We start from the raw sequence: 244,422 nt of genomic DNA on the forward strand, positions 1-244,422 counted from the left end.
TACCAGCAAGCACCTTCTGTCTTCATTCAATATCTAATTATTTGCATACCCCCAACATCGTTCACCTCCATGAAAGGCACAGGAGCAGAAACATTTGTTCTAATAATACCCTACTTACATTTTCAATCTTATACACCCGAAGTCGGGATCAGTTTTGTTTGCATACGTGATATCAGTTTTTGAAATACTGGATGGAGTCTGGTCTTTCTTTTCTATCTCGATGTGTGTCTGTTTCTCTATCGTCCATTTTTCTTTTCTTTCATGTTCCTGCCCTTGTCTATTCCCCCAAACCCATCAGAAAATCCAATCGTTACACTCTCAACCATCTCCTATGTCAACTCACGTTCGTTTCACACAAATCTCAACCTAAACCCCAGAATAAACACCTGGTTAGGTCTCTTTTGCATTTTCCTGATAAATATCCCATCTTTGTTCTCACACAAGCCTACACCTTCAGTCACAGGGCAAACAACTTGTCTGTTCTGTGCTTATATCCACCAGTCCCAGAATACTTGCCATTCGTTTTATGTTTCATATTTGGGTCACAGGAGGCGTCTCACAATAGGTTAGATAGGAATAAATCAATTGATATCTTTGTATTTTGTGACTCTCTGGGGTAACTTGTTGGGATGATATGAGTGTCATTGATATTCACTTAATATGATCGTACTGTAGGCAATCTATATGGCTGGGTCACATGGTGAATGATGTACAAGAAAACGCTACTCTGATGGCATGAATACACTCTTAACTTGTTTAGGTACTTACTCTGTACTAGTATTCCAGAAAGAATTAGACTCATAATACCGTGGCATTCGAAAGGAAAGTATGCACAATGCAATATATCAACCAAAATCAACAAGTAAGCATTGGAATCTGAGCGTCATAAAAAGATAGAAACAAAAATTGATCAGACAGCCTCCCAAGTATCACAAAACAGGTAATGATGGGAAATAGAACAACGGGGAAAAATAAAAAAGATGACCTCCTTTTTCGCAGTGTCAAATACCTTGACCACAAATAACAAGCACATCGCAAACAAGCCGCGAAATGGAACATATCATGAAAATACAACAGAGAGCCTCCCGAAATGTATAGGAACACTGAGAAAGATAAAACGACTGCCGCTAGAGAAAAGGATCGAAAATGGTCCATCAAAACAAAAAGACGAGAGAGGTAAATGCAGCAAAATTCCACACCATGATTGGTTCCGTGATAGTCGACGCTGAGAGGTATCAATGTCCAGTGCAGACAACACTCATTCTCTTAATCCTGCCTGAACCATACTCACCGATTTGGGTCACTGTTCCAGATTTGTTCGCATACACAGAGAATACAAACTTTCTAGGATGTACCAGAAAATTCGGTGTGCAGATTATGGACCATCGGAGGTTGCCAGTCAAAGCGGACCCAGCAGCACCCCGATGGGTGACATCTCAAGTACCGACTCGGTCAAACAGAAGAATCCGGAAATGAGGGCTCGAATGTTTGCAACGGCACGAAGTAACCCAAAAACGCAGTGGTATGGAAGACTGGATATTGGAGACAAAACACAACAGAGAAAAACGACAAAGAAAATTCCCTTAGTGGGTTGCCCCAGATAGTTTATAAAGCCGTGATGTTGTATTTCGCAAAGGGAAATTCAGGTGATAAATAAAAGAATTGCGAGTTATCGACTGTCAAGTGTGAGGCCCGTCCGATTGAATCCGCAAAACTGACAACCCGCACTACCCCATTGGCAGTCATTGATGACCGACAACTCCCTATACAGATCGTGCAGCTCATAACACTCTTGCATCTCGTTTCCATGGCTTCGTAGCAGTCGAAAATTGTTGTTATTGGTTGTTTTTCTTTTTTTTTTTCTTCTTCTCTTCAAATATACCATCCACTGGAGGTATCGTTACGACTTCCTTCTTGCGAACGACACTTTTTTGGCCTCATCATAGCCGTGGCCTCAAGTCGATCATCCACCCGGATATTTGTCATCTTCTGTCGTCACCGTATGTTGTCTTGCCCTGCCATCGATACGGGATGAAATAGGGGTACGTTTCGTTCTCGCATTGTCATGATACCTCTCTTGCTTTGATTTTGATGTTTTCCCGTCTTTCCTTCCCCATAGCGAACGGCACAGTTGTACCTTCCAAAAGCAAGGAATGTTTGCATGTGACTTGTGGAGGACCGTGTGGCCAGCACACACAACCTTCCGCGTCAACCACCAACGAAACTGAATTCGGTATCTGCAGCTCCATCCCCGATTCGCACCCACCTCCACTCATCTGCCCCAGCCCCCACCCAGACCATCATCGCATTGCAGGCGTATCGAGAATATGTTATGGTGGGTTTACTGATTCAAGCCCCGCCGGTTGAGGGCATTCAGCATATCACTGTCAGTGCTGGAACGACCCTGGCTGTCTCCTGGATTCAACATGTCACGAACATTCAGACCACCACGAGATGAGCCACCAGGAGTAGAAGTGGGTGGGGGAGTCATCGCGCTTTGACTAGCATGCAGAGGAGGATAGGGTGAATTGTGGGGAGACGAAGAGTGGCGATTATCGTAAGGGTACGCCGACTGCGGAGAAGGACGACGATCGTGCTGAGGTGGAGGTGGATAGTATGGACTTGAGGCAGAATGCGCTTGATATCCTGGCGCGGATGTTGCCGGCGTTACGGGTGCCAAGTTGGTTGGATCAGGATACTCGAATCCAGAACTGGAGCCGCGACGGCCAATAGGTCTCTGTTCGCAAAGGGACCAGTGAGTAAGGGTGCTTTTGACAGCGGATAGAGCTGAGTTGGAACTTACAGGATCTTGAGGGAGGGGTGGGGGTGCACTGCCATAGGGATTCTGATACAACCCCTGTGGCGGGGGAAGTGTGGCATCAGGTGGAGCTTGAGGTTGTTGTTGGGGTGGTAAAGGTTGACCGTGAGCGCCATAAAGCATTACCGGGGCACCACCACGTGGCTGGTTCTGTGCGTTTCTCAAGTGTGGGTAGGCAGCATGTGCAGGAACAAAAGCTTGCGCCTGGGAGGAAACTGGCGTGAACATGCACTCTTGGTTGAAGCGGATACAGTTGCTGCAACGCCCATCCTGAGAACTTTCGAATCCCGAGCACCTAATCTATTTACCGTGGAAACCATTGTCAGCTCACAACTGTCTACTCAAAAGCTGGACAATATAGCTCATAGCCCAATACTGTAGAAGCATACCTTCCGTCTCCGGCAGTAACGACAGGCGATAGCTGTCCGCTGTCGTGGAGCGGCAGCTTGGTAGACCACTTGGGGCGGAGGTGGTTGAGCATAAACGTCTGGGGGGCGATAAGCACCAGGGGGCGGTGGAAGGCGGTAGGGGTCTTGCGGGCCCTGAACATGCGGATGAATGGCAGCCATGTTGGGCGGCGGCGGATACTGTGACTGCGGCGGCGGAGGATATTGGTGGTCGGCACTCGGTGGAGGGTACGAAGCTGGAGGATACTGGATGCGGCCACTGTGTCAGTGACCCCAGACTCAATTGTGAAAGGCAAGAATCGATGAAAAGGGATGAGAGGATGAGGCTCCCAGAGACAGCGAGGAAGGAAGGGGAAGTCGATATATCACAGCAAAGAGGAAACGGGGGAGCCCGTCGGCGCAAGAAAGGTCAGTGTGGTATAAAAGAGTGAAACATACAGGGTATTGAGAAGCCGGCGGATAATGAGCGGAAGGGTTATCCTCAGGTTGACTAGTGTTCCACTGAGGAGGTGGATACTGTCCCTGTCGATTAGGGTCGCTGAAATCGTGGGGGTTGCTGGACATTTGTAGTCGAGAGAGCGCGAGAGGCTGCTTAAGAAACGGAACGAGACGGGGGTGGGAAAAGGAAAAACAAATGCAGGATGATGTGAGAGTCGAGTCACGTCCCGCGGGTTGTTTGGTCGAAGCTGCTGGCTGAGCAGGGATGGCTGTCCGTATGTATGGGTGTATGTATGGGGATATTTGTATGTATGTATGTATGTAAAGGAACGGAACGGGCGATGGTATGTAAGTATGTATCGGTGTATGTATGTAAGTACGGTACGTATGTACGCTGTACGCAGGCCGAGAGTGTCTGTGTGGTGTGTGTGTGGTGTGCGGTGGTGCGTGAGAAAAAGTGCAAGTTAAGGCGACCAGGATTGCAGAGATGCGGAGTCCAAGCCGGTCAGAAAAGCAGTCCAAATCAAAACAGTTCCAGCTCCCGTCGGGTGATTTGCAAGGCTAGCATAGCCTCGTGGTCACGCTGGAACCAGACGGGGATGGAATAAGGAAAGATGAGGGCCTAATCCACAGAGGGAAGAGGAAGCCGAAGAGGAAACGCGGGATAAGAGCGCAGAACAGGGGGTGGGAGGCGAGAGGCGGTGGAGAGCCACCAGGCAAAAGAGAGAGAGAGAGAAAAAAAAAAAAAAAAAAAAAAAAAAAAAAAAAAAAAAAAAGAGGTACGAAATAGTTAGCTAAATTTGCAAGGGCCAGGAAAGGACTAAGGGAAGGGGGCAAAAATATCAAAAATAAAAAAAATAAAAAAGGACAAAGAGCTATGGCAGTCGATGAAAAATAAAAGGAAAAAAAAAAAAAAAAAAAGAGCCTCTACTGATTTCCAGTGTTTCCAGGTTATGACGTGAGCGTTGAGTGCTTCCTTTTATGTCCTTCTGGTTCAGCAAATGATGGCCCCGTATAAAATGAGTAGGGAGGTACAAGAAAGAAAATACGATAGTAGTAAAAGTGGACTTGGACGGGGGTAACAGATGGAAGGATAAAAACGACGAGGACCCCAAACCCACTAGAAAAAGCAAAGTCACTGCTCGGGCAGTAGTTCCTAGCTGGTAGCGTTAGGTAGTGGGAATCAGCAAGCAAAGGAATAGTATCCCTATAAGCCTGGCAGTAGCGCTATGCACTGGGTCAGTATATCAAACACCACAGTTGCGAGATGAGCTGGGCCAACTTGTCGGCAGGGGACACTATGGTATTGGGATTTATTCCACCTTTATTGTTATTATTTTTTTTTCTCTATTTTTTCTCCCCTTGCAAAAGAGAGTAATAACAAGAAGAAGAATAATAATAATAAAAGGCGTGTGCACAGACTGGGATTTCAAGGCAGTAAATAGTTTCCGCAGGGGGAATTCCGCAAAGGTGTGCTTAGGGAAGCAGGAAAGTCTTAGGAAGTTTTCTTACCACAAGGTAGTGCAGGTGGATGACCTCTAGTATGGAATTGAATCAAGGAAAGAAGTGGAAGAAATGTAGGAGAACTACAAAGTATCCTTTTTCACACTTTTGTCTGTTTGTGGGAAGAAGCAAAGCCCACCTCTGAGAAATAATGCCAATAATCAAAAATTCAAACAAAATTAAGGGTAAAAAAAGAGCAAGTGGTGACCGAGGAAGCGAAGAATGAGATGCAATGGAACAAACAGCTCTTACTCCATAGATAGTTCGAAAACAGACGAATGACGAAGACGGAAGGGACTCAAGCCCTTCACTGCCTTTTTATTTCTATTTCTATTTCTATTTTATTTTTCTTTGCTTTTTGATTTCGACAATCCTAGTCAATTATTATTTCTACAATGAAATACGAATACTGCCACTCTCGTCTATACGACTGGCTACGTAGTAGCTGCCTATCGTAACTAGATCATGAAGACCAATAGGTCAGGAAATATTCATACTAATAGACTGGTTCTTTGGGTCGCCGACTCGCCGGTCCGTCCGGGAGGCAAAAATAAAGAACAAATCAAAGGAAGAAAACGGTTGGGTCAAGCGCGTCAAAATACACGAGATGCAGGGTGGGAGTTCCACGGCTGGCGGAAAGCGGAAAGGCGGGAAGATTCGCAGATGGAGATCTCAAGGGATATTGTAACAGGGCAGTTCCTTGGGTCGACTGGGTCTTTGGGTATGCTGGAACCTGGAAATTTGACGGTTTGTCCTATGGGATTTCGTCTTCTTTGAGGTACCACGGACAATTCAGTAGCCATTATTCAGGTAGAGAAGATTGTTATTGGTCCCAAACCAAAAAAAAATAAAAAGAATAAAATAAAAAAATAAAAAAAAAATTATCACCACGCGGGTAATTAATTATCGTTGCTGAACTAATTGCCAGATTCCATCGGTAGGCGATGACCGGGCAGAGAGGGAGATTGGTTGATGCGATTGATTGGGAGAGATGGGGCAATGGATGTTGTGGGCATTATCATCGGCGTCAGCACCAGCTGGGCACTGGAGAAATATATAAGTAAGCAGGACGGGAAAAAAAATATATAAATAAAATAAAAAATAATAAGAATTGTTTATACGAATGATATTTCATGAGGTGGTAAAAAAAAAAGAATTACAGTAGCGGTCATGAAAAGAACACACCGTCGAAGAACGGTCCGCGGACATGGTGGGGCCCTGTCCAACACGCCAGCGACCCATAGACATGGACGGGGGAGTCTCTAAGACGCAGCTAAAGCATTCATGGTTCCATGGAGATCACCTGAATCGCCGTAAGCCCTTCGGGTTGGGCGTTTACCAGACCCCGGCGACCACCCCAGCAGCGACTACTGTAGAGTCTAGAGCCTGAAGAGGGGCGTAAGTTTGCAAGTGACGAGTGATGACGGATGAAGGGTACTCCGGGACGGGTAAAGGCGCCGTGACGGAACTCCACCGACCGCTTCAATTCCTTCCGTCTCCAGTTTGAGCTCGTTTTTTCTTTTTTTTTTTTTTTTTCTGGCGACTTACATGGTTGATTAAGTTGCTGTCCGAAAGTGGCTTAGAGATACTGGTAATATTACCTACAACCTATCGGGCTCGAAATGATACATACATATCTAACCCATGAACGTTGAGATCGATTCATTGGCAATAGGCTTTATCAGGAACACGTTCTTGATCATTCTTATTTTAGGTGCGGTTTTATAGCTCTGGCTTTCCATTTTTATCTAAGACAAAAGGAATAGCTGTACAAAGATATGGAGACTAACTTCCAGATGTTTCATCTGACCATGGCTGAACAGCCTCAGGCTATCCCTTTTCAGGATCTAAGCCGGTGCCCTGTGCTTTGCACCGGTCCCCGGATAGGAACTACTTGCAGTAGTAACTTACGTCCAGGTGCGAAACTAGACACCACGCGGACTCCATCCTGACCTGCAGATAGACGATACAGGTTCAGGTCTGATTGTCGGCACCGCCTGGATGAGTAAAGTGGTATGTAGGATACGTATGACTTCAATGTTGGATGGAGAATTCCCCAGCTGCGCTACATCGCAGTCGACTTCAAAAGCGCATACACAGAGGTCGACTTGATTATTATCAAGATGGGAAAGGGGAATGTAGACCTACATACATGCTGGGCCCACCCGGGTAATGCCCGAATCCCTAGAAGAGGGGCTGACGGCCCGTGGATGGCAACGAATAATCGTTTATTAAAGTGTACCAATCGCGGCCTGCAGAAGATTAATCATCCAGCCCTTTTACTGTATCAAGCCTTCATTCATAAAGAAATTTACCTCCAAGTTACACTGCTTACTCGCTGAGGTCCTTGGCCGGGCATCAAACGAACACAGCAAATCCGACTCATCGAGGTAATTTTATCTATCAAAGAAAAATATGTTGGGAATCATATGAGAGCCCAAATTCCATTGGCTTCTAACCATCTCGTGTCCCCTTTGTCCTCCGTCTATGGTTACCGGGCTCATGTTCTTGGGACGCACTAGGGATTAAGGGTACCAAGGTTCTCGATCCATGTTGAGGAGTTCTTTTTCTGAAAAATAAAAACAATAATAATAATAATAATAATAATAATAATAATAATAATAATAATAATAATAATAATAATAATAATAATAATAATAATAATAATAATAATAATAATAATAATAATAATAATAATAATAATAATAATAATAATAATAATAGAAGATAATTTCCTGGGTGCTCCAGCCGTGCGGGAAACTAGTAGTACACATGGCTGCACATACATAAGTGACTTATGAACCATGGTTGATTGTTTAACTAGTGTACCAGAATTCGGACCAGCGCATACACTCCTTTTTTGCCCCTTCTCTTTTAAGGCTTTTTCTACGGTGGGATTCGACCCAGTGATCATAAATTAATCCGAGCAAATATAATTGATGGGTGTGTTTAATTACGATAGTCATGCTTTCTTGTTCAATGGGGCTTACTCCTTGCAGACCAAGAGTGTGGCGGACATTCTCAACCACCGACCAGCCCTACATGTGGGCACAACAGGTACGGAGTACCTGGTGCTCAGATCTTAAAAATACCATAGGTAGAATTACTACTAGGTCTAATCATGCGAGGACCGAGATAACCCTTACTTTATATCTCGGCCACCTGATCTCTTATAACCTTAAAGAGTACTTGTATCTTGCTATCTTAGTTGGCGAAATCACTTAGGGCTAATCGGCTCAGGTATGCGCCTCGCAGTAGTGCCCGCGACCATGCAGCGGCTCTCCTGTTGTGGTCCGGCTCAATAAATCATACAGGGTTCCTCCATCAACCAACCAGGGTAGGGAAGTCACCAAGCAACATCTGGGTGGCTGATTGGCGAGTATTTCTGCACGATAGATGCTTACCCCAGTTCTTACTCCCGACCAACCCCTTGTATCCTTGCCCGGCAACCTGCATGCCGCTTATCTCCCTGAAGAAGCGGAACCTAGATCAGTAACTCACCATGCAAAGCCACTGGCACGAGTTTCAGTGGCTTTAACAAATTGCGCCCTGCACAGTACTTTGACTCCCTTGCATCCGGGAACTCGGGGATCACTCACGAACGGCCCAGCCCGTCCACAAGGGCCGTGGGCCATGGTTCAGCCCGCAATCTTGTCATCATAGCACCGAAAACGGTGTTGCAATGCATAGTAGGAATGTCCCATCCATCCGGGCTCACCCCCCTTTTTCTTTCTCCCATCGCGTGATCATTCGGTAGGATGCAGTTGTCTCGGTCTCCAAAGTACACAAATTCCAAATCTCTGTGGAAAGGGGTACACATTCTATTACAACACAAGATGCTTATTCACATATGCAGCTATGCCTTGCTTCCGTTCAAGAAGGAGCAAGAAGAGTTATGAGGCTCTTTGTTTCAGTGAAAAGGTCGGAGATCTAGCCCAATGGCCTTGACCAACAAAGGGGCTAAAAAGTAGGTCACGGAGGATTTTTGAAGGTTAGAAAGGACCAGCGATTCCATAGGATTCGAGCTATTTGATATGTATCTATACACAAATCTGTCCCAAGTTAGAGTCTAGCCGCGGAAAGAGTTGTTATACCGAACTTGTCGGTAAGATGCACGAAAAACAACCAACTGGACCGAAATCACCGATTGACATGATCAAGACGGTCCTGAGGGGGACTAGAATAGACGGAAGTGATATGTAGTAGTGGTGGATACAGGTATGTCGTCATATCCCGTCCAAAGACCGGAGAACGTTGATTTGGATTCGTGGGTAACCGCTCCGAGCGCGGCAAGGATCCAAGCTTCCAGGTCCTTACTTAGATTCCATACCAAAAGGCCAACCCCTGCGAGATGCTAGGGGACAGCACGCAATATCTTAAAACTTGTATAAAGTGCTTTTGTAGTCGAGGAATCAATAGGGTGTAATATGAACACGTTGGCCTATACCAATTGACCCCGCAATCTGCTCTCAATTGGCTGAAATGGGAAGTGAATGTAAAGCTAAGCGATGGCCCTCCTATTGGTTGATAGACATCCCCGTAAGCCGCTCCCTCATCTCTGGTTGGCCCCAGCAGGGAAAGGAGCGCTCCGAACCGTAGTCGCACAAGTATGGGCTGGTACTTGACTAACTATGGAACGCTGCGGCGGCGTATCCATGGTATTGCTATTCAGACGATGCTCGGTTTCCATGCGGTGAGCCGTGGTCTTGGAGACTCGGTCGTGGTATGTTATTCGTTCGACCCACTCATACATTTAACTGTCCCATGGATCTGGGTAGAGATAGTAGGTACAGAGGCTGGGAGGTGGGAACTCCCATTAATAGATGTACGCATAATTCGAGTTAGAGTGGCGATGAAGAAGTTTCTACTCCGTCGAGGTGGGGGTTGTGGTGAGAAAACTTTTTAGATGTGGAGTTTTCACGCAAAGAGTATTAGGCGGTGAGCGCTGGTTCTCAGCCCCCAAAGTCAGCAAGGTCAGCTCAGCCTCTCAGGCTACGTACGGAGTAGTTAGTTTACCTAATTCAGAAAATGGTTCAGCTGAAGAAAAGACATCAGATATAGTAAGGTTTGGACATCATGGATCTTTCATAACTGTCCTGCATTACCACGTCGGGAGTTTCACTCGGGAAATCCACGTTTTTGCCTGGGAGTGTATTGATACACCTGAAATTCATGACTTGTAATAATGACTCAGTCAGGCCTACTCAAACTATTTTACAAGGTGCGGCCACGAGTACGAGCCACTCGGTAAGTTGATGTCATTATCAGGCCGTAATTGGCCCTCCACCGACACGAACCTACGGAGTATAACCATGAGAATAACAGTATCCAGCATGCTCCTTCTGGAACCTTTTTTTTTTTTTTTTTTTTTTTTTTTTGAAAAAATAAAGAGAGAAAAAAAAAAAGAAAAGAAAAAAAGAAAAAATAGAGAGAGGGGTTGTGAGGGGACCCGGTGGAGAGCCCTAAGTTTCCCGGTGCTACAGCCCTGGGACCGCGCCAGGAAAGCATTATCATGGCCCGATCGGTGGCACTTCAAGGGAAGGTGCATTAGCGCAGCTTGGCCAGGTCGTCTCGAGCGAGAAACGGCCTGTCAACGCGTGTCGGAAGGAATTGACGGTGTCCAAGAACCAGGATTCGTTTGCGGGGTCTGCTGACATGGCTGCCAATCAGCCGGTTGCGAACCTGGCTGGCATCCTTGTCAAGTGCGTAATATGATGTCCTGATTCCTCATTTGTTTGGAGGAAAGACTTTTAACGAGAATCCACTGGCACATGGGAAGGACATGGGAACTAATGATTAGTCCTCATGGGTAAAGCCTGGCGGAAGTTAAGAAGAACCCGCACGCCATTCTGATTTGCTCTAGAGCATTCACAGCCATGATCCGACACGCACCGAAGAGAAACAAGTCTAATTTCTGCAGGCTAATCACATTTGCCAGAGGCTGCCAAACCTTCTTCAACCCCACTCAATGACAGCGCAAAGCGGTGGTTGTTATTACGGAAGATGTAGGTAAGATATTCGCTCATTTTGGACATCAAGAAGCATGACATCGATCGTGTGACTCATGCCGTTTAAGCCAGATCGACTGTAATGCAGTCGCTTTCACCTTCCCTTTTGCCTTGGAATGATTTTATTTCTTCCATTGAGCCTTTTTTTTTTTTTATCTTTATCTTGGCTTTTTAATGGTTTGGTGGTGATGAGTGATTACTCCGGAGTAGTAGATGGAACGGTGGAGACGGTATTTCCTGTTTCGTGACGTGGAAATTCACAATACATAAATAATACAAGGTCGTCGGCCGAAGGATGGAATCAAGATATGTATGACTCCCAAATAAGAAAGAGGTAGGAAAAAGAAAAGAAAAATCAAGAGAAAGAGGAAATAGCCATTCTCATACCTTCTGTACGCGGCCAGATAAGAATAGCACCAAACGTCGGAAGTCGGCGGTCGCAAACGGAAACCAGCCAGGATGAGGTGTGATCTGGATGCAGGTGCTTCAGGGCTGGTGTCAGGGCGTTGGGCAACCATCACTCCTCAGTCGCTAGTTGTCTCCTGGGCACCACGACGGCCCGCCCCGACTCCCGCCGATCTCATGCATAAAGCGTAGTGTGGCATGCTATCAAAGTCGTAATATCATCGCGGGTGCTGACAATAAATGTCACCTTTCGTACGCATTGCATAATCTAGTCATGTCGAAGGGAAAAAGTCTGACAACTTTCTGTTATCTGACCATGAGCTAAGAGGCCCGATCGCCTAAGACTGGAGCCTCATAACGTTTTACCAACCACTCCACTTTACCAACGTCTCATTTTCACCCAAGAATTTTTCCTTTTTTGTTTTTACTTTTCTCTTTCCCCCGCCTTTCTCTGCTTTGCTCAGCCAGACATGACCTAGCAGCATCTGCTGAAGTGAATTTAGAGACATAGACTTGAAATTCAATACCTCTGACACTGGTGACGCCACCAATGGCAATCCTCAATGTAGATTCTGACTGCTAGAGAGAGCCGAGTGTAACCCCAAGGTGACAGTACCCAAATTGACAACAGTGCAACTTAAGTAGGCGCTGCATGCAGAACAGTACTTTCATGCGTCCTGCTCCACACAGTCGACGGCCACTGTCAGCCTCACTTTTTCATAGCCTTACCAATATCGAGATGGAGAATAAATGATAATGGTTTCCAAGCTGGTTGATACCCTGAAAGCAACCTTTCGGTACCGTACGGGAAAAACCGAACCGGTCTACACAAACATTGTATTACCGTGACGGTAAGTTACACAGAATGAAACCAGTTCAGGGTACGGAGTACGCACTTTTCTTTGCGCTGCTCTCTTCATAGTCTATTAATCTCTCTCTCTCTCTCTCTCTCTCTCTCCCCTTTGCCACGTTTTCTTCTCCTCTGGTCCTATCGGCTGCTTGCATTTCCGTCCGCGGCTTTCCGTTGACACCAGAACCCACCATGTAGAGAATTGTGGGCTTCAAGGTCTGGTGTCGCCCTCGGTATCTCCGAAAAACGGCTCCACCGCGACCAACGTCGGCTCGCCTTGGCCGGCAATGAGATCGCGTGGCTCTTAAGGATGACGGAATTAAACACAGCGTCGAAGATCAAACTTCATCTTCCGTTCGAAGACTGGGGTTGAGGCGCCCTTGCCCAACGTGCATTTCTTCCTGCATATGTATGGATGGGGATATCAAGGGGAGTAAGAAAGTACGGTAAGTAGTTGAACTGCCTTGGTTAGGTTCCCGCTGGAGTCCGAATTGCTGACCAAGCGGAAACGGTTGGCAACATGTAGTATAGCGCTGGCGGAGAAAAAGAAAAAGAATCATGCGGCCTGTCACTGATCATCGATCAGCCCGCATACAATTTCAGTCACGTGATGGGAACTGGCCTATGAGAGCGAGGAGCATCCCAGACTATCTGTACTTTATCTGTCGCTTTTGGTGGGCGTAGCACGCGTGGAAACACTTGGTGATAGGCTAGTGGCGGATAAACAGGGCACTAACCTCCCTGGTTTAGTTTGGTGGCTTGGTTGGCAAGGAAAAAGGAAAAAAAAAAATTAAAAATAAAATAAAATGGGAAATAAAAAAGGAGAAACTCCAACCACGCCTGTCTGTGCTCACTTCGGGCACTAGGGTGTGTGTAGTATCTGCGTGTGCGCAAGCGCGCTGTCTTTTCTCAAATGACGTGGCGAAACGAGGAGCAAAACATTGTCAGATAATCCTGTTGGGGCTTACTCTGTACTTGTTCGCCTGGTCACATTTCCGAGTTTGGTAGGATTAGTGGTTTTTGTACCTTGACTTCCAACGCCTCCAGTGGCCGTTCCTGTCTTGTTCGAGTCATGACCCTAGCTAATGCTGTGGATTGACACTATAATGTGACGACCCAACATATGAGCGTGACACGCTGTACGAGTTACTCGGTTGTACATCGACCTCTTCCATCACGCGACAAAAGGTTAGGTTTGGAGTGTGGTGGATGCCTGACTTTGTAGGGATGTCTCATAATCAGTTGACTATTGCTCCTTCTAGTTATCACGACGAAGTGGCGAAAATCAAAAGAAAGGAGAGGAAAGAAAGTCTAAGAAAATAAAAATCAAACTGAAAGCCTGAGCATTACATTTGTACTGTGTAGGCCTTTACCCTAGCTAAGTAATCAGTGCGATCAGAGTGATCAGCTCTCCCCCACAAGGACTGGCGATCCGGAAATTTTGAGCCTGGAAATTAGCCAACTCTAAATAACGGGGCCAGGGCTTCCACTAGACAAGCGACGAAAATCGTGGACGATGGAATAGGGCTATCTAATAATCTGGCGCATAGACGCGCTCCAAGATGCGGATGGACCGTTTCTCTGTCAAAGATATGCAGGTGACAAGTGCTGGTCATTACTAAATGACTTAACCTTGAGCACCTTCGGCTTGATGCAATATCTCGAGTCAAAAGAACATGGATGTGTCACATTTATTGAATCGTATATATCAGTATCGCGGCCGAAACTTATATGAAGTCGGTATGGGATGGAGTATTGCTGTTGGATGCCAGACAGATGGTCTAGACAAAAGTGTGAACCTTGTCTTTGGCAGATTATGGGTTAGCAGAGAGTAGTGCCGTGTTAGCACTTTGTTAATCATCTTGGCTGCGACTGGCTCGTCGAAGGTATATTCCGAAGGGCTTACAAGTTTTACCATATTAACTAGAGGTACATAGATCGTGTCACCGTTGATCATCTGTCTAATTGAAACTACCCATGACTTTGTAGGATAGTAAGTATCTACTACCTGTTTTCAAATTAGAAGTGCCCTTCCTCCTAACGTTACATCTTTGGTGTAGTGTATAGATATGTCAAGTTGATTCACAATATATCTATATATGTTCATCTAGATAGTACCAGTATTAGTTCGAAGAACTAGATCTATTCAGTATAATCATGACTTCAACGTCATAAATCTTTTCTCTTTACATGTTATTGTGACCATAGCTTGGCTCTAGGGTTATTTCCGATCCTAAAGACTACCCTGAACGATACGAGGGTATGCATTTTGATGCAAATTGTGAATGAAACCAAGCAAACTGAAGTAAAATTCCAAATCATTTATGACGCATAACTTGACTTCATGGTGGAACAACAAAGAAAGCAGACTAATTACGGATTATTCTTTACTCGTATGAGTCCTCAATCAACCAGAAGACCGCAAAAAGGGAAGGAAATGCCGGCTTCTCAGTTGACAGAGAAGACAATGATCGTCCCTGAACCCAAATAAGGAAATTCGGGGGCCGTGGATGAGCGCGTCTATTGAACGGAAACTTCCGCTAGGATCTTGCCAAGTCAAATCACCATTGATCATTGACTCGCACAAAGTTCATGGCTTGCATGGACTCTAGCCAGACGAGGACAGCTGTACAGCATGCATCCTCCTAGGTAATTCGCTGTCATTTCCTCCGGAGGATTGCAAACTGTCAGCCGAGGGGATACAGGTCAGAACGAAAATGGGCTTGGCTCCGAGGTGACAGAATGGTTTGTAACAAAAACGATACCCACTCTGTTTGGGCATTGATGCAGAGATGAAGCCTGTTCCACGGGACGAAGGACGCATGGACGCATGAGGACCATGGACGAATTTGCACGCGTGCAGGAGTGGATATCACAGGATAGGCAGTGCCATGGGGCTAACGGCACGTCCGACGGGCCGGACTGCGGCACGCGGCCAGCAGGCCAGCAGGCCATTATAATATGCACGTCAGTATTCTGAAGGACTAGAATTCATGACCCTGTTGAGATGATGAGCAATTGACACGAAAGGCGCCATAATTGGGGGACGAGAAGTGGCGGTAAAGAAAACTCCGAGACTAGGTATGTACATCTCCTTAGCTCAGCTTGGTAAAAGGTATTGTATGAAAACTACAGGAAACCTAATCAATGAGGAGAAGCGATTGCCCTTTCCCACAGACAAGTGCTATGACATGAGCCTCCCGAGTCAAAGACTGGTAACAAAGAGCTAACGGCCTATCCTCCAGCCTCCATAAGAAAACGGTTACAGACAAAGGCCAAAGGAATAAAAGCCAAAAGTTTCCAAGGATGTAAACTCACGGCTGACTACACGCAAAAACCATTTTAGGGAAAAGAGAAGAGGAAAAAAAATAAGAAGAGAAAAAAAAAATAAGAAGAGAAAAAAAAAAAGCGGGGGGACATAGACAGAAAATTAAGAAAAATACCCCATACAGTGTTCAAATATACACCTACGTTCTTGTGACAGACATCATCCTACCATTCATCCCAAGAAGATATCCGATTTAGTCTGTACTTTCCGATCCGGAACTGGCATCCATATCCTCTGGATCGGGCATGACGACGCTGTTGAGGTACGTAACCTATCAAGTGATGACATTTCCTGTCAGTAAAAGTATCACATAAAAAGACTCTCCAAGTGAACCCTGCCATCTCCAGCACAACTGGCTAGATGGTGGGTATCATTGTGTCCGAGGCTACACCGCTGAAGTGGCTGGAGAGGCGAAGAGGGGAACGGGGCGAAAGGGCCCGTATTTGATACCGGTGCTAGGATCCAATGGATGCAGATGCGGGCAAGCAAAGAGGGAAAGCCAAACGACGGCTACACGACAAGGGCGTTGGGATGGATTGGCTTACGAAAGGTTCCATGATACCAATGAGAGCTGCAATTTTGTCCTGTGCGTTGGGACTCATAAGCTCTTCATCGGCTAGAGGCCTGCCGATGGTGAAACTGCGCAAGCGGAGCAGTCGAATGTTTTCATTGTCCAAGCCGTAGCCCTGGGTAAGGAAAATATATTGTTAGCATTGTAATTGGACGACACCGACGACCCGCCGGGTTAAAGCTGATGGTGAACCATGGAAACAGATGAGACGGTGTAGAAAAGTTTTCGAGACCAAAACACGCTGTGGGACGCCAGAGGAATTTCCGTGCCAGAACGAAGAACAGTAATGACATTGAACCCAAAAAGCAAACAGGAAAGGCCCCAGGGGCTTGTGTGGGAAAAGGGTGCGACCCAGACGGGTAGACCAGTCGGGATCGCCCGTCCGCGCTTGCAGCGCTTGCACCCATCAACACTGGTCTCTAGTCTTGCTATCACGGGAGGCTGTTGACGCCCACAGGGCAACGAGTCTTTTAGAGAATGGTCACTGAAGCAGATCATCCTGCCGAGAGCTTTCTCTCTCGGTTTATGATGCTGAAGGCACTGGTAGTGTGTTGGCGAGCAATTCTAATCGAAATCCCACGTCCATGGCGACCGCCAGCGTTTCGCAGAAGTTGCAGCCTGGGCACCTCAATCATCAACCCATGTGCCGAATTGACGTGTTTAGCTCTGTTTATGTTCAGGGATAGAACTTTTGCTGGAGATCCGCGTCCTTTGAGATGAAAACTAACGAGCAGCAAATGCCTTTTTCGGTGACGAGACGCGACCGAGTCGCTTTCAAACCTCGAGAATGGGCATATGTGTCTCATCAACAAACTAATTTGATGCAACCAGACCGGCATAGGTGATAGAATAGAAACAATAGGGTCACAAGATCCTTAGAGCTGTGGAGCAATGTTTGAGAAACAAAGAGATGCCTACCTTGGGTTTGGTCTTGAGCGCGCTTTCTTGATTTTGGTTGACAAAAGCCTCGACAGCCTTCTCTTCATCAGATACCCCATCGAAAAGTTCGCGGCGCATTCCTTCCTCTCCTAAGACTGCCTTCAAGCGATGCGAATTCCTGTCGATATCCTCTCGCATAAGCGCAAGTTTGTCCGCCTCTGGATGCCAGAGACCTGAACCTAAACCCACCCGAGACGTGTCATTAGCACATACTTTCCCCGCCGATGATTCAGATGGATACAAGATGTCGTGCGACGTCCCATTGTTCTAGGCTTGAGGCGTTCGGCCCACAATGAAATGTGCTTAACATAGAGGGAGGTACCAATTGTATCATATGTGCGGACCCCAGAAGAAGTTGAGGTACATGCCCTCTAGACCGCGAAACATAATACATATGTGGGGGTTTTTTGGTTCATGGTTTTTTGAATAAATGAGAACATTTGAAATGTTTTCCTGGTGTCACTCACCGACAAAACAGGACTTAGGTTGACAGTGGACATAATAAGCAGCGTAAGGGCCCTTTTTGCCTGTACGGGACCTATGGAATTGTTTAATTGACTGCTTTTCATTTAGTATTGGCCTTTCACCTACCAGGCAGCTGAGAAGTGTGTCTGCTCAACCCCGACTGTTAGCCTGCTATACAATCCAGTACCCGTAAGGGATGGTCACTAGATATGAAGATGCTCAAAGTTCGAACATACTTTATAAGGAGTAGGGTTTTTGCTGAACCGAATGTCCCTATGTATACGGAATACCTGGAGCACCATATATGTTAATGCAGCCATCTCTTTTGTGGAATTCTTCATGCCAGTCTACTACTAGTACTCACCAGGTCCTTAACAGGTAACTCAGGAATCGTGCTATCCATCTCTGAAATCTTCTCGGTGAGGCTTGCAACAAAACTCTCCCAGTCCTTTTTAGACGCACGGTAGTCCGGATCGTGCGCTATGAATTGTGACCATAGTCAGCTGAGATTCAGAGCCCTGATTTCCTCCGCATGGTATATTGTTACCTTTGAGCCAAGCTCTCTCATTGTTCTCTGCCAAGTCCACAAGAAAAAGGAAGGTGTTGGGATGCAAGGTATGCTCCTGATAGGGCACAGTACCTGCATCCCTTGCTTTGGGCTTCTTGATGAAGACCTCTTTTCCAGGTCCAAGGCCGGCTTTGACACCTTCCTTCCACAATTGCTTATCATTCAATGCTTCATTCGTATCACCTTTTGGAACACTGTCCGATTTCTTTCTAGTGCCTTCTGTGTCTCCCTTATTGCTTCCTAGGCTCTTTCGTGGTCTCCCAGGTTTTTTTCTTGGGTTTTCTGTCGCCTCACTAGCTGTGGGAAATGCGACTGATTCTGCAGCGGAGGATGCGGAGTCGTCGTAGTTGGAGGGGGAATCCTCCGGCGGGGAGCCATTGTTGGAGTCAGTTCCTGAATCATCTGAATATTCTTCCTGGAAGTATTTGCTTTTCTTTGAGGTGGATCTGACGGGCCTTCCAGTGGTGGTAGTAGTGACGTCGGACTTTTGTCTTTTTGATCCTGTCTTGGAGGCAGTGGGGAGTCTGTCAGACGCGCGCCTTTTTTGTACTGGCGCTGGTGCTGCCGCCGACACGGGAACGGCCCGAGACGATCGACGAGGCATGGCAAGAGAAAGGTTTTCGGTTATTTCTCCGTTTGTGAGGGGAAAACGTAAATTGGAGCTGTTCCTCATAGACACAATTAGTTACGCAAGATTGGAGCAAGAAAGATCCGGGAGGTATAGTATTTAATAAGCTCCCGCGGCAGCTTGTAAGCTTCTTGGCCGAACTATGGGGTCGTTAGTGACTGATAGACTTTCAGACGGTTCAGAAGGGACCGGGAATGCGACCAGGAGGTTGGTAACTTCTGGGGCGGTTTTCGCGTGGAAAAGCGGGCAATTCTTTGCCTCCCGCAACCACTAAAGTTAGTGCGGTCGTTAAAACGTCGTCACTCTCGGAATGAAACCATTTCAGGATTTGTCGGGCTAAGAACAAAACACTATATCTTCTGGTGCTTTTCTGGTTCTATCAAGTTTTGTTTTTGTCTAATCTTCATCTGACCCACCTGTTTCACTCAAAGATATTAGCCGATTGCCTCATTTCTTTTCCAAACAGCAGTGCAGGTTTCCGTATCTTTACCTTAACCAACCTGTTTTTATCCCTTGCTCAACAACGACTCCACATACAAGCCACTCATGAGTGAAGTCGAAGCAAGTGCGATACCCGAGGTCTTTGAATCTCGCAAGCGTAAAATTCTTGCAGGACTCTCCGTCCCCGATGCAGAGTACACAGACCTCTCGCCCAAAGGGTCTGTCGATGAGGGTATTCGGGACCTCATCCATGAAATTAATACTCACCCAGGCTTGGTTACCACTAGTAGCTGCGCGGGGCGTATCAGTGTGTTCCTGGAGGGACGGAAGAAGCAGCCGAAGCCGCACGACGAGCAAGGAAGACAGTTTGTAGCCTCGGGGGGTAAAGGTGCTGGAAAATGGCTGTATGTTTCTCACGATCCTTTGCAAGGCTATGGTGCACCATGTGGCAGTAACAGTTCTGAAAGAGGCGATCATCAAGGGAAGTCGTTGCATGAGTTGTTTGGAATGGTCCCTGGAGATGGCAAACCCCCCGGGCTGAACAAACAAGGAAAAGCCCCGCGTCTCGTGCGCTTCCATTTCGAGCCTCTGGTACGTTAGTCCAATGCTGCGTTCTTTGTTTCTTCGAACAAGTTCGTCTGTCCCCGGCATTGTTTAGTTTACAACAAAGCTTGCGATTCTTTGTATGCTTGAACATATGTCTCGTTCTTTTATTCCCCTTAAGGTCAAAGCTTAGCCTCGATTGTTGCTGGCTATATACTACCCGTCTGACGCTGGGATTTGCAAATGGACTGGTTTAAGCACCATTTACTGTACTCGAGTACTGAGAACGCTTTCCACAGATTCTTCACATAATGGCAGCAACGCTGCAACATGCTCACCCGGTATTATCTGCCGCTTCAAGCTCTGGTTTCCGCGAAAGCGGGCTACAGAGTTTGCGCTGCTTGGAGGGCGATGAAGGTCCTAGTCCGATCGTCGCCGTGCGCTCTGCGGGTCTATCCCTGGAATCAGTGATCGGGTATTGTGAAGATAGCGACGCCGACGATGAGACAGCAACCGGCGAACCAGGCATCCGCAGCTTGGTAACAGAGGAGTATCTGCAGATGTTGGTTGCAATCTCTAATGAAAGGTTCTCAATCAACACAGAACGAAAAGAAAGATTCCGGGAGAATTTGCTGGGTTTATGCTCTGCGAATCGAGGACCAAAGACGAACAAGAAGACTAAACCTCCCGGATGGGAGGATGCCCAGACACGACGAGAGAGGATGAAAGCTGAGGGCCTGATGAGAAAGAAACTTCTCCAGGACCAGGCGAAAGGCAACGAACCTCGAGATACGTTGCAGGCTACTAAGGAACCATGACCGGACGGAATTATAGAGACAGAATACCATTAAATTCAACTAATAGCGTTATTAACATCGGACTAAATTTCCTATCACGAAGGGCATCATGAATCGTCAAAAATTTAGCAGAACGATAGAGAAAACGGTAATACAACAGAATAAGAAAAGATGGACTGAAAAGTTATCGACATCGAACCTCATATGGTGTAGGTTTTAGGTCTCATGTCATGGAGATGACCAAGAACTGATTTAAACCCAGAGGAACAATGGAAGGGAGAGCGAAAATACAAGCAAAACCATAATGAAAGAGGGAGATAAACAAATCATAACAACACCATGCTTCCTGCGCTGGTCCAAGCCTATCCAAATATCCTATTCAAGCCAGACCTAATTAGTGCAAACGTGACTCTTCAGATGATCGATGACACGATATCGAGTGCGGTATTTCTGAAGACAAGGACAACGCGACACCAAAGTGAGTGAGAAAAGCTGAGCCCAAAACAAAGTGGACTGTTGAGCTTTAAAAAAACCATGAGATCCGTAACAAAACCAAGAAATTAGTTGAGTTATTGCCATAGAATGACAGATAGACCGAATAGTAACGTTTGAACTCTGGATTCAACGTGCAGCCGAAAACTAAACACCCGAAGGTGTGAGATTACCTGGAGAGGACTTTGTGTTTCGATGGCCAAAATGGAAACCTTCCCTTGCTGTGCCTGGGGGGAAGATGAGAAGCCTCCGGGTCCAAGGACTTTGATCGCTGTCATTGAATGGACGAGGAGTTTCATCCCCCGCTTCCCGCTCCTGACGATAAGATGGGCCAGCCTCGGTCATACGGCGCGATGGAGTGGCGAAGATCTCAAGCCTGGAGAATGTTTGGGGATCTAGTCCTTCTTCAGAGCTAGCAACTGAACCACTGAGGGTGCGTCGTTGGTCATGTCTAGTTGAAGACGAGGGTCCCGCAGCTGCCCGTCTAGCCTTGGCTTCGTTGTCCTTGGTAATCCACCCAGTCAGGACAAGATTGCCTAGTATCTGCATCTCTATCCTAACTGCTGTTTCCCAGAGCACTGTTCTAGTGATATGTGCGGGCCATTCAAACCACACACGACCGTACGGAGAGCAAAGATCATCCCTATCCTGCGGGAAAGTGTTCGTCAGGTGTGGAATTCCATGGTCGGGGATCGTCCCCCTTGATATCAGGTTCGCATAATACTGCAAGAATGACAGGTAAGTGTTAATTGTCAAAGTTGGTTAGTTTGGAGTGGGCTGCAAGGTATGGACAAGGTGCTTACCGAGAGGGTATCCTTGTTGAAGTCGGGCAGCTGCACTAAAGTGTCGAACGGAAACCACTTGCTGATATCTGGAAACCTAGAGATCTCTGGTGCAAGGTTAGAATTGACACACAGAGTATATTTCTGACGTTCATTGAAGGCCGGACAATTGATTCCAGCATAGAGGAGATCTCGCAGCAGATTTTGGTCCAGGCCCATGGTTTGAGTTCTGTCAATGCGGGATGCAAGAGATATCAAGTGCCTATTTGTCAGCTCAAACAGCTGATTGCGATCATCGACCGTGTACAACCTTGTAGCGTACCATGGATACTATATGCAAGGTGAGAAACGCATTCTCCATGTGTTTGGTCAATAGGTGATGATATAATACCTTATAAAGCGTACTGATTGTCGACTCATAGGTGCGCTGAGGGCATTTGATACTGAAAGGCGACTGGGGGCGCTCAACATGTTAGTCTTTCTCAGACGATGTGCGCGGGCAGTTCACTTACACGGTGAGGAATTTCAGCATGACGAATAGCTCCCACGATCTCTTCACTAGTGATGAAGCCAGAAAAACCTGTGGAGTACGGATCAGTGTTTGGAAGTTCGCGAGGCATACCCTCTTCCCAGGAGATGCACTTGGCTCTCGGAAAGAGATCTTTCAAGAGCGCATCCTGGTTACTGTACTCCACGTCTACACGGCGAAGACCAAGCCTGGGTGCTCGGCCAGTCTCATAGATGCTGTTAATTCGGTCAACTGTTCTCTGGGCTGCTTCCTGAGTTTCAGTTTCAACGAAACAGTCCATAGTTTTCGCGGTCGAGCGCTCCATGATAATATGGATTGGACATCCTTTGATAAGGCGCGCTGGGCGTCCTACAAATTGCGCGATCTCACTTTTGGTAACCGAATAAGGAATCTTCACACTTATTAGTAGCATCCTTAATAGGAAGTTAAGTCCACTTACGTTTGATATCTTGATAACGCCCCAACACGGTGCCTGACGAGTATGCACAGAACTGCCAATAGGCATCTCCTCCCTCATAGCAACTGTGCTAAACGGTTTGTCCAGGTCTGGGATCTGCTCAGAGTTTCCCGGTTGCCCGTGAACTTCGGCTCTCATAGGCTGTGGAGCCACGGTGCCTTCAGTGGGGTAGAATGCAGGAGAGAGAAGCCCTGGAGGCCCATAATGGAACGGATGCTGGGGAGCTGGGGCGGGGAGTGGACTATGTACAGCTCGTAGCTGGCTAAAAGGACGAGGGTTCCGAGGGGTTGGAGTTGGAGTTTGTGCAGTGTCATAGGGATAATATCCACGCGGGGCTTCTCCCGTAGAAGGAAGATGGGCGTATAAACCTCCTAGACTCGGGAACTGCCCCTGTTGGTGAGGCGTCTCAGAAGGACCCGGCTGAGTTGTCTGGACAGGCTGCATTACGGTGCCTGCACGAGCTCGATATGGACCATGATATGGGCCAGGAGAGTCGTGTCCCGTGAAGGGGTCAACTGGGCGCCTGGTAGCCATCAGAAAGGAGTCGGAAGAACAGTAGGATAGTGTGAAGTGATGAGAAAGATGATTAGGATCTGTGTTAGGAGTGAAAAGCGTGGGGATCTTAATATGATAGCGCCGAGAACCTTGGTTGGGAGTGCACGGCAACACATAGAATTCACTTGTGTTTCATCTGTATATATATATCAGTTATTGCCGACTAATCGAATACTCGATTAGTCGTGATGAGGGGTTATGGAAAATTGGTTCTGTATAAACTATTCGTATACCCTAACCAACGGAGGCAGGAAAGGAGTAGTAGAAAAGTAACCAAGGCAAGAGACAAATAAATAAGTTATGTGAGCATTATGTGTCTATCCCATAAAGCTATAGATTATAGTAACAGTCTTGAACTAATAAGTAAAAAAGATCACAGGCTATGTACAATGTTAAATGTTTGCTATATCAACAATCAAACAATAAAGCTGTACAAGTGTATTTAGGGTGAATTGAGACTGTTACTACTTTACCAGATTGCTGTGATATTTTTACTGTACTCCTCAACTGTAAAAGAATACATGTAGCAATATAGATAAAAAAATCCCAGCATGCCTCCAAAAAGCCTGCGCTCAGGATATAAGGGAGTTGACTTACCTATGTGACTATAGTAGGAAGGTGGTTGCTTGCACATTTTATGTTGAACAGAGCATACTATCGTCGTCACTCTAAATATAAGATCGATAATGATGGAATAATATTGTAATTATTTACACAGTGTAAATAAATTGCTATAAAACATAATGGTTCTGAATGCTTGTTACTAGTATGGTTATATTTCGCTTATACCAAGATCTACTGTCAAGTGTAAGTTGTGAGAAAGCTCATCATACATTTAAACTCCAAATGACTTCAAGATCTAGGGAAGGGAACGGATCATTGAGCGAAGCAGAGTAGCCCCCATCACCAGCCTAGATCGCCTGTACAATACTCGCTATTGGATAAAAAGTGGAGGTCATGGATATATCATGAACCATAAAATGAACATTATGAGCAAGAATTCAGTCAAACTATAGGTTGTTAGTTAATTGATAGTGTTCAGAATACAGAGAGCGTCATTAAGTGGGTTCTTACAGGTGTCAAGAAAGACTCAGCGACGAATCGCGCACGGGCATTCAACTGCGCATTGTCAATACTACTATTATACGCGGGCATACCGTGGAGAAGAAGGTACATACGAAAAGCTTCATCTCGGAAATTTCTTTATCGACTTCCTCCATAAACTGGATAATGAAGTCAACTAGCTTGTGCTTGAGCATCTCCTCTACGTTTCGGTTCGTTATTAGAAACGAGATATCGTAACCCTGTTGACTTATTAGCATACTGTATCCATGGATGTGGTAGGTGCACTATGATGCCTGACCTTTACTGGCTTCCGTCGTAAGATGAAGAAAGATTCGGCTCGCTGCGTCAAAAACCGGGTGAACTTGTGGACCAAGACTGTATATTATTGTTAGTATCTAGCGCCATGCATGGCCTAGCCAATAGAAGCAGGCATCCGGATGGAGAGTAATACTATGTTCAATCTCGTCCGCTTGCTTAATCCTGATGCTGACACGGACACTGTTCACACTAGGTTCGATGAGGACTTTCTCATTTTCGTTTCGAGAGACGGTAAGCGGGTTAAGAAGGAGTTCAGGAGAGCTTTGGGCCTCAATTTCTGGTACATTATGTCTCTCGGACGTCTGGGATGCGAAGTTCGAAACCGCAAGCGCGGAGGTGAGAGAGGCTCGGACGCATTGAAGATATGGACGCAATGATTGAGACTTCAATTGTTAGCGATCAATTGTTAGCTTCGGATTGACTTAGCTCACCATTTTGGAAGTGTGACGTATACTGGGGTCTCCGTTGTTACTCCGCTGGTACCATCAACAACTTAATTTGCGTAAGTATAAGTCAGACCAAAAACCCACAGGTCACGAATTCGGAGGCTTTATGATTTATGTCTATATCCAGGCCCAGGAAGCAAGCCTAGGAATGGATGTAGGTGTCAAAGTGCCAGCTTCAGGAGCCACAGGCGGCGGTCCCGCTAAGGCCGCGATGTTGTTGCCTGTTTGTCTTGTTTGCATTCACTGCCCCACGCCCCGTTAACGGGCGATGATGCTCTTGTTTATGCGTCACTTTCATCAAGCAGAAGTCAAGGAGAGGCTTTCTGAGATTACTCTCAAGAATTAAGACAAAATGGCGTCTATACCAGGTATGTGACTCTACAACTCTTCTATATGACTCTTCTCATATTTTCGAAAGCTTCTTACTCATAGACCATAGTTATCGTGAAGCACCAGGGCAAACGTCATGAGGTCGAGCTTGATCTATCCTCGAACGGTGAAACGCTTAAGTACCAATTATATTCCCTCACCGGCGTGGAACCCGAACGACAGAAAATTCTGGTCAAAGGAGGACAACTTAAGGATGAAACCCCATTGTCCTCGCTCAACGCCAAACCGGGCCAGACATTCATGATGATGGGCACGCCATCTGGAGGCCAAGGATCCGGGGATTTGGGCCGCCCAAAAGAAGCAGTGAAGTTCTTGGAGGACATGACGGAGGCTGAGGCTGCAAGAGCAGAGGGAGCTATTCCTGCTGGCCTTCAGAACCTTGGTAACACTTGCTACCTTAACTCTACACTGCAGACATTGAGAAGTGTTCCCGAGCTCCATCAGGAGCTTCTGAGATATCGCCCCTCAACAGGTGCTGCTGGAGCATCGAACCTCTCGGATCTCAGCAGTTTTGGTCTTGGTGGCCTCGGCGCCTCAATGGATCTTACGTCTTCGTTGCGGGATCTATTCAAGCAAATGTCTGAAACGCAAGAGGGATTTCCGCCTCTTATGTTCCTGAATGCTTTGAGGAATGTGTTTCCCCAGTTCGCCCAGAGAGATCGAAACGGCCATGGTTATGCCCAGCAAGATGCTGAAGAGGCATGGTCTCAAATCGTAACCCAACTGCGGAACAAGCTGATGATCAAGGAGGGTGAGGGTGAGTCCAGCAATGAAGTATCTTTTGTGGATAAATACCTTGCTGGAAGGTTTGAGTCTGTTACGGAATGTGATGAGCCGGGAGCAAAAGAGGCTGGCGAGCAACCCACCCCAAGCTCGGACGTCTTCTACAAGCTTGACTGTCACATCGGCAAAGAAACAAATCACTTGCATGATGGCATAAAAGCCGGTCTTGAAGAGAAGATTGAAAAGCGTTCCCCTACTCTAGACCGTGATGCCATTTACACCAAGCGTTCACGCATTGCTCGATTGCCCAAATACTTAACTGTGCACTTCGTTCGTTTCTTTTGGAAACGCGAAACCCAGAAGAAGGCCAAGATCATGCGTAAGGTTACATTCCCTGCCGAGCTGGATGCGGTAGACTTCTGCACAGATGAGCTCAAAAAGGAACTTATCCCTATTCGAGACAAAGTACGGGAGATCCGAAAGGAAGAACTCGATGTTGAGCGTGCTCGCAAGCGTCAGAAGCTTGACCGCCAGCGGGATGAAGAGAAGAAAACCGAAGCTGAACCTGAGCCTTTGGAGCCAATGCAGAAGAAGAAAGCCGCCGAAGAACGCAAAGATGCATCAAAGGCTACCGAGAAGGATGGTGATTCCGCAATGACTGACGTCTTCAAGTCCGATGCAGAGTATGAGGCTGAGAAGGCAGCTTCTATCCTTGCAGCAAAGAAGGAGCTTTCCGAACTTATCGACCCGAAGCTTCGCTCCGACGAGGGTACTAACAAGTCAGGCCTTTACGAGCTACGGGGAGTAATCACACATCAAGGTGCCAGCGCTGACAGTGGTCACTACACTGCATATGTCAAGAAACAAGCCCAAGGTAACAAGGAAGAGGATGGAAAATGGTGGTGGTTTAACGATGAGAAAGTGACTGAAGTGGAAGCGGAGAAGATTGAGACTCTTTCTGGCGGCGGTATGTCATTCAAGGATTAAAATTGATATGGATCTCTTGCTGACAATACTATAGGCGAGTCCCATTCTGCGTTGATTCTCCTCTATCGCGCGATTGACCTGCCCACTGCGAATTAAGGATGTCCGCAGCAACGGCCTAAACCTTATTAATCAACAGGTTGAATGATGATAATACATTATGTGCATATGTGGAACACGAGTGACGTCTGTATCAGTGGGGAAAACAGTTTGGATTTTATTCGTGTTGTATCTTTGTCGTGGCACCCAGCTTGGTCATGTTCGTTGGATTCTACCAAGGGAAGCTTTTTGAGCCAGGGAAGCCTTCAGGCGAGCTAGGTTGATAGACTCAACGGTCAGAATAAAGACAGCATCTGGAGCCAGCTGCTCAAGACTGAAGAGCATTCAAGTTATCGTATTCTCCTAGTATATCACGTGACCCAAATTAAATGCCTCGGCATATTAACCATAAGCTCGTAACTAATTCAACTTTCTTGACCACCCGCAAGATTGCGATGTGAACACCATGTTTGGCACCCGCAGAGCCCTACAATCCCGGTTACGCAGCCTAGGAACTCAGTCTCAGCTGTCATTGCGATTCAACCCCCACATCTCTAGAAGCACCAGCACTGTAGCCGATCAATCTGCACCTGAAAGATCGAAATGGGGGAGACGACTGATTTATGCCGGAATTTTTGGTGGCCTCGGAGTCGCGGCAGGAAAATGGATGGACAATAAGGTTTCTGCACCGGTCGAACCCGAAACGACAGAGGATGTCCTAAAACTGGAGGAGATTCGTCGAGTATACGAAACTGGGCTACCTATCGTGCAGGAGCTCCGAAACAATCCGGACTACTTGGAAGCGGACGTGTATGGGAACTATTCCGAGGAGGACAAGAAGCAGAGGTTTACGTCTGGTCCACTGAAAGGGAGTCGGGGATTAGCGCTACAGGTTCGTCTCTTCTCTAGGCTCCCCCTGTGCAACATGCTGCAAACCTGCCGCCGTAAAGAGAATTTAGGGCAGCGTAACTGTCGTACAGAGCCTTTCAACTACTTTGCATTGGATTAATTGAACCTTAACCATAACTTTTGGCTGATTCATCATACAGAAAGTCTTTTGGAACGACAAGGAGCGGAAGGCCGTTAGCATTGTCTATCTCGGGAATGGCCTGGAAGGATGGCCGACTGTTGTCCACGGCGGAGCTCTTGCCACTGTCATTGATGAGAATCTAGGCCGTGTCGCAATCCGCCATTTTCCAGAGCGTACAGGGGTCACAGCAAACCTTGAGATTAAATATCGCGCTCCGGTATATTCGGGCAATTTCTATACCTTCCACTCCAGCATCGACCGAGAACGTACCACGGATCGCAAAGCTTACGTGACGGGAGAAGTACGCGACCCGGTTGGAAGACTTTGTATTCAAGCAACTGCCCTCTTCGTTGTTCCTAAGAAGTATAAACTTGAGGAAATTGGGGAACGGTACTGAGATGCTGGAATCATTTACCGAGGGATTAGACGATATGGTAGGGCTTTAAAGCCCAGAGGAGCCTTTCTAAGTCGATTTTCCCATTTCGCGGTAATCTTTATATGATTGTATATATACGGTGATTTTGTAGAACGGGAGGTCCACAAGACCATAAAGGACTATAGAGTGAACTCATTCTTACGTGACAAATCAAATTGTGTTGTCTCTTGACTCAACCCATTTGTCTAGACCATCGACCATGGCAACCTTCTCCACGTCTCCCCCGCATTTCCCCGGAATCCACCTTAGATATGGTTCGGCAATAGCGCATTGACAACTTCAAAAACTTGCAAAACGCCTCGGCTGTGTCTCGGTTTGGAAATATCACCGTTTTCTAGGCCGTTTTTGTATACGTCTCCGATTGGTGCCGTTCTTCAGTCGCCACCACTTCGATGATTACCATTCGCACGAGGCTGCAATACTTAAGCATCGTCGATCCATGCTTATTGCGGAAGGCAACACTTTTACTTATAATCCGGGGATTATAAGATGCAGGCTTGAGCTTAGAGAAAGCTTGTTATACGTACTTAATCTACCCTACATTTGCTTGACTTCTTACTATTGCCTTGACCCCAAACGTGAGGCATACAACTGATGACCTTATGTGTCTGCTGCAGAATTGCGCGGATTGAACTTCTAACTCGAATATATCCCTAATTCCTACTTTTGGAATAGGAGAGCAGCAGCAGTCATGGAGCTCACCAATAACTTCACTCAATCGCAAGCGGATGAAAAGGCCAGCGGACATACGGACAATAGCCATGACAAACAGGGTTATAGTCACCAAGAAGATGTAGGGTCGGGTGGCTACGCGGACGAGTCGGGGGAGCAAGGGTCTGAGCCTCCTGTAAGATCTATTGCAATGTCTCTATAACGGTCCCCAGACTTTTGTCAGGAATATTGAGAAATGACTTCCCTACTTTGAATGCCAGATGACTTTTCGTCGCTTTATGGGCTTCACAGCTATGGCCTTCTTATGGACTGGGAGTCAGATTCCTGTCTATCTGTTTGGTGAGTTCGAATTAAATTTATGTCTCACTTTTCTTGCACTAATTGATGGACAGGAGGAATTCCACCCTACATCTACGGAGATATAGGCGGATCAGATCGATGGGTTTGGTTTGTACGTCCTGTGCCTTCTCGTATTCAGCAAAACAGTTCAACTTACAACCGCTTGATATATTGCAGGTTTTAGCTAACCTCCTCGCTCTTGCCGGTGTCTGTCCATTTGTTGGATCCCTTTCCGATCTGATAGGCCGTCGCTATGTTGCCCTGATTGGAGTTACACTTATTTGTATCGGAATGATTGTGAGCAGTACTGCACACACGATGAATACATTCATTGGTAAGACTTTAGCTTACCAGCATGGCCTCTTTTTTCTGGCTAACCACTATTAGGCGGAATGGCCATCGCAGGTGCAGGTGCGGGCGTCAATGAGTTGACCGCATTGGCTGCAACATCTGAGATGGCGCCGACCAGACAGCGAGGTAAATATGTCGCCGTTCTGATCTTCACTATAGTGCCGTTCTGCCCATCTGTATTATGGGCTCAGCTTATAGCAGCCCATAGCGGTTGGCGATACGTTGGGGCATTCTGTGGTGCCTGGAACGGGTTCGGCTTGCTGATCACGGCGCTATTCTACTATCCACCACCAAGGATTAATTCGGAGGGATTGTCTCCCAAAGAGGTCATGAGTCGGGTTGACTATGTCGGTGGCTTCCTCAGTATTGTAGGACTAATCCTGTTTATGGCTGGGATGCAATGGGGCGGTTATCAGGTATCACGATCCTATATCACGTCGCTACTCCAATGCAGGTTGAACTCAGAGACTAACCTATACTACAGTATTCCTGGTCATCAGCGCATGTCCTCGTACCACTTATCCTCGGATTTGCTTTGCTAGTTATCTTCGGAGTCTGGGAAGTCTACGGCGCAAGGTATCCTATCTTCCCCAGCCGCTTAAAGCAAGAACCTCGTACCCTGGGTTTAACCCTAGTTATCACCTTCATCTCCGGTGCCAACTTTTTCTCCGTGATCATGTTTTGGCCCACCCAGTCATTCAACGTATACGGACATGACCCAGTTGAAGTCGGCGTCAGAAGCTTACCCATCGGATTCGGCATCATGGGCGGTGCCTGTATCACACTGTGGCTATTGAGTCTCTTGCGAGGTCACAATAAGGAACTACTGATCATCAGCAGTATCCTCATGACCGCCGGTTCGTACATCACCAACACCTATCAGCATACACCATAAATCCTAACTAACAGTCTTCAGGTTGCGGCGCAATGTCAATTGCCCGTCCCGACAACCTGCACCAACTATGGGGCCTACTCACCCTCGCCGGTCTAGGTATCGGCGGAATCGTAGTTCCAGCCTCCATCATGACAACTATCATCTGTCCAGATGTAAGCATCTTGTCAACCTGCAATACAAGAAGAGCAAATCAGAAGAGAAAAACCTAACACACTTATAGGACCTAATCGCAACAATCTCCGCCCTCACCCTTTCCATCCGCGTAGTCGGCGGCAGCATCGGCTACACGATCTACTACAACGTCTTCATATCCAAATTCATTCCAAATGCCAAACACTACATCGGCGGCGTCATGCTCACACAGCTCAACATCACGAATACTACTTACATCGCCGAAGCAATCGAGCTCACCGGTGCCTCGTTATTAGACGGATTGCGGGAGATTCCTGGAATTGCAGGAAATGAAACTGCGTATCAGGCTGTTGTGGCAGCAGGCCAGATGGCCTATTCTGAGGGCTATAAGTGGGTATATTATGTTAGTATTGCGTTTGGAGGCGTTTCGATTTTGGCAGCGTGTTTCTTGGGAAGTATTGGGGATTATATGGATGATCATGTGGCTGTGGTTATTTAGTGGGATATGGATGAATGGTTTAATCTATTTTTATGAACTTGCATTTGGGAAGATAGGAGGATTACACGGAGATATGTTGGGTGATTTAACAATGACTATGAGTGGCAATTTAACCAGGTTTATATAATGGCAGTGTTTGTATGAGACATGAGGTATAAAGATATCAATCGAGCTAATGAACAGATATATAAATACGAATCAACACAATATAGGGGTATACGTAATTCGCTCCCAAAAAACACAAACGCTCAAATCATACAAACTACTGCCATGTACTTTCCACTTGATTCATGGCAGTTCGTTTTGGGACAAACCCAGAAATGGATGACTTGGACTTTCGCCTATCCTCTTTGGGGCGTAATCCTCTACTCAAACCACCCCCCAGGCCCCGAGCAAGGGAAGCAAATGGGGATGTATGCCATTGATCAAGATCATCTTCATGCTGGCCAACGTTGGATAAAATATCAGGCTGTTTCCGCGACCGAGTCAAAGGACTAGTCTCACCATCCGGTGTCGGCGAGGATGGGCTCCAGGGCCTCGGAATGTTTGAGACGATGTGCTCAGGGCATTTGCAGCCACATCCGGTGGGACAGTATTGGTGTTCCTGGTCACTATCGTGCATGTCTATAGCGCCATTGGCCTTGTCATCTTGTAGCTCGGGAGATAACCCCGAAAACCAGCCCTGATGGCAGTCAAAGCAACTGACGTGGCCGCAATTGAGACAAGGAGTGAGCATTCCGTCTACTACTTCCCCGCATATAACGCAAGGAAGTTTGAGGGAAAGAGGTTGTTTCGGGTTGCAACCTTGGCAGATTGCAGGTGTAGGATCTCCCTTCATCTGCTTTTGAACTGGCGTCTCTGTCATGGGTTCACTGATGAAAATTGACATCTGCAGAGGGCGGCCACATCGAATGCAGTGTCGTTGGATTTCCAGTCCTTGGTTACCTGCTTCCAGATTCGAGTTCACCGAACCTCTATGTCTGAGGGTTGGCAATGAAAGCGATGACCTCGGACTGTTGTAACCCCATTGACGGAAGTCCGTGTCGCTAGAGTGGTTGTTCACTCTCCCAATTTTTAGGACTTCACTGCGCTGTATATGTAGGCCCCAGATTGATAGCAGATGGGCGTACGCCTGTCGGTATGATCGATACAGACCGTCCTTCTTGCTGTCGATGAATGTATTTTGTGTGGCCTTGTCACCCTCAAAAGCGTCACGGTGTTTCAACGTCACCCGTAGCTTCGCTCGTGGCTTCGAGGCTTGTGTCTTTTCCAGTCTTTCACTTTCAGTATCAGAATGTGTCTGAGAGGTAGGAGCAGTGGGTGTGGTGAGGTAGTCAGGAACTGCTGACACAGGTTTGGATATGAAAGTACTCGTAGGCCATATACCCCCTGTCGTGTTAGGGCTGCCGCTGGGGGTTTGCTTTTTTCGGGACAACGCGCTGGCCGGTGGTGAGGCTGATGAGGGACCAAAAGTGAAAGATCGGGAAAGGGAAGAAGCAAGAACAGAGCCAAGACCCGATGCGCTACGCGGCTGAGATTGTTGGTCAGGTGAGGCAGCTATCGAGGCAGTATGGCTCATAGCCTTCCTTTCTGCTGCAAAACCGGCAGCACGTGATGCTAAAGGGGGAGTTGTGCCTGTGGAATAGGGAGGAGTCGAGTCAGGACGCCAAATTTCCGAAGACGATCGTCCAGAGCTCTGCGTGATGGGTGTAGTATGGCTGTCCTTCGGTGTGGATCCCAGGGGTGTTGTCGTATGAGATTTACTGTGCGAGGCAGCCTGAGTAGAGTAGTTATTTAACGACAAGGGCTGATCGTCTACCCTCTTTGATACTGTTTTGCTTTGACCGTACTCCTCTCTCGGCGGGTACTTCTCATGGTTTGATTCATGCAGTACACAGCTGAGCATTGCTACCATCTGTACGTCACCGACCCGTTCAAAATGTTCGAAGAGGGCAGGAACAAGCCATTGTCCACCGAAAGGATGGTCTCCCCATTGAATCACACTATTGGCAGTATCTTTTGGACGCTGGTCTTGATTTCCGAGATCATAACTCAGGTCCACGGCACTATCTTTTCTCTGCATACGCTGGGGTCTTTCACCGGTGTCCAGGCCAGATATCTGGCCAGACTTGTTGTTATTGTGCAAGACCAATTTGACGAGGCCCCATATACGAGCTAATTCATAGAAGCCATGATCGAGAGCAACTGCAGCATTGTGAGCACAAACATCTGTACCTTTACCGCAGATACGGTAGTTGTTTGCCAGTTCACGTTTTGCTGGCAGCAACTCAGTGAAGTCATGAATAGATACAGTGTTCTGTGGATTTTCAGACGCTTTCGAAGTCATCATACCAACAGTTGACCTCTGAGAATTGTCTGTGGACCGCGGCTTATATAGCCCCAGACTGCCAGCACTGCGCCATGTTTGCGGTGTTGGGAACCGGTGTTGCAGAGTCGAGAGGATACCAGAAGATCCAGAAGAGCTGGAGGTCTCCGCGTCCGAGTCATCGGAGTAGTCAGATGTACCGTCATCGGTGCTGGTCATTGTACCCGAACCCCGTGGCCCGGGCGAACTCGTTTGTAGACGGCCAAATCCCTCAAAAACCTTGTCTGCCCTCGACAGCCTCGTCATTTCCTTGAAACCTAAGTTCTCCAGCAGAGACGCCGACTTGTCCTTTTTAGTAGGGAAAAAGCAGACTAAGCGACCATCATTGGCCCAAAGAGCACCACATGCCTTGGCCACAGGTACCATTACATTGGCATTGACTGGCCGTAGCAGTTCAGAGCTCATCCCCAGTTCTTGGCTCTGAGACAGTCCTACTTCATCCTCGTCGCTTGACTCTCCCGCCTCTAGCTGGCCGCTGATGGGCGATTTGACGGTCTCGGTTGTTTCACCCAAAATCCAGGCTATGCTTTCTTCCAGACTAGTCTCACCTAACAAATAGCGAACAACCCCTTCGAGGCAGCCTCTTTTATGAGAGAGAAAAGTTTCTGCAATGGTACGTAACTCTGCAACAAGCTTGTCGGCAAGTTCATCTGTGACAGCTGATGTCTTCTGCACACTGAACGTTGGCATTGCAGTCCTTGGGTAGTCGGCAGGGAACTTTATGTCCACTTTCAAGAAGAGCGAGTCACCTTCCGGGCCCCAAGGTCCATGCAAAGATATAGTTGCCTTCCGTTGCCTAACGTCCACGGAGTCAAAATCGACCTTGGTGAACTTCTCTCCCACATGCGTGATTTCATCACCTAAAGTTTCAACATCCCAACCCGATATTTTTACTCCTCGCATCCATGATATGGGATTCGTATCGTTCCGGATATTACTTCTGCCTTGCATGCCGATTCTTGAATCCGTGTTACCGCCCTGGGTCCACGGCCGAGTGTACGGCACTGATATGGTGTTCAACCCCAAGGCACGGGATGAGCCGGAGACAGACTCCTGAAATGCGGATAGAGAATCTGTTTCATCATGGCCTCGACTGCTATCTTCATCACGGAAGCTCTTGTAGACGGCACCATTGCGGGTGATGTTTATATTTGAGATAAATGACTTCCCCTTTTCGTAACCGACGCCACGCATGACATCCGGATCAACTCTATGCAGACGGAGTTCCCTGTCAGTCCCCCACGAAACTAGCTGGAAATCCCTGTGATCAGCTCCATCGACCACGCCTCCGCGCGCTCTCCAGAGGAATTCCTTAACTTGACCCTTATGCCCTGGGAAGCTGTGCACTAGAGGAAGGTCTTTACTAGGATCTTCACCTTCCCCAGCCCGGCGACTATATAGATGAAGATCGCTATTGCCTCTCTGCGGCATTGCTAGAACACCCCATCCAAATGGGGTGTTCCTGGCGCGCCAAACCGGAAAAGGCGTTCTTATTATCTTCTCCGGCTCTTCACCTTCGACAGTATAATCCCAAAACTTGATCGTCTTATCCAAAGCGCATGTTGTCACCGCTCCTGGGCGAACTCTATTCCAATCAACACCATAGATCTTGGTATCGTGAGCCTCGATGGACCGAATTGGATAAGCACCTTTTCTCTTGTCCCATATCCTTAGAAATTTATCATGGGAGCTGGCGATGACATTTGGATCCTGTCTGTTCCATTTAACTTGAGTTGCACCAGCAAACCAATCTGAGAACGAGATGGCAGGCCGAGAAGGAGATCGCAAATCCCAGCAATGAACAAAACTGTCCACGGCACATGTCGCTAAGGTGTCGGGATGATGAGCGGAGAAGTTTATATCTGTTATTGCGCGAGTGTGAGCATGCAGAACATGCTCAATTGAGTTCTGACAGGACTTCGTTGCCAAGTTCCACACCAATGCCTTCTGGTTCGATGTGCTGACGACCCAATAATCTCGAGCAGCGAACGGTGACCACTGAACATCCGCGACCTCCCATGGTGTATGATGAGGGAGGTATCGAGGCGGCGAATATGGCGAATCCAAATCGATGATATGAAGACCCTCCTTTGAAGCCAGAACTACATCTCGTCCACATGGCGATATTGACATGGACCCCACGGGCTGCTCCACATGGAAAGAACTATCCTCTCCAAAAGTCGGACTTTCAAATGCCGAGGTGAGCGGCCTAGGCTCATTGGGATCGACCATTGTGTAGCTGATGAGTCCCAGGTGCTCAATTTGCTGCTCCCTTTGAGTTTATTTACCGACTCCTGCCGAGGAGTACCTTGGGGATGTGTCGGGTTTCAAGTCTTCCTACAACTCATTAATAGAAAGGATTGTACGACACTAGGAAGTGCTTTCATCTCGATGGATTCGGAATCGGCTCGTCAATTGTACGAAGTGAAGGTAGCGAAAGAATTGTCACACATTGCGCAATGATACAGCACTAGTAGTTGTCTTTAAGAATCCATTGTAAGTTAAATTGATAAGGTAGAGTAATAATTTCAGCGCCAATGTTTAGTACATGTGCACACTCACACATACAACAAAGCTTGAGCCACCCCAAGGACTTGAAACTGGTAGCTATAACATCTCCGCAACTCGAGGTGGTGTGGAGACGGGCCAACCTCGAGACATCCCTATCGGGCTTAGGATAGCAAGTTGCGCTTATGGCACGTATGCGCTCCCGTGTCTAATTCAATATAGAAGGCGGTGAGATTAAGTGCCCCTCTGCCCGATGCATCTGCTGATGGCTTGGTAACCTTCATAGGATAAGTTAGGATCTTCCGGCTGTGACTAAACGGTTCCTTGCGGATCCTGGCCCCAACCTTGCATCATTTTCTCCGTGTTGGATTCTGCATCCATCTTGGGAAGCACTTGAACTCACTAGCTATAGCTGGTGCGCAGGAATAAAGAGAACTTCTGAAAACAGAACTCTAAGCCCCACCTTGGACTACACGCGGGGACATTTATCGTTTAGTTCTGGTCGTTCAAAATGGCGTTGCCGAAAAGAATAGTGAAGGAGACTGAGCGCCTTATGGCGGAGCCGTAAGTAACTTCCTCATAGTGGAAATAATGGACTATAATTAATCCTTTGACTCTCTCAGGGTCCCTGGTATCAATGCTGTGCCTCATGAAGACAACCTGCGTTATTTCGATGTATCGATCCATGGGCCGGCCCAATCTCCATATGAAGGTATAGTGCACACGCCCTCATATCGAAAAGGAAGGGCCTAGGCGGTTGCTAATTGCCGACAAAGGTGGTATCTTCCGTCTTGAACTGTTCTTGCCCGAAGATTATCCTATGACTCCTCCCAAGATTCGATTCTTGACCAAGATCTACCACCCCAACATCGACCGTCTCGGACGTATCTGCTTGGATGTCCTGAAGAGTAAGACTTCTCCAGAGACTTCTCCCAAACGGTATTTATGGGCTAATGCGTGTTAGACAACTGGTCCCCTGCGCTCCAAATCCGTACAATTCTGCTCTCTATCCAAGCCTTGCTCGGAGCTCCAAACCCAGATGACCCGCTTGCAAATGATGTCGCTCAACGCTGGAAGGAGGATGAGCCGGCTGCGATACAGACCGCTCGGGAATGGACCAGAACACATGCCATGACTTAGATTATTGAGTGACTCAACAAAATTCACTATGACGGAATATGAACCAATACGTTGTGATGTGACCATGAAAACAAAAGTTATACTGCGAGCCTAGGCCCTACCGGCAACTATCTTTTGGATCAATTTCATGCCTCCTGAGGGATCTTATATCATTTCTTTGAAAGAGAGAACCTGTTATACGTCCTCCCAATACGTCGATGATAGATTCAGCTCTGGCTCACGGCCCCTTTTGTGCTCCTGCACGACGAGGCAGTCGATGCTGCAAAAATATGGTATATAGTCTTCACATTTGCTTTGCCATCAGATCAGAGCTGCACCTTGATAGAACGATTTTATTTCTCTAGAAGTTTATATTACAAACTACCATCTTATACACTTGCATCATAGAGTTATCTTGGGCTTGAAATAGACAGCTAGTGCGGGTTTTAGCAGGTTCCCTATCATCAGTAACTACGATGCTACGTGGTTCAAAACTAGTAGAGATCGCAGTATAGGGTTTATTGGCCAAGGATGCTTATGCATGTTATTCACATAGTATACTCCAACAGGAAAAAGGAAAGTCCCGCAATGAAACCAACTGCAATTCCCCGTACCGCATTAATATCAGCATAAGATATGGAGGTAACCTCCGAGCGAGGGGTCTTCAGAAAGCCACAGCACATGGCCCGCTCTCGCATCATTCACTACTCCCTCCATCTGCGTAGAAACGGATAAAGCCCCCAAACGTAAATAGCACCATGCCTCCAAATCCTGATAACAGGTGTGATTATACTCCGTCGACTATCCCTCACACTCTCATCCCCTAACAGCAAATAGTAGTCGAACACGCGGCCCTATAAGCAGCAACCGACATATCAGACATCATGAAAAACAAATCCAAAGGCAGATCGAAGGGTAAAGGAATGAACAAACTCAAGAAAGACCACACCAACAACAACAACAACAACAAAGACAGGTAAGAATCATGAGACTATTCAATTTTCCTTCCTTACTACGCCCCTTTTTCCAGTACGTGGCTGAAACATCTCAGTATCGGCTTCACGAGCTCGAGCGAAACAATCACTGAGGTGAACTCAGGCAGGCTCTCAGAGATCACAACCCAAATTGAAACATCCCTTCGAATCGAAGACGATGCCCTTAACAAGTCACTACTTTCCAAAACCGAGGATATCAACGCAGAAACGACAAAGAAGGAAAATGAAGCCAACACCAACGGCGATGGGGGGTTACCTAGAGTAGGCTCGCTCAAAAGACGGTTGAAGATGACCTTCACTGGCAGCCCCTTGAAACTGCCCGGCGACTCCGATAGGCACAGCTGCCATATTCACTCCCAGGATAAAGTGACTCGCTCGGAACGTTCTGGTTCCGGCACTGCTAGTTTGACGGATAGCAACACAATAGGGACGCATGGGAGTATTCACAGCCCGACAAAGCAGTCCCCGACTACTCCTCCTACCCCCAAATATTTGAAGTACATCAGGGCGACTAACGGTAAGTCTGTTCAGTCATTTTATGAAGTGTCTTACTTGTGGCTTGTTAGTGATTGATTGGTTTCTGACTCTGATATCTGAATAGATTATATCTTTCTGGATCTGGACTTCCTGGAGACAGATAACCCCAACAAGGTCATTCAAGGCGGCTCTCTATCTGCGATGGAGGATACGAAGCGGCAAGCTCCTGGAGTGAGCCCTTCAGGAAAGAGACCTCCAGAGACAGGGGATAAAGATATCAAAAAGGGCCTTCAAAAACAAGTAAGTAGATCTCATTGGAAACGAAGCTGATAAAGTTATTGACGTTATCAGATCGACCAAGTCCGTAGCCTCACTGGAACTGAGGTGAAAACCGTCTCTTCCACTGATTCCAAGTCACCACGCAGAGTGGATGACAGCCGACAATGGAATACCGTGAACCTCAGGTGCACTACTTGTCGTGGTAGCTGCCCAATCTGTAGTGTGGCATGCTGCAGATATGCAGAAGCTAAGCAGACAATTGCCGACACGGAAGCTAAGCCCGAGAAATCCGACAATGCAAGACAGATATTGCAGAAAATTGAGGGGCTGGGTTCGCATGTCAAAGACATGAGTACCTTTTCCCTATGTAGTGAACCTGGAGGCTGCGGCAGACGTGTATGTCCGAGCTGTTGTGGTAGATGCCCAAGTGAGATGTGTGGTGATATTCAGTGCAAGGTAGTTTTCTTTCTTTTTTGTCTGCTTTTAAGTCACTTACGAGTACCTATATGGTGGTTAACGTTACTTGCTCTAGGAATGCAAGCCAAATCCTTGGGAACTCTGCGATTGGCACGATTGAAGATATGGGATTGGAAGTGAACCGGCTTGGCTACGGAAGGCACACTGGAAAAGCCTCTTGTCTGGGTGAATATTGCTGAGAACTTAGATGAGTTTCAAGAGCGAGCGGAGTTTGATTTATGCTGAGATATCAGGTCATCTTTCACATGTATTGAAGCCGAATCTCTATGGACGAGGGGGCCTTTAATCGAACAATTCATGATGTCAACATGAGAACCAAGCGTAAAAGTATGGCCACTAGTCCCAGTAGCATCAAGACATAAATCAATATATCGTGAATAACAATTATCCCCCAATTACTATAGTCACCCCAGATGTCTCATAGAAGTTGAAGTTGCAAACGGGGAAGGGCAGACGAGGTCACGTGTCGCACTTTAGCGAGGCTCCGCACCGCACCACAATTGTGTCAGCGTCTCGCGAACAGCTCGCCGCAGCGACCGATACGATACAACCACCCAACGCCAACCGACAACATCTCGTTGCGCATCTCCGACGTTCAAGATGCGTACCTACGACGATTCTTTCAGCGGTCAGAAGATCTACCCTGGAAAGGTGCGTTGTGTCCACTTCCGCAAGAGACAACGCTCTCTTCCCATATCGAAAATACGAAACCCTTGCCCAGGCTACCCCGAGCCAGCCAATCCGCCCCCAATACCAAAAAAATCATACACAAAAAAATATACGAAATTTATCAGGATATATTCGTTGACATTTAGACAATTATAGGGTAAGCTGTACGTCCGTGGCGACAGCAAGATCTTCCGCTTCCAGAATGGAAAGTCCGAGTCCCTCTTCCTCCAGCGCAAGAACCCCCGCCGCATCTCCTGGACTGTCCTCTACCGTCGCCAGCACAAGAAGGGTATCTCTGAAGTCAGTACCGCCAAGTTTTCCCCATGGTTGAAGTTGTTTCTTTGGTTTTCCGGAAGGGTCCGACATGTCGGGACTTGAGTTGGGTCCGGTGATGGAACATGGACATGTCAACTAGCACGATGCGGAAACATCGGAAAGGAGCCGGGATATATCTGCAGGTGACGAAGCGTTGGGACAGGATCAGAAATGCTGACGGGATATCTTTCAATGCATACAGGAAGTCGCTAAGAAGCGTACCCGCCGTGCCGTCAAGTCCCAGCGTGCTATCGTTGGTGCTTCCCTCGACGTGATCAAGGAGCGCCGCAACCAGCGCCCTGAGGCCCGTGCTGCTGCTCGCCAGCAGGCCATCAAGGACGCCAAGGAGAAGAAGGCCGCTTCCGAGAAGGCTAAGAAGGCCGAGAAGGCCAAGAACGCTGCCGCCGGCAAGGGTACCGCCCAGCGCATCCAGAGCAAGCAGGGTGCTAAGGGCTCTGCCCCCAAGGTTGCCGCCAAGTCTCGTTAAACGGAATAGAAGCGGTTTGGCTTGGGCTGGGGAGTATGAAGGAATTCGGGAGGCTTCTGGAGCTGGAATTTGTGTTTCCTTCACAAAATTTATGCAATAAATCGGCGTATGTGCTATGGTTTCTTGCGGACGAGATTCCCGCACGGCTCTCAGATAGGCTCTGTCATTGTGCGCCATGGTATTTACCAGGAAATGGAAAAATGGATGTGACATGATAGCCGTTTTTGTCGCTCTGGGCCTGTAGATTCCTGTACGGGTTTTTTAGTTTACGATGTGACATAATGTCATAATTGGATTTAGATTGTTCTCACGATGTTCCCATACGTAAGAACTCTTATCTTATCTAGTACAGGTCTTCCCTTGGCGTTGCGCTACTGTTCTTCCTGTGTGATGAAGTAGGAATATCAGACTATCTTTGCCAGTGAGGGGCTAGAAGCATTTTGAAATATCGACATTATAACATTATTGCGACCCTCTAATATGTTGTCTATAAAATGGATGGCAGTAACAAGGCATCCTAGCTCTATCCAAGTGAACATGATGGCGACTACCCCTGGGCAATCAATTCGACAAAAGTATAAATGTCTCCACGCGAATATGCCCATCTCTCGAAATTGGGTCATCGAGACGAAGTCGACAGGTCGAGAGCCACTCGTGCCATGCACCATCAAGAGTGTCCGCTCCTCTGACCTTTCTTGAGTATACTCGACTGAGTCCCACTAGAGAGAAGCCCAAGAATAGGCGAGCCAATTCGCCAAGCAATCGTGTCCCGAACACCAGGCCTTGTAAACCCGAACAAGAATTCTTGAGAAGGCCCCTCACGAATTATGAAGGATTCTCACAGACAAACCCTGTACCATTTATCTGAACGCCAGTATAAGTCCCATTAAACGCGAAGTCTAATTCTAGTAGTAGTGGGCCATTTCCAGGCCGGCACGCTTAAAGCCACACTTGAGGTAGAAGCCCTCATTGTGTTCGGAGCAATCAAGGATGCTCTATAAGGAAAGATTAGCAACAGGGACATTCTAAGAAAAAAGGGGGTTCAAGCGAAGCATACCTTGTAACAACCGACGTTAGCAGCCACGTAGTCCAAAGCCTGGATGAGCCTCAAGCCCAATTTCTTTCCCTGCTGCGACTGATCAACGGCAATATCTTCGATGTGCCCAACCATGCCAAGAGAGTGGATGAACTTCCGCTCGACAAGCAAACTGCCGGTACCGACGACACGGTCCGTGTTATCGCAGATCACAAGCAAGTAATACTCGTCATTACGGGCAGAGATCCAGTCAAACCGCTGGCTCCATTGCTCCTCAGTGATGTCGCCGACGGTGGTCAACACACGGAGGACATCGAGGAAACCCCGCTTGTAGTCGGAACGGCGAACAGGACGGATAGTGTATCCCTCTGGGAGAGCAGCGACCACTTCAGGAGAGATCAAGGAACTCGAGAAGAGAGGGGCGTCATCGGTTTGGGAGTTCATGGTGGGTTTGACGGAGACTGCAATAGGGGCAGGAGTCGTGGTAGTAGTGGTAAGGTTGGTCATTGTGATTTGTAGATAAATACTGTAGTAGTGGTTCAAATGGTGATCGGTTAAAGGAGCGAGCCGTGAATTTAAGTCTGGATGATCGATGGAGCTAATCGATCACTGTCCGCTGGTCTTTTTAGGGGTAGACAGAACTATGCGGTGTGAAACACAGTGGGGTCGGGTCCCGATTAGATTTATTGATCTTTTGACCGAACAAGGACAACGTCGAAAAGAGTGGAAAGAGAGATTCAAATTAGAATGAAGAAAGAGCGAGACACAAGAGTAATCCTCTACGCTCAATTACTAGAGGCTCAACGAGAGACGAATGCTTGGAAGAAGGATGTGAGAACAAACTGAAATTCCCAGGTGGGGACAGAACAGGTATTTATCGATAAACAAAAATTACTTACCATGGATTTAAGTTGGGACCTGAGACGCTCGATACCAAAGTACTTGAAATCTGTTAGTACAGATTTGAAGAGATTTCCATTCCAAACAAGCGAGAAAAAAAATAAATAAAAAATACAGTCGCCTTTCACAGCCACTGTGCTATACCTCTCGGTGCTGAAGATGCTACTAATGCATGCATGTAATTGGGAGCTACTAATTTTTCTCAATCCAGCGCATTCTACAGGGCAACAGCGGGCGCACTATCTGGTTGGCGCAGCTACCAATGGAATTCCAAAAATAACTCCAGGACTTGGAATCCTGTAGCCACTGCCTGATAAATCAAAAATACACCAATTCTAAAAATAAAATTCGTACAACAGCATTTTTATCTGTATACACTAGAATACATCACAACATATCTGAAAGGAAAAAATGCTAATTTCGCTATATCTTAAACTGAACCAATCCATTCTAACCCCCTTTTCGTCATTTAGGTATCAAAATGCACCCCTCTATTTCTTCTCCTTAGGAGCAAGCATCAGCTCAGGGCGGACATGGGTGTCGAAGTCCTCCTCGCTAAGGGCCTGCAGCTCCATAGCACTCTGCTTCAGAGTGAGACCCTTCTTGTGGGCGTTCTTAGCGACCTTGGACGCCATGTCGTAACCGATAACGGGGTTCAAGCAGGTGACGAGCATCAGACTGGGGAGGCGTTAGTCTAGTTAAGGCATTTTAACGTAAGCGAAGGAATTACATACCTCTCGTGGAGCAGGGAGTTGATTCTGGGCTCGTTGGCCTCGAGACCGTGCACCAGGTTCTTCTCGAAGCTCTTCATGCCATCCGAAAGAATGCGCGAGCTGTGCAGAAGGTTGCGGATCATGACGGGCTTGAACACGTTAAGCTCGAACTGACCGTTCATACCACCAACGGTAGCAGCGACGTGGTTACCCATAACCTGGGAGCAGATCATGGTAAGGGACTCGCACTGAGTGGGGTTGACCTTTCCAGGCATGATAGAGGAGCCGGGCTCGTTCTCGGGGAGGATCAGCTCGCCCAGACCGCAACGAGGTCCAGAACCGAGGTAACGGATATCCTGGGCGATCTTGAAGAGAGAGCAAGCAAGGGTGTTAAGGGAACCAGAGGCCTCGACGATCGCATCGTGAGCAGCGAGAACCTCGAACTTGTTGGGGGCGGTCTTGAATTCGGTGCCAGTCATCTTGGTGACCTCGGCGGCAATGGCCTCATCAAAGCCCTTGAAGGTGTTCAGACCAGTACCGACAGCAGTTCCACCCTGAGCAAGATAGCGGAGGTGGGGAAGAGAGTTCTGAACGCGCTCAATGTTGCGATCAAGCTGGGCAACGTAGCCGGAGAACTCCTGACCAAGAGTAAGAGGAGTAGCATCCTGCAGATGGGTACGACCGATCTTGATGATCTTCTCAAAGTTCTCCACCTTCACCTGGAGAGCATCGCGAAGGCTCTTGAGGGAAGGCAGCAAAGTTCCCTCGAGCTCCAAAACAGCAGCGATGTGCATAGCAGTAGGGAAAGAGTCGTTGGAGGAAGCAGACATGTTGACGTGGTCGTTGGGGTGCACAGGCTTCTTAGATCCCATCTTGCCACCCAAGATCTCGATGGCACGGTTCGAGATGACCTCGTTGGAGTTCATGTTGGACTGGGTGCCGGAACCAGTCTGCCAAACGACAAGAGGGAAGTGGTCCATGAGCTTGCCCTCGGCAACCTCGGCGGCAGCCTTCTGAATAGCCTCACCAATCTTGGGGTCTAGAACACGCGGGGAATCGTTAGAAATGTTTTACTATAACATCATGCTGGTAAAGATATGCGTACCAAGGCCAAACTTCATGTTCACGGTAGCAGCAGCACCCTTCAGGATACCGAAAGCCTTGACAACACCCTCAGGCATACGGTCCTGAGGCTGGTTGATGTCAAAGTTACCCAGGGAACTATTCTCAGATTGATTAGCCTCTGTATATCCTCTTGCTTGCGGCTCGGTGAGAGCTTCTCGAGGCGGCTTCTTACCGCTGGGTCTGGGCACCCCAGTACTTGTCGGCAGGGACCTATCACAACATACGATTAGACCTTTGAAGACAACCCAGTGTTATGTAGGAGATAATCTCACCTCAATCTCGCCAAAGGCGTCAGTTTCAACGCGAGTTTCCGAAGCCTGTGAGGAGAGGAACTGTCAGCATTGTGGGTTGGAAAACCGTACTCTTCCGCTAGAAGCAAAACCATTGCTACAGCACTGAGCGGAGAGTACAATGACTAGTATTCTTCCATCATAAAGCCCAGTATGCGTACCATTCTTGCGGTTGTACCAAAAGTTCTCTTGCTGGAGATGGTGTTCAAGGACTGAAGGCGGGGGAACTGGAGTTGTCGGCTATTGGTGCTCAGAGCGCGACGGCAACCGAGAGAAGCGGGGGACCGGGCAGCACAAGCTAAAGCAGAGCGTGCGACTGCGGGGGAACTGGCAGACGCTCTCGATGCTGCATGCGCCAAAGAAGCCATCGACCGCACCGCGGCTCGGGAGTTCGAGGGTGCCAACATGATGGAGCTAGACAAGGATGATTTTGTTTAGTTTTGTACTCATTAGGTCAATGGCTCTGAATTGGGAAGACAAAAGTCGTATAAATACCTCAAATTATGTGTGTCTATAAGAATAACAATAAAAGTACAAGAATGAATATATTAGGAGAAGAAACACAGAAAGGAGAAAAAAGAAAGCAAACTCGAAGGTACTGCATTCAGCAATTATTCCATTGCTTTTCCGATTCCGCTGCCGAAATCCCCCGGCCCGGTAACGCGATGACCATACATACAAAAAATCATTACCTAGCGAAGATCCCGATATGTATGGTATGGTAACCATCCTCGCCGGGTAAACCATGATCCTCCTCTATATACATACATCATAACAGCAAGTTCCTTCTCCATGGCAATAATCACCTTTTTATTATACGATGTTCCCGCTTCACAGATACCATCCAAATGGGGGGTAATACTGGTACCTCAGGCATACACATCACTCCTACTCTACAGTGTACAACCAGCAGCCTCCAGCTTCCCAGCTTTCCAGCTTCAGCTTCTCCTTCGTCTCGTAGACGGTCCATTTCCGCTGTGAACGCTAGGGCTAGCGCGAGACCTAAGCTGGAAGCTAGCATAAAGTTGATTCTCCAGTCCTGTGCACTCAGTCAGCGCTTGCATGCTCAGCATCTACCAAAGTTCTAGCCATCATGCGCACACACCTCCTCTGACTATGCTGGTCGAGGCACTTCCAGGATGCTTGTGGAGATATGTCATCCTTGCCGTTGGCAGTGCCGGTATAAATTTTATTTCTCGGTACGACTCATATGGCCAGTTAACCCGATTAAACCGCCCCTCTGGGGTGAAGACATTGTTTGAATCACACGCAGGCACATTCAAAATTTGCAAGCGTAGTGGGATGTTAACATCCCTGCAAAGATGGACGGACACTGCTGACAGATAACCTCTTACCACCGACTGCCATCCGATGTGGGTTAATTTTGAACTTCTCGACCTTCTGAAACCGGATTCAGATTGATAGTTAGTCCGCCTGTAGCTGAAATCCGTGGGTATACAACGATCCCAGGAGGGCAGTGGCTTACCCAGTTGAACGCGGCCCAGCAGTGGGTGCAATGCCTATTCTGGGGGGCAAGTTGATAGTCGATTCAAATGCTTCCGGACCCGTAGCACGGCTATACTGGTAGCATATCTCGCCGGACTTTCTTTAAACTTCTCGATCGGCACTTCATGTATATGTAGGTGGCTCACAGTGTATTCTTTATTGTGTTCGACATAGATTTGGTCCAAGCGAGGAAGCAGTTTGGGAGCAATACTGTTATATATAAAGTGGTCGAATGATGGTTGGTAGACGTAATGAATGTAGATTTGGACCCCCAAGTTGTTTGAAAAATATGGCTATAGCTTGATTACAGTCATAAGATATTTGTAAATTTATAAACCGAAGGCTTCTGTATTGTTCAACTAAAAGATAGTTATTAAGATCAAGGGTCTAATTGAACACGCGTTGAGGCCTCTACGATGTATATACTCCATACATACATCGGAGTAGCTTCGCTTACTCCGTAGAAGTTGAATCTGACACCCTTCCAACCCCCCTCCCTATTATCAGCCGACGTGACCTCGAATCGGAAGAGACCATCATTCAGCCTAACCTAGAGAGTACAGTCAGCACCCTACCCATGTACAAGCCGTCATTCATTCAACTCGTACCACTTTCCGCCTTGTCAATTTCACTGTTGGCCTTGGGTGGCCCTACCACATCTACGATGTGGTCACCCTAATATGAGCGGAACACTGTTAAGTTGAATATGTATTCCCCCTATGGACTATTGCATTATGTCTAGTTCAGTTGACATACTTATCTCACCTATCCTACTATATCCATACTCAATAAACTAATTTATTTCTCTCGATCAGGTTTCCTACGAATATATATAGCAACATCGTACCGCTAGTCCAATAACCCTCGGGTGTTATTACTGAGTTCCAGATGGTTCACTGCGTTACTAGCAAATTATATCATAGTTCACACCATGACAAAAAATCTTGCATATTGCTGGTTAGCTAAATGCGCGTCGACAAGTATCTCTACCTTCACTGGTGCCAAGGCGCCCAAAGGCACTCTTGGGAAGGAGAAGGCGACACAAAAAGCACGAAAGAAAAAGAAACTATCAACTAAGGCCTAACTGGCTGTGCCTGCATTGTGGCATTTCGTGACCTAATTGTCCTTTGATTTGGAACATCTCAGGCCTTCCGTTGAAATATCCGTGGCAAGCCTTGATATGGAGGGTCTACCACTATCCGACAGGTGACAATCTCCCTTACTTTCACCTTTAGGTCAAGGAAATAACCTCGCCATAGGTCATATGCTCTTCTACTTCCAACCCTTCCAAAGATGCGTGTGATCCCAGTACCGTCATCATTGAAAGCATCTACCAAAAGGATACATCGCCCTCGACCAGTCAGGGAGCGTTTTCCTACTCGATCTCCATGGTACGGCCCACAATTCAGGAACTATCCATCGCTAAGCGCGTTTTGCCGTCGGGTATTGTCGCCCGCCTGCGACGGCAAATTATGAGACTAAAAAAAAAAAGGAAAAAAAGAGGCAATATTTAATGTTAGCGGATAACTAGGCCGGCGATATCGGGCCAATGCCACTACTAATATATCACACTAGCCATTGAGTCATGCAGAAAACCAATTCTGTAATCTGATTACTTATTTTGGCAGTATAGACAAGACTTGAGTGACCTCGTCTTCCATATCTAAGCAGCATCTTCTCCACTCTCTTCCGTTTGTGACCCCCTTCTTTCGCAATCGCAACACTCCCCTGGGAGAAATCAATTGAGTGAACTTCCGTGAGACTACTGTATAACGTCATAACCACCATGACTGTTTTAAGTACCTTGGCCCCGGTGCCGGCGGATGAGATCTTCGCCTTGAACCGCGCCTATGCCAACGACGACTACCCCCAGAAGGTCAGTCTCGGTGTGGGTGTCTACCGTACAGACGATGGCAAGCCATGGCCGCTGCCCGTCGTCCGTGAGGCAGAGAAGCGCCTACTTGCCGAGGACAACCTCTTCAGACATGAATATACCGCTATCGAAGGCGACATTCCCTTCCTCGAGCTGGCTCGAGACCTGATGTTCGGCTTCGATGCGAAAGACACCTCCGACAAGGTCAAGTCGACCAAGGGCCGCATTGGCTCTGTCCAGGCTGTCGCAGGTACCGGCGCCAACCACCTCGGTGCTCTCTTCCTCTCACACCTTATGAAGCCCAAGAACGTCTGGCTCTCCAACCCGTCCTGGGCCAACCACCTGACCATCTGGGAGCTTGCTGGCGTCCCCAGGAAGACCTACCCATACTACAAGGCCGCCACTCGCTCCTTCGACTTCGAAGGCATGATGTCTACCCTCGAAGCCGAGGCCCAGCAAGGAGACGTCATCCTCCTCCATGCCTGCGCTCATAACCCCACCGGTCTCGACCCAAACAAGGAGCAATGGAAGGCTATTGCTGACCTGTGCGAGCGCAAGAAGCTCTTCCCCTTCTTCGACTCCGCATACCAGGGTTTCGCCTCCGGTTCGGCCGACGAGGATGCCTGGGCTGTCCGGTACTTCCTCAACGAGAAGCCCCAGATGGAAATGTGCGTTGCCCAGAGCTTCTCGAAGAACTTCGGTCTCTACGGCCAGCGTGTCGGTGCTTTCCACTATGTCCTGAACGACGGTGCCCAGAACCTCCGCGACATTGTCGTCAACAACCTCTGTCACTTCATCCGTGGAGAGTACTCCATGGGTCCCACCGGTGGATGCAGCATCGTTAAGAAGGTCCTGACTGACGAAGAACTCACTGCCCAGTGGCATGAAGATCTGAAGGTCATGAGCTCCCGTATCAGAACCATGAGACAGGCACTATACAATGAGCTCATCAAACTCGAGACCCCCGGAACATGGAGACACATCGTTGAACAGGTAATAACAAAACTACCCATAACCACTTTTGACACCGTCCCAAGCCAAGACTAACATTTTTTACCTTCCAGAACGGAATGTTCTCCTACACCGGCCTGACCCCCTCTCAAGTCTACGCTCTGAAGGACAAGTATCACATTTACCTTCTCAAATCCGGCAGAGCCTCCATCAGCGGCCGTAAGTCATTTATTTCATCCACCGCGCAAGAAGAATGTCTTTACTAATAAACTATTTCCACACAGTGAGCGAGAAGAATGTCACCTACGTAGCTCAGGCTATCAACGACGTTGTCCGCAACGTCAACTAAGCATGTATTGTTATGCTGATGATTACAACGAGGAACGAAACAAAACAAGGAAAGAAAAAAACAAGCGACGCTCAGTACATATCTAACGTGTCTTTGTCGTACATATGAGGATTCAAAGCATATCGGCGCAATAGTTGGCATTCTTTACTTGCATTTTATGTGAAGGTCGGGAAGGGTCCTTCCATGCCAGGGGACATTGTCAGATAGTATGATGTACGTGTACTGGAGTGTGCACGACAGGATAGATGTACTTCTTGATTAGATATATATATAGCATTTCAAATGATCATGGAAATTTACGATGAGATCAACAGAAACCCTACTATATAATATGGAGAACTTTATAATATCAGATAAATCCTGCAGCATTAGAAGCTACCTCTATAATACAAACAAGACACAAGAGCGCAGAAGGGGTAAGATATGAAATGTATAAAAGAGGCATACATTAGGAAACGTCGTGCCGCGAGAGACTCATCTACTAGCATATTGGCTATACAATTACAGACTTCGATGAACTTCAAGTCTTGAACAGCATAAGAAGAGGAGGAAAAGAAAACAGGGAAAAGAGACATAAGGAAAACGCTCACATAGACCCATTAAAGAGGGACTTCATTGAAGTCCCCTTCGCCTTCTTTTCCCTTGCCCTTCTTCACCTCATCACCTGATGACTCTTCTTTTGTTTCTTCTACCTTCTCTTGTGCATCCTCTTCCTTCTCTTCATTATCAGCCTTATCCTCTTTCTCAGATGAACCTGCTGTTTCCGCGGCATCGGCATCCCCATTTTGCTCGGCATGGCCGTTAGGGGTCGGCTCCGGGGACGCTGCAGCCTCGCTCTCATCCTTGGGAGGAGGCGGCGGAGGCTGTTCATCTTCATCATCCGAAGGTCCTTCCGAGTCCTCAGCTCTCGGTTGACCGCTCATGCCGGCGCCAGGGAACGGAGTAATTGGTGGCTCAGCGATAGACTCCTGTCTCTCTCGTGTCGGCTGAGGCTGGAGACTCAGTCTCGACTGGGACTGGGACTGAGACTGGATATGATTCTGTGTGTTGGCAGTCATGGTAGACATGGTACGCTGATGTTGTGTTGACGCATGAATAGGACCCAGCTGTCTGGCCTTGGGGTCGGCATTTAGATAGTAGCCACGGACACTCACGATAGTGCCCTCAGCTTCACACGCATCGACCCATTCCGGCGTCACGACGGGGATATTCATCTCAACAGCCTTCTCCCACAGCGGGCCTTTCCCTTCCGTGCACACGAAGTGAGTCGTATCGATGCGGACTGTATCGATCAGCTTGCCGCCGATGCGATCCAGCGCAGCACCAAGTGCCTCCTTCTGCTGTTCCGGCAGAACACCCGCCGTAACCGTGATACCGGAGAGATCGGTCATCTTGTGCGTCCGACATGTCAGCTTCTCTGACTGGTATGTGCCGGCGGTTGTGCGCAGGACCAAGTGGAAGGTGTATTCGGTGTGGATTGCCAGTCCGCTGATCTTGGTGGAGCGTGTCTCGAGGGGTCGCGGGATGGATCCGGCTTTGGAGCCATTGCGATAGAGTGAGAGGGATTTCAGAGATGCTGTGGCCAGGTCGATCGGATCCCACTCCAGTACTAGCGAAGTCTGGGTTGCGTTGCGGAGTCGCAGTATCGGCGGGGAGGGCGTTTTGACGCCGTATGTGCTGAGGATGCGTTTCTGAAGACTTTGGAATCCGGTGGCGCTGGCTTCTTCGGCGGAGTGATTGCGCGCTACGGTGATGTCGACGATGCTGCCGGATGTGATGTTGTTAGGGAGGAGAACGGAGGGAAACTCGATCTGTAATTGTAGCGTTAGTACTTGCGAAATGGACAAGTATTGGAACTGTCGCAAATGCAGTGATGTTGTTCCATGGTTGAATAGATGAGTCAGAGATCGAGGGGTCTCAAAGGGGTGAAACAGTCGCATCAATTGCAGCAAGAGAGGGGACGACTTACCAGTCGGTTATCCTGTGTCAAGAGGACGGCGACTCCAGCGTCTACCTTGCCCACTGTCAAGGAGACCAGCATCTTGGAAGATAAGAAAAAGAAGTTAATCGATTATTGATGGCGCATAAAAGAAAGATAAGATTGGGTAATAAGAAAGGGTTGATTGATATCTTGGGAGGTTAGTGCTACAACTGCTTCTAGTCCGTTGTTGTCTTCTTGCTTCCAGGCCTCGAGAGGATCGGCAAGTTAGCGAATGTGCCAAGGAGGCAGTGCCGCGCGTTATATCTCCGAGTCCCTGTACTTATGGGGAATGTCCTCCACTATTCTTGTTTACTCAGTCATGTTTTATATGATTGCTCGCAAATGATGGGCTTGTGCTACCACATTTGAAGCAATTATTATCCTCAATGGACTTAGAGAATAAGGATCAGATCCAGTTGACAACCAACAACGTCACACGACCACAATATATATACATTCCTTGGATTAATTACTACTACTATTGTTTCTTTGGGAATTCTTAATTGACACCTTGACGCCCTCATTTCGCACCGTTTTCGGGTGGTCTCCCTTGTTCCTGTTCTGTATCAAGGAATCGACGAGAGTATTCATATCCGCCTGGACTGTAGCATAATCTTCTTGGACACACTGCGGGCGGACAAGGATGTCGACGGATCCTACCAAATTATCACCCTCTCCATCTGATACTGCGGCACCTTCACCAGAGCTTGGTCTTATCCTTCTGCCCTCAGTATCAAAGCCGCGCTCCTTCAATGCGCGCTGAAACGCTATCCGGACCCTCCGTGCACACCATGACCGGACCACTCGCTTTTGCTGCTGCAGATGTTGTAGAGATACTCTCCACCATAATGTAGTCCGATCACGGGTGGCATATAAATGTTGAATTTTGAACCGGATAGGATTGGTCGGAGAAGCTAGGTACCGGGAAGCGATAGGAGATATGACATGCTTCGGAACATACCGCAGAGTAAACTGCTTTGTTGATGCGAGGAACTTCATGTCTAAGGTGACTAGGTAGCCAAGAAACAGCCTTGCTCTTCTGGCTAGGAAATATGAGACTGGGACCTAGGGCACTGACGCTAGACGGTGTCACCTTCCCTTCATTGTTCAGCTAGATGAAACCAGCTCTTCTAGCGGTGGTAGGAGGTAGCGCGCAGTTATTTGTGTCGGAAACCTTTCAAGGAATCAAATGTCAAAGAGGTAAGAGGTAAAATAAACGTATGGTTCTTTCTTCATGGAACTGGATTCATCGATTTTGACCCAAATCGGACGATTTCCATTTATTTTTCTGCCAAAAGAAACAATCCAGGCGGTAACGGTAACCAGCTTTCATTGGCCGACCCCTGTAGGCGGCCTTAGGCATGACTCAGGCCGCCACGCCACCGGCGGCCCCCCACCGATTATATATTCAGAAAAGCGTCGAAATTACTTCCCGCCTACTCGACACTTCCCCCACTTTCACCACTTTCGGTCCTTTGGGACACATACTACTTCCCCTTTTTTTCATATCAGATTTGACATCTGATATTGCATCGAGTGGAAATCTATCGCGGTTAGCGATTTTCCGTCATGCCCAAGAATAAGGGAAAGGTAAGAACAGAATTTTCTTGAAACAAATCATCCCCGCTTAGTTAGACTTTTTCTGCCTCTGTTGTGGGTGTTTTACTCGGCGTCATAATAACTCCCATATCGCCACCCCTCGTGCCTGAGAGGTGGCTTCCGGGCAGATGAATTGCTTTGAGATTTAGGAAGCGTTTAAACTGGAATATTTATGCAGAGCACAGGCTAACAGCATATATATAGGGCGGTAAGAACCGTCGTCGTGGAAAGAACGAGAGCGACAAAGAGAAGCGTGAACTCGTGTTCAAGGAAGAAGGCCAGGAGTATGCCCAGGTTGTGAAGATGCTTGGTAACGGCCGTCTCGAGGCGCTTTGCTTCGACGGGGAGAAGCGTCTGGCGCACATTCGTGGCAAGCTCAGGAAGAAGGTCTGGATCAACCAGGGTGATATTATCCTTCTCTCTCTCCGTGATTACCAGGACGAAAAGGGCGACGTTCTCCTGAAGTACACCGCCGATGAGGCCAGAAGTCTCAAGGCCTACGGCGAGCTGCCCGAACACGCCAAGATCAACGAGACCGATACCTACGGCCAGGAAGGCTTCGAGGACAACGTCGAGTTCGACGAAGACCGCGAAAGCGAAGACGAGAAGGAGATCGATGTCGACGAGCTCTAAAAACCTTCATCCCGTTGGATTCAGCCCTGCGAGAGCTACTGGGGATCCTGTTCGCCAGCCCCTCTATTCTCTTTCTCAAAGCCAAGCTATTTCCTTTCTGGGAAACCCGACAGGCTTCCTTCTGTGAAGGCTCTTTCTTGCGTCAGGCAGGAGCTTGACGGTTGGTTTTAATCATTATGCCATCTGTTTCCTGGGAAGGAGACCAGAAAGGTCTAGGGGCTGCTGCCTTCCCGCTTCGCTTGGGGACCTACCACTGCCCCAGTGCTCCTTCCAAAAGTCAGGGTATGAATCATGGGTAGGGAATTCTTGGAGTTCCACATGATGAACTTGATTGGCTTCTGGCCGAAGATCGTTTATCGTGAGGGATAACCTTGGATTTCCGCAGAGAATTGGTTGCGACGCATATCAGGAGACCGACTGTACTCAGCGTGTTTCGTGTTGGCAATTCTTTTGTCTGTTCCCTCTTGCTACTTCGTTCCTTTTTAATTCAAAACTTGGATGATAGATTCATGACAAGGTTACGAGAATACAAAAAAGTCGGACATACATATGTTATGTTTTCAAGTCCTATTTATACACTCTATATGTAGCCCATCAACTAGCTCTTCGGTAGCTGGACCTCTGGACCTCGTAAGCTAGTAGACAGCAAATGCATGTTAGTTTTCGTCAAATACGCTCTTCTGGAAGAAGTTGACGATCTTGCGCGCGGCTTCTATTCCCACCAGAGGGTCCAATTGCTCGACAGTCATATTAGCGATCTCCGAGATATTGCCCGTCTCAAGAATAAGCCGTTCTAGGACACTCGGTGTCACACCAGGAACGGCTCTGAGCATATCCTGAGGCAAGAGATTGAAGGTACGGTGCTCTATACCAGCTGCAGCCATGACATTACTAGAGTCGGAGCCAGCTGCAATGTCCATGTCCAGTCCAATCTGCACTGCTCGGATAGGATCTGGCTCTGGGTTGTTCTTCTTGAGTTCCGCAAAGATCTCCGCAGTCTGGTAAGGAGAGGATGACCAAATGACCTTTAAGCGAGGAAATGCGAGGGTGAGAAGGACGAGGAGATGTTGAGCGGACTTTGGGCTAGAGGGATTAACGAGCGAACTGCTGGCAGACAAGGTCGTGGTCGCAGTTCCGGAAGAAGAGAACCCATAATCTGTTAGAAAAGTCGTTCCTGGTGTTGTTGCGGACGCGAATGCATCAAAGGTAAACGACTTGTTCTGGTCGAATTCAATCAGAAGCAGAGGGTTTTTATAATGCTGAAGCATTGTCTCTGCTTGGTTATAGAGACGGCCATTTCTGAGGGAAGTGATCAAGTCACGAATTGATTTACGCTCAACACATATATCCGGGGTAAGGATATAGTCACCCACTGTCAGCTGGCATGGGACAATGATCATATTGTTACCGTGTAGTAGAGATGGAAGTGCGCTTCTAAACTCTCGTACGTCCACCACGACTCGAGGAGGTGACGCTGTTGCAGCTAGCCGCCCACCTCCAGCAATGCGTGTGTTAACAGTACGCAGGAACTGTTCTTGAGGGTCTTCGAAGCCCTTGTCGTGTGTGAGAGTGACGGCCATGTTCTGTGCGTATCATGTTAGTAGACAGTTTCAAAGAAGTAGTTTCAAGTGGTCATCTTACGCCCTTCTCTTTAATGAGCTTTGTGAATGAGTCCTTTTCGCGTCGAACTGCGCTAAGGTACCGCTGCTCTTCAACAGATCCTCCGTAGTACATAAAGTACACTCGCACGTTCCGCCCGACATGAGAGCTGCGATATACTTCCACTCGTCGGATGAACGCTGAATCAGGTTCGTACATAATGATGTACCGTGGCCGCACTTCTTCCAATATGTGCTCGTCCATGTCACCATCGTAAGGATGTATCATGATTAAATCATCCATATCGTATAGCTCATAGAAATCTTCCATATCCTCCAGATCGTCAATTATTATGTCCTCCTTCTGGACCTCTTCGATTTCTGTGGGTTGGATCTCTTCCAGTAAGTTCGAGACTTGGCCAGGTAATTCAACATCTGTCTGTACACTACTATTTGGTACGCGACCAGAGGCAGATGTAACAGCACCTCCACCACGTACTCGGCGTCGCTTGTTCGGAGGAGCTCGTCCCTGTGGAGCGGATGGTCGAGGCGAGTCTTGGCTTTTCCCAGCCTGGGACTCGTCATTTGTTGGTTTTGAAGTTAAATTTTTCGTCACATTAGACAGAGATGTCTTCCAATTGAGGTACTCCCGCAGCCTCCTGCGCATCATGACCTGTGCAGAGCCCTTCTTGATGTTGTCACCGATGTCTTTGTCGTCTTCATTTTCGTCATTTACATGGGCATGCATTGTCCCCAGATACTCCCGGAGCTGCCGGCAAGTTCGTTGGTCGGTACACATGATCAATATTGTACTGTTTGACTCGTCCACATTGACTGGATTGAGATATGCATCATTTTCTATCTCCTCCAGCACTTCTGCTAGGACCTCCCACTTGGGTTGTTCTTCCAGGACAGGTTGAAGAGTAGTAGGGAACGAATTCAATGATGAGCGAGCCACGTCATTGCTTATCTTTCCTTGATATGCCCTAGACTTAGCAGTCTGGAACAGAACGTGAGCTGCATCAAGGAACAGCCATGGTGAATAATTATGCCTTGTGGACCCAGGGGGAGGAGAATGCGCAGTTACGATAGTATCCAGATATTTCACAAATGATACAGAATCGTACGTCAGTAACGCACTAGTGATAAGTTAGAGGCTACACAATGCTTTACAGATGAGGGATCGTTACTGAACTTACTGAAGAATCGCCCTGAGATCGCTCAAGTCGCTCACAATCTGTCTGGTCCTGAACGTCACCCGATGCCATATGGGGTCTAACTGCCGTCTGATCATGATGTCAAAGCTCCTATGCAGAGCACTGTCCAAGGTCCAGTCTGCCATGTCCAAGCCAGTGTTAGCTTTCTTCAGTTCTCCGATGCATATTTCCACACATTCAAGGACTGCATTTTGCATTTCACGCATCTTGTCGCTCATCGGAACCTCAAGCTCGATGACCTCAGCTTTTCTGTGGCCTTCAAGGGACTCGGCAACAGTAACATGAAATCGCGGCCATAACGAGGCTTTGCGAAGGAAAAGATTGCGCATAGAATTGGCTAAGGGTGCGAAACCCGTTGTGAATGGTTCAGGGGAGTCGGAAAATGCCTTTAGGAAGCCATTTTTGTTGATTTGTCGAAAGATTCGAATGATGAAAGCTTCAGTTGAGGTTGCCATAATCCTGGAAGGTGATGAATAAATAGCTACGGGAAGGGTTGAGAAGGACTCCTTACTTGTCAGCATGAAGCACAACCATTCCCGTAATCTTTTCAGGGTCGAGAAGCTCTGTTGAAGCCAATGTCAGGTGTTTGCTACCACATAGAAAACTACTCCGTAGACATACTTGATAGTAGATCTACAACTAGTATCCTGGATGTTACACTCAGGATACCGCCTTCGGCATAGATCCTCTCCCTCATGGAAACTGAGGCTCTCTCGGTGTTGATCACCTTGAGGCCTCTGGCAAAGGGGGTTTTGCTCATGGCATAGTGTTCTGCCAATGCTGTTTGATTATTAGCGTCGGTATATCCTAATCAAGGCACTATGGGTAAGCTGGAGAGTCCTTGGACACACCTTCGCCGATCCATTCGTTCTCTCGATCATCAGCACCCACTACTAAGACTAGATTATTCCCAGCAGCATCATAAAAATGTAAGAGATTAGTCACTAAGCGTAATAGCCCAAGGCCCCGGGCAAGGATGACCAATTCATCCTCGGTGCGCAGTTCGGTGAAGATGTCCTGCTGATATTGCTGGATTTGATGCTGTCAGTGATACCAAAGGACTTCCGGTGCATATGTACAATGAATCAGAGCACTTACTAAAGGCAAGGACAGCTTCACCGGGACATTTGTACGTTCCGGCGGCATGAGGAGCCTCTTGACGCGACGAAAGACATGTACTTGTCGCGCAATGAGGAGCAAAGTGAACACGAAGTCACGTGTCTATGATGTAATTAAGCATCTGAATAAATTCAAGTGTATGTACTACATTGCATTACTAGTAGTAGGTCTGAATACGTTCGTTCTGCTCTGTCTGTAGGATAAGTATCTTCAAGAGCCGACGTCATTTATTCTATGTATGAGTACTGAGGAAGTTTTTGAGTCTGACAAGTAATATAGAATTGCTACCTGTCTCCTTGTACAGAAGAAACTAGACCAGTGACCGTCCTACATAACAATCCGCTGCGCATCATAATTCATGATAATGAAAATTCCATCATGGTCATCCGTTAAAATTCTGGCTTATTTGTTTAGCTCTTTCTTGCGTGCTTCGATTTCCTCTCGGGAAGCTTTGGGTGGCATATCTGCGGGTTTCAGTTAATCTGCTAAGTTTCTGCAAAAGATATTACGGTACTTACTGTCCGGAATCTGTGGTCCTTTAGACAGATGGTCCTGAGCAGTGGCCTTCTGTGGTTCATTCTGGTTGGAGCTATTGCTGGCTGCTGATGGGAAATTGGTCGTGTCCGAAGGAATGACCGGCATCTTGGAGTGAAGTGTATGTAACCTAGTGAATAATCTTCTTGTATAATGCAGAATGTAATAAGTAGCCAGGTAAGAAGAAGTTGTATGATTAATCTGTCTGGTGATGGTGCAGAGTTGTGTTTAGTAGGGTTTATATAGTAGGAGTTTTGGAGAGGAAACGGGATGACGTCGATTGGAAACCAACCACCTGACATTGAATAAAATTTAATTGACGAAACAACAGTGATATACGGACTGTTCCAGAATTGATCTACTCTCAAAAATGACAGGTCGGGGAATAACTCGTGGTCATGGTTGTAAACGGGTAAATACTGTAAAGAAGGATTGGAGATTAAATAAATTACGAACGCAATAACTACGTACAAATGTAACTCTTTTCTTTTGTGTAGAGCATTTGGAGTTGACACCAACCCGACAGTAGAAATAGACAGAATTGCAGTCCAAGGAAATGAAATAAGAATTCATACCTTGTGTTTAGATAGTAATGCCCTACATTCTCTTCAAGTTCCCCACTCGGGCCTTAAGTGGGACTGGAAATGGAGTTAGTGGCACTGTAGTAGAAACTTAGCGGTAGCATTAGTGGCAGTGTGCCTCTCCCTCTTTCTGCTACTTGACCTCTTCTCTGACTCCCCCTCAAGGCTGATTTCTCCCAACAACAAACAATTCAACTACCCATAAGCATACGCATTACTCGCTCACGGCCTCCGTGCCTCCTCTCGAACCTACCCAGGATCAGTCTTACAAGTCTTGATCGAAAACCCGGAGAAATTGCCCCTCTCTAGCCCGAGTTTGTTCTTGGCCGCATCAGCGATTATCCGTGCCTGGAAGTCGAGTGCACTTTACACTTCTGCCTGGAGCAACTTCACCGACTCGTGCAATGCATTATCGAGAAGTTCTTTAAGAAACATCAACGGCGCTACATACTCTCTAATTCCGTTTCCGGTGCTTCTTGAACTAGCTCCCCGCGGTCCGTCATGCCATCTATCCTCAGTGACGCCGACAAAGAAACCGTCAAGAGGACTGTCCCCAAACCGGCGAACAAGATCCACGCTGTAGCTGTTGCGCGACTATATGTGGCCTATCCGGATCCTCAAAAATGGACATACACAGGTCTACAGGGTGCTGTCGTACTGGCGAATGATTTAGTCGGGCGGACCTTTTGGTTGAAGCTGGTGGATGTATCGGTGAGTGACCGTTTGTGTCTCGATAGCCACTGGAGTTTTTCCCTGACTGCTAATGATCCCGTTCATTCCGAGCCACAGCCCGCTGGACGAGGTGTTATCTGGGACCAGGAGATATACGATAATTTCCCCTATAACCAAGACCGAACGTTCTTTCACACGTTTGAGCTGGAAGAGTGTCCCGCTGGTTTATCCTTTGCTGATGAGAAGGAAGCTAAAACGTTTATGAAGAAAATGCAAGACCGGGAGAAGAATGCGAGCAAAGAAACTCGGCAGACACCTTTCGCATCTACTCGTGGTCAAGGCCCCGCTCCCATAGCAAATGGTAAACATGGCGTAGGACGGTCGATTTTCGGTAGCCTGTTAGGCCATCGGTCAACATCGGGGTCAAATGCGCCTCCACCAGTAGCACATACAGAACCTCCTTCTGCGCCTTCCATCCAAGTTGCACCTCCCCCACCGAGCAGTCCCCCGCGCAAGCCCTTGCCCTTCGACACCAGTGATCCGTCATGGAAAGGTCTTCTGGACGAGCTCTTGCAGATGGGAATTACGGAAGACCAGATCGCAGAGAATTCGGACTTTATCAAGGCTTATATTGAGCAGAAACAAAGCAACGGGGTCGATTCTACTCCGTCTCCGGCTGAGGACAAAAGGGGCAAAGCTCCCCCTCCGCCTCCTCCATCGGCGCCTCCTGCTCCTAAGTCAAGTTCTATAAGCCCGCAACATACAGGTAATAGTACGGGTAGCCGACGAGGCGCTCCGCCACCACCTCCACCGTCACGGAGAACTCGTACTGAGGCGGAGGAAGAGTCGCCTGCATCTACTCGCGAACCATCTCCGCCGCGGCCCAGATTCCGAGCGCCCCCTCCGATTGCAGATGCTGGCAAGTTTGCGCACACCAATGGGCCCCCTCTTCCTGGCCGACAACGAGCATCATCGGGCGCGACCCCTGGGCCTCCTCCCCCACCACGACCTCCAAAGACTCCTGTGGATGACAGTCAACCCCGGTTTGGGGTGCCTCCACCTTTCCAAGGGGAGCGAAAGGTGTCCGCTCCTCCAGCACCACCCAGCCGCAACAATGCGCCTCCAGGGCCACCACCACGGCCACCTCCCCGCACGTCAAGCCCTGCGGTACCGCCGCAGCTTCCTCCCAAAGTGCCTCATGGCGCGGCCTCAACGCCAGCACCTCCCCCACCACCCCCAAGAAGCCCGGCTAGCCAACCGCCTCCTCCGCCTGTGCCAGCTGCTTCCCGTCCTACACCTCCCCCACCTGCATCCAGTGCGGTGCCCCCTCCACCACCACCTTCATCAAGCGTTCCCCCGCCGCCGCCTCCGCCTCCCCCTCCCACTTCGAGCGTACCTCCTCCTCCGCCGCCACCACCTCTTCCATCAAGCAGAGGCCCTCCAGCTCCTCCGCCGCCACCCCCATCTTCGAGCATTCCCCCGCCTCCCCCTCCACCCGGTAGAGGCCCCTCAGCCCCCCCTCCTCCTCCACCCCCAGCGCCAGCTGGTGGGGCTCCCCCGCCACCACCACCTCCTCCTGGAGCTGGTGCTCCTCCTCCCCCTCCCCCACCTGGTGGAGCAGCTCCACCTTTGCCCACACCTTCTGGTGGAAGGGACGACCTATTGGCTGCCATTAGGGCATCTGGAGGCAAGGGTGGCGGAGGGTTGCGGAAGGTCAAAGAGTCCGACAAGAAGGATCGCAGCGCGGCGATGGTTCCTGGGTCTGCCAACGAAACATCCGCAGCTTCAGCAGGTGGCGGTGCCGCCCAGGGTGGTATGGCAGGCGCTCTTAAAGCCGCTCTGGACAAGAGAAAGCAGAAAGTTAGCGGTAGCGGTAAGTTCATTATTTGCCTATTGACCAGTGACGCGTACTAAACCAGCGTGCAGATGACGAAAAGGAGGACGACGATGATTGGTAAACTCGGTGGCTACTTCTCAATTTTTCTTTATGTGTTGCTGTGGGTTAGATCGGTCTAGTTTCGCTTGATACCTACATATTGCAGCGTTCTTCGTTTCAATATTCAGCATTATTCTTCAACTCAGCAAATGTCGGTTGGATTTTTCCCCTGCAAAGGCTCCTTCATGTAACAAAAGCAATGGCTTACAATAGTCTGGGATGATCTGACGAGCAAACATCTGACTCCCTTGCGAAGAAGTAGAAGCAGAAGTAGAAAAACATTTGTTGTAGTTGGAGATATAGTTGCGGAACATCATTGACCCGAGATGGTCCGCGCGGCGCAACTCCATGTAGGAAAAAAAGACGGCCGAGTTATACTGCGGATTGAAGAGGGAGAACGAGACGGTAGTACTTCGATGGTGACTTGTTGATCTAGGCAAGTCCGAAATGCTATCCCCGCCACATTTGAAACCGGCAGTTCCCTCAGCGTCGCTACTCCGATACCTGCGCTCCCAGTCAGAGAATACCCATGTCTTCATATCGGCATGCGGAACCTCTCGAAAGCCGCAAGTTCATAACCAGCCATCCCGTATGCTCGCATTGAGAAATACATCTAGCTGGGCAAATATTAAGCCGCTACGATGTCGCGCCGCGTTAGAGACAAATCTTCTTTCCGTATCAACCATTTCTAGAAGCCGTGGTTCGTCGCGATGTCGAGCTTCGCTGGGCCAATCTCCGTCCCCTATAACCGTGTTTTCGCGGGCTACACACACGAAGAGCCGCCCATTACTTCGCAGGCTATTTGACCTAAGACGTAGCAAAGCGGCTGCAGAAGCCAAACTCAACCGCGCTGGCAGTCCTGCATTGGTCGATGAGGGAGCAGAGGGCCTGAATTTCGGACGTGGATTAGCGGCAAAGGCTTCGAACGAGCTGCGATTGCGATGCACTGAGTTCGATAACAACGGCAATGTTACACTTGTCAATGGGGAATTTAGAAAGAGTGAGCTTATCGCAAAGGTGGGTAGTCGTCCCTCTTTCAAACAGGCGACTTTACTTGGACAACATGAAAGCTAACCGGGCTTAAAGTATGGCCTCCTCCCTCGAGACCTTCGCAAAATTGACTCTTCGACCTTGCCCCACATTCTTGTACGACCGAGTGCTATCCTTATCAACCTTCTACATCTTCGCGTGCTGATCAAGGCCGATCGGGTTCTGGTCTTTGATGCCTACGGATCAACCGATTCATATATGCAGTCGCTGTTTGTGTATGATCTGGAAGGAAAGCTACGTCAGAAACAATCGCAGGGCGCCCAAGCTCTACCTTATGAGTTCCGTGCTCTCGAAGCTGTTTTGATCAGCGTCACAGCCGGTCTCGAGGAGGAATTTAATGGTGTCCGAGAACCTGTGGTGCGCGTTCTTCGGGCCTTGGAAGAAGATATCGATAGGGATAAGCTTAGACATCTGTTGATCTACTCTAAGAAACTGGGTAGTTTTGAGCAGAAAGCTCGACTGGTGCGGGATGCTATCGATGATTTGCTGGAAGCCGACGACGACCTGGCGGCGATGTACTTGACTGAGCGCGCAGAGGGCGTTCAAAGACAGGAGCACGACCATCAAGAAGTTGAAATGCTTCTGGAATCGTACCACAAAGTCTGTGACGAAATTGTTCAGGAAAGCGGTAACTTGGTGACTGGCATTCGTAATACGGAAGAAGTGTACGTTGTCGCTCTTTTGATATTTAAATTTCCTTTGCGCAGACTTGCTGATTTCCGCTTAGTGTGAAAGCTATCCTCGACGCCAACCGCAACTCTCTCATGCTGCTCGATCTGAAGTTTAGCATTGGTACGCTTGGACTTGCAACAGGAACTCTATTCTCTGCCCTATACGGTATGAATCTTAAGAACTTCATTGAAGAGTCCGACTTCGGATTCGGAGGAGTCTCCGTCATATGCTTTGCGATCACCGCAGTCGTCTGCGTATATGGGCTAGCGAAGCTGCGCAAGCTTCAGCGTGTCCGAATGTGGGGTGAAGCCGGCGTAGGTGGTTCACCGATGGTCTCCCTTCCCACTCGAAACAGCGCACTCACGGCACACCGATCCAACTGGCGAGCGGACTCCATTGAGCCGGTCTGGGGTAGTCTTCCAGGCGAAGGTCGCGCCGAGAGAATCCGACGTTTGAAAGACAGCGCTGCGGCGGCCGCTGCCAAATCTGCTGCCACCGAACCTACTGCGCAGCGAGCAGCAGCTTCGTGGAATGCGGCCAAGTCGCAACCAAAGCAGTCCGGCGAATCCGCAACCAATGAGGCTGCTGCTAACATTGGTGGTGACTCTGCGTAGAGCATAGCTACCTTATCGATCTTCAATGCCGGCTCCTTGTCTCCCTCTGGTCAGCCACGGTCACTCGGTGCTGGTGATTCGCCATGACTTCCTATAATTGACGTATTTCTCGCATGGTTGGGTGTTGGGTGGGTGGCTTTCTTGCTTTTCGTTTGATATCACCTGGACACAAACATCTTTCAAGGGTTTAATGTGTTAATGTGTCTAGAGTACCTCTTCTCTCACTGATAGACGATTTTTACCATTCTCGGCAATCTTGGGGCAAGTATTTCATAATGTGTTCATAGATTTAGATCGTTGGGGAAAGCTCACCTCTATGTACATTAAAACCACTCAATCTACAAATTACAAACATAACTTATCCCTGAACAAATCACAGACCTACCGTCGTCATTCAGAACAGCAGTATCGACACCGGTAGGAGCGGCGGGAGAAAGGAGAAAGAAATTGGTCAAGTGTGATATGTCCCGAGTATCATATAGAAACTAACAATGTCCTCGCTGATTGCCCGGCCCCTGTCCTTTGTGGATGCCCTTAGCCCGCTCAACCCAGATCTTAGCAGCACCTTCCACGCCTCCATCCCGTGAGCATTCCCGTTGCACTGCTGCCATCGCTTTGTCAAGAGCCGACTCAGTGACTGCGTCACCGTTGCAGTCAGAAGCAGGCTGTTGTTGGTTCCGTGCACGCCATTCCTTCGTTACTCGCTTGCGGCCGCCTATTACGCCCATGTTGCGGGTACTTGGGATCCGAAGAAGCGTCTTCTCTACATCGTATCCTATTTCCTCGGCGATACTTATGGCCTTCATGGTGAGGGATCCGTACATGGATTTATAGAACCCTACATCAGTTTGTGCCTCTTGTTTCGCCTTCCGGAGAGCTTTCAAGTCGCCTGTTGCCGGTTGTTCAGAATCGACGTCTTCATGTTGTGACGACTCCTTATCAGAATCAGGCTTCGACGCTTTGGGCGGAGGATACCGATATTTGGCCCCCGAAAGCGCATGCGAGCAACAAGGAATGGCAATAAACGGTAACGGCGACTCCGGACAAGCAAGGGTAGCCATAAGGGGCGTCCAGACCGTCAACTCATCAGCATGATTCGAAATAATGAAGGTATCCTTCTCAAACAAGCCCGAATGGGTCTCGACCCCTAAATCAGGCACTCCACCTCTCTCCGCCATCGCGTCGGTAAAAGGCTTCGGGATATAGATTTCCTCCTTGAGCCGCGCCTGCACGAACTCGGGGAGGATTTTCCATGTCTTCCGACGACGGGCGTCAAAGCCCCAGCCCCGGTAGCCTTCCATTAGGAGGACGTAGACGAGCACGCCGTTCCCGCATGCAACGTCCACGAAGCCCGGGAAGTTCGGGTCGTACTTTTCGGGCCCGTCTTCGTTGCGCTCTTCGCCCGGGACGGCTCCGTACATGCTGCGCCATAGCTCGATAAGGAAGGCTGTTATTGCTAGGTCTTCGAAGACGTGCTTTGTTGGTTCAGTGTCTTCGACCCAGTCTCTGCAGAGGTCTTTTCCGTATTTGAATTTGAGGCGGGAGTATGTGTTTTGGACTAGGTGTTGGGGGATTACGTTGTCTTTGCTGGGGTTGTAGTTGCCTCCTTCGGTGGTTTCAGAGAGGCGTGTGTTGCGGGCGAGTCGGATCTGAGTATTCAGTAGGGCGTGTAAAGTCCGCTCTAGGCGGGTTGGAAGTGCTTCTTCTGGGTACGGTAAGAAGTGCAGAGATAGTGCTCCGGAGCCCGATCCGGCTTCTGTGGCCTCTGCAGCGTCGTCGGTGAAGTCATACAGGTAAGCCAAAGCACGAAGCAGGGGATGATAGAAAGGAATCTCCTCCTTCGACGCTACATGCGGCGTATAGACGGCCAGGAAGCGTCTCAACCGGGATTCCTGAGTAGCGCCCTCACTACCGGGAGCTATATCCGCTTCATAGAAGTGGCAGGTTTGCTCTAGCGGCCGATCCAGCTTCGGGTTTCTGGGAATCAGTCTCCTGACCACCGTTCTGGTTAAGTTGAATCCGGCGACTTCTGCGGCAACGATGGGTTCTACACGGTCTTCAGCGTCCGTAGTAGTTTCTACGCTGGTGTTCCCCGTCTGCGCAAATGACAGTTCCTTCTGCTGGGGCGTGCTCAAGACGCCCTGGCTGTCGTAGAGAATATCTGCCCGGAACAGATGTGTGGAGTTGATGTTGATGTTCCCCAGGAGAAATACGGTTAGATCTTTCATAACCTCGGGGATAAACGGAAGTCCGTCCTCTAACAAGTCTTTGGATGTCACCCATTGCTCGGTGGGTGTGCCTTGCAGAATAGACGATGGCTCAAGCGTCTCTGGTAAGGGTTTTCCAGAGAGCTTTGTCACATCTCTGACGGTTTTATTTCTATGATTTTTCATTGTGTGCTGGTTTTAGTTGTAAAACAAATGGACTTTTGGAAGTCTAATAGGCGGCGATTTGTCGGTATCCACCTCATAGACCACTGATCAGAATAGAGCCTGGGTATTGTTCGTATACCACAGGCGTAGGTGGTTATAGTCTCACTTTTTGATCAACGTTCCTGCAGAATATCTTATCGCTATAGTCTTCCCCGGGATATCATTGGCTAGAGGCAGTTCACCTTCGCTTAGTAGTTGGATTAGTCATGACGATGATGTAAGTGGATATAAAAGAGATCAACATAGTACATTCTCCATGGTGATCGATCATTATCCCTGGTTATGCAAGGAATATGGCGAACAGTCAGTGTCATTATTATGGAGAAAAGTGTGAAATAAGCTATAGAAAAGCGGTGTGCCACCGAGAGTGCTTGAATTCTGAACGAACCCCATTCGGGCAATAAATTCTTACCTTCCCGGGGTTCAGATTGTTATAACTTATAGATCTGAACACGATCATCATTTTCCATCCACGGGATCAGGTGGACTCCAAAGCACTGGTTATCAGATGGCAAACTGAAGTTATTAAACAATAGCTATCAGATGTATATCTTACCTGCATTTGCATGCCCACTCAGAACCGTGATATTTCGGACACTCCCACCCCCCGGACAAGCCCGCAATGATTGGCGCACGTCAGATACACTTACTTAATGATTATACCTTCTGCATGAATTTGCTTTTGTTGTTCAACTCACCTTCAAGGTTTGGTCGAAGGAGAACCTTTAGTGTCATCAATTACCCAATGTCTCGGCGCTTATAGTGACCCTAGCATCCATTGGTTATTCTACCGTCCTGAGCGACCAGATCTCTGTCACATTGAACCTCTCTAGAATAGCACGAATAGTGCTAGAAGGGAGATGTCCTCCCGATCTGCATGAGAATGCCCTGCATGCAAGGCCCCACAATCGATGATCCCAGCAACCGTTTAGAACGGCTAGGCGCAGGGAATGACATATTGCATCACGCAAATTCTAGGTTCTTGGCACCTTCAATAGTCTGATAATTGGTTGTTTCTCGTACTCATGAGAAGATACTAGTTTCCATCCAGCTAGTAAGTGCGTACAGTGTCTTACCGCTAGGTCAAGATATACAGAGTACCATAGTACATCTGTTTTACACGGGACTGACTTTCTTGATGAGGGATGCTTCCTGCGATTGTATCAACCATTATTGGCTGCAACTTGCAGCTTCTCGTTGACACAAGGGCAGGGATGAGGCATGTGCTATGGGAGCTTACAGCTGGCGGTAAGTATTTAGGCAGAGGGAGGCCTATCCTGGATACTGTCGTTCATTAATTATCTGACCGCATTTGAGCCTACAGCTGATGCCGGCCTTACTGTGTTGAACTTGAATCCCTCCTACTGAAAACGAGAAGCCTAACACACTTAACCATGGGAGATACTGGCCCGATGTTTGAGTCTTGGATGCCTCCCCAGATACCACAGGTATTCCCTCCTGGTAAAGGCAACATATATCCCTTCGGGGAGCCGCATGCAAGTTATCCTATTGTCTGTTTGGATAAAGCAGATACTAATACTAATCAGGCCGTTAGCGTATCTCTACCAACAGGGGACTCAGTGATTGGATTGTCTCGAAAAGAGAAATGGCTCCTGGACCAACTCGAATGGAGCTATCCACGGTAAGTCGGATGTCCTCGCTCGAGATAGGAGCGTGTTCAACTAAAGAATCAAGATTCTATCTAACAAGTCCATTGGCGGACTCTCTGATGCAGTTCTACGCCGACTCCAGATCAATGATACCACAGTGTCCTGCATGGTATTCTCGTCTGGTGCCGCTGGTCACCAATGCGCCACAGTACTCAAGACATTACCCTCCGAGAATCCATTTACAATCAAAGTAGTTCGGTTTGTCATGCCTCTAGAGTCAAACCTGGGAGACACCAGTTCCCACTGGGCTAACTTCACTGCGGTCTTATACCCGTCTGATCTGTTGAAGGCGGCCATGGCGTTCTGGCGGGATACCGGTTCAGGATTATCAACACGTCATGCAGAGTTCTGTCTGGAAGAGTTCGATTATCTTGACTCTGACTCTTCGACTCCGGCGTACCGAACCCCAGCTTCGCGGAAGAGATGTCGGGGCAAGACTCCGGAGTCTCTTATATGGATGCGAGCTGCGGCTAGGGACTCGCACGAGGTGAAATCATTCCTAGCAGACCTTGCTACGTCTGAGCAACCGGGACAACCAACTGTGAATCCTGACGAGGTGTTCCTATACCCTACCGGAATGAACGCTATATACACACTGTCGCAGGCTCTAGTTTCACCAGAATACAAGGTTGCTATGTACGGGTAAGTATCTCTACGGACTTTGGAGCGAAGCCGCCCCGAACAATTCTAATGAGACACTCCATAGATGGCTATACCCAGAAACAGTCGACGTCGTCCGACGCGACACATGGGCAGAATGTCTATCCTACAAATACGGCACGGAGGAAGAGCTGGATCGCTTGGAGGCCCTCCTGCAATCAGGCCAACAGATCCGGGCGTTATTCTGTGAATTGCCCAGCAACATCACGTTGGCATCACCGAATCTCTGTCGAATTCGCGCACTGGCAGATATATACGGCTTTGTTGTCGCATGCGACGACACCGTTGCCGGCTATGTCAACATCGATGCGCTTCCATATGTAGACGTCATGATGTCCAGTCTTACGAAGACATTCAGTGGAGCATCGAACGTCACCGGGGGATGGTAAGTCCAGCCCATATACCTAGATCAGTCTATCACTACCTCAAACCCTAATTAACCTCCTCACTCAGTCTTGTAATAAACCCCAACTCCCGCCATCACGACCAAATCCACACCACACTATCCAAGAACCAAGACACCTATTTCCCCCTAGACGTCAACACCCTCCGACAAAACAGCAAGGACATCGTCTGGCGCGTGAAACAATGCAACCCGAACACGCTTCCACTCATCGAACTCTTCCAAGCCCACCCCGCCATCGCCGCAGTAAACGACCCGTCCATCGCGCCAACCTCAGCTCTATACAAGAGTGTGATGCGTAAGGACGGCGGCTACGGCAATGTTCTAAGCATTGTCTTTCATGATCCGCGCACAGCAGAGCACTGCTATAACGTCTTCAACGTCTGCAAGGGGTCCAGCTTCGGGGCGAACTTCACGCTGGCTATTCCGTATGTCCGGCTGGCTAATTACTGGAATCAAGATAAGGTTGCGAAACACGGGGTGCCGAGGCATATTATTCGGATTAGCGTAGGGCTGGAGGATACGAGGCAGATTGTGGAGACGGCGAAGAGGGCGCTTAAGAGTGTGGATGAGTTTGAGATGAAGAAGGACCTGAACTGATCTTTATATCACGATAGTTATGTCAATCAATTACTTATATGCCAGTCATTATCAAATCTATTAATCTATAACTGCATACTTTACTTCAATACAAACCTACAGTCTGCATCCAAATATCCCAGAAGAAAGATCTATACTAATCTTTGTCCCTAACAATAGACTAAACGCCATGAGCACCCCATTCATGTCTGACAAACCACCTCAAGAAGCTATTCACCACGCTCCTCGATAGCAAGCCCACGAATCCTAGATAGGGCAGACAATAGACGTACATACATACAGTACACAGCTACTACCAAATGCTCATACCAAACCCCCACCAAACAATAAATCGATACAAAATGATATACAAATGCTTACCAAAACACCACCAAGCAAAAGCGCCCCACCCAGTTAGTACACACAGTACGTACCACCCATTTATACATGACGCAATACCCCCACCAAGCCCTACCTACCCTCCCAACAACCCCAATGCTGGAATCCCAGTTACACCCCTACTAAATCCCTCCCTACACCTCAGAAACCTATATGAAATTTAATACCACACACAATATACAATATACACTCCATCCCACCCTAAATTAAAAAGAGAAGAAAAGAGAAATGGCCCCAAGATGCTTCATAATCCGCCACGGCGAAACCGAATGGTCCCTCAATGGCCGACACACGGGCATCACGGATCTGGCGCTTACACCTAACGGGGAGAAACGGGTTAAGGCGACTGGGAAGGCATTGGTTGGGAATGATCGGTTGATTGCGCCGAGGAAATTGGTTCATGTGTATGTTTTTTTTTTTTTTTTTTTTCTTTCTTTCTTCTTCTTCTCTTTTTGTGCTTCTTGTTTTTGGGTGTTTGTTGGTTGGTCTATTTAATTGATTGTTGGGGTTGAGTTAATATGGCCTGATATATAGGTATGTCTCGCCAAGGGCCCGGGCGCAGCGGACGCTGGAATTACTTGAGATTGGGTGTAGGGAGAGATTACCCTGGAATGAAGAGCGGAAGAGCGAGGATGAGGAGCCGATTCGGACGGAGGCCAAGGTTGAGATTACGGAGGCAGTGAGGGAGTGGGATTATGGGGATTATGAGGGGTTGACGAGTAAGCAGATTAAGGAGATGAGGAAGGAGAATGGGGAGGAGCCGTGGGATATTTGGAGGGATGGGTGTCCTGGTGGAGAGTAAGTCACCCCTTCTTGTTTTTCTTTAATAATTTGGAACCACAGAGCATGGCCACTGTTATATACTTATATACATTATCCGCTAACTGACAATGTCACAATCAGATCCCCCGAAGACGTCGTCCGTCGTCTCGATGCCCTAATCACCGATATCAGGAAGAAGTTCCATGGTCCCTGTTTCGACGGTGAAGGTGGTCAAGGAGACGTCCTGATTGTCGCACACGGCCATATCCTACGGGCTTTCGCCATGCGTTGGGTCGGGAAGCCGTTGACCGAGACCGCACTGATCCTGGAAGCTGGAGGTGTGGGCACACTGAGGTGAGAGAGACCGGTCGCGGTGCCACGAGCTGTGCTAACCACCCCAGTTACGAACATCATAATATCGAGGAACCGGCGATTATCCTCGGAGGAGGTTTTGTGGTCGAGAATTAAGGACGGGGATGGTATCTGTTGGTGTTCTGTGTATTGGGTACCCCCGAGGATAACTTTACCAAAGCAACAATCAGTGATTATAATAGAGGAAGGATAGATAGACAGGATGATATAAATGACTTTCAATAATGAGAAAGAGGAAAGATAAACTCACCCATATATCCCACTAAACCAGAGTACTGATCGATCACGATTCACTCTCCTTCTTATCCGCATTGCCCTTGACACCCTCCTCTCCCAACACCTTGGCCGATCCCATAAACAAAGCTCCAACATAACCACCCAAGAACCGCATATCCTCTGCCTGAACAGCAGTCATACGGAGTAGGTTTTGCGTGTCCGCCAAATTGGCATTCAGCTGCTCCAACTGAGCCTGCAGGTTCGCATACTGTCGAGTCTTAGCGGCCGACATCGATGATGGACCGGCGGCGGTCGAAGACGGAGGGAGAATGGAATGGCGGGGGAGGTTTTGAGATTGGCTGTAGTGGTGAGAAGGTGGCATTTTTGCTCAAGATCTTCGTTCGTCTGCTGAATGCTTGTACGTGCTCGTTTATAACAATCCGTGTTAACCTGAAAGTGAGCGATGTGAAGGAAATGGTTCAAGTTTGTTTACACTCGGTGGGGCGTCGCTTTAGGGATTAAATCCACGTCGGTCACGTGGAGGGACCAGAAACAAACCCCCAATCATGTACTGAACAATTAATCTATATCATTGGTGGTTGTGCATATACAACACCATACAATCGACTATACATTAGACGGTCTTTGGTATGCAAACGTTTGGATCATTCAAAACACTCTCGTCGTGACATGGCAGCATCGCCGTCTATGTATCATGCGAACTTCAAGTCTCGTTTATTGTCAATGACATGGTTCTAATCGAATGATAGCGTCCGTGTCGAGACTTCAGCTCGGCTCTCTCGTCAATATCTTGCAAGAACGCGAACCCAGCCAACTCAGATCACTCAATCAACCGAATAAATCAGACTCCTGCTCTTTTTGTGCGCCAGAAACCAGACCATGAACGTAGAGATTTCGGGGCTACTAGGATGTTCCACACCAGAGCCCATAATAGTAAAAGCAGACAGAATGGCTGAGGACAAGGGAGTAGAGGAAAAGAAAATAAGGAAATGTGTCAAAGGAGGGCATGCATGTCACAAAACAGTGGAGATGACAGTGTAGGAAATACAACGAAATGAGACGCCCAGGGAAGGTAGTGTACAACATTCTTTCATGCACGAAGAAAAAAGAAAAGAAAAGAAAAAGGAAATGATAGTCGTGGGTGACTGGAGATGATGTTTGTGGTATAATTGCGAGAAGTCAAATCATACTTGTCGGATCGAGCTGTGTGCTCGCCTTCATTAAAATAGAGAGTGCTCGAAGAAAAGGAGAGTAAAGTGAAAGCAAATGACCACATGCAACACGCGCTCGACCACTCCAAAGTAGTAGCATAAAACGAGAAGATGCCCCGTATGTCCCTCGGTGTATATGTAATGAACTGAACGAGAATATAAGGCCTTGAGTCGCTCCTACCCCCCTTGCCAAGCATCTTATTACAAAGAAATTCTTGTACAAAGCTAAAGGGGACCCCCACGGGCAGCGTTTTCCAGCCAAGGGGGGAAAGAATGGAACGCGAAGTAACCAGACGAGTACGTATAGAACAGGGTTCTAAAGCTCAGCTTGTATGAAAGGGGGGACAGAGGACGGCGGGCTGCGTCGGTCAACGAACGGGGGTCGCAGCTTGGTGAGCATTCAAGCTGATTTGGCTGCTATGGGCTGAGTTTTCCGAATCAAGATTCGCACTGGCCCCACTATCACCACTCTCCGCGCTGGCGCTCGCACTTCCGGTCAGACTTCTATGCTTGGGAGTGCCCTTGGCTAAAGACGAGTTGCTCACCCCATATTGTTGCTCAATTTGCTGCGGACCTACCGCATTACCTTGTCCAGGCGGATGTCTGGGGACTGGCGCCCGCATTTGTCCGGGCGGCGAAGGTTGGCCGCCGCGGGGGCCGTTCGGTGGGCCTAGGCTTGGATCTTGAGATGTTCCTGGTCGGCCCATTCGAGGGCCAGGCGGACCGTAGGGAGGAGTCGCCGGAGACTGGCTGTTCCTCCTACTGGCTGGGTAAGGATGTGGTGGATAGTCACCCATTCGGCTGGCCGTCAGCGAGTTAGCACGCGACCCCGCCTGAATGTGGTTTCTGTCGACCGCTCCATATCGATTCGATGAGTACGCCATCATAGGATTGTCCATGAGAGAATCGTGAAGGCCAGGGATTTCCTGCATGATGCGATCGCTGGTACGTTTCCTTCCTCCGAAGTATCGGCTAAAGGACGACCCGGGCCTGCTACCACCACCATTGTTCAAAGTGATTTCCGGGTTCTTACGAAGCTGGCTGGCACTGGGGGCTGATTTCTTCGTCCGTCTCGATGTGATACTCAACATGTCCACTTGATCCGGATCGATTGATGGGATCGGCAAAGTATCCATTGGATCGAAATAGTCATCCTCGTCCTCTTCATCAAATGTTGATCTCGGAGGTGGTGGTCGCCGGGGACCTCGACGCATACCCATCTCCTGTTCTCTGATCTGCAATTCACGCTGTCGGATTGCCAGTTCTCGTTCCCTTAAAGCCAAGTCAGCTGCGGATGGTGGAGGTCCGGGCGGCATATCCGGATAGCCGTTAGTGCCGTTCTGAGGTGGTACGCCGTTCTCTGCAGCCACAGCTGCGGCTGAAGCAGCATCATCGTACATGACGAGGTGACTGAACTCCTCAAGACCTTCCACTGAAGGGTCACGAGGCATCCTACCCGCTTGCGGATGTGCGCTCGGGGGTCTTGACATTCCCGGGTGAGGTGGCCCACGTCTAGGCATCATGCCAGAAGGAACCCTACCTCCACGCATAGGACCATTCATCGGTCCTCTCGGCGGTGCCGAAGACATCCGAGGTGGCGGTTGAGCCAGCACAGGTGGAGGAGATTCGTTGGTTCGGGGCTTACTCAGATTCGTGGCATTGACATGATGAAGCACTGCATAGAGAGTCTCGATCCGAGGGATACGGACACCTGATTCAGTCGCCAATTTGATTGGAGATCCGAGATATGTCTCTATTTCCATTGGACGACGGGCTTGGAAGTCCTGATACATCGTACTTGGTGCACCATTGGCGGTCATCGTTTCAATCGTCTTCTTAGCAAAGTCATTCGGAAAGGAGCACCCGTTCGCACGCGCAAGCTCGAGGAGCTCCTCAATGATGTCTGAGACAAGTTGGCGTACGCCAACCTTTTCGAGAAGCTGTGTGTGGTTGGAGGTTTCAAACATTACACTAGTGGGGTAGAAAGCAATAGGACTATAGCACCAAAGTTAGCCAGACTTGGGATTAAGAAGTAGACTTCTCTCGCGACTCACCCTATCATCCGTTCGAATTGCTCCTGTCTGATATTATCTGATACTTTGCAGTCGACTTGGCCAGAAGCCAGTGTCATCGCCAGGGCAGCCGCCATGTCGTTTTGAATCGTGGAAGGAATGCTGGTTTGCTTATTTGTAGCACCAACCCAGATCTCCGATGAGTTTAGATGCTCGAACTCGCTGGCACCAATCTGAGAGATCTCCACCCCTGACACAAGCGAAAGGACGACGTTTGTAGGAAACCGTTGCTCCAGGTGAGATTCTACTCCCAATGTGTTCGTTGTGTTCACAAGGATACACGTATGTTGAGGAGTGACGACGGATTCGATGACTGAAGCCAGGTCGTAGACATCTGGCAGTGCCTTGACACACAGAATGACGTAGTCAAATGCATTCTCACGAGATGCGGCATCTTCGGGTGTGCGGACAACTGTATAGAAGCATTTACATTTAGTGTCTGAACAAAGAGTACAGACTGTACATAGCAGGGAATAGCAATCCGACTCACCATGACGAGGCTTGAAGCGCTCATTGCCGAAAGCTTTCGACCTAAATCACCGTTGATCAACGACTCGCTCCAGGAACCAAGTTTCAAAAGCGACATACTTGAAGGATACTCCATATTGAGAAACTGCCTCATATCCCGATTTCCATACTAGTGTCACGTCGCAGGAGGTCGTCGCCTGAAGTCTCCACGAGAGGAAGGCCGAGATGGCATTGCTGCCGACTAAACAGAGTCTAGTTAGATGACGGCCCATTCTGGGTGGTTTTGAAATGTGATTTGGGTTGCAACAAAAGCCCATTTAGGGAACGACAGGAAATTTGTCATCCAAAGGCAAATCGACAATCTTGTTGAGTTAATGCGAGTACGAACCTGATAAAATGCGCAAGCGCGGCGGAGGAGCCATAATTAGCGATCAAAAATGGAAGGAAGCTCTCCCGCGAGTCCACAGTCGAAGAAAAGGCGATGGACGGAGTGTAGCTGGGAGACGAAACTCCAGGACAACGACTGGAGGCGCGATTGACGCTGCCTACCACGGGACGAAAGGACGCAATATCACGACCGAAGCCAGGGCGATTTCGCGACGATTAAAACAACGGATTATGAAAAAGGACCACAGAAAACGAAAGTAAGGGGAATCACCACAGGACGATTAAAAATGGGTAAAGGGATTGAGGAAAGGGACCAAACGAAAGGAGGAATTAATCGTAGGGAGAGAAGGAGAGAAAGACAAGACAGTATAGTGAAAGGGGATGAGGGAAGGGAAAAGAGAAAAAGAGGAAGACGCGAGAGATGACGGATGGAGAATAGTAGGAGTAGTAGTAGTAAATCGATGGAGAGTTGCTGGAAAGCAGAGATGTGCCAGCTTTGGGCGGAAAGGCAGCCCGAGAGTAAGCCTATGGAGCAGAATCTGTAAAGTTATCTTCTTTTTTTTTTTTCTTCCTTACTCTCTTTTCGTATTTTCCTTTTTTTTTATTCTTATTTTTTTTTTTTACTCTTAGTTTTCTTTACAATGACCAGGCTTAAACGGTCGTGGATCCCCCGCCAGGGCTCGAACCGGAAACGGAGTGCAGGGGAGAACAAAATGACTGTCAACGGAGAGGGGGAGAATGGCGAAAACAGTTTCCCTACTATGAAAAAGGAAAAAATAAAATAGAAAGATCTGAGGAATGAATGATAAGGACAGAAAATAATAAAATAATAATAAAACAATTAAACTAAAATCCTTAAAAATGTCGAATCCCGTGTACACACACCGAAGTCAATTCTTCTGTTAATTCCGTTAGTATCGGAAATGGGAAAGATAAGTTGGAAAAAAGAAAAGAGAAAAAAAAAATCATACTTTCATAATTTCTCCTTCGTCCGTTTATTTTTAATCTTATTTAGGAGGCGAAACGGGGACGATGATTTCTGAGGACCATGGCTAACTCCCCAACAAATGTATGGCAACTCCCCTGTTCTTTTTCTGGGTTCCAGTTCTTCTTAATCCTTACCTAATTAAACACTGCTCCCACTATAAACAAATATATTATATTATGTACATAATAATAGAAATCAATCAATAATTGTCCTCTACTTTTTTTTATTTTTTATTTTCTTTCGATCTCCTTCTGCTTAAATCTATACCCACAATTTCAATATTACTTAGCCCCAGACAGAAGATAGATACAAGTAGTACTCCTCACTAGACCTTCTCGGAGGACGGAGCGACATCATCACCAGCGTCATCACCTTAAAAAAGACCGAAAGGAAAAATAGAAAACAGAAAAATTATTAGAGTGGATGATTCATGAGACACGACAACACCCACTCGAGCCAACCATGATGCAGTAATCACCCAATCGACCTCAGCTGCACATCCTCCCGTCAAGGATCCCCACTTTAGTCCACATCGTTTGTTGGATGGTCGAGGCCAGAAAACCGGGATATCACCGCTTGTAATCGGTCCCGGCGACACCGGATTGGCCTCTCGCGGAGTCGATGGAGAACCTCATCGACTAGTCGGAACTAGATTATGGATATGCCTTCCCAGCACTAAGTACTTTTCTTGCGTTTAGTCCACGATAGCGCTGATAACTAACCTGATTCTAGTAACGAGCTAGAATCACCCTAAGGTCCAACACAGGAGAACGATACGAACGGAAGGAACTAACCGAGTCGTTGATATATTGATATCCACCTCGTTCTAAGACATTTGCCTCTGTAGACATCATATAAACACGCTCCTCCATCTCCGTCTGTTACTTCCCATCGGTTTAGTTCCCCGTCATTTACTCCTCAAGACCATCCGCTTCGGTCATGCAAAACCAGCAACAGTCCTCCCGGGGAAGTTGAACAGGAATCATTGAACAAAGAAGCCACAAACGCCGGAAGTGTTACCCTCCAGGATCAAGTTACCCAGTCACAAGCTCTTCACAAGAAATGACCCATGCCCATGAAGCCGAATCTCCGTGTGACAAAAGCTCAGCATGATATATCACGTGTCCTCTCATGAGCAGTATGGCTATCATCGTACGGAGTATTCCGTCTCCTTCCTTTTTTTTTTTTTTTTTTTTTTTTTTTTTTTTTTGCCCTATTTAGTGATCGAACTTCTGAATCAGAGAGGTACAAGACAAGCTGACCCTCTTCATCAATACCTACTCTAACCTAATCTCAATCTTCAACCATGGGATCAAAGGGATATCCCGTCCCAGATCGGATATCACACCTTCGGGAAGGGGGAGGCGGTGTTGATTCCTTCCGGCATACCAACAAGCTCACCTCCGAAGCAGGGATCGATCGACAATTCCAGGGTCCGATTACTAAGGTCATAAGGTATAGGCCGCTTGCAGCGACAGCCTATCATTCAGCTACTTCTAGTCTAGGCCACTCTTCATGGTCTTGCCATTTACGGGCTGCAGTGCATGGGATGCATGTTAGGTACATTCTGCCAGGTACAGTACCAAAGAACTTCAAGATAAACTTCAGAATGGAAACGAGCGCATGGAAGAGCCCCCATGTGGTAAGGGTATTGTTTGGCGATCAAAGGCCATTGTTTGAAGTAGGATTAGAATTGAGGCAGCGACGGGGGAGACGACCCAGCCAAATAAGCTGAGGGGTCTTTCTTTTGGTAGGTTTGAAATTAATTGAAACAATGGTGGAGGACGGGGGAGTCAGTCAATAATCAATCCAGTCGACTTACATAAGTATGATGGTGACGATCCATGAATGTTGCGGAGGATTCCAGTGGTGTAAGGTCAAGACGCTTGGTATTTATCATTTCAAATCTGAACATTCCCCTTTGAACTGACAGAAGTCTTATTGTCCCTGTCAACCCCCAGACTATCAAACCCCTCAGGAACAGTCCTGGACGCAATCCATGACCTCATCATCATCCAACCCACGAACAAAGCAAAGAAGCAAACAAGCGAGAGGGAAAAGAAATCCAAAACGACTCGGAAACCATGGTCCAGGCCTTTGGAGACGCCGATCACGCCGATTGTTTCAAAACACGGCCGTGGGTCCCCAATCTTGGCGGAATCTAGCGTGTCCTCTAGTTGCCCAACAGGACAAATCACATCCCACTATCTTGAGTTCCTGTTTCTATCTATGGTACCATCCAGTGGGTCAGGTACATATCGCATCTTCCAATAATCGCTGGACGAGATTTCCTGAAGTACCTCGACATTGCCCTTGTTTATGAGAAAAGGGAAGGTATCGAGAGCTGAAGAATGTCCGGTTGCGGCAGACATGATATGATGGTTGCAGTGCCGCATTTTTTCCAGAAACCTGTCAATAAAATGGGACAGGGACTGTGCATAAACAATGTCTCGCATAAATCGCTTTTATGCAATTCACAACCTGACGGCCGAATCGGTCGTTTTGAGTTCCGTGATATCTGCGTTCGGCGAACTCCAACATTGCCGACCGCCACCGGCTTCAACATCCCCTTTCTATCTTACCATCCATCGCTTCCTCAGGCTAGAAAGGGAGACGTCCGTACGGCGTACGTAGTAGGCCACCTCAGCAGTGGGATCTAAGCGACGGACTTTTGGTCGCAAAAGACTGGGTAAGCATTGTCCAGCCCCACATCAATCCGGAGCCGATCGATCGAGTCCGTGGCTCCCAAAACTGCCTAATCTTCTCCCAGGCAGACAAAGACTACTCTGTAGGTTGTAGGTACAAGGTACTCTATACTAGAGACATTAGTAGTATTTCCGTTGAATTAAAAAAGCAGCCAGGCTCCTGGTTACATCCGTATGCAACATGCCCATGCACGTAAGACCCGACACATATGACGGTTACACAGTCAACGCCGTGTCTTAGGCTTCTATCCTTCGGTGGACAACTCCGGACTGCTAATACTACAAGTAGTAAGTAGTCAGCGGGTGGAATCGAGTCAAGCCACACGGTCGTGCCGATGCAAAGATCCTCAAAAAGCGGCGGGAAGAATTGCCGCTTTGGGGTTAGTCCCAGCAATTATCAAATCAGGTCGGGTCCATCCAAGGAACACGATAAGAGTAAGAGTAAAAGAGGACGAGATACGCTGAAAGCGACCTGGGCGGAGGAGGAAGAGGGAACAAGAGAAAGCAACCCGAGTCATGACACCAGGAAGAAGAAAAGAAGCAGAGAAAACAACCCCACTCCAAAATGAAAAAAATAAAAATATAAAATAAAAAAATAAAAAAGTGCAAACCTCAGCCGCAACCCAATTTTTTCATTTTAGTATCTTCTGATGTCTCCATCTTCCGCTTTCGACCTGTCATACCAAAAAAAAAAAAAAAAAAAAAAAAAAGAGTAACACTCATATCCAAAATTGTTCCAATGCAAAACCTCTCAATTCTTTCAGGGTTCAAATCACGCATATATCCAAACGTGCCCCATACGTCATAAAATGAAATCATCCGCCCGTCGCTTTGACGATTGTCTCTGATTTCCCCCGCAAGTGCAAGCCGTAGCACACAATGATCGTCAATGGCGTTCAGCAAAGCTTAGTCGAACCGTGTATATCATAGTCTAGAAGGTAAGGTATCGGCGTAGCACCGCCACTCTGCACGACGCTACTTCTGCGGGTGAAATGAAGGTTGACTCCACCCTCTTGGGTAAGTCTTTAGAAGTGGTACGCGTGGGCAACCCGGTTCCGTCAGGTGGGAGAATTGCATTGACTGATTGATTGATGGGAACGTCAATCAATTGTCAATCAATGACTATCATGGTCTATCTGTGTCTATCAGATGATGAAATTCTTCTCTGTTCTTTTTTGATTCATCAGTGTCTTGGCGGTTGGCCGGATTCGCGGGACGGGTTTGGATATACTTGGTTACACTTTGATTAACAGGAATGAGCAAATTCACCGCAAACAACGGGACTGGAAGGGTAAGGGTAGTATGGGATTGACATGATATCCATGGAACGTTGGGTGGCTTGACGGGAAATCAAGGTACTGGCCGTCAACTGCTTTAGTCGGCCGCTGCCTTGTTTTGCTATCTGCATCTGCCGATCCCACTCTCTCAACCAAGCTCAGCTTCTGACACCTTCCGGGGTCACCCGCAATTGTGGTCTGAGTTACTTAATCCCTAGTATTAGTATTATAATAATGTATTGCTGTTGGCACCTCGGGGTAGCTCTCGCACAAGGACGGACTACAGCTCCGTACCTAGATTACACCCCTCACAATTGGATTATTGACCCGGGAAACAGTATTTGAGATTTATAGATAATACAGTTGACACCCTAGCAGAGGCACTGGCACCACCCTAAATGTCATCTAAAGCTCCTAGTGATTAAACATGACTGTGTATGCTTTTCCCCCATCCTTTCCCATCCTGCCGACCAGTGCCTCACGGAGAAGCTGCAAAAGACACTTGACGGAAACAAAATCACAACCGAACCATCGCGCCAAAAGATCAAACAAAGTAAAGAAAAAGGGATCTCAAGTTAGAAAATGACAAAATATCGAATCGCACCAGCCACGCTGTATTGACAGTCCGGCCATTTATGCCATGTACGTGCTGGAGTCAACACCACCCTCGGGGTATTCACTGTACAGGTCATTAGTTCCCAGTGCAAAAGATGAGAGTGGAAAGGAAAGACGGGTCACATACGGAAGAGCAACTTCGAAACGCTTCTCAATATCCTTAAGGACCTTCTCGTCCTCCTCGTTGCTGACGAACGAGATCGAGAGACCCTTGGTACCGAAACGACCGGCACGACCAACGCGGTGCAGGTACGAGTCAGCATCCGCAGGCAAGTCGTAGTTAATAGCAAGGTTAATACGCTCGATATCGATACCACGTCCGAAGACATCAGTAGCAACACAGATACGCTTGTTGAACTCCTTGAATTCTTTGTAGCGTTTGATACTAATAAGCCGCGTTAGCAACCGAATTGCACTGCTTACGCAATGCGACAAACTTACCGCTCCTCCTGGCTCACACCAGAGTGGACTGCGATACTGGGGAAGTTACACTCGCGCAAAAGCTTGTCCAGCTCATTTGCACGGAGTGTGCTCTTGACGAAAATAATAACCTGGTTGAACTCAAGGCTATCCAGGAGTTCGTTCAGCTTCCGGTTCTTTTCCGCTTCGCTGAGCTTGATGTAGTATTGCTGCAAACCGTGGAGGGTGAGCTTGGTGTCGTCGTCCACGTAAACTTCAAGGGGGTTCCTCATGAACTTCTTGCAAACAGGCCGGATCTCTTGGGAGAGAGTAGCGCTGAACATCATAACTTGCTTATCAGCGGGTGTAGCACGGAAGATCTCCTGAACATCGCGGCGCATATCTAGACAAGAGTGTAAGTCACTGAGTCTAAAACAATATACTGATGCTTTCACTCACCGATCTGGTCGAGCATCTTGTCACACTCGTCAAGAACGAATGCCTTGACATTACGCAGGGAAAGCTTCTTGTCGCGAACAAGGGCGTTCAGTCGACCGGGAGTACCGACGACAATGTTGGGGTATGATTCTTTGTTGGACAGCACTTCGACGTCCTTCTGGATGGGCGTACCTCCGTAGAAGACGGCAGTCTTCACGTCGGGAAGGTATTTGCTGAAACGAGCATATTCGTTCTTAATCTGGTAAGCCAACTCACGGGTGTGGCACATGACCAAGACAGAGCACTCTCCGGGGACAGGCTCCAGCTGGTGAAGGGTGGTCAAGACGAAGACGGCGGTCTTTCCGAGACCAGACTTTGCCTGGCAAAGAACATCGACATTGAGAATAGCGGTCGGAATGCAAACTTGCTGGACTATAGTGAGGCGGAACGGTATGTTAGACTTGTATTCGATCCATAAGACTTTGGAAAAAAGAAAGCAATCCGCGTCGCAGTCCGTCCATCCCCCGAGTCGTCGAATAAGGCAGGCAAGTGATGTCAACTTTCGTTTCAAATTAACTACTAATGAAAGCACAAGTCGGGCATCTATTCAACTGCAGGACAGTATCTCTATCGAGAGTGCCCTGCAGACGACACGAGAAGGCGTGCCGTCCAAGATATGGTGGCAAAAGGCCCTTGACTTTCGAATAGTATCTTTCGCAAATCACCCATTCTTGCTGAGAACGCAAGTTACCTGGATGATTCGCGAATCCAGTCTCACCGTAATTCGCTGATGTATAAGCAGCGGGTAGCAACTGTTAAAAGTACTACTACCACCGCAGTGTCTTGTGTGTAATAACCCAAGCAAACATCCTCATGCCGCCCACAGGCTCAGACGAGATAGGTGGCCAAAAAAGCGACTATGGACTCCCGCGGAGATGGACGGACGTTGGAACATAGAGCAATGGAGGGAGCTTGTGGGAAAGAATGTTATCAACTAACCCTCCGATGGATGTTCGAAACCGCAATCGGTGATGGCACGTAAGAGTTCTCCCTTCAGTAAAAAGTCGCGGAAACCGGTCGAGTGAATACCGACATAGCTTCCCTTCTTGTCGGGACGGCCACCAGAAACCGTTAGGTCGCCCTTTTTGGCGGCGTCGCCATTTGCGGCGGGAGCAGCAGTGGTAGCTGCGGCATCAGTGGTCTGAAGCTCCTCATCGGAGTAGTCAATGAGATCCTCCTCGTGAGACATCTTGTTGGATAGTAACGGAACAGAAAGTGTTGAAAAAAATTCTAGTTGTCGCGAGGTCGCGTTCTTCCCCAAGGCAGCGGAGCTGGGGGATTTACGGTATGGGTGAGTGGAGGTGGTGTAAGATAAAACAAATACACTGAATCAATCGTAAACACAACGTAATTGCCCTTTCCGATCCTTCTGGGATGAATTGAAAAGCGGGTCTTGGTTGAGACGTAAGGGAAAGCGATGGAGATGGAGAGAAGGTTGAGGTCGCGAGGGATGAGGCTGAGGACAGAAAGACCGCATCACGTGATTAGTGTCATTAGTCACTCCGGTCCGCCAGATTGCTATTTCTAGTTTAGCGTCCGATTGCCATTGAAAGCTTCATTATCCTTTATCTTGTTTTATGTGTTGTGGTTTCAAACCAGTCTAAAGGGTTTCTCTTCTGGAATGGCGAAGGCAAAGGGGAAAAAGGGCTCGCCAGGAGGAGCTCAGAGTCATATCCGTGCACGATTAGACTACCTCCATAATGCCGCTATCTATCTACAGTCTACTGCTGTTGCCTCCAGACAATCTAGTAGCCAGCTCGCTCAGAATACTACCAGTCCAGATGGCGAGCCAGTGTCGGCTTCAGCACGTATTGTACCACATTTTTTGAGCCATGATACTACTTCTGGGCAAAAGTCAACTGGCACGGACAGCAGCGCAAACATGGATCGTCTCCCACACCTCTCTCGCGTATTAATATCACAAATGCGTGGAGTATCTCTAAAAACACAGCTGCGACTGCCAGTCGAGACGAAAAGGTCATATTGCAAACGCTGCGATACACTTCTGTCACCAGGTGTCAGCTGCATACAAGAAATCAGAAACGAGAGTCGTGATCGCAAAAAGCCATGGGCCGATGTCCGGGTCATCCTTTGCACTACCTGTGAGACGGAGAAGCGTTTTCCTCAAACAGAAAGGCGAACCAAAAAGCTTTCTGAACGTCGAAAGCAAAGTGAACAGGAAAAATTACAAGCGCCAGCTCCATGACCTTTTGCTATTCTTGTATTTCTTTGTCATTCGCAACAACGTGAACTGCGTGGGACAGTAGCAATTGGTTACTGAGACGGCGTACTACCACATTAAAACGCACCAAGAAGGAATACCATAGGGGGTAATGGTACTTACATTAAACCCTATGAATTCCCGGTAAACTATCGTTTGTCCAATGTCGGCTGGCGCCTTGAAAGGAAACATGGCCGAGCCTCATGCAACCGTTCCATTGATTAAGAAAGGCTACCTGTCCGGGCTCAGAAGCAACCATCCATTCATTTGGATCAGTTGCCACGGGAGGGCGCTAGGTATATGAGTCGTCCAATAAAGCTAAAGGCGGTCGTGAGATGCCGCGGGCTATAGAAACTAAAGGGCGGGCTGTGATTGTTGATCGGAAAGGCTACGAAGAACCCTGCAGGTCATTTGCGGTTGTCGACGGAAAAGCCATGGCCCCTTAGCAGGGCTCCGACACTTCACGTGCAACTCTGGTCGGTCCACATGCTATCCAGGGCGAAAACAGGATTCGTCGATATAGAGCAATCGGGATGGTTCCAGGTATTCTACAGTTGAAATGCTGGGGCCACAAGTGTATACTAGGTTCGGATAGAAGCGTCATAACACAGTCGGCCACATTCATTACATTTGTACATAAGCCATCTGTGCAGCAGGGCACGATCAGCCGTGGATGTATTCAACATGGTCATAGATCAAACGTCCACTCATAAAGAAAAAGAAAGAGCACAGTACATATTGGGGAATCGAGACGCCAGATAATAGACGACAAATCCAACTTCAAAGGGTGAAAGGCGTGGTTCTCGTGACATGTAAACAGCCCGTCGAAATAATTTAAACATAGAACAAAGAAAATGGTACCAACGAGGGAACTCCTTCGCTAAAACACCAATGTTGTTTCCTGTCGAATCTCGGTTCATGATACCTCCAAAAGGTCCAAAGATTGCCGCGAGGCAGATATCCCATCTTTAAGCAACTATCCTGTCCCGGACAAAAAGAGATATAGAAAAACAATAAAGGAACGAAACGAGAGGAGTAATAAAGGAACGAGCAGAACACAAGGAGACAAAGAAAAATTCACGTCTGCGGATTGAATATCGCTGTGACTGGTGAAGGGGGGCAAATAACGCTGCAATAACGGCACAGATCATAATAGCACAGGGTCCGCGAGGACATAGTGGTATATAAACATGAGGCTTTCCTCTCCTTTTTTTATTTTTTGCCAATAAAACATATACTTCCTTCATTTCTCTCTTGTAACTCAAGTTTGGTCGTGCTTGCATTTATCATCTCGAGCGTTCGGTCATAATCATCCTAAAGCATGAAAAGCGGACAAGGGATCGTCAGGTAGTCGAGCCGACGTCGCCGGATTCCAGTGTATGAGCCTCCAGGGCAAAAGGTTGTTTAAGGCAATACGTGTATGAGGTGGGTTTCGGGGTATAGAGCGGTGAACGTCATCCAAGCATATGCGATCGGGATCATAGTCGAAGGTGTATTGTCCTCGGTGAAGATCATCGTCTCCTACGGGCGGCCTGATCGAGGCGTTGGTCAAGCCCTTCAATTCGGCCACGGTAGGCTTTCACAATCTCCCTGATATGTCCAATCTTCGCCATTTCGGTTTCCAGTTCATCAATTGAGGCTAGAATCGAACGCGTACGAGCAATCTCGGCATCGGCATTGTGAATAACGTTTCCTGCACGGTCGTAGGTATTTTGAATAGAGAGCTGCATTTGTTCCTCTAGCTGCAGGGCGTTAGGACAGGTGATAAGATGATATGCAAGGGATGACCGGCTTGTGGAACATCGACTGGGTATTCCCAACCGGGACCTGGAATCATGGCATACGAAAACATGCGCAAAATCCTTATGAAGGAGTCTTGGGAGACGTAGAAGGGAGGGGCATTTATAGGGTGGGGTTAATAGGAAATTCAAAGGGAAATATCAACATACATAGTCGATGCGACTCCGAATCTGCCCCTGTAGCGCATCCAGCTGATGGGATAGCGCTCGCAAACTCATCGGGTCCAGCAACAATCGGCCTTGACTGCTGGCAGCACTGGCAGCACGCGAACTTGAATTGCTGCTTCGACCAGTTCCTCTGCCCCTGGAAACCCCGTTGGTGGCATGGCCACCCTGAAGCGCAATCTGTTGCTGTTGTCGGAGGATCTGGATCTCGGAGGAGGTAAGGCCAAGCGAGGTGTCGGGAATCGAGGCTGATACGGACATTTGGTCCCGGCAGAGACATGCTCTTACCGCGACAAGAGTCTAGGAAGCGCCGGTCGTTCTCGATGTGTGGAGATGGGACGGACCGAATTTCATGATGGTTGGCCGGAGCGAACGTTAGGAGGAATTAGGACGGAGAGTGGGAAGGAGAGTAAGGGACTGAATCGGCTCCGCTAGATGATTCGTTCTTTCTCTCCTGCTCTCTCTCGCACTCACTCACTCACCCCTCTGGAAGTAACTCAAGAAAAATCACCTCCTCACCGACAGGCCTAAGGTGTCATTGGGGGAAATTAGAGGGGAGGAGGCCGAAGTGGAGGGGAAACGAAAGAGGGATGATGGTGGGAGAGGAGGGCCGATTGAGGAAACAGATTATCGGCGGCAAGAAAAAAGAAAAACAACCGCAGCAGCTCTCCTCGTGAATCGGTCGCAGGTTACACACTGACGGACGTCCGGGGACGATAGGAATTGGTCTAACTTGGAGAATCTAACACGAGCACTGGTGAAGCTAAAAGAGTGTGATTAGAAATGCCTTGGTGTTGAAAAGACGGAAGTGGAGGGGGAGGATTGGACAGTATGTAAGAGCGAGTAAGTATATATTGTATGAAGTGAGGTCTGGAAAGTACCTAAAGCAGACTTTTGGAGCACACAACCAATGGCCAGAACCGGTTTGGAAGATAGCGAGAGAAGTAATATGTAGTGGAGAATAGTGTCTATAATGATTCAAAGTTGAGTACGACTTATTTCTAGGTCGTTTCCCTTTCTTTGGCGCTCAGTATGAATTATTTAGATGGTATAGATCGGAGTTTTGGTATACATTATATAGAACGGAACTTGAAGACTTAAATCAGGATTATATATTGTCGCACCAGGATTGAAACTATAATCTTGGATTTTGGAATATATTAATTTAAATTCTCTCACCTGCGGGAGAAGAAAGAAAGAGAAAAAAAAGAAAAAAAGAAGCATACCAAGTTTGGGTGACTGAGGAATCTCCCCTACTGAAGAAATCCACAGCTACAGTAAATGGTGGTTCCGCCTTCCGACGTCCTCCTCCAACCATTCATTCAGTTCCCTCTCCTCCGCAAACCAACAGCAGCTCCCACCTCCAAATAATTCTCCTATACGAATCGCATTTCCAAGACCTAGAGGTTTCCCTTCCCTCTTTACCGCGATCTCACCCCCGAACGTCCCCAACGAACCAGGCAACCCACGGTGCCAATAGCGCAATCAACCAACCGCCTCTGCAAACACCAGTCGATCAATCATCGTCGCCTCTGCTCCCCAGAACCGAAACCAATTCCGTACCTAAAACCCGCTGCCCAACCCGTGAGGCTAGAGCCCTGCGACTGCTATCTTTGATCCGTGATTGGATTGGCAGCTCCGCGTCCGGCACAGGTCTAGTCCTGCGACTCTCATCTTTCACCCTTCTTGCTGGATACCTCATCGGCTGGTGAGCCTTTCCTCCACTCTCCCCTCCTTCGTCAGCTCCACCGTGGTTCGCTACCGCTGTTTCTGTCGTTCCCCGGAGCTGTGCCACCTCGAGTCCTTGTCTTTGCCAAGAAAACGAGAAACGATGAGAGCTTACATTCCATGTCTGACAAAAGTGGAGCTTCAATAGTTCGATAAAAATTAATGTCCCATTCACGCGCCTAGTTCACTACAACCTATTTGTTTTTCTTCATCAGAACTAAAAAAAAAAGAAGATTCTAATAAAATAAACAAAAGCTTCACGAAAATGCCCAAGGAACGCAACTTCAACCCCGTCCAAGCGCAGCGGAAAGCAGACAAACAGAAAAGCTTGAAAAAAGCCAAATCCGAGGCGCAGGCTCGCCAGAATGAGAAACTCGCCCGTCGCAACCCCGAGCGCATTCAGCGCCAGATCGATGACCTCAAAGCGGTAGAAGAGTCCGGCCAAAAACTACGGCCGCGCGATAAGGAGGTTTTGGAGGCGCTGGAGCGGGATCTGCGTGCTGTACAGAAGGCCCGGGAAGCACTAGGTGATAAGGCGCCGAAATTCGACAACCACCAGTCGAGGAGAGGTGGCTTTGGTGGCAGAGGTCGTGGTGACGGTGTATTAGGGAAGCGGAGGAGGGATGACCGCGGCCACTTCGGACAGGATAGTGAGAGTAGTGAGACAGATGAGGAAGTTCGACGAATTCCTATGCCGCGGGATACGCCGCCGCCAATTCCTCGCCAGTATCAAAAGAAGAGAGAGGGGGATGCAGATACAGGTCCTCGGGGACCACATGGTTTACCGGCGAAACCGCCTGTGGTTGAATTCAGAACTGTTTATGAAGCGAAGCCAGAGATCAAGGATTTGCGACAAGAGGCTGTTAAGAAATTCGTTCCGGCCGCTGTTAGGGTTAAACAGGACGCCATTCGAGGGCAAGGAAAGCTACTTGAGCCGGAAGAAATGGATCGGCTGGAGAAAGCAGGCTACAATGCTGGTCCTTCGGAAGCTGTGGGACAAGAGAGCTCTGATCAGCCTGATGATGTCGCTCAACAGCGGCTATTAGAAGAGGAGAAACGGTTTGACCAGGAACTCAGATCCGTACAGATCGAGGACGTCGAAGATGAGGACGCATGAAATGTATAACAGCGTATAATAATGATATCCAGTACTTCACGATGTACAACTGATACCGGAAAATAGTAGGCTCTATCGCGGACATAGCACACATTGGAAAAAAGAATCTGAGATAGGTATTCTGCTTTGTGGCAGATCTCCTCAAAAGAGATAACAAAAAGTTGTATGTACATACAAAACCCTTCCATGAATACGCCTTTAAACCCAGCAAGCCATCAGGCAAATCCGCCCCTCAAACGCCCAAAAAGCAGAGACAAAAGGAAAATGATGTACAGTCCCAAAAGAGTGGCAGAAGTTGGCATGTCTCTGAGGACTGTGAAGCGGTCTAAGAACAAGAATCCAAGTCTTCGAGATGAGTGCAAAAGATCTCCAGACCCAAGGGCACCAAATCAATGCGGAAACCAAAAGCCGGCTGGCGAATGCAAATATCTGTACAGTATCCCCAAGTAATGGGGAGAGGAAATCAGAGAAACAAGGACATCACAGCGTAACGACAAAGGAAAGAATGGATCGGTCGGAGAGTACTAATAATTTTCAACGATGATGCACCCAGAGAGATGCACGGAGGCCTCGATTCTCTGCACAGTTAACTTCGTGCCCCAGAATGCACATAATCCAATCATAACTCCAGAGTGTTGCAAGTATTAAAGCGTATAAGAAACGAGAGGTGTCTTATGTAGATGCAGTTGTTTTCACGGATCAACCAGCGAAAACCAAAACCGACTGCTTTGTAGAAGTGAAATGTTGCCTTTGGGGCACAATAAGCCAAACAAGTAGTGATGGGTATTACCGCAAGTTACGAATAACCTTTCGACCACGCGCAAGGAAGGGGCTCGGCATTTCATCCTTTTCAGGGTCCCACACAGCTGGTGGATCGCGATCTGAAGATTTGAGGCCAGAAGAGCAATTTGAAGTGCGGGAGTCACTGGCACATCGCTTGAGATCTTCAACAGGGCGACCACCAGCCCGGGCTTGGGCAAGTTCGACCAGTGTTCTGCCACCCATATTGCGCTGCATCACGGCTTTGAACATCTCCTCTCCCCCACCGTTAACCTTCGTAGGGTGCTGCTTTAAGCCAGACTTGCGAGTTGGCGATCCAGCGTCAGCAGCCAAGTTCGCCGACGATGGGATCTTTGACAGACGTCGGTGGGGAGATCTGGCTTTGGGCTCTCCGTGACGGGCCTCGTTTTGACCGGATCCTGATGCTTGCGGCAATCTTGAAGGATTACTGGGAAAAAGTGGAGGTTGTGTGCTCAGTTTCTGCATTAGCGCCGCTGTGTTCTGGCGAAGAAGGGGCCGAGACGGAGCCTTGAAAGGATCGGGTTTGACTTTAGGCCTGGTAGGTGAAGGCAGATCAGGGGTGTCATCTTCATCATCAGAGTACGCTAGAGTAGGCTCCCATTTGGCCCGCTGTCTCTCTGCTTCTGCGAAGATGTTCTTACCAGAAGAGGTGGCAGAGGTACGACGCGGGGACAAGGAGAGTGACGCGATTGAGATGGGAGATGGCTCAGCCATCTGCACATCGACGGGCGACTCAACGACTGTTTTTGAGCGATTGAAAGGAGTGCGAGTCTCTCGTCTTAACGGCTTGTTCACTGGTGACTCCATGGACAACTGACTGATATCAGTGGTGGAAGGAAAGTCTGTATCTTCTCCATTACTGGTAGACGATCGCGAGCCATAAACGCTTGAGCGTAGGGCAGCATCATCTCTGACGTTTTGACTTTTCCTCTGTTTCTCTAGTTCAATAGCCACCCTATCTTGAACCTCGGTCTCAAACCTCTTGCGAAGTCTCTCAAGTTCGTTCTGCACTTGGCGGTCGATTTCTAGTCTAGCTTTTACCTCCCATTCCCGGCGCAGGGAGCTCTCAATGTCTGATTTCATCTGCTGCCTTTCCTTTTCGAGTTTTGCAAATGTCTGCTCAACTTCCTTGGCCTTCTGCAGGGCTGATTCTTCGCGCTTTCGAAGTTTGCTACTAAGGTCAACAACTTCTTTCTCCTTTCTCATCAAGCGGATGATAGGAAGGTTGATCAATGCGGTAGTATCAGGGCGGTGGTCTGGGTTCACTCGTAAACAGCTAGCAATGACATTCTTCAGTTCAGGGGAGTAAAATTCAGGCAGCGGAGCGAATTTGCCTTCGCGAATTCGTTGGACAAGTTGAATGTGTGTTCTCGCGTTAAAAGGTGGCTCTCTCTGGCAAAGTTCGTACATGATGCAGCCGACAGCCCAAATATCGGAGCGCAAGGTGTATTTTTCCGCAGCGCATATCTCGGGGGACATGTAAAATGGAGTTCCGACGTATGTTGATGCGAAATCATGAGAATTCATTAGCTTAGAAAGGCCGAAATCTCCTAGCTTAACGGTGTTGTCATGTCCCAGGAAAATATTTTCCGGTTTCAAATCGCGGTGCAAGATTGTCATCTGCGCCTGCTTTCCCTTGAGACCCGAGGGCTTGGGTGCAGGTCCAAGAATGTTTGAGCCTACATCCGCCGGGTCTGCACCGTAATGGCAACGGTAAAGCGCAGTGACCAATTGGGATAGTATACGCCAAACAAATTCTTCTTCTGCATACTTGTTTGTCTTCTTCAGGTTCTTGATGACCATGCTGAGATCACCACCGCCGCAGTATTCCATGTAAAGGTACAGGTCTTGGCTCGCTTTTAGGTGTTCACGGTGGTAGTAAGCGACAATGTTCGGGTGTCGAAGAGAGCTCAAAATATTGAATTCGGCCGTAAGCTGCTCGCGCTCTTTTTGGGACATCTTGATGTAATTAATCTCCTTGCGACACAGAATCTGCATTTCGCTTTTGTAAGTAGTCGTACAAGGTAGAAGAGGGGTTCGGCGAGCCTACAAAGCCATCTGCTTTCCTCCTGACTTTGCGAATAATACCGAAGGAACCACAACCTGAGGACAGTCAGACATCTCGTGGGGTCAAGCATCAGATATAGAGAGAGATGTATATGCCGTACCAATCTTCTCCAGCACCTCATACTTGTCTGCTTCCGCCAATGCGATTGCCATCGTGGCTACTGAGTAGATTATGCCACAGGCAAGCACTTAAGGGTAAAGGGAAAGGTCGAATAGGAGAATTGGAAGAGGATGGATGAGTGATCAGCTCATTCATGAATTGATCTTATTTTTGTAGAACCTGTTTGGTTAGTAGACAACGAGGTCGGCTTTGGACATGGAGCAAAATTGGTAGATTTAAAGAAGTAAGTCTTCATGCAACGGGACGGAGGCCATGAATGTTTAGTTGAAGCACTGTTGCTGAGCAACGGGGTGCGCAAGCGATCTTTGCTTCATGTAGTAGGCGGTGAGGTGCGGGCGGTGAGAAGTCGTGTCATCATCACCACCGTCATTGCTGTTTGAATGTGTAAACATATCCATCCTGCTGTAGGATCTGTCACTTGGATGCATTCACAGGCACACATCTGTGCGTGGTGGATCTAGTAAGCCATGCGTGAACTTATTGTCCTTTCACCCTGATTCCTGGCGTTGTGTCCTGCAAGGATTTGAAGTCGATAAGCCCCCCTTTGAAGGACCTCCCCTTTTTTTATGTGGCGATTAGAATCCACGTGATGCTCTCTTATCGATAAGATGATGGCATCGCCAACCGATAGAGTCCCGCTCTCGGCAACATTAGTATCCAATATCTCCGGACACCATCGGCCCAAGACTCATTCGCAATGTCTGAACCGACTGTGCTTCGCAAGGACCAGTTAGAGATCAGTTTACACAATGAAAAGAAACTGATCAAGGAGGGAACCATCAAGGACGATAACCCTCTCGATCTTAGTGAGCCATTTCGGGAGCTCTGCGCTGCTTGTCGTAAGGGGGATCTCAAAGTTTGTCAAGAGAAGATAACAGAAGGAGTCAATATTAATGCTCGCGACCCCTATGATTACACCCCCTTGATCTTGGTAAGTGATATTGGCTTCCATAGGACCACCCTGGGAACCCTGTCGAATCACGCAAATCGTTGGCGATGGAAAGACGATAGTTCATTGCTAAGAGCCGTGCAGGCAAGTCTTTGTGGCCATTACGAGGTTGCCCAATTGCTTCTCGAGTCTGGTGCATTATGCGAGCGAGATACGTTCCAGGGGGAGAGGTATGGCCGGCCCAGTTGCCACCCAACCTTCAAGTACCGCTGACGTGCGCGCTTGTGTAGATGTTTATATAATGCTCTGAACGATCGCATTCGGAATTTGTTGCTTGAATATGACTATTCTAAATCGACTGATCCCCTTCAGCCTCTTGCTGCCCACATCTCCTCCCTCCTCACCCGCGACCAGCCTGGGACGTCTGATATCGTTGTCACTGCCGAGGATGAGTCTCTGTACTTGCATAAATTCATACTCTCTGCGCGATCACCTTACTTCCGGAGTAAGCTGGCAGCTTCCCCCAGTACCGCAACATGGAAGCTCCCCAACACTATTCCACCACAGGCTTTTGCCGCGGCGATCAAATATTTATATTTTGGGGAAGCACCTCGTGAACTAAGAAGTGGACCTGGCACGGGTTTCACTGAATCGGAAGTCTTTGCTGGCATCAATAGGATTGCCAAACACTTGGAGATCGACACTCTTGTGGACAGCATTCTTGACAGTGGTGATAGGAGATTAGCCAGGCAGAGAAGGACTACAGAGCTTACAAGGGGAAGAGACCAATTAGAGGAATGGTTCCGCAGCAATGTTCTACAAAATAAGATGGTAGTCGAAACGATCAGGGCAGGCGACATCAAATGGGATCGCAACAATGCCATTTTTGCAGATGTCTTGCTCCAAGCTGATGAACTGCCGGAGGAAACGGATGAACATAGCAATGGTACCCTGCAACCAGAAAACGGTGCCAATGCTGGCACGAAAGAGCAAACCCAGAAGTCTGTCCTCTTTCCCTGCCATCGGGCGATGCTTTTAAGGTCTGAATTCTTTCATACGATGTTCTCGTCACCATTCCGTGAAGCGCATCTAAAAGATCATCTACACATCATCAACGTCGACTGCTCCCCGGACGTGCTAGAGATTATCCTTACGTTCCTTTACACGGAGAGTGTCGATTTCCCGCTTGAAGTTGCGGTTGATGTTCTTTTCGCTGCAGACATGCTGTTTATAGAGAAGCTCAAAACCAAAGCAGCAGTCGTGATCAGCACCCTCGGTAGCGGTAACATGTCCCAGGCGGAAGCTGCGAAGACCCGGGGCACTAAGGAGGAAGAGGACCTCGACATATATGCCATAATTCGAGCTGCATGGATGACACGGGTTCAAAGACTAGAGGAATTTGCGGCTCGCTATCTAGCCTATCGGTTGGAAGCTCACATCGATTCACCTGAGTTTGCTGAATTGATTCAAGAGTCGGCTTCTCGTATCCAAGGAAGACAAGAAACTGACTCCATCGAGCTGCTAGACGACATACGCTTTTACCTGGGCGAGCGATTCAGACTCAGGTTCGACGACGCTGGTCTCGAAGAAATGATGGAAGAGGAGGCTGAGCAGCATGCCCCCGACGCGATTGCCAATGACGAGACTATTGAAAAGGTCGCACATGGTGTTGAGGCAATTGATCTTACGGACAAGGGTTCTCCTGAAGTGCTGAATAATGCAGAACACGCTTCCCAGGAAGCACAGGAGAATGTCCCTGTCATGCGCAACTTGAACGGAGAAATTGTTGTGGACGAATTCGATAAGGATTCGATGAATTATCACATCCTGATGGATAAACTCGACAAGATCTTGGAGAGCTTGAATTTGGAAGCTTAATCCCGATCTCGATGAGGTAGGGTTGGATGCAAGAGGTAAATATGACGATTGATGATTACACGCAGGATATATATAGAAAGTTGATATCTATACGTCGTTCCCGATATATTTTCTTGGGTTGATGGCCATATATTGGAATAAACTCATGCTGACTATATATATTTATCTCTCACTCCTTTTTCTATCTACCAAGGAAATATATGTATGCTTTGATACTCTAACATTTACGACTGATTCCAAACTACAGCTCCAAACTTCTACATTCACAGTATCCATCACCTACGATACTGTTATATATCAGTCAACTTCTGGTCAAAACCATCCAGTTTACTTAGCCGTCAGCCGTGCAAGGGAGTCAGTGTTCGACTGTTCACCAGCCTCAGCTATAGGACAACAACCGAGGCACAGCCCAAGCAATCAAGCCACACTCAACGGAGGCAGGTTCGAAGAGCCAAGCATGCGATAGAGACGACGTTAGCCAGGTCACAAGGCAGTCAGCTAATACAAGCAGACAAGACAACCTTGAATCCATCCGGCCGAATACACAACCTAAAAGCGCAGGATATACGGAGGGTATACAAGTCGGAAAGGAGGCAATGATACAATACAGGCACATGATAAACGATAATGCATCGCTGGTACCCTGAAATGTTATCTTACGTGTCACACCACATCCCTCACCGTCCGAAGGCGATCCGAGCCGCAAACTGTCAATGCGATAGTTTTCAAGGCGAAAAGTCAATGTGACTCTCGTGTCTGCCGTGGGTATGTGACTACTATACATACAGGCATACATTGACACAGTCCGTGCTTGTCAAGTCGTTAAATTATACCCTACAGAGAAAGACTAAGAAGCAAATAAGAGGGGAAAAATACCTCACAGAGAGTTTGCATCTGGGATCCATGTGTTCGGCAAATGTGGACTGAGTTCGCGCGTGTGACAAGAAAATGAGGCCATGCATATGGGGCTGAAGGACTATAACAGCCTTGATACTATTAGCATAGCCCAAGAATCACAGGATGATATGAGGTATGAGAACAGGCCCTCCTGCATTACAGTGGAAACGAAGATCATCCGGTTTCGCTTCGTCCTCCACATCATCTTTGAGTGGATATGGCACGGTGTTAATTTTTCCTTTTTTTCCTTGTTTCGTTTCTTACGGTGGAGATCAGAGCCTTTCGGTGTGGTGCTCTGGAGAGATCACACACTGACGCACCAACGAATGTAGATGTCCAGCCTCCTAGCCGGTTGGGATTTACGGTACAGACGAGGCTACTAAGGCAATGGTTGGAGCAAAAAAAAAAAAAGAAAAAGAAAAAAGAAAAAAGAAAAAGAAAAAAAAGAGACAGAGAAAGAAAAAAATCAAAGGCTCCATCAAGCTAGACGCATGAAGTGCATTGATACAAGGCCATTATGATCGACAACACGATCATTGGGCGACCTGACCAGGGCTTCTTGATTTTCTGGTTTGGCCGCAGATTATCGGACAATTCCGTTGCGGATCAATCATGGAAAAAAAAAAAAAAAAAAAAAAAAAAAAAAAAAAAAAAAAAAAAAAAAACCACGCATGGCCTATTATTTTCGGGGGTTTTACATGCCAATCAGACCGACATTCCGGTGAAGGGCCATGTCGAATGGGCGACCTTAGGCGTCGACGGTGGCTACCGCAATTTAGTTTCTCGAGTGGTGAGTGGAAGACTTGAGTCAGTGCCTCCCCTCTTACTCGCAACTCTATTCGAATTGCCACGACCGCACTCGCTTGTAGTCGAGTCCAGTCTCTTGCATGCGTCTTGTTTGGATTAATTTCCCTAAATACGGGACGCATGTCTTATTCGTTGCATCCAACTGTGATCGACATGCTCGTCGTCTGGATCGGGTGTGCGGGGATGGGGGCTTGATTGGTGCGAAATTTTGCGAGCACGATGAAGCTAAGAGTACCGTTGGGAAGCCATATGGTTTGATGATGATTATGATGATAATGATGTTTCTATGATATCTTCATCCCTTCATCTGGTTTCGAGTCAAACTCCCGGTTTTTGGGGAGCAGAGAGCTCCGAGAACCGTTACTTTGGGAGGGTGTCAAACTTCGCGTGGGGTTCAGACATCCTCCAGTTCTCTGCCCAACTCTCCCCTCGTTGACGCGGTTCTCCGTCGAGGTGGGGGGAAATGAGAAAGACTATGCGAAAGAGGGGTTGAAACTTGCATGGCCTACATACGCACATACACTCTTCTCTAAACCCCCCCCTCTGACTTTGCCTTACGGCTTTTCCTGTTTATCTCCGTAGAAGATGTCTACCCTCCATGGTCGGCCAGCGAAATGCTACAGGTTGCTACTCAAGAATAGGCAGAAAGTTTCTGTGTGGTAAATCAGGAGGGCCACCAGTCACTTTGTCCGCCTTCGCAGGGGTTTGGCTGGGTGGATGCAAGATCCCTGACGATTTACCAGAGTCGCAGCAGCGGATGATCTGTCATAGCGACTGGATGTTTGGTTGCAGTAGCTGCTCCAATCGCTGGCGAGCTCCGGTCCAGGGTTCGAAAATAGCCATCCTTTCCCCTGGTATTACTCTTGGTTTTGTTATTAATGATCCATTCCCATGGGAGAGGTCGGTGAGAGTTGGGCATGATGCTTACTAGACCAGGTGATGTTCGTTCCATGCGAGATTTGGGCCTCGCCCCAGTAGGAGATTTCCTTCTCTCCAACTAGAATAGAACTAGAACCCCGCTAAAACTATACCAATCAAGATCCTGGCCAGGTTAGTCCTGCTTTGGAGTTGTATCGCTGTACTCACTGACTTTTTGCCCTCGGTCTGACACCGTCGTCCAGGTACCAGCAGAGAACCAAGAAGATCAGGCCATGTACGCAGGAATGATTCATCCATTCGTCCGTAGTAAGAGTCGACATCCGGATTGAATATCAACTTGACCCTGCATATAGTGCCCAATTCAAAATTGCGTTCAAAACGACTGATCTCATGCGCCGCACCCGGATAGGAATGGCACTAATTAGACTCTGTCTTAGACAAGAATCCCAACGGCCGAGTAGTGAAACCCACTCCAGGCGATCCGCGAAGGTTTAGCACGAGGTGTTAGCGGCTTAGCGCCGTCGCTGAGCATCACTTCGGCTCAGGTCCTTCCTCTTTGGATGCATCCCAGAGAGATGGATGGCAACCCCACGCTGTCGTAAGTGATACTCATGGTCTGATGTGCATACGGTACTGTAGATACACTAGCTACCTGTGAGCGTGACTCTCTCAGGCATGGCGCAGTCAATGTACGTCCGTCGTGAGCACAGACTGTATTGCTAACTGGATCGAAGGACCGGTATGACTCCCACACCCACTCGCTCACGGACCTTGCGCCAATGCAGGCAACAGAATCCTTCCTACACTGAGTGCTCCACGCCGGCCACACGCATTGGTCGTCCGCATGTAACCGGCGCCTAAATATGACCGGCGGTTATTTCCCACTAGACCACATGGTCAGGAGAACGAAGTTAAGGTCCCCTGTCTATTAAGGCGGACGGAGCTTAAGATGTCAGCTTATAGTAGAATCCATGCTCCCGTCAGCATCGTTCTGAATAGTCTCATAAAAAGTGAGCGAGGGTCCGTCATACATCTCCATGCGATACCACCTTAAGCAAACGAGGAACCAAAACCAATCGACAGCTTCATAAACTGCCAGCGCTAGACCGTAGGAATAGTAATCTTGAAACAGCCACATGCGGACGGCATCACACAGCAAAACGACGATCTAGCGCACCTCAACCCAGATCGGGATCGTAAGGAACCAAACACCGGAATCCGGCTCATTGGTCGAGTTGCCTCGCATTTCTTTTTTGCCTCTTTGTTGTTGCCCCCGTTCTGCCGACAGACGCAGCGTGGTGGCCAACCTGAGCATTCGGCACTTGTCATGCAAGATCAGTGGCTATGACTGGAGGAAATCATCTGGTGATGCCGTCTTGTGATGTAGATAGAGATTTCTGATGCTCTCTGCCTTGCCCTTTGTAAGCTCTGGGTAAGCTACAGCCACGTCATAGATGTTTGATATTTTCTGCTTAGACCTGGTTCTGATCTCGTATCTAACCTACAACCTTCTCTTGCAGATCTTAATTGTCCGCTGCTATGGTTTCCACAAGTTTACTTTTTTTTTTCTCTCTTGTAATTTCCCTTTCGCATGAAACCTTCCCTTTCCAAAGACCCAAGAGCCTAAACCACGAGGGAATTCCAGCCCCCAAGACACACCCCCATCATCCTTCAGGAATGAAGAACCAGGAAGCCCCTCCAAAAGTATAGTAGATTAAACGCCCTCGAACCAAACACACGCGAGCATCTGAAACACTGTTCATTCAGTACGAGTAAGTTATGTACTATGGATCCTCCATTAGTATACTACGTATACATACAGACAAGCGCCAACCAAAAAGCAAGACTAAATCAAGAAAAAACGCACGTAAAGTCCCGTGTCGATCACTTTCCAAAGCCCGGGTCGTCTGGGCTTCTCGTTCCAGTAAAATAAGAAACAAATCACCACCCACCAAATAGATTAAAAACAGTCACCAAAGAAAAAAAACCACAGTGGATACAAAATAAAAAAAAGAAAAGAAAAGAAAAGAAAAAAGAAAACCAGACCAAAAAGCCAAGCGACCCAGCCTTCGGCCACGAACCCTATTCGAGTTAGTACACTGGGTCCTCGCACGACACATCACTAAACCAGTCTGGGTAAGGGCCCGCTGCCACGCCGGAGATCTGCTTGTCGGTGCTTTTTTCATCCAATGACCTAACTGTCTTCGGTAATCGATACGATCCTGATGTGGGATTGATGTTGCAGTGAGTATGCGACGTTGTTGTGTGATGGTGGTACTGTGTCCTACTTGCCTTACCTCATAGGAACTGATTCGCTAGAACTAAATCCTTGTCCTTACTATTGATTGAATGAGAATCCTGCCGAGCCTCATGTTGTTATGTATGTACTAGTAGGTCCATTCCATACCATACTATAGTACAGACTGGACTAAACTAAGACCTAGGGATGTAAGTAAAGTATGTACGGTCGGATATTACTCCCCTCCGCCCCGCCGGCCCCCCCTCGTTAGTAGGTATGGTATAGCCAATACGGCTAGTCTAAAAGGGGAAGTAGAAAACTTCCCCTTCTTGACTAAGCGGTTTCTCAATCAAGTTTTAGACTTTCTCCCCTCGGCATCGCCGAAGGTCAAGACCTGGTTCCAACTTGTGGGTGCGGGTCGCTGGAAAAGCTATGGCCAGGTCACGGTGGAATGGGTCTGTCCTTGATTCGAATTCCGATCTGCATTCTTTGATTGTCTCATTGTGTCGTTTGCAAGTTCGTATTCTTGATTCTATGTTTTGGGTGTTGTGGTGGTTTTTCATGTGTGGATTTATGTTACTTACTTACTTGCTTTACCTACTCGCTTTACTTAGTTTCTCTACTTGGTCATTCACCAAGGACTTGTTATGTACATTATCTTAGCATAAGATTGATATATATATATGCAGTAGACCGTGAATACAAAGAATAGACCAAGATATCGGTAATGTGATTACCTACACCTAAAACCTCCTTTCCATACCATTCATACCACCCCTTCCTACAATCAGCTCAACCATGGCAAAATAGATTAATACATTGATTAAGTACGTAGTATCAACCTTTTACTTCGTACTCCCAAGGACCACCAACAAGTGCGTGGGCATTTAGCTTTGCGATTGACGTGTCCTGCCACTAACCACAACCGGTATTGTATATAGTATAGAGTCTATAAGCCTAAATGGAAATGCAACTGGGTCCAAAAAGCGATCTAATCCCTACCTACAGTTACATAGACACAACCCACTTTCCTTGGGTGATGATTAATCATCGTAAACCCCCCCAATCACTGACTCGGTCGCCCGTATTCTACTATGGAGTATAATGAAGGGATAGGCCGAGTCTTCCAAGTACCGTGTCTTGTGTCTCATTGATATTACCCCGATGGGGCTCTTGGTCCTTTTTCCCTTCGTTTTTCTTTTCCAAGGGGAAATTAAATAAAGTAGAATTGAAGATAGGCAACTAAGTAAAAACGAACGAATAGAAGTGAAGAGAAGGATCAAGGAACCTCGGCATAAAACAAGCGAACACTGAGATTGATCATTGAGCTGTGATCGGATCCCCACTGTCCTACCAGTTACTAGTGCTGTAGTGGTGTAGTGTGTACTGAGCACAATGATAATCTCCCCTTTTTTCTGGTGATGATTTAATGACGGGGTGCTGGTGCTACTGGACCGAATAGGAAATGAGGGTTTCGGCCGCTTCCTGCCGGGTGAAAATCGGGTTCAAAGTTTCCCATTCCCACACCCCCCTCCCGCCCCACATGATGGCCGTGGTGGGGGTGGTGTTAAGTCCGTGTTTGTGGATTATATCCGTGATTGGTATTTTCCTGATTCTGGTTTCCTTGCGTGGTTTTTGGTGGGTTTTGTGTATTATTAATTTTTATTTATTTATTTCCTTTTTTTTTTCTTTTTGCTTACCTGCTTTTGCGCTACTGTAGTCATCTTTTGACAGGGGGTTGTTGTTTTCGGTAGTAGTGTCAATAGTTTGAGGCCGAATGTCATAATATTGATCGTGGTAGATTCGGTGACGGCCGAGTTATGCGACACTATGGGTGATTTTCGGTCGCGTTATTGAGATCGGTTAAGCGACCATGACCCGAGTACGGAGTAGATTGATTGAAACTGATTATAGTATCATGTTCTATGGAGCTTAAGTGCCGTAGCACTGCCGATGAGGATGGGATTGACACGATGATGGTTTCGACGGTGTGCTAGCATTTTTAGTTTTTCTTTTGGTCGGTAGATGGATTGCTGTTGTTGCCGTTGAAGAAGCATTGAGCACCGAGTGATCGAGGATCAGGAACAGGAACAGGAATATACTGTTCTCGGCATCCGTAAATGTGCATATCTGCCTTGTGGCCTTCTATGTATAAGTGATCGCCCGGAAGTGGAAAACGTAGCCGATCGGTTTGCTTACGAGTAGGCCATAGGGGAATGGAGGATTGTGTTTGGCCTCCTTATTGCTCCCCCCCTGCTTTGTACAGTATGTGAGCATTACCTTGATGAGGCCATCTTCGTGATGACATGATCGTGTCATACCTCCTGACAATGTCTAAGCCTCTCCTTAGCCAAGGATCGGATCCCCCAGTGTCGGTATATATCACATTACACCCGGCCGGGGGAAGGCAAGTTGCAGTAAGCCACATGGTTGAAAGCCAAAAGGGTGTAAATTACCAGGTAATTAAGGTAAGGTAAGCGGCTCATTCCGCTGTAACGTAAAGCAGGGTGTGGCTGTCGCGCTAAGATTAGTGCATCGGCTTTGGTGCCAAACTCGGGAAGGGCCGAACGATGCTGCAGCGGAGCCGACGTCTGCCACGTGAAGTTGCAAGGGTCCAGACTCCAGCAGGGACGCTAAGACCTCTCTAGCCCGGAAGGGGTTTGGATCGTCTGACGCCCGCTCCAGCAGTTCTCGCTAAAAGCGACAAAAGGGGCGGCTTGTCAGGGGTCGCATCACTAAGCCGGATGTGGTTGTGCCTCGCCTCAGGCTGAACAATTTCCAAACACCGAGGCGTCGGGTCGTGGTAGATACTTTAGAAAACCGCGGCTGTAAATCACGGCAGAAAAAATAAAAGCAAAAAAAAAAAAAAAAGGTGATGTATGCGCCTCAGCCCCTGGTTGCCTGGCTGCCTGGTTCCTGCTTCTTGTTGTTTCCCCACGAACCAACCAAGGCAAAAGGAAGCTCCCTGATGATGATCTGCGGCGATAACTTGATTAACCGACATGCCGATGCGGCGGAAGCGATGTTCTAGACAAGATGTGAAATTTTCAGGAATGATCGTATTGACATCGATTATCCCTGACGGCATGTTCCAGATCGCGATGTCAAGGTTGGCAGGTAAAGGACACCCGTCAACTCTCATGAGACCTGGCGAAGTTTGAAAAAAACCTGATGTGATCAGTATACCCGTCAAGTTGTACAAAAGACGTCATTTTGCATTCCCATCTGCATAGGGCGCGACAGGATGCAGAAAAGTTGCAGATACGTAGATACGACCGCCACCATGTGTTTCTTCTCGGGCCCCTGTGCAACATCGGTTATTTTTACGAGAAGGAGCATAAAGGGAAACCCTAAAGCGAGCTTGCCCGTATGGTCGGGCCAAATCAAAACAAAGGCAACGGGAGAGGCTGTGTTCATGGATGATCATTGATCATGGACTTGTTTACGGCCGGACTAACTGGTCAACCGGAACCCGAGCGGCTGGACTGGCCTAAGGCAACTAACTCTGCGACTCAAGACTGAAACTTGAGAAGCTCTCGTTTTAAGTATCTGATCGACGACTTTCGTCGCTTCTACCCGCCCGTCCATCGATCTTCACCATAGCTGTGACCTGTTCTGGCAATAAGCTCTAAGTTCCAAGTCGCACGGTCGCGCATCCCTTTTTTATACTTTTTATACTTTTAACCTTTTTTTCTTTTGCTTCTTACGGAAATACACACGGGTGTCAAGAAGTTGCCTTCCCGACAAGTCTCAATAATGGTAAGATCCAAGAGGCGATGTGTCGACGTATACTACGGGTCACTTCTCCACGGCGTCCACTGAATCAGCGGTTTTCATTATTCATGTGAAGAACAAAGCCGTGGTAAAAAAAAGAAAACAGAAAAATATCGTTCAAGTTGAAGCATGATGTAAGCACCATTGCCACGAACTGTCAATAGTAGTCTCATAATCCATCAAACTATGTTTGTCTACTAACTCACTAACTACTTTGAACTAAAGAGCGTGCGATGCTATTATTATTCCCTCGCCGAAACGGATGCTTAGCCTAGCACCCGGTGCTAAGCGGGTTGCAGTAGTTCATCCGGGACTATTTGGCGGTCAAAGCTGCGACGTTGGGAAGCGTTGGATGATCAGCGCACATCATTGTCAATCTTTATCAAGTTTATCGTCGGAATCTGTCCGTTCGGAAGACGGGAAAGGGGTTTTCCGCCCCGGTTTTGTATCATGTGTATTTGTTTGATTTCCACGCATATTACTGGCTGGTATTCCGTCCGCAGTCCCACAGTCAACCCCACCGGACTACGAGGATTATTGCTGACAACCGCTCCTTGAGAGACATTATTGTCTAACTATGTGACGTTACCAATGCGGCTGCTACATTAGCATCACCCAGGAAAGGTCCTTCTTCGTAGATTCTCCGGAGTATACTCGACGGAATCTGAATCCTATCCCCAAATCTATACTATACATAGAACTTTGACACAATAGTTTCCAAGGTTTCTCCCCAGACAAGGGCAGTGTTTGAAAGGGTCATCGAACCATGGGTGGTTTAATCGGTGATGTACATTGCGTGGTTTTGTCGAGGGTCAGAAGTACGCGGCATGTATGCGGCCTCGACCTCGTGGGCATGACGACTACCAAAATATAATACATAGACCCTAAAAATAAAGGAACAGTTGTATCACCTCCTACCTCGGTGATAATCAGCGATGCGCAGTCAATCATCCCAGCTGTTGACCTTTTCTTGTTTATACTTTCTTTAAAACCAACCTTACCCCTATTTTTGTGTTCCGTGTTCGTGGTCGGTGAAGGGGTGGCTCCCCCATTGCTGTAGAACGAACACGTATGTGATGTACGGAGGATGGATGGATTTGCTTACTCAGTCAATCCTGGACCCGTGGTACTATGCGAAGGATAGACAAGGTTGATCCCAGGGCACGGTGGTCATTCTCATCTGTTCGTCTTTCCTTTTCAGGGAACTGCATTGTTCCTTTTTAAAGACAAGGTTAAGTTTTGGTTTGTTCGTTGTCCTTGTCTTGAGTTTAATGGGTGGGTTAAACGAGATTGATTCCTTGGGTGTTGTATCTAAAGAATACCCGATAGAATTATCCGTTCCCAGAGGTATCTAGGTACTGGGTATGTAGTACGTAGTAGACTAGTAGAAGTAGACACGGGAATACTCCCTCCGACGGTATGGTATCATTAACCAGGATTACCCATTGTGACAGTGATCAGATTGGGGGGGAAGGGGGACTTAGTAATCAGCTCGCTACAAGAGGGCAGAAAAGGGAAAGAACTCGTATGCGCACTGGCCCCATAGACTACTCTGGAACGGGGAAGTTCCAAAAGGGAACTAAGGGCATCGGATCACGGCGAAATCAGACAAGGATGTGCGCGTCGTCGTATATGCGAAGCCGGCTCCATCCCCTGGTCGTTGTTCTGACCCCTTCTGGAACCCGCAAGCTCATTGAGTCGATGATCATCCATCGATCCGAGGATGATCATCAGCAGGTTCACGGAAGCGCCGTGGATCATGAAAACTCGCATAAGTTGCACGGCAGGTGTGCATGTTTATTGGATGGTTCGACTATCCAGTAGAGAATGGAAGAATTATTCTTCTCTTGTTGAGAATGTTGTTGTTGACTCGAATCTAGGATTTCCATTTCCGTCCCGAGGAATGCAAAGGTAAAACAAAAGACACATGTCATCATCCTTGCAACATCATTCCGTAGCTTTTCCATCCCACGAGTCTGGGAATGCAAATTAACAATCCACTATCAAAGAGTTAAGGCCTATCACCAAGCCCATCCTGGATAAACAGCCGGGTCCAACGTGGGATCGCAATGGGGGGAGGTTGGAAATCCAGTTGCCTGGAAGATTCACTAAGCCATACATTAATTAAACGACTTAATATAAGAGAAGCGCGTGCGTCGTAAGGTACCATTGCACTAGCCCTAGTCCAGACGGACAACGATGGTGATGACGGATGGAGTTTCTTCCTAACCCTAAGCGCAAGAGGCCCCATCGAAGCAATGGAAACAATTCGCTCCGGCGAGAATAACTCGCCAGTTTAGTTCGAGTCCTCTTCCTATCTTGTACGGAGTACCCACGAGACATTTTACCCGGACTTCGTTTATTAAAGTTTGGTCATACTGGGGCAAAGACACATGGACATGGGGTTCTCATCCAATGCGCTTGGAAATTGCCTCGGATTCATAATCTCTTATTCAGCGTCACTGTCGCTTTTCCTTGTTTGGGGATAGCGCGTGGCCCATGACTGCGTTTCTGTGGCTCTGGGAGATCGTCTGGGTTTGTGTTACGGTTCCTGTGTTTCTTTGCTTTTCTATTTGATGTTTGTGGTTTTGCTTTTGCTTGATATTTGTCATGCTTTTGCGTGGTAGTACAGAGATCGAGGCTAGTGATTCTGGCTTGAAGATTGATTTGTCTGGTCTCATCGAGGTACAGTAGAGGGAAGACAACAAAGCAAAAAGAAAAGGAATGATGTCGTACTTACCTTGCGCTGCAACGGGAGCACCACCTCATTCGCCAGTGTGCAGCGTCTCGTACATATTTCCTGAAATTGGTAGGTAGCTTGGCGGGAGGATCCGCCGACTAGTATCTGATGATCATCCGAGAGGATTAAAATTGTATTGAATAAAAATAAAGAAAGGATTGAACCCCCCCCCCCTAAAAATGAGATACAGACGAATCTATCAAGACTTTCAGGTACCCGAAGTCGAACTAGTGACGGGGATTTACCTGAACAAAGAGAAAAGACTACCGAAAATAGAATTTATGAATTATGAACTATGAATTCATAGTGTATTAGACGGATGAATAATCCGTAAAGGGACATGAATTACGATCTCGCTTCCAGAAGTTTTAGTTCCAAGATTACTGATGCACCGATGATCATCCTTTAGCCCCATCTCGTCTCCATAACCCTTTCGGGGCGTCTGGGCGGAATCTGACCGAGGCATCTCGTGCACAGGAACCGGTAGAAAGCCAAGCCCGAATGGAACCACGGTTGGGCTGAGTCCAGACAGTTATCTCTCCATGGAAGCTTTGTCGCATCAGCTGTCTCGGACCCGTGATCTGACAGTCGATCCCAATGGAAGGGAAATTGGGATGGTAATTTATGGTAAGAATTACGGAGTAGTCATTTTTTTGCTTTTCTTAACTCAACTTACGTGGGGATCCGATGGTCTGAGACCTGTGCATAGTTTCGGTCTCATCCTTGGAATGAGGGCAAAGAAAGGAAATGTGAATCCAGCCTGAGGCTGCGAGGAAGCAATTCGATGAATTCTGGCATGCCATTCATGTCTGGCCTTTTTGTCCACATAACCCGTCATGTTTCAAGATGCATCTCGCCGGTTGTTGATGTCATACCTCCATGACCAGTCAAATCGGCTCCGAGTCAAAGGCGCATTCCAGCCTGCAGTCGGGACCGATCATTCATGCGGGAGAATTTTTTCTTCATCTCATCTGATGAGTACATGGTAATACATACTTATGCATGCAGTTGCAATATGCACGGAGAACGCACCCTTCTATCATGTTTTGTCCATTCTTGTTGGCCGGATCGATACTGCCTCCTGCAACCAACCAGCCTCCCTGAGAAATCAATACACGCGATTCACCCAATAAGAAACCAGTTACCCGAGTAGTCATCCCAAAATATGACGGGGATCTTGATCGACAACACGGAGATATGTCCTTGGAGAGAATAGTACCATCTCACGATCAATCACTGTTCGATCGTCTGTAGTACGTATAGGTAAACACTTTAGGGTTTGATTGTGATAATTTCTTTTCGTTTCTTTTCTTTTTTTTACCTCTACGATCTATCCGTGGGCTACTCCTATGGATTTTCTTTTTTTAAACTTTCCCATAGATTGATTAATGTTCATTTCTCGTTGGCTGTCAACGCCACGATAATCTCCGGGTTCTCCATGCCGCTAAAATCCCTTGGCCCCCAAGCGAAGGATCGCAAAAGGAATCGTCCTGTCGGTGTCGGAGCCTAGCCTGCATTAGGAGCTAGTACGAAGCTGCCATGTCTTCTTCGCCCCCAGTACCGCGACGCCATCATCCGGCACCAAGGGCTTGGTTAACGGAGTCATTACCCATCCTAGACATCGGAACTTTTTTTTCTTGATTATCGGCTCTTGCACACGGAGCAAGGGGAACAAAAAAAAGGGATGGGGGTGTTTGATCAAAACCTGGAAGAACTTCGGTAGCAACGACCTAATTAGGATGTTATTGAAACGATGGTATGTCAATAGATAGAGGATAGTAGAACTAACGACTATATGGGCTGGCTGGATTATCAGGGTGAGATGTATTAAAAATCGAACTGCATCGTGAGGCGCATCACCTAAGATAAATAAATAAATGCATTCCATATAATATCAGTGATGCTTAAACACTGGTGGGTTGTCGATTCTCATAGGGTCCTTCGTACAGGAAAAGTAAAGATGACATACATTTCTATTCTACAGGTATGAACCCGGGTGCGTTTTCTCTGTATGTATGATACTGCCGTATGACCAGTTCAGTCCTACCCTACCCTTACCGACCGATGAGGCCCGAGAGAGGAACGGACGATCTACAGGCCTGTCTATTATTGTTGGAAGATGAGAACAGGTTCTTGTCCGTCTCGACAAATCAATGTCGTGCGGGCACCGATCAGCCGTTTATGGGGCATGGGATCGTTGTGACAGGTAAAACCACTTGAGCAAAGTCCAGAAACCAACCTCGGGCCTGATCCACCCGAACGATCGGCTGGGGAAGGGAAAAAAAGAAATATAGAATATAACCGATCAGACAATTTCTTTTTTTTTTTTAGTTATTTTACTTTTACCTTGATCACTAGAACTAAGGATCGTGATAGTAATATAATCTAGATTAATGTGTTGCCTAATTAAGATGGTCGCTATCTGGTAGCGAGGGCATCCGAGGAATGGAAATGGAAGGAAGGAAGAAAAAAAAAAAAAAGGAAAAAAAGGGTGGGTAAGATTTCCAACGAGCAATGTCATGATTCATCCCCCATGATTAATGATTGATGGATTTCTGGGCGCATGATGGAGATTGGGAAAGGTGGCCGTGGATCTGCACTAGCGCCAGACTTACTGTAGCCGAGCCCCCCGAAAGTAAGTACCGTTGATCTGTGTACTCTGGATACGCGGTTACGTACGACACCTCGCGTGGGATTTGGATTCAGGAGGCGGTTTTTTTTTTTTTTTCTTTTTTTTCTTTTTTTTTTTTACTCTTTTTTCTTTTCTTTTTGACTAGCAATGTGACTTGGTGTGGCATTGGGAAAAGGTCTTTGTATCACCTGGCAATTTGAATTAGCGTACCATTCCCTCGGGAACAGGTTCGAAATGAATGATTTATCCAGGATGAAAGACCTGTGAATCATGGTACAGTTATATCTGGATATCTCTATAAGCAAGTACGGAGTAGAAAAGGAAAATAAAGAATCTCGTCTGTCGAACCCGTCAAGTGTGGCTCTGGGTCGTAATACACATTACCCACATTCCAGTGTGGTCCTTTTCTGGGGCGGACAGCGGAGATGGGCACGTTTTTTTAGACTCTCGTCGAATCTACCCAAAACGATCTATGCTAATGGTAAATCATTTCTAGGCCCGTATGGCAAGGTTTACAATACCATACCGAAAATCAAAATAATTAAAAAAAGGGTACCGGGCCACTGGTCATTAATTAAGCTTTGAGACGGAGGTATCAACCCTTGTCGAAGCGAATCGAGAAAAACGAATTAAAGAAATTCGAAAAGTGGCCACTGAGGACTCCTTCGGGGAAATTCCCTTACGGCGTAACGCGTATGGTAATCATGACCCTATCGAATATTATTTATTTTATTTTCGATTTTTTTTTTTCTTTTTTTTTTTGTTTAATTTTTATTTTTCTTTTTTCCCTCCTATTATATACTACGCTCGACAGGGAAATCGTTTAGGTTAATCCTCATCAGCGTCTGGGTAAATAATTATTTTATTATTTTATTCGAAGCAGTGGTTCGCATCGGCATCTCCCGCTGGATTTCTTTCCTACTTTTCAATGTTTTAAACTATCCCAAACGGAGGACGTCCGTCACCTATAATTAAACATTTCGGTTGATCTTCCTTCTCCTGCTCATATTCATACTTATTATCAAGGCTTCATCATTCCCCACCCGAACCAGCACATCTCCAGCTCCATCTATAAACACTTTCCTCCACCCCCCTCCCCTGGTTCCCAAAATCCAATTGCATCCCCACTCGTACCTGGAACACGATCCATTCCACCGGTCTTCCTACGTACCCTCTTGTCTTCATATATGGTTCGGGTGTAGCCACGTTTTGCTACCTTCAACTTCTCTTCCATCCTTCCACCTTCCACAGCTCAAGCTCTCCCCGACTCTCTACTCCAGTTGCTCCCATCCTATTTCGTCATGGATCTCGCCAGCCTTATCACTCCGGGTCCTGAACCCATCTACAAGTCTCGGGCATCCTACAGCCCTCCTCCCAGCTCTGCGGGTTCCTACAAGCGCCCGGCTGAACACGACTCTTACTTCTCGTACTCGCGCGCCCCGCAAGCCCCTCTTTCCCCGCCAGTCGAGGACCAGCCCAAGTGCTCTCTTCCCTCTATCTCGACTCTCTTGGAAGGCGCCGACAGCGCATCGACATATGCTGCAAGTATGTCTCCCCGAGACCCCATTGCGCACCATGCGCATGACCTCTGGAAGCACTGATGACTGACTTTCACCGGCGCAGAGCGTCAAAGAACCAGCCCACCCCCGCGCAGGGAGTCTGAGTTCCGTTCACCTTATGACTCAGTCTCAACACCAAATGGCCCTCCTACTCCACCTTTGCGCCCTGAATCGGGCTTCCACAGCGGCCACCACTCTCCCTCTGCTTCGTCCGTGACTAGTGGAAAGGCCATCAAGCTCGAGTCGTACTCGCAAACCCCCATGACACTGCCTAGCCCGTCCGATAGATCCTCGATCTCCAGCCAGGGCTCTGTCCACCACGTTTCCGCTGCTCCCTACGCTTCTCCTGCCCCCAGTGTGGCCTCGTACTCTTCGCCGGTTGAATCCTCGGCTCCGTCCGCCATGTACTACCAGAGACCTTCCGGCTCCTACCAGACCCCCGCTACTGTGCCTAGCCCCTCCGCTGCTCCTATGCCTGCATCTGCCACACACCAGCAGATGATTACTCCCGTCACTCCGGCCTGGCAGCACCACCACTACTTCCCGCCTTCCAGCTCGGCACCCTACCAACAGAACCACGACCGGTATATCTGCCGGACTTGCCACAAGGCCTTCTCCAGACCATCCAGCCTGCGCATCCACTCTCACAGCCACACTGGCGAGAAGCCATTCCGCTGCACCCACGCCGGCTGCGGTAAGGCGTTCAGCGTACGAAGCAACATGAAGCGCCACGAGCGCGGCTGCCACACCGGACGCCCCGTCGCCACCGCCATGGTATAAACACCAAAGCACAAAGACAAGAAACTAAAAAAAGAAAAAAGAAAAGAAAAGAAAAAGACAACAAACCAAGAGCTATACTGCAGGTCTATACACATCTACTCTGCAGCACCTTCTGATTCTTTGATGATACCCTTTTATGCGTGTGATTTTATTACTTTCTACCCGGGCTTAGGGTTCAGGAACAGGTGTCTGGGACAGGAACTCATATACAACAATTTTTTGTTTGCTTTCTTCTCTTCTCACCTTGTGTATATATTATATGGACGGGTTTTATTGAAAGGATCGGAATTAACCAGGCGTCGACGGGAACCCGGGGTTTCTCCGGGGCTGGGAAGCAACAGGTCAGGGTCTCGGGCATTTGTCGGAGTCTTGGGCTTCCCTTATTGTTGTTACGTGTTTCTTTTGTGTCATTTTCCTTTGTTCTAGTGATGTGACATGACCTCGAGAAAGAATTGTATATTTGAGTCCTCTCACCTGTTTTCCTTGTATGTAGATATCTATACATCTATGCCTATACGAACTTATTCTCTGAACTACCTTGGTTTTTCTCTAGATATCGCTACTGTACTACGGGTGCTTACAGTAGAACCTGACCGAGTAAACATCTACTATGATAGGGTAAAACTTACTGAGCAGTGGTTTTACCTGTTGGACTACCAGATCATCTGATTTGCTCGTCATCCAACAACACTGCCCCAAGACACTACTTCTGTTGCTTTCATCATCAACCCCCCCACATACAGAGAACACCACCCAAACATCCAAAACCCACCCAAGAAAAGAACCAAACAAAAACTCAGATTTCCCCAAACCAAGGTCCAGAAAGTCCAACCGCCGAGAGCCACGGTTCAGGCATCACCACCCAAAGAAAGTAAGGTAAAGGGTTCCGACATTTCCCTTCCACTCAGCACCTAAATGAACCAGAACTAAGACTATACCGAGACGTGGCGAACTAGCCCGGCTATAGCGTTTATAGCGGCTCTCTACATCTTTGTTGTGGCGCGGGAGATTGCGGAAGGTGGTCTGATTCTGACTCTGGGATAGTTGTCAGTATGGATATTGCATCTGAGGGGGTTTTCGCAATGCGGAATGTGCTGTGCGTTGTTCTTCGGATGATAATTTTGCTCTCGAGTTTGGGGTGACTTTTTTAGTGAGTGGATCTGGATGTGGAGGTTGGGAGTTGTGTGTTGTGTGTCTCTTAAGGTTATTGGTATTTGGTAATGCGTTTGGCTGTGAACTGTACGAAGATGCAATCTACTAGCCCTATGCTTGATATGGTTATGGTATTTACAGTTCGAGATGTGTATTCAACTAACAGGTGTGGTTTATTGACGTTCGTGAGAGGATGCCATATGTAGTTACGTAGTAAAGTACAGGTCATACTAAGAAGGCTCATACAGAGTCGGTAGGTATGTCTCTCGCACCTCCGTGCATCCTTTCCTTCTGAGAATACCACCTTCTGTATACAAAGTATACTATGGATTTAATGTAGTAGGTGATGGACTGACATAAGACTTGCACATAACAATCTCACGCACCCTACCGTAGGAGATAGCCTGGGTAGATCAAACCTGCATATCAGGGGATTATCACCAATCTCAACTACAGACACTTACTACTTGAGCGGTTTTGAGGTTCTTCACTTGTGGTTTTCACATCTCCCTGTGTGCTAGCACCATAGACTTGCTCTTAGGATAAGCATGCTGGACGATTACACTTTGTTCTGTTAGAGGGGTTTCAACTTTTTATTGGTGTTTCTTGCTACTCTATTGTTATATTGCTAATAGAAGATTTATTTTATTCTAAATAGGCATAAAAGCGATCCAGTCATGAGTAACTACTAGATTATCAAACCAGTGCATCGACAAGTGATAAAAAAAAATACAGTTAAGAGACAAAGGTAAGAAGAAATATACAGGAAGTAGACATAGACATGATCTACGAACATAATATCTTACTCAGGCTCTAAGGACTCAGGACGTGTTAGATCATCTACACAGCCCGCCAAAAACAACAAAGACCTCCTAAAGAAAAAAGGCAACCCTCAAGATTGAGTCACAAATGGGTAAGTGATCATCATCCGTACCGTAGAGCAAAGAGTCATCTGGACCGGATCGTCGGTGGGACTTAGAATACGTTTACAGAACCTACATGCAAACCCAGCCACTTCGTACTGAACCCTTCGGTCTAGACATACTCCGTTCTCCGTATTAATAAGTTTCCTACAATGACCGTGCAATAATCAACGCTTCTGCATGAAACCTTTTGAGAATTGTTGAAGTTATCAAAGGCTTAAAGTGAAACCATACCATGGTACCAACTAACCTAGCCTAAACAACGCACCCTTACCAGGGAAACCCACCTGAACAAAGTAATAGTTCTCACTGGACCCAGGGAAGTAATGATGGGTTACCATGCTCTCAGACCCCGATTTTCGCCTATGACTACCTTCTTCTACTTAGTAAACGAAGTGACATTCCGATGGGGCAACGGGAATGTATTAATAGAAGTGATGATTGGTTTTGGGTGGTTAAGGTTTGTGTTGAAGAGGGTTAAAGTGCGATATACGGGTTTTGGGCGGGGCGGTGGGTTTCAGGACGCTGATCGGAATGAACCTGGGTAAGTATATCTGTAGATCGTGGGACTGATGTATGGTTTGAGTAGAACTCAATATGTACAGTGTGAAGTCGAGACAAATAATATCAGGTATAGGTATAAGCTTCAACCAAGAACGCACATGACATGTAATATCGCATTTGGAATCATAAACGAAAAACAAGGTATCACAAAACACCGTTACTCCAAGCCAGAAAGGTAAATCAAGCGTGAACGTCAACATGGCCGTTACTTCTTTGAGTAGGATCCTCGAGGGCCCTTCCTCGATCCCGTATAGCCCTCATTCGTTGAACGGCTTGCCCAAAGTCAAGCTGCTCGTAGTCTTTGGGCATATGCTCACCGCTATAGATGCAGAGGACCCTCATGCCTGGCTTGTAGACTAAGCCGCTGAGCAGTTTGGGTGTGATGAGGAAGTATTGCCCGCCACCTCCGTTTTCGGAGGGGGCACAGGCTATGTCCACCAGGCGTCCGTGTACCATGCGTTCATTGCGCGGGTCCATACCTTGGTTAATCTCGTCGACGACGCGGAACGGAGATGCGGACAGCGACTGCAGAGCCATGAGGTAGAAGATCGTACTTACGGCTCTTTCTCCACCCGATTGGCGGTGAGAGTCGAGGAGGGAGAGATTCTCGTGCTCTCGAAATTTGACGTGGATCTGGATGGACCACTGGTCAAAGTCGCTGCCTCCAGGTTCGCCGTCGGCGCCTGCTTCATCCTCTGCTTTGTCTAATGTGACCTGCCCGGCACAGCCAATGCGGGCAAACGAGTCAGAGAAAGCGTCACTTATGCTCTTTATGATCTCATCGAGCTTGGGTTCCCACTTCCCGCGGATTTCGTTGATGGCGTGGTCAAATTCCGCGAGTTGAGCCTCGAATTCGGAGAGCTTGCCACGCAGTTTTTGTATCTGTTTTTCACGTTCTTCGAATTCTTTAATGATGTTGCTGCTCCCTCCATGCGTGAGTTCCAGGCGAGCCTTCTCCGAGTCGATGTCTGCTTCAAGTTGATCGACAGTATGATCGACCAAACTGGAGAGCAGGGCAGCCAAGTCAGGCTGACGCTCCGACAGTTGTACAACCTTGTTTGCCTGCTTCATCATTTCTTTGACGGCTACCGACATGGCCTTCACTTCCTGCATGGCGTCTTTCAGCTCGTTATTTTTAGCTTCCAACCTGTCTCTGTGTTCTATATTACGATCCTTCAAAATTTCTAAGTCGGAGAAAGCCTCAATATGGCGGATCTTTAACTTGATGAGTTCCTCGTGCAGTACTCGAAGATGTTCGACCGCGTTCTGTTTAGGGTTAGCACTGAGGCATCGCGGGAATAAATAAGAAAATACATACAGCGTATTCAAGTGTCGCCTCAGCTTTCTCAATCGATAGCTGGTCCTGTCGACTGCGAATATCAAGAACCCTGGTTTTCACATCTTGAAAAATCTTCTGGATGTCTCTCAGTCGGAGTTCCTGCTGGCCTAATACGGAGTGTCAGAATCGCTCAAAAAGGAGAGACGGAGAAACATACGAATTCTTTCGGGGATAGCCCGGTAGTTTGTAAGAGCCGTTTGTTTTTCGGACTTCTCCCTCTCAAGTTCGAGCTGTGAAGTAAAGTTAGTGAATTTATCATCAAATCACCAACAAATGCAGTTCATACCCGTTCCCGTTCACATTCATCAAAATCATGGCCGAGCTGCTGTAGATTGGCTCTCTCCATGTCCATCTTTTCCTGCAACTCGCGCACTTCGTCCTTGAGAACTTGAATATTTCGAACCAGATCCTGTTTCGCTGATGCATCCAAGGGTTGTGATGTCCACACCTTCGCCGGCTTCAAATGTCTCACACGGGTTGAAGTTGCACTGGGACCATATTCTTTTCGTCGCGTAATTTGGTAGCTTTGCCTGCCAGCCACCCAGGAGGATATCGACCCCTGTTCTATTTTGCGAAACTCTTCGTCCGTGATAGCTCGATGGCCGATAGGTGTTTGGTGCAGCCGATTCTCGCTACATAGTGTGGCGACCACTGGGTCTGGTCCATTGATGAAATCTTTCGCCCAACCATCGAACCCGAGATTCCGAATCTCGTCTCCAGTTAAGGGAGGACGGAAACTATCCAAGGAAACAGAACTGGTCTTGATGCTGATATCGGCCAACTTTTGCCCGATATTTAGTTCCCTTTGAAGCGTCCTGAAATCGTTGCGACACTGTACAGTGAATGCGATGTAATCATTCCGTTGCAATAGTGATTCGACAGCATCAGCGTATTTAGGGTCCTTCACAGAGCAGGTGACAATCGGAGGGCCAAACACTTCTTTTTCGAATTTGTCCTGATTCGTCTGGATCCACTGGTAAGCCTTGTAGGATTCGTATGATAACTGTTTCAGCTTTTCTTCTTGCCGTCCTGATTGAGATTCTAGTCTCTGCAAATGTCGTTCCAACTCCGTGACTTTGTCGGTTTTCTCCTTTAGGGCTTCGCTGAGTGGCCTTCGGTCATCTTTGATTTGGTTTGCTTTATCCTCAATTTCCCGAGCCTCTCGTCGCTTTTCTCTCTGTTGTATAGATGAGCATGGGTGTCCGCAATCGTCTCCAAGCTACTTACAATTCTCTCATTATACCAATCGGCATCGAACTCAATGGCCCCTTCAGCCAATTGGCGGTTGAGTTTGTTAATGGTCTGCTGAATCCTCATCCCATCCTCTTTCGAATTGGCATTGCTCTTCTTCTCCGCGTCTATTTCCTTTTCTAGATTTTTCATCTTCTCTTCGTATTGCTCGATTTTTTTCCCTAGGGCTGAAGCCGTACGTTCTGCTTCCTCAACACGCGCTTTCTTGTAACTGACGACATTGTCGATCTGCAGACAATACTCTTGTTTCGCATTGACTGCTCTCAAGGAAGGTTCAAGCTCAGCCTTGAGGTTTTCGTACTCAAGGGCAATTTCCTCTTTTCTCCGTCTCTTGTCCTTGAAGTCGTTGTGCATATCCTTGTACTTCACCATTGGTCGGGTCAGCTCCAACATCTCGATCTTCCTCTTGATCTCAGCTCTCTGTCGCATCCTTTCAACATCCGCCCTTTGCATCTCTTGTCGCTCTTCGAGATTAGTTAGGAGATCCTTGTCGCTTTTATTATCCGCTTGTAATTTCTTCTGCCGGGCCCTCAGCTGCTTCAGGTTATCGTGCCATTCAATCATTTCAGCACCCGCTGCAGCCCTTTGTGTGGAGTTGAGGAGTTCAATGGGCGTAAGAGCAGCGAACTCGCTGACCTTATCTTGCGGTAAGAACTGACATAGATTGTCGATTTGAATGGAGAACGACTGAGCCAACTTCAGCACCTGGGTGCGCGATGCGGTCTTCCCGTTTATGGTAAACGAGCTTTTGTTGCCATCGCGCTTGATCGTCCGAGTTACGACCGGGTTCCGACGAAAATGAGGTCCTCCCGCGAGCTCGATCTCAATTGTAGCCTCTCTGCAACCGTGCTTCACGAATTCGCCGGGGTCCTTGGCACGTCCCAAGTGCTAATCCACAAGACCTCAAATCAGTACAGCTCTTGCCATATCCCCAACATCAAAAGGCAATATCAATCATACCGCAGGTCCCCATCCCAATCCCAAACAAATCGCACAAACAAGGGTACTCTTCCCCGTTCCATTCGGTCCAATAACCATATTCAATTTCGGCCCGGGAAAGAATTCCGCAGACGTATACGTCACGAAATCAGTGACCTTGATGCGCACAATCGCGCCCGGTTTGTAGGCTTCCTGCACTGCTCCATCTCCATTCTGCATAGGTTGCGGATTGCGGGTTTTCGCTATCTTGGATAGCTTCGAAACCCCGTTTACATTATTGCCATTCTCAGCCCCCTCCTCTTCATCACTCGTCCCACTAGACGTATCTTCCGTGTCATGCTCATCGCCGCTTGAGTTGGCGTCCAGACGGATCCGCTTGCTGCTGTTTGACGCGGGCGTGGGGTTGCCTGGTGTGCTTGACGAGTCGTCGCTTTCGTCTTCTTCTTCGCTTCGCTGTCGTCGGCGAGGCACCGTCGCTAATGAAGGCATGCTTGGAAGGCCACGGGCTGGCTTCTTGTTAGGCCCGGGCGCATCTGGTATTCATGGATAAATATTGTGGTTTTGGGGCTTAAATGCGATGATCAGCGCGGTCGCGACGCGCCGTGGATCTATCAATCTAGTTGTGTTTTGGTTAGGCGGTCGTGGGTGGCAGTTTATTGTCATTTTGGGTTTCCTTTTTAGGATGCGGAGCTTTGCCCTAACTTGGTTGGTGTTCTATTCTGTATGTTGGGAATAGCTTGGTGTGAATGTGTATGTTTTGGTCTGGGTATTATTTAAGGTGTTTATTACTCATCACGTTGTTATTTGTTGCCTTGTTTGTAGAATCGTATAGTACATACAAATTCATTCCGACTCGTTTTCTCATACTTAGATTTTTTTCTCACATATGGGTCAAAATTTGAAGGGAGATATAGATATCCGCCAGAGTTCAAAGTCTGAAGATCTCATTGCAATGAGCGGACAGAGAAGTGGAAATTAGTTCCCGCCATCTTAAGCATATTCACGTCTCTCCTCGATCCATCCAGGTCTCAGGTACGCTCCATCAAAGTTCATATCGAAGCTGGTCTCATGGACATAGTCCACATTCCAATCGACCTTGATCTCAGCACCATCCACACTCTGACTCCACACCGTCACGGCAATCGTGTTATCCCCGTTGTAATCAAGGACACCCGGAGGAACAGGGAAGTCGATCTGATGACCGATATAGGGGTTAAAGCGACCATACTGGTACCCATTGACGAAAAGCAGAGCCCGCAGCTGGTTAGTATACCCCTCCGCAGAGGTAAAGGTTACGTTCGAGGGCGCCGTCAGACGGAACGAGATAGAGACGTCCAGTCCCTGGGGCACGGAGAGGGGAACAACAGTGCGGAAGACGCGAATACCAGCGCCGGGAACGGTTAGGCTCGTGCTGTTTGAAGACACCTCCTCGGCTTCGTCGAACTCATAGCCCGGGAGATGGATACCGACGCGCTCGGCGTACAGACTGCCCTCGTTGAGCGGGGCGCGGACCGGGTCAAGGTGGTCTTCGAAGCCTGCGTTGCCGGCCAGTTTCCACTCGGTGAAGGAGTAGCTTCCGGGACCGATGAGGGTGGCGTTTGTGATGCCTCGGGGGTTGAGTGCTCCGTCGCGCAAGTCGTGGGCTGAGTTGTCCATGACGACGACTAGGATGTTGTCTTCGTCTGTGCTGAGGGTTGCGTTGGAGAAGGAGAATGTCTGGTCGTTTTGCTCAGTTGTCGCAGTGCCGAGCCAGGAGCCGATGAAGTCGGAGTTCAGCCAGACTGAGTAGCCGAATGCGCGACCTCCGGTGATGTTGAGGTAGACGTCGGTTGGAGGCTCGTCGGTGCTGGGGAATGTGGCGCGGTAGATGTGGTTGCCGACGTGGATATCGTTCTCGTCTACGTAGAGGACTGGGTTGTTCGGTGCCGGGGGAGTAGGGTTAGACGAGTTTGTCTTTGTAGCCACTGGTCTTTTGTTAGCTGGTGGGTACTATTGGCCGTGGAGGAGAGGGTAACATACCAACCCAAGCCTTGCTTGTAGCGGAGTAGTCCTTTGCGATTTCAGGGAGACTGTCCGCAGACTTCCAGCCAGAGATCGTGGGAAGCTCGAACTTGGCATCGCCTCCCAGGGTTGTGGTTATAACACCACCCTTCGCCGACTTGACGGATGTCTTCTTGCCATTCCAATTGACAGAGCATACAGACTTGGGTGCAAAGATGCTGACCTCTGTAGAGTTCTGGATATCTCCAGTGAGTTTCAAGTCACAGCCTTCCAGTTTAGCCGAGCGAACTAAGTAGGGGCCATGGACAAGGACTGAGGAGTGTCAGCGAGCCTATCAACTGTTTGTATACCGCCATCGATGGGGACTCACCAGTGTTGTTGCCAGCCTCGGCAGGGTCATTGTTGAGTGGAGTAGACCAGAATACATGAGCAGCAGACCGATCGAGAAGAACAATGCGTGTTCCATCACCAAGCTCAACCAGGCTCATACCCGATCTCTGCATGAAAGAGACTGTTACATTGTTTGTCCCAGGGTGAATCTCGATGTTCGCAGTACGCCCTTTGTCGGCGAACTTAGCCGAATTCACTCCCTTCACGGTGAATTCTCCCGATTCTCCAGTAGGGACCCAGAGAGCCAGCACTTCTTTGCCATCAATAACAGCGTAGGTAAGAACCTCCGCCGTAGAGTAAAGGAGTGTCTTCGAGCCGAACTTGAAGTCCGTGACAATGATCTTGGATTGGTGACCGTTGAGAGTGATTTGGGAGCCATACTGAGGAATAGTAACTTGTCAAGAAGTCAGCAGTTGATCATTGCGATATGGGTACTAGAGGAGATAACATACGAGCACCCTCGGAAGTGTTAACCTTGACCGTGAACTTTTCAACCGTTCCAGATGGAGTGTACTCGTGCTGAGTTACGTAGAAAGCCGCGCCAGTGTCAGGGTTCCGCAGCTCAGCAACCGACACTGCTGGATTGCTCGAGTATTTCGTGCTCTATTAACTTGGTTAATGTTTCTCGGTACACGATATTGTTATCATCTACTTACGTTGCCTAACCGGTCGACCTTAGACAGATCCTGGGCGACTGTATCCTGAGATTAGCTTGGCGAGCTTCCACCTATCGGATAAAGAGGCGTACTTTTCGTGAATTGAGTGAGTACTTTCGTCTCATAGTATTTCTCAATGAGCTTTCGGTTCTCCGAAATTGGGGAGGAGTAGTCGTAGCTCGTCGCTGGGCTCATCAACACCTATAGCATAAGTTGGATTGGGGATAACTTACCGACATCCGTTGAGGCGTGCCAGCCCCAGTTGGTACCGCCGTACAACATGTACAACGAGATAGCGCTGACTCTCTGGGAGATCAAGTTTCGGTAGAAGAGATTCGCAAAATCCGGGCCAAGGTCATCCGGGCAGCCGCCTTGAGGTCCACCCCATGGGTTGTACGAGCCGCCTTGGAACTCGGGCATGAAGCTTGGTTGAGTGCTATGATAGGCGTTAGAATGTGTGGGTAGTCTCAAGTAGAGCAAACTCACGGTGATAATTCCTTAAAGTAGCTAATTTGAGGGTAAGTCAGTTTTAACTCGTACAGTCTGTGCATCACACTTACTCGTAGTAGATCAAGGTTTTCTGAGGTAAATTAGCATGAACCTCCAGACAAAGACAAAGTCCTACTTACATATGGGATATACTCTCCGTTAGTTGAAGCACACTCACTGACATTGCAGGTCCAGCAAGTGGGATAGCTGTCCACGCCAATGACATCGACATTTCCGGTGGCGTTGGAGAGGTCCTTGGACCATGAGTGACCGTTCTGTTATACATCAGCCAAATATTCTGTATCTTCAGTAAGTGAGCATATTGCCCTACCATGTTGGGAAGATTATGGATCAGAGGAGCATCAATGCCATTTTCCCGAGCAACATCCTCCAAATACTGCATGTATTCCTGACCAGACGTGTTGGGCTCGTGGGTTTCCTCATCAAGCCACTGCTCGGCGTACTCATTTTCGATCTGATACAGGATTACATTTCCGTCATTAGTGATGAGATGAGGGGCAATAATTTTAGAAATGTTAGCCCAGTACGGGGTCAAAGCCTCCAGATACCGAGGGTCGTTATCCCGCAGTTTCCCGTAGGCACCTGTAGTCGTCCACAGAGGGAGACCGCCAGCATTGGCTTCTGCATTGACGTATGGGCCCGGCCGGATGATCATGTAGAGACCTATCTCTTTGGCTAGAGTCATGATCGAGGTGAAATTGTGGGCTCCGTTCTCAAAGTCGAGAACACCGGGTTTAGGGCTGTGGTATCCCCAGTGATTGTAGATGGAAAAGGCAGTGAAACTGTCGAATTTGCCATTAGCGTGCCGAGAAACGACTTTCAAAATCTGGAACTACCTACCCAGCGGCCTTGATCTTCTCCAGTAGATCTCTCCATAATTCGGGCCTGGTTATATATTAGCGAGAGCGCTGCCGTTGTAGGACTCTTGCCTTACACAGGAATACGCCAGTAATGGAACTATACGATGTTAATGCATTGAACCATGTAGAACATAAACGATTGGGTGGACCAACCTCTCCAGAGAAAACAAAATGTCTCTGACCATTAATCAAGAAACTATAGTGATCCCTGTATAGCCATGGTGTCAGAGCTAACAGTATTGATCCACAAATGAATCCACAAATTGGCTAAACCTACCATTCTACAGTGTCTGTCAAGCCGTTGTCATGCAACGGCCAACGGGTTGAGTTCTGCTGAGCAGAAACGCCAACGAAGGACGCCCCCAAGGCAAGTCCGCTGAGCACGGTCTTGGAGATGAGCATCTTGTGAGTCTGCCAGGAAAATCCTGTGGTCGAAACTTGATCTCAAGCCGTGGACGGGGACCCATGCCCTAATAAATAGTAGTATGAAGGACCGCCAAGTAGCCGGCCAAAATCCATCGTGCTTTTTACCCCACACTAGGAGCAATTCCTGGATGGAGTAAAGAACATTGCATCATTGTGAGTCTGTGGTTGCTAGATCGTGCTACTACAGCGTATATTAGACCTGCATCCTTGGCGGTTTTAGGGTACTATGAAGTTGAGGCATAAGATACATAATCTTTCCAATTACTAGTTTACAAGTATACAAATTTAGTTTCTACGCGAGCCATAGGTACCATGATATTTTGCTAGCTTTTAGACGTTTGAAAGATAGTCGTTGACCGTGTTGAGAGAGCTCAAGCCTAGGGTTGTGTTTATCCGGGGGACCCGCGCGTTGTCTAATTTCCACTCACTCCACAATCCGGCCGACTTTGATAAATCCCCACAAGCCCCGGCGGGACTTTCATATAAATTTTCCGTCCGTATAGGTCACTTTCCGTGAAGCCGATGCCACCGGTGTCGAACTGCCCGAACTCTCGTATTGGCCTTCTAAGGGTCTTGATCCCCACAGCCGACCAGACGCGGCTAATAAAGTCTGATTCGGGGTAACAACCGAGCCAGAGACAGGCTACAGCCTACGAGACGGTAAATTCCGAAGGCGCCGTCTGTGCTATGCAGGTTAACCGACCAATACGAGCAGGGAATTTGAGTGAACTTGCTTAAAATCGGTTATATAGCTGCATGGACTACTGCCCCTTCTACCTAACCTAGAAACTTCCGCACCACCTCGACCCTATCAAATCACCAGTTAGCCAAGTCTCGGGGTCACTTCGGCATTATCCACCTTGGAAATACTTACGTAGCAAACGTGCCCGCGCTCACAGGCATAGCCCGAAAAAGAGCCGGTCCGAGGCCATAAAACAGCCTTCGCAAGCCACCTGTGACCTAAGTATGCCGAAAAGCATCTCTCATGTTGCGGTGTTTTTTCTCAGCCCCAAATCCATCGCTTTGCATCTTGCTCTTGAGCACGTCCAATGGATGACTCAGTAGCCAGAGCGCCTCCCCCGCAAGTCCTCCACATAATGCGATCTGTCAGCTTGGGAGTTCTTCTCGTTCCTTTTGCTGACGAGCCATGGCGATGCCCACGAGACCCTCGTATGCTGCCAACCACACTCCGTAGCCGTGGATTTCTCTGAGGAGAATTACTGCCTGTCCGCGATAGATACTGGCAATGCCGGCGGTACCGATGAGCTTGAGAGCACAGCCCAAGGGTCCGTTGTATATTCTGGCTGCTCCATGAGGTTGCGTTTGTAAGCGGATACGGATGTGTTCTACTGGACCGAGATGATGCTGGTGGCTACTCCGGCTCCTGCACCGGCGAGGTAGTATTGCGGTATGGATAGGGTTGAATCATGCCCTGGGCGCTTATCTGTATTGTAGGACTCAATGGCTTGTCGGATCCCATGGAAGGCACCGAATTGAATGCTGACCTGGGGAGGTTTAGCTAGAAGTGCGTTTGTTGGGTGGATAGATGACCTACGCAAGCCCCAACACCTAACAGCGGCATAAGAGTGCCCTATCAGGTCAGTGGCTTATTCCAAACAGCTTTGGAAAAGCCCATACTCTATAAAATGCCAAAGGCCCTTCTTTGGCCCAGATGTTGCGAGCGGTTGGCAAGGTATTGCCTCCGTTTTGGGTTTGTAGTCGGACTTTGACTAGGTCTAATGGATAACATTTAGACTAACATTAACCAGATGTATGTTTTCGCCATAAGACACATACCAAATGGCTGGTCTAGATACTGTTAGATCTATCTACCATACGAATTGTATAGTAAATGGTACTCGCCGATCAAGACCTGAGCAGCACCACCAGCCGCTCCCGCAGTGAAATCCGTAACAGTCTCCCTCCAAACAGCCACATTAGGCTCGTTCGCTTTCAATTCCGAAGCCATGATGTGACAATTTCTGCTCTAACCTGACCGAAAGAGCATACATATAGCTGTTATCGAGTCCTATTGTCCATAGCCCACAAGTCGGATTCTAGACCGAAGTGTGGATACTTCGGTATTGCATTCCGAAAGAGAATATACAATATCGGCCTTTGAATACCGAGCAAGAAACGCAATGCAATACAATATTAAGCAAATAACGATCGAAGTTTAGCATCTTCAACTTACATCCTTGAAGGCTGTTCAACGGCGAGCACGCCGTCATCTGGCATCGTTCAACTCCTCCGATTCGCAACTAGCCAAATGTATGATCAGATGAGGTCACATATCCTACAAATGAGTATAAGTGGATTTGAACTTTTACATATCTGCAGTATTGACAAACAGCAATCGAACAGGAGATACATACATTCTAGAATAGGTTTATCTATACAAAGAAAATACCGTCAAGCAAGAATCCAAGTGAAGAGGCCTACGGATCATTCTGTCCGTTAAAGATCTTTTCAATCTCTTGCCAATCCAGGTGATCGACACCGGTAAGTGGCAGCGATGGATCAAAGAAACTGGAGTAAATCCCCTCTGCCTCCACCGAAAGGTCTAGATGCCAGTCCCAGTCCACTTGCATGTCAAACGTTGCATTAGCGGTATCAGGGTGCATCCACGTCTCCAGAAGCCGACTTTCATCCCGGCCCTGTTCCCAGCCTTCGGCAGCCACGGTCGTATATTGGGGTGGCTGCGGAGGAATAGCCGAAGCCGATGTGTGAGGGACCGATGCATCTCCTCTCGGGCCGAGCGAGGATAAACTGATTGCACTCAGTGAGCCACTGTCTACTTGTTCACCTTGCTGTCTATCTGCTCCTAGAATATGGTTTGGCCATACATGCATACAAGAATGCGTGATGTCTTGTAAACGGCGTTCGGCGGCTAGGTTACCAGCTCGGGACAGGAACCGAAGGACATCGAATGCTTGGTCTAGAGCTGGGGGAGGTTGATCCCGAGTCTTGTCTATGAGGCCCATCATGACCAGAACAAAGGCGCCGGAGAATGTGGCGTCCAGATCGAAAAAGCCATATCGGGCTGCAATGATGGTCAGCGGGACAGCCTGGGATAGAAATAGGACATTACATACGTATGGTCTGCTGGCGCTTGAGTGCGTGAAGAATGGCTAGACTTTTCGTCGCGGCCTCATTACACGTCTCACACAGACGGCCTAACGCTGCTGGAAGAGGCTGCAGTGCCTGTTGGTTACTATGTTTTTGGACCTCCCGACGAACACGTTGTAGAAGAACAGGGCGAGTGCAAAGTATAATGGCCTATTGATCTTCTGGTTAGGTAGGAGCATATTGTACCTATCTGGGGTTATCTGACCTGGAACAACATTAAATAGAGCGATGCGCCTGTCCGTGTTACTGTCTGCAGAGGACGATTGAAGTCGAGAACAAGAGCAGGGGGGAAGGAACGGCCTGTCTCATAAAGATTCTGAAGGATCTTCTGGATCTTGTAGACAAGCTCCAGTTGAGTAATGGATGTATTCCCATATAGAGCTTGTATTTCGTCAGAGTCGGAACGTATAGCTTGTTCATCAGGATTAACACAAACATGACATGATCTCGTCTGTGGCACGTGCAATGCGGACATTGATAGCCAAAGCAATGGGGGATTGAAACCCGATGGCTTGTCGAGGCAGCTCGGCGCGCAGCTGTCGCTCATCTGAGCCAGCGGCCAGCCCTAGGCCAGAAGAAAGACGTCTACATCATCAGGTTATTATCTGAATCTTGCATACGTAAGCTAAAGACCTACCGATCCAGCATGTACACTGTCCACCAAAGTCTCACGCGATGAGCTGTTTCTGAAGGCAGACAGCGTTGTTCACGCGCTGGCTTATCAAAACCCAAGGCTATAGCTAGTCGTAAAGCGAGACCGATCTGTATCCGATCAGTCATTGTGCCCAGACTCAATTCACCAAACCCTCATACATATAGGTACGCATCGTGCTTCCGGTCGCACCACTGGAGGTAGGTGGCGATGAGTGTTAGGATCTCAACAGTAATAGCCCCTTCCTCGCCCAGTTGATGCAATGGAGGCAACCGTCTCATTGCTTCTGCAAAGAGACTCGCACCTGGTGGTTGGGAGGAAGGGTCTTCTACATCCATCAGCTTAGCCATCGCCATGACGAGCAGATACTCGGTGAACCAGATCGTGTGCATCTGGTGTTCCTGCGTTTGTTCATCCTGAAAGAGCAGTACCATGCTATCAGAAAAGGTGCGAGGGTCGAAAAAATGCTGGCTAACACCAAGGTAGAAGAGGAATCGATCGAGTAGATCTTGGGACTCCTCTAGAGATGGGATAGTCGGCACGGCATCATCGCTGACCAGCGGCCTCGCCGACGTCCATTGTGTTACAGCTTCCGTAGAGCCACTGTTACCAGGGGCCCGTAAGAGTGCACTGTTAGCTGGGTGGTTCCTATCAAGAAGGGACTTGACTTGGGATTCAAATGCCGGTCCTGAAGTCAAGTCGGTTGCTGAATCAATCAGTCAAAGTTCTATGACCGAACGGCTACCGGCTTACCTGGACTGATCCCCGTGTCGCTTTCTTGATAAGGCATGGCTTCGGTCGTGTATTCATTGCGGATACCTGTACCTGATGTGGCAGGAGGAGCTGCTAATCCTTACAAGTCATGATTCGTCCGTGACTCTTTAGCATTGTTCCCACATACCTTGCGAAAGGGTACTAAGTTGCTCTTCATACAGCCGAATCTTATCTAGTAGATTTTTGACATGTCTATGTATGGAACTGTCAATTGAAATCCCCATTGTTTGAGAAAGAAAGGTGGACATACGCCTCGGTATACCTTCTACGGCCGGCATGACCAGGTACACATTCCCAATTATGTCTAACACAGCTGCGACAGGGCTGATCTCCAGAGCATTTCACCTTACGTCGGCGGCAAGATTCACATCTATAGAATGTCAGTATGATACCGTATCGTACTGCGTGGATTGAACCTTCGGATGGAACCTCCGAGGGTTATCGGGACTCACGCATTGGTCGCGCGCGGATTTGTAGTCACCATCTTGTCTTTCGGGCTGGATCGAATGCTGTCATAGAAGTAATCGACCTGGAATCCTAAGTATCCGACAATACTAGTATCCTGTAATACGTCTATGAGCGACAGATCTCATATAGCATTCGTCGGCAATCAAGATAGTTGAGGTTCTTCGAATGGAAGGTGGGGGTTGAACTCGGAAGAGATCCCGAGAATCTACTATTTAACTAAATGGTAAACCCTAACATATAACTCATTGCTGTGAACTTCCACCCAAAATCCAAGATACAATCAAATTTCACGGTCCATAACAGCTTGAAGATATATTGCAACATTGGAGTCCTAGCAGTGCCTTACAGTGCCATGGTTTGGTTTGTTCTTTCGGCTCTTTTGACCGAGATGATAGATTATGGGCCTTGTGCCTCATACTTACTACATACTGTACATTGTAGAAGGTAAGATATATAATCCCCGAGAGTTCCCCAACTGACCTCTTCCGCCATCCCCATCAATTGTCCATACTGCACCCTTGCAGTCGGTTGCTCAGCAGAGCCGACACACCCCAGGTGAGGAATCTCAGGGCAACAATTGCCGCCAACGCTTCGGCTTCGAAGCCGAGCCCCACTCGGCATCCCCGATCAATTATAGAATCAACATCTCGTGAGAAGACATAAGGGGAGATTAAATCCTATTGAGCAATCATTTCATGTGTCGTGGATCCAATGCCCATAAAGGGACAGGTCACCTTACCAGAACCCAGCTGTTGTTGACTTGAGTCTTCATTAGATGTTGATTATAAGAGGGGCCCTGATGTCCAAATTCAAGTCCTCCCCATCACTTTCAACTGCCACTGTCCATTTGGACTACAGAGAGAAAAGTCCCGTCCACGATGGAAGAACCGCCCTTCTCCATCCCTCCTCATTCTCGGCGTATCGACCCCACCCAGCCGCGCACCGCTACGTTCAAACCTGATGGTTCAGACAACGACAACGACCGCGTAGAGGTCGGACCGACTCCGCTGGCGTTCGCGGAGTGGCAGCATCTGGGTCTGCAGCCACCTCACCTACCGACCATGCGCGCGTATCGTCTACAGCGCATTTGCGATCAACTAATTAGTCGCGACCTAGGTGGCATCCTATTGTTCGATCCACTGAACATTCGTTACGCCACCGACACCAGCAATATGCAGCTGTGGACAGCGCACAACCCCTCCCGGGCCTGCTTCGTCGCCGCCAGCGGTTACCTAGTGCTGTGGGATTTCCATGGTTGCAATCATCTTTCTGCGCACCTGCCGCTGATTAAGGAAACGCGCAGTGGCGCCTCTTTCTTCTACTTTGAAACCGGCAACCGTACCGATGAACACGCCGCGCGTTTCTGCGCACAAGTTGACGAATTGCTCCGAAAGCATGCCGGCAATAACCGCCGGCTAGCCGTGGACCGCATTGAAGTCGCCGGCCTGCGTGCCCTCGATGCGCTGGGAGTGGAAGTCTGTAATGGGCAGGCCGTCACCGAGCTTGCGCGGATGATTAAGGGCCCAGATGAGATCCGGGCTATGCGCTGTGCGGTCGCCTCCTGCGAAGCCGCGGTTGGCGAGATGCGTCAGGCCATGCGCGCCGGTGCCACAGAAAATGACGTCTGGGCTGCTCTGCACGCAGGCAATATTCGCCGTGGCGGCGAATGGATTGAAACTCGCCTTCTTAGTTCCGGACCGCGCACCAACCCTTGGTATCAGGAATGCGGGCCGCGGATACTTCGCGATGGAGACCTGGTGTCGTTCGACACCGACCTCATTGGCGTATACGGTATCTGCGTGGACATGTCGCGCAGCTGGATCTGCGGCGACCTTGAGCCTACAGCAGAACAGAAACGTCTGTATCGCATCGCCCACGAACATATCACCAATAACATCGAGATGGTCAAGCCCGGGGTACGCTTTACGGAACTGACGCGCAACGGTCACCGCCTGCCTGAAAGCTGCCGCGCTCAGCGCTATAGCGTGATGTTTCATGGTGTAGGCCTGTGCGACGAGTACCCTACCATCCGCTACCCCGAAGACCTGGAGTCTTACGGCTACGAAGGAGAGCTGCAAGCGGGCATGGTACTATGCGTTGAGGCTTATGTCGGTGAAGTGGGCGGCAAAGACGGCATCAAGCTAGAGAACCAGCTACTCGTGACGGAGACGGGCTATGAGCTACTAACTCGCTATCCCTTCGAAGAGAGCTTCCTACGCGACTGATCCTGAGCCTATTCTCGCTTATGCCAAGCCGCCTCGCCAAAGGATGCTCTGATCGAAGTACGTAGTTTGATCGGAAGCCGGCGAAATCGGATAGACTAGACCACAAAGGGAAAGGTAGCTGAGGTCCACTGTTCCTAAAATAGAAGGCGGTACTTCATAATTCCGCGCTAGGAAAGACCGCTTGAACCTCGTAGCCAGGAAATACACCTTCAGTAGTAATTTATACCTCCTCTATCTCAGCCAATGCTTGTCGATTCAACATAAAACTTACTCAGAGTATTGAGACTTTTATGATTAATTATCCTAGCTAATAAAATCAACTTTGCATAAGCTGAATAGCACAACAGAATACCCCACCAGAAGGTCCAACATCCGATGAACCATCCCAGAAAATGTTCAAAAGTTCTGCCGGTTCAATGAACAGCTTAAACACTTGCCGCCTTGCTTGATCGGATTTAGCCTCAATTAATTGCGGAGATTCATCGTTCTCCGCACGAACAATCCAATTCCTATATATCCTTTTGACATAGATTTAACCCGACCTCTCCTCTGCATTATGGCCTCCACCCAGAAAGCACGACGTCTCATTCTAACCACCGCGGTGGTCTCAATCACCATCGCCGGAACGCTCTACGGCGCCGGTATCAAGACCGAACAAGAGGTTACTCAGGTATGGCTATAGAAAATCCCATTAATACTTCCCCGCCTGTTTCAATTGGCTAATCTTCGTTTTCTCCCCGTGTTTAGACAGTCCAGAAAAAAGTGGAAGCTTCAATAGACGAACGAATTGCGTCTCTTCGGGGAATGCGGCAAAATCTAGCGGCGAAGAAAGAACTTGTTGAGCGGCAGATTAACGATTTAGATGCTCGAATTGAGGAAAGGAAACGGAAAGGCATCGACGGATCGAAGAGGGAACCATCTTCATGATAGCTGAATAAGAGATAAATAATGGTTACGGACTTAAGTTGGAGGTTGGTGTTCCTTGAGAAGACGATTTTGCTATTCGGCCTGTTGCGCAACCCCAATACTTATCCTTTTTGCGCAGACAATATGCCATGCGATTATCTATAAGACTATAATGTGGGCTACTTCTTCGGTATATCGAGCCCTACGTTGGGCTTGCTGGTATCTACCGGGGTGGTTTGCCTTCCATGGTTTCGATGGGCAGGCTGAACTTGTTTGAGGTTTGGTTTGACGACGAGCTCACTACGGTCCTTGCCGTGCTCGATCATCTATTGCTTCGCACATTGCTCGGCAGTCTTCTACGCATTTACGTCTAGGTTGGACTAAAGAACGTTACAAGGTTGCTGCGACTCGAGAGCAGGCAGGTATGAGGGAACGAATCACTTAATTTAAATAAGTGCATGGGTCGATCTCTGGCCGCGCGGATGCTGTGCATCCTCAAAATAGATTTTTCCAGACCCAGTTGCTTAACCGGGATATGGTACAACGATGAGCACCAGTCAATTACATCTAAAGATGTTTCAATTGCAATCTCATGTTCTATTTCTAATGAACGTTGCGCCATAGGGGTATATTCAACTTAGATCGCCTGTATAGATATGTGCGTCTTCCAGTACTGGACTGGATAACCTCTCAGTGTAACACCAGAGGCTTGACAAATGAAAATAGAAGTATATAAAAAGATAAAACGAGGGTCGCTGGCCCAACAAGTTATGGCTTGCATGTCGTGCTCTTCCACAGTCAGATAACAACCAAATCATCATACATCATACATCAATCATCCAAAATTCCGCGCGAGAGCGCCGCGAGGCTTGCTTCATAACGTGCAGGATTGTGGTCACTGAACATTCCTGATCCGAATCTCATTTCTCCAAAGACGGATTCGACGTCTCGAATAAACTTGAGCTGGACTCTCGTTGCAGGACGACCTAGCCGCGGATGGCCATCATCACCCATACCCGACGTGAAAGCATCCCGCTGCAAGACACGCATGGTTTCGACCACGAATACCTCCCCCGGGGGCATCAGCTTAGGCGCGAGCATTTCCTCTCTGAGCATTTTGAGAGTCTTCCATGCCCAAGCGTCCTCACCAATCCCGTCACCAGCATGCTGGACTATAGGCGGCTCGTTGACGTAGAACTTATTAACGATACTCTGCCGCAAACTGTTCCAGACACGGCCTTGTACGTGCGACTTGGTTCCTGAAACGTCACTCTTGAAAGCCACTGACACCGTATGCATGTCATGCAAAATTCCTAAAGAAAGGCTGGGTACCACATCATGACCGTTAACAATTGTTGTAATTAACCCACGTGTCGCACGGCGAAGAAAAGGGGACATGGCTGCAGGCGGACCATATGCGTACACATGTATAGGTCGTCCCGAGGGAAGAAAACACGCCGTTTGGTTGGTGTCGCTGCTTCCAGTTAGGAGCAAACGTTGCGCGGTGGCTTGATATGAAGCAGTCACAAACGATGTCCCGTAGCCATCATTCGTAGGTTCCGATATCATCGTAGCTAATAGTGCAGCAACACCTCCGCCTAGCGAGTGACCGCAGAGTACCACGCCATAATCTGGGAATTCCTCCAAGGCAGCTCTGATTGTAATCATAACTTTACCACCTCCCCCCATCAACAGTCGTTGCGCAGAAGCATGCATGCCCTTATGAACTTTCCAGCTCTTTCCTTGCCATTCCAGGTCATCATAATCACAGGTCATATCTGTGAGGATATCTTCGAAGCCCCATGTTCCCCTAAGTGTCAAGACAACGGCCTTCGATTCATGATCTAGAAACAGGTAATGGACCAGAGGAAACCCGGTCTCCGTCTCTCCAGCAGCCTTTGACCCACCCGCGGGATCGACAAAGGATGATAGAAGGATTGTCGAAGCTGGTAGGCCGGTGTGGTCCGAAAAGTCGCTGTGCTCGCGACTGTCAGATTCCTGATATGCAAGAGCCTTGGTCGTTGGTGGAACACCCATGACTTTGAGGGCATTTGATCCATAAGATGCCGAGGAAAACCGGAGGAAACGCCTGATATTTTGCACAAAATGCTTTTCGGGAAATATTCCTGGAACAAGTCCATCGCGGCTTAATGCTTGTATAGTTTCCATATCATCGTAAGCACTCTTGCGGGACCGATGCGCAAGTATGAGTGACGTCTCTGAACCAGCCGTGGCTAAGGAGTATATGCTGGGAGTAAACGTATGAGAGCTTCTGTGTAAATGTGAGGAGCTTGGACGTCCATCATTGACAGACACAGACATGTCCGCCTCAGATCGTGTGACGGACATAGAACTGCTGCTACGCACATGTGTCCTCACACCGGCAGAAGATCTCGGGCGCACGTTTGTAGAATAAGCATCTGTTTGCTTCATGAAAGATTCTTCATTCTTCTCATGTATCGCATAAAACTCAGGCATCGGACCCCTTTCGGGGGGCATTTCTCGTACGCTAGTACCTCGTGCTGTTGAAGGGACAGACAGTCGAGAGCTTTGTAAAGGCGATCTTGGTGAGCCTCGGTTCGCTACGGACGAAACTCGAGCCTTTGAAGGAAGTGGCGGCTTTTCCGATTTTGCTTCTGCGGTAGGTTTCGGAGATTGTTTGGGAGCTGATGGTTTTCTTTCAGGGACATAGCCTTTAGAACCCTTGCTGCGTTGGACGGAATGAACCGGTGGCGTGCTAGACTTTTCCTTAACCGACAGTCGCTTACTCTGACCACTTCTTTCAACACTCGCCGGTTTCACTTTCTGTGCAATCCTCGTCAGGGAGCCTTTCCCAAACGAACCTTTCGAGATAGTGTCGGCTTCGTTTGAGGCGGTTCGAGTAGATTCTGTGCTATATCTTTTAGAGCTATTTGAATCAGCGAGTAGCGTTGGCTCGTATGAAGATTTACCCAGTCCATTGGTTCCCGGAAAACGACTGTTTCGATGGCTGCCATCTTCAATTTCAGTTTGGATGGTTTGTATTGGTTTGTCTTGGGGTTTAGCATGACGGTGATCTGCGACAGTTGATTCGGCGTCAGGGAGTGAGTCAGTAATCGCAATACCTTGACTCAAGTAAGGACTCTGGTCGCCATGGTCAGAACTGATCTCGTATATACCCGAGATATCGTCTCCACGTGATAGCCTCACGTCTGCGCTTTGAGATTTATTGAAAGCCGTTCGAAAAACAACAGTGTGCTTGGGAAATTGGGGAGGACTCGATCCTCCACTGCTGCCAAGGCACTGGTCGTTACGGAACCTTTCCTCAATCACCATCGTACCGGGCGGAGCAGCAATCTCTGCGCTGTCGTCATCATAAATATCGACTGTAATAGTACGTGCAGTGACTAGGTCAGTCTTTATCGAGGCACGACAGCCTTGAGGAAGCTGCTTCATAATATACAACCGAATGTCATCGTCGGACATTTGATGGTCTCCTGGGGGAAGCGAAAGGGGATGTTTCTCGGCCATATCACCCCTACTCGCCGGACGCTGCACAGCATCGAAGGCTTCTTCGTCATTTCCGGGCGATATGAAAGACGAGCGCCTCGTCTCATCGTGGAATTCGCTCCGAGGCCTTCTCGTAAGTTCTATCTGATGCATCCCAACAACATCTGCTCTGACCCCATTATCTAAGATGACAACATCCCAGATGGCCTCCTCCCCACCATTCGTACGTATTTGTCGTTCGGTGTTTTTTCTTCCCCAACGCTGAAGCATGGCGAAGCCAACTGTGCCTATTAAGAGGTCACCGACACCAATGTTATCATCAGTCATAGACTCAACTCTTGGGTTCCGAAATTCTCTTCGGATAAGTGTTATGATGGCAGCTATTGCCCTTGAAGACTCAGTTGAGCCAAGTATTGCATCAAGGGTAGACAAAAGCGCCTGGGACATATTTGAAGCAGATGAGAGAGTTGTGGAAGAGAAATGAAACGTTGCAGCGACGAAGAACGATGCAGACGTGACCGACTTGTGCAGAGCGGCAAGCTAAACATAACTCAGCTAATGTAAGTCAATTGGAGTAGACGCTAGATCTAAACTTACGCTTCGCTCTAGTATAGATTCTGCTTCTACTCTGCCATGTTCTCCGCTGCTCCTCGTAGCCACATCCCGCCCGGCTCTTGTCAGGACGCCTTCAATGACTGCTCTACTGAGCTCCAATCCCGTCAGTGTGGTGGCTCTTGCTCCATCGATGGCCACTCCTCCGAAGAAAGTCCCGACTCGGAGAGAAAGCGAAGTGGACTGGGTAACAAAGGAAACAATCGAAGCCACTGGACGTGGAAGTAGAGTTGCGCCTGAGGTTGCGGGTATATGGCTTGCGCCGTCACCCTGGGCCACTTCTAGATCAGGTTGGGCCTCAGCTCGCCTCAACATAGGCACAAGGCCGAATATATTAGGCATCGCGAATCATTAAACTGTTCACTTGAACTTTCTTTCGTATTGCATTAAAAGAGTGTTTAGAATCCATGAGCGAACGTATTCAGAAACGAAACAGGAAGAACTACTTTCGTGGCCACGGCGATAAGACAATAGATAACTAAAGTAAGTATGCTTTGCCAAATCAGACCGTCAGATGTTGCGTCAGTGACCGGGTTCCTGGCGGAAGGGCAATGAGGTGTAGTCTTGTAGATCAGCACCAAGCGGCAAGGTACAAGTCATCCTCCGCCTTCCGAGCCTTAAATCAGGGGGAAAACACGTTGAGGAGTCGAATATTTGACATGTGATTTTCAGCTCTTCCCCCCCCAACAAAGTATTAAAAATCGAACTCCTTTGGATCCGGTTCATGATTGGCATTTCTAAATACACACTAAGGCTATGGATTCAGAACTTTATTTGCGATCATTATTTGTTTTCACAATTCGTTCATGGGCCTTGCATTACTATTTTAGATTCCCCTCGCCGATTTCCGTGGCCGAGGAAGAACATTGAGCTTATGAATGACAGACCACTATACAACCCAATAAGAATCATTCGGTCTTGTCACATCATAGCCTTCATATCTCCTGGGTACTGGACTTTCCTAACTCTATCTCGAGTACATTCGGCGACGGTGCAAATGCCGGACAAACTCATAGTCTGCCACAGATCTGCCAGCAGTCCTTTCATGACAGATTTGGCTCCCTCTCTTCCGTTGATTGCAAGACCATATATTACAGGTCTGCCTACAAACACTGCCTTGGCCCCTAAACAGAGAGCTTTCACGACGTCTGCACCAGTCCTGACCCCGGAATCAAATAGGACCGTCATCTTGTCACCGACGGCTTCAACAATCTCAGGAAGCACATCCAAAGAACCGATGGCACCATCCACTTGTCGACCTGTAGAGCGTCAATAATCAAAAGGAACAATATTAACAGGTTGTTATTATATACGTACCTCCATGGTTAGAAACAACGATACCGTCACATCCAGCTTGGAGAGCAAGCTCTGCATCCTCTACATGCTGGATCCCTTTGAGAACGATTGGTCCATCCCAGTTCTTCCGTAGAAAAGCGATATGCTCCCACGTATGAGGTCGGCCAGGGAACACGTCAGAGATCCAAGCCCGAGATGCTCCGACAATATCTTCTTCTAGTTTAGAGCCGGATTCCTTCTCGAACTTTGCACGAAACACCGGGTCAGAGAAGCCGATTTGGTTGCCAACGCCCTTGATAAATGGGACATAAGCATTGTCCAAATCGGCCGGTCGCCAGGCAAGGGACCAAGTATCCAAAGTGACTACGAGAACAGAAAAGCCATTGTCTTTAGCACGCTTCAGTAGTGAGAGCGTGACGTCATCATCTTGGGGCCAGTAGAGTTGAAACCATCGTTTTCCGTCCCCATTTGTCTCGGCCACCTCTTCAATGGAACTAGTGCTGGCTGTACTAAGGGTATACGGGACTCCGACTTCTGCACATGATTCGGCTAGACCCGTCTCTTTATCCTCATGGAACAAGCTCTGGACACCGACGGGTGCCATCAAGACCGGGTTCGGGTACTTTTGACCAAAGAGCTCTACCGAAAGGTCCTGATTATCCACCTATACAATCTTATTAGTCAGCGAACGGAAAGAAGAGATTCTCGCACTCAACAAACCTGTCTCAGCATTCGTGGAATACTATATACATTATGTCAACTACCGTACAATGTACGTCCGATCGCAGGCTTACATTTTCCATTGACGAAACGCCAGCCGATTGCTGTCCATGGTAGCCTTTTCACCGGCTCCCCCAGCAACATAATTGAAAGATCGGACACCTAGTGCCTTGCGCGCCTGTTCCTCGAGAAGACGAGGGTCCGTAGTGACATTCGGCTGAACACTTTCTATGGCCCCACGGCCATAGATGACGGACTGGTAATCGCCATACCTTTCAGGCATTTTGGATGGTTCTGAATACTAGTCGGAGTTATGCTCGTAAATGGCCAAGTAGTCCGATCGTGATCATCGCAATGTTATTATACTTGGAGCTAGTAGTTACAGGGTCAAAGGGGGGTAAACCACGTGAGCTCTGTTTACCTCGGAAACTGGGATATACTCGGCAATGACGTTACCAGGCATGAACTGTTCTATGATTATATCTCATATTCCTGGAAGAGGTTGTTCAAAACAAGAAAAATGAAGAAAAGAAAAGAAAAGAAAAGCATTTAACAAGCATAAAGAGTGGTCTACTTTACCACGATCTTCATTACCCGCCAATATAACTTCACGTGGCGAGCTAATTCTATATCTATAAGTATTGAGTTAGCATTAGATGATGGTTGACACAAGAACATTCCCAATGATGGAAATTTGAGTTGGACTGTCCTGCTGCCATTACACGTAAGCACTATCACCCCTTGCTTGACATGACATGTAAGAGAGAAGTGTACCACCAAACTGGATATGCAATTTATGGTTCATGCATTAAAGTCGAAAGCGGCATTTTGCTCTGCGGGACAGCGGCAAATCACACTGCTTATCTTTCAGGGTCTTTTCCGGGTTCTTTAAGTTTCAGCCTCGACCATGTTCTGTGTCATACCAAGATGTATCCTTGCTTGAACCATTGAGGTATTGATGTAAAAAATGACAATGTGAGAGGCAAAATACCCGGAATTACTAATTTGTTGCCGTAACTTGAATGGCTGCAGAATGAGAATTGTATTGAATGAGAAAAATTTCAATAGCCGGAGCGTAAAACTTTAACCATCATCCCACACCGGGACCAATAGTGGGGTGCGAAAAAAACATGGTCCACTAGTCTAAACATGAGCTAATTTGCCATTATCAAGCAAATAAAATGATTCATCCATTGCTTTCTTCAAAGATCCTCTGTTCCTGAATGATCTTCTCCAGGACCCTAGTCTGTTGCCTCACTTTAATCCTCAGGGATCTTTAGAGCAACTGCAAGATCGGTGGTCTTGGCATTCTGCTCACTATCACGCTCAGGTTTGAAGCAACCGGGGCGCGGGGTTCCCTTCTTTCGGATACTTTTGCCTCAGTGATCCAATCTTCTGCGCAATGCAAGGACTGTCGGTGTGATTGTGTGTTCAGACACTGGGGCCTGATCAGAGACCTTACTCTCTTTCTACGAGTCGCTTCTCTTGAAGATCGTCGCTATTCAGAGGAACAGAGACCAAAATTAAGTACATCTGTTGAAATTTTGAGCGGCAACCATGGAGTACCGAAGTGAGCCGAAACCGGACGTTGAATCACCCCGACAGGGCAACACCATGATGGTACCCCAGGATACCGACACCGGGTCCTCTTTTCTTGAAGGGGAGAGTGAAAAGCATTTGCTCTGGAAAATCGATATACATATCTTACCCATGGTTGTGCTTCTCTATTTATTCAGCTTTCTGGATAGAGGTTAGTTCCCCGTCTTATATCCATAAGGATATTGCGTCTATCTACTGCTTAATCCTGCCCGAATGTTGGCCTGCTGACACGTATTTATTACAGTGAACATTGGCAACGCTCGACTGTATGGCCTGGAAGATGACCTGGGCCTGGTTGGTAACCAGTACCAGGTCGCTGTATCTATCTTATTTGTAACCTACTGTGTATGGATGACCCTGAAATCTGTGGGCACTGCAAGGTTCCTGACCGTTCAATATAGCTATTTGAAGTACCATCGAACCTGGTCCTCAAGAAACTTCGGCCGTCACGCTACATTGCATCGATCTCGGTTATTTGGGGTATCATAGCAACCCTAACAGGAATCACCCAGAACTATGGAGGGCTGATCGCTTGCCGTCTTCTCCTAGGTTAGTAACAGTCTCGGTTCTACAGTAATACCAAAATACTGATGAACACAGGTGTTGTGGAAGCCGGATTATTTCCCGGACTTATAACATATCTCACCTTATTCTATAGCAAGCGTGAACTTGCTCTCCGGACAGGGTATCTTTTTAGCAGTGCGGCAGCAGCTGGAGCGTTTGGCGGGCTTCTAGCGTATGCAATCGGGTTCATGGATGGTATCAGCGGACTTCGAGGCTGGCGATGGATCTTGATACTGGAAGGTATCCCAACCGTACTCCTAGGAGTGGTGGCGTGGTTCGTTCTAGCCGATGAGCCTGACACAGCTTATTACCTGAACGAAGAAGAAAAGGCCCTCGTGCTCCGCCGGCGGATGCGCTACGTAGGTCAAACGGCATCTGCGCAGAAGTTCCACTGGGCGGACGTCAAAGAAGGCGCACTTGACTGGAGGATCTGGGCGTTTTCCATCGCTCAGTTTGGTATCGATACCATGCTTTATGGCTATAGTACTTTCCTTCCCACCATCATCAAGGGCATGGGCTCATGGTCGACGCCTGAAGTGCAGGCACTAACAATTCCATGCTATGCGCTTGGGGCCTTGGCCTATTTGGTGACCGCTTGGGTCAGCGACCGAACTCAGCGCCGCGGTCTGTTCATCTGCATTTTCTCCGCAGTCTCCGTCGTCGGCTACGGAATTTTGATTTCTGATACATCCTCGGGGGTGCATTACTTCGGCGCATTGCTCATCGCCCTGGGGCTGTATGTGGCGGTTGGGTTGCCACTCGCATGGCTTCCTACTACGCTTCCTCGCTATGGGAAACGTACCTTCGCTACCGGCTTACAGCTCACGTTTGGCAACATCAGCGGTGTCATGTCACCGTTCTTGTACAAAAATAACGAAGCGCCTCGGTATGTCCGAGGAAATGCTGTGACGTTAGGTCTTGTGGGATTTGCAGGAATAGTATATGGACTAATGTGGTTCTACTACCATCAGAAGAACATGCGCAGAGTCCAAGGCTTCGAGGACGAGAAGGTTGCTGGGATGACCGACGAGGAGATTGAGGAACTGGGAGATAAAAGTCCTCGATTTATTTATAGCACGTAAATGTATAGTATATAGAGCTACTGCTGTGGAACTAAGATAGACAGCGATCAGATGTTTTCAGCTAAGGATATACTCATGTTTTGTGTATATATTGTCCAGTTGTCAATAGATCAGTATTGAAACGACAACCCACGAGACCTTATAAGAATGAAATCCGCGATAGTGCGCCATGCTTTCAAAATCGACTATTCTCTAATAATCGAGAAAATTTATCATGGACTGAAGTGCCCTGAGTGGAGGGGGTGTCACTTGATTGTTTCACTGCGTATAGCGGGCTGCAATAAAATGTCTCGGCAACCAAGTTGATTTAATCCCTGCAAACCACTTGCTAACAACCACCTTCTATCGCCTTGGTAATCTATCGCATGTCACCCCCATTATACCAAGATGCTGAATGTGACATCACCATGGGCATTAATTCTTTCCCTTTTGACTGCGATTGTTAGTATTTCCTATTATAATAACAACCCATCTGCTCCCGAGATTAGGTCGCCTCATTGCGCAAGCTGGAACGCCTGGTACAACCCACTCCGATCAGGCCAGGTCGGATATCAAGCCAACGATTGGAACATCCTCTACCACCTGGGTGGCAATGGACCATGGATAGAGAAGATTGACGAGCTTGAAACGCCGGGCCTTGAACCCCCAAAGGGTTGCGTCATTGATCAAGTACATATGGTACGGTTGGCTTGCATACCTTATAGTCGTTGATTCGAATCCGAATTATCACTTGAGTTAATTTGGAAATTAATACTAATTGCTAACAGATCTCTCGTCATGGGGAACGATATCCGACCAAATCTGCTGGGAGTCGTATGTCTACCACCATGTATGACATTATAGAGCCTACTGTTCCTAACGTCTATTCCAAGGTCACCTCGCACTTCTAAATCGAATAAAGGAAGCAAATGTAGTTCTTAATGGCTCACTATCATTCTTGAACAATTGGACATATTTTACCGATGAACCACAGAAAGATTTCGACCAGCTAACCAAGACTAGTCCGTATGCTGGCACACTGCAGGCTTTCTCAACGGGCGTCCGCTTCTTAACGCGATACGGACACTTATTACCACTCCATGGGACGACAAGATTATGGGCAAGCGAGTGTAACCGCGTGATAGAAACAGCCCAGCATTTCGCGTCTGGATTCTTCGGCCTGGATTGGGAAAAGACTGAAAAGGCTGCGTTGGAGATCATCCCCGAGACCCTCGAGCGAGGTGCCGATACACTGACTCCGGGCGATACATGCCCAAAATACATCGAAGATCCTGCGAAAGGCCATGACAATGGTGTCAATATGCTTGCTCTGTTTCAAGATGTGTACATTCCAGCTATTGCAGAGCGACTAATCAATGATGAGAACAACTCGGCACTTGGATATTTAACCAATCTAGAGGTCTACGGTATGCAGGAAATGTGCGGATTCGAGACCCTATCTCGCGGGTCAAGTCCTTGGTGCGATATATTTACTCATGATGATTGGGAGAATTTTGAGTATGCCCGTGATTTGATTCACTACTACCGTGCTGGTCCAGGCAACCCGTATGCTGGTGCTATGGGTTGGCTCTGGCTCAATGCTACGACTGGACTTTTACGGTCTGGGCCGGAAGCTGGTACTATGTTCTTCAGTTTGTGGGTGGCATCGTAACTTTTATGAATCAAGTGATTGAGAAAATACTGACATCCTAGTTTAGCGTTCATGATGGGGATATCGCTCCCTTGGTCACAGCAATGGATATATTGAAAGATCCGAAGTATGATCCATTCCTGCCGACCACACATAGGGTGGAAGACCGCGTCTGGCGTACCTCGTCCGTCATGCCAATGGGCGGAAGGATCGTTTTTGAGAGATTGACTTGTCCGACTTCATCGGCGAAGGACCCCAGTGGTGAAGAGGCCTTTCTTCGGGTTAATATAAACGATAAGATTGTGCCACTGCCATACTGCAAATCTGGGCCTGGGCTGTCGTGTCCGTTGAAGGAATTCGTTGATCATGTAGAAAGACGAAGATCGGAAGTGGGAGACTTTGGAGAAGTGTGCGGACTAGAAAAGGACGTTGGATATATAACATTCTTACGACAGGGCTAGAGCTTCAAATGCTGGGGGTACTTTGTGAAGGGCAGAAAACGGGGTGGGGGGTTTTCAGAATAAATGGTGCTTTGGACTTGAGGCTTTTCGGAAAATGGATATCCAATTCGTATCATACCGCCTGGGTTACTTGGTTGCGCTATCAAAGGAAAGCCAAAACTACAAAATAAATAAAAATTAATTAAAGATAAGATTTGTAAATGGCCGTTCGAAATGTCAGGGTGTAAAAGGGCAAAAAAGGTGCCCTCTGGAATGCCAGATGGGGCCCACGTGACCGTCCCCGGGCTAACAGAAGTGTTTACCGCAGGTCCAAAACTTTTGGGAAGATCGGCTACTTCCTCAGCGAGGTTTTGACAGCAAGCTTCATTTTTCATCCTAGATCATTCAATACAGTTCTCATCACCTCAGCTGTATTGTCTCAGCTCAATTCTTACTTAAATTAATAAAAGCCATACCCCCTTTATACTATGGAGTATCATTTCGTTCCCCCAGAGGAGCGCGCAAAAGATGACAAGGGCAATCTGCTGCCCTGGGGCTATGTCTACAAAGAGTACGTATAGCATTACATTTTGCCCCTTCTATTTACCGCTCATCAGTGCTGTTGACTGACATGTCTAATCAAACTATGCAGTGAATCTCGGAACCCTCGACGACCACCTGAAGAGAGTGGCCCTTTTGGAAAGAGGAGAAACGCTCGCTACGACCATGCTCGATCGCGTACCCGTACGGGAACACCTGCGAAGAAGGAAAACCCGAACGTTGCGGAATTCGGACGGCTTTTTGCTATGCAGCAAGAAGAGGAGAAGACTCGCAGCAATACCTTACCGAAATCGACATCTTCCTCAAATCTCGACAACGCACGCAAGCAAACGGACAAGGTCGCCACAGAATGCATACTGTACGGCTACAAGAGTAAAGACTCTGAGTGGAAGGTAATCGACAAGTACGAGCGGGTGTCCAGAGGCGTGATCTGTGAAGATTACCCGCGCAGCGATCCGAACTCTACGAGTGGGTATTCACAGCTTCTAAGCGGCGGTGATGTGGTAATCCATTCGAATTTGTCTGCGGATGCGAACCGCAAATCGAAACGTTATGCGGGCGGTTTCCACTGGATCAAGGTCACGTTCGACTCGACGATCGCCGCGGACCGCGCTTGCTTCTACTCTCCCCAGGAGATCGATGGACACTTTGTTTTCTGTGAACTGTATCATGGCCAAGGGCCCGCGGAGGATGTACCAATCCTTGCGGATTCATCGGCTGCCGAGCAGCAAAAATCGAAAGCCACGCGCACTTTGACCACTTCGCGCTCTACCAACTTCCTCCAGACGAATGAACGCTCAACATTACCGCGGTCATTCACTGTGAATAACCTTTCTAGTGTCCCGGATACAGAAGAAGGCCAATCACTAGGATCGACGCCGACTGCAAGCTCGACGACTGCCACTGGTGTGGATGTACCATCTACCGCTTCCCTTCAACAACGGAATATACCCCAAGAGCCGAAACCTGAGTCTGAGTTCATGACGCATATTCCGACGGTGCGTCGGGCAAAATTACGCCCGATCAATGAGGCTCTCCCGCCCCAACCGACCGTCACCGAACGCGTGTTGCGATCCATTCCAATCCTCAGTTGGTTCACTGGTGACATTGTGGGAGACGGGCCGCAGCTCAAGGAGGATGGAACATTCGACTATGATAAGTCGAACACCTACTGGCGTTTCTGGTATATGATCGATATGGTTCTCGGAACTGATATTTGTGGATTGCGGGAGGAATCATGATCACTCTCAATTCTTGCTCCCATTCCTCTACCACTTCTTACCAACTACACCTAAACTTAGCACCGGCGATGCGAAGCTTTGCAGCGTCAGTCAATGCAAGCCCAGCTTCGGGCCCGGAGTCTTTCCCGCCTGTAAGCAAACGTCTCCACTAGACGGTCCTTGTTTACTATGAGTGGCCTAACAATACCAATACCCTTGCATGTACGATAGTACCCCGCCGACGACTGTTGGCGCGAGCTGACGTTATTCGGGTTGGCAGTTTTCGTATACTCTATGATTTATGGCATTTACTGGTCGGAATCGTTCTTGATTATGCATGGAAGGCGAAAGGAATTAATAAACTGGTCGCATGGTACCTGTCTACGGCTTTTCGTAGGATTATAGTGTTTAGGCACTTATATAAATGTCGATCTTGGCTTTGCGACATGCTCTTTACTACCTACCAGTTTTAAGGAAAGTAACTCTACGATTACCCTTTTGAAGCAGAGCTTGGTGTAGCACCTGCAGACAAGATCCATCACCTTCACGAATTGCACCATTCGCAATTATCAAACCCAATAACACAACGACCCATTAATCGCAGCCCTAGAATCCAGTTCCAAAGAAACAAAGGGAACCGGGATAGTACAGCCCCCAAGAATAACATGAACATATCACAGAGAAAAGTGTGAAAATTAGTGCAAAAAAAAAAAGAAAGAGAAGGGAAAGAGAAGGGAAAAAAAGATTAAGACAGCCCTTTTTTAATGTCTTTGTTCACATTTTTATATCAATCAATTAAAACCCATGATATGATATGATATGGTTAATGAATTTACTCGACATTGCTCTCGAAGTTCTCGCCCTCAACCAGATCAGGGATATCATCCTCATCATCATCCTTCTTGCCCTCGGCACCGGCCTGGTTCTTCTGCATGTTCTGGTAGCTCTCGGCGAGCTTGCGGAGGGAGGCGAGGCTGTCGGGGCCAAGCTGGTTCAGGATACCGGGGACGAGCTCGGTGAGTTCCTTCTCTTCGCCGTTACCGTAGAGAGCGAAGGTGTTGGAGGGGACAGAGGCGTGGACTTTATAGAGAGTAAATCAGTAAGCAATTTGTTCTTCTCTTGGTTTGTTTCTTGGGGGTAGATTGCGACGTCTCCAACCGGCGGGTGCCGGGTGGATTTATAAGCGCGGGTTATGTATGTGGGTAGGTGGGTTGGTTATATATACCCTTGGGAGCACCGAAGTGGATGACGTTTCCGTCTTCCTTGAACATGTTGACCTCCTCGATGGCCTGGATGGGCTGGACGTTCATCTTCTTCAGGGTAGCCTGGAGCTTCTTGTCGTCGGCGCCGGAGGACTTGTGGACCTTCTTGACCTTGCGGCGGGGAGTGCCCTTGCCTCTGTTTTTAAGGGAATTCGTCAGTCGGGTGGATTCATGGTCGGGTTTGTAAGAATTGGGAGTAGATCTGGTATGAGAAGAGGAGGGCGAGATAATGCATTGGGGGTATGTGTGGGTTAATTTCCCATTTTCGTGGTCGAATGCGGTACCCGAGGGAGACTGTGCGAAGAGAAAAGAGAATTTATACGTACCCTGTTCAACATGAAGATATAGGTTAGCTAACATATCACGTCACATTATCCAAAAAAATTCAAAGTAATTCCAATTTCCGAAGCTTCCCAGGATTTCATGTCGCGACTGGCGTCTGGTCTCTGGAGCTTTGGCGATTTGCAGACTCGTCCGTGTCGGGTGTCGCATATCCTCCGGCTTAAGCGACCAGTTCCTCTCACTGCCAATGCCACTAAATCCCAGGACCACTTATTTCCAGAATAGATTGGGGGGAAATGGAGAGAAGAAAAATATCAGAAGAACACGTACCAATCCGCACGCTAGCCTGCATGCGAGCCAACTTTGCCTGATCCATGATGATGATTGTGTGTTGAGAAGATGTTCCTTGAACCTAGTGGGATGAATGGACGTCAATAATCTGGATCTGTGGAAACTCGGACTCGGTAAGGCTTTGTGGCAGAATCTGTGGCTGCCAAGAAAGCGGTGGCTGATGCTCCGGGGATTTGAAGAACAGTAAATGGGAGAGTAACAATACACACCAGTTGGGGGACGGATTGAGGGTTGCTGAAGAGAGTAAATCAAGGGAAAGGAGTCCACGTACCAAGAAGATGAAGATAGTTGGTCAGTAAAAGGTGCGAGTCACCGTGATCGAGTGAGAACGTAGTGTGGCTGGTGATGAGGTCAAAGTTGGTTTGTGTGGGGGGTCACTGTGGCGGTTCCTCGACCTTTCTACTCACTGCTACTGTCTATCTACTAGTATTTCTTCTACACGGTAGGATGTTTCCTCTTTACGCTGCATTGTTTCACCTTCATACGTGCTTCCCTTCTACCTGAATGCTTTCTCTCTAGTCGGTTTGCTGGTGGTCCAGATATTGATTATTGTGGGCTCGAATTGGCTCTCGAGGTTTGGCAGCTGCTCGGCTAAACCCTAACGATCAGGGATCCGTAATCATGAATGTCAATGCCTTGTGCATGGAGGCGAAGAACTCGGGAAAGACCAGCTCTCTGCCATCATTTGTGGTTTTAGCAACAGAGCTATCCTGTCAGTTCGGATACACTCGTCTCATACCGCTTTAGCTGTCTTGCTACTAGGTAGCCCAGCCGGCTAATCGCTTTCCATACTTTACTAATGCGGTTAGAGTAACTAACTCGTAACCTGAACCTTTGAAGGCTGATTGTTTTTGTAAGAAACAGAGAGAAAAAAAGAGAAAAGAAAAAGTACTAGAATAACACCGATTAGCTAACCATGAGGCCAACAAAAAAACTGTATCAAGTTTACTGACTCCCGGTCAGTCAAACTTGCGCAGGTCCCGCAATAGTTCAAGTAAAGAGCGATTAAGATTAGACTTATATATCAACCAGATTATATATATCATACTGCAAGGCAGCACGAGGAAGAGGACAGGATCACGATTTCTCAGCGATCTGATTCTCCGTCCATTCCCAAAGCTTTCGTGCCATGTCTGCATCGTCGGTGAATCTGCTCGAGCCGCGCACCCCGATAGGAACATAGTAAGCGCCATTGACCAGTTGCTCTCTCTTCGTCCCGGCCGCCCAGAGCTGATTCATCGCCCCTGTGCGTATACTACGAAACACGGTAGAAAGTAAACCAACCCCAAACTTTGAGATGGCATTCATCGCGCCGGTATGGCGGTATAGTTCACTGGACACTACACCTGGGTGAACAGAAACCGAGAGAATCTCGGGGTACCGCCGAGCAAGCTCTGATGCGAAAAGGATGTTAGCAGCTTTAGACGCGCTATAGCGAACTAGCGTGTGAGAGTCTAAGAGAGCAGACGTTGAGGTCATGACATCCAAGGATGGAGCAGCATGGCTTCCCACAGAGCTCAACGTCACTATTCTTACATCGGATGCGGGGCTTCCGACAGTTTTCTTCAGCGTGGGGAGGAGCAGTTTGGTAAGCAGGAAATGGCCAATATGGTTTGTCCCGAATTGGATTTCGAAGCCTTCCTTTGTAAGCTCTGGCGGATTCGCCATGGTGCCGGCGTTGAGGATCAAGATATCCAAGCGATCACACTCCGAGCAAAACTTCTCTGCAGCATCGCGTGTGGACTGGAAAGAAGATAGGTCAAGTTGAATATGTCTAATGTCGACGGAGGCTGAAATGATGTCTTGAATCGAGCTGATGGCCTCGCGAGCTTTAGTAGCGTCTCGAGCGGCTAGGTATATGCGAGATGGGTTATGTTGCGCAAGCTGAAGGACGGTTTCTTTTCCAAGACCGGCATTCCCTAGAAAAAATTCCGGTATACGTTAGTATGCTTGGGCTGGAAAGAAGATCTGTACGGGCTCGAAACTCAGTCAAATTTACCTCCTGTCACAAAAAGAACCTTTCCAGAGAGATCTCCAATATCTCTGCTCGGCTCGAAGGAGTACCCCAACAGGCCGAAGGTAGCTTCGCTCAGCGTAGGACCAAGACTTGAGTACATATCCAATGGATGGCGCAAGCCATGCAAGGCAAAAGAGCCATTGAGAGCGATGTTTTGATAGAGAGACATGTTGAACATAATATGCTGTATAATAGTCAAAGGAAAGCCATGCAGTTAGTTGACGCCTTCCCGGTATATCGTCCTAGCCGGTTCTTTTTTTCTGCTGGAGAGTAGAGATGTCGTGAAACATGTGCGTTGTTGACTGCCATGGTCCCCCTTGCTCAGCGACCGAGGTTCCTAGATTAACTCTCGATCTAAATTTAATTTCTCCACTTAGTAAACGACGCAAGGGGGCATGCAATTCATCCATCATGGGTTCCCGATTGATTTAAGACGTGTCTCAAATAAGACAGAACCGAAAAGGATGAATATACTCCATGTTTGGAGAATCCACTTTTCTCACGTAGATTGTTGTAGTGGGTGAGCGAGAAGAAGAGAAGCTAGTGTTCAAATGCAAGGTAAGCGACTAGGGAATTAAATCCCGTGCTCTGTTTTAGATTTGGGTAATCTGCACTGTCAGCAATCTCAGCATAGGCCTTCCACCAGCAAGAGTCAGAACATATTTAACCATCCAACATTCCATAGTTTTAGTCCAATCTAAACTACATCTAAAGCTCGATTGCAGAGCGTGTCCGACGCTGCTCAAGATTAATAACCATATCTATACCTTCACATAATCAAGATGCGATTCCTCTGTTTACATGGCTCCGGCACGAGCGGGGAAGTATGTGGAACAATGACTACTTTTCGTCTATCGGCCACATGAACATACTAATTGGCAAGCAGATTTTTGAGATCCAATCCGGTAATTAATTCAACATCTAGTGGCCCTGGAGAGGAAGCCGAGATGACCATGACATTTCGTCCCACAAATTGTCAGTACTAACCACAAACAGGTGGCATTAGCCAGGCTCTGGAAGCTAAAGGGCATCGCTTCACATATATCGATGGCCGATTAGACTCCGAACCTGAGCCAGGTACGAATTCCCCCTCTGCCTCCATAACATCGCCTTAACTGGGTCCAGAGCTGAAGGGCATCTTGGATCCACCATTTTACAAACACTACCCACGCGATATCGCACCCGGCGAAGACCTCGCTCGTGCGATCGAGTACACCATGGATATCATTAAGAAGAAGGGTCCATTCGACGCTGTAATGGGGTTCTCACAAGGCGCTGCTCTCGCAGGTTCGATGATCATTAACCATGCCAAAACACATGACGTTCCGCTGTTCAAAGCCGCTGTCTTTATCTGCGGTGCGGCGCCGTACGAGTCATCTGGAAAGGAGACTATTCAGCCGACGCCAGGGGAGTATCTGGTCAATATTCCTACGACCCATATCGTAGGTAAGCAGGATGAGATTTACGACCTCAGTATGCAATTGTATGGTCTGTGTGAACCCTCGAAGGCGGAATTTTACGACCACGGATCAAGGCATTTGATCCCCTTCGACGGCAAAAATACAGAGGCTATGATTGCTGCAATCGAAAAGACCATTAAGCGCGCGAGGACAGGGTAGGGCTCAATAGCTCGGTTGTGCTTTATTCGAAATGTGAAAACGATACGAACAGGGAATCATGTGCAGAGTGCGTCTGGGCCTTTTAGACAATAGATGAATAAAACATATGTATCAAACAGGTTTCTGATGCTCAACGCTATCTCTTTGAACCGTCGTTTCTATCTCGGAAGTTGTATCTCGAGAACAACACTGCAACCAATAAGCATACCATACCCAAGACAATGCTAGATGTCATCTTTTCCAAGATCGACACCCGGGAGGGACCACTGAGTCATAGCCCGGCGGAAACCTCACCTTCAGCAGGGATGACCTGCTGAAGGAATTTTTCCAGATCTTCAATTTCCTGGGGATCGGCAGAATGGCCAAGATCACTAAATGCCGCATCAGTAACATAATCATCCCGTATATAGATGAGGATACTCACGAGTAAGAGTTGAACTGAACGTTCTCCAGTCCGAGGTCTTGAAGCAACTTCGACGAGGTCTTTCCAAACTCATACTTCACAACGTCATCATCGGTTCCATGAGCAAGGAAGAACGGTGTCTTCTTGTTGGGCCAGTCCTCAGGGATCTGGTTCTTGATGCGATCGCTCAGAAGCAGATAGCATGAAAGTCCAAATACTCCTCCCAGCTTTTCCTTGTTGGTAACACCTGTGAACACAGACATCGCGCCTCCCTGGGAAAATCCCCCTAGAACTATGCGCGAAGGATTGATGCCCTGGTCAATTTGTTCCTTGATCAGGGTGTTGAAGTATTCGCGGGAACGGAGGATGCCCGGTTCATCCTGGCTGCGGATAGCTTCTTCAAAATCCAGCTGCCAATGTGTTAATTGGAACCAATATAACAGGAATCAATTAGGAACAGGGGCAACGTACATCACGGCCGAGCTTGGAAAGGTCGTACCATCCAGGCATTGACATACCAAAATTCTGTAATACGCAGAACCAATTATCAGTCCATTATCTCTCACCCAAGAACATAACTTACATACCACCGTGATAGGAATCATGGGCGCATTGGGAAAAATAAAAGTTACTTCTTCGAACAAGCCTCTACGGCGCCAGTTCTGAGCAAGGCCCATCCTATTAGGAGAACCCGGTTAATACCTATATTTGGCATGTTTCAATTTCTTGGAGGGAGCAATGAATACATACCATCCAGCACCACTATTTCAAGGGAAAGCTGTTAGCTAAGTAGCACTACCTTACAGGCATAGGCACCAAACCTGTCGCCCAGACCATGAGCCATGATCACGGTTGCGGTGTGTTTCTTGAGTGCAGGAACGACAAAAGGAGCCCGGGTCGCCATTTTGCTAGTATTTACACAGTCGCGGTGAGATATTGACAGAAAACCGGGCGTAAATGAGGATTAAAGAGACGTGGCCCACAAAATAAGGAATATCGGAGAATAGGGAGAAGAAAGAAATGCTAGATAACTAAGACGATAACGCGATAAACATTCCCCGCGATTCTGCCTGCCTAAGCTCTCACCGCCTAGTATGATAATGCATTGTGCCTCAATAAAGGCCACAAAACTTGACTTTGTATTTACTTCAGTGGATGTGAGCTAAATGATGGCTCTATACAAATACTAGACACTTCACAACTCAGTGCATGCTGCTTTGGGCCGGAAGTTATTCAGAAGTAGTGGTGATAGTCCCCCTAAGCGGCGCAATGGACATGAGGGGAGGAAATATTGACTGATTCGGTGCTAGTATGTACGTACATTGTTTTGCTAAAATAACTGTACATTTTTAAACTCAACGGATAGAATATTAGTGCCGTCTAGCTGTTTTCTTGAGTTAGATTTACAAAGCTGGTACCTGTGAGTGTACGTACAGTACGTGATGTAAAACATGCTCTGCATTCACAGAGGGGTAATACAAAGTAATTCCGTAGAATGTAATGTGAGGCCTATATGCTATCAAGTGGTAAACTACTAGTAGTAGTAGGCTATGAAGCATTAAGTTTATCATAAGGTTCTGGGATACTCGGAAAATAAAGAGTATATAAGCTTTGGCTACTCTTTGTTCCATTAACTTTGAATCATCTCAACTTGGCGTATTTGCCTGCCTATATATTCCCCCAATTGAGTTATTGAAATATCTACATTACTTTGAGTAAGGTTTTCCAGAAAGATTAGAGCGATAAGTGGTCCGATTACTTGCCCTATATTTAGCCAGAATCTTGAACTAAACATATTACCAAGCTATAGAGATGTAGACTGTTACAGGCTTCTACAGTAAGCAGCCAATACCCATGCTCCTACTTGGGAGGCGAGTGCTGGTCCTTCGCGGCCACCTAGTCAAATTGCATATATCACCGAAGCTCATAGCTCCCAGACAAGAGCTGCTTCAATGAGGTCAGAGGGTGCTTCATTGAATTCTAGGGCATCATACTTAGGGCTTGATCAGCTATACCTTGGATTTCATCTGCGACGTATCTGCAAACTGCAAATCAAGGGGTCGGAAAGGTGATCCATCAAGCTATTACATAGGCATGAGTCAGAGGGAACTTGATCTGTGGTTTTCTTATTCTTCCCCATAGTCACAATCCATGTTTCTATTTAATGTTTCCGCGGAAAGATAATCTTGATATAACAACCCCTAACAACCTTAACTATAGGAAAGGAGCACCCGATATACGATAGAATGTTTAAGTCATTTCCAGCAGAATCTCACAGACTAGACTTGCCTTGAGCGCTCCGCTCTCTCAAACATCCTATAAGCTTTCTTATAGATTTCTCATAAGGGGGTGCATCAAAGACCGACCGTATCTCATGATTAATTCAGATTTGCTAAAGTAACATGCACGGATGCCGGGTTGAATCCGTATGAGTGAACTCAGAGGACAGTGATGGCTATTGCCTATTACTATTATTACCAGTTCTATTTATTAGATTCAAACCGTAGTGTGCAAATAATGGAAAGACAGAAAAATAAAAATATAGACAAATTTATCACACACAAAGATCGTAAACTTCCTTCCTCACCGACTCAATAACGTTTAGGATAAACAAATCCTCCACAACACCCTTCTGCCACGTAAACATCAACACCAAACAACCATCGCCACCCGAAGCAACCGAGACTTCAAAGGCATTTCCCGTGACAGACGCACTTTGCGAGAAAACGACGCGTCCAACCCGCGGCATCCCTTCTGCCGGTGTAGTAGAAGTAAAAGCCCCGACATTTGACACCTCATAGGTGGACGACCTCGGCCGCCCGACCTTTGACAAATAGAGCTCATTATGGTAATCGTTTACGTACCTAAGCAGATTTGCAGAAGTGTCCCTGCCCTCTTTACTGAGTTCTCTTTCGATTGTCGCGCGAGACCGCACGGTCACGGACCAGGGGAACGAGGTCTCACTGAGGTCTTTCCGAGAGTAGTCTTCCGTGTATTCTTGGACAAAGACACCCATTGAATCTTCTGTGATGGGGCCGGGAAGCCAGTGGCGGTTGGACATCGCGCCGGAGCATCTGACCTTCGTGGAGGATTCAGGGAGATGGGTGAAAAGGGAGCGAGCGATGATTGTTTGAAGAGCGGCTGTTATGGTTGTCTTATTTTCGCGACAGCGGTCTCTGAATGTGGATGATAAGTGCTTTGGGAACACGATGTGTTTTAGCTTCGTCTCCAGTGGGAGCTTGACCTCCGAGCCTGTCCATAAGCCCGGGTCTCGGGGATCGTAGATCTTAGCTTTAAAGAGCTGAACAGCCAGGTAAGTGTACGACACTGGCTTAGGGTGGACGGCCTCCCCAGGCGGCAGAAGCGATGAATCAGGCGATGGAATAACCTCCTTGACGTCGTCTACAGCCAACGATGACAAGGACTGTAATGCCTGCAGGAAGGATCTGTGGAAGACCTTTCCCGAAGTGCCGTCAGAAATAGCATGATGGAAGACAAAGACGACGGTAAACCGTCTTTCGGTATCATCGGCATCATCAGTTAACACGAATATTCTCCAGAATGGCAAGGGGAGCTCGAAGGGGGTATTATGCTGGGTGCTCAGCAACGTATCCAGATCTTCGTCCCGGTCTTCTGCATCGGGGAAACCGTGTTCACGCTTCTGGAAAAAGACCGATTGGCTGAGATCGATGCTCGGGAGACGCGCGAAGTAAGGATCCTTTGTCTCCTCGCCGATTGGAACGGCTGAGAGGATTGGGTGCTGCGCAATGAGTATTTCACATGCTTTGTAGACATAGTCTTTGATTGGGAGGGTAAATGTTCCCGGAAGTGAGTAAGTTGCTGCTACGGCTACATTATAATAGAATCTTAGGTGATGGCGTGCGGTGGAGCATAGCTCTATGCGACCGACCTGCTGGGCGTCAGTTATGGGGGCATGCTGTGGCCCTCATGTGAGCGCTCACTGACCGGTCGAAGCTTTGGGAATTGGTCCATGGCTTTCAGTGGGAGATGGGTAGCCACGGGAACAATGGAAGCCTAAGTTGATAGCGGATGAAAAATATGTACATTTATGCACGTGACATAAGCACTGCCCTAATATATGGGTCACTAGGTCACTATGTTGACCACAGCGCGTTTTAGGCCTAGCGCCTGATCCTTTGTTTCCTGTATATAAGTAGGTAGTACTAAGGGCCTTCTGGCTACCTAGATAGGAATGAAATCGCGACCTCTGTCCCACCTGATCTGACACTTCGTTATAATATCAGATGATATGAGAGAATACGAGACAACGACAATTGCGGAGTTAAGTTTACTATCGTCTTGGACCAGGCTTGGCTTTTTCAAATTGTGCATAGCTGCAGGATATAAAAAGGTATACTATACAATAAATGCGTCACATGACACAGAATCATTACTCATGACCATAACAGACCCTTTCCCATGTATAAAGAAGGTGTAATAAGGAAAAAGAAAAAAGAACCGTAGACTCACTGTTCTTCCATAGCTTGGGAAGAACTACCTAAGGTACGATTCACAGAATTGCCATCCCACCAACAACTGCAGCACCCAACATTCCCCAAGCGGCCGTCTCCAGAGCGACCGCGCCAGCAGTGGATGTAGCGCTACCGGTAGAGGAACTGGAAGTAGAGGACGACGAGGAGCCACTCTGTGCCTCTCCGTCAGCAGTGGACTCGTTCGCATTGCGCTTTGCGGCGTCTCCGGTGAATGAAGTCGCCTTGACACCAGTGTTGTTCGAGCAAGAGGAGGGTGCGGAATAGTCCACATCCGTGAATTGGATATCAGCACACTGAAATGAAACGTCAGCACCATATACTACATGAGGATTAATAGATCTAGGATGTACCGCGTAAAGACCACCGCTCGGGTCACCATTGCTCTGTACCTGCAGGGTTGCGTTCATTCCATCTGTCAACTTGACGCCGACGATGGACTCATCAAAAGTGACATTGGGAAGGCAAAAGGCGCCCAAACCCTCCACTCGGAAGGTCGGGTGGAGAGTAATGTTGAAATTGGTGCCAGGGTCGTTTCCGAGAGCGAGAAGCACTTCCACAGCTGTCTGGGAATGGCCCATTGTCAAGGCAACAGGGAAGTCACCAGCGGAAAGAGAGACCTTCGTCCGTTCTGAGGATTGAGACAGGCCACTGCAGGGGAACTGACTCATTTTGTCCTCATCGAATCCACGGCTAGTCGGGTAGTTCAGCTTGAAATGAGCGGAAACCAGGGGCGCAAGAGACGCCAGGGACAGAATTGAGAGTTTCATTGTCGCTGTGGAGATGAGGACCAAGAGACTCGAGCTAGTATATGGAGGGAGAGGTGTTAGACAAATACGGCAGGGGAATTGATTTTATTATATAGTATTGGGGGGAGTTGGTTGACAGAAGGTACAGTGGACATTGATCGGCAATTTCGGCACTTTTCTACTCATAGGGACAAAACTGTTATCAATTGGAAATTTGGAGGAGATTACGGAGTAATGCATCGGGCCTAAGTTCCACAATAATCAAGCATCATTGACCTAATATGAGGTTTCTTTGAAATCCGGACTGGAGCTGGGCGCCATCGTGTTTGCTTTGACATGGATCGAGAATGCATGCGCAGAGACTAAGATGGAAACGGTTAGGAAATGTGCTCATATCTTCTCAAAAGCTTTAAAGCACCTGCAGTCTCCAGGTGGAGCCCCCTTGTCGGCACTGTGGACCAATAAGAAGAATCACAAATCAACCACAACCGAGATTCTTGGGCCTGAGGCACTTGGGCGTTCAGTCATCGCGCAATCTTACCTCCAACCCTAGTTGAAATCTATTAGGAGTAAATGAGCTCATATCGTCCAATACAGCCAAAAAGGGAAAGAAATAAATGAGAGCCCGGAAATTTTCCTGGGGTAGCTGACATTGTCTGATATGGCTTAGAAGTACCACATAATGAGTTAATAACTAGTTATCCTACTGCCAATCGTTGACATGAAAGTGAGCACATGGGTATCGCCATTGGTACCTTCGAGGAGAATTCATGATAATAACAACTGATAGAAGTATCACGGACAGGTAATCGAAACGCTTCAAACTCCGCTAAATGCATGTAATGCTCGCCTTAACTCCAGGGCCATTTGTGGCAATATCAAATGCCCTAACACCAAACCCAGATCGCATAGATGAATAAACAAGACTTATGGCTGCAAAAGTGTCGTCAATGGCTATGCTCATTCCATTGAATATACCGCCCTACGGCCAGTTCGCCTAGAAAAGCACCACCCAGCACAGAGCAGAAGTAGCCAATATTCATTGTCATGACAGCCAACATGCTGGAAAAGGGTCAGTATATACTTCGATCAACTGAGGAAAGGCGACAAGTCAACACATACAGTAGATATGATACTCCTGTAATTAAGAGGAAAAGGAATGCTCGCGGCAAATCGACGCTAAATCTGAACGGAAGGGGCTCGTGTGTAGCCCGGCGCACGACTTTAACGGACTCTTCCACCCCTTGCGCTGATACGAGTGAAGCTACTTTGGCATCGGGATCGGCGTCGATACGACCAGCTTCCGTTGACTTGCCCGCGACGGCCACGTAGCGACGATTCAGATGAGCATTCAACCAGTGCTGCTCCATGACGCCCTTGAACGCAACCAGGAGTCGGCCAATAATCGATAGAATGATAAGGAAGATGCACGTGCCAGCGTACGCGCCACTGGATGACGGTGTCCACTGATTTGAGAACAGGGGTGTATCTTGGGCATTAACGAAGACCATTGCCATCGACATGGTCATGGATGATGAGGATGATGATGAGGAAGAGGACGAATGATCCATGCTGCTCATATCCATGGTGAAGGCGTTGAAGTTCACTCTCCAGTTGACCCTTTAGAAATAGTGAGATCGATAAATGCGCCCCGCTATATTGAATATCAGATCTCTCTTTTAAATTTAAATCATGGGATTGACGTGCTCGTTGTCGTTGCAGTCAAGTAGTGATGGTTGAGGTGCTGAGGAGGGAAGGAGAAAAGGGCGGGAGAGAGGAGGAAAAAGGTAACACGACGTAGTGGAGAGACAATATCATGATGATTAGAGGCGGCGTTGGGATCTTTATTAAAAGTTGAGACAAACCGACGGCTTGAATGCGGACCAGAGCCAAGTGTCACACCAGCGGCCGGAAGGGTGGAGACGTGAGCACATTTTAAGGCCCGGGGCCAATCACGGGTCAGAGATTAGGGCTCCATCCGCGAACATCTACTTTGGAGTGTGAGCAGATTATTAGTCTTGGAGTGGAATTCGAAGCAAACCAAATAAAATTAAATCAGAGAACACGCGTTAATAATTACTTAACTCGATGGAGAACTTGCTCGGTCCAGTATCCGATAAGCATATTGCATCTTTCCAGTCATTTCTGCTTCATCTACCCCCCTCACTCGCTTTCTCCCTCTTCTCCTTCTCTCTTCTCCGAATATGACATCCTACTGATCTCCCGGTGAATAACAATTTGGTCGACGCAGATCCTCTAGATCCATCCCGAACTGCGTACTACCCAGTCACTCCGATAGTGCCACGTGAGAAATTCTAGAAGATGTCATGATACCCCGCAATAACACTATACAATTAATGGTTATTATTCTCGATTGAGGTTTACCCATATCCGTCACAACTGAAGATCACAAAGAAACAGCACTCACAACTCCGCCATGTCAATGGGTGGAATGGACATGGGCCCAATGGGCCATATGTCCATGGGCGATGGCGTGCCAGGCCTCTTCTATCTCCAGAAGATGTACTGGGCAGTAGTAGGAAGCGCCATAGCTGCTGGGACAGTAGTCAATGCCTTCAATAATTTTCTCGCATTCCAAAGGTCCGTATAAACTTCTTGTCCTTCAAAAGATACAGTAAGGCTTACTCGCAACTTTAGACTACGGGACTCCACTCTCACCCCGTCAAAACCAAAGTCACTATTCTTCATTACTTGCGCCACTCTGACGGCAATCGTTCGAGAAGCAAGCTACGCAACATTACCCCCATGGTCGCTAGGTGGCCGCATCATTCACTTTGCTCCGCTAGGCCCACTAGCCATCATCTTAGCCAATCTAGTCGTGGTCCTTGTCTTCTGCTTTTACAAGTTAGACACAACGGATCAATGGAAATGGGAAGATGTTGGCTATCGCACCGGATTCGTAGCTATTGCCCAGCTGCCTTTGATCTTCCTGCTGGCAGGAAGACAGAATATCATTGGCCTTCTAGTCGGCATGAGTTATGAGAGATTAAATTGGTTCCACCGCTGGATTTCTCGGACTCTCTGGCTAACGGTTACGATCCATATGGGATTCTGGTTCCGGAGTTGGGGACGCTATGACTACATCACGTACCAACTGAAAAACGATCCGTTGTCGAAACGGGGCTTTGCGGCATGGTGTATTTTGACTTTTATCGTCTTATCATCCATGGCACCCATACGACGACTAAGTTATGAATTCTTCGTTTTACAACATCTCGTGACATTCGTTGGATTTATTGTTGCAGTTTGGCTACACGCGGCGGAAGAAGTCAAAGTATGGGTGTGGATTTCTATCGGCTTGCTCGTTTTTGACCGGGTTGCGCGATACGCATGGGCCACATATGCCAATTTATCCATCTTCCACCGCTCCACCTCAAACACGAAGCATGCCCTCTGGGCTAACCGGGCTTCTTTTACTCCTTTACCAGGGAATGTCACTCGCATTACAATCGACAATCCAGGCATCCGATGGGAACCCGGGCAGCATGTGTTCCTGACATGTCATTCGATAGTACCCCTGCAAAGCCACCCATTCACCATCGCCTCTATCTCTGCGGACAACAAGATGGAGTTTTTCGTACGCTCTGAGAAAGGAGGCACTAGGCGTTTCTTCCGTTATGCATCTAAGCACCACCACGTTTTAGGCTCCCGGGATACGTCCCCCGTGAAACCGGCCCGTGCCGTGTTCATTGACGGTCCATACGGAAAAATGAGACCTCTCCGTCAGTTCGACAGTGTAATACTACTTGCGGGAGGAATGGGTGTGACTTTCGTCATTCCCTGTCTGCGAGATATTGTGTCCCGATGGAAAATGGAATGTCTCGGGGACAACGAGCAGTCCAAGAAATCCCCACGCCTCACGCCGACGAAACGTATCCGATTTGTATGGGTGATTAAGTCGCGGGCTCAACTTAGCTGGTTTGAGACGCAGTTGCAGTCCGTGCTGTCTGATGTAGAAGAATGTCGTCGTGCTCAGCCTGATATAAACCGAGAGATCGAATTGAGCATATATGTGACCTGTGACGAAAAGCTGGAGCCACAGCCACAACCAGCGCAGCCTCTCTGCTCGCAGGCCCAGCCTGAATCAACAATTGTCGGTACTCGCCAAGACGCCAACAGTATTGAACTAGCTGCTGTCACAGACGAGAAACGCAGTAAAAAAGACGATGTTTCGATCCATTCCATCTCCAACGTTTCTTCCGGAGACTCTACACCACAGAGTGGATGCCTCCCTAATGGCGGATGCTGCTGCACAACAGCCATTGAAGATGAGGACAACAACAGCATCACAGTACATAATTGTTCATGCTCCGGCCATGCCGCTGCCTCTCAAGCTCCGGGGCCAGAGCCAGAGAAGCTGGATGTTAAAGCAGCGCCAATTAAAGTGCCCGAGCTCCCCATGTTCTCCGGTCGACCGCAACCACGAACAATCATCCGCAAAGTGTTGGAGAAAGCCGAAGGCGAAAGTGCCGTGGTGGTCTGTGGACCGCAAGGTCTATCAGATGACGTGCGCCGGAGTGTGGTGTACTTGAGCGACGAACGGGCTGTGCATAAGGGAACAGGGGCGCAAGGCATATATCTACATGCGGAGAAGTTTGGGTGGTAGATGGTTTTGAGTATATCATGCATGCTTTACGACTGTATATATCAACTTTGACAAATGAACATAGTTAACTGCTAATTTAATATACCATATTACGTCGATCTATACAAACACCGGTGGAAGATATGAAGTAACGGTACGGAGTACAGAACATGGACTTATCTCTGACCATGGGCAAGACCTCTTTACTCATAATATTCTTGGTGCTCTCTGATTAGTTCGTTTGATAGATACTACTATTGGTCTTTTGCATCAACCTTCGGCCGGCTGGCCTAATGGTAAGGCGTTGCTCTCCTATGGTGGTTTCACTCGTAGTAAAGCAAAGATTCAGGGTTCGAGTCCCTGGTCGGTCGTTTCCTTTTTTGTCTTTTTTCTTTTTTTTTACTCCATCTTTTTCCGATCAATATATCTGTTCGTTTCTATTCTGCAGTGCCAAGCGTAGCCTTCTTTTTCTCTTTTTCTTCTCGTAATAAGTTTCAAACCTTGACCCTGGAAGAGCCGACCAAACCAGTGTAAAGCATAGCGTGACAGCTGGTCATGTTCCAGCTGAAAAACACGGTCATAATTAGGGCCATACCAAATGTATGGAGATACAGTAATACAATGGGTCCAAAACCAAGACGAAGGAACCAGCAGGTAACCATCCCCAAAAACCCGTCACATCCAAGGTACACAGTAATCAACCCGCATGGTAAACTATCCGTTGTTTTGTAAACCAGACGCGGATTCGTCGCCATGGATCAAAAGTATATCTATAGATAGACAGGAACACTCGCCTAGAATACCCCCAAATGAGCCTATATTCTATTCTACTCCAGGCAATTTGGCAAGAGAACAATGAAGCCTAAGACATGAGATTAGGCCTGCCCGCGTAGACACGGAACGCGTGATCTTTGTGGTGGCTGTGCCCACAACGCAATTCCTTTGCTATGTGTACAGTGTACACAGGATTTGAGTGATCTGATCTGAGATCTAGGTGGACTGTGTGACGTGGTGTTGGTCGCCTTGAGATTCCAAGGTTTAGAACTACAGAGTGAAATAAACCTACTTTACTGGCATTGATAAGGATGGTTTTCACGTATTTGATACCCGGTGAAAGATGGGAATTGGGATTGGAGGGTGGTGAGATTTTGCTGACGCGGTATGATGAACTGTAAGTGCCGATCAGTACCTGACCCGAGTGTACTTTTGTATGGGTGTATCAAGTACACAGTACGGGGGTACCGGGTATCGCAGGAAAAGAGGATGGTAAGTACAGTATTTGGATTTTGTTGAGTTTTTCTATAGGATATTGCTTTCACTTTACACCTATCGAGTGTATTCATAGTTTATTTGGTTCTTAAAATAACTGTATTGAATTAGAATCCTTGTATGCAGTACAGAGTCTGTGCATGCTGATTGGGTATATAACCTTGAGTCAGCATTTGCCGCGTGACAATTTTTGACTTTCAAGCTGAGAGACAAGGCTACACTCCATAAAGTGTGGGCGAGCATAGCAAGACAATATACGCGAAAATGAATGATAAAAGAAGTTGATAATGGCGTGATTTTGTGATAGAGTGAATAAGAAAGAAAGGAAAAAAATTGTTTAGCCGCTAGAGGCATCATAAAAGATGAGAGCGAAATGGATTGGTAATTTTTAGGAAATGGTATCAGCCGCGGGATCAAACTTACGCCGACGGTAAGGTTTTCGTCCTGACGAGCTCGCGTAACTTAACCGCCACCGTCTCGTCTCGTCTCGTTTTTCTCCTGCCCGTCAACTCTTTCCTTTTCACTTTCTCCCCCCGAGTCTCGCTGCCTTCTGCTCGACCAGCGCCCTTGCCTTCATCCTATCCCGTCGACTGAGCCGTTGCGATCATCTATTTCTTTAGTCTAGTCGCTTCAGATAATCCATCCACCATCGATTTCATCAATCCTTTTGTCGTGAACATGGGTCGTACCGTCGACCAGGAAGTTCACGCGGCGTTCGTCGAGTTCCGCGCCAAGGAAGACGATAAGGTGCGTGTCTTTGTATTTTCCGTAATATTTCAACCCGCCGCCCCAACACCGCGATACTGACATGACAACTTGTTTGATATAGTGTCTCTCCGTCCAGTGTATCTACTGCCAGCAGATCCGCGCCAAAAACACCTCGCGTCAGAAGCAGCACCTGCTCGAGTGCCCCGGTCTCCGTGGCCATACCAACCCCCAGGCTCAGTCTCAGACTGCTCAGTCCGCCCCCAATGGCATCGGTGCTACCAATGGCTATCCTCCTACTCCCAATGGCGCTACAGCCACTGCACCAGGCGCTGGCCCGGGCCCAGGTGCCCTGCCTACTCCCAACGGGCCCATGATGACGAACGGCGTCAATCCCCATGCTACCCCCATGCAGACGCCGCTGCAGAACATGCAAGGCCGCGCTTCCCTTCCCACTTCCGGTCCCACCGGCACTTCCTCTGCTCCCCCGTCTCAACAAGCTCCTCGCGCGACTCCCAAGTCGAAACCGAAAACGTCGTCCTCAAGTCTGCCCGCCCCGCCTTTGGATGATGTACATGCTGCATTTGTTGAGTTCCGTGCGAAGGAGGAAGACAAGGTAAGATACGCCCCCGCTAGTGCCATGGCTGATATTACGGAGCATATCTGACTGGGGCCCAGTGTCTCTCCGTCCAGTGCATCTATTGCCAGCAGGTTCGCGCGAAGAACACGAGCCGTCAGCGTCAACATCTCTTGGAATGTCCCACTTACCTCAGCGTCATGAAGGATTCGATCCCCGCCAACAACCTCCTCCACACTTTCCCCGAAGGCGACGTGGCTCGCTCATTGCAGATCCCCGCGCCTACTCTCGAATTGGACTTCCGCATGAGCATAAAGATGAACCCGAAGGTGGCTGTTGGTCAGAGTCTCTGGGGCCAGAGAGACTGGGTCACGTTTGTTGGAGGCCAATGGGCTGGTAGATGGGGCAAGGGTATCGTGCTGGTACGTAGGAGGATTTATCAATGATTCTTAGCGCAACATGCTAATCAAGTTTTAGCCCGGAGGACAAGATTCGCAGATTGTGACGAAGGAATCTGCTACCAGTCTTCGCGCAAGTTACATGCTTCAAACCGCAGATGATCCCCCGGCTTTTATCATCGTGAAGACCAATGGGTGGCTCACCGGCGCCAAGGACGTTCTGGACAAGGTCAATGATCCGGGTGTTGCGGACACTATCAACCCTAACACGTACAAGTATCGTATCAATCTCACCATGGAGACCGGTGACGAGCGCTACGCATTCTTGAACACCCTTATGTGGGTTGGCAGCGGTTGCCGCAGGGGCCATGAAGGTTAGTAGGAATCGCAATGCCGCATAGGCCAAACTATACTGACCGCATTCTAGTCATCTTTGATTCGTTCCGTGTCAATTAATCTGCTACGGTATTGCAGCTGTTTTGTCGGTTCTTCAGCGAGTAATTTTTGAGGGGAAAAATTGTGCTTTAGTTTCTTCGCAAGTTGTCTCTCTATCTGCCCCAGAGTATGTTGAGCTTTGCCAGTGTTTAAGCCCTGTTGATCTGGATACGTGCCTTTTGCCTCCCAATCACGAGCCCGCTCGATGCGTTCGTGCAGCACCCATGTTCTTTACGACTTCTTTTCGTTTCTGTTTGTTACTACTGTAAGGTATTTCATTTCTTTGTGTCGAGGTGCAAGGCTGGTGAATTTCTACTCTTCTTCTATATCTCCCGATCCTTTTCATATTAGCAGTGCGATGTGAATATTTGTATCTCTACGAGAATGAAAACTTCCAGTTGATCGGAGATATATAAATCTCAACATGACAAGCAAGACCACGAAAATAATACATAAGACAGACAGTAAACCAACCAAAAAGAAGAAGAAAAAGGGAAAGAAGAGAAAAGAAAAGAGAATAGAACATACAATCAAACCCCATATATATAGTATATCTAGATCCAGATCCAGATCTAGATTTAGATAATAGACATAGGATACCGTAATACCCACTAACCACTAGGTCCATGGTGGATAGGATACACTATACAGCTATACAGGTACGGAGTACGGCCAGTAAGTACGTTAGTAAGTAGTAACGGAGTACAAATAATACCAAAGAAGCTAAAAAAAAAAAAAAAAAAAAAAAAAAATCCGTAACGCAGTATAAATAGCGTATAGTACCTAATACCCCATAAACCTAAAAAAAGAAAAAACAACATATTTATCGAGGTAAAATTACTCGTACTAGCTCCTTAACTAAATTATAGGTTATTCGCTTCGGGGTATGGATTACGCGCGGGACTTTCGATCTATATTTTCTCTGGGTGAGAGATTTCTATGTATGTATGTACGCACTTACTAACTTACTACTTAACTAACTTACATGCTTTATGCATGTGTATGAATTGTATATTGGGCAGTTAGGCTCTGGGGGTTTTTTTTTTTAGTTCATTGGGGTATTGGGTTCTGGGTCTTCCTTCTTTTGCCTTGTGCTTTTTTTTTGTTTGGGTTACTTTGTCTGCTTGTTATGGACCATGGTTTTATTCACTACTGGGTGTATTGGAGGTTCCTTTTTGGGAATTTTTATGGGTTGATCAGCGGTGGATGGGATGATTGGCATGCATTTATGGGGTGGGATCTATTTTGCTTTACTTGTGTTTTGTGTTTTATGTGAGTGTACATTACATGCTAAGGAGAAATCGAAAGTTGAAATTACTAGGTATATTCCTGATATGGTAAAAGACATAACAAACAGTCGTAAATAGACGTCTATGGTTTACATTGAACACATGACTACACTTAACATCACCTCTCGTCTGGGCCTGTCAAGTCTGTATCCACTAACACTTTTTAAAAACCTACACGCAAAATTAGTAACAGGACCCTCGATAGCGACTGTAGGAGAAGTTCTTACCCTTTTCTGTGTTTCCATCTCCCATGCTCTTGTTACTGCTGTTGCCGCTTTGGATGGCACCCAGGATACCGTCCATGTACGGCGCACCGCTCCATTTCTGGTGAGTAAGGACCTCGACTCCAAGTTCCTTCTCGCGTGCCTGAACTTGGCGCACGTAGGCGAGCATGCCCTCATCCTTGAAGGCACGGGAAAGCTCTGTTGTCACGGTAGCGTTGGTGTGTAAGCCGGCGAGGGATATCAATTGCAGCACGAATCTGTATAACTTGTTAGTCTGTGTAATGCTTTTAGCAGGAATGCAACTTACCCGTGTGGCGCAAGGTCCCAGATGAAAGACTTGAGGGTCTCTTCGGTAAAGCCCTGTCCCATCCAGTTAAATGACGGACTCAGGTTGTAGACCAGCTTCTTGCCGGGGAAGGCGCTCCGCACGTCTCCGGCCAACTTGGCGGCCTTCTCGACGTTCGGATTGCCGGTTTCAACCCAGAGGAGGTCTGCATAGGGCGCGAATTCCTTGGCTCGCTTGGTGGCTGCTGGGAAGCCAGCCTTGTAATGGTAGTAGCCTTCCCGCGTCCGGGGAATATCCCAGGACCAGACCACGGGGGTCTTGGTGTAGTCATTTGCGAGGGCTCTCCGGCGGGTAATGGAGAGATCTGGGTTCTCCTGGACTCGCTTTTTGTATGCATCCCTGACGGATTGAGCGGCTCCTTCTCTTTCGAGGTGTGCGTCGACGGCTAACAAGGTCAGTATGGACAATGCAGACGGGGAAACAGATGTTAATACCTTCGTCGAATGTGACAAGCTTGTGGCTCTTGACCCAGTCCATTTCATAGGCATCAATCTCAGCTGGGGCAGCGCCTTCCCGCTCCATCGCCTGCAAGGTCTCGGCCAGAGGCTCGGTCTCCTCTGTAACACCTAGGATAAACTCGTGGTCACGCACATCGATAGCACTGCTGAGCAGTTTTCCACTCTCCGAGTCTGTCCGGGCGATGAGAAGGTTCTCAGAGCCCATCATATCCCATTGGAAACGAGCCGCAACAAGCCTGTTGATATGTTCGCCTACGGGTACAATGACCTTGCCTGCGAGGTGACCGCACTTCTTTCCGCCATGGAGCTGGTCTTCGAAGTGGATCGCAGCAGCACCATTCTCAGCGAAGAGCTTGGCAAGCTTTAGGACTGCAGAGAGTCCTCCATGTCTACAAGGGTGGCCATTAGTCAATGAGTTTTCCCAGGGTTCAATCGCATTGCATACCCAGTATCTCCATCCGCGATAATCGGTCGCATGAAATCTACATAAGGAGTAGACTTCCGCTCCTCCGGGGTCATTTTCCGCCTAGCGTCCCAGTTCTTGCGATCATGCAGTTGTTGAGCCTTGAACAGTCTCTGGACCTGGTTCGGAACCGTGTTGTACGGGTAGTCACCCATATCGGGCGATACTTCATGGGTAGTAGTCAAAAGGGAGGAGCAGGCCCAACCGGAAATATACAGGACTTCTTGGTTCGGGGCCTGCTGTGTCATTTGCACCGGATCAATGGCGCCCACTTTAGAGACATCATCAGCTTCATACTCGCCACCTCCGTCTTGAACGGACACATACTGGTATGAACTGGTTTCCCTTCCGCCGCTCTTTCATTCAGCAAGTTGAACAGTTTCCGCGCCATCAAGGAGCTGGGGTAAGTCTGTTGGAGTGAGCCCCGTTTGCTGACCACGTCCGCAGCCGAATAGGGTCGCTTGATGCCCTCGAAACGCGGCGACTTCCACCACGCCTCCACATCTTTGATCTGCTGCTCGTACAAAGCATCCTCAGCTGCTCCAGCCTTGTCCGCCGTCGACAGAAGTTGGTAGGAGTCGCAGGGTAATGCTGTCGAGACGGGGGGTTCAACAGCGGATAGCGGTGGCACCGACATCCGCGGATAACCGCATGTGAAGGAACGAAGGGCGAGGCGAGATGTAGACGAAGGGGTGGGAAGGCGTCGAGGGATTCGACGGGGAATTGATCGAAACATTATCTATAACAGTGCGAAAGTTCACGGTAAAGTGAAAGGTATATGGAGAAAAAGGGAAAGGGAAAGGGAAAGGAAAGGAAAGAGAGAAAAGAGTAGATGATTTATGCTGGGAATGTAGTTGTTACCTCCGCGGCGTTAATGACTAAATTAAATGGGCCGACCCGCCAACCTCGGTCGGTCTGGGGTTCCCGTTTCCCCGCCGTCCCATCCAATTGAAGTGCCGATTTTCGCTACATTTACATAGCTGAACAAGGATCTTTACTTCTGTTATATAAAGAAACGGCTGCTGTGGCGAACACCCTCCAACTATGCATATCCAACTTGGTAGAGGCTTGAATCCCAACCTCGTATGTATTATGTAACACTACTAGTAGTCGCCGTGCACTTTCAACAAATGAGAGCCGTCGGGATACTAGTATGGAGCCAAACGCCGATCAACTCCCTTGTGTCAGACGAGAACAGAGTTTGCATCGTCGGGTTGGTGTGGCTGGCGTGGGATATTACGCGAGACCTTTCATGATTTGTCCCTCTGTTGCCATCAAATGTAGCGATTGGGTCCTATCACCGTTTAAAACAGGTATCCAAGATCTGACATACATATATGTATAAACAACTACGACCTTCTTAGCATCTCCTATAGATATATAAGCGTCCCGGAACACATATCATTCCACACTCTTTGCAATTGGAGGACTGGCACGATACATACTCTGTACTGTGCATCTTTCTCTACCTTCCTCTCTCACACGGATTTCACTGTCTAGACACCGCCGTCATGTGTGGATTAACAGCCTTCTTGACAGTTGGAGGAATACCTGGTTGTGTTCACTATGCCAATAATTGCCCCGGCCTAGAGAAACAGTTAGAGGAAAGCTTAGACTTGGTCAACCATCGAGGTCCAGATGCGCGTGGTCGTTGGTTCAGCACTGACCATAGGGTTGGTATGTACTCGGTATTCCACGGATAGCTGGTTGCGAAAAACTAATCCACGACAAGGCCTGGGACATGTCCGACTCTCGATCGTCGACTTGAGTTCTGCAGGAAACCAACCTTTCCACGACAGCGAGGGCGCCATCCATGCTGTCGTCAATGGGGAGCTCTATGACCACGAGGAGCATCGAACGGAGTTGGCCCAGGAATACGACTTCAAAAGTAACAGCGACTGCGAAATTGTCATTGCGCTCTATCGACATTATGGAATATCATTTCTCAACAAATTGAGAGGCGAATTTGCTCTTGTCCTCTATGACGCGAATCGCAAGCTGTTCTTGACAGCCCGTGATCGATATGGTATCAAGTCACTGTATTATACCATGGTTGGCAATCGGCTTTTAGTCGCTACGGAAATGAAGTCTTTCCTACCTTTCGGCTGGAAGCCAGAGTGGGATGTCACAGCTATCAGGGAAGGAGCCTGGATGAACGGCTCGCAGATGTTATTTAAAGGGGTGCAAAGGGTACGTACGATATACATAAAGTCCCTGGAATGTGATAAGTGCTATGTTTATTGTTGCTTGGGTCTGACAACCGCTTAGCTTGCCCCTGGTCAGTATATGGTCAGTCAGAACTTCAATCCCCCTGAGGTGAGAACCTACTGGGATACCGATTATCCAGATAAAGTATGGGATACCCAATAGATATGCCTACTACCGAAATTCTAACCGAATATAGAGAACAGTCTACCCACATTCGGAAGAAGAAGTGATAGAAAGAGTGAGGGAGCTTATGCTCGACGCTGTCCGAGTACGACTGCGTGCTGATGTGGGCTTGGGAATCTATTTGAGTGGAGGTCTAGACTCGTCCGCTATAGCGGGTATGGCCGTGAAGCTTGTCCAGGAGGGAACCAAACTCGGGAATGACACAAGCGGTGAGCGTTCAAAAATAGACTGCTTCACGGTCCAATTTGAAAAGGATAGTGGGTTCGATGAGTCAGGTACGTCTATCAACTTTGGCCTTTTCTTTGGATGTATCTCCTGAATGTTGGCAGATATCGCGCGACGGACAGCCGAGTGGCTAGGCGTGGGATATCACCCTGTATACTTGGATGAGGAGGCCATTGCCGCCAGACTCGAGGATACAGTCTGGTATAGTGAAATACCAGCCGCCAATGTGAATGGAATGGGACGACTCGCAGTAGCTGAGGCTGCCCATGCCATGGGGAAAAAAGTCATTCTCACCGGTGAGTGTCGCTATCCATTGTAGCACCAATGCTTAGTTATGTTAATCATGTTTCGATTCTTAGGCGAGGACTCCGATGAGCACTTCTCGGGCTATTCGGATTTGCTGCCGAATTTCCTTCTAGAGCCTGATTATTCATGGCCACAGTCTCTCGCTAAGCAGAGTGACTTCGCAGAAGCTTGGAAAGTAATGGAGGAAAGAAATCAGATACTCGCGATGGGCATGGACGAGGTGGCCGGTCCAACAAAGCGCATGCTTAACAATACCACGTTATGCGCCCGATTAAGCACATTCACTACTTTGCCGTACTCATCCTGGACAGATCAGCTTGCGCTGAGAAGCCCAGCCACAGCATTTGCAGAGAACTTCGGCGTTCAGGTCCTTCACAAGATGATGGAGAAGTGGCATCCTCTTCATTCGACGCAGTATCAATGGATGAAATCTGTGCTCGCGAACTATATCCTCCGTTATATCGGTGATAATGTTGACATGGTCCACCAGATTGAGACGCGACCGCCATTCCTTGACCATTACGTTACGGAATACGCGAATAATATCCCCCCGAGCCTCAAAATCAAATATGACCCTGAGAGTAAAACTTTTCGTGAGAAGAATATCCTGCGTGAAGCAATGAAGCCATTTGTTACGGAGGAAATCTATAACCGTACGAAGCACCCATTTGTCGGACCATTTACCTACCAAGAAGATGGCCCCGTGCACAAGAGCTTAAAGCGACTGTTGACAGAAGAAAATGTCAACCAGCTGGGATTTTTCGACAATGATCGGGTACAGAGCAATCTCGTAAAGGCATTTCGCGACAAGGATGGCGTGTGCTTCCAGAGAGCACTCGCCGTGGCCCAATACGTTGTCCTGGGACAAAGATTTGGGGTCAAGAAGGCCCAGGATCCTGGATGCAGCGAGACATCATCTGGGCCGTATGTATGAGCCAATGAAGACGATAAAAGGCATTTCCAGAGTTTTATCAGTGCCTAATGATTCCCCGTTTATGGCATCTCATTCTAGTCTAGCAGTAGCTAAACGTCTGTGCAATGCGAGAGTAGGGTTCATGTGAGCATCCGAAGGGATAGCGTTCTCGTAAAACTGTCCGCGTCATCCATGACAATAACGGTCTTACAGTAACATTTGGGATCCCAATGATTCTGTGACTCGTTCAAAAATCGATAATCTGTAAGGGTTGATCTCATGACTTATCGGTGGCGCAGGATTGCATCTGGTTGGCGCGTACTATTGAATGCAGTACAGTGAAAGTCAGATATTGCGATCCTCGGATATAGCTTAGTGCTTGCTGTATGGACAAAGTACACCAGGTTCGAGGCCTAAGATAAATTCTTTCGGAGACGGACCGGTGAGTTCTTCAGCGCCTGATGATCGTCTCACTGCTCTCCACCTGTCAGCTGACCGGGCCGGATTCCGTTCTCGGTTTTATCGGTTGCTAGCCGAATAATGGTTTCTTGAGAAGCTGCGTATTTTAGTTGAGCTATGGATGATACATTGATGACACAATGGCTGATTGGACTTTTAGGTCTTTTTGGAATGATATCTCTTAAGCGATGTTAGTCCTTCCTTTCCACCCAAGGCATCAGGGAGGCCTTATTCTTGCTTAATTATGAATGGCTTTTGTCGAATTCTGGAAGAATGGCCAGTCGATAAGGTTTGCAAATACCGTCAGCGAGAGAGTATTGACTTCGGGATGTTGGCAGGTAAACTTTCCTAGCATATGTTTGGAGAAGCGGGGAGCGGGGGAAACGTGGAGTAGAACGTGGGGGACTCGTTTCCGAAACGAAGATCTGAGGAAATTTTTCCGTCTGTCGGTAATTTGTACCCATTCAAACTCGACAGGCATTATAGACTATCACGAAGACGGTATAAAATACATCGTAAGAAGCTAGCATGCAACTCAAGAAGTAGTTTCGCTTGTTGATGTTTCTTCAGACCGATCATCAAGGCTGCCAACGAGTTTGTCGATCATGTTACCATGGGCGGAATCATTCGCCCGCGGACGTGGACCGAAGTATCTAGTTAGTACGGGCCACATATGACTAGTTCATGTCTCTCGGCCACTATCCCCAGAGTGTTGTTTCTAGACTCCCTGCAGATAAGTGTGGAAACGAGGTCATGTGTCCAACTATTGCCTGGTAGGGAGCCCAAATTCAATTTTGTTTTGTTTTTGCTGGTGGGTCTAATACTACTGTGGTAAAAGGTAATAATGTAGGATCTATAGTGTCTTGACCTGTTTCCCGAAATTTCTCCGTATCTCTCGGTCTTCGAGGATTTTTGACTGATTGCTATAGTATGGGCAAGATTGGGTCATCGCGGGTACAGCTGAGGTCTCATAGCATATTATAGTCGAAAAGAATCATTCATCTGCTATCAAGGGGATTCGAAGCTTTGGCGAAACCGCGAGTTCCAACCATGGAACGTCTCCCAGCTTAGGTTTCGTCATTATTTCACTGATCAATGAAACTCAAGGAAGGAGATCAGTCTTATGACGGGTTTATCCGACTTGATTGACAGGTTGCAGGTTTCCGCTGGACTTTAAAATAGTTACACATGGCCCACAATGATTCGAACCCCATGAATCTGGAACGACGAGTGGACATGTGTAGGATTGCTATATGTCCATGTCAACCCTTCGTCACGTGCCGCATGGTCACGATGCACACCTGAACTGGTACTATCCTAGTTCTAGAAGGAGTCCTTCAGGAAGTGCGACAAAACTTCCTGGTACCATACGAGTAAAATCAAGTATCCAGGCTAAAGGACACCCGACACCCGACACCTTGGAACTCCCTCCCTAAGGATATAGACTTGAAAAGAAAAAAGGACTAGAAACCTAGAAGAAGAAAAACCGATAAAAGATCATTCCCAGTCGAGAACCGCCACACATCCAAAGACCCGTGCGTCAATATTGTCGCACATGGCGGTTGTAATGTGGGGTTTTCTGCGAGTTGCTGAGCCAACGTGAGTCCAAGATAGTTGGTTGTAATTCAGGGTAGGTTGTATGTACAAGTATAATACAAGTGGTAAGTGGAGGTTCCCCCGACTAAGGTACAGTACATAGTCATACGGTGGGAGAAGTACGGTTGTATACTCGCTTTGACAGCGGTACATGTACTAGTGAGTACTCCAGATTTCAATCGACCCTTGCCAAATTAACTCCGCTCGTCGGAAGACCTATCAAATTCTAAAAGAGGGGGGGGAATCTTTTACTCTCACGAACCAACCACCTGCGTCTAAATCGTCATCTATAATTGTTAACCTCGCCGAGTGGCGTTAGTCCACCCTATCACTGATTCATGACGATTTTATTAACAACTGGCCCCTTTCTGTCCTTGATATAAATTCCAATGACTTTGAATTCCTGCATCTTGGCTTTCCATGGTTAACCGACGGATGGCCATCCGCTAGACTAGATTACGAGGTGAGTGTCCCCGTGTTTGCCGACATTCTCTTGGTAACCCCTCCTTCTCTTTAATAAGAGACAAGACAAGACAAGAAAAAGAACAGTGAAAGAAAAAGAAAACAACAATCTTTCTCCAACAAGAAGTGTGCCCCATACCGATGGGGGGTCTCGGGTCTTATCTGAGCGTCTAGCCTACTGGATCGGCATCGAGTCCGCGCCTTCCGCCTTGCTCCAGTTGTCTCCGCAATCCTGCTGCCCTAGTGCCACTCTTATCACTGAACCGGGTTTCTCCTCACCGTTCGGCCTTTCATTATCTATTACTTGGAGTACTCGAGCCCCCTTCCCTATCTATCCCACTTACTTCCCGTCTGAGGTGGCTAACCCTTATCTGTTCGACTCTCATCTGGATCCTGGAAGCCCACAATCTCTCTGAACTCACTGGGGAAGTCCTTCTGTTATTGTTATTGTATCTTTTGTTTGTACAACTCACACCTTCTTGGCTTGGCATCTTCGTTTGCCCTCATATACCAATTTTCCATTCCTGACGGGGCCCATGTCATCACTTCTTTGCCTGGGCATGGAAGACATTAAAATTCCTTCACCATCCGCCATCTTAGACCCTCAGCCCGCCATTACCCCAACTGGTGGACTTTCTAGGCCTCTCAGATCCCCTACCACTAAGAAATCGGTATCGGGACAGACTGCCACAAATGCTACCATCCCTGGAAAAGCTAAGCAATCAAAAAGCCGTAACGGTACGGTAGCACTAGTTCTTTGAGTCATTCAAGAAGAGATGGGATCGAACGAGGAAAAGAAATTTAAAGACAAAAAGAGAGAGAAGAGGAAAAAGAGAAGAAAATTTAAACAGAGGTCTATAAACGCGCAGTGCGCTGACGTTCTCAACTCTTTCACCATTCAGGTTGCATCACTTGCAAGGCGAAGCGGTTAAAATGCGACGAGTCAAAGCCAACGTGCTTACAGTGTAAGAAACGAAATGTGGAATGTGGAGGATACAAAAAAGACTTCAAGTGGCGCCCCTTCGAGGAAACTAACGTGGCGGGGAGGGTATCGACGGCAAAAATCAAAAAAGGTGCGTACCGCTTAGCCTGATGAGAATCTCGAAGTAACTGATGATATCGTTATGTAGCCGACTCGTCTCCTCCTAGCAGAAGAGAAAACCTAAGTATCTCAACTTCTTCTCCTACAACAGAGCACTCAGCAGCACAAGTAAAAGATCAACCGGCTGCTTCGCAGTCTCTCCCGTTGGATGCCAGTGATTTTGCCCAATTCCTTGCCCCTCAATTAAATGGTTCCTCAAGTCCGTCGAATAAGCGTCGCGTTACGCAGAAGAATCTCTCATTCTGCGCAGACAGTCTGCTAGACAACACAGACGTGGCACATATTGATGAGGACGTCTTTGTGCCACCTTTAGAAGAAATTGTGCCTCCAGATGAGTCTCCATGGCCATCGGATATTTCACTTCCCACCGCTGAGTTTGATACAAGCCCTGGGGAGACCACCCTCGCGATCCCGGGGGAAGAGACCGTCCATGAGTCCGACGACTTTAGCTTTGCTGCCCTTCTAGAAGGCGATACTGAAGATCTAGAAGCGATCGTTCGACAGTCCGACCCAAGTGTGAGCCCAAATCTGTTCCAGTTTGCAGGAACCAGTGTGTCTCCACGGTCACGACATACAGACATCAGCCTCGGTCTTTTCAAAGAGCCTGCAATATCTGCTGGTAGTCCTGAAAGGTTGATTTTGCACTTTGACAGATACACCTGCGGAATACTATCCGTGAAAGACGGGGCCCATGAAAACCCGTGGCGGACATTGATATGGCCATTGGCTAAGGATACGCCAGCCTTATATCACGCAATTTTTTCTCTGTCTGCCTTTCATTGCAGCAAGAAAAATCCCTCCTTGAAGGTTTACGGGGTGGAGCACATGCGCCGGAGCATCGCTTGTATGGTGCAGGACATACAAAATATGAGAGCGGATGCCGCTTTGGCCACAAGCCTAGCGCTCGCATTTGCTGACACATGGGACCGGGACACTCGTTCATGTATCCAACACCTCCGAGGAGCCAAAGCATTGGTAGCACAAGTGGTGGGACTTGGATTGCAAGCGGGCTTGTGTGCAGCCGATTTGGACAGGATTCGATTCCTTTACAACACTTGGCTGTATATGGATGTCATTGCACGCTTAACATCTCTGGAGGAATCCGGGGATCAAAAAATTGATTTATCCATCCTGCAGCTTCCCAAAGGCGCTGTGCATGAGATTGACCCTCTTATGGGCTGCGCCACCACACTCTTTCCGCTGATAGATCGAGTTGCCCAGTTGATCCAACGGGTGCGGAAGACTAATTCCAACTCGATATCTCTCGTTTCGGAGGCCATTGAGCTGAAAAGGCATGTTGAGCAGTGGGAACCTCCTGACTGGTTCGAACCCCCTGAAGATCCAACTTCAGAAGTGCAGCACAGTATACAGATCGCACATGCTTATCGCTGGGCAACGATTCTATATCTCCATCAAGCTGTTCCAGAGATGCCTTGTGAGCCGGCGTCAGAACTCGCCAAGCGAGTATTACTGCTGCTGGCCACCGTTCCACCGAGCTCCCGGACAACAATCATTCAAATGTTTCCTCTCTTAGCCGCTGGATGTGAAGCTGATCAGGAGGAAGACCGGCAATGGGTGCTAGGTCGATGGAGATCCATTCAGACTCGTCTCATGCTGGGTTCCATCGATCGCTGCATAGACGTGGTCCATGAAGTTTGGACTCGTCGAGACCAGTTTGAGGCCGAAAAGCAGCGGCGGCAGTTCCGAGGGGCGGGTCGTTCCAATTCCCTTGACGATCGGGAACCGGTGGGAAGAGATGGATTACCCTACAGAAACATGGTACACGGGGATCTAAATAATCCCGCCATGTTTGCTAAAGAGTCATACAGAAGACCCGCAGCTGATGACCGGGCGATATCCTCCAGGGGAACTGGGAACCCACGGCGGAGTTCTGCGGTTTCTCCCCTGGAAAACATCGAATTTGAAAAAACCGTTAGGGGGAATTTACATTGGGTCAGTGTTATGCAAGAATGGGACTGGGAAGGTAAGTTTCATTTTTTTCATTCATCCCCCCTCTGTTTGGGAAGAGACTGACAACTCAATCATCATATATATAGTATTTCTTGGGTGAAACAATCCCGAACGAGAGAAACATGGCTTCAGTCTTCATCACGCTGTTATGAACGATCCTGCGTCATAACACGGCTGCCACCAAGGTTTTCATGTTTTTTGGTACCTTGGGGGCGCTCCACGCGTGGCTGTGGACGCTCGGCTTCATGATGTTTAGACGAGCATCTGGATTGCTCGTCGACCCGGTCCTCCAACCCGGGGGACGCGGATCTGTTTCTAGCTAGATAGCTGCGGAGGGAAGCCAGATATGGCTCCAGATCGCTTGTTATCGACACGGTAGCCATTTTTGCCAGAGGGCGCAAGGGCTTTGTTCTTGTATGATTCAGTTTTTTGACGGCGTTAGCCTGTCTTGCAGCAACTGAGTGTTTACTATCTGGTGTGCAAATCAGCATGGATGGCGTTTGGCTATTCCAGGAGAAGTTACGGACTTGGGCTTAAACACAGGTCGAGCGTGGAGCCTCGAGTTGCGATGGCTAGGTTCTGGTGTTTTCCGGGCATTGACGTGGTTTTTGGTCGCCTTTGGTAGAAGCAAGCTCAGGGTTTTACGTTGCGAACACAATGGCGCATGGGAGATAATAGAATTTGGTGTCCAGAGCCGTGCTTAAGACGAACCGAGTGGCCTGCTTTCAGTAGGGGATCTCTCGTAAGCTAGTTGGTGCGGTTGGCTGCTGGGTACGGGTTCCGTAAGAGGAATATATCGTCAACTGGGCAGCACAAGAAATGGATATGCCGTATATGTATGTACAACAATCTATCGAATTACTTTTCGGCACGGGCAACCGATCAAACCGCCAAGGGAGGTTGCCGTTCAGGAGGAATGGTCAGTCCCGCCGTGATGGAAGGGAGGTATCTGCGCGGGATTGGTATGGATCACGTTCTGCATTGGGTGTCTGCTGCTTTGCGTTGGCCTCGTTCTTGTTGCTTGGGCTGATTTTGAAGTCGGACTGAACGGGGGAAAGTTCGTAATGACGGGAAAGAAGTTTGGTGGAAGTAAAGGAAAAAGAAACGAGTGAACAAAGGAGATGGGGCGGTGTGGGTTTTAAAGGGGAATCCAAAACTTGGAATCGCACTTGAGGGAGAAGTACGTATTCGTAATCAAATGAAATTAGTACCGCGGATGATCTGATCCGGATCAGGGAGAGTATTGCAGTATTGAGTAGTATTTGAGTAGTATTGCGTTCTATCGGCATACTGGAAAGGGTCATCTTACCCCGGGGGTGGGGGTATTCTGCACTCGGCCCATAATTAGGGCGCATTCATAGCGAATACGGCAGGTCACATCAGGACTCTTTGTTAAGGTCCATTAATTAGTAATCATTTCGTTTTCTCTTTCGGTTTGGTCCGGGTAATTTGCGACGGATTCTACTCTATCCTAGTTTGATTGGGTTCCATTGGATGAGGCTGGTTCGATTTGAGTATATTCTTGCGAATATATAAGCATCGATATTGGGTTGTTCTCTAAATCCTGTAGTAATTGGTGTCTTGATCGATCTCAGTGCCGACTTCTTCTGGTACATACATAGCTACGTATAAATTGTACTTCATTGCCGATCAATGCCTTGCAATACGGTATACCATTAAATCATGAGGACGTAGCATCCTAAGACTTGACTGATCGAAGTACATTCCTGCAGATCCAGTCTCGTGCCCTTTGCCCTCACAAAGACTCTCCCCCCATCCTTTCACAGTGACATAAGCCACGCTGTAGATCTCAATATTGGGTCATGATTCATGGCGTGCGTCATATCGACAGTCGCGGTATCCTCATTTGTTGAACCGACGACCAAGCCACTCTCTCGTGGAACTCTGTCAGGTCCAGAATGACTTCTATTTCCTCCATTGCCTGACAGGGAGGATTTCTAATCCATTGTGCAGATAAGAATCCTGCGGTCCGGTAGGGTTCTTATTGGGTGAGGTCCAGCTCGGCGCATGACTTGATGATGTCATACATGCAGGTGGCTCGAGGGCGAGCCTTATTTATATGGTTATCCTCGACCGCCACTGTGCTTGGGAACGTTGCTTTTGCTTATTATTACTCTCCAAATAGCTATCCTTGTCGTGATACATTAACAGTAACACATCAGAGTATAATTTTATCTATTTCTTTTTAATATTTCCTCCTTACAGACTTTACAATACATCATGGATCTCGTCACCAAATGGGGCCATTTCAGTAAGGAATACAAGCAAAGGAGAAAATCCACGTCCTCCACCGAAGAACATAAGGGCGGCGAGGAACATAAGGGCGGCGAGGAACATAAGGGCGGCGAAGAACATGAGGAACAGCGGGGTAAGTGGTGTCTATTCCACTGAGGCGAATCGGAAATGGTTGGGGGGCTTGTTACTAATGCGCCTATCGTTTAGCGTTCAACTGGCTTTTGGGAAAATTCGGCCGTCCTCACAATGATCATCCTGATAGGAGATCGAGTGGTGCGGGGAACATGGCAACAGATATCGATGAATGGAGACGCAGCCAGTGAGTGAGAGCCCTTACCCCCCTCTTAATTCGTCAAGCGTTCGGTTCTTTGTTTGAAGGGGATAACCTAACGATTTACCTTCGTTTCTGTGGTTGCAGGAAGAAGTCGACTTCGTCTCAGCAAGGAGTCCCTGATCTGAAGTCCCAGGAAGGGGTCTCGGATTTGCGACCTCAGGAAGGTGTTTCTGATTTGCATCCTCAGGAAGGAATTTCCGATTTGCGGACTCACGAACAGGTCTCTGATTTGCGGCGTCAATGAGCACGAATTGCTGTCTTTTATGGCGATATGATTTCTTATGTATTGATTGGGGGCTTTTTCTGAAATCTGGGGTAACTGGTTTCCTTGTATTGTACGGAGTACATTATGACCTTATGATGATCGACGCTGTAGATAATTATGGTTAAATAACCTTATATTTCTTGGGTCTTGTCTTGGTTCTTTGATTAGATGGGGTTGTTCTCGTGGTAAACTGTAATTGATATTCTTATGAACTCGATCCCTATGGGAGATACTGGCTACTTAAGTATTTATTGGAGCCCAATCTACTCTGTACTAATTAGTATCTTTATTGAATAGGATACGGTAAGAATTGAAAGACAGGGAAACACTAACCCGTCCGGGCAAAACAATCCAGTACTGACCAACTTACCTAACCTGACTAACCTTAACTGATACTTACCAACCAACTGGTATTGATTGAAACCGAGGTAGTTACCAGTCGGTAATCTATCACTCGCATCGCTATCAAGGTACTATCATGGAGATTGTTAGGTCGATCCTAGTGCTTTGATCCGACCGATTCCCCTCATGACCCCTCAGCGTCAAGTAAACAACTTCCTATGTGTTGGAGTATATCTTTCCGGGGCGCTTCCTGTATCCGACTCCAGCAGCTGGATCCGATGGTATAATGGCCTGTGTAATTGCGTGCGATGAAAGATCCGAATGGAATGGGATTATGTTTGACGTTATAAAGCGATAGATCTTGTGCTTCACATCCGATCGAAATGTGAACCATACTATCTTACTGATCAATTCGTGATCTCTACAAACGACAATAACAACACTACAATTACCAACAACCGGAATCTTGTATAACCTCAAATCCCAAGCAAAATGCCTGCCGCGTTCACCTACTTCGCCAAAGCCCAGTCTACCTACAAGCCACCTCACATCGCAAACGGCAATGCCTTCCTGGGGGACATAGTCTCGAGGTAAGACTCCATTCCCGCCATTCCAACCCAACCATTGGAAGCTGACCCGGAATCTGTACCACGTTTAGCGAACACAATGATCCCGAGAAGCCCATCTCGGGCGGTTTCTACCGCCTGGAGAAAGGCGTCCCTCTAGTCTACGAGTACCACTTCGATGAGACGAAGATCATCCTCGAGGGTGAATTTGAGATCTCGGATGAGACCGGACAGAAGGTTACGGCGGGTCCGGGGGATGTCTTTTATTTTCCGAAGGGATCGAAGATCACCTTCACGACGCCGTCGTACGGCTTGGCGTTTTTCGTGAGTTCAATTCTCTCATTTACACTTTAGGTGGTTGGAAATTAGCGTGTTGGGTGTGTGACTGAGGGATGAAAGTGGCTAATGGATGTTTGGTAGACTGGACAACGGGCCAAGCTGTAACTGTTAACTTTAACATGCATACAGCAAAACCCGCTATAAGCGACCCCGATAGAGGGAATCTACGCGTTATAAGCAATCTAATTGAGTGTCTGAATTTAACTACCATACAAAATTCCTTAAAACCTCAATATACGGAAATTTTATCGTTCTGCCTAATCCCCCATACAAAAATGCTTCTAAAGGAGTATAGTGGCTCATTTTAACCAATTATATATTTTTAAAAATATATAAAAGAATCACATGTCTACTATCTTTTAGTATCTCTAGATTTAAACCCCTACCTGTACAACACATTAATATCAAAAATATATATTATACATACTATTGAATGAATCCTGGTTCCTACTAGTCTATATAGAAATCTCACGATAAGCAATCCCCCGATATAGGCAATTTGAAGGGCTTGCTGAATTGGTTGCTTATAACAGGGTTTTACTGTATTCGCGAGGGATGGGTTTATTGGATCAACTGGGTCGATGACGATTGCTTTGGTTATTAGATCGACTTGAATTGTTTTTTCCCTTGTTTTAATTTCAAATCCATGGAACCCGTTTCCACTAGTCTAATATCCCCACTTTTCTCCTTGTGAAATGACGTCCGTTTGTTTACAACGGGTCTATTCATAGACCTACCGGCCTCGACGAGGTTACATGGTCTCGCAATCTCCCGCGTCGCCATTCAACATGATGGAGATTGGATATGTGTAGATCTGTAAGGGTAATAATTTGGACATGGTAGTGCTGTGATTGAATGGCTATCTGTAATTGACCCAAACCCCTCGAGGGGAGAGAGGAGCTGAGCCGAACGAGACCTGCCACGGAGAATTCAGCCGCATGGATCGTCTGCATCCACTAACGATCTTGGTTTTTAGTTTTATTTTCTTTTTCTGAACAGGGAAGAGTGGAAGGATTTCGCTGGCGGATACTAGGTCGATGACTTGCAGGTCTAGAAACCCACACCATCACAAAATCTCCTATGCTGATCCATCGATCCCTCCCAAGACACGGGATAGTCCAATCAGCAGCCAGTGCCTTGACGGCGAACCCGATAAACTCGACTTTCCCCCTGGGAATTCCGGCAGGTGCATCTGGATCGACTGTGCCTAGAGGGATCGAAGGAAGGGAGTTACCGGAGCAACGGCTGAGTAGGGCGAGCGCAGGAGAAATTAAAGCATGCAACAGCCATTTTCGTTGGTCAAGAAATTGTGGGGAGAAGTGGAAGCCATTGGATGGTTGGTTGTAGGCGCTTCCGGCCTCAGGCCCTCAGGTATTCCCATCGAGTCTAGTAGTTTAGTTTAGTGTTCAGCTCTCAGCTTCAATCTCCATATCCCTGTCTCTCTTCTTCCCTCCCCCTCCCTGTCTTCTTGGTTTGCCTCTCCACCATCCCCAAGACTATTCCATTCAGCATAGTACAAGAGATCAAGCAGCGAGTGTGACTCCCTTCTGGTCTTTGTCCCTCATCCTTCTCTCTCTTTCAAACCCCCCTACCAAAACAAAGCCATTCTTCACGTCGGTACCCGACTTCCAACGGCAGTGGCTCTGGACGGCTGCCGCCTTCTTTGTACCGTTGGTTGCTTTTTCCTGGGTCTGAGTGGGTTTCACTTTATTTTTTGTTAACCTCTTCTCACCGATATTTCCACGACTCGTGCAACTTTGTTGCTTTTTCTTGTTTATTTCTTTTCTTTTTCTTTTTTTCCTGCAATTTTCGGCCCCCTCCAGCGACCAGCGGAAAACACAGCAGCAAATCCTCGGCTCGCCCTTATCAAAGGGGTCGTCGGCCACATTTACCCATTTGATCAGTTCCAACGTGTTCGAAGAATTATCCTCTCGTGGTGATGACACTCAACTTCGCCCGCGAGTCGAGCGATCGACCTGCGCTCCGGCTGCCCAACCCCCCTCCTCTGCTACATACCCGTTCGGGCAACGAGACTTTGGATCGCCCCTCTACACCTTCTCAGAATGGGTTTACTAGTCCTATCCAGACGCCGCAGGGCAGTCCCAGCAAAAATAGATTTCCACCGGGCGCCCTAGACCTACCAAATGTCTTCGATAAAGCGATGAAGCTCAACCCCACCTCGCCCAACAAGGGCACCTACGACCATTACAGTCACCCCATGTTTTCTCCGAAAAAATCAGTGGAAGACTTCAGCGAGAGCGTCATTCGACAGCCCCCAGGTAGTCCGACACGCAAAGCGAATAAGGAGAACACACCACCGAGTCCGACGCGGGTGGGCAAAGACCTCGGTCCAAATCCCGCTGCGGCCGCCATCTCTCGTCACCAAACGTATCAGCCACGCGATGTAGAGAGCATTCAGAGACGTCAGGTGCAGATGAGGGGGTTGACACCAGAGGAGATGGAGAAACTGCAGAACCCTCGGGTAAAACGATTGGTAAACGTGACACAGCTCTGTAGGTGTCCGCGCACATTCTTAACCGATGGGATCGAGCCTGCTAACCGTTTGTAGATTTTCTCGACCATTATTTCGACCTACTCAGTTATGTGCACAATCGCCAAACCCGCTACTCTCAATTCCGAAATGCCTACCCGGAGCCGCCCGCAACTCCCATGGATGACTACGAGCCGGCCCTTCTCAAATATTTGGGTCGGGAACGGGCCCACCTCCGCAAGCGCCGCACCCGGCTCCGCCAACACGATTTCCAGATCCTGACGCAGGTCGGCCAGGGTGGCTATGGACAGGTGTATTTGGCGCAGAAGAAGGATACCCGGGAGGTGTGCGCATTGAAGGTCATGAGCAAAAAGCTACTGTTTAAGCTGGACGAGATTCGGCATATTCTGACCGAGCGCGACATCCTGACGGCCGCCAAGAGTGAATGGCTAGTCAAGCTACTCTACGCTTTCCAGGATGAGGACCAGATTTACCTTGCGATGGAGTATGTACCCGGTGGAGATTTCCGCACACTCCTCAACAATACCGGAGTTCTGCACAACCGCCACGCGCGATTCTATATTAGTGAGATGTTCAGCTGCATCGATGCCCTGCATGCGCTGGGGTACATCCATCGCGACTTGAAGCCAGAGAACTTCCTGATCGATTCCACGGGCCATGTGAAGTTGACCGACTTTGGCTTGGCGGCAGGCATGCTGAATCCCGGCAAGATCGAATCCATGCGCGTGAAGCTGGAGGAAGTGGGCAACACGCCAGTGCCATTCGGTCGTCCAATGGAGCAGCGCACGATGGCCGAACGACGCCAGGGATATCGCACCCTCCGAGAGCGTCAAGTGAACTACGCCAAGTCCATCGTCGGATCACCCGATTACATGGCGCCGGAGGTATTGAAGGGCGAGCAGTATGATTTCACAGTTGACTACTGGAGCTTGGGTTGCATGCTGTTTGAGGCCCTGGCGGGATACCCACCTTTTGCCGGCGCCACGGTAGATGAGACGTGGCAGAATCTGAAGAACTGGCAAAAGGTGCTTCGTAAACCAGTATATGAAGACCCGAACTACTTCCTGTCGCGACGGACGTGGGATCTGATCACGAAGTTGGTGGCTTCGAAGGAGAAACGGTTCAAGAATATCCATGAGATTCACGCCCATGACTATTTTGCGGAGGTTGACTTCAACCGGCTGCGCGAGCAGCGTGCGCCGTTTGTACCCGAACTGGATTCGGAGACGGACGCAGGCTACTTCGACGACTTTACCAGCGAAGCGGACATGGCCAAGTACAAGGAGGTCCATGACAAGCAACGCGCATTGGAGGAAATGGCAGAACGAGACGAGAAGATGGGCAAGGGTCTATTCGTTGGATTTACATTCAGGTACGTTCGTTCTGCGATAGTTACTATACCATAGATTCTAATGAAAGATATAGGCATCGAAAACCGGCAATGGACGGAGGACGCAGCTCACCGCGGAAACCCATTGCGACAGACGGGTCGTTCGGGACGATGTTCTAACGCATATCTTCTTTCCCTTACCTTCTTTACCTTCTTTCCTCCTTACTGGCACGGTACGAGCTGGATCTCGAATTGACCATGACTGGATTTGATGAGCGAGTATATGTTTAATGTTCATGTCCGACTGTATGCATTACCGGGTCAAGGGTCATGGTCTGGAGTTGAGTGTAATTGCTTGTATGATACATAGAGGTATCGTAGACTGATAAACGAAATCCAAATTTTCAAGACCAAGTCATGCCAGGATATTGTAGCAAAGGAAGTCCTCACACCGAAGGAAAGAATCTAATCAACATCCAACTGATGCACCATCTTCAGGATCTCCGACTCATTATCCCCCAGCACAGCCCGTCCATTCGTCCAATCGACCGTCTAAGAAGCCCGAATTAGCCAACTCCCAAACCCCCAACGCCAGAGAAAAACAAAAGAAAGAAAGAGCAACTCACAATAGGCCTTACAATCCCCTGCGCCCCATTCTCCTTAAACTTCTTCAGCGCATCCTCCGCATCCCTCGCCCCCTTCACCACCTGCTCAACCCCATACACAACCCGATTACTCCCCGCCCCGGCCGGATCCGCCGTCACGTAATCCAGGATATTCCGCAGCTGATCCGTCGTCGGCGCCTCTGTCGTCACTTCCAGTTGGAACTCGCCCCGTTTGGTCGTCTGCGGTTCGCCCGCTTCGGCGGCGGCCAGCGCCCGTTGCAGGGTTTTTAGGGCGTTTTGGGACGCCGGGGCGCTGGGACTGTGGAAGAGGGTTATGGGATCGAGGGTTTTGGGCTGTTTTTTGTTAGTTATTTGGTCTTTGTTTTGGGGGGGTGGGAGGGGGGCTAGGTGGATGGTTGTTTATTGGGTAGGGGAATGTGATTGGAGATTTTGAATTGGACTGGATTGAATTGGATTGGTTGGAGATTGTAATTGGAATTGGGATTGGGATTGGAACCTACAAATCGAAAGACCATCTTGACTGCTTTGTCTTATTCTGTTGTGGTTTGGATGGGGTATTTTGGTTTGGTTAGGGTGTTGATATGAGTAGTTCAATTGAGTATTGTACTTTGGTTAAGATGAGTCGGAGGTGGTTGGGTTTGATTACGTCATGTTTTTTTTTTATGCGGTGCTGTTTCGGGCTTAGGGTGGTTTAGTTCCTATCGGGGGCCCGATTTGGTAAGATGTTTTCTTTTCCAAGTTTGGGTGCGGGGATTCATTTCTTTTTATTTTGAGTTGTGGTTTAAGTAGATAGCTGTTGAATGATATCTTCTTGTATTGTTTGATTGGTAGAAGGAGATATTTGGTTTCCTTGTGTCCTTGTTTTTGGATATATATGTGTCAAGGATTGGTTATCCTGTATTGGTAGATTGAGTTAAGCTATCTTAAAGATCTAATACTTATTCTGGATCAAAATTCACTGATATCTATAACTATACTTGCTTGGATAATGTTGACTTACGGGAGCATAACTTAGTATCAACTACTATAAAGGAGGAGCTCAGGATCAAAGAGTAGATCTACTATATATACTCAGTAATTAAAAGAACAAATAAACCAATGTTGGTTAACTAAAGTACGAATATTATGTAAGACTTGGAGAGCTGATCCTATCTTGTAAGAAATGAGCGAACGTTGATGCCTCCAAGAGGCACACTAGACTAGATACGTCAAATCCTGCGGCCTAACAAATCCCAAGTAAAGATAATTGACCTGCTCATCTCGTGGCAATCACACTAGTCGTAGTAAGCATGGTAATGATGCAGGGATCTTAGGTATCTTAGCCAGTTAGGTTAGTAGCCAACAAAGACAATAAGACCAAGAGTTCCGCTACTACTGAATCTCTCCTCTCTCGACTTCTGTTCCTTCTCTCTTCCAACTTCCCATTGTGTTTATCGGATATCATGTCTAGCATCGGCCCTGTCCTTGTTACCGGCGGCAATGGCTTCATAGCCTACCACATCATCGCCAAAATCCTCGAGGAAGAGCCTGATTGCAGCATCCACTCGATTGATGTAAATATCGACCGCAACCGCCATCCCAATCCGAATGTGCACTACCATCATGGCGATTTGGCCTGCGTCGAGGATGTGCAGCGCATCATGCAGATTGCCCGCCCGGTTACCATCTTCCACACTGCATCGCCCGAGTTCTCCGACGCTCCGGAGTCAGCCTACCAGCGCATCATCGTCGACGGCGCACATCACCTCCTGAATGCTGCACTGAAGGTGAATACCGTGCAAGCCCTTGTCAACACATCTACCCCGGGCGTCATCAATGATAACCACACTGATCTCATTGATGCCACAGAGGAGATGCCCATGTTGCGACCCCCACAGCAGAAGCGGGTCTACTGCATCGCTAAAGCAGATGCAGAAGACGCTATCCAGGCTGCCAACCGCAACGGCGGCCAGGACGATCGAGGCATCCTCACCTGCGCAATCCGACCCGGTCTTGTATTCGGCGAGCGCGACGTCGGCTCCTTAGGTAAAATGTTCGCCGTCGCTCGCCAAGGCAAGACCCGGTTCCAGATTGGCAATGGGCAGAACCCGTACGATTTCATCTACGTGGGAAACCTAGCAGATGCACATCTCCTAGCCGCTCATGCCCTTCTCAATGCCTGGGGCAAGCCTCCCCCGGCAGACGCATCGACCCGTGTTGATGGGGAATGCTTCCATCTCAACAATGAAGACCCTTGGCTCTTTTGGGACTTCCAGCGGGCGGTTTCCGCGCTGGCGGGCAACCCAATCCGGCCTGAGGACATTGTGGTTATCCCGAAGTGGGTCGGACTGACGCTCGGGTTCGTGAACGAGTGGGTTGCGTGGATAATTTCCGGCGGCACTAGACCTGCCAATATGACTCGTGAGGGTATTCGCTTTAGTACCCTGATCCGCACGCTGAATGGAAACAAGGCCAAACGGGTGCTTGGGTATCGTCCCAAGGTAGGCATGCAGGAAGGTCTTGAGCGAAGTGTGCGGTGGTTCATGGAGAATGCTGAGAGGGAGGCCTAGGCACTTTTATTTTATTCCGGCCCGACGAAATTTGCATCTAGGGCTGATATAAGCGTCGTCTAACTATACTCAACTCATGCTAATCTATATTTCATATCATCCACCGCGGAACTAATTGTCCTGTCACACGTGGGGTGGGTGACAATAGCGAATCGCTCCTGTTGTATATAATTTTGATATTATCATACTTCTTGAATATATTCCCCACTTTGCACCTATTATTAAAGTAAAGAGAGTGTGTATTCTCGTAGTGGACATACAGTATACCATACTAGCTAGGTAACAAATGCAGCCAAGACCTTATCGCCGAAGTCTATCTTATCAGTAATCAGTCTAAATCTCCCCCTTCCGCTCTCCACAACTCAATTCCAACCAGCACAACCTGGCAATCAAACACACATACGGAGGAAACAAGGATGGACCCCGACGCCAGCATCACCCCGGACCAACCCCCGGTATTCAACTACATCCTCTCCTTCCTCCTAGTCGGCGTAGCATGGGGCTTCACAACTCCCTTCATCCGCCGCGCCGCAGCCGACTTCAACGCGCGCCAGGAGCAACTCTCGCAGGGACAGCCCCAAGCCCAAGCACAAGCATCGCAGGAACCCGAAACCGATGCCCAAGAACTACAGCAAACAAACCCCGACCACGAACCTGCCCCTACTCCGGATTCTGAACCCTCAGACGAAGAAGATGATGAAGACCACCCTCTACCAGCAGCAGGTACCCAACAACAACAGCAACAACAGCCCGCATGGATGCGCCCATCGCAGTCCTGGCTCAAAACAAAAATCACAACTATATTCTGGACGGTTATCAATCTCCTCCGTACGCCCGCGTACTCCGTTCCCCTGATTATTAACTTGACGGGGAGTATTTGGTTCTTCCTTCTTGTTGGGAAACATGGTATGTTGTTGTGTCTCCTTTATTTTCTCTGGCTATTGTCACAATTGAGATTGTTGGGGCTTTGTACTATCCTACCCTCTTGAGAATAGTTCTAGTTCGCTGATATAGTTTGTACACAGAACTATCCCTAACAGTGCCACTGGCTAATTCGAGTGCTTTCCTCTTCACTGTTCTGGGGGAGTGGTATGTGGAACGGAAGGTTATTGAGAAGGAGACTTGGTTGGGGATGGTGCTTGTGTTGGGGGGAATTGGTATTTGTGTAAAGTCTAAGAGTTAGATATTAGACTCTGTGTAGTGTGTATTATGTGTAGATCTGGGTGTATATGTGATACTACTGGGTATAGATAGATACAGGATTGCTTGGTTTGGGAGGGGGATAAAAGAGCAAAAAATGAGTGCATCATCCGTGAATCGAACACGGGCCTCATCGATGGCAACGATGAATTCTACCACTAGACCAATGATGCTGTTGAGCTATTGGCTCTTGTTGGAGAATTTTTGGTTATTTTGTTTTATATTCCAAGGTTGAATCTGTGAGTAGAATTTGTCGTGCCCTAATGAGTTGGATATATAGAGTATCGATACATATCAGCAGGTGGATGGATATAGTGAGGGATGGTGGACCATACACTAGAGAACAGCTGGGGCAAATTTGCATGCTGATGATAAATATTGTCCACTACATGGCCGGACAGGAAGGAGGGGTATCTGAGAGTCCCAGGACATTGGCAATCATCTTACCTTCCTACCTTTAATTGGGTAAATCATCCCGTCCAGATGACAAACAACCCTCTCCATAAGTATTCCAAAAGTCAGCTTTCCCAGCACTCCCTCAATCCCGTGTACGAGAGTGTACTAGATAGTGTAGCATAACATGGCCGAGATCATTTTGTATGACTTGGCCTGCACCAAGAATGTCTGCTTCTCCCCCGTTGTCTGGCGCATCCGCCTCATGCTAAACTACAAGCGTATTCCTTACCGGACCATCTTCCTCGAATTTCCAGACATTGAGCCCACGCTGAAAGGGCTGTAAGTCAAATCCGCTCTTTGAAGTCTCCCAATCTAAAATGTTTCCAGTGGTATATTACCGAGCGAATCCACCTCTACATCCAAACCCAAATACACAGTCCCCGCCATCCAGCACGTGCCAACCAACACATATATAATGGACTCAGCCTCCATCGCCCACTTCCTCGAGTCAACCTACCTCGACCCACCAGTCCCGCTAACATCGGAGCTAGGCCGCGAGATCGAGGCTAAATCACGCGCCGTGGTCGGCCCAATCTTCTTCACCTCGGTGATGCCCCGCGAGATAGGCATCCTATCGCCGCGCGCGCAGGAGTACTTCCGGCGTACCCGTGAGGCCTCGCTTGGGCATCGGCTTGAGGATTTACTTGATCTGGATAAAGAGGAGCAGAGTTGGGACGCGGTAGAGGATGACGTGCGTGCTGTTGGCGAGTTGATGCAGATGAATAGAGCTGACGGGCCATTTTTGCTGGGCGCCCGGCCGACTTACACGGACTTTTTTATTGCGGGGTCTCTTCAGTCTGCGAGGGTGGTGGAGGAGAGTGTGTTTCGGAGATTTTTTGGGTACCCTGGTTATAGGGAGGTTTATGAGGCTTGTCTGCCGTATATGGAGAAGAAGGATTAAATGGGGGAAATTGCAGGTAAATTTGAGCAGTGTAGTAAATATTATTGCGGCTTGGTAAGCCTTACTACTATTATAAGCCTTCTATTGCGTATCTTCTCCTATCGTCGCGGTCATTTTCCTCTTCTTATTTATATTTAAAGTATCTTATCTATTAGATTATAAGTTTTAGAAATATGATTTAAAGATTTAATGTTATGAAGGAGAAAAGTTGTAATTGACCTGTGAGCCTAACTATTGATATATTCAGAGACTACAGCCTTGATATACTAGATGAAGGAATCAATCCAAATGCAAAGTTCAGTACATTGGCTTAAAAAGATTTATTTCAGCGTCCTGGTTCAGATATTCCATCGCGCCGTGAGCAATAGCGCTATCTTTACCTCGTTCGAGTCGATGTTGTTGAGCCTCCGTGAGATCCATGGGCCACTTATGTGTTTCGTTGATGACCATAGTAGCCAACTCTTGAGGAAGCGAATGGGCCGATGTTACCAGCGACTGTGCTTCTTCTGCCCACCAGTCATGCCGCTGCGGTGGTACATTCCGCGTAGAGCAGATGCGGTAGTATGGGTCGACGAGCCACAGTGTCAGAAATCGAAGGTGTCCGGCCCGACATTTGGAAATCAGTTCAAATGGCTCCATGCGGTGATGGATTGCGTTTGGAAAGACTATAAGACGTCCTTGGCCAATCGATACAGACCCGAGCTCTTGGAAAGCCGGTGTCTCATCTTTGACGCCGAATAACTTTTCCAGGTACGGTACATCCCATCCCTCAAACTGATATACACCTGGATTCATTTCAATCTCTTGACGGAACGAGAGCCTGCTACCTGTCACGTTTTCCATGTCGAAGAAATAGACCGCAGTTCCCACAATGTGCTCGTTAAGAAGGCCGTCTGTATGCCAGTCCTCGCCTGGGTAAGATGGACTTTCTGGTGTTAGCTCAATCCCTTCCAACTTCACAATGATTTGTAGGCCTTTATCGCGGAACGTCTCTTGAAGCTTGACTGTATAATAATTATGATCTCTACACCTCTTGCGAGAGCCCTCTAAGATCTTGTAACGATCCATGGGATCTTTCATATCATGTAGCGAAGACCAGACCTTAGGGTCTATCTCCCACTGGATGTCATGTTCCGTGGGCCCAACAATAGATTTTGCGGTTTTTCCTGCCTTCCATTCCTCATACGAGTAGAGACCCGGGTCGGAATGCTCGAAGCGAAATAGGCGAGTATATTTTGCATCGACCACATCCTTCAAAGATACCGTGCTCTCCCAATCTTGTGGAATCTCCTTTGTTTCAAGACCGTCCCATTCGACTTTAACACCATATTCTGGAAGGGCGACATAGTCCCTGACACGGGCAAGTGCGTTGCGGTATGCTTCGAGGTCACCATCCCACTCCGTTGGTAGATCTTCTGCCCACTTTGGATACTCGTTTCGCCACTCAACACCAAATGTTTGAATTCTCCGGGGCGCCCTGCCCGGTGGGGAAGACAAACTAGAATCAATGGGGGTGCCTTTGATTAATGTCTCATTCCATGGCTCAATGACACGAGACACTACCCCCTCAAGTGTTTTATAAAACGAGCGATGTCTGCTTGGGTGTAGGTTGTTGATATAAGAGGTAATCTGTACATCTGTCGATCCCGCGGGCCCACAGAATTCCACCTCACAGGGAAGCCACTGGAATCGGTGAGAGAACAACAAGCTTCTCGCGTTATCATCACTGTCCGGAAACTCCTCCAATATTTCACGCTCCTGGTCGTGCCTTGGTGCAACCTCGCCTTGTCCGTAGGTTTCCAATGTTTGTTCAAGTGGAACACAGCCGCCATTCACCAGAACGCGCGTCTGTCCGTAGACTAGAGGAAAAAGAGACGGGTCGATTATATTCCAAATCTGCTTATTGGAGCTGGGTTCCCAGTCTTTCCCGTCTCCACACTCGTCCGACAAATTGGAGACAAATTGTTGAATCTTCAAGCCAACCGATGAGGGGATAATTGTGTCGGATTTACAGACAGCACTACCAGAGTTCAATACTAAAATCTGGCCTGTTTCTTTAAACCGTATCGCTTTATCACGCAGTTCAGCCAAGCACCAGTCCCATGCCTTGCGGCTGATGATCGGGCGTGTCATGGCTTCTTCTTTCCACTTTGTGACAGTGTGCTTATCGAATATGAGGTTGTACCACCCGGGTCGGTCCGTCAGTGTTTCCATGAGATTCAACATGGCCAGCTCCCGAGCAGTTAGAGGGGAGCTGAACCAGTCCATCGGAACCGTATCGTGAAATCTGTCCTCACAGTCGAGGGTCAGCTCAAGGGGGTGATTGTTAAATCCGGGGACCTTCAAGGGACCCGTTCCTGAGTTGTCGAGTTCATTACCCATGGTGAAGATGGATCAACGTTAGGAGCATGGAGAAAGTAAAGATTCGATATCACCCCGAAGGGGTGCTGGGTTAATATAGTGGTGCCCTTGCGAAGAGGCACCGGTGGACTCGCACGGAGGAATAGAATATACGGAGTAGCCCCATTGTCGAAAGCAATAGCAGATAAATAATATAATACAATATTTTGGTTAAGTTGAAACTAAATTAAATACAACTCGGGTTCGGTAATTTTACCGAACCCGAGCTTTAACCCTAAATCGATAAAGATTGGCCATGCTCGTTGACTCAACCAGCTCACGATGGGTTTCCAACAGAACGTTACTCGGAATACGTTTGTGTGAATACTATATATAGCTATACAGCAGGATAGGACGCAGGCTGTAATAAGGTCTTGCCTCAGCACTTATTGATGAGCTTCTGGAGATCTTTAACTTTCACAATCACGGCCTGATGCGATGGAAAGGACCAATCCTTGACCACAATCTTTCCGTCTCGCAGTTTTCTCACAATATCCTGTGCCTCCTTTGAAAGGTTATCATGATCAGGATACTTTGATGCTGTTTCTTTGGTCTCATATGCTTGCCATGCGCGTCCATCATCCGTGGTCCGTGGGCTCTTGACGAATTCGATTCCCATCCGCGTTTCGAGTTCCTTAATAAAGTATTTCATGTTATCTGCGACCCGATTTTGTTCGATGAGCTTCAATGCAGTCTTCATGTTGTTCCTTTCGCTCTCGACGCTAGAAAAGGAGAGTTTTTCTTTGATCTGCTCTTCAACGGCTTCGAACACTTTCGAAAAGGGGGTCGCCTTCCCTGCACCCTCCACAAGACGAGAAAGATCGTACACGCATTTGAAACCGCGCTCTCTCAATCGTTTAGAAGTCTCTGTAATTCCAGCAGTACCGGCATTATCGAGGGTGTCCCGAAATTTTGCGTCTTCGACTTGGAGTTTCTCGCCGCGGTAGAGAATGTGCTTTACGAAGTTTTTGTAAGTGCAGGGAGTAGGGCTTTGTGCCCCTACGCACCCCTTGGCGAGCTTTCGCTGTTTAGGGTTGCTCACGGTTTTGAACTCGATCAGGTATGCATTGTAGAAGAATAAAGTCTCCGCGGGGCCTGCCGTGTTCGAGGCTAGGGCTGTCTCTGTCAAAAGCAGAAGACATGAAAGAATGAGAAGAAAATACTTCATAGTCAAGCGTACTCTTTTTCTTTAGTTGTGTTTGCTTTTGTGACTTGAAGGGGCATATGAGAATCGATTGCATCCACTCATCCTTTTCTATGAGAAATTTATACGTTTAAGAACTGATATAGGCATTCTACCTCCCTACTAATTGATCAGAGAATTGCTAGCTGAACCCCGATGTAACAATCCTAGGGGAAATGACTTTCTTGGTAGAACGCCATTGTTATCTAGATACCAACCCAACGTTTTTCATCTAATTTACGACTTCAGTATTCCTCTTAGTATCTGTGGACTTTGTGATCCTGTACCCTAGGCGAGAGTCTACTTGAAAACGGAGGTTGTAGGAAGGCCGTAGTGATATCAGTAATACCAATACATACCGTATTCTCGGTACTTCATTTAATTTCAATAAGAGTCTAGATATCAAATGTCTTACATTAAGTCGTCCAATCAGTCGACCAATATCTAGTTAGGTTCCTCCGATACTAGATGAACACAGGTACCAGTGCTAGTATAGTTACGTAACAAGAAGCATCAAGTAAGAGAAACCCCCATGTATCGGGACCCAATGTTGCCTCGTGCCTTGTACTATTGAAAGTACGGACGATACTAAATTAGTTCCACGCATCTACTTCCTTTTTGGGATGCTGGCGGATGGTCCGGAAGGAGTCGTTCGCCCCTTCATATACTCCGTAGTGGAGAATAAGCGATCACCCTTGGCTTAAGGCTTGTGCTCGGATTTATCCGAGGGGCTTAAACGGCAGGAACCGTAGGCGTTTGATCGACAGCCCTCAACAGATTACTACCAGTACCAGGAAGTCCTAGCTTGACACTTGTTTTCCAACCTTCAACAAGCACGGTCAATTTATTGCTTTTTGTCCTCGATTGCCTTAAACCCCTATCCTTCTGGTATACCCAATTCTTTGATTCATACGAACCGTTCTGGAATAGGTGGGGAAATGGAAATTACTCCGTAGTTGAATTGGGTTGGTAAGCTACTACTAAAAACTAGGGCAAGGTACTAGATACCCAGTCTTGGCATCTACTTCTCAATTTCCAACTATCAGGGATTTAGTTTTCGCGCTCTTCTCATACTCCACCGTACAGAAAGGCGAGCGAGTCAGTTCAAAACTAGCAGCTGAATCGACCTCTTGCGACTTCGCGACAAACATCGCGCATCACTCCAAGCCATTGCTCAGAGGCTGTCTTTGCATCCTGCCGCACTTGGAAACTCTCTAGTACTGCCAGACTCCCCTCAATCAAGTAGCTTGTACCGTTTTACGAGGTTCTACGGAGGTTTACCCGGGGAGAAAAACCCCACGAATAGCGTCTAACATGGTGTTATAGACTGGACCTAATAGCACATTAGTGCTATGCCTCACCTGGTACACTACCTCCTGAGCTCGTATACAGCGAGTGGAGTAGTGGCACAGGTAATTTTCTTTTTGATGGACTCTCTAACATACAGTCGCATCATCCTGAATAGTTCTAGTCAGGTATACTAAACCTGAGAACGGGGCAATATCTCGGATATGGCTATACAACTCCAAATTGAGTTTGTCACTTGAAGTGAAAATTTTTCCATCTAATGGACATGGTAGGGGTCTCTCATATAACATATAAGTAGCTATTCGGTCTTCGTTTGTACGGTGTGCCATGCAGTAGTAGCAGCAGCAGCAGCAGCAGCAGCAGGAGGAGATCCTGTGTCTTTCTTTCTTTCCTTCATGTCCTTGACCAACTCATTCATTCTGGGTCTTTTCATTCATTTCTTCTCATCACTCGTGGGAGCCACTCATTTCTTTCTTGTCCTGAATTATCCTTTCCTTCTGCCTAATCTTTTCTAATTTGAATTGGCCCTCTTGTCACGGAGCAAGGATGTTCGGTCTTCTTGTTAAAGCTGCCCTTGTAGGACTCACCCTTGCTTCTCATTCACACCATCGCCACATCCATCGGCATCACGGTAGCTCTCATGCGCGTACCGCATATACAGACCTAGATGTTAGCCCTCATGGGCTAAACACTAGCACGGCGCTGAATGAAACAGAGCTTGCATCGTTCCCGGCAGAGATATTGTTGAACATAACGCCCTTGCACCCCATAAAGGAGGAGAAGGGAGCCTTTGCCCATTTCATGGTAAGGAACGCAACCTCACCCTTGTCGATTTAGATGCAGAGACATCTGGCTGACCTTTTAGGTTGAAAATGCGCGTGACTGGTCTGTTTCCGCCTGGGAAGCTGATATGAAGCTCGCGAAAGAAGCCCATATTGATGCATTCGCACTCAATTTTGCTGCCTCACTCACAGACATGTATCCCTTAGCGTCTGCTTTTCAAGCCGCGGAGTCCACCGGTTTCAAGCTGTTCCTTTCCTTTGATTATGCTGGTGCGGGGCCATTCGAGGAATCCGTCGTGATAGGCATCATAAAGATATTCAGCAGTCATTCGGCGTATTATAAATACAAAGGAAAGCCCTTTGTGTCTACCTTCGAAGGGCCCGGGAATGCAAAAGACTGGGAAGAGATCAAAGAAAAGACAGGATGCTTCTTTGTGCCGTCATGGTCTTCCCTGGGTGCAAAGGATGCTCTGGAGCTAGGCACCGCGGATGGATTATTCAGTTGGGCCGGTTGGCCGTGGGGCAACAAAGATATGGATACGTACGTTGATGCATCCTACTTAGATTATCTTGATCAAGACTATGGCAAGCCATATATGATGCCGGTCTCACCATGGTTTTACACCAACCTCCCTGGATATGATAAGAATTGGCTTTGGCGAGGTGAGCTTTACTAAAGTCCAATCATGGATTCGTGCCAAAGTTTTCACCAGATAGACTCCATTACTGACACCTCTTAGGTGACAATCTCTGGACAGACCGTTGGGAACAAGTCATGGTGGTTCAACCAAGCTGGTTGCAAATCATCAGCTGGAATGACTACGGTGAATCCCATTACATTGGCCCTCTTCGAGATATCGACAACTATGAAGCTTTTAAGGTGGGCAAGGCACCATTCAACTACGCCCATGGCATGCCTCATGATGGCTGGCGTCTCTTCCTACCCTACTGGATAGACATGTACAAGAAGGGGAAAGGCACGATCACTAAGGAGGGTGTGGTTGGGTGGTATCGGCCGAACCCTGTCGCTGCCTGCAAGAACGGTGGTACAACAGGGAATACGGCCAGTCAGCTGCAGCTTGAATTTGAGCCTGCTCAGGTGGTTCAGGACAAAATTTTCTTCTCTGCACTACTTACTTCCTCGGCTACCGTCACTGTCACTGTCGGAGGCGTATCCATCCCCGCTACATGGGAGTTTATCCCGGACGGCGGGGTTGGTGTGTACCATGGAAGCGCGGGATACGGGGCGTTTCTGGGGGATGTGAAGATTTCTATCTCTCGTTCCGGTGCTACGATCGCGGAGTTCAGCGGCACAGCCATCACAACAAGCTGTAAGGACGGTTATAGCAATTTCAATGCGTGGGTGGGGAGTGCCTCCGGTCCCAGTATCTCAGCCGTCTCACCCAAGCTGCCTATGGAGAACCAGACCTGCATCCAGGGTACAGCACCAGGTAATTTCCAAGGCCTCTGTGAATTCACCTGCAATTACGGATATTGCCCCATCGGAGCCTGCCAGTGCACCAAGATGGGTGCTCCGAGAGAGAAGCCTAAGCCCACAGGTGTGGAAGGGTATCCAATCGCCGGCGAAGGATCCAGTTATATCGGCCTCTGCGCCTTTGCGTGCAACTATGGGTACTGTCCACCGGACGCATGTGGTACAACAAAGGTACCTCTGACAGAACCTACGGTTTCGCCTTTCCTTCCATCCGCCTGCACCGCGGGCACCGGTGAGGGCGACCTACAGGGGCTATGTTCATACGCCTGCAACTACGGATTTTGCCCCATTAACCACTGCAAGTGCACTGCGACGGGAGCCCTTAACCGGCCACCGCCTGCCAACACAACGTTCTCTGCGGATTATCTCGGAGGTGATGGGAACGATAGTGGGCTTTGCAAGTTTGCATGCCAGCGTGGCTATTGTCCGGATGTTTGTGCAAGTACCGAAGGCGTGATCCGCTCTTGCACAGACGATGATGACCGCCCCGAGTGTGCTGAAGAGCTTCCTTGCGACTACAGTCTGACATTCGATTCGTTGGAGGCCCTAGAGAAGGCTTCCGGGGACATACCTAAGGGCTGCATGCCGATGTATGCGGCGCAGATCCTCATGGACACGCTGGACACAGCGCTGGCAAACTACACTGACGTCGACAACGGCTACGACGACAAATTCGGGTACTACGTCAAATACCTGCGTGCCATGGTCCCCGTTGCTATCTCCAACTTCGTATCGCTGAACAAAGGTGAGGGGCCAGGTAACAAGTATTTCCAGTGCAGGTGGGCCATGCCAGGCAAGCAGAAGGGGGAGTACCAGAGCTGCCCAATCATCAACACATCCGAGCAAGTGTACATTGAGTATAAGCTGATCGACGAGGACGGTTTCTTCAAAGAACTCCAGAGCAAGTACGGCATCTCAAAAGACTGGGTCGAATTCAGAACCTATTACCGTGATGTACCCGCGTGCCCTCCTTTCACGGGAATAGGACCGCCTCCGATCTGCACCCATCCACATTACCAGTACGAAAATTTCCCCATGGCTAAAGATGATTTCACTATCCCCAACCCTAAGGACTCAATCAAAGACGCACTGCCCCGTTTCCAACAGCTCCAGCTCGACCTAACAGCTACATGGGGCGACCTGTCTTTCTTCCTGTGGGACGGCGATGATGACGACGCTGTGGCTGCCCTGTCCATGCCGGTGTTCATGCTCCTGCAGGCTGTTGACTCTATGGCGACGGTTAAGCAGATCGGCGAAGAAGAGACGGAGCACGAGGAAGAGGCAAAGCGTAATCTGATCCTCATCATCCTTTCCGCAGTCCTACTTATTCTGCCCTTCGCCGGAGAGGTCGTCGGGGCTGTGACGGGGATCGCCTGGGTCGCAGATGCCGCCGCAATCGCAGATATCAGTGCTAGCATTGCGCTAGCGGGTTATGACATTGTGAAAGATCCAAAGTCAGCACCCATGGAGCTCCTGAATATCCTCTTCGCTGGGGCGGGGCGTACAGCGAAGAATTTTTCCAGGGCTGCGGACGTTCGTCGCGGCATCAAGGCGGGCGAATTGGCAAAGTTTGGGTCTGTTTTCAAAGAAAACGATGAAGCTCTGCAGAGTCTTATTCGGTTTTGTAAGAAGTGATTATATAGTCATGGGGCTGAAATAACAATAGGGCATCTCTTATTAACGCCAACCCTGATCATACATTGACCCGGTTCAGCGTCTATGTTTATTCGACCCTGGTTTACGGAGACTGGAGAACAAGTCAGTCTGACAAGCTTCCATGAGATGAGCTACCTGGTATTCTTTTGCCTACTAGTATACTTATACACCAGAAACATTGTTAACTATTCAAATCGAATCCATCATTTCTCTTCATTCTTTCGCCCCGAAATCCTCTTCCCCAACACTCCTCAAAGACAAAAGGCCGTAGTCCTCTTTATTTTGATTATCTCTCATGACAATACATGAATTACCATTTCCCGTGCACTGTATACCTTAGCATAGTCGTAATAACCCTCCAACCTTAGCAACTCCCCTACCTGAACATTAAGAAAACAAACAACATCCTCAGAATCCTTCGTCACAAAAAGCCCTGCCTTTATCTCCCCATACCCAACCTTACAAATACTTGTCACTGTTGGCAAAAGTTTGCTATAGCAAGTCTTCACACAGTCAGGTCAATCATACAACCACTTCGTAGATATCTCGTAGATAGACTAGTCAACTCCACCCACGTTACTTCGAGCTCTTAAAGCTTTGATAACCCCTGGCAGACCGCTAAGTAACGTGGCATTATTATCCCCTGGAGATTATTAATTTTAGAAATTGCTGTACCCGTAGTGTTAGCGGAGGAAGACAGAAATGAACAAGAAACTAGTGACGGCCTTTATGCTACGACGGTTTCGGAAGATTCAATCCACGCGCAGTACAGAGATAAATCCGGGCGAAGAGAACAGCTGTGCAACAGGCCAAGTACTACTTCATACAAGCTGGAAATACGAATGATATATGTGTTAGTTTCTAGTCTGGCGTGGTTGCGTCTGACACTTTAGGGTTTTGTTGTTCTTGGTAGTGCGCGGGAGTCGTGCCCTAACTCTTCTATGCCAGTAGGTTTAATCATCTTTTTAGCATTTTTAGATCAGTTGTATTAGTTGGGGTATGGACATTATCGGGGCTATAGCCTTGGTTCTATGATTATAAACTCTGTAAATATTGGGTAAGTCAATGGAGATCCCTTTCACCCCGTAAAGATTCTTTGAACTGCAACCCAAGGGACGAAAAGAGAGAACTCAAGACCAGATAATAGTTCTACTAGGTTACCTTCCAGTTTTATGAACTGAATCTTCATGATAGATGTTTAGCGCTCTACGAAGATGATTACATAATTCAAGCAAATTCAGGAACAGAATAATTGTGTATATTGTGTATCCCAGGCCCGTCCCAACCACCCGACCTTAGGGCCTGAATCTCAATATCATATCGAGATGTATCAGTAAATTGTTCAACGAGGCGGTCTGATATGATCCGTCCTCAGGTATACATGAATGATTTAGCATAACAAGATGATGAGAAAGTATAAAGGTATAAAGAAACATGTCCCATGTCCATCCAAATATCCAAGAGGAGGTCATTGCCATCCTCAACAGTATAAAGAGAAATGAAAAGTCGATGCAAATAAACAAGGGGTATCTTCCAACAATGCCGAAACCTTTAAGAAATCATATGATGTCGTTACATAGTCCCTCAAATTTCCAACTTCCAAGCACAACTAATATCCTCCGCTGCTGCAACCCCTAGTCAGAGTTGGAAGCCAGCTCGTCCGTCAGGGGACGGTGATCATGCATCTTGGGGATGCCACAATCCTTATCACCCCGAACCGTCGACGAGTGGTTGGACTCGGGGCTGCAGCACTCAATAGCCTGAACCCAAGGATCCTCCAACACTTCCAAAATTGTCATTCGCTTTTCCGGGAACGGGTGTAGCATCCGGAGGAGGAGGGTCGCAAGCTCCTTCTCCGGCAGGGCCTTGGCGAAAGTTGTAAGCGGGAAGTTGTCCGCTGTTACAGGTAGGTCGGGGTATTCTTCGAGGAGGTACTGCCAGCTTCCGCGAAAGGCTTGGTAGGATTTGTCTTCATCGTCGGCTAGGTCCCAGGGTACGTCGCCAGCGAATATGGCGAAGGCGGTTATGGCGCAGCTCCACACATCGAGGGCGCGGGCGTCGTAGGAGTCTACCAAGAATAAGTATGAGAATATACCAGTATGTTGACAGTCAGGATTGGGTACTTACAGACACCCTGAAATAGCTCTGGCGGAAGATAGGCGGGCGTACCATAGAGACGAGCGGGGAACTCACGGACCGGGCCAAGTTTTCTTTCCCCTTTGCTGTCGGGGGGGAGGAGGTCAGCAAAGACCTCGGAGAGCCCAAAGTCGATAAGCTTGAGGACGTTATCATCGGCCAGGACCAAGTTCTCCGGTTTAATATCATGGTGTGCGATACCATGGCTATGCATGTATGCAACACCCCTGAGCATTTGCTTAAAGAAGCACTTTTTGGCCCCATGGCGAAGAGTGGCCTTTGCCATTAGGTCACAAAGATCGCCATGTTGGCAGTGCTCCATAACAAAGACCAGGTGAGGGTTATGTCTGCAGAGGCTAATAACCTCCGCGATATTCGGATGATGCAGGTTCCTGGCGATATCGAACTCCTTCCAAGCCCGTTCTTCATATAACTGCTCGGACACCTTAGCCTCCCTGTTGAGGAACTTGGCCGCGTACTTAACAAGCGTGCCCTGCTCTTTCCTATGCACGATCTTGACTCTGGAGAAGCTACCATCGCCGATGGTGTCCTTTGTCAGCTCAAACTGTTTTCTGAGCTTTTGGACTATGTATTTTTCCGTCTTCTTGGGTGACGGTGACCGGGTTACTGTCGGGCTGTCTGAGCAGCGTAGTTTCTTTATTTCGTCTTGGATGGTGAGGTGTGGCATTGTTATAGGTACTTGCGGGGTGTATTTCGAGGTGATTTGGGATAGTAGCAAGCGTAAGTTCTTGAGACTCGAGGTGGCTGTGGTATACTCGTGTATACCAAGCTGAAAACAATGTATAAAGCAGGTTGATAAGTGAGATAGCTGGTAGTTCTCAAGGGAGGACAACGAGATGTGTGTGATTGAGAAGATTCAAGAGATGGAGCGGACAGGCCAGGCTTAAATATTCAATGCCTAGCGAAGAGTTGCCTCATAGTTGCGACTACTGTGCTGGGTTGTTCTATAGATGACGTCCCATCGATTGACCATAAGGAGTCATCCCTCATGACCCCAGGATTACCCCAGATTTTATACATCATAATTAGCTAGACCCATGGTTTGGCACCTCGTGGACAAGCAATATACTCAGGGGCAGATTTTGGTGGTGCTCTGCGTGGCCCAAGTCCGGATGAAACAGTATGCTACAACGATATTAAGAAAGATAAATAATTTCGTATAGGGGAGATAGAGCCTGCTATTGGAGGAAGAGTGGGGGTGAAGTAGACAATATATTCCCCTACGTAAGGAATGGCAGGTCTTACGGTGAATTACGAAATACTTGGAGTTCAGAACAGAAATTTCTTCAAAGAGGTAGACATTGATTAACTATGATGATTGAATTATTGACGTCTGTATTACTTGGAGGCTGCTCTGCCTACGCGTCCATACGCATTCAAGGTCAATTTCCAAGACACCTCTGGACAGCGACAGGACGTGTGAAACGAATGTAGAAGAACTCTTGAACCTGTAAGACCTGTCTTCAACTTCGTGAATACGGCAAGAGAAAAGGTGAAAATTAGACACGAAATTCAAGTCAAGTAGAGGACAAAAACGTTAGGTTTGTAGTTTAAAGCGCCTCGCACTTATTGTCTGAGTTGCAAAAATTTCCTGAAGCTGCAACGTCATCGAACCGTGGTGCTGCGTTGAGTCAGAGCCTGCGTAGGAGTCTGCTCATCTTAAAGCATCTCATGCGTCATAGTGGCATGGGTAGGCTCGAGAAAGATATACACATTGGACTCGGAAGTCTATATCCCAGATTTGGAATTGGAGCTGTGATATGAGCCCTAGGCTAGCCAGGTCGTGAATCCTCTTCAGCGTGCATGAGGGGTGGGAAGCAAATGTCCTCGAGAGCACCAATGTCTCCTTTGTCTCGGTCGAGAAACTTCGACCGGGGATGGTAATGTGTGAGTGACGGCCAAAAGCTTGCATCAGAGTGAGCCAATCGCAAAGGCATCAAGTGGCCGGTCCGTCTCGACTGCGTGGGTCTTCTCAAAAGTCTTGAACACCAGTCTCCCCTTGTAATCTGGACCGAACATCATCGCCACTTGTACCTTCAACGATCCATTCGGGTTCTTCGTCGTCGAAATATCGCTCTTGCTCTTCGTTCCAATCATCATAATCGTCATTCTCATCAACAGTGGTGTAGTCAAAGTCGCGGTCTTCGCCCCTTATAAATCGCAGTGTCATCTCCCATTGCCAGATCTTTTCGCCTTCTTCCTTGCTCGTCGGTATCTCATCTTTATCCTCCGCGAGGATTTCCCCGTTTGGGCCACGGCTATAGCTAAACATTGCATTGGGATCCGGGTGAGACAGGGCATCCAACTTGGCCTCGGAGCGGTAAAGATCTGCTTGAAGTATACCCGAGAATCCTTTGGCTCGCCCTTCAGCCTCTCGTTCCGCCGGAGTCTGGAATCGGCGGATCAAGCGATCGTACAGTAACGGGTCTACAATGCTAAAGTGTTAGCCTTGGTCATCTTTTCCCGACTGAGATAGCACATGCGATCAGTCGCGCAAAAGAGAGGTTAGAGCGAGCGGACCGGCTAGCTCGAGATCAGCAGAGAAATACTCCGGGTGGGTATCCAGGTAGCGTTTCCGACGGTTTTTGACCTGCGTCGCGGGGGATAGTGGCACTGCGCCGGACACGGTGTTTGTGTCATTTTCTGCTTGAATCCCGGTACCCATTGGGAAGAAAGGCATGTCTAATGGTTGACCGGGAGGGGATAGTATGATTGAATGCACACAGAGGGAGCGGACAATAGATCGCAATAGATGGAAGTCGGAGAAGGTGGACTGAAATGACAAGCGGTGGCGGATTCAAGACAGCTCCATTCAGCCTAAACTGTTTTGGGCCGGAGGACTGCGGCAAATTTCGTGCCAGAATCAAATAATCTCCGCCGTGGCCTCTCAATCAACGAATAACAGTTCGCCTTGGCCGGAGTATGGACTTTGAGCTTTCTATCTGAGAAGCATCGGTGAGAACCACCTCCTGTTTGTTTCACATCGCGCGTTGGGAGCTGCGCTTGGCTCGTTCACAAGCGCTATCCCCTAGTCGCACCTCTCCCCTATGCATTGAACCTACAAATTAACCAAAGCTTTCAGTGAAAACCTCCTCAGACCAAGTACTCAAGATTTCTGTGCGATTCTCAGGCCTGAGGTAGTAGTCTGTGGAGGTCCGACGCCATGTCGTCTTTGCAGGAAGTCATTCAGCAGGTCAACTCGCGAAGACTGTGGAGAGGCGCAGCATTGCTGGTCCTCGTCGCTTTCTCCTCCCCTGTGTTCGTGCTGACCCTGGCTCCGGTGTACGGCTCTGCTCCGTCGCATATCTTCCATGGCTATGGAGTTGCCATCACTGCTGCTCTTGGGTGGTTCCTCAAGGATTTCATTCAGCAGGTAACCAACCGCCGGGCGGTGTATCTACTTCCAGTTGTCGCATTCTGGTACCCCACCATTCAATACTTTTTGCTTCAGCAGAGCTCTTCGTTCGGTAACCCTACCGGTGCCGTGATTACTGAGGTGGTTGCTTTCTATCCTTTTGTTTTGCTCTCTGTCGCCTGTGCCGCCAAATTGGTGCAAGCGGGCCTCAACCTTGAACGTTATGGTGATCTTGCCAAGGAGCATATTCCCCTCATTAGCTCGTACATCGTCTATTCTTTCGGGGAGAAGCTTGCAAAATCATTCATAGTGAGATTTATCGGTTCATTTTGGCTCTTTTCGAGCACGGGTCTCCAGCTCTTGGTTGCAATCTTGTGTTCTGCCGTTATTCCATCTAAGTGGCTCCTCTTGGCCATTCCATCTATCCTCTTCACACTCACTTCTAATGTGCATCTGCCTTTGGGGATCACAACTTCGGGGCTCAAATCCGCGCTTAATGAGGAAGGATTTTCACTGGTAGATCGTCAGGAGTCCTCCACCGGTTATATTTCGGTTTTGGATAACCTCGAGGATGGTTTCCGGGTGATGCGCTGTGACCATAGTCTTCTTGGAGGCCAGTGGACTAAGACCTATCGCAACTACAAACCCAAGGTTCAGGACCCTATCTATGCGGTTTTCTCTTTGCTCGAGGCTGTCCGACTGGCGGAAACGGGCCACGGGGCTCACCGAGTAGACGCAGACAGCAAGGCACTTGTCATGTGAGACGAATCCAAACTCTCCTACTTCATTAAGCTAACCGTGTCTCAGTGGACTTGGAGTCGGCACTACACCTGCTGCTCTCATCACTCATGGGATTGAAACCACCATTGTCGAGATTGACCCCGTCGTCCACAAGTTCGCCAGCAAATACTTCCACCTCCCTCCTAACCACATTGCAGCTATCGAAGACGCCACACTGTTCGTTGACCGCGCTTTGAAATCTCCCCAGCCCAACCAATATGACTACATCGTCCACGATGTGTTCACTGGTGGCGCAGAACCAATTGAGCTCTTTTCTATTGAGTTTCTCGGGGGCCTCAACTCTCTCCTTAAGGAGGACGGTGTCATTGCAATGGTAAGCCCATACCCAAACAATCTCCCAGCCTCACTGACCTGGACAGAACTATGCGGGTGACCTCTCTCTTTACCCGGCTGCCCTCACTGTCCGCACCATCCAGGCGGTCTTTCCCTCTTGCCGGTACTTCCGTGAGGATGCAGGTGAAGAGGGCAACGGAGATTTCACGAACATGGTCATTTTCTGTAAGAAGGACTCTGCTACTCCTCTTCGTTTCAGGGATCCTGTCCCTGCCGACTTCCTGGACAGCAAGTTCCGTGAGACATATCTCGTGCCCAAGCATGAGATTGACCCGGCTATTTTTACCACCGTTACGGGTGGACAGCGTGTCCTCAGGACCAAGGACACTGGTAAGCTTTATAGGTGGCAGGACCAGGGTGCTCTGGAGCACTGGGGTATCATGAGGAAGGTTCTGCCAGATGCTGTGTGGGAGAATTGGTAGAGGTTCTCCATTATATCATATATAGCTGTATAGTATAAACTGTCCAGTGTAGGCTTTGTTCTGCTTCTGCACAGCTGTCTGCATAGTGTAATTGATATGTGATTTGTTTGGTCACGACGAAAGTATTAGGAGTCTTGATTTGGGTCACACGAATGCAATTGCTTGCTCTCTTACACTTAGTTACAGAAAAGACGCGAGCAGGTATAAATGAAATCCTGAACAATAATAACAAAACAAAAGAGGAAAATGCTTTTAGGGAAAAGGAATCAAGAGCAAAAAGATGGAGACGCGGGGAATCGAACCCCGGACCACTCCCATGCTAAGGGAGTATTATACCACTAAACCACATCCCCAATTGGATGGAAGAGGATTCCTTAAAAGATTATATGAAGAAAATCAAAGCTCAATGCAGATAATCCAGACATAACATTGATCATTGGCCTTGGATAAGGCTATGTCTTGGTGGCTATGTATGGTTTCCTTTACTATATAGGTGAGCTATGGTGGCATATAACCTATGTTACTCATGAGTATGGTATGGACTTGCTGCTGGCTTCGTATAGTATTGTTGTTGCTCGTATATTAATCTTGTGTTTTTACGGTATATACTTCTTCTCTCTAGATATATATCGAACAACAACTTCACATACTCTGACGACGCAATCATTGAGCTGAAATACACTCATCCACCCCCAAAGGGCCACCAGGCGTCTACCTACATAGTATAAGCGAATCGCAAACAGACCCACCCCATACCCGACAAAGAGAGCCGCAATCGCCAACTTACAGAGAGTCCCCATTGCTTCAACGGTCAACGCTTAATCCGACTCCAACATAAGCCACCGAGTCACCAAAACTGTGCACTACAAGGGGAGCTAGTGACCGACTTTATACAAAGCAATCATTTTGCAACCTATTTCAAGCAGAATGGATGTATTACAAAGCCGCACTTTCACTTCACTGCGGGTTGGCCCCCCTCTTAACGTAGCTCTGGATATAACACAAATGGTAACGCCGACTATCAGTACCACAACACAGAGAGGTCGATGTCTATACTACCCCTAGGAACCATAGACGAGGAACACACCACATAAAGCCATGGATTCAACGAACGGACCCGAGGAACCGGCGACCCCACGTGGAAGTTGAGATAGCGGAACAGATCTGGTAACGAAAACCACGGACGTCAATCGTTTATATCTTAACTTAATCGGGCTGGTCGAGGTACTTAGTGTATATGATGTGCCAGAGATATTCTTTCCAAGAAACACCGGAGTTAATTGGCATGTATCGCAATATATACAGTTGTAGTACTACTTATACCGAATGTAGTACCTATAGGATGAAACCGCAAACTAGGGCTTCGGCGAGGTTAATGCTTTATTTAGACTAATATTGCATTATACGGCTCCTGTTTTTCAACCAATTGGGGATGTGGTTTAGTGGTATAATACTCCCTTAGCATGGGAGTGGTCCGGGGTTCGATTCCCCGCGTCTCCATCTTTTTGCATCTTGATGCCTTTTCCCTCATACTGTTTGGACATTTTTTGATGTCTCTTGAAAGTTCGAACACTGTTCAATGTGACCCCGCCCTGGGTCGAGCTGTCCAAACCGTAAAAGCTCCGTGGATGTTCGTTCGAACTCCAAACCTCCAACGAACTTGAACAATGCTGTACATCTACAACTGTACTTAATTCTCTATCGAGAACAGCAAAAGATATGAATCCACCGACAATTAGCACCTCTACTACATCCCTAGCACCAGTGGCCGCTGTTGTTCTCAAGATATGTTTGGATCCATAACCATATATAACCACGCGGTTCCGAGCACACGTGTACACCCAGTTTGCTACGGTGTAGAAGTGATGTCTGGTTGCCCTGGATTCAGACGTTATGTCGGGTGATTGATCTGTATGGTTACTCGAATCATAGGGAGGAGGTTGGGTAGCGGGCCAAGGGCGTATTTGTGGATCTATACAGGGCAGTGCAACTGCTTAACTGATACATTTGGCGTTTCTCGCGGAGTACCAATATTCACTGTACATGATGTATAAATGATATGCGTATGTATATAGGTATCCAAGGGTATAGTATACATAAGTCACCCAAAGCAAGAGGTTTTAACTGTAAATAGGGTATCCAGCAGATCACTCAACAGAATGGAGGCGGATTTCCTCCTCTGGTATGTCATCCGATGGGACATGTTTGTAAGGCTGTGTTATCCGACGCCGGAAACAGAGATAGATGCTGGCTGCGATACCACTCACTATACCGCAAAGTACGATGAGGACGAAAACACCACTGACGTTTCGAACGAGATCGTACGTTTCATGTGCCAGCTGAGCGATCTCCTTCACTTCTGCATCAGCCGGGCGCGGGGATTGCAAGTTGTTGTTGTTTTTGTTATCGGCCTCTGCGTCAGCAGTTGTTTGCTTACCACCGTTCGACTTGGGGGCCTTGGGGTCATCCGGTTTAAGGGTCTTGAGATCGCCCCTGAATCCAGCCGCGGCCCAGTTATCAGGGATCTTGCTTCTCTGGACCCGAGAAGTGCCCAGGACCCGGCCTTCGTGGTCAACCGCTTCGGCGGTCACCCAGTCCAGGTACCCACGGGCGATGAACATCGTCTCAAAATCCGTCTTGGTAGCGTTTCCGATAAGGATAGGGTGGCCATTCTTCGCAGCCCGCGCGTAGAAGTTCCACCCGGCGATGTCGGTGGCACCATTCCAACTGACATAGAAAGTCGTCGAGAGATCTGTCTGATCCGTACCCCATACAGAGGCAACCAGATCAGGAGGCGCACTGGGGCGGCCTGTGAATTCAAATTTGTATGCACGATAGGTCGAGTAACGCGAGGAAACGAAGTTCGCATTTAGCAAAGTGTCGCCTTCAGGTGAGAACTCAGAGATATAGCCCCTTTCACTCCATCCAACAAACACGTTGTTATTCGGGAGTAGCTGAGTGTTGCCACGGAGTCGGGTAAGACCACCATCGGGGCGGTTATGGCGTCGGATGACTTTAGCAGTCTTGGGAAATGCACTGGTATCCAGCTCGATGAAAAGAGCCGATGATACATCCTCGTCATTGCTGATTTCATCAGAGGCATTGTTCAGGAGCGAGATAACATGGTGTGTGCCATTAGACTCAATGAACTTCGCATCGTGCTGTTTGGAGAATGTGAAGTCTTGTTCAAAGTCAGTGTACTGCCCGCCCAGCCTCCACATAATATTCCCATCCTGGCCGGAAATCATGTAAATCGTGTTGGTGAACCGATAAGAGATGATGTAGTCACCATCGTCGTTCTTGTCGATTGAATTAATGTGGACATAATCCCATCCTGGTGGCCCTACAGGAGGGGTTTCCTTATTGACAGTGACGGATTCACTCAGGGCAACTTTGTCGACGCCATCCCAAACATAATTAATCTTTTCCGAGTTTAAATCTATCTTGACAAACCCGCCCGACAAAACATGCGTATGCTCACCAGGACGATCCATCGTGTCCAGGGCGATTTCATGTTCTCGGTAGGTGATGGCCATAGCCGTTTTGCCATCGTCGAGGATGTTGAACTCGTGTATATCAAAGGCGCCGTACTCGTCCGGCATTGGAATCTTCTTTTTGATGTCATACGCATTGTCTAGTATAACGCCATATCCATTGTCGGAGTGATCGTAGGCGATTTGCCAGACCAACGAGAGGTGTGGTTTGTCACCAATGCTGTGGACAGCCTTGAAATCGAAGATGTTGCGGTTATCAAACATGGGCGAGCCAGCCCAGATGAGCATCTATTGCGCAGGACATCGGTTAGTCGTTGTTTTTGGGCGGGATTGCGGGGTGTGGGACGTAGGGACTTAGAAGGTGAGACATGCCCCATCGCCATCATAAATATAGGGTCCGATCTGGTATGGCTTGTATTGTTGCGACGCAGGTTCCGGGTCGATTTTCCCATAAGGCGCGACGAACCAGTAGCCCGGACTGACGCGATCGCGGTCCTTGTAGTACACTTCATATTTTAACGCCCTGACACCCGGGAGCTAGACGTGGTTCCCCTTGTTTTTAGCACCAGATCCTGCAGACTTATTTTCAATAGTTTTGAGCTTACCGTCACAAAGGACATTAAGTCGTCATCGGCGCTAGATTGTGCAAATGCCGTAAGCACCAATTGGAGCAGTGCAACAATGGGGAAAATCATTCTCTCATGGGCAGGAAACTTGGCAAATTATATAGAGGGAAAAGAAAAAGAAAGTAGCATGAAGTAGGAATAGATTAAATTCAAGTAAAATCAAATGAAAGAGTGTATAGGTAAGAAATCACGTTGAGTCTCATGAAATTTTGGCAACAAGCATGGAGTCCAGCACCCAGGCTCGCACTATGTATGTACAGGGGGGGGGGGGGGGGGGGATTGGGAAATAAGTTGATCAAGTGGGAAAAAGGATTACGTTGAAGGGCTTAGTATGTACGCCTCCGGGTAGTAGACCGAGCAGCCGAGCCAGCTCAGCGCCTAAAACGCCTTATACAATTAAGCAGTTAAAGAAGTTAGAATCTACGCTTAAAAAGCTACTTAAAAATCGATCTCGCAGTCCCGATTCGCCTATCAAAACCAGTTTAAATCAACTGATTAAAGGTGCCGAACGAGCTATAAATGATATAACAATATTAAAGCATTAATTAGAGCAATATCAGGCCGCGCACGAAAGGCAACTTAAAAAGCGAAAGCGCTCTACTAAACAGATTACTTTTGAAAAAGGCACATCAGTATTTAAAGCCCGAATCCTTATTAAGCGCCGAAATCAGGCAGATAAAGCCATACAGGCAGATAGACCTCTACCTATTAAATCGGCTTCTAGGCGCGCTCCATCTAAATGTTCTGGCTGTGGTGTACAGGGGCATAAAATTACGCACTACCCGAATCGATAGAACTACTCATTTTTATATAGAAGTCAGAATTCATGGTGTTTTGATCATTTTAAATTTTTATATGGCGGGTGGTGGGCAACTCGCTTGCGCGGGCAACTCGCTTACCGATTACGTTAGGGCTGATATTTACGTAAAAATCGTCAAGGGATGCAAGACCAAAGTAGTAAAACCCCGGAGTCAACAGCATCCAAGCCCAAGTCCTTCACGGAGAAACCCCAGCGTCCACATCACGAGCGAAGGACCACCTCTAGGCATCGGACGCACCATCCAATTAGAAGCAGCAAAGCGAAACAGCCCAAGAAAAAGGTCGGCCCGTCGGCCTTTTCTGCAACGCTGATCACGGGCAGCGATCCAACCAACACCCTCCAGAGTGACTAGGGGCGGAAATTTAAAGGGATTAATTTCCACTCAACCACAAATCACAGTCGTCCCCGGTATTGTCCTGCAGAATGCAATTTAAACTCTTCTGCGAATCGCTTGGATTCCCCGCCCCTGGCCGTAGAGCTTAAAGTATGTCCCTTGTCGATGCGATGTATCACAACATATAAATACTAGCAAGGGATGCCATGCTTGGAGGATAGCAACCGACAACATCACATCAAGCTCTCCCTTCTCTGAACAATAAACCCCACAGAAGGCATTTATGATGGTCGCGTGGTGGTCTCTATTTCTGTACGGCCTTCAGGTCGCGGCACCTGCTTTGGCTGCAACGCCTGCGGACTGGCGATCGCAATCCATTTATTTCCTTCTCACGGATCGATTTGCAAGGACGGATGGGTCGACGACTGCGACTTGTAATACTGCGGATCAGGTGTGTTGTTACCTACTAGCTTTCAGAAAGAGGAATGTAAACTGACTTGATATAGAAATACTGTGGTGGAACATGGCAGGGCATCATCGACAAGGTAAATTGCCCCTTTATCAAAAAAAAAGAAGGAAAAGCAGAAGAAAAATAAAATAAAAAGAACTCTAGTCCTAACCATCACATAGTTGGACTATATCCAGGGAATGGGCTTCACAGCCATCTGGATCACCCCCGTTACAGCCCAGCTGCCCCAGACCACCGCATATGGAGATGCCTACCATGGCTACTGGCAGCAGGATATGTAAGTCGATTTCTTTAAATATCTACCTGTCATCTTTTACATCAATATGAACTAACTTGATGGTTTTAGATACTCTCTGAACGAAAACTACGGCACTGCAGATGACTTGAAGGCGCTCTCTTCGGCCCTTCATGAGAGGGGGATGTATCTTATGGTCGATGTGGTTGCTAACCATATGGTTCGTGGTCCTTTGCAACTGACTTCGCGGATATGGTTCATTTCAGTACTGACAATGAGTAATATCAGGGCTATGATGGAGCGGGTAGCTCAGTCGATTACAGTGTGTTTAAACCGTTCAGTTCCCAAGACTACTTCCACCCGTTCTGTTTCATTCAAAACTATGAAGATCAGACTCAGGTTGAGGATTGCTGGCTAGGAGATAACACTGTCTCCTTGCCTGATCTCGATACCACCAAGGATGTGGTCAAGAATGAATGGTACGACTGGGTGGGATCATTGGTATCGAACTACTCCAGTAAGATATTTCTCCCTCATTCTACAACTTGGCTGATCGATGATACTTACGAAATCAGTTGACGGCCTCCGTATCGACACAGTAAAACACGTCCAGAAGGACTTCTGGCCCGGGTACAACAAAGCCGCAGGCGTGTACTGTATCGGCGAGGTGCTCGACGGTGATCCGGCCTACACTTGTCCCTACCAGAACGTCATGGACGGCGTACTGAACTATCCCATGTATGGTTCCTCCAACCATGAGCCTTCTTGCAAGTCTCATCTCCTAACGAAACGGCTAAAACCAGTTACTATCCACTCCTCAACGCCTTCAAGTCAACCTCCGGCAGCATGGACGACCTCTACAACATGATCAACACCGTCAAATCCGACTGTCCAGACTCAACACTCCTGGGCACATTCGTCGAGAACCACGACAACCCACGGTTCGCTTCGTAAGTCTTCCCTTTTATTTTCCGTTCCCAATTTCCACACAGAACCCCACCTAACAAGAGCAAAGTTACACCAACGACATAGCCCTCGCCAAGAACGTCGCAGCATTCATCATCCTCAACGACGGAATCCCCATCATCTACGCCGGCCAAGAACAGCACTACGCCGGCGGAAACGACCCCGCGAACCGCGAAGCAACCTGGCTCTCGGGCTACCCGACCGACAGCGAGCTGTACAAGTTAATTGCCTCCGCGAACGCAATCCGGAACTATGCCATTAGCAAAGATACAGGATTCGTGACCTACAAGGTAAGCACAACCTCTAAGCATACCCTAATGGCCTATCTTCAGAGTATCTGACACAAGAGACTAATCACTGGCAATACAGAACTGGCCCATCTACAAAGACGACACAACGATCGCCATGCGCAAGGGCACAGATGGGTCGCAGATCGTGACTATCTTGTCCAACAAGGGTGCTTCGGGTGATTCGTATACCCTCTCCTTGAGTGGTGCGGGTTACACAGCCGGCCAGCAATTGACGGAGGTCATTGGCTGCACGACCGTGACGGTTGGTTCGGATGGAAATGTGCCTGTTCCTATGGCAGGTGGGCTACCTAGGGTATTGTATCCGACTGAGAAGTTGGCAGGTAGCAAGATCTGTAGTAGCTCGTGAAGGGTGGAGAGTATATGATGGTACTGCTATTCAATCTGGCATTGGACAGTGAGTTTGAGTTTGATGTACAGTTGGAGTCGTTACTGCTGTCATCCCCTTATACTCTTCGATTGTTTTTCGAACCCTAATGCCAAGCACGCTAGTCTATTATAGGAAAGGATCCGGATTAATGTGTTTTCATAACGCGGTACTGTATGGTACTTCTGTATTATATCACCGAAGCTCATGTATCTTACATGTATATATTATACAGACACAACCTTGGTTACCCCACCATGATGTTTCCTGCAGATAATCTCCTGACGATCAATCTTACCACAGGGATATGATGGCACCCAACCTGGCGCCTTCGCAACATCAAATTATTTGTGATATGATCAAGTGCGATCCATCACTTACTAATGCCCAGATAGCTGAAGCTGCTAACTGCAGCACACGCGCAATTCCTAGGATTCGGTCAAATCTCCGGCTATTCGGCAGTAGCAAAGCCCCTCCAAATAAAGGTGGACGCCCACGAAGCATCTCACCAATAATGCTGGAGGCTCTTTGTGATCATCTTCTTGAAAAGCCTGATCTATACCTTGACGAAATGGCCATCTTTCTATGGGATGAGTTCCAAATATACGCAACTACATCTAGTATCAGGCGGGCTCTGTCTTCTAAAGGTTGGTCCAAAAAGGCAGCTCGGCAGAAAGCAAAGGAACGGAATTCAGATCTGCGGGATATGTATTTCCATTTAATCTCAGATTTTCATTCCTATCAGCTTGTATACGTGGACGAATCTGGATGCGATAAACGAGCTGGCTTCCGACGAACGGGCTGGTCTCCTCTAGGTACAACTCCTATTCAAGTGTCTAAATTTCATCGTGATCAGCGGTATCAAATATTGCCTGCATATTCTCAAGACGGTATCATTCTGTCCCGTATCTTTCGAGGTGCGACCGATACTTCAGTCTTTGAGGATTTTATTGAGGAGCTGCTTCTTCAATGTGGGAAATGGCCAGAACCGAGGTCTGTCATAGTTATGGACAATGCATCTTTTCATTACTCCGAGCGGATCGACCAAATGTGCTTAGAAGCGGGGGTTAAACTAGTGTATTTGCCGCCATATTCGCCGGACCTAAATCCAATTGAAGAGTTCTTTGCTGAGTTGAAAGCCTTCATTCGGCGGCACTGGAGCGTGTATGAAGATAGCCCAGAACAAGGATTTGACACCTTCCTTGAATGGTGCATTGACGTTGTAGGGGCAAGAAAACAAAGTGCGAAAGGGCACTTCCGGCACGCCGGTCTGACTGTTGAAGAGTCATGATGCAGGGACAATTGTTTGTGAGGCGATCTCGCCATTTTTGTGTACATTCATTGAGTCTCCTCAGAGCTAGCCAAAAGATACTAACTATTAGGGTAGATATATCTGTTTGCTACTAAACAAACATCGAATCGCTTCGATCCGATAGCTATGTACAGTACAGTAGAGTAATTATTATCATTCTGTACTCTCTGATTCCATAATAGTGAATGCCCTCCTCTCCAAAAGGTCCAATAAGTCAAACAATGGTTCCCCCGGTCGTTTCTCAGGTTTTGATTTAGCAATTAGATTAAATGGTCGGCTTTCTGTTTTTCGCAGACTAATCAGATATGCGTAGCAAATCGTTCTTTTAACGGTGGCTAAATCAATCAGTATCGTCATAAAATGCTGTTGAATAATAACAAACCATATCCTTCTTTTTCTTCAACTGTTTTCCTTCCGGTCATGATTTCGAAGCACCTTTCTTCTGGCCATATAATTTTTGCATTCGCTTTAATTCGATCAGTTCTTGGCTTTAAAACACAACGGAGATTCGATAGGACCACCTAGAATTTGCTGGCGGAGTTGCGACACCTGCATTTGATGCAAAAGGATCCCGCGATCCTCGTTGCTAAGGTATGCTGTCACTGAACTCATATTTTCCTACACTCAGTAGTGTTGAGCAAATATTGATGATACGTTCGTCGGGGTTGTCGGTGGTTGGAGAAAGTAGGAAGGGCTCTGCAGACCACTATCAGGTCGGTCCTAATATATATAGCTTGTGCGGGGTAATGTGGACGATGGCTTCTTCCATGACGCCCTGGGTGTTTTGTTGACCAGACTTCTCTATTGTAATCGAAAGAAGTACAGGTCTTAAGAACAATAGCCAGTCCACCATTAATGTCGAAGTTTTTCTATTCTGATTTACAACTGATTGCAAAAACGGCGCAAATGTTTACACACTTCTTCTTTCTGAAACCCTTAAGTCTAAACTGTATTTGGAAAGACCACAGAAGAGCTATATTTTTACGAATAATGGATAAAACGGTGAAAAAAGATATTACTGTAAAGAATATTTGTAACGCCTTATACAGGTGATCCACAGGTGGTGATATTTTTTCGGCTTGTGAGGATTACTGCCCTGGTACGGGACATGTCCTTGGGTGGACTAACAAATGGGACAAGGACCCTCATATTAGGCTTCTCGGCAGCATCCTAAAATAATTCAGCAATCTTCGATGGCTTTATCGATAGAGCCACACCAGTTGACCCAGCCCACATTAGGAACAGTCTCATTTGCAATGGCCGACATAGCTATGCTACAAAAATAAATCCTAGGGTAGAGGATGGCTTATCACCAACTTCCATTTTCCTCTCTTTCTTTTGCTTCTTTTCTACGGCCATCACAATAATCGCTTTCGATTTGAACTCTAATCCCGTCCTAAACCCGTCTGAATCACTTCAGGGCAAAGATGGTGAATAATAAATCCATAACCACGGTACATAGACTGTCACATCTTTCAGTGAAAGGGATGGTTGATATGGAACCACTTTCCGCCGGTCCACTCTGTTTAAACAAATTAGCCACGATGGTTGAAATTTTATGGGTAGATAGCAGTTACTTACTTCCTTGCCGATTCGTGTACCTTTCGCCTCCGACAACGTAGTCTCGTGGGATTTTACGCACAAACAGGGCTTCGTACTTGGCATTGTGGAATGCGTTATCTTGAATCCAAAACCCCAGTTCTCTTTTTAGGTCGTATATTGTTGCCCATTCAAGATCGTCATCCTCATCCAAGCAGATTTTCCAGAGAACGACACTCTTCTTGCCATCGTTCACCCGGCGCAGTGCTTCGGTTTTGGCCGTGTCGAAATCAAGATATGCGGAAATGAACGGTGTCGGGTATCTGTTCTTCCAGTTCAGATGTCGCTGGATATATTCCACGAGCTCTATAGCATCGTCTTGTATAAGGGGATCCAGTGTTACTCGGGAAGAAGTATTCCCTGCGATAAAACCTTGTCCCGGTTCAAATGCAGCAACGGAGTCTTTGTCAGTTACCCGGTAGAAAAACATCGTAGTTGCGCGTACTGATAAGTAGCCGAGAGGAGCAGGGGTCTGATTTCAAAATGCAGCAGGGTGAGAAAGGTCGAAATACGGCGCTTTAAGAATATCAGGACTTCAGGATCCTGAAACTAGTGTAACAAAAGGGACAGAAGAACCAGGAATAATTCGAATATATATAGCGTCGCCTCCCTCGCTGTACAATAAATGTGATGGCATAAGATACAGCAACCACGGTGCCTGTTGGATGCCTCACACCAATTTGGCCTATTGACGAGCTATGTTGGGCACACGCGCCTGAACGGTCCCATTGTGCAGCCCCATGTTGACAAACGGCCGACACTACCCCGCCATAATGTCCATGTGGCATAGGGTAATTGGCTTGCTAAAGAGCCGTCATGTGAAATCGTGTAACCTTCATGGCTATGATTTAAATCAGCAGGGATAAATTGGCAGGGATATAGCCAAGCGTCGCTAGGCGTGCTTACCTTAGTAAATCATATCTTGTATGGACTCTAGTTTCGATGGAGCTAGATCAGGAGCCATTTGTGCTGTGGAGGATGATCAACGAGATCTTCCGGAAAGGATCTTTGGTGGGCTCCTGGGGTATGTTCTCCACGGCAGAAGGATGCGCTTGTATACAAGTTACAGGCCACGTAAAATACGCCGAGTCATTCAAAACACAATTAACTACCATTCAATACAGTGGCCTCTACTGTGGCTTTAGGTGTATCTTAGAGACCTGAAGAGTATGAACAATTGCACCAGTTTTGCAATCAGCTGTACGGGATGCCTAGTATGGATAGAGATATGCGCAACGGGAAAGTAAAAAATTGCATACAGCTGGTTGTAAAAACGGCGCAAATACCCATACTTTTCCTTTTTTTCTGGGCTCTAGTGCTAAGCCTTTTTAGGTTAGGTTTCGGATCAGCTATGATACGCGTAATATACTCGTTATACTGGTATGGGCGTATAAAATTATGCCGTACGGCTCTGTGATGAGCTCAGCGAGAGTGGGGCAAAGAGTGAGTGGGTGAGCACTTCCAGCCTTGGCTTTTGACGGAATAATAACGGCCCGAAGATATGACGCTTCCCTAAACGTCACCTCCCCCCCGCCCCACAGTCAGTGAACCTTCAGCCATCAAGCTCCATTATTTTGTGGATCAGACTGCTCCTGTTCGTTAGCATTCGATCATTATTTACCTGGATTCACGTCAAATTAGCTTTCACATGTCACCCACAAGTGTCGGGCACGACTATTATGAAATTCTCGGAATATCCCACGACGCACAGCCGGCTACTGTCAAGTTAGCATACAAACGTCTGGCTTTAGCCAGACACCCAGATAGACGGAAGAACGAACCTAATGCAACAGCTGATTTTCAACTAGTAAGATTTATCGCTATCTACTACCTACCCTTCTGGCCTCTTAGGGCTCGCGCGCCTTGTTATTGATACAGCTAGAAACAGCTTAGCGAAGCTTACGGGGAGCTGTCTGATATTCATAAACGCCAAGAATACGACAAGCTATATCGCTCAGCGATACTTCCCGGGAAAATCAAGAGTCAAAAGATAGCAGAGCTTGAAGAACGACTTCGGCAGTTTGCTCTTAAACGCGAGGGATCGAAAACATTACTGTACAACACAAAGAAAGACCTTATTAGACTCCGCGCTGAGAAAGACAGTGTCAAAGGAGAAAAAGAACGCCTCCTGAAGGAAAGAGCTACAGAGGAGACATGGTGGTCTTACATCTCGTCCTTAATGATAGGAAACACGGTGGAATTCAACCAGCGGAGACAACGACGAGAGCGTGAGATAACTGACTCGATTGGGAAACAACGGACGAAGGAATGGAATATTGATCTTAAACTGGCGGAGGTTCAATATCTTGAAAGAATGCTCGATTCTATCTCTTCTGCTGAGATTGAAATCAAAGTTGAGATAACGAAAATAGAAGAGCGCTGGCGCGAAAGGCTATCATTGCAGGAAATGGAAAGGGTATTGGCGAAATGGAAAAATCAAAGATAATTAGCGAAGGGAACTCGAGTAGCAACACGGCATAGATCTACGAAGGCAGAAACTATAGCCATCAGTCATATATTCAAAAAATTGTGGTAGAGTATAGCGAAGTGTGCTAAGTGGTGCCAACTGAAGAATAATCAGTGGCAGGAGGAACTTTGGTGGATTTGGGACGAAATACACACGTGGTAAGAAATGTCCTTGTATGAGAGGATACAAGCGACGGAAGCCGCGCTGAGTCACCCCAGTGCATAGTTACGTTTTAATACAGAAGCTGGTAACAGATGTCCGGAGGAATAGTCGTAAAAAAGCTTAGCCTAATCCCGATTAGGGCTTCTCAAACATAGGAAGAGTATAAACATTTGCGCCATTTTTGCAACCTAGTGTAAACGAATGGAATCAAAAAACACATAATGTGTTAAGCCATCCACCAAGTCGTAAACTCATTATATGGCCCAAGTTCGTTGAACCGTCTGCTTTCACATCAACCTCCTCTATGTCTCGAAGAATATTCTCTATGTATTCACCTGCACCGCTAAGTTTCATTATAAGTGCGATAGCACGATGAACATCAAGGAGCCGCCGTGAGGGCGTATCAATTACACGAGTGGGACTAAGGGTTAAAGTCCGCGTGACTGGGAAGAGTGGATCACGTAAAAATGGACTTCGCTCTGTTGAATCAATTTTGTACTGATATGGCACGCCTGTGGGTTCGAAATAAATCTGAAATTCACCGAACATACGATGATAGTCGAGCGTTAAAGTAAGGGCGTTAATGGGGCTGTCAATCTTCGGACCATCAATTAGATGGATGACACCAGGGTCAAACATATCTAAAATCCGAAGCACATTCTTTTTCGAGTCGCTCTATGGAACTATGTTAGCGGAGCGATGAAGCATGTTTTAGATCAGACATACTAGGTCTGCATCTCCAGAGGAAACTGTTGTAAGACAATGTGGTAGAATATGGGCCACTTCCAGGAACTGAAAGCGGTCACTTGATTCGTTTTTCAATTCTATTCCTTCATCGTCCTTGCAATCTTCCCCATACTGCTCGAAACGTTTTCTAGCCTCGCTCTTATCAAATTTTCGAGAAATTACGCAACGATAGCGATCACGCACAAGGCAACTTTTTCGCAAGATAGATACACGGTATGGTGTGCCGGAGGGCGTAGATGTTTGTATTGCGGATAATGATGCAGGCGTCGGTTGCGGAGTCTTGACAGATGAAGCTCGGACTGTGATCATCCAAGTTAAATAGTGCTTCTCACAGTAGAATGGTCAATAGCCAACATACGCGGAAGGAGGAAATTCTCAATGATGTAATCAGCGAATTCTTCGATCGCGCTCTTTGCTTTGTTCTTCTCGTCTGGACTCCAAGACGTAAAGTTATCGAAGAACGTCAAGACAATCGTAATATCAGAATCAATCAAATCAGCAGGCTGTGAACATAGATTTTCGTATATCGACGAGAAAAAGAACGTTAAAAATGTATCCTTAGCTACCACATGCTCATATGTGGCCTTAATAAGTGCCGCTGGCTTGTAACCTTTTCGTGCACTCCTTTCGGGGCCATAACACTGAATTAAGACCTGAAGAAGGTTGGCTGCCGATTGACTTTGGTGGGGTGGTAATGAGAAAGGTTTTGAGAAGTTCAGGACTTTTTCTAAAGATGACTGGTGTCGATGCAAAGGATGTGAAGGCATCATCGATAAGCCCAATCCATTGTGTGAGGTGTGCAGAGGAAGCCAACCAAGGATGTTTCTACAACGCGCCTCAGGTCACGTGGTTGGGAGATCGTCGGGTTCTTGTCAAGTCGAGAACTGTTAAAAAGTTAGTTGCTCATGTACCCGCTAGTCCCACTTAAGACTGTATCGTTATCGGTTTATATAATAAATCTTGGATGACTGTAACAATATATATATATATTCCAGTAGTTAATTGGGCTAGTGACGGGTTAAGCTATGGAACAATACGATCGATTCAACGCGCTTTGGTCTCAGTCATGTCTGTATTGGTTGGCCCAATCTCTAATGTCGCTAACGAACCGGCGTGCGACACCAATTATCACCCCTTGCTTGACGAAGAAGTCTGGGTCTTCCTTCGAAACCTGTTGAAGGTCTAATCCATTTTCCAACGCCACATCACGTGCTTTTTTAATATGGTCTCTATAAATCTCACGGCCAACACGCGACAAGTGCCAATTGGCATATTCCTCCACTGCATCATCTAAGAACCCAGGAATATCAACAGAGTCAATACAGTTGGGACTTGAGCTTGACTGCTCAGCCGTAACAGATCTGTCTGTTAGGCTTTGCGATGACTGCGCGGGGAGGACATTGATATTGATTGGTGGACAAATTGATCCACTTGCGGAATGCTTCGGGTTCTTTTGTTTTTCAAGCCGCAGTGCCTCCTCTGCATAGAGTTGTTCACGGACATCGTCAGGAATATCATCATGCGTATCCAAGATGCCTCCACCCTCAACGTATTTGACAAGTCTCCTCAGATGGTGCGTTCTAAGTTTGTAATGCTTCTTTCCAACAGGGTCCAGCCAGCAATACTGCCCTTCATGGCGGCAGGGTGGCCCAGGACAACGCATCGTTTGATACACTTCCCGCCAATATGGACGTTGTCCAGAAGCCTGTTCAGCATCGATCTGGGCGTCTCGTTCTGTAAGCATTCTCCTAGTTACTGATGACTTTCCTCTCTTATCTGTATTCCGTGAAAGAGGAGGGCCACTGTCCTCTATATAGTTTATGGATATAAAAAGTTTGAGCTTCTTGCCAATATGAAACAGATTTCCCCACATTAAGAGCTGTTTCTCTATAGGTTTCCAATCAATATTAGTGCCGTCAAAACGTTTGTTCAGATCAGATTGTCCACGTTCGTTTACAGATACTCTGACTGTAGTATCATCTGATCTCACACGTTGGTTGTGACGTATTTTTCGACGCATAACATTTTCAGCATCCTGTGTTATCTTCGCCCAGTGTGAACTGGGTGCTACAGCCAAGTCCTGTTCAGTGTCCTTTGACACAGTTCGGTTGTTCAGAGTTACCTTCCACTCAATAGTATAATGAATACAAGGCTTTCCTCTATGTTGCCTCGTAGTCCTTTCTTCGGGCTCCTGGAAGAAACCCAGATGATTGGGCTGGGATTGATGCAAGGGAGTATAAGGTTCATCAAGTACATGTTCAGGTGATGGGCAAAATACGGATGGCGTACGATCTCTACCGAAGTCACCAGGGGTGGGGGCATACGATGGAGTTTGTATCCACGGATCAGGTGGCTGAAGCTGAGAGGCATCGTCATCGTAGTAAGGACTAAACGTCATCCCCTCAAGGCAGTAGATGCCACTGAGAAGCCTAGTGTTGGGATCATCATATGTTAGCCTACACCATATGGGTGTCCCAGCAAGAGTGTCCGTGAGGGAAGAGGTGCAGCTAACAAAACCAGTAAAATGATCAGGTTCATGGACAATGAACTAAGACAGGTACAGTATTGTAGCCCTACCCGTCTTGGTTAACCTGGTAAGGTCAAAAAGGATCGAACCGTGGCTCAGTACAAACAAAAGGAATGTTAACAGTTTGCGGGAGATGCAAGGCACATGCTTTGTCATGTTTGACGCGTTTGCAGTGTAGAAGCTTCCAGCTACCGTAGATTACTGATACAAACTCAATACACTATTTCTATAACCTTACTGTTCAATACAGTACGATCAAAATTTCCGGAATATTAATGTTACGGTTACCTTCCATATGTAGACTAGCGCACTTGGCATTAGGGTTCGAAATACGATCAAAGAGTATTGGGGGGGGTGACAGCAGTAATGACTCCAACTGTATAAATCTAGTGTACTTTGCACCCACCACGCAATGAAACGGCACCGGGCCCCGTCTGAGAGCCCGTCTCGAATCCCTGTTGGTCATCTTCCATCGCTTCGTCCTCCAGAGGCGAGGATGCACCCCAGCCCTGCGAGCTGTGAGTTGTTAAGGTGTAACGCTTGGTGGGTCGGTGGCTTCTCGGCATTTGCCGGTACCAGCCTGGTATACGTAAAGATTGTCCTCACCATCCGGACTTCGGAGTAAAATCCAGTCATGATCTGCGTGGTGTTTCAAGTCCTTCGGTCTTATTCTTCCGCTGTGGTCTGGAGACGTGTACCTGCAGATCGAACAGGTTATAAAAATGTATAATATGTAGATATGTCGGCGTTTTACTGGAGGAACTACGAGTGAATATGTACCATGTTCTCCGAATGTTCAAACCACTAGGAATTCCATGGCAAGAGAGGTTGATTCCATGTTGTACAACTGTAGAGTTGCTCTATCCACGTAACAACTGCTTTAATTTTGACTTCATGCTCTTAAATATAAACACCATACCACATGGGCTACATTCTTGTACTATTCCGGATATGAGTGGTGTGCTGCTACTTGATATTGGGAAGAAACCACCGAGGCTATGGACTTCTGTATCTCGTGTGGTCTTTGTAAGTAGCCGTGGCTTATATAACATCTAAAGTACCCATTATTCAACCAATTGGGGATGTGGTTTAGTGGTATAATACTCCCTTAGCATGGGAGTGGTCCGGGGTTCGATTCCCCGCGTCTCCATCTTTTTGCGCATCTATCCATACTGCTCAGATGTCAAGCGATGCATAGACTTCATATTCGATCTGACTTTCTTTTTTTCTGGCACAGAATTAACCACAAACACATACAGCGCGGATGTTATGTTTATTGGGAGGCTTACTACTTCCACTAATTCTATGCGTATTAGGTCTCGAGATTTCTCAACGCCATGGTAAATGTCTGGAAGACTCGATGAATCTCAATACTACGACACTGCAACTGCTATTACCACCGTCGATTATGGGACAAGACGATCGAGTAATTCCCATCATGGGTTTGTAGCTGTAGAGGATATATCATCCAAGTGAAATACAGATAGTTCACAGGAGGTCAAGGGAAATAGTCTTATGGGTAATCCGCCGCCGTCTCTCTGACTCCTAACCCAGCCTAAAGCCATTCCGGTATCAAAAAAACAATGACAATGAGTTTCGCTAAGCCGATACCCTCGATGCCTGGAGTATGTACGGTGCGCGAGGGTAAGTAAAAGTACAATCCAAAAAACATCAGTCGAAAAGCAGGAAACTATGCCGATGGGCTCCCGCGAGGGCTTCCGCCAGGCTTCTTGACCAAGCCCGCAAAGAAGTTTGCCAGTGCTTGGTTGTGCGATTTCTCGCCAGGGGGTGCTGAAAGGGTATCCTTTCTCTGGGATCGGTTGGCCTCTCTCTCCTAAACGATTAATAAGATGGTGAACAAAACAAGCGCCGCTGAAGTCGTCACTCACCTTGAGTTTCCTTAACATATCATCAGCATCCACCTGAATTCCGCCCATATTGAATTGGACAGGCCCGATGTGCTCATTCACTCGGCCATTATCGTCTAGCGGTGACATCTCAAGCTGGGGCACTGGTTTAGCTGTGCGATCTTTCTCATCTTCAATTTTCAACTGTTCTAGGACCTCCAACTGTTTTGTTAAGAAGCTTTGCATGTCCGATGTGTCGACCTCAACCTTGCTTTTGCTATGTTGACTGCCAGGATGCGTCATGGATGCATCTCGTTTGGGGTCTTTGATCGTTTGTTCGAAGATAGCCACGGCGCTTGTTCCATCATCCAGACCGGCTGCATTTTCGCCTTGAGGCTTAGCATCATCCATCGACGAACCAGAGAGTGGCTCTGGCGGATCCTGAATCTCGATCGACCATGCTGTTGAGACTCCTTCCATATCAAAACCTTCCCTAATAATTCGAATCTTGCCCCACGAGTCCCAGTTTGAAGGTACTAGGATCTTGTCGCGATCAATCACGTTGTGCTTGAGGGACTGTCTCTTTAGGAGCGAGTGTATACCGAGCGACGAATGTAATAAGCTCTGAAGCGAGTTGACCAGAAAAGGTGTAGTATAGATAAGTGATGCGCCATCTGCCAGCAATCAGAGAGTCGCTCGAGAAAATAGGACGCACGAAAGGGCTAAACAAAAACTCACGTTTGAGAAGAATTGTTCTCATGAACTGCAGAATGAAATCGAATTCCTCCTCGTGCCAGCCATGGTCCTTCTCCAGTTTCTCGATCTTATCAGCCTGCAGCAATTGATACCGTCAATAAATTATTTCCTTAATGATGCTGTTCGCATGTATGATGTTCCGGGCGCTACATACTCCCTGACAGACCACACACATAGGAATTCCCAGCCCCTCGTCCCACTCGCCGGGCCCCAAAGGTATCGTCACCGGGCCACCCGAGCTGGTCAGCCCTTGTGCCCCTGTTGAACTGGGGTCCATGCCCCTCTTTCGATCCCTCCACTCTGTCATAGTTTCTTCCATTACGATTTTTGTCTCGTCATCTAGAGAAATGAGTACATGTCGCAAAAGGCGGACCCATTCTCTTAGCCGCCGGACCCATGTCCAAGGGTCTGACCAGTCTAGCAGGATCACGACCAGCGTCTCCGGGACAGATTGGGCGGTCAAAAGCGGTTTGAGGAGGGGCGCAAAAGATAGGGAGGGTTCGGAAAGTAGATAGGCAGAGACACGCGCCAAAGTGTCTTTTAAATTACACATTAGCCCTATTCAAAAGCGCGAATGCCCTTGAAGGTGTGTAATTATGATCGTACTTACCTTCTTGGTCAGCGTCTAGAACATCTTGGTAGGTGTATCCCAAAGCAAACTGATTGGCAACCGGGGGTAACCTTCCCTTCCTCCTGTCGTTTGACAAGCTGGGATCTGATGTGTCCGCAGACAGTGTGTCTAAAAACTCTCTTTGGCTCTCTGGGGTGCCTCCTGGAAAACAAATAACCCTGATTAGCGACACAGGGCCATTTGTAAGAGTCGGGGATGCTGTATACCTAGGATAAGAAGATTCTTTTCCGGCAAGCGCTTTCCGTTGGCGACGCTATCTAACATAGAAGACCAGATATTCTTCTTTGGGCCATCTTTGCTCGAGGGTCGACTGTTGTTTCCCGACCCGAGCTTGGGCCCAGGATTATGACTTGAAGTGAACATTGTGTGTCCAATTTCGACTGTATTTAGCCGGCGCGGACCATCCCAAACGGTCGCCAGACAGTCCTGTCAATATTCCGACGGATTTAACGCGTGGATCGCGAATTCTCGAGATTGGTGAAATAATGGAACAGCGGTCGGAACAGTGTCAGGGGATATGGATCCGGAGTAGGTTTACTCTGTTGGCCGTTCAGACAGGACCATAGACCAGGTCTTTTCCCGAATAAGAAAGTCTTCAATAAAGCTAGCAGTCGCCTATGAGGAAGTTGAGAATTCCAAGGGTGTTGCGAGAAAGAGTTGTTCCGTAGAGGGGGAAATTACAAGTTATTTCGTTGTAAACAATAGTTGCAAATGTCGCCGTTCTTGCGAGTGGGACCTCCCGCGGAGGCCGCCCGTGATTGATCTCTTTGCAGCTTAGTCCCGTCCTCCGAGACGTAGTAGCTATCTATCTTTTGCGCCAGAAAGATCTACACCAGCACGTTCAGCTGTATACAGGTCTACTATCCTCCCTACAGCGTGGTATATGGTTACCTCGCTCGTCCAATCGGAAGTCGCATTGTAAAATGAACGCTATCCGTCAGATCCAGTCGCTCAATAAGCGCGAACTTGAAAATGCAATGTGCGTGGTACTTTTGCTTGAGACTGGAATCCCGCCCCTCAAAAGGACATCCCCCTAACTCTTATTGACCGATACAGCCCACCTGAAGCGTCCTGGCACGCCGATTACCGAGACACAGCATACATCTACATTGGTGGTCTGCCGTTCGACCTCTCCGAGGGTGACATTGTGACAATCTTCTCGCAGTATGGCGAACCAGTCCACGTGAACCTTGTGCGCGACAAAGAAACTGGGAAGAGCCGAGGATTTGCGTTTCTAAAGTATGAAGACCAGCGCAGTACAGACCTTGCCGTTGATAACTTGGGCGGATCCACAGTCCTGGGAAGAATATTGCGTGTGGACCACGTGAGATATAAGAGAAGAGATGATGAAGAGGAAGGGGATAATGTTGCAAAACTGATGGGCGACGCAGTCGTAAAGAGTGCAGGTGATGGGGATACAGATGATGAGCGACGAAGGCGGAGAAAGGGAAGAACTGGTGAAGACGAGTCCCAAAGACGACCACTACTGAAGGAAGAGAAGGAGCTTGAGGAGTTAATGGTGAACCACGATGAAGAGGACCCGATGAAGGAGTACCTCATACAGGAGAAGAAGGAGGAAGTTGCGCGAGCACTGGAGAAGCTTAACCGAGAAAAGTCATCCCGCAGACGAGAATCCAGTAGGGAGAGATCGAGTCGCCATCATCGGCACCGCCACCATCGTCGCCGGCATGATGAGGACCGCTCCCGTTCCCGGGAGAGGGGTACCCGAAATCGGCGGTCGCGCTCGAGGGAAGATCGATCTTATAGGAACAGATCGCCAGCAAGGAAGGAGAGAACCTACAGAGACAGGACACCTGTGGGATCGCGATCGCCAGAACCACGGCGTAATAGAGACAGGGAGGACCGACACCGATAAATTTCTAACGTGTGGTAATGCTTTCTATGAAAGGGTGACAAACTTGGTCATATTTTCTACATGGTCACTGGGGCGCAATTGATGAGCCGCCAACTCAGAGCCAGATGCCCATCATCTCAATGATGAAAGAATGCACGGTTCAGCCAAAGCGTGGGATAATAGCCACCAATTGATGTAGATGCTCTGACGTCCGATATCTGCCATATGCAGAAAAGAGCCGGTCAGGTCTCATGCTGCGACGTCAACTCAAGCATGTGCCAGACAAATGGTCGTTTGCTTGTAACGGGAACAGGCACCATTGCCTCAGAAGGACGCGCATAAGTAGTACTTTAAATGCTAGACCTCTTTCCCGCATAATGTTGCGGATGACTCCACTTCAACCACCTCCCAAGTACCTTTTCCAGCCTTCCCTCATACAGTAGCGCTTTCCATCGCCGCCTTCACGAAGGGTGAACTTCTCCCAGCGTCCGTCCCTACCTGATCCAAGAACGAGAATTGTTTGGTCGTCGGGCCATCCTATCACACCTTTAAGAGGTCTCCCAAATGAGGTTCCAAGAGGTGGCACATAATGAGAACCTGGTGCCGATTCGTCACCAATCTCAAAAGGAGCACTTGCAAAAGAGTAAACATCAGAGAAAACCCTGGGAAGCAGCGGGATTTTCCCTAGGATGCCCCATTTCTGGTTCGTTCCCTCTTCCGATGGTGGGGATGCTAGTGGATTGCGATGCGAAGGGTTGAGTGGGTGAGGGAGATCAAAGACATGTAAAGTAGACTTGTCCGATGTTACGGCCAATAAATTGTTCGAAGGCGAGATGGCAAGAGAGAATATCACTGCCTGATCGACTCCCCGCCGTAGTTCAGCCATTTTCGTGCAATTGCTGGTGGAGAATACCCGTACCAGAGTCCCCTAATATAGTCAATGATATATTCATTTTACAGTAGAAGGTTCGTGGACGATACCATTTCACTCGCTGTTGCCAGCACCTCTCCATCCGGGCTCAGCGTCATAGCACGTAGTGGTGAGCTGTGTGCAGGTATGATGCTGACGTTCCCTGTTTCTAGCTCAACTAATTGGACTTGCCCAGGAGATCGTCCAGGAAAAGCAAGTAGCTTCTGCCCTAAGCAGGCTAGACCCATCGGGTTATCTGTTGTTTCAAAAACAGACAGCTTTTGCGGCGGATTTGAAAATGCGAAGATGTGGATGCTATTCAGTAAAGCGACGACAATTCGCGACTTTGACAACCGGACACCCAGTACAGAGGTGCGGAACTCTAGAGTAATGACCGCCTTCTGTTTTGCATCATCCCAGATAGCCAGCTATGTAGATCCATGAGTACACAAACACCGAGTGTTGAAGTGTTAGGTGCGTGGTACTCTACCTACCTTGTTTTGGGGAAACTTAGGTTGCCTTCCTCCACCGACGATGGCTAAGTAGTTTGTCTGGCCTAGCATCACCGCGACACCGATGCCTGCATTGAAGTCTACAAGGCACATGAAGTCAGCAACATGGAGGAGACTACACGGACTGGACTGGATATGAAGGCTAACGGAGCTTACATACCTCTTGATACTTTCAGCTCACAAGGGTCGGCATTAAAGACTACAACAGGTCATCCTGTTCTCAGTTCGGTTATTCCCACAAGGTAATCCTGACGCGTAATTAGAAGACATACCACAGAATCCCGTATCAAGGCCAACAGAAAAACAGCTGTTGTCATTATTAAAGGTCGCGGAAAGGGAAAATGGCCCCACGGATTCATCAATAACCTGACGGGTATTCATGATGCTAATTATAACGAAGGGTTATCGAACCAGGAGACTGAGTCCGATGTGACAACGAATAGTACCTAAGTAGATATTAAGTGCATTCAGGCTGCTTTATCACCTCTAAATAGCAGAGGTTACCAACTGGATTACTAACGAGGAACGTTGATGCTTAAGGTTGAGGGAGGTATTCGCTGGCTTAGGCAACCTATGAGTTGGTCCCCCGGATTAGGTATGGGAAGAGTATGATGAAACAAACAACCAATGAGTCGATGGCCAGGTCTAGGTTCACTAGCAAGTGGCGTTTGTTCCCACCACCACAAGTTCAAATCCCGCCCTTATCGTTTCTTTTCCTCTCCCCAATCTTTGCTCCTGCTTTCTGCGTCTCAGATTGACCCTCACGGACCATGACCGTGCCTCACTGCGGGCACTGCACCTGGCATGGATGGGACATTGCCCCTTTAGGCTAAGATTGATTTTAAATGACATCCTAACTTATCATGGTAATTTCCGGGTTACTTTTCTCTGCCTATATTTGAACGTCATCTACACCATACTGCATGTACACCCGCGCTTTTCTTGGGCGACCGTTTTCTCTCTGACTATGTGTGAGAGGACTATGTGGGTACTAATTAGTCAGTAGTATGAGTAGTCGTGCTACGGACTCATTTCTTGGACTCTTGACTGATATGACTATTTCCGGGATTACAAGCTAGAAGCTCAAGCTGATGAAGATTAGCTATAATGCTCCAAGTATATCAATGCAGAGCAGCATCTATCACTAGTGCCCCGATGTGTATCTCCACGGGAGATCGTGTGAGCATGAAGTTACCGTCGCCCTAAAGGAAGAAGACCCGAGATTGATCTTGAGGAGAATATAATTTTGAGGGAAATACGAGAATGATGGCCGCTGCTAGCGCCGCAGAGATCATTCTCTAATATTGCCTAGAATATGAAGAAAATATCTTTTTACTTTCTTAGAGATCTATGGAAGGTGTTTATTCAAGTATACAAGCTTCCTGCCTAAGGGGACTAACGGCCATTGTATTGTGTATTGTATGTACCCGGCACGTTTTCAGTACCATTTGAGCGGCCCGCAGCGACCCACGGCTTCTTCGATTGGATATCTCCCAACCCCTGAAAAAGGACATGGACTGGGGGTAATAGAGTATGAATTCAACACTGCACATGGCTCTTGTAATAAAAAAGAAAATTGAAAAAAAAAAAAAAAAGGTTTAATGAGAATGAGACGGGTTCGGAGTCAATGCTAAGTTTAGAAAGCTTCTAGCTATCGTCATCTGTCACAATTGCGATTCTAAATAGAGAGCAATAATTGATGATCCTCATGTCCATATCAGACAGGTAAATTATTGGGTGAACTTGAAGCCAGGTACCAGACTCTTCTGTCAAAAGTATCAGACAATACGGTACCGGTTAGTAAGTGAAGTCCAACCTGGAGAAACGAACGGTAGACGTGATTGGCCCGGGAGAGCTTAGAAAAGGAAATGGGGGTAAGGCTTCCGTCAGCAGTGTATGTATCAGTGATACAGTTTTGTATAGTACGTGATACCATACAGGGACAGCCTGAGTGCCTTACTGTACCGGAGCTAAACTAAACAAACTAAGGGAGAACCACTTTCCCCCTAATGGGCGAAGTAAGGTAACGTCTCTCTTCCTCTCACTCCAACTTGTTTGCTGCTCATTCGACCTCAGGAGAGCAGCGATTTATCCCATCCTCCATTCACCTTCTTCTCCCGGTCCTTTCCTTAGCCAAAACCACTTTTTGTGCTTAGCCGCTCGCTTTCTCTTCCTTCAACCTCTTCCTCTTCTTCTTTCTTGTTCCCCCCCTTTTCTCCCCACGTTCTCTCCTTATTTAGCCCACCATGTCGTCGGCTTTCAACGCAGTATGTTGCTTGCTTCCCCTTTCCACACTCGCTACTTAAACAGATCAACCTTCTACCCCCTCTCGACCTCCACCCAACGTACAATTATCCCTGAATGGGTCCCTCTTTCTTGACACTCCTACCCAATCTACTTCGCATGAGTTACTGATCATGAGTTCAATGTCCTATAAACAGATCAAGCTGCGTCGCAAGAAGAATGTCAAGAAGGGTATCCAGTTCTGTTTGATGGTCTGTGGTGCCAGCGGAACTGGTGCGTATTGAAGATGCCCCATACCCTGCTCTCCTTTCCTCCTGTGCGGGAATTGATCAATCGCTATTCTAACAGGCCGTACTACATTTGTCAACACCCTTTGTGGAAAGCAAGTTCTGGAGGGCAAGGACGCCGACGATGCTGCCAATGCTCATGTTGAGGAGGGTGTCCGCATCAAGCCAGTTACAGTCGGTAAGTCGAAATTTGAGTCGACATTGGAAAGAATGCATGCTAATTTGGCGGCTCGAAGAACTTGAATTGGATGACGAAGGCACCCGAATCTCTCTCACTATTGTCGACACTCCCGGTTTCGGTGATCAGATTGATAATGAAGCAAGGCATGTGAACGCCGCTAGTGCTGGATTCGCCGCTCGCAAAACTGACCGTTTGACAGCTTTGGTGAGATTGTTGGATACCTTGAGCGCCAGTACGATGATATCCTTGCCGAAGAATCACGAATCAAGCGAAACCCCCGCTTCAGGGACAACCGTGTCCACGTCCTTTTGTACTTCATCACACCCACTGGCCATGGCCTCCGTGAGCTGGATATCGAATTGATGAAGCGTCTTTCGCCTCGTGTCAACGTCATTCCCGTCATTGGAAAGGCTGACTCCCTCACTCCTGCAGAACTGGCCGAGTCCAAGAAGCTGATCATGGAGGATATCGAGCATTACCGCATCCCCGTCTATAACTTCCCTTACGACATTGAGGAGGATGACGAGGATACCGTGGAAGAGAACGCTGAACTACGTGGGCTTATGCCGTTTGCCATCGTTGGCTCTGATGACTTCGTGGAAATCGATGGCCGGAAAGTACGAGCCAGGCAATATCCTTGGGGAGTTGTTGAGGTTGAAAACCCTCGCCACTCTGATTTCTTGGCCATCCGAAGTGCTCTTCTTCACAGCCACCTTGCGGATCTGAAGGAGATCACCCATGACTTCCTTTATGAAAACTATCGTACCGAGAAGCTCAGTAAGAGCGTTGACGGTGCCACTCCGTACGTTACCCATGGCTACCCATGTGCTTATGTCGCAGGATACTGACCCCTCTAGCAGTACCCAAGATTCGTCGATGAACCCAGAAGACCTAGCATCCCAGTCCGTCCGCCTGAAGGAGGAACAACTCCGTCGTGAGGAGGAGAAACTCCGCGAGATCGAACTCCGGGTGCAGCGTGAGATTGCTGAGAAGCGCCAGGAATTGTTGGCTCGTGAGAGCCAGCTGAGGGAGATCGAGGCTCGTATGGCACGCGAGTCCAGCAGCCAGGACGTCGCCAATGGTGATGCTTAATTCAAACTTGTCAAAGACTAGTCTTACGTTGCGCGTTTGGCACCAACCGTGTCGACGTAATGGAATTTATGGCGCGGCGGTTGTACTCAATGGGGTTAATATTGATTTTCTTATTCACGTTAATAACTTCGTTTGAAAGGGAGGGAAGGGAAAATGCAACGCTCCGTTAATCGCGATGACTGGCGCCATTCTTCCCTTTCCTACAAAGAGGGATTCGGACAAGAGACGACGAAAATTGCTGCAGTTCCCCACCTACTTTTCCAGCTCTCATTGATTTCTTCTCTGTCTTCATCCATTCGGCTGGGGCCTTGCCTCGTTTCGCAGCCCGTGTTTGTGATGCTCGGGGTCAAAGATAGCATCTTTTAATCGTTGACAGTTGTCACTGGATCACCTGCATAACTTCCTTCCTTTTGCCATCTTATATATTTCTCTTTTTTATCTCTTCCACCCTTTGTTTCTTTTTGACTCTTATCATCAATGACACCTGTCCCAATCTCAGCAGCGCAGCAAGATTCCCTCTTTTGTCATTTTATCATTTGTGTTGTGGCTTATGTCTTGTCTCTTATTATTCCATGTCTCCTAGTTGAATAGTAGTACATGAGGAAGAAAAGTACCTGACAGCTCGTATGGCTGGCGTAGGTCGCATACATGGATTGATGCAAGGTAAAAATGCCAAGAGCCGGTAATGGTCTGGACCACACACCGGAGCTTTAACTTCATCGATTTCAAATGTTTCTAATTATTGCCCCTCCAGTTCGACATTATTTGGAAGTTTTAGAGGCCACAGCGCTGATTACAATTCCCACCGCTTCCAACTCCTTTATAAAACAAAGGTAGAGAAGAGACGTGAATAAAGGGGTCTCAAAGTAAAGAAAAAGAGAACAAAGAATAATTTCAATGATAAATGGGTCAGCACCAGCTTTCCCCTCCATTGTAGCTTTGCTATGGGTAACTTGAATGGTACGAAGACGACATACACCAGGTTGACATGACCTGGGGAAAAGAGATTATACGTTGAATGCAACAACACGGGCGAAAGAGAACAAAGACAGAAAGAAATGGACACACAAGTGACAAATAACAATAAACATGTGGTATTTGCGCTTCATTGTACAGTGCGAGATAGGCAAATGATGATAGATAAAAAGGCTGACTTGATACAGATCAAATCAATAACATAGAGGTATTAGAAAGGGAAAAGAAGATGATGCGAGAAAAAGCTCATACAGAAGAGCGAAATGCCTAACGAAGCGGGATCGAATGCCTTTCGGAATGGCAAAAGACCGGTCTAAGAGCGATCAAAATAAACTTGAAAGAACAAAAGCTATCTCTCATTTCATCCATCTCTGTTCAACTACGCTGCGGCTTCCCGAAATCCAAACTGGCTACTACGTCTTCACCTGCTTCGTCTTCGTAGGCATACAGAATCTAGAGATATATTAGTATAACCGCATTGGTATGAGTGACTCTTGTCTAACGTACCTCTCTTGTGGAGGCATGCAGCATGCGAATGTTCTTCGCCGTCATGATGTGGATCAGCTCGCTCGTCTCGATGTGTCTGATTTCTATGAAGTTCGGTTCAAAAGCAAGGATATAAGGGTCAGAGAGTGCGAAGGCATTGGGATTGCCTTCCCATGAAATTCTCCAGTCCGGACGAGCACGCCAGCCATTGCGATTGACAAAGAACGAGAAATCACTGTAGTTGAGAAGGAATTCGCCATTCATTCGTTCGATATGAATGGGCTTAACGTTCTCCTTACGTGCCACGAAGTCTAGGGAAGTGTCGGCTTGATCTAGGAGAGACTGTGTCTCGGTCGTCTCAAGGCTAACAACCTCAAAACCACGAGCACAGCCAACGCAAAGCGTCGAACGGAGGAAATGAATCGAGGAGGATTCGGCGGGGATATAATATTCCTAGAAGTGTTGTCAGAAAATGATATTGAAAGGTATATTGCACTGATTGCAAGGAGTATACGAACCTTGAAGGGTTTCAAGGTGTCTTGACCACTCTGGAACATCTTATACTTTTTCTTTCCCTTTCCCAAGTTGTCCATGGGCTCGTATACCTTGATAGTAGTTGATAGAGCAGAAGTTTTGACAGAGCACACCAGATAACGACCAAGTCCAATACCAGCTTTGAAGAAATTCGCATGGCCTTGAATCTTCTTGGGCCTCTTCGCTACTGTGTTCTGGCCCTCTCCTATTTCAAGCGCTTCCATCGGATAAGAGGAAAGGGTTTTGTTCGCCAACACTAAGAGTAGTTGATACTCTTCTAGAGTGTCTATTTGAGTTACCTGACTGACATCCAAGACTCGCCTTGGTTTCGCCGACTTATCCTTTGGCCAACGCTCCGAGAGATAAATGCCACTATCGGTACCGTACACCAGTTTTCTACCACCGTCGACAGGGACAAGGCAATTTACCCGGTTGATTGACGTGAAGAAATTCTCACAGAGAACGGTCTTGTTGTAGAAGTTGCTGTTCCGCTCCCTCAATTTTCTTTGCTGTTCGTCCACTAGTTCAATGAATTTCCGTCTTTGCGTGGGGTTTGTGGCATAAAGAGTTTGTTCGTAACCGCCTTTTCCAAGATGTCGGAAGGTGATAGGAAGTCCATCTTTCGTATTTGGGGGATTCGCGGTTGCTTTATTTGGGAGCAGACTAGATGAGGGTCTTTTAGCGATTCCCGCTCTGGGTATTACCTCGTCCATCTGCGCAATGACCAGGAGTTCCAGAGGAATCGGCTTCCGATAGACTCGATACTCCTCGCGCTTGTTCACAGTCTTGATTCTCACCAGTAATACAGCATGGTCAAAAAGGTATGCGGTGACCTCGGAGGTGTCAGTAGGTGTCTTTCGGAATGCCATTTTTGTCAGCATCTGGCGGTTCTCCTCGGTAAGTTTCAGGTTGACATAGTCACCAGGACCGAATTTTAGAGCACCGTTGAGCTGAACGAGGTTGAAATGGTTCTCGGCTCTTCCACTCTCAGTGTTGACGCGGGACAAGAAATCCTTGATGAGCTTGATAGCTTTGGGAATGTCTTCTTTGTCGGGGTTATCATCCGCCGTGTTTTTCACAACCTGTTCAAGGAGTAGTGGATATCTTGCGAGACGGGTGGTCGGTTTGGTCAAGTATCCATTCAGTTCCAGCTTTCGTGACTCCTTCAGACGCTCGGTTTCTTCCACAAACCTCGCGAAGTCTGGATTAGACGCCTTCTCTTTCTCGAACTCGTACTTTCCGTAGAGTTGATTCGCACCATATTTTATAAACGGGTCGAATCGTGGAACATGTTGCAGGAATATATCACCAACTGTTTTCACTACGTGGCTTTCCTTCTGTCTGGCATTGAGAGCTTCAGCCAAACCACCATTGACTGCCAGGACGTCCAAGCAATTTCCAAATACTGTACGGATGAACTTTTCTCGTCGGTGTTCTGGAATGGGTGAAATGTTTTTGTTGCCAGCAGAACGCAACGGCCTTATCCAGAAATCTCGCAAATATTCCAAATCCTTGACAAAATCGCGTTCCGTGTACATAATCTCGAAGATAATTTCTTGTCGTTTCTTTTCGCGATCATCGATGCTATCGGAGACCTCTTTTGGAACCATGTTAATCCATAACTTCTGATTGTCATTATCATCATCGTCTCCATGTAAACTTCCTTTAGACGCAGACGACCGCAAGCCCGGCTGTGGTTTGAGATTCAGTCGTGCTTGCTGCTCCAGCCTTCTGGGGCACGCAATTGAGTAGCATAAGCTGTCGCGATTACAAGTCGGTGAGTAACACTCGGTGAGAAGGGTGAAAACTCCGTTGACTTCAGAACTGGGCGCTTCCTCTCCCATGGTTTCTTTGAAATCGTTGAATTCATAGACCTCACCCGGGGAATCTCGAAGACGATGGTCGTACGTCACATCGTGGAAAAATTTCTGCGCATCCAAGGCACGCCCTAGAAGAAGAGCTAGATTCCGATCGTTCGTTTTGATGATGTAGCTAATCAAGTCTACCGCATCTGCGCCAGAAAAGGCGTAATGATAAGTAACCCCGTTCTTTTCTCGCTTAGCTAGTACAATTTTCTCGCGGAAGGCATCAGCAACCCGCGAAAGCAAAGCTGGATAGACCAATGGCACCTTGCTTCTACGGGAGTTACTCGCCACAAGAGTTGGCTGACCGGCGGGCTTGGGAGGTGCCTGACTTTGCATACTCATTGTTCGATCTGGCACCGTCGACGCCATCGACATGGATCGTGAGGTCGTCGAACCATCACTCGGTGGCCGTGGCCTGCCATCGACATTATGGACGGCGGCTGGGTCCATGTCTGGTCGAGAAAAAGGCGGCTGGCTAGAGCCCGATGGCTGTCTTCGAGCAGGGATTACTCTTCCTGTGCTTGTGGTTTTGTTGTAGTCCGGGCGATCGGCCGAATAAGAAGTCAATGACATAGCGCGCTCGTTTCCATGCCTCTCCGGCACAACTCGTCCTTGTGCGGTCATTGGGGCTGCAGCGTTGTACGGCTGCTGGCGAAAAGCGCTTGCAGATGTATGATTAAAGCTACTAGGTGGTGGGTGATATAGTGGTGGTCCTCCCATTCTTGCCATTGACCTTGATCTGTAAGCATCTGAATTCAGTGCAGGGGGCGGCATCGGCCGGCTGTATCCCTTTGCATCCGGATACTGTGGTCCTGGGCTCTGCCTTGAGTCTAACCGTTGGGGCTGAGGATAAGCGAAGCGTCCAGGGTACGGTCGCGGAGCATTCTGGGAAGAGTGAGAAGTCATAGTCGCAGACCCAGGGTACGCTTGATAGTATCCGTTCGGCGCACCCGCTGGATGTCCATTCGGTACCTGGCGTGTCGGTGGTGGTGGATCTCTCTGCATCTGGGGGTGCGGCACGTGGGATGACATAGTGTGAGCCCTGTCTTGAGAAAATTGAGGAGTTTGTGAAGTCATTGTCTGAGAGCGGCCAGGTGGTGGTGCCCCACCAAATATCTCAGAAAATGCAGCATCTCGTTGGAAAGATGAAGGATGCCCGTAAGGCCGGTAGTTCCGGCCTTGATGGCCTCCAAGGTCGGCCATGGTAGATCTCCCCTCTTTTTCTCTTTGACCCGGATTTCAAGATTTATTCGCATAGAACGGAGGAACGATATGACGACTAGCGAATATACCAGAAGGCTGGGTGAATTCAAGCCCTGGTGCAGCGAAAGGGTATCGGAACCGGTCGTAGAGAGCGTGCAGAGCGTCGCGAGATGATCGTTGGGAATCGTGGAGAAAGGAGGAGGGACAAGGGAAGAAAGAAAAAGAAATGTAGGCAAGAGAAAATGATACACAGACGGTAATTTATAATCAAATAAAAGACAAGAATAAAATTCAATAAGAAAGAAATTTCCTAGACACAAAATAACCCCGAGCGTATCATGCCTCAATGGGGAGGCTTCGGTCCTGAGACGATTTCAAAGCCTTGGAGGAAGGCGTTGACAAGACCGCGTGGTGCGTTAACGATGGAAGTGCGCTACTAAGGAGCCTTCAGCGCAACGGCAAGCCAGGGACCCCTGTAAGTTCATAGCCTTAGCATCCTCCCTCGGACTAGTTCGATCGGGGCGAGAGAAAAGTGAGTAGTCCGGACTGTGGGTGACAAGAGGAAGAACCGGTCTAAGTGAAAGTTGGGCGGAGGGGAGGAGCGGGGGGTGGGAGGGTATTTGGAAGGGGAGTATGTATGGGAAGTGGTGAAGAATGGTCCGTCCGTGATGGAAAAGCACGGGGGGTTGTTGGGTTGAACAGGCACATGTCAGACTTAACCCGGATGGGAGTGTGGCTCTCAGTGGTGCGGCTGGTACGGTGGCCCGGGCGAGCAACCTGGGACAACCTCCGACTACCTAACCTAACTAATCAGACCGACCTTAGTACGTAGTCTTCAAGTTAAATGTTCTTCCGAGCTACAACGACTCTACCTTTTTAAAGTCGCGTGCATTTCATTGCCTTTCCCTCTATTGAGGTCCATTTCATTTCTTGTTGTGTCTCTTCCCTCCCTCTTTCACCCGGTCTTTCTTTTGTTCTTCTTTGTCCTTTCCTCATCTCCTCCATTTACCATCAGAACCTGGTCACAATGGTGGTAGACAGCGAGTTGGCGCCGAAGTTCGCCCCCTTCTTCTCTTTTGTAAGTGAAATGATTTACAACGCGATCATACCTGATACCCTAGGAATCTGCTGACATGTCTCCAGGCAGGGATAGCTGCAGCTGTGAGTACTCCGTGAACGTGCCTCGACATCTGACTGTACGCTAACGACCTCTCGAAAGATGATTTTCGGATGTATGTCTACACTTGAGCATTGAATGGCAGCGATTATACGGAAAATTGGTATACTTACACACACTTTCAGCAATGGGGGCAGCATATGGAACCGCTAAGTCCGGCATCGGTATCTCGGGTGTGGGAACTTTCAGGTCGGATCTCATCATGAAGGCATGAATGGCATTTCCATCCAAGATATCTAGCGATACTATTGGTCTGTCTTGCTGACTGAAGTAGTCGCTGGTTCCTGTCGTTATGTCTGGTATCATCGCAGTGTATGGTCTTGTCATTGCAGTTCTCATCGCACAGGACATGCAACCACCTCCGCTACCAAGGCAGAGCTTATATACGTACGTGCAATCTGCAATTTGCGTCTCGATCTGGAAGTAGTATTCTGACGGTACACAAAGTGGGTTCATGCACCTTGCATCAGGACTGTCGGTTGGCCTCGCAGGCATGGCTGCCGGATACACTATTGGAATTGTTGGAGATGCGGTAGGTGGCCTTTGCACGGCTATACGTACGTCTGGGCGTTTCTAACAAATGTTCAAGGGTGTACGTGCGTACCTGCAGCAATCCCGGGTCTACGTCGGGATGATTCTTATCCTAATCTTCGGCGAAGTTCTTGGTCTCTATGGGTATGTGACTATTGTTATCCCTAAATATGGATTTGACGCTAACTGTGATAGACTAATTGTGGGCCTGATCCTGAATTCTAAGAGCCACCCTTAAACCGAGTTAAGCGTTACATTTTGATATTCGATATGTTGGCGACTTGCACTTGACTGCCTTACCAACATCCTTGAAATTCTTCTATACCAAGGGCGCATCGCTTCGGATCATGGGCGATCTAGACAACTGTGAAGGCAGTAGTGATCTGCTTCCCCCTCTGCGGCCACGCTTTGAATGTCCCCCGCGGGTGTTCGGGTTGGAACATCATCCCCTTTTTAGCCTTCGGGAGACTGTACTACTAGTATATGCCTACACGCTTTGGATAACAATGACAATATTGAATCTTTTACTTTTAATTCAAGCAAATGCAGTCTATCTTCTTACTTCGTTCGCATAAAACCAAGCAACATGTGAGAACAAAAGACCGGGACTTAGGTGTGGGTAACAGTGGATGCGACCGACGCCAACCTCGCGCCCATCCCGCGGGTTTGCCCCGCCAGTCGGTAGGTAACGTCAGAGTCTCCCGTAGCGCCGCCGGTGGACAAGAACGACCTCACCACAGCTCATTCATCCCGCAATCACCTTAATCTTCGCTCTAACCTCCTCCCCACCGCGCCACTCCCGTACGTCCAGTACATACTCAATGGAATATTACGTTTACATCGCATTCTAGTCTTAATTTTAGGGAGCCTGTCAGTCCCCCAATTGTCATTTAAAGTGCTCCGCTCTTCGCCTCCCCCTCCCCCAGCTGGGGTGTTCGGATTCCTGCGGTTCCCCGAGATATGACCTTTCCCCATCCCCATGGCTACAGGAACGGTCGACCCTTCGGCCCCTAAGGATGTCCAGGGGACCTCGGCCCCGGCCGGAGACATCGATACGGGGTCAGGTAATCTTCACGAGAAAGAAAAACAAATGGTGTCTGCTATCCGCCCGCCGCACCAGCGACATCTGAGTCCTTTCGTCATCACCGAGCGGCCGGAGGAAAAGCAACTGGGTGTGTCTACCCGCACCTTGACAGTTGATGACTTTGCCCTTTTGAAAACCCTCGGTACTGGTAAGACTCATCGCTCAATCTGGGCTGAACATGGTCAGTGGCTAACGGTAAGACTGCTGTTAACACTAGGCACTTTCGCTCGAGTATGGCTAGTGAGATTGAAGGACGAAATACGTCAGAGAGATAAAGTGTATGCACTCAAAATACTACGGAAGGCGGATGGTGAGACTACCTGAGTTTGCACATCTGCATTCTGTGGACTAACCTTTTGGGCTAGTGATCAAATTGAAGCAGGTCGAACATGTGCGCAATGAGCGGAAGACTCTCTCGGCGGTTGCCGGCCACCCTTTCATAACGACACTGATAGCCTCATTTTCCGACGACCAAAGTCTGTACATGTTGGTAGGGGCCCCAAGTGCTTTCATCTTTACTCCCTCAGTCCCGACACCGCCTCCTCGTTACCGATCTGTCAACTTTAGAAATTATGGTGGCGATCTAATGTATATCTAGTTGGACTATTGCCCTGGCGGTGAGATCTTTAGTTACCTACGGCGCGCGCGCCGGTTCAACGAAAATACCGCTAAATTCTATGCGGCCGAGATAACTCTTACCATCGAATTCCTCCACGATGTAGAGGGAATCGTTTATCGCGACCTGAAGCCTGAAAACATTCTTCTGGACGCCGAGGGGCACATTAGGCTTGTTGACTTTGGCTTTGCAAAGAAAGTCGATAATCGGGAGACATATACCCTTTGCGGCACGCCAGAGTACCTTGCCCCTGAGGTCATCCATAACAGTGGCCATGGCCTTGCAGTGGACTGGTGGGCCCTAGGTATTCTCATTTACGAGTTTCTCGTGGGGCAACCGCCCTTCTGGGACCAGAATCCCATGCGTATATACGAACAGATCGTTGAAGGCCGCATACGCTTCCCTCAGAATATGTCGCCGGCGGCTCAGAATATAATATCCTTACTTTGCAAGACCAATCCGACGGAGCGCCTAGGGTACATATCTGGAGGGTCTGCCAGAGTCAAGTCACATCCATTCTTTGAAGATATACAATGGGATGATCTGTTTTACCGCCGTATCAAAGGGCCCATCATCCCGAGAGTCGACCACCCCGCAGACACCGGTAACTTCGAAGAGTATCCCGATCCGGATGTGAGAAGTCAAAACGTTTATACCGATGATCTGAAGAAAAAGTATGAGGCTTTGTTTAGCGACTTTTAGGCACCGTGCCCGAACAAACTCAAATATACAACTGAACAAACACCCTTCTGTGAACGTACTGCTGCCACGCGATCAGGTCGATTTCGTCCAACCGGATCACCCCAGCGGGGACGACTCAAGCATCCGCGATTGGCAACGGAGGCTTAAGACCTTCACTGAAAGATCAGGAGCAATGCTGCGCATGTCTATGTACGAACGATGTTCAGTTCGTTCCGCAATACCCCCGCCTCATGCTTAGCAGCCAACTATTATCGCAAGGGAGGCTTCCAATACGTTCACGGTCGCCTGACGACTCTATACAACATGCTTAGAAGTCCCCGTCGTTCAGCCAGTGCCTCTTGTTTCCATACTGTCCATTGCCATGCGCCCCCCTGTTGACTGCTTATGTGGCCTTCCAGGAGCTGCTACTAATATTTTGTACCAATGATCATCGGTGACCCGGATGGTCTTTGACACTCTATCATGAAGATATGATAATTTTCTTTGCTATTTAACTCTCTTTGATGCCAGTGAACTTCTTTGTTATTCACATATGCATATGATGTACTATCTTTCATTCATCAGCCTCACCGTTCCCACAATAGCTGGTCATTATACTATATGATTACCTGTGGTTTCTCTCGACCTCAGTCCAGGATTTTCGACACTTGTCATATGCTCAGCTATACGGTGTCAACCGGTGTCTACATGAAGAGACGATACTATAAACCTCATCGAGGACTTATACGGTTTGCGTCCGCCATTTTGTTTATGCAAAGGACATACAGTACATTTGGATGAGGTCGATTATATTATATACTTTAATACAGTTCTTCTATGTGCCCAAACATGCTTGGCGATTCCTAATCAATCATTTACAGTTTCCTGAATCGTACAGAAGCTAGGCTCATAATTAGCAGCATTAAATTTCGTTAAAGTCTATATATCTATACAGAAAAATCTAGATCACGTATCAAGAACAAAGAAACAGACCAGGAGGCTTTGAGATAACCACAACCGCGGGATTAGGTGGGTTAGTCAATCGGATCGAAGGTATTAGCTAGAGAATACTTTTTGGTGGGTGTGATTCCCGACTGATAGAGGGTATCTGGTCGGAAGCATACTCGGGCCAGAAGACCTCTGGATTCCTTGGTCAGCTGCATCGGATTGGCAGCTGTTAGCGGCGTTGATCACAGGACGTGACTCGTTTATCCGTCATTCATGCTGTCGTTCACGTGATGGTAGTGGATCGTCCATTAACATCCTGTCGAGCCGACTTTCGTGGATGAAATGGAGGTAAAAGAGCCGACATGTGAGCTCTTGCTTACTGTCGGTGCTCGTCGGAGCTAAGATGATAGTCTTAAATCTCCGGAGTTACTTAAATGGCGGGGTACTGGTAGGAACCAGCTTCTTATAATGATGGGTCTGTCTTCCATGATCCTGGTCACGATAGTTAGTATTGGCACCAAAACAAGGATAAGAGTGTAGTTAGGTACCTTCGAAGTCGTGCTTGACGAAGGCCATTGGATCATCGTAGTCGCCTGCGCCCATTTGCATAACGCCAGGGCTGAAGCTCGTAATGGGTAGAACTACCACGTCGCCGACCTTTCTCCAATCTTTTTGGTTCGAGAAATCCTCATAGGTAATGTTGTGGTTTGAATCGGGTTCGATGTTGAAGTAGTCTGGGTCGTTGAAATATCTGAAGATAGCGTCTGTCCATGCGCCCGGTCCGGTGAACTCCACGATTGTCTTATCCATCTTGCCGACCTTTAAGATTCCAGCCTTCTTCATCCGTAGTGTTTCCTCCGTGATGTAGGCCACGATGTCGCGAAGGATGGGATGTCCCGGTTTGGACTGAATGGTCCATTGACAGAATTGGAGTCTCCGGGAATACCATTCATGCCAGTCCGGACGGTCAGGATCCGCCTCGATGCCGACCACGAATCCAATGGTGGACAGGTCGTAGGTCGAGGGCAACCAATCGGCAGCCGGCTTCAGAGCGCTGGTGTCGATGTCGCTATAGATTCCGCCACGGGCCAGCAGGATCAAGTATCTGAAGAAGTCGGCTTTCAGGACGGGCAACGGCAACGACTCGTAGGCTTCAAACACGTCGGGAAGAGAGCTGTATAGGTATTTGATGAGGTAACCCTGGGTGTCGTCTGGAACCACCTGGTGGACGAAGCCGGGGTGGAGCTCAGTCCAACTTGCCTCCGCACCGCGCAGCTCTTGGCCGAACCACACTGAGTCGGGGGTATATTTCCATGTCTGCCAGATGTATGCGGGGAATTTCTTATCAAGATCGTAGGGGAAATGGTAGCGTAACCGTTCGCGCAAGGGTGCGCTCGGGGAGGGTTTGAGTGGCTGTTGCTGTGGTATCGCCTCTTTTTTCTGTCCTGACAAGTGCTCTTCCGTTACTTCATTAGTGTTGTAGGCGACCTCATCGGGGAGGTGTGCCGGCGCAGGGGGCGAGGGGGAGGAAGCCGAATGGGAAGACCTTAGGAGGACGACGAAGGTGATCAGGAAGAGGGCCGCAATGAGCGACTTTCGGTAGGTGAGCATGGTGGGAGGGGGCTGTCGAAGATGCTTGACGTAGGTTGATCGACAGAGAATTGCGATTCACTGGCACGTATGCGAGGGAGTTTAACAGACGCCACGATCTTCTCCGCAGACTCCGCCGACGATCAGTGAATGACAGCGACTTTGAGATGCGGCGACAACCAGTGGGATTCGGTATAGATCTCAATTTGCATCCCACTCAATGGTCATTGAAATCGCGCATATCTGCACTTTTTTTCACAGCTGATAAAATATGCAAAAGACCGCCGAATTACAGGTAGGAAATCAGCTGCGAACAATGACTTTGTCTCGGCGTTTACCCTATATGAACGATGAGCTTCGGCTGCTGCGGCGAGTTGATCGGTTGGCAAAAAGTGATCCCTGGTAGAGACACTATGCTTGCAGTGTGGCAATAATTGAGGATAAGAAAAAGAAAATAAAACCACAAGAGATCAAGAGATAAGATATAGACCAGGGTGGCAGTGACGAAGAGATACAGGAGGAAAAAAAGTTGGGCGGAAGCTACTGAGGTGGAGCCAAATGACGACGGCACTTGTGGTGGCGTAAGTCTCCGCGTAGGCGGCAGATTAGTAGATTTAATACAGATGCTGAGGTGAGGTCGGAACACTTCTCAGTTGGAATTTTCCACAGGGTGTCAACGTGCGTGATTTTATATTTTCAAAATATAAAGGGGGAAATCGGGCAAAAAAAAAAAAAAAAAGAGTTAATGTCACGGAGATTGAATTTGAGGAAATGTGGAGATCATTTCGTGCAACGTTGGCCATCGACTTTCTTTTCTTCCTTCTTTTCCGCAATGGGAGATGATCAGCCCAGACTTTGGTGCAGTTCGTCATGACGCGATGGGCTGATTCATGTTTGGTTGGCCGTTCGAATCCTTGG

The 244,422-nt window shown here is 47.9% G+C and overlaps 79 protein-coding genes and 5 non-coding genes across 84 annotated transcripts; 42 read left to right on the forward strand and 42 right to left on the reverse strand.

Moving 5' to 3' along the window:
• Positions 1-2,341: 2,341 nt before the first annotated feature.
• On the reverse strand, positions 2,342-3,046 carry AO090120000115 (uncharacterized protein; the record flags this gene model as incomplete). Its single annotated transcript, XM_023237611.1, has 1 exon — positions 2,342-3,046. One exon carries the CDS (start codon positions 3,044-3,046, stop codon positions 2,342-2,344), a length of 705 nt encoding a protein of 234 aa, XP_023092425.1.
• Positions 3,047-16,113: 13,067 nt separating this feature from the next.
• Positions 16,114-17,167, reverse strand: AO090120000118 (uncharacterized protein; the record flags this gene model as incomplete). The annotated part of the gene is made up of 3 exons (XM_023237612.1): positions 16,114-16,212; positions 16,303-16,443; positions 17,057-17,167. 3 exons carry the CDS (start codon positions 17,165-17,167, stop codon positions 16,114-16,116), a joined length of 351 nt encoding a protein of 116 aa, XP_023092426.1.
• A 1,017-nt stretch (positions 17,168-18,184) lies between these two features.
• On the reverse strand, positions 18,185-18,904 carry AO090120000119 (uncharacterized protein; the record flags this gene model as incomplete). The annotated part of the gene is made up of 1 exon (XM_023237613.1): positions 18,185-18,904. One exon carries the CDS (start codon positions 18,902-18,904, stop codon positions 18,185-18,187), a length of 720 nt encoding a protein of 239 aa, XP_023092427.1.
• Positions 18,905-19,474: 570 nt separating this feature from the next.
• Positions 19,475-19,969, forward strand: AO090120000120 (tRNA wybutosine-synthesizing 3 family protein; the record flags this gene model as incomplete). The annotated part of the gene is made up of 2 exons (XM_023237614.1): positions 19,475-19,773; positions 19,822-19,969. The coding sequence occupies 2 exons, from the start codon at positions 19,475-19,477 to the stop codon at positions 19,967-19,969; spliced, it is 447 nt and encodes a 148-aa protein (XP_023092428.1).
• Positions 19,970-20,223: 254 nt separating this feature from the next.
• On the forward strand, positions 20,224-20,594 carry AO090120000121 (uncharacterized protein; the record flags this gene model as incomplete). The annotated part of the gene is made up of 2 exons (XM_023237615.1): positions 20,224-20,474; positions 20,516-20,594. The coding sequence occupies 2 exons, from the start codon at positions 20,224-20,226 to the stop codon at positions 20,592-20,594; spliced, it is 330 nt and encodes a 109-aa protein (XP_023092429.1).
• A 754-nt stretch (positions 20,595-21,348) lies between these two features.
• On the reverse strand, positions 21,349-21,750 carry AO090120000122 (uncharacterized protein; the record flags this gene model as incomplete). The annotated part of the gene is made up of 1 exon (XM_023237616.1): positions 21,349-21,750. One exon carries the CDS (start codon positions 21,748-21,750, stop codon positions 21,349-21,351), a length of 402 nt encoding a protein of 133 aa, XP_023092430.1.
• A 213-nt stretch (positions 21,751-21,963) lies between these two features.
• On the reverse strand, positions 21,964-23,503 carry AO090120000123 (uncharacterized protein; the record flags this gene model as incomplete). Its single annotated transcript, XM_023237617.1, has 4 exons — positions 21,964-21,978; positions 22,005-22,313; positions 22,496-22,903; positions 22,952-23,503. The coding sequence occupies 4 exons, from the start codon at positions 23,501-23,503 to the stop codon at positions 21,964-21,966; spliced, it is 1,284 nt and encodes a 427-aa protein (XP_023092431.1).
• Positions 23,504-24,525: 1,022 nt separating this feature from the next.
• Positions 24,526-25,341, reverse strand: AO090120000124 (actin-related protein 2/3 complex subunit 4 family protein; the record flags this gene model as incomplete). The annotated part of the gene is made up of 6 exons (XM_001823829.3): positions 24,526-24,534; positions 24,599-24,643; positions 24,703-24,828; positions 24,888-24,964; positions 25,041-25,290; positions 25,339-25,341. The coding sequence occupies 6 exons, from the start codon at positions 25,339-25,341 to the stop codon at positions 24,526-24,528; spliced, it is 510 nt and encodes a 169-aa protein (XP_001823881.1).
• A 364-nt stretch (positions 25,342-25,705) lies between these two features.
• AO090120000125 (ubiquitin-specific protease UBP6) lies at positions 25,706-27,549 on the forward strand (the record flags this gene model as incomplete). Its single annotated transcript, XM_001823830.3, has 3 exons — positions 25,706-25,721; positions 25,793-27,433; positions 27,488-27,549. The coding sequence occupies 3 exons, from the start codon at positions 25,706-25,708 to the stop codon at positions 27,547-27,549; spliced, it is 1,719 nt and encodes a 572-aa protein (XP_001823882.1).
• A 406-nt stretch (positions 27,550-27,955) lies between these two features.
• Positions 27,956-28,916, forward strand: AO090120000126 (PaaI family thioesterase; the record flags this gene model as incomplete). The annotated part of the gene is made up of 2 exons (XM_001823831.3): positions 27,956-28,381; positions 28,539-28,916. The coding sequence occupies 2 exons, from the start codon at positions 27,956-27,958 to the stop codon at positions 28,914-28,916; spliced, it is 804 nt and encodes a 267-aa protein (XP_001823883.1).
• Positions 28,917-29,646: 730 nt separating this feature from the next.
• On the forward strand, positions 29,647-31,843 carry AO090120000127 (putative MFS drug efflux pump; the record flags this gene model as incomplete). Its single annotated transcript, XM_023237618.1, has 8 exons — positions 29,647-29,802; positions 29,888-29,966; positions 30,020-30,078; positions 30,144-30,300; positions 30,354-30,800; positions 30,860-31,174; positions 31,234-31,364; positions 31,433-31,843. The coding sequence occupies 8 exons, from the start codon at positions 29,647-29,649 to the stop codon at positions 31,841-31,843; spliced, it is 1,755 nt and encodes a 584-aa protein (XP_023092432.1).
• Positions 31,844-32,105: 262 nt separating this feature from the next.
• On the reverse strand, positions 32,106-36,461 carry AO090120000128 (Mtc5p; the record flags this gene model as incomplete). Its single annotated transcript, XM_023237619.1, has 1 exon — positions 32,106-36,461. One exon carries the CDS (start codon positions 36,459-36,461, stop codon positions 32,106-32,108), a length of 4,356 nt encoding a protein of 1,451 aa, XP_023092433.1.
• A 787-nt stretch (positions 36,462-37,248) lies between these two features.
• Positions 37,249-37,877, forward strand: AO090120000129 (E2 ubiquitin-conjugating protein UBC13; the record flags this gene model as incomplete). Its single annotated transcript, XM_001823834.3, has 4 exons — positions 37,249-37,301; positions 37,361-37,449; positions 37,514-37,645; positions 37,702-37,877. 4 exons carry the CDS (start codon positions 37,249-37,251, stop codon positions 37,875-37,877), a joined length of 450 nt encoding a protein of 149 aa, XP_001823886.1.
• Positions 37,878-38,740: 863 nt separating this feature from the next.
• On the forward strand, positions 38,741-39,424 carry AO090120000130 (uncharacterized protein; the record flags this gene model as incomplete). Its single annotated transcript, XM_023237620.1, has 2 exons — positions 38,741-38,832; positions 38,887-39,424. The coding sequence occupies 2 exons, from the start codon at positions 38,741-38,743 to the stop codon at positions 39,422-39,424; spliced, it is 630 nt and encodes a 209-aa protein (XP_023092434.1).
• A 1,260-nt stretch (positions 39,425-40,684) lies between these two features.
• Positions 40,685-41,555, forward strand: AO090120000131 (60S ribosomal protein eL24; the record flags this gene model as incomplete). The annotated part of the gene is made up of 3 exons (XM_001823836.3): positions 40,685-40,735; positions 40,910-41,053; positions 41,271-41,555. 3 exons carry the CDS (start codon positions 40,685-40,687, stop codon positions 41,553-41,555), a joined length of 480 nt encoding a protein of 159 aa, XP_001823888.1.
• A 905-nt stretch (positions 41,556-42,460) lies between these two features.
• gup1 (glucosamine 6-phosphate N-acetyltransferase) lies at positions 42,461-43,035 on the reverse strand (the record flags this gene model as incomplete). Its single annotated transcript, XM_001823837.3, has 2 exons — positions 42,461-42,550; positions 42,613-43,035. The coding sequence occupies 2 exons, from the start codon at positions 43,033-43,035 to the stop codon at positions 42,461-42,463; spliced, it is 513 nt and encodes a 170-aa protein (XP_001823889.3).
• A 947-nt stretch (positions 43,036-43,982) lies between these two features.
• Positions 43,983-46,026, reverse strand: AO090120000133 (class II fumarate hydratase; the record flags this gene model as incomplete). Its single annotated transcript, XM_023237621.1, has 6 exons — positions 43,983-44,169; positions 44,226-45,243; positions 45,310-45,425; positions 45,502-45,539; positions 45,602-45,646; positions 45,781-46,026. The coding sequence occupies 6 exons, from the start codon at positions 46,024-46,026 to the stop codon at positions 43,983-43,985; spliced, it is 1,650 nt and encodes a 549-aa protein (XP_023092435.1).
• A 2,885-nt stretch (positions 46,027-48,911) lies between these two features.
• Positions 48,912-50,298, forward strand: AO090120000135 (putative aspartate transaminase; the record flags this gene model as incomplete). The annotated part of the gene is made up of 3 exons (XM_001823839.3): positions 48,912-49,991; positions 50,063-50,168; positions 50,234-50,298. The coding sequence occupies 3 exons, from the start codon at positions 48,912-48,914 to the stop codon at positions 50,296-50,298; spliced, it is 1,251 nt and encodes a 416-aa protein (XP_001823891.1).
• A 599-nt stretch (positions 50,299-50,897) lies between these two features.
• On the reverse strand, positions 50,898-52,339 carry AO090120000136 (putative chitin biosynthesis protein (Chs5); the record flags this gene model as incomplete). Its single annotated transcript, XM_001823840.3, has 2 exons — positions 50,898-52,109; positions 52,268-52,339. 2 exons carry the CDS (start codon positions 52,337-52,339, stop codon positions 50,898-50,900), a joined length of 1,284 nt encoding a protein of 427 aa, XP_001823892.3.
• A 1,509-nt stretch (positions 52,340-53,848) lies between these two features.
• AO090120000137 (translation initiation complex factor eIF1A) lies at positions 53,849-54,511 on the forward strand (the record flags this gene model as incomplete). Its single annotated transcript, XM_001823841.3, has 2 exons — positions 53,849-53,869; positions 54,083-54,511. The coding sequence occupies 2 exons, from the start codon at positions 53,849-53,851 to the stop codon at positions 54,509-54,511; spliced, it is 450 nt and encodes a 149-aa protein (XP_001823893.1).
• Positions 54,512-55,167: 656 nt separating this feature from the next.
• Positions 55,168-58,086, reverse strand: AO090120000138 (ssDNA endodeoxyribonuclease RAD1; the record flags this gene model as incomplete). Its single annotated transcript, XM_023237623.1, has 5 exons — positions 55,168-56,094; positions 56,153-57,248; positions 57,309-57,785; positions 57,838-57,889; positions 57,948-58,086. The coding sequence occupies 5 exons, from the start codon at positions 58,084-58,086 to the stop codon at positions 55,168-55,170; spliced, it is 2,691 nt and encodes an 896-aa protein (XP_023092436.1).
• A 1,975-nt stretch (positions 58,087-60,061) lies between these two features.
• Positions 60,062-62,190, forward strand: AO090120000140 (WASP family protein; the record flags this gene model as incomplete). Its single annotated transcript, XM_001823843.3, has 3 exons — positions 60,062-60,271; positions 60,350-62,105; positions 62,159-62,190. 3 exons carry the CDS (start codon positions 60,062-60,064, stop codon positions 62,188-62,190), a joined length of 1,998 nt encoding a protein of 665 aa, XP_001823895.1.
• A 425-nt stretch (positions 62,191-62,615) lies between these two features.
• AO090120000141 (CorA family magnesium transporter) lies at positions 62,616-64,504 on the forward strand (the record flags this gene model as incomplete). Its single annotated transcript, XM_001823844.1, has 3 exons — positions 62,616-63,185; positions 63,255-63,883; positions 63,946-64,504. The coding sequence occupies 3 exons, from the start codon at positions 62,616-62,618 to the stop codon at positions 64,502-64,504; spliced, it is 1,758 nt and encodes a 585-aa protein (XP_001823896.1).
• A 485-nt stretch (positions 64,505-64,989) lies between these two features.
• trm44 (tRNA (uracil) methyltransferase) lies at positions 64,990-66,897 on the reverse strand (the record flags this gene model as incomplete). The annotated part of the gene is made up of 1 exon (XM_001823845.3): positions 64,990-66,897. The coding sequence occupies one exon, from the start codon at positions 66,895-66,897 to the stop codon at positions 64,990-64,992; it is 1,908 nt and encodes a 635-aa protein (XP_001823897.1).
• A 1,815-nt stretch (positions 66,898-68,712) lies between these two features.
• Positions 68,713-70,269, forward strand: AO090120000144 (uncharacterized protein; the record flags this gene model as incomplete). Its single annotated transcript, XM_001823846.3, has 3 exons — positions 68,713-69,248; positions 69,313-69,651; positions 69,720-70,269. The coding sequence occupies 3 exons, from the start codon at positions 68,713-68,715 to the stop codon at positions 70,267-70,269; spliced, it is 1,425 nt and encodes a 474-aa protein (XP_001823898.3).
• Positions 70,270-70,875: 606 nt separating this feature from the next.
• AO090120000145 (histidine phosphatase family protein) lies at positions 70,876-71,877 on the forward strand (the record flags this gene model as incomplete). The annotated part of the gene is made up of 4 exons (XM_001823847.1): positions 70,876-71,051; positions 71,182-71,445; positions 71,551-71,763; positions 71,811-71,877. 4 exons carry the CDS (start codon positions 70,876-70,878, stop codon positions 71,875-71,877), a joined length of 720 nt encoding a protein of 239 aa, XP_001823899.1.
• Positions 71,878-73,597: 1,720 nt separating this feature from the next.
• On the reverse strand, positions 73,598-76,191 carry AO090120000147 (uncharacterized protein; the record flags this gene model as incomplete). Its single annotated transcript, XM_001823848.3, has 5 exons — positions 73,598-75,224; positions 75,284-75,713; positions 75,792-75,832; positions 75,890-76,010; positions 76,158-76,191. The coding sequence occupies 5 exons, from the start codon at positions 76,189-76,191 to the stop codon at positions 73,598-73,600; spliced, it is 2,253 nt and encodes a 750-aa protein (XP_001823900.1).
• A 5,568-nt stretch (positions 76,192-81,759) lies between these two features.
• On the reverse strand, positions 81,760-83,827 carry AO090120000149 (ATP-dependent RNA helicase SUB2; the record flags this gene model as incomplete). The annotated part of the gene is made up of 5 exons (XM_001823849.3): positions 81,760-81,805; positions 81,869-82,126; positions 82,183-82,543; positions 82,600-83,010; positions 83,578-83,827. The coding sequence occupies 5 exons, from the start codon at positions 83,825-83,827 to the stop codon at positions 81,760-81,762; spliced, it is 1,326 nt and encodes a 441-aa protein (XP_001823901.1).
• Positions 83,828-88,816: 4,989 nt separating this feature from the next.
• AO090120000151 (WW domain binding protein 11) lies at positions 88,817-89,668 on the forward strand (the record flags this gene model as incomplete). Its single annotated transcript, XM_001823850.1, has 1 exon — positions 88,817-89,668. The coding sequence occupies one exon, from the start codon at positions 88,817-88,819 to the stop codon at positions 89,666-89,668; it is 852 nt and encodes a 283-aa protein (XP_001823902.1).
• A 786-nt stretch (positions 89,669-90,454) lies between these two features.
• On the reverse strand, positions 90,455-92,689 carry nimA (serine/threonine protein kinase nimA; the record flags this gene model as incomplete). Its single annotated transcript, XM_001823851.1, has 3 exons — positions 90,455-92,461; positions 92,520-92,572; positions 92,638-92,689. 3 exons carry the CDS (start codon positions 92,687-92,689, stop codon positions 90,455-90,457), a joined length of 2,112 nt encoding a protein of 703 aa, XP_001823903.1.
• A 665-nt stretch (positions 92,690-93,354) lies between these two features.
• On the forward strand, positions 93,355-95,424 carry AO090120000153 (ankyrin repeat and BTB/POZ domain protein; the record flags this gene model as incomplete). The annotated part of the gene is made up of 3 exons (XM_001823852.3): positions 93,355-93,588; positions 93,691-93,776; positions 93,837-95,424. 3 exons carry the CDS (start codon positions 93,355-93,357, stop codon positions 95,422-95,424), a joined length of 1,908 nt encoding a protein of 635 aa, XP_001823904.1.
• A 15,269-nt stretch (positions 95,425-110,693) lies between these two features.
• AO090120000155 (uncharacterized protein) lies at positions 110,694-111,731 on the forward strand (the record flags this gene model as incomplete). The annotated part of the gene is made up of 2 exons (XM_001823853.3): positions 110,694-110,937; positions 111,016-111,731. 2 exons carry the CDS (start codon positions 110,694-110,696, stop codon positions 111,729-111,731), a joined length of 960 nt encoding a protein of 319 aa, XP_001823905.1.
• A 2,819-nt stretch (positions 111,732-114,550) lies between these two features.
• Positions 114,551-118,388, reverse strand: AO090120000157 (DNA repair ATPase SMC5; the record flags this gene model as incomplete). Its single annotated transcript, XM_001823854.3, has 6 exons — positions 114,551-115,636; positions 115,689-115,816; positions 115,867-115,939; positions 115,996-116,886; positions 116,937-117,848; positions 117,921-118,388. 6 exons carry the CDS (start codon positions 118,386-118,388, stop codon positions 114,551-114,553), a joined length of 3,558 nt encoding a protein of 1,185 aa, XP_001823906.3.
• Positions 118,389-118,889: 501 nt separating this feature from the next.
• On the reverse strand, positions 118,890-122,718 carry AO090120000158 (glycoside hydrolase family 35 protein; the record flags this gene model as incomplete). The annotated part of the gene is made up of 13 exons (XM_023237625.1): positions 118,890-119,863; positions 119,919-120,212; positions 120,271-120,684; positions 120,743-120,893; positions 120,947-120,984; positions 121,039-121,131; positions 121,180-121,382; positions 121,610-121,710; positions 121,767-122,238; positions 122,297-122,341; positions 122,391-122,413; positions 122,470-122,524; positions 122,594-122,718. The coding sequence occupies 13 exons, from the start codon at positions 122,716-122,718 to the stop codon at positions 118,890-118,892; spliced, it is 2,988 nt and encodes a 995-aa protein (XP_023092437.1).
• A 984-nt stretch (positions 122,719-123,702) lies between these two features.
• AO090120000159 (uncharacterized protein) lies at positions 123,703-124,711 on the reverse strand (the record flags this gene model as incomplete). Its single annotated transcript, XM_023237626.1, is given in 7 exon segments — positions 123,703-123,846; positions 123,904-124,107; positions 124,119-124,247; positions 124,298-124,333; positions 124,381-124,478; positions 124,540-124,551; positions 124,576-124,711. The coding sequence occupies 7 exon segments, from the start codon at positions 124,709-124,711 to the stop codon at positions 123,703-123,705; spliced, it is 759 nt and encodes a 252-aa protein (XP_023092438.1).
• An 88-nt stretch (positions 124,712-124,799) lies between these two features.
• Positions 124,800-126,418, reverse strand: AO090120000160 (uncharacterized protein; the record flags this gene model as incomplete). The annotated part of the gene is made up of 6 exons (XM_023237627.1): positions 124,800-124,858; positions 124,937-125,003; positions 125,043-125,076; positions 125,185-125,785; positions 125,838-125,946; positions 126,077-126,418. The coding sequence occupies 6 exons, from the start codon at positions 126,416-126,418 to the stop codon at positions 124,800-124,802; spliced, it is 1,212 nt and encodes a 403-aa protein (XP_023092439.1).
• A 260-nt stretch (positions 126,419-126,678) lies between these two features.
• On the reverse strand, positions 126,679-127,454 carry AO090120000161 (fungal specific transcription factor domain-containing protein; the record flags this gene model as incomplete). Its single annotated transcript, XM_023237628.1, has 4 exons — positions 126,679-127,229; positions 127,277-127,315; positions 127,381-127,402; positions 127,425-127,454. The coding sequence occupies 4 exons, from the start codon at positions 127,452-127,454 to the stop codon at positions 126,679-126,681; spliced, it is 642 nt and encodes a 213-aa protein (XP_023092440.1).
• Positions 127,455-128,643: 1,189 nt separating this feature from the next.
• On the forward strand, positions 128,644-129,990 carry AO090120000162 (M24 family metallopeptidase; the record flags this gene model as incomplete). The annotated part of the gene is made up of 1 exon (XM_001823859.1): positions 128,644-129,990. The coding sequence occupies one exon, from the start codon at positions 128,644-128,646 to the stop codon at positions 129,988-129,990; it is 1,347 nt and encodes a 448-aa protein (XP_001823911.1).
• Positions 129,991-131,727: 1,737 nt separating this feature from the next.
• Positions 131,728-135,339, reverse strand: AO090120000164 (uncharacterized protein; the record flags this gene model as incomplete). The annotated part of the gene is made up of 2 exons (XM_001823860.3): positions 131,728-134,925; positions 134,983-135,339. 2 exons carry the CDS (start codon positions 135,337-135,339, stop codon positions 131,728-131,730), a joined length of 3,555 nt encoding a protein of 1,184 aa, XP_001823912.1.
• Positions 135,340-135,918: 579 nt separating this feature from the next.
• On the reverse strand, positions 135,919-137,296 carry AO090120000165 (lactate 2-monooxygenase; the record flags this gene model as incomplete). Its single annotated transcript, XM_001823861.3, has 4 exons — positions 135,919-136,256; positions 136,315-136,957; positions 137,014-137,035; positions 137,088-137,296. The coding sequence occupies 4 exons, from the start codon at positions 137,294-137,296 to the stop codon at positions 135,919-135,921; spliced, it is 1,212 nt and encodes a 403-aa protein (XP_001823913.1).
• Positions 137,297-138,570: 1,274 nt separating this feature from the next.
• On the forward strand, positions 138,571-140,258 carry AO090120000166 (putative MFS transporter; the record flags this gene model as incomplete). The annotated part of the gene is made up of 4 exons (XM_001823862.3): positions 138,571-138,763; positions 138,857-138,957; positions 139,014-139,161; positions 139,213-140,258. The coding sequence occupies 4 exons, from the start codon at positions 138,571-138,573 to the stop codon at positions 140,256-140,258; spliced, it is 1,488 nt and encodes a 495-aa protein (XP_001823914.1).
• A 387-nt stretch (positions 140,259-140,645) lies between these two features.
• On the forward strand, positions 140,646-142,349 carry AO090120000167 (histidine phosphatase family protein; the record flags this gene model as incomplete). The annotated part of the gene is made up of 4 exons (XM_001823863.3): positions 140,646-140,936; positions 141,026-141,071; positions 141,131-141,893; positions 141,956-142,349. The coding sequence occupies 4 exons, from the start codon at positions 140,646-140,648 to the stop codon at positions 142,347-142,349; spliced, it is 1,494 nt and encodes a 497-aa protein (XP_001823915.1).
• Positions 142,350-142,816: 467 nt separating this feature from the next.
• On the forward strand, positions 142,817-144,130 carry AO090120000168 (uncharacterized protein; the record flags this gene model as incomplete). The annotated part of the gene is made up of 2 exons (XM_001823864.3): positions 142,817-142,899; positions 142,981-144,130. 2 exons carry the CDS (start codon positions 142,817-142,819, stop codon positions 144,128-144,130), a joined length of 1,233 nt encoding a protein of 410 aa, XP_001823916.1.
• Positions 144,131-144,941: 811 nt separating this feature from the next.
• AO090120000169 (nascent polypeptide-associated complex subunit family protein) lies at positions 144,942-145,709 on the reverse strand (the record flags this gene model as incomplete). The annotated part of the gene is made up of 3 exons (XM_023237630.1): positions 144,942-145,189; positions 145,335-145,665; positions 145,698-145,709. 3 exons carry the CDS (start codon positions 145,707-145,709, stop codon positions 144,942-144,944), a joined length of 591 nt encoding a protein of 196 aa, XP_023092441.1.
• A 1,372-nt stretch (positions 145,710-147,081) lies between these two features.
• AO090120000170 (putative short-chain dehydrogenase/reductase family protein) lies at positions 147,082-148,190 on the reverse strand (the record flags this gene model as incomplete). Its single annotated transcript, XM_001823866.3, has 2 exons — positions 147,082-147,923; positions 148,004-148,190. 2 exons carry the CDS (start codon positions 148,188-148,190, stop codon positions 147,082-147,084), a joined length of 1,029 nt encoding a protein of 342 aa, XP_001823918.3.
• Positions 148,191-148,803: 613 nt separating this feature from the next.
• AO090120000171 (uncharacterized protein) lies at positions 148,804-149,640 on the forward strand (the record flags this gene model as incomplete). The annotated part of the gene is made up of 4 exons (XM_001823867.3): positions 148,804-148,845; positions 148,908-148,926; positions 149,018-149,098; positions 149,147-149,640. The coding sequence occupies 4 exons, from the start codon at positions 148,804-148,806 to the stop codon at positions 149,638-149,640; spliced, it is 636 nt and encodes a 211-aa protein (XP_001823919.1).
• A 271-nt stretch (positions 149,641-149,911) lies between these two features.
• AO090120000172 (palmitoyl-(protein) hydrolase) lies at positions 149,912-150,947 on the reverse strand (the record flags this gene model as incomplete). Its single annotated transcript, XM_023237631.1, has 5 exons — positions 149,912-150,011; positions 150,065-150,453; positions 150,515-150,568; positions 150,631-150,705; positions 150,843-150,947. The coding sequence occupies 5 exons, from the start codon at positions 150,945-150,947 to the stop codon at positions 149,912-149,914; spliced, it is 723 nt and encodes a 240-aa protein (XP_023092442.1).
• Positions 150,948-152,597: 1,650 nt separating this feature from the next.
• AO090120000173 (uncharacterized protein) lies at positions 152,598-154,036 on the reverse strand (the record flags this gene model as incomplete). The annotated part of the gene is made up of 2 exons (XM_001823869.3): positions 152,598-153,953; positions 154,010-154,036. 2 exons carry the CDS (start codon positions 154,034-154,036, stop codon positions 152,598-152,600), a joined length of 1,383 nt encoding a protein of 460 aa, XP_001823921.1.
• Positions 154,037-154,574: 538 nt separating this feature from the next.
• Positions 154,575-155,324, reverse strand: AO090120000174 (putative GPI anchored protein; the record flags this gene model as incomplete). The annotated part of the gene is made up of 2 exons (XM_001823870.3): positions 154,575-154,850; positions 154,908-155,324. The coding sequence occupies 2 exons, from the start codon at positions 155,322-155,324 to the stop codon at positions 154,575-154,577; spliced, it is 693 nt and encodes a 230-aa protein (XP_001823922.1).
• A 926-nt stretch (positions 155,325-156,250) lies between these two features.
• AO090120000175 (copper transporter family protein) lies at positions 156,251-156,889 on the reverse strand (the record flags this gene model as incomplete). Its single annotated transcript, XM_001823871.3, has 2 exons — positions 156,251-156,365; positions 156,426-156,889. The coding sequence occupies 2 exons, from the start codon at positions 156,887-156,889 to the stop codon at positions 156,251-156,253; spliced, it is 579 nt and encodes a 192-aa protein (XP_001823923.1).
• Positions 156,890-157,740: 851 nt separating this feature from the next.
• AO090120000176 (ferric reductase family protein) lies at positions 157,741-159,930 on the forward strand (the record flags this gene model as incomplete). Its single annotated transcript, XM_001823872.1, has 2 exons — positions 157,741-157,904; positions 157,962-159,930. 2 exons carry the CDS (start codon positions 157,741-157,743, stop codon positions 159,928-159,930), a joined length of 2,133 nt encoding a protein of 710 aa, XP_001823924.1.
• Positions 159,931-160,188: 258 nt separating this feature from the next.
• Positions 160,189-160,280, forward strand: AO090120t00002. The gene has a single exon. It is a non-coding gene; the product is annotated as a tRNA-Arg (tRNA).
• A 1,576-nt stretch (positions 160,281-161,856) lies between these two features.
• AO090120000178 (uncharacterized protein) lies at positions 161,857-163,314 on the forward strand (the record flags this gene model as incomplete). The annotated part of the gene is made up of 5 exons (XM_023237632.1): positions 161,857-161,925; positions 162,041-162,499; positions 162,562-162,882; positions 162,938-163,232; positions 163,286-163,314. The coding sequence occupies 5 exons, from the start codon at positions 161,857-161,859 to the stop codon at positions 163,312-163,314; spliced, it is 1,173 nt and encodes a 390-aa protein (XP_023092443.1).
• An 890-nt stretch (positions 163,315-164,204) lies between these two features.
• Positions 164,205-166,809, reverse strand: AO090120000179 (methylisocitrate lyase ICL2; the record flags this gene model as incomplete). The annotated part of the gene is made up of 6 exons (XM_023237633.1): positions 164,205-164,215; positions 164,810-165,063; positions 165,114-165,537; positions 165,587-165,999; positions 166,056-166,344; positions 166,401-166,809. 6 exons carry the CDS (start codon positions 166,807-166,809, stop codon positions 164,205-164,207), a joined length of 1,800 nt encoding a protein of 599 aa, XP_023092444.1.
• A 775-nt stretch (positions 166,810-167,584) lies between these two features.
• AO090120000180 (asparagine synthetase B family protein) lies at positions 167,585-169,929 on the forward strand (the record flags this gene model as incomplete). The annotated part of the gene is made up of 6 exons (XM_023237634.1): positions 167,585-167,750; positions 167,806-168,263; positions 168,357-168,389; positions 168,478-168,739; positions 168,794-168,985; positions 169,049-169,929. 6 exons carry the CDS (start codon positions 167,585-167,587, stop codon positions 169,927-169,929), a joined length of 1,992 nt encoding a protein of 663 aa, XP_023092445.1.
• A 3,429-nt stretch (positions 169,930-173,358) lies between these two features.
• Positions 173,359-175,650, forward strand: AO090120000182 (fungal specific transcription factor domain-containing protein; the record flags this gene model as incomplete). The annotated part of the gene is made up of 4 exons (XM_023237635.1): positions 173,359-173,379; positions 173,438-173,498; positions 173,556-175,511; positions 175,631-175,650. The coding sequence occupies 4 exons, from the start codon at positions 173,359-173,361 to the stop codon at positions 175,648-175,650; spliced, it is 2,058 nt and encodes a 685-aa protein (XP_023092446.1).
• Positions 175,651-177,739: 2,089 nt separating this feature from the next.
• Positions 177,740-178,332, forward strand: AO090120000183 (uncharacterized protein; the record flags this gene model as incomplete). The annotated part of the gene is made up of 3 exons (XM_023237636.1): positions 177,740-177,887; positions 177,962-178,073; positions 178,173-178,332. 3 exons carry the CDS (start codon positions 177,740-177,742, stop codon positions 178,330-178,332), a joined length of 420 nt encoding a protein of 139 aa, XP_023092447.1.
• Positions 178,333-181,539: 3,207 nt separating this feature from the next.
• On the forward strand, positions 181,540-183,622 carry AO090120000185 (serine/threonine-protein kinase; the record flags this gene model as incomplete). The annotated part of the gene is made up of 3 exons (XM_001823878.3): positions 181,540-182,113; positions 182,170-183,484; positions 183,538-183,622. The coding sequence occupies 3 exons, from the start codon at positions 181,540-181,542 to the stop codon at positions 183,620-183,622; spliced, it is 1,974 nt and encodes a 657-aa protein (XP_001823930.1).
• A 285-nt stretch (positions 183,623-183,907) lies between these two features.
• AO090120000186 (uncharacterized protein) lies at positions 183,908-184,583 on the reverse strand (the record flags this gene model as incomplete). Its single annotated transcript, XM_001823879.1, has 3 exons — positions 183,908-183,994; positions 184,069-184,401; positions 184,569-184,583. 3 exons carry the CDS (start codon positions 184,581-184,583, stop codon positions 183,908-183,910), a joined length of 435 nt encoding a protein of 144 aa, XP_001823931.1.
• A 927-nt stretch (positions 184,584-185,510) lies between these two features.
• Positions 185,511-186,617, forward strand: AO090120000187 (uncharacterized protein; the record flags this gene model as incomplete). The annotated part of the gene is made up of 1 exon (XM_001823880.3): positions 185,511-186,617. The coding sequence occupies one exon, from the start codon at positions 185,511-185,513 to the stop codon at positions 186,615-186,617; it is 1,107 nt and encodes a 368-aa protein (XP_001823932.1).
• Positions 186,618-187,033: 416 nt separating this feature from the next.
• Positions 187,034-187,606, forward strand: AO090120000188 (uncharacterized protein; the record flags this gene model as incomplete). Its single annotated transcript, XM_001823881.3, has 1 exon — positions 187,034-187,606. One exon carries the CDS (start codon positions 187,034-187,036, stop codon positions 187,604-187,606), a length of 573 nt encoding a protein of 190 aa, XP_001823933.3.
• Positions 187,607-187,919: 313 nt separating this feature from the next.
• AO090120t00003 lies at positions 187,920-187,990 on the reverse strand. Its single transcript has one exon. It is a non-coding gene; the product is annotated as a tRNA-Gly (tRNA).
• A 407-nt stretch (positions 187,991-188,397) lies between these two features.
• On the forward strand, positions 188,398-189,174 carry AO090120000189 (uncharacterized protein; the record flags this gene model as incomplete). The annotated part of the gene is made up of 2 exons (XM_001823882.3): positions 188,398-188,552; positions 188,601-189,174. 2 exons carry the CDS (start codon positions 188,398-188,400, stop codon positions 189,172-189,174), a joined length of 729 nt encoding a protein of 242 aa, XP_001823934.1.
• A 297-nt stretch (positions 189,175-189,471) lies between these two features.
• Positions 189,472-191,556, reverse strand: AO090120000190 (DUF4246 domain-containing protein; the record flags this gene model as incomplete). Its single annotated transcript, XM_023237637.1, has 1 exon — positions 189,472-191,556. The coding sequence occupies one exon, from the start codon at positions 191,554-191,556 to the stop codon at positions 189,472-189,474; it is 2,085 nt and encodes a 694-aa protein (XP_023092448.1).
• Positions 191,557-191,953: 397 nt separating this feature from the next.
• On the reverse strand, positions 191,954-192,742 carry AO090120000191 (uncharacterized protein; the record flags this gene model as incomplete). Its single annotated transcript, XM_023237638.1, has 1 exon — positions 191,954-192,742. One exon carries the CDS (start codon positions 192,740-192,742, stop codon positions 191,954-191,956), a length of 789 nt encoding a protein of 262 aa, XP_023092449.1.
• A 2,233-nt stretch (positions 192,743-194,975) lies between these two features.
• Positions 194,976-197,819, forward strand: AO090120000192 (glycoside hydrolase family 71 protein; the record flags this gene model as incomplete). Its single annotated transcript, XM_023237639.1, has 3 exons — positions 194,976-195,510; positions 195,588-196,210; positions 197,790-197,819. 3 exons carry the CDS (start codon positions 194,976-194,978, stop codon positions 197,817-197,819), a joined length of 1,188 nt encoding a protein of 395 aa, XP_023092450.1.
• A 1,813-nt stretch (positions 197,820-199,632) lies between these two features.
• Positions 199,633-202,835, reverse strand: AO090120000193 (serine/threonine-protein kinase; the record flags this gene model as incomplete). Its single annotated transcript, XM_023237640.1, has 3 exons — positions 199,633-200,066; positions 200,126-200,899; positions 202,676-202,835. 3 exons carry the CDS (start codon positions 202,833-202,835, stop codon positions 199,633-199,635), a joined length of 1,368 nt encoding a protein of 455 aa, XP_023092451.1.
• Positions 202,836-203,318: 483 nt separating this feature from the next.
• AO090120000194 (spermidine synthase) lies at positions 203,319-205,066 on the forward strand (the record flags this gene model as incomplete). Its single annotated transcript, XM_001823887.3, has 3 exons — positions 203,319-204,268; positions 204,318-204,624; positions 204,671-205,066. The coding sequence occupies 3 exons, from the start codon at positions 203,319-203,321 to the stop codon at positions 205,064-205,066; spliced, it is 1,653 nt and encodes a 550-aa protein (XP_001823939.1).
• Positions 205,067-205,347: 281 nt separating this feature from the next.
• AO090120t00004 lies at positions 205,348-205,419 on the reverse strand. Its single transcript has one exon. It is a non-coding gene; the product is annotated as a tRNA-Ala (tRNA).
• Positions 205,420-206,494: 1,075 nt separating this feature from the next.
• Positions 206,495-206,566, forward strand: AO090120t00005. Its single transcript has one exon. It is a non-coding gene; the product is annotated as a tRNA-Ala (tRNA).
• Positions 206,567-207,213: 647 nt separating this feature from the next.
• On the reverse strand, positions 207,214-208,697 carry AO090120000195 (uncharacterized protein; the record flags this gene model as incomplete). Its single annotated transcript, XM_023237641.1, has 3 exons — positions 207,214-207,479; positions 207,504-208,488; positions 208,548-208,697. 3 exons carry the CDS (start codon positions 208,695-208,697, stop codon positions 207,214-207,216), a joined length of 1,401 nt encoding a protein of 466 aa, XP_023092452.1.
• A 1,926-nt stretch (positions 208,698-210,623) lies between these two features.
• Positions 210,624-212,667, forward strand: AO090120000196 (alpha-amylase; the record flags this gene model as incomplete). The annotated part of the gene is made up of 9 exons (XM_001823889.3): positions 210,624-210,791; positions 210,847-210,885; positions 210,971-211,086; positions 211,156-211,264; positions 211,333-211,561; positions 211,620-211,782; positions 211,848-211,994; positions 212,060-212,300; positions 212,380-212,667. 9 exons carry the CDS (start codon positions 210,624-210,626, stop codon positions 212,665-212,667), a joined length of 1,500 nt encoding a protein of 499 aa, XP_001823941.1.
• Positions 212,668-212,995: 328 nt separating this feature from the next.
• Positions 212,996-213,976, forward strand: AO090120000197 (uncharacterized protein; the record flags this gene model as incomplete). The annotated part of the gene is made up of 1 exon (XM_023237642.1): positions 212,996-213,976. One exon carries the CDS (start codon positions 212,996-212,998, stop codon positions 213,974-213,976), a length of 981 nt encoding a protein of 326 aa, XP_023092453.1.
• A 1,290-nt stretch (positions 213,977-215,266) lies between these two features.
• AO090120000198 (uncharacterized protein) lies at positions 215,267-216,026 on the reverse strand (the record flags this gene model as incomplete). The annotated part of the gene is made up of 2 exons (XM_023237643.1): positions 215,267-215,403; positions 215,579-216,026. 2 exons carry the CDS (start codon positions 216,024-216,026, stop codon positions 215,267-215,269), a joined length of 585 nt encoding a protein of 194 aa, XP_023092454.1.
• Positions 216,027-220,032: 4,006 nt separating this feature from the next.
• AO090120000200 (uncharacterized protein) lies at positions 220,033-221,510 on the reverse strand (the record flags this gene model as incomplete). Its single annotated transcript, XM_023237645.1, has 2 exons — positions 220,033-221,401; positions 221,485-221,510. The coding sequence occupies 2 exons, from the start codon at positions 221,508-221,510 to the stop codon at positions 220,033-220,035; spliced, it is 1,395 nt and encodes a 464-aa protein (XP_023092455.1).
• A 1,067-nt stretch (positions 221,511-222,577) lies between these two features.
• AO090120t00006 lies at positions 222,578-222,649 on the forward strand. Its single transcript has one exon. It is a non-coding gene; the product is annotated as a tRNA-Ala (tRNA).
• Positions 222,650-223,189: 540 nt separating this feature from the next.
• Positions 223,190-225,096, reverse strand: AO090120000201 (dynein family protein; the record flags this gene model as incomplete). Its single annotated transcript, XM_001823893.3, has 6 exons — positions 223,190-223,333; positions 223,389-224,020; positions 224,085-224,178; positions 224,257-224,639; positions 224,713-224,874; positions 224,940-225,096. 6 exons carry the CDS (start codon positions 225,094-225,096, stop codon positions 223,190-223,192), a joined length of 1,572 nt encoding a protein of 523 aa, XP_001823945.1.
• A 560-nt stretch (positions 225,097-225,656) lies between these two features.
• On the forward strand, positions 225,657-226,609 carry AO090120000202 (uncharacterized protein; the record flags this gene model as incomplete). Its single annotated transcript, XM_001823894.3, has 2 exons — positions 225,657-225,712; positions 225,790-226,609. The coding sequence occupies 2 exons, from the start codon at positions 225,657-225,659 to the stop codon at positions 226,607-226,609; spliced, it is 876 nt and encodes a 291-aa protein (XP_001823946.3).
• Positions 226,610-226,985: 376 nt separating this feature from the next.
• On the reverse strand, positions 226,986-228,391 carry AO090120000203 (phosphatidylinositol-3,5-bisphosphate binding protein HSV2; the record flags this gene model as incomplete). Its single annotated transcript, XM_001823895.3, has 5 exons — positions 226,986-227,516; positions 227,570-227,926; positions 227,993-228,090; positions 228,171-228,209; positions 228,283-228,391. The coding sequence occupies 5 exons, from the start codon at positions 228,389-228,391 to the stop codon at positions 226,986-226,988; spliced, it is 1,134 nt and encodes a 377-aa protein (XP_001823947.1).
• A 2,464-nt stretch (positions 228,392-230,855) lies between these two features.
• Positions 230,856-231,814, forward strand: aspA (putative septin AspA; the record flags this gene model as incomplete). The annotated part of the gene is made up of 3 exons (XM_023237646.1): positions 230,856-230,869; positions 230,922-231,524; positions 231,583-231,814. The coding sequence occupies 3 exons, from the start codon at positions 230,856-230,858 to the stop codon at positions 231,812-231,814; spliced, it is 849 nt and encodes a 282-aa protein (XP_023092456.1).
• A 1,350-nt stretch (positions 231,815-233,164) lies between these two features.
• Positions 233,165-236,877, reverse strand: rom2 (putative Rho guanyl nucleotide exchange factor (Rom2); the record flags this gene model as incomplete). Its single annotated transcript, XM_001823897.1, has 3 exons — positions 233,165-233,242; positions 233,297-233,728; positions 233,794-236,877. The coding sequence occupies 3 exons, from the start codon at positions 236,875-236,877 to the stop codon at positions 233,165-233,167; spliced, it is 3,594 nt and encodes a 1,197-aa protein (XP_001823949.1).
• Positions 236,878-238,181: 1,304 nt separating this feature from the next.
• Positions 238,182-238,823, forward strand: AO090120000206 (V-type proton ATPase proteolipid subunit; the record flags this gene model as incomplete). The annotated part of the gene is made up of 5 exons (XM_023237647.1): positions 238,182-238,243; positions 238,295-238,305; positions 238,366-238,477; positions 238,502-238,586; positions 238,644-238,823. 5 exons carry the CDS (start codon positions 238,182-238,184, stop codon positions 238,821-238,823), a joined length of 450 nt encoding a protein of 149 aa, XP_023092457.1.
• A 741-nt stretch (positions 238,824-239,564) lies between these two features.
• AO090120000207 (cAMP-dependent protein kinase) lies at positions 239,565-240,987 on the forward strand (the record flags this gene model as incomplete). The annotated part of the gene is made up of 4 exons (XM_001823899.3): positions 239,565-239,817; positions 239,887-239,979; positions 240,035-240,159; positions 240,268-240,987. The coding sequence occupies 4 exons, from the start codon at positions 239,565-239,567 to the stop codon at positions 240,985-240,987; spliced, it is 1,191 nt and encodes a 396-aa protein (XP_001823951.1).
• A 1,467-nt stretch (positions 240,988-242,454) lies between these two features.
• AO090120000208 (glycosyltransferase family 32 protein) lies at positions 242,455-243,525 on the reverse strand (the record flags this gene model as incomplete). Its single annotated transcript, XM_001823900.3, has 1 exon — positions 242,455-243,525. One exon carries the CDS (start codon positions 243,523-243,525, stop codon positions 242,455-242,457), a length of 1,071 nt encoding a protein of 356 aa, XP_001823952.3.
• Between the last annotated feature and the right edge of the window lie 897 nt (positions 243,526-244,422).

This window comes from Aspergillus oryzae, chromosome 5 (genome assembly GCF_000184455.2).
Source record: "Aspergillus oryzae RIB40 DNA, chromosome 5".
Classification (NCBI taxonomy): Eukaryota; Fungi; Ascomycota; class Eurotiomycetes; order Eurotiales; family Aspergillaceae; genus Aspergillus; species Aspergillus oryzae.